At 40.0% G+C, this 288358-nt stretch overlaps 4 protein-coding genes and 2 long non-coding RNA genes across 17 annotated transcripts; 1 reads left to right on the top strand and 5 right to left on the bottom strand.

The window, feature by feature from the left end:
* Positions 1-21554: 21554 nt before the first annotated feature.
* Positions 21555-76917, bottom strand: LOC146435370 (FERM and PDZ domain-containing protein 2-like). The gene is made up of 43 exons (XM_085065341.1): positions 76738-76917; positions 75746-75872; positions 73870-74001; positions 70046-70130; positions 67938-68088; positions 66254-66325; positions 65474-65648; positions 64568-64718; positions 64332-64470; positions 63295-63447; positions 61789-61974; positions 60731-60887; positions 57974-58184; positions 56989-57092; positions 55889-55987; positions 54439-54546; positions 54198-54314; positions 53497-53732; positions 52817-52921; positions 51790-51883; positions 51232-51317; positions 50900-51047; positions 49690-49904; positions 48733-48831; positions 47180-47544; positions 44450-44744; positions 43379-43537; positions 42567-42741; positions 41200-41410; positions 39982-40019; positions 37402-37488; positions 36917-36981; positions 35341-35502; positions 34292-34460; positions 32929-33005; positions 30798-30880; positions 30140-30249; positions 28068-28216; positions 26265-26355; positions 25452-25786; positions 24752-24967; positions 24421-24483; positions 21555-23609 (listed from the first exon to the last, which is right to left on the bottom strand). Exons 1-43 carry the CDS (start codon positions 76768-76770, stop codon positions 23538-23540), a joined length of 6105 nt encoding a protein of 2034 aa, XP_084921467.1. The 5' UTR covers positions 76771-76917; the 3' UTR covers positions 21555-23537.
* A 1144-nt stretch (positions 76918-78061) lies between these two features.
* Positions 78062-91141, bottom strand: LOC146435369 (FERM and PDZ domain-containing protein 2-like). The gene is made up of 4 exons (XM_085064521.1): positions 90769-91141; positions 81035-81163; positions 79140-79297; positions 78062-78181 (listed from the first exon to the last, which is right to left on the bottom strand). The coding sequence occupies exons 2-4, from the start codon at positions 81156-81158 to the stop codon at positions 78062-78064; spliced, it is 402 nt and encodes a 133-aa protein (XP_084920647.1). The 5' UTR covers positions 81159-81163; positions 90769-91141.
* Positions 91142-101195: 10054 nt separating this feature from the next.
* On the top strand, positions 101196-141185 carry MAPK8 (mitogen-activated protein kinase 8). Of its 4 annotated transcripts, none has more exons than XM_085065337.1 (12): positions 101196-101311; positions 120718-120884; positions 123411-123540; positions 124742-124800; positions 124926-125064; positions 129792-129957; positions 134507-134578; positions 136420-136602; positions 137380-137504; positions 138455-138518; positions 139208-139285; positions 140247-141185. In XM_085065337.1, the coding sequence occupies exons 2-12, from the start codon at positions 120763-120765 to the stop codon at positions 140390-140392; spliced, it is 1284 nt and encodes a 427-aa protein (XP_084921463.1). In that variant the 5' UTR covers positions 101196-101311; positions 120718-120762; the 3' UTR covers positions 140393-141185. The 4 variants fall into 4 exon arrangements, with proteins under 4 accessions (XP_084921463.1, XP_084921465.1, XP_084921464.1 ...); XM_085065339.1 differs by having other exon boundaries at positions 140242-141185; XM_085065338.1 differs by lacking the exon at positions 134507-134578 and adding an exon at positions 134091-134162.
* Positions 141186-142242: 1057 nt separating this feature from the next.
* On the bottom strand, positions 142243-148509 carry LOC146435367 (uncharacterized). Its single transcript, XR_014853211.1, has 2 exons — positions 148478-148509; positions 142243-148337 (listed from the first exon to the last, which is right to left on the bottom strand). It is a non-coding gene; the product is annotated as an uncharacterized LOC146435367 (long non-coding RNA).
* A 366-nt stretch (positions 148510-148875) lies between these two features.
* Positions 148876-286533, bottom strand: ARHGAP22 (Rho GTPase activating protein 22). 9 transcript variants are annotated; one of them, XM_085065327.1, is made up of 10 exons: positions 286353-286533; positions 260305-260504; positions 256262-256349; positions 183900-184076; positions 165926-166133; positions 162523-162655; positions 157875-157948; positions 156796-156917; positions 153689-154592; positions 148876-149602 (listed from the first exon to the last, which is right to left on the bottom strand). In XM_085065327.1, exons 1-10 carry the CDS (start codon positions 286393-286395, stop codon positions 149374-149376), a joined length of 2178 nt encoding a protein of 725 aa, XP_084921453.1. In that variant the 5' UTR covers positions 286396-286533; the 3' UTR covers positions 148876-149373. The 9 variants fall into 9 exon arrangements, with proteins under 9 accessions (XP_084921453.1, XP_084921456.1, XP_084921454.1 ...); XM_085065330.1 differs by lacking the exon at positions 286353-286533 and adding an exon at positions 277770-277858; XM_085065328.1 differs by lacking the exon at positions 286353-286533 and adding an exon at positions 275372-275923.
* LOC146435366 (uncharacterized) lies at positions 246288-247924 on the bottom strand. Its single transcript, XR_014853077.1, has 3 exons — positions 247808-247924; positions 247184-247319; positions 246288-246531 (listed from the first exon to the last, which is right to left on the bottom strand). It is a non-coding gene; the product is annotated as an uncharacterized LOC146435366 (long non-coding RNA).
* Positions 286534-288358: the final 1825 nt, after the last annotated feature.

Here is a 288358-nt window from a genome sequence, read left to right as displayed (position 1 = left end):
CTAAGCAGCACTGTAAATTTCAAGGCAATCTTTGGCCACATCAGCTTGACTTTTTCTAGGCTTTATGGGGTTAGGCTGCAAGCATGGAAACTCATGCACTGAGTATGCAATGGGAGAACTTTCTTATTGTTCCTGGAACACAGCTGAAAAACATGCTGAGAACTGGAAGAACAACTTAGCAATAAAAAGGTGAATATGACAAGCAGCTCCCAGGGTATGAGCTTTCAAGAAATGCAAATTAATTCTTCACCCCATCTGGTCTGCAAGTAATGGGTGAACCTCTAAATACACAGACTTTGGTTAAGTATGGAACAGTTGGAATCTGCCAGCCATCAGAATCATACGTGTGTGCTCTATCTCCAGAATGCCTATCCTCACAAAACCTGATAAGCAGAGCTCTCCTTAGAATTAGCACTGTCTTCTGCAGTCTCCAGGCTGTTTTGAGCGTTTCCTGTAGCATGCTGAACAGGGTCATGATTATGTTTGCTCCTGAGGTTCAGTTAGACTCCACTCCAGCACAGAAGGCTGGCTTGGCAAAGGTAACTTGAGCCTGGAGTTACATCTGGGAATGCATCCTGAAAATGTTGGCTGCAGAAGGCAGAAGGGCTAAGCAAAAAGATGCTAGTATAAACACGTGAAAAATCAGTATTACTGACCAGAATTGCATTTATGAGTTAGCAGGCTGCAAAAGCCTGACATTTCTCTGGGTATGTCTAACTGGCATGTTTGCTGAAGATAACCCAAGCTGCCACACATTTGGCCAGAAAATGCCAGCCTAGTATTTTCCTTGTATAAACTGTTCCTGAGCTTTTCCCCCAAAGTATTGGACATGCTTTTCATCAGTATAGGTTGGCATGACTCCTTTTTCCATCTGCTTGGAGCAGGGGAGCAGGATGGAGTCAATATTTTAGTTTCTAAAAATAAGCATCCCAGTTCCACTGCCAAAAAGTTGGAAACTTTCACTCAACAATAGTATTTAGAGTTTCCATTTGCTTTGGCTTCCTCCTCTAGATGCCCATATTGTGGAAGAATATTATCTATTGGAGCAGTACAGGTTTATGTGAGCAAAAGCTAATTGTGCCAATCCAGCCAGCCAGCAAAGTATGGCACCCCGAGGAGAACAAGGTGCAGGAGTTTGAAGAACAGAGTGGCATGGGAAGGGCTGCTCTTCTTAAGGCATCAAAAATTCAAGGTGGAAAATCCAAAGAGAAGCAGTTTGCCAGAGCAGCCCCTGTAGACCACCACAGATGCCTGTTCATTGCTTCTGCTCACTTTTTTCAAAGGCTGTTGCTCTGGCAAGTGCCTGGATTTGGATGATTGGTGGCATAATGACAATTGCAGTTGTGAGCACTATCATCTGCCACCAACTGAAAAGTAATTAATAAGGTCTGCCCTGAACAATTCTGCTGGCTTGTCGAATGCTGACATGTGCAACAAATTCTAAAGGGAAGAGACACTCGGTCTGGGGTCCCACCCATCCATTCCCCCTCCTTCCCCTCATCTTCTCACCCTACTTAGATGCAATTATTTTTCTCTTTTTTTTTTTATTTCCCCCACTCCTCCAGCAAAGGTTACAGTGTATAAAAAAAGACTGAAAAATACTTTTCTTTTTGGTCTGTGTTTCCAACAATGTCATGGACTTCCTTGGTGTGGTATAGGGCTCCATTAAGAATTCCCAGCAAATGGGGTTTATTTGTTTACGTTGATGCTTTGCAGGTATAAGAGTTGTGAAAATCGCTCTCTGTGTGTTGATGAAAATCGCTGGTCACTTTGTTTTGTAAGTGCAGCTCTCTTTGCTCAGTAATCACCTTCTCTGTATTTTGTTACTTAGTTTCCAAATCTCTTACTACAGTTCTTCAAGAGATTATCTTCCAGAAATAAAGGGAAATATTTTTTTACTTTAATCTGAGGGATTCACTGTACTGCTCTGCTTCTGGATCAAAACATTCAGGGAGACTTTTTTTTTTAGTAGGGATCCATTAAATTGTCACATTTTCAAGGTAATTCCTGTATGACAGTACCAGATCCACATGCAGCATAACTAACTCTCATCACACTAAAGGGCTAAAGCAGGATGAGATCCTCAGAGCTTGGTGTGGTTATCATGTTCAGAGACCCTAAACTGATGTTTCTATAACTGAACATGATGTTCAAATTCTGAATTCTGTTACAATATGTATATCTAGATTAATCTAATCACTTATTATCATCTAATGTCCCAAGTAGACAAATATTTTTATATCTCTGCAGATATGAAACTCGGAAGACCATTGAGTGTGTATTTCTCTCACACTCTTCTGTGCTGTTGTCTATACAGATACCCAAAGCTGGCAACATTTGACCCAGCTTCAGAAAGCAATAAAGCTGTGGAAAAGTGGCACTCAGATAACTAAAGTTAAAAGTGAGTGTGAATGGAATCAAATTTACAGCTGTTCTTTATCATGCTGCAGTCACTGTTTTCCATTAATTTTATCAGATTTATCAGGTGTAATTTCATCATGAAATGATGAAATCCCATGAAATCATAAACAATGCATTATTCCATGTCTGCTTTGTAGCATTTGGAAACAGGTGCTACTGACCGATTTCCATGGAAAACAAAACTGAATGAGAACAGACTACTCCCTTCTCCCCTCAGAAAATTTAGGCAGGAATTAACTGGTCTGAATTGGCTACTTTGAGTAAAAGGGAGAAAGTACAGAGTATCAGTGAGAAAGTGCAGAATATGTTTTATACACATGTACACATACATGTGTGTGTGCACACTTTCTCTTTTAGCAGTAGTGACTCATGACAACTGGAAACTTGGCACCTTCCCTTATTCCAGGTCTGGCATCGTGCCCACTCTGTACATAGAAGGAGTGAAAAGCTTTCAATTTCTCCAATCCAATTCATTATGCAGAGGTTGTACAAGTTGCCACATGTGTGCTGTTAGGAAGTCTCAGTGCAAATGGAAATAGACCTTGTCACAAAATATAGGCATTCATCATTGGTGATGCTGAGCTTCCCCACTTGAAGAATGATTAGCTGTCTTGAAGTTCATTTACAAACTGATCAAAGATGTGAAATGGGGCTGACTGGCTAATCCTGTTTATTCCCTCTTGCCATTTGAAATTAATTGGAGGAAGACCAAAGGATGAAGATTGTTGAATACTGCAGGTAAAAAGACCTCCTTCTCTGAGATTTGTAAATCCCCTTTTCACTAGAATAAATGGAAACTTTTTATAACTATTTTGGATTCTCACAGTGTATGGATTCAGCACAGCAAAAACTCCACCAAAACCTGTAGTTAAATAGCATGTGACCATGAACTACTCAGAGCAGCCACTGAATAAATGAAATGTGAGAAACCCTTAGAAGTTGATTATTTGTCATGATATGTAGAATAGTACAAATTACTGGACTGGGCTTTTGTTTCTCTTGCTGATCTGGACAATGCTGGGCACTTGGAATTTTGCTCGAGTCTCCTGACGGACTAATGAAATATAAACAGGGTTGAAATCTCTGGCTTGAACGTAAGAGGTTTGAGACTTAGAATAATTCACCTGTGAAGACTGTATTGCCATGAGAATAGGAAATGGAGAAATTGAAACCTCCAGAAAAAAAGGTTGCAATGTCACTTAGACCACTAGCTGGCAATCTTTCTGTTAGTAAACGGAAAGGTCATGCTTAGTGAAGCCATCTCATCACATGTGGATTAAACGTTACCTTTTTTTTCCTTCATCTCTTTTGGTTTTGGTCATTCTTAGAATCAAAGAAAGTGGAAGATGATTTTATTATAAACTTCGTGAGTGTCTGGGGCAGGGGTTTTAGTATTGGATATATCTCCAGTGCAAACATGTATAAAATCAGATATGATGTTTCATAGATTAATTTTAGAAGGCGAGGACTGCACAACACCCTTTACAATGAAGTCTCAGTGCTGGTGGAGACAATTTTCACAGTGAAATCAAATAATTTTTTGATAGCAGACAGAACAATATATACAGCAAAGATTCCAGAAATCTTGTCATATTAAGAAGATATAGTGCCTTTCCTTATTCGATAATGCTATGAAATAGCAATATTCCACCTGCCTGCATTGCACCCAAATGGATGCAGACTCATATTTCCAATTCTGTTCTACTTGAAACAGTGACTGCTCAAATGGATTCTGTGGCTCATCTTGGCAGCTTGGAAAGGCTTGGTTCAAGGGGTCCCTTTTTTGTTAACAGTGATTCTTTTCATGGATGTCTCTATGGTCCCTAGTTCCAGCTGGAGTCTGAAACAGTTCTGTGTTAATGTTCCACAGCACAGGCTGGGGTTTTCCAGCCCAGACAGATGCTGAAAGTCTTGGAAATCTTGCTAAAGCATCTGCATATATCTGCCAGCTCAGTCTTGCTTGGTTGTCTAGCTGTGGAGGACTGGCTTTGATGGCCTGGATGCCCCCTACTAGGCCTCTGTTCACACGTTTAGATTTAGATGGTTTGGTTAGGATCTAGAGAGAAAGATCCTACTTTTTTTAGATACTTTCCCAATTTTTACCCTACCCTCTCCACATAAGATTAGTACTGGCAGGTTGCAGTGTGTCCTGGGTAAGAGTGGTATGGCACAAAGCTGTAAAGGCCAAGGCTGAAATGGATTGTCACTTGAAGGGGAAACACTGGCTGGGCTTCTTCTCAGCTGTTAAATACAACCTACAGTTGTATTTAACTTTACCAACCATTTGTTTCTGGGTAGCTTTTTCTTGTGGCCGATCCTTTAAGCTGGTCAATGCACTGAGAAAACAGAACTCATCTTTTCCATGCCTGGCCTTCTACTCTTGTAAGGAGAGGGCTAATGATTACTGATTGACAGTTTAAGAAACTTTAAGTACTTCATTTCTCCCCACTGTTCCAAAAATTGCACAGATAGTACACTGGATTGTGATCTTAGCTTGGTACAGAAAATGCTGCTGTTATTTCTTTACTTCAACATTTTTTCCATCTTCTATCCAGCAGCATGCCAAGTGTTAGGCTGCTGCTGCCTGTAAGGTTAGGAGTGTAAGTGCTGATTTGCCATATAACACTAGGGATGAGTGAGTATGCCCTAACAGCCACAGATATCAGTACTAAATTCTGTCACATGTTAGATGTACATCTTAGAGGAAGGAGTAAATAAGGAAAGCAAGCATCTTTCCATAACCCAAGTCTAGATGGGAACAGGAAAAATAATTTGTGCCAACTCTTCTCTCTACCCACTTTCATCCCACTGTTTTAGTACCAAACATAACCCAAACCTTTGGAGTGCCTAAACTATTGGAATAAGATGTTCTTTCATGTCTGGTTTCCATCTGGGTCTGGAGGCAGAAATGCCAGAATACCACAAGACAAGCCTCTTGCATGCTATTTCTGATCATGGACAGGAATGTGGCCTGCCCCCCAGAAGGGCCTAGATGTGTTACAGGATTAGCAGGCATCCTCCAGAGCTCTGGGAAGTAAAGCAGTGTCAGACCATCAGCTCCTTAGACTGTACTTAGTGGGCACATGCAAACTTTCCCATGTAAATGTAGGCAGCACTTGAGGACTTTCCAAACACAGCGCTGGGCCAGTTTGTGGCAACTTCTTTAAGCAGATCATGAAAAGTATTGCCCAAAATACCCAACAAAGGTGTGTAGATCTCAGCTCTGCTTGTTTAACTTACAGCTCTATCTCTACGTTGATGTTAAAGCCACAGGTAAATATAATAATATATGAGAGGATCCTTCCATGAAAATAAAAATGGCATTTCTGAAACGTGCAAATAAGTGCAGGTTTCATGGAGCACAAAGAAAGTAAGAATGTGTTGTGATGTTGGTTACGTTTGTTAGTTTAAGAGCATTCTTTGGGCTTATGTGTTCAGCAGCAAAATCCCTTTGTCTGTCTTTCTTCCCTCACCCTGACAAAGTGCCCTCATTAAAGGATTAAAGATGTTATTGTAATACTATTCATAATGTATACACTTTGCAGCCCCTCACATCTGTTTTCTGCACTATTTATCTAATCATCAAGACCCTTATTCATATTTGCCTTGGAGATAACAGGACAGGATACCAAAGGATTCCTGGTCTGAGAGGAAATGGCAGAGAATTGGTGTAATGGACTTATTAAAGACTTCAAGGTCAGACTAGAGAAATCCAGAATGCTGTGGTGTGGAGAGAATCACAAGTTACACAGAACTACCCCATTTTTAATGACACAGGCATTATCAAAGCCACCTGAACATTACATTCCAACAAACATGCCTCTGCCAGTTCAAGCAGCTTCTGATGAGTGGCTGATGTTCTCAGCCACGCATTGAGAGGGATGACAAGTTTTACTTTGCATGTGAGGAATCATGAGGAATTCAGGCAGCTTATGAGAGCAGAGAGCTTGCTCTCACTTAGGTACTGACAGGCCACATATGAGTCCATCAGACTTTGCTCTCTTCTTTTTGACCTCTCAATTGTTTGACTGTCTTGAGTCAAAGAACTCTGATGGCAAAATAAAATACACTATGAAGGTGAAGTCTGTGTTCTTTTCACTGTGTACTTTTAGGTAAAATGCCTTCCCATATCACTTCTGCTGCTAATATATGGATTGCAGAATATTCATATATATGATTTATCCTAGAAGTGGGCTTGACAGCCTAGATCCCTGGGTGTTACTTGGTTTCATTTCAAAAATTCCAAGGCAAAGAGAATTATACAAAATTTCACTGCAGAACAATAAACATACTTTGTAAGACAACATTTTTTAATTATTTCATGTGTAGGTTCACCTGGAGATGTGTATATGCTGTATAAGATAGATGAACTTAATACAAATTTTCAAGTCAAACCTTATTAATATAAAAGTTGGACTTATGAAATAAGGTTTTCTGGGTACTTTTCAGGTGTTACTTTTTTTAAATCAGTAAATAAAAATGAAACTTGCACTGGAAATGCTGCAAGTAGTTCTATATAATTATAATAGCTACATATCACTTGTGAAGCATAGGTTAAGTGAAACAAGGAATTATATACAAGGTCAGAGGTAAAGAATAAGGATATGTGTAGTATAAGGAGTTACAGAGTACCGGATTTTTGTGGCCAATGTGACAAGGAATTCGATCATAAAAAGTAAAAGCTTCTGAGCTGCTAGGCTTAATGAATTAGAGCCATACTCAAGAGGGATGGCTGCAGCAAACTCAGACTCTTTGTGGCCTGACAGCTGGATACTTATAACAAGTGTGAGGGCATTTCAACTGTCTAAACATTGCCCAGTGTTTTGTAGAGATCTTTATGGAAGAGAGTTTTAAAGAGACATTTGAAGAACTTTAGGGTCACATGCTCTGTGTCTTCATCTGGCTAATGTCACTGGTAAATCTGTTCTAAACAAATGACTGCTTAAGTGGGTATTTAAAGAATTGAGAAGACTTGCCAAAATAAGAGATTCAAAGTTCAGAAGAAAGCTGGAGCTTCAATCTGCAAGAGAAGTTTACCAGCCTCCAGGCTACTGCAACCTCTCCCCGGCCATCCTTCAGCTGTGCAGACAATGTAAATGAATTGTTTTGGCAATCAAGAGCTTTCTCCTATTACATACCAAAAAAGTGTTTTACAGAAGGGCATACGATGGGTCCCTTTGGCTATCGCATCCCATAGCAGGGTATGGCCTAGTCTGAGCCTGGGTGTGCTTTCTGCATGACCAGAGCTGTTGCTCAAAACTGTCTGCAGTGCTGCTGACTCTGCTCCTTTGGGGAATATCAGCCTCTGCTCGCTCCATGGTCATAGTTGCAGGTCCCTGACAGTCCTTACCTGCATAACATAAGGCCATGGAGCCTTTCTGCTTGGGAAATTTCTGTCTGTGCTTTAGAGCACTCAGAGCACAAATCCATTTTCTGTCACTGTATCAAAAGCTCAGTTTGATTATGAATTTAGGGAGAACTGGTAATATGACCATAGACTTCTCTGACTTCAAGATATCGTAGAAGTAACTGGGACTGGCTATGCCCTGAAGCTTCAGTGGAAAATCCATTTTTGAGTTTGCTCTGAAATTCTGTCTTCTTTCAACTTCTTCCCACACTGTTTCTCCTTCATTTATAGATGACTGACTCAAATGCCCCTGTTTGAATTCTGCTGAACTAACAGAAGTTTGATAGCACAGTTGAGAGCAGATTATCAGACACATTCCTGTTTTCTGACCTGGGCACTATGAAGTGTTTGTCTGCTGCTGTTTTCCCCCAGAAAGAGAACCTCAGCATAGTGGCCTGATGAAAATTACCTGATGAAAGGTCAGGTAATGGAATAAGCTTAGTTTAGGCAGAACTGGCTATTGTAGCAAACTATAACCTCTGAATTTCTGGAGGATGGACAGAGGAGACTCAGGGCAGAACCCAGAGATGGGCTAGCAAACAGTCTCACTGCAGTAGGAATTGCAGCTATTTAATTTCTTCTAAGTTTCCTGCATGTTTCCTGTCAACCACCATGCACAGGACCTCTGGAGAAGGTTTACTTATGATGTTGTTGTGGAAGGGCACTGATTCTAGTTTGATTTTTGATTGTCACAAAAGAACAGTGCATTAGGATTTTTACAGTTTTCAATGCCAAATGGTGTGGCTAGTGAGTCAAAAAACATTAATTCTGTACCTGCATTTTTTTTTTCTGGCTTCTCAAGTGATCATGAGAAAGTTTATGAATTTTCTGCTCTTCCCTTTCCCCACCACTGAAGTTGGACCTCCTTTCTAAAACACTTGAAAATCTGTGGATGACAAGTATAAGACACTGGTTCGAATATGTAGTATTATAGTTGATATTAAAGATATTGATGTTTGTGTAGTCTTCTGTATCTGGGCTGAAGATTAGGACCTGATCAGAGATGTGATTTGTTAAGTTTTCTCAACCTGCCTAAGGCTTTGTCCATCACTCCCTGACGCACCTAAGGCATCATTGAAAGGTAGGAGGCCACTTCCTTATGTGCTGTGACCACTTGGTGATCTGAGGAGAGACAGTGGCTGGCAAGAATGGCCATGATAAGCAGCACACCCCACTGCCTGTCACAGTCACAGGTTAATCAGAGTACAGTAATTTGTGAGAACATTAATAAATACAAATCATTCCCTAGAGGGCTGCAATACATTATTTTACCTCTCAATAATAACAGACCTCACTATCTTTCAGGGAGAAGCTCCTGTCAGGGCAATCAAGGATGGACACTTTTAATGAAGACAAATGATCTCCTTCAAAGGAGCAGTGAGCCTTGATTTGGCTTAATGGCTCACAAGTACGAAGCATGGATTTAATCAGAGCTCCAGCTTCTGTCACGCATGGGCCTTGAAGTCAGGTAATTGGAGGCAGGTGCTAAGTACAATTTAAATGAAATGTCTCGTTAATAAGGACAGTTTGAAACATGCAATTTATATCCCTCCCCCAAGCCCTAGTCCTCTCAGGGACATGAAGGCAGCCAGCTGTGCTTGGGAACCAAATGACTTAATTTCTCAGCATTGTCTTTCACGCTCATAATACTGTGCTGCTACTTTTAGCTTGCCAGATGCCCCAGTTGGAGTGACCTTCTTTCAGACAAGATGGGCAACTGAGAAGCTGTTAGAACTCATTCTGCTTTGTTTTGTGCTGGAAGAGGCAGCTGAACCAAAATCTGGACAGATGAGGTCCATAAGAGTCTGTCTCTTAAACATCTCGAAGTCCACTGAGGGAATAAGAAGGAGCAGAGTAGTTTCCCTGAACGTGTATCACCCCTAACTGTGATCTAAATGTGGCTTTCCAGGCTGTACTATGCATTTTAGATGGTCACAACTGCTGTGTTGATATTGGAACTTGTATGACACCCAATGCCTCTCATATTGGAAACGGAGGAACCTTCTGAAGAGCGCCAAGGCCCCTTTCCTACCTGATAACCAGATATGTTTCCTTCCAGGAACATCATCACAGTTCGTATTTATGTTCATATCTTTTTCCTTTTTGGTGGTGGTGTGGCATGAAGGAGAGCAGATCCTCTGAACTTCTGATGCCAGCAAGAAACCCTTGTGGTCTATGTGCAGTTTCATTTGGAACCATGTAGGAATTGTCAGCATCAGTAAGTCTTGTGCTTTATAGAGAAGTATTTTGACTTTTTTTTTTTTCCTTGAAAAACTGAGCCATGGAGTTATCTACTTAGGAAGTAAAAAATGCTTGTGGCTGTGGAAGAAAATCTGAACATATAACTTCAAACAATTGCAGCACTACTCCAACACCTCACTGAACAATAAATACTTATTTTTTTTTAATGAATCTCGCAGTTTCCAAGAAATGCCTCTCTTATTCAGGCATTTGATGTCAGCAATGCTGAACCCTATAGGGTATAAAGGGACTTATAGAAAGTTCAGTGAATATCATGAATACATTTTTCAGGTCCTAGATTTGCAGACATGAATCAACAGGACACAAAACTGGGTTTTAAATCCCAATTATCAGTTACTGAAAAGTAGGGTTTAGAAGGCAAAACCATAAGAACAATGCTATAGGTACTACAGGATCTTCTTTGTCCCTTTTGGGCCTTTCTGCCATCCCTTGAAACTAATGGTTATGAGTAGAGAATTCACAACAAACCCAAGATTTTACTTCTGAGGGAGAAAGTAATTAGCCACTGGGTGTGGAAGTATTTTCCATCAGCAATTTTTTTATACTCAGACTGGAATGCAACTAAGCCTGAAGGGACTTCATGACTGGGAGAAACCACAAATCTTCACTACAAGGTGATTTCTATGATCAACTGCTGTGAGACTCATTTCCTTGTCGAGGAAGTACACGCAGGAAAACAAGGGCTATCGATGCAGCTAAGGAGGCAGATATTTCTATGTGCTATCTCAGGACAACATGTGCTGTTCTGCTTTGCAATAGGGCCAAATAACAGATAGGGCTGCCTCTCTACAGCAGGAATAAAGTTACTAAACCTGAGCCATGGTAGGTAGGTGCACTTATTTCTGATGGCTTGATATGACAGTGATGTTGGAAATTGATTTTTTTCCATTAATACTTCATTACAGCAGGACTGTTCAAGATAAGTTGCCCTCTAAGGAATCTTTTTTAAAGAAGAATTAAAGAAAATCTCTGGCTCAAATTGCTTATTGAAATGCTTGGAAACAGTAATTGTTCCTGGGGGCCTCTACAGTTTTGTCTAGATTTCAGGAAACCAAAGAGGTTTTGGCTTTTCAGATACATTTTGAAATTCATTGTTGATTTTTTTTTCATTCTTTTCCCTTATTCTGTTTTTTTAATTTTTAATTGGGAAAAAATTATGAGCTATAATTAACAGATGAGAAATATAACAATATTGAGAAGGCAAATGGATCAAGAAAAGAGTCAGAAGTAAAATATGTGCTATGTAGATTGGAAGTTAGTGTTCAGCTCATCAGAGTCCTGCTACCCTTCTGCTTTATGGCTTGAATTCCTTACAGTAGCATCAAAGGTGGAAAATTTCCCACCAGTTACAGAACAAATGAAAAGCAAAATGTTCAGATGGCGTTTCAAGTTCATAGGAACATTGTGGTTATGGATGTGACTGCAGCATAGACAGCCGCAAAAGAGCTACCAGCTGTTAGAACTACTGTCTAGTCACATTGGGTACCAGAATGGACATCCAGTAGCATGGGCTGCACCACAAACTGAACAAGGCTAGCTGGTGTGTGAGCAAAGGCAGTGTGCCAGCTGTGATCATGTCTCCCTGTAGTGAGGGAGAAAAACAATGTTCTGTAAGTGGCAGAGGTGTGTGCTTCTAATCCCACAGTCTTGTGTGTGTAAATAGGGTTTGTCATGACAATGAATACTGATGGGAGGGAAAAAAAATGGGTAATTTTATTCTGTACCAAATGACAAGGTGTTAACAATGTCTACCTCGCCTTTTAGATGTTGGTTGTTTCTGTGTACCTGTCAAAACAAGATGTTTATGGCAGGAAGAGAAGTTACTATTCTGTCAGAAAACAAAGCATTGGAAATACAACAAGATTGTTTTCAGTCATTGTCCCAACTGAGGGAAAAGTTCCCAGAAGAGGTGGTTTTGATAACTATATAGATCACTTTTGTTGGTGTAGGAAAATCCAGTGGAGAGAAAGCTCAGGATGGAATTGTATTTCCCCTCTCCTTCTCAGGAAGCAGAATTGGGACCATGTAATCATGAAGCAGTGATTAGTTTGTGTGTGTTCCATCTGTAGTCATGAACTTCTCAAAAGATATACACAACTCTTAGAGACAACTCACACCTTAAAATGAGGATATTCCAGTTCAGATTGGAAGCTATTTTGATAGGCTAAAAGGAGAACATAACACTGATAACTTCAGTGGACAGGGCACAAGACTAGGTAGGGTTACTTGCTGTGTCACAGGAGTAACACGAGACCATCTCCTGAGCTGAATCACCCTGAGACTGTTGGCAGCTTGTCAGGGCACCAACAATTGCGGCCAAACTGTTCTTCTGCATGCCCTTGGCTGCTGTGTACTCTATGGGGAGCAATGTGCAATCTATTCCCAGCTACAAAGGACAAAGAGACTCTGATGTTCTCATGGACAGTGATTGCTTCAGTACAGTGCCATTTGCAAGAGGTGGTGCAAAAAAAGCAAGTGCCAAGTTTCTCTATGAGCGAGGTTGCAGAAATAAGGCACTAGGGCAGAGGTTCATTGATGCTGATCAGGATTCACTTTCCCAGCTCTGCAAGTTGCTCACCATAAGGCCAAGTCATTTTGTCTCAGTGTGTACTTCAGTGTCTGTAAAAAGCCCATAAATAATGCTCTTAGAAGTGAAATGATTTGAAGCCCTCCATGAAAAGTTATATACAAGCCCAAGCTGCCATAGTCAAGCCAGCCCCAATAATACCTCATGGAATGTGTTCCTTCTGTGTTTGTTCTGGGGCCATCAGGAACAATGTCCTTTCAGGACAATAGATGTCTGCAATTTGTAGTGAATTTCCTTTCCTTCTCTCATTAAAATCCATTCATTTTCAGCTCAGCCTCTTCATTCTCAAAAATACATCTTGGATATTCGTCAACTTCTATTCATCTTACTTCATCTGTGCATCTAATCTCTTTGAGTCTAAACATTTCCTGTGATGGCAGAGCCTTACGAGTGCTATTCTGCCAACTGGGATGCATTGAGGAGAGCCTCTTGGCAGGCTGGCTCATTCTTGGAGAACAGACATATTTGAGTAGTGAGACCTCAGGCATTTATGCTGTGCAGGACACCACAATGCTCAGCACTCAGTAAACTCAGAAGAGAACTACTGCCTAGAAAAGCAAAATGCTTACTGGCAAATGTTTTTCAAAATGGGTATAGAAAGCTGGCTTTGGTGCCCAGTTTAGTTCAGTACACTCTGTGCAGTTTCAGGAAGGCCACTTCAGCTGAGTCTGTAGCCTGGAAGGCAGTAACACAAGCTTGCTTCTTGTGCATGTATTGTATCTGCTTCCTGCTCTGACCTGTACTTCAGGTAGAGGAGAGCAGAACTGTGATAGTGTTATTCCCTAGTAGCAAGTGAAAGAAGATTGACTCCTTTCAGATAAAGTTGTTCAACAGCAGTGAAATCATAGCAGCTTTGGCCCACCGGTGATTCAGCAGTGTTTCATCCACTAACAAGGAAAGACTGTCCTCAGCTCCTTACCCTGTAAAAGGAAAAGGCACTGTACATGACTGGCACTCAAGCAGGAGGCTTCTACGCCCTATCGCGAGAGATCCTTGAGAGCTTGGTGACATCTGGTGGGAACTGGAAGAATCACACTCCTTTTGTGATGACTACAAAATGATTTATAAAAACAAATTTTAAAAATAGTCACCCCAAAACAAGCAACAAAAATTTATTGATTTTATGCTCAGAATCACAGGAGTACAAAATCAAAACATGATGTTATAATAATATGTGCTGCATGCTGTATAGTTCAGAGATCAAAGGGCTTGAAGTGCTGATGGGGCAGAGCAAAGCTGAAAATAAAAGGAATTTGTCACTGTATTTTTGCAGGCATGTAAATGCCATTGTTTTATCATCCTGGTCAGAATATCAGTATAAAATACAAACTATGCAAGTTGCAACTGCTCATCATGCAGCTCTAGGCCCCTATGATAGAACCAGTCTCCATCATGTTGAAACTTTGCAAAAAGCATGTATAATACCTTAGCCTGGAATGTACCATTGTGGGTTTGTTCAGCTACCCACTAGTGAGCATGTGTAGTCAGCATGAGTTAAATATGTGTGTCCAGAGTTAGGATGAAGCATGGATCTGGCAATGGGCACAAAACTTCAGTGAAGGGAAAGGTAGTGAAGTTAAAGTTGTATTCAGGCTAATTCTGGTAAGGAAAGAAGAAGGTGTTGCATGAAGTTCAAATTATCCCATTTGATCTGCATGAATATGTATGTGAATAGGTTTTTCCATTTTTTTCTGGAATCCCATAAACATAAGCACTATTGCCTTTCCTCTCTTTTTTGCTAGGGCACTTTTTGGATCTATCTGTGAACAGCATTTCTGCAGCTTTCTTCACAAGATGGAGCAAATAATAACCAGAAAGATTTTCTCCCAGTGTCTTTTAGATATGGGAACAGTATGTCCCCTGAAAAACAGAGGATTCTCTACATTTGCCAGAAGTTTTGTGAGGCCTCTGATAAAGAGGGAGAAGTTTGAAATGTTATTAATTAATCTCCTTTTCTCCTTCCTCCCTTTTTAGGATTTGTAATGGGAAAGAATGAATTTAGGAGCCAATCAGTAAAATGATGGCCAAAGTTTTCAGGAGCAATTACAAAGGCTGTACCACAGATCTAGCTGCAAGTGAGGGTCCAGAATGTGGATACACATTGAAGGATGCTGAAATGGGACCTTAAAGCCAGGGGTAAGTTTAAGCAATTGCAGCCTGTTGCTGCAGCTTATTTTTCTTTTCATCCTTTAGTAGGAAAGGGTTAGATTAGAGGACAGAGCAGGGTGGATTTTCAGCCTATCAAGTCCAAAGCAGATGCCCTCTTAGCTACTTGGGAGAAAATTTTTTGTTCTAAGGATTCCAGTTGTGTGCCTTGCGCTCCTCAGACCTCTGCCTCCCATCACATGCCAGTTCATCTCTGCAGTGATTTCATGGTGTGTAGTATCACTTCTGATAACATTTTCAGCAGAACCAATTGTCCACAGACCTTCATATATGAGGCTGCTTGCCGTTGTATGAGCTCTGTCCCTATTGTTTATGACAGCACAAGGTGACCTAATTCACTCCAGTGGGTCCATCACATATACCCTCATTGGGTGATTTCCCCCTCTGAGAAATTAATTTATAAAAACAAATTTTAAAAATAGTCTCCCAAAATCAAGCAACAAAAATTTATTGATTTTATGCTCAGAATCACAATAGTACAAAATCAAAACATGATGTTATAATGATACGTGTTGAACACTGGACTCTGATAGCACTCACCTCATATTTATACAAGCACAGAGCTACAAACAGCTGGGGCCCTTGCTGAAAGCTGGTCTAGTGGGTGGGTGTTTGCATGGGCATGGTGAGCACAGGGCATGAACCTTAAGCTACCTGGGTAGACCTGAGACCTTTAACGTAGCAGCCTATATGGAGTCTTTGGAGTTTAGTGTTGTGTAAGACCATTATTTTAGCTTCCCTGACCAGTGCTGGAGCAGGATACAGTTCTGTTGACAGTGAGGAGTTCATAGAACTTCTATAGCACAGTGATAAGCTGTTAAGTCCATGCACAGAAAGCCATGTTCAATGCTATGCTATACACATGGCATCTTTTGGGGCAGAGAAATTCTCCTGCCCAGACATGGATGAAGGTAAAATCCCCACTTACAGACTCTAGCAGCTGTAAAAGGACACTTGGTTGACCGTTTTTGATTCTGTTCTGTAGAAAGCAGTGTTACATACATGCACTCACATGCAGACATGCACATTACTGTGTCTTGAGGATTGGACTGATGTCTGATTTTTGTGTAGATTATTCTGTGATTTAGCAGAAGGTGAGAACAAAAAAAAAAAAAAAGAACATTACTACAAGAAGTTAAAGAAAGTTGGGAATTCTCTCTGCTAGGCCCATTCCCTGCATAATTTGTTGGCAGCCTGTCTTCGTTATCACCCTGCTCCCATGACAGTTGAATGCATCCACAGGAAGGCAGATGCCCTTCCCAGTCTTGCCAGCTTTCTCACATACCAGTAGACATCATGTGTGTTTATGATATGCGATTAATTTGGAGAGAGTATATTCTACCTCTTCCAGAAGTTAAGAGAACAGCAATATACAGGCTTGGTGCCTTCAGCTGTTGAAGGAGTAATTGAGAATTAAAAGCAGATCAGTCACATCCCAATCAGTGCTCAAAGAACAGCCAGGAAGGGAAGTGCTGGCATTTTGGAGGGAGACCGCAAAGGGAATTGAACATGTGAAAACCCTCTGGCTGAAAGCTATGGAGAAGACACAGCTACCCCCATCTGTGCCATGCAATGATTTTGAGGCATGTTGGACCGAAGCTACAGAGAGCAGCAGCTTTTATAACAGTTTTTCTTTCCTGCCCAAGGTTGTAATCACTTCAGCTGGCTATAGGCCATTGATCAGTGAAGTCCTGACCACCTGGAGGTAGCCTAGCTGTGCTTTGAATTCCTCAAGGTCTTTACAAAGAACTGGGAGTCAAGGTGCACAAACAGAAGTGAGGTGTGTAAACCTTTTTCCCTATTAATGCAACAACTAAGAGGGGAGAACTGTTGACAAAGGAGAAGGAAAAAATGCTTTATTGAGTGGATATTTTTAACATACATACTTGTTTCTGTTCCCAATTTAGTCTGTGTTCTTCTCAGAACTCCAAGAAAGTAACTGAGTTTCATCAGATTTTTTAAAAGAGCTCAAAGCAATCTTACGTAAATCCCAGGAGGGCTCCTTGGATAACTGAATCTTTTGGGCCACTGACAATGTCTAGCAGAAGAGCATAACCCAGCAGCCACCCAGCTCTTAACAAGGGATCTAGTTGATGAGAGGAGGAATAGGTGGAGAAGTCTCATGTCATTGAAAATCTCAGCAGGAGCTGGCGTGGAGTGGTTTGGAAGGAGATGCTCTTGCCTAGAGCAATGTTGCTCTGAAGGAGTTGGGTATTTGAATTGAGCAGAGAGGTGTGGTCATCCCAGTGCTGTTGGCATTCCAGGCTTTGTCTGGATTCTGTCTATGGGAACAGTTTTAGATCTTTTGATCTAAAATTGCTGTCAAGCAAAAGGAATGATACTCAGTCTATGCTAAGTGACTCAAGTCAGGTGATACTAGCAGAATTTCTGGCTGTGAAATAACTTTGTTCCTACTCATTTTTGAAATAATACATTAGCAGAGTCCTACTCTTTCCCTCAGTGAAATGTTTCCCTGAGGTACTCAGTGCTAATTTCCTAATAAGGGAGATAGATATATACTACATGTGTGGCTAGCACAGGTCTTTCTTGTGAGAACATTCCGTTGTGTTTTATAAACAAAGATAAAGTTTGGATGTTTTTTAAACAGTGTCTCGAGATTTGGACAGTTCAGGCCTAGCCAGTCAGGCCTAGGGGGAGGTTTCTGGCTGACCAATCTGGGTGACCTCTGAAAAGTATATATATATATTGGATTCAAATCATAAAGGGCCTTTTTCTATGCTATGCTGAGAATCCGGCTTTTCCTTCTCTGCTAGCGGCTCAACAGCGACACTACATGTGTCCTAACTCACACACAGAGGTGAAAGGGAATGTGTAGTAATTGAAAAGTGCAAGCATGAAGAATATTTCATGTTCTGTATTGTCTTTTACTTAAGTAGTCACTCAACACTTCCCAAGCATTACCTGTGACTCATGCATGTTCTTTAGGATAGCAAAGCAGTAGACAAGGAAAATGAGGCATGGTACTGTTAAGGAACTTGTCTTAAAATGAATTATAGATATGATGATGAGAAGAACCCAGGAGTTCTGGAGGAATATGTGTAGTGGTGTTCCAAGTTAAATAAACTACCTTTTGATTTCTTATATCTAGTGAAAGTCAAAATCACCCAAGAGTTACTAAACTGTTTCAGCTTCAGATTAAAAAACAAAGTCAGAAAGCATTATCTGCATTCCTATTGAACACTCAGCTACAAGTTCTGCCTGCTTTCAGTGGATAAAAAGGGTGGAAGCACCACAGGTTAATGAGATACTAAGGTTCAGTTCCTGCTTCAGTAATGATGGCAGCCTCCTGATCAGCATGACAGTGTCATCAGGATGGTTCCTTTGATGACATGGTGCTAAACCTGCAGTAGAATCTGGAGCGGCAAAATAAAGAGCTGGGGGAAATTTGGGATTTTCTTACAAAGGCTCATATTTGGATCTGTTGTTTCATCCAACACTTCTGAAAATGTGTGAGCTAAGTTTCTGTCTGCTGTAGGGGTACTTTTGCATGTGTTACCATTTGTGGCAAGACTGCAGGCCGGGCATGCTTTCTCCTGATGTTGTAGCCTGAGCTTCTGAGCTCCTGCTTTATCAGCACTTTTACAAATACAGTAATAGCAGTTTCCTTACACTCATGGTGGGGATTTACTTTGTGAATACTAGTGTTGCTATAGCTACATTTCCCTAATGTTCATTATTTCTCATAGTGTCCTTGTCACTCATCCAAAGGTGCTGGCATTAAGCAAGCTCACAGCATGTTGTTTCTGCCTTGGGAACTATTGGTAGGTGTACTGAATGAGCCAAGAGGTACTGCAGCTGGTGCTTTGCCTGGGATAAATCTGCTTCAGCCATGAAGTGGTAATGGAAGTCATTTGAGGCTTTTTACTGCAGTGCGATGGGAAAGGAAAGCCTAAGTTATTGGCATGTCTTTCGAAGAGTGTTGAACAGGAAGGAGAAGAAGGGATTGTCATCCCTCAAGAGAACAAATGCAGGGAGGGGAGGGAGCACAGGCAACTTCAGTTAATTGCTAGGTTGTGTAATGAGCTGGGGTGCTGGACAGCTACTGTATAGTCCCCATTGTGTCTGTCGCCTGGTTGGGGGTGTACTGCTCTCAGGCATTTTAACTGCTTTTTGGGGTTTTGTTTTTGAATGGTTTAATGAGAAAGCTAAATAGCTGTATAATTCAGAACAGGATTGCAAAATGTTCACTGTCCCTCAGGCGTGAATGTGTAACTGGTGCTGTACAGAAAAGGCAGTGAATTCTGAACAGCCACCTACTTCATATGGGACGACACTGAACAGTTAAAACTAAGTAAAAAAGTAAAGATAATCACTGGCATATCTTTCAGATTGACATCCAAGAGATGCTCCATACTCTGCATCTTTCTTATTCTCCCATATTGGTTTCTCAGGACTTGATGAGTCCCTAAGTGGTATTAAAATAGCAACTATCACTTGTCAATAGGCACGAAAAAACAGAAGCATGAATGAAGTATGTGATTCTGTTATTCCTGGTGTACACAAAGTGGGTGACCAAGACAAAAAAATGTTATATCAGTATGGCAATACAGAGCACTTTTCTGGTTTCACAAGCTTATTTCTAACCCTACAGAGCTGCACCCATGCAAGATTATGTGCAAACCATGCTTTAGTGTTACGCATATCTTTGTTAAGTGCTGTGCCCTTCCATCACACACATTACTGGATTTAAAAAATTCATCTAATAGTGAACTCTACCTCTCCATCTGCTTAGCCTGCAGGGGCGAGATCTCTATTCAGTGTAAAGAGCTCAACCGACTTCTATTTTTTGCAGTGTTACAATAATATTTAGTCCACTTTTCAAGAAGTAGGCAGGCAATCTTCATGTTGAGTCCAGCTTTGTGATTGATAGCTTTGAGAAATACCATTGTCCTTCACTGGTAACTGAGTGTTTTGCACCTGGAGTTGCTGTTCCTATATAATTCCAGTAAAACATTCAGATTATGCAATTAATAATTTAGAGTGCTATTTATTACTGCTAACACTGTAAAGGAAGAAAGAACAGTATAGATAAACTTACATCCCTTCAGATGTTGAGAACTCTGACTTGTGCAGCATGAAACAAGTATCCAGTCTGGGTGCAACACACCGTGCAGACCCTGTCTGTGGAAGGTTGCCCCATATTGGTCTTTTGAACTATTGTATTATTTTTTCACAAGAAAACAATTCCATTCAGTATTTCTATTTTCCAATAGAAAGAATGTTCCTGTGAGAACTTCTTGCTGCACTTTTAGGTAAAGGCAAGAAGTCACAGTGGCGTAATTTCAGTTAGAAAGTGGGATCTGCCTACAAGCCCTCTGTTGCACTTAGCTGTCTGTGTTTATTCTGCAGCTAAGAGATAAGGAGTGGGTCTGTGCCAAGGGCATGAGCGACCGACTGCAATTAGCACTCTCAGTCGTGATTTGCCCCTAGATGGCAGTGATTGCTGCTCTTTGGCAGTTGCTATATTTGTTTCATCACAGAAGGGCCTGTTGTTCAGTGAGGCGATAAAATTTAGCTGAAAAGACAGAAAAAAATTAATCACTCATCTCTCAGGCTTTTAAAGAAAATGTAAAGGAAGGATGATTATTTAGGACAAGTTACTACATTTTCAAGTCAATTATTTAAACCTGACGATGCTCTTGTAGACCCATTTTGGCATGTGTGTATATTTTCAGGTATCTTTTCCATTGCACGTGGGGTACACAGCATGAAGCAGTTCTGCGTTGAGATAAAATGGTAGATATAAAAAAAGCTTAACAGCAGTCTCAATGCTGGTAAAACAGTTACTCCCCCAAATATGATTACAAGTTGTGATGCTCTGTGGACAGAGCTACTGTCTGGACACAGAGTATGACTGACAAGGCTCCAGTAGGGATCTGAGGACTAGCATATGTTTACTTGTTTTGTGTGCATGTTATGGCAGACACTGTCTTCAATAAATGTGTCCTTTTCATTTACATTTACACGGCAGTTTCTCCTAGTTAGCAGCTGGTGGTAGAGCACAAAGGGTGATCTCAATTCTGCTTCTGGAGTACGAAGTGTGACCATAGGCACAGACTGAGGTTCTCTACCATAGCACATTTCTTGCATACTGGGACGTGTGCAAATTCCAGTCAGAGCACTTTATATGCTAAATAATATCTCATCAGAAATCATCCAGAACAGTATGATTCACTTTTCTTACTGAGGAAAGATAGCTCTGTGTGTAGGTATAGAATCAGAGCTTCTATCATCTGTGTTTAGTTCCCAAATTTTCTAAAACTCTGTAGACCTTTGACAAATCACCAACCACTGCCTCACTTCCCTATGAATGAAGTGGGACAATAGATTTTCCTTTCTTTCCAGTTTATCCTGACTTGTCAAATAGTGTGAGCTCTTTAAAGAGGGGGTTATCTCTTCTTCCAAATGAATGCATATCAGGGAGTCTTGGTCTCCAGGGAGTTTTACATGTATGAGGAACACAGAAGTGGGACTCTCAGTTTTGCTGTGTGTGGGGTGAAATGCTTATCAGCTGCTGGATGTGGCCAGATTCCACAGTATATCATCCCAAAATCTGCCTATAGAGGAGGTTTAACTATAAGACCCTATGAATAAAATATTTTCCCTAGAGTTTTTATTGGTTAATAGTTAAGTATTGCAGCCACTTTTTTATATAAAGAAACTGAAATTAAACAGCCAAATTAAACAGCCTTTTTTTTTTTCTGAAATCTTTTTAATATCCCTGTAAAACAGGAAAAACTTATGTCAAACAGCAAACACATCTGTCAAACAGCTGCAAAGATGATTCACAAATAATGCTATGAGGATTGTATTCTTAAACCAGAATACTTGTTCTAAACCACAGAAAAAACACCTTTGTCTAAAGTACAGGAATATTTTCACTAAGAAGCTTATTTAAATGGTAGTGGTACAAAAGATGAATTGTGCATTCATGTGCAGTGTAATGCATTGATTGCCTAGTAGTACATGTGCAGTAATTAAAGTCAAAGTGAAAGGCCAAATACCAAATGAAGGTAACAAAGTTATGAAAAATATTGGCTGACATTTGACAAAATTGTGTGAACAGTCCTTTCTATGCAATGTAAAGATAATAAATGCAAAATATGTGGAGAGTAATGCTTTGAGGAAGGACCAAATTCAATGAATTTAAGACAAAACATTGACTTCTGTTTGCGCTTATATCAATATAAATCCAGGGTTACTTCTGGATTTATTTGGCATTGCTCTGGAACTTTATCAATATGTTTGAAATTAGCATCTGGCTTACATAATAATTGCTTTTCTATATTTTCCTGCCTCCAGACTGTTGGAGGGCATAAAGAAAAAATGGGCCTTGCCTTAATTGTAATTGTATTACAGTAGCTTTTCCTAGAACTCATACTTTAAATTTTTATTTAATACCCCATTGTATCTGAATTATAAACCTCTTATTCATAATGAAAATAAATAGATATTTTATTTTCTTGCTTCTACTACAGTTTTATACCCAATGCCTCTTAATATTTTCTCTTTTCCAGAAATCAAATACATTTTAAAAATATGTACAATTCAGTTAGATTGTTGCAGTTTCCTATGTTTACAAGTTACTCTTCCAATGCACATCTAATCACTTCCATGTGTCACCTTCTAGGTAAGGACTTAGAATTAGTACTGTAGAAACAAATACAATCTTATTACTTGAATAGTAGATTTCTGATCAAATCCACCCACATGAACAGAAACACTTTTTACAAGAGAAATAAACTGTACAAAAACTTCTTTAATTTAAAGATCTGGTTCAGCCCCTACTGAAACCAGTAGGACTTCCCATAGATTCAGATCCTAGGTAAGAATTAGAAGAGAGTGAATCAATGGAAAGGATTAGGGGAAGGTGAAATGTATGTGTGTGCCACAACGCACACACAGCTGTTTCACCTGGCTTAGTATTGCATTCCTTTTTACATGGATGTGTAATTAAAATACTGATGCTATCTATATGTGTTCATATTGCTGGGAAAAATTAATATTCCATCCAATTATTAGAACTCTCTTCCTTTAAAGAGAACCAGGGTTTAAAGGCATTCTGTTTTTTCTGTGAGTTTCTTGATTTAAGATATCTAGTGATAGTGGCATAAACTCAGGGGCTGGAGTGATGACTGGAAATGGTTCTACATTGTTCAAACAACCAAAGGTAACCAAATTGAGTCCTTCCATGCAAAAGCATAACTGCTGGAGTAAACACTGATTTGCAGTCCAGAAGCCAGTAGTGCACAACAATAGATGAGGGACAACTAATCTTCCACCAACACCAACAGAATCTGAGGTCTTTATAGTTGCCCTCTGGCAAGTAAAGCTAATTCCAAAGGCTGCTATATCCTTGCTACAGTCCCAAAATGTTTTCCTAACAATTAATATGTTATCACACAGAATGTAAAAATTGTCCATGGCAATTTAATACATCAGTGTTACAGTGCTGGCTGGCTGTTTCTTCATACTTTGAGCCAAGATAGAAATGATTTATGCAGGACATTTTAAGCAAGGTTTTTAAATGAGTTTGAAATCAGAGTAATCTAAAAAAGCATGTAATACAACACTTGTCTGTGCTGGCTTGACATCTCTTTAAAGTTGTTGTTGAGGGGTCCCTGGCATCCAAGCAGAATAGCAACAGGAACAGCCATATTGTAGGAATCATATTCAGTAGGAATCCATTGCTCGGAGGATCTGAAGGACTTCCAGCACAACTTCATAACAGAATAAATACTCATCCTGTATGCAGAGACACCAGTGTGAAACACCTGATTACATTCAACATAAATTCTAGACAAAGAAGGATGAACTAATTGAAGTTGTATGTTACATTTTTATGTGTTATAACATCAGCATTTTTGTAACATGGATACAAAAACTTACTTATTTAAGAGAATCCTTGTTCTTTTTGCTCCACCACTGGTAAAAGTACAGGAACACTGTATCTTAAGCATGTGCTCAACTCTCATTTAGGACAGTGAAGGTTATATATTTGTTTAATTTTAGTCACATGCTCAATCATTAGCTTGAATAAAAATATATCAAAGCATGTGCTAAAACATTTGCCTATAGGAAGAACTTCTTTTAGTCTTGCTTTTATTCTCACCAACTCTTTTCTCTTAGGTGAGTTAGCTGCATCTTGTCTTTTTCTGTGAGAAAAATCTTTTCAGGAGTGGGTTTGGCTCAGGGGTAGAAGGGTTTACTTGATAAGCATAACTCGGCAATAGCAAGAATTCAGCTGAAGGCTGTAGTTTTGCAGGGTAGGGCTTATAGTGTATCAGTGGTTCTGTGACACTTGCTTTTCTTCTTGCTTTAAAATAAAAGGGGGGGTGTGGTATCTGTCCTATATTGCTGCTTTGTTTTATTTCACATATTTAGTAAGGGACAGATTTTCAAATTTAAAACTAGACACCACTTGCCTAGAAGGCTGTTACTTTCCTCAAATGAGACCTAAAACTGTATCTTAAGCCCTAGATTTATCAAAGCATGTGGAGTTGTACCACTAATTGAGGCATTTGAAAAAGTAATAATCTGGTTGCATAGAACTTACCTTAGTTTGGATCATGCCAAAACGCTGATCTCGCAAATCTCTCACTATCTGCTTGATGTTGAACTATCAGAAGAGAACAGTTTTTATTTGGTTGACGTGCAAAATATAAGGAAATATTTAAGCATATTCAGATGGGGAAGCTGTGGCAGTTCTTTTAGAAATAGTATATTTGTAGTTATTATCTTTGTTGTTTAAAACAACAAAAGCTGGGTTTATTCCATTTTGTTAGGGTGAATTCTAACAGGAATTATTCTGTTCTAAGATGCCCCCACCATGTTGTTGACATCCATACCAGTTTGTAATACTTAACAATGATCTGTTTGATACTTACACATAAATCTTTTTCTATATGGCTGAGCAGAATTTCAACACACAGCAAAACTCCACTTCTTCCAATGCCAGTGCTGCAGTGAGCAATAATAGGTCCTGTTCTGTGAGCTTTTCTCATGTAAGAAATAAATTTTACAAGCTGCTCAGCCAATTTGGGAGTATTGTGGTCTGGCCACGTGGTAAATTGCAAATGACTTACAATGCGCTTTTCTTCTGTCTGGAAGAGAGAGATCAAAAAGGTTAGAAATTATTAGTCCTAAAACCAGTTCTTAAGGACTTCCACTAAAAACTTTCTTTCAGCCTCATTCTTAGTCAATTGTTTGTTTACTCTACAGTTCTTCAGCTTTGCATACTTGACTCTACTAACGCTTCTTTAGGTTTCCAGAAGTGCACTCAGAAGACAAAGGCCTAGGAAATTTACTTCTTATGACTTTGATGAGACACTGAAGTTACTCTGTTGCCTCAAAAGAATGCTCACTAAAACTGTTTTTGTAGCTGAACTAAGCCTTACTAATAGAAGGGCAGTATTATGAGAGGCGGAATAATAAAATTGTAAACATCTGATTGCTATCAGATATAACTTGTGATTAGATACCCAATATGCAAACCAACTAAAAATGCTCACAAGAATAAATAAAATGTAAATAAAGAGTAAAAATCAGTTTAATCATATATGAAAGTATTAGGTCAACTCAACTTACCTGCTTGTTGATCATTTCTATTTTTCTAATTATGAAGTAATCCAGAATCTGGTAACTGTGTAGCCTGAGATAGAAATTAGCCAGGTCTTTTGAGTCATAGGGAGGTTCAGGCCAGTACTGATGACATTTGACTTGCCCTAGCTCCACTTCTTTTGTCATCATGGCAATCACATCTGATTCACTCTCCCAGACCATTTGCCAGAAATCAGCCATAGTGGATGGCAGAGGCCCTTGGGTTATAATATAAAAATGTTCCTCTTCTCCAACATTCATTCTAATGTAGCTTGCGTTAATGTAGCCATTCTTTTCTCCCAGAGGAACTCGTGTCTTATCATCTGTGCAGAAATAGAAAAATGCTATTTCAGTTGTGGGTCTGAAACAGAGTTCTATCATCTCCAGCACTCAGGATATAGGAAACCTCAGCCTCTCCAGAAAAGTATGCCTCTGGATTTTAGAATACATTTGACCAGTAGCACTAATATTAATCATTGCTGCTAGGAATTCCCACTGATAAATTGTATGGTTCATGGCAGCTTTATTTCTCTTAAGGTACTGGTGTAACACTGTGACAAGCCTTCTAATTACCACAGAATTGTATGGCAGTGATATCGTCTCTGGATATTGATGTTATAAACCAGGAAAACCTCTAAGAATATATATAGTACATCACATATAGAGTTGCTACAAATTTTTGCATGTGCTGTCCTGCTGCTGCAGTTTAGAAAGACATCAAGGGTCCAGAAAGTTTTCTCCTTCTGTTTCTCTGCTGACTTTGTTCACCAAATGTATGTTCTCATTTCTTTGCATACTTACACGGAAGGATATCTCGGTATCTGTTTTTATTCTGGTTTTCTGGTGCTTTGCCAGTTCTGCAGTCATCTATTGGTTTCACGTGTTCTAAAGCCTAGATCAAAAAGAAATAGTCAATCCATGTTGTTCACATCCTCAACAGACAACTTTTATAGTGCCAGTGTGAGCAAACTTTATTGCTGTATATGAGCCAAGACTGGCAAATTGACTTCTTACAGAAGAGAATCAGTACATCATTCTCTAAACTTCTAGGCAAGGAGTTCAAGTTACCTTGTATTTTCTTCAGCCTACACAATATTTCTGAGGTTTTCAAGTGATATTTCCAACCCTCATGCTCAGACCCTGTCATTACAAGTCCCTGTTATATATTCCTGTCTTATAGATGCTTTAAATACTGTCTTGGCCAAATATCAGCATTTATGATTGATAACGTACTGACTTAAGCACTAACTATTGCACTATTAACAGTGCAATAATGACAGTGAATACTTTTCAGTGATGGAGAAAGCAATGAATATAGGGAACAGCACCAACGATATTAAGTGCAAATCATACAGTTGTTAACTACTTCACAGCAGATTTAGGGGAACAGAATGCAGTGTAGTTGGAAGCAGGGATGTGAAATTCGTTTCATGTACAGTTTTGGGTTGCCTTGGCATTTTTTTATTCTTCTACCTATTTGCTTCTACCTATTGCACAATGCTCAGCCATCACATTCTGCCACTATACATTTATATGAACTGAAGTACATGTGACAGTTCTTGAACATTTTAATCAGTTAGTACAACTTTTACTCAGATAAAATATCCACTGGCTTAGGTAACCAGTGCTTTACATATTAGGTCTTTATGTTTTCTATGCAGACGTGTGACTCAGCTCATACTAAGCTATTCCTACATCAGTAATGGAATAGAATGAATGGAAATTAATATATGTCCTTGAGCCTTCAGGGAAAGTCAGAAAATTCTATACACTTGAGCCTGTGGGATTTTGCACCCAGAAAGTCAGAGATATAAAGGCAAGAGAAAGAAACGGATAACTTTGCAATTACTATGGAAAAGTGGCAGCAATCCATTTCACTGGTAATGAGCATGTCCTTTAAAGGAAAATCCAGTACTATGTTGAAGGGTTAGAAATAATCTGTTCTTTGGGAATTTGATGGTAACTGCATACTCTATGTTCTGAAACAAAAGATTTTGTAAGCCTTCCTAGTTTTACATTTTTTATGATTTATAAGAAATCAGGTGTAATTATGTGTTTTCATTATCTACGGAGGTACATTACTTTTTCTTTGTAATTTCACTGAGTCCCTGACTTTAACAGCACCTTGTGGTAACGAGTCCCATGGATAACTGGAACATTTTGTGGAACATTTTCTTTTCAACTGTTTCTACACTAAAGAATCCCTAGCAGCATGGATTTTTTGCTTAGGGGCAGCCCCTAGGATAGTTCTTAGGCAGATGTTCAGCACAGCTGAGGGGGTAACAGGAATAAGTCAGTCTAGGAAGAAGTGATTCCTAATCTACATTCTGAATGTTACATTGTTTATTTTTCATTCTACATGGGCAGTATCTTTGAACAAGGAATGGTGTAAGGCTGACAAGCATGGAAAGACAGAGATCCAAATACTGTACTCTCACCCAAACAGCAGAGTCAAAACCACATTTTGGCAGGAATGATTGTCAGAGAAAATGGATTCAGCAAATATATACAAGTTGAACTTTCATAAAGTATGCAGAAGGCTATTAAAAGTCACTTTCTTAGCTGTGCTGAACCATTAGATCTTAAAAAGTAATCACACTTTACCATGAACTCCTTTTGCACGTCTTGATTCTCAATCCGCAGCTGAAGGCCTTGAATAAGACCTGTTATGCCAGTCCTTGGATCTACTCCACTCTGTGATGGTTTCAAGTTAATTAACTGAGTTAGTTCATCTCCAGAAGCAAAGGTTCTGTCTATAGATCAACAGAAACAACAAAAAAAAAAAGCAAGCAAAAAACCAAAACACAACAACAACAATAAACCAAGACGTTTTTAATTATTATGGTTTATAGTGCAAAATTTTGGCTTGAAAAACTACGGAGCTTCAGTATGTATGTATATTTTGCTGCTTATATTGTGGAATTGAAATTTGAGAAAATAGAAGAAAATATTTTCAGCTTACTTATGTTCACAGCAGAAAGAAGAATAAGTCAGCACCATGGATACAACCAGCACCACATTTCGTGTTATTTGGAAGCAGATCAAACTATTGCAACTTATTGCCTCACACCATTTCTAAATACAGCCTGTTCTAAATGAACTGTTGTTGTGGAACTGTAAACTTTAATGCTAGTTTGTACTGGTATAGGAGACTCTGGTCACATCTTCACAGGCAATCATCTTCATGTTTCCAACACTTCCACAACAATTAGTATTGCCACACCCCACTGCTAGGAATAATCACTGCAAATTTTTTCTTCCTAAAGTAAGCAAATATATTTTCTTTTTATCTTACCTCACACTTTCCTTCAAGAACAAGATATGAACTATCTTTGATGCCCCAAAGTTAGGATTCAGTTTTACTGCTTAGCTCATCCTGAAGTATATGTTCTGATCCCATACTTGACAGATTAAGAAAATGGATAAACATTGCATCTCCAACAGTTTTTCAATTACTCTACTGGAGCAATTGAAAAACTGTTGTTCCCATGTTGAGTAAAAACAGTAACTTGTTATGTAAAAAATAATGGTTTGAGGCAGAGGAATTATGTAATTCAGGTTTTTTAATCATAGGCCACTGCTTGCAAATAACATGCCAGCTGTCTCAAAGAAAAAATGATGATATATGCCTTTGCAGGCTGAGGCAAAAAGCAATGCTCTGCTTTTCTCTTGTAAGATATCACTACTCCTAACTAATCTCTGTTACAAAAGCATTGTGCTTGCTGTGTTTTTGTCTGGGCCACAACTTGCGCCTTAGAAGCCTGATCTTCTGAGACACTTTCTGTTCACATTCCATTCTCTAAACCTCAACAAGGCTCCTATTATCCAGTTGAGAGCACCAGTGAAGACAGATCCCCATTTCAGAAAAAGCACACTATTTCTCATACACCTCTCTTTCCAGATCAAGTGGGATTAAAAAACCCCACAATCTGATCTGGTAGTAATTGATAGATTGGTTATTATTTCTGTTTTCTGGCCAGCAAGGCTTGGTAGTATGAGGGAGATAACTGTGGTTTACTTCTGGTAGGAGCCATCAGCAATTCACTGCTTCCACAGGGTTAGAAGAAGCAGGGAGAAAAGAGAGTGATCTGTATTTCACAGAATCTGTGAGATACTGCAGCATCCTTAGTATGATTCCTTTCTCGGATTATTCTCATTTGGAGCAGGAGCTTAATTTTCATAAGGAAACAATTAGGCAGATTCTTTCTGTCAACTCTTCTGGTGTCAGAGGGGCTTTGGCACCTGAGCTGTGAAAGTGCTTCAGTACATGCTTAAGCACATCAGTTCTAGAGGTTTTAATGAAATTGTCATGGGGGATGAAATTCAGTGATTCTGGGAACAAAGTTGTCAGAGAGAATTTGACCCTTCATTCTGCATTTTTAAGTGTTTAATTTACTTTTTTGAGAAGTTGTATGTAATGGAGAGTAATGGAGAGAGGAGAGACCTCCTGATGTATGCTTGTTTTGGAGGTATGAAGATTTGGATGGCCTCTCTGTACATCAGTGGTAAAAATTGTGTCTTGAGTGCCCTGGTCTTTGAGACTGACGGAGCAAATCCTTAGCTTGTGTACAAGGGACTAGAGTTGATGTACATATCTGTACATATGAGTCAATGCACATACATGGAGGTGCTGGGCTATACTGTTAAAGAAACAAGAGAAGATTTTGCATGATTACTTCTAGGTAGAGCAGGAATCCTGTGGGGCATAACATCATCTTCACAGCTGCCTGACTCAGACTGCTGATTTTCTCTTCTGCAGCTTTCACATTCTGCACATTTCTGTGACCTGTAAAACAATGGTAGTTGAACTGGCAGAAACTTTGATAATCTGAACCATACAAAGGTTTTGTGTTTAAGCTATTTTTGATCACTGTTAACTTTCTTGAGCAAATATTTTCAAGAATCAGTCTGGACTCTGAAGATCATAAGTTCAAGGAGTTGTAGTAGCCTTTTGTCTGGAGTATTTGTTTGCAAATATAGCTGCTGAAAAATACTATTATTGGTATGCAATTGTTGTTGGGCTTTTTCAGAGATAAAAACATACTCTGAATAAAAGGCTGCTCAAAAATGACTGGAAGTAATTTTCTCACAGATAGAGACATTTTTTTATGTATGACATTTTTCAGTTGTTATCTCTTACACCTGAAAGCTTCAGTTGTCTTGTCTTAGTGGTTGTGTGGAAGCTCTTTAGCAGCTCTTCCTGAAGATGGAGCTGCATTCCAATAGACCTTTGTTTGTGTCATTTGCATACCATATAAGGACAGAGCTGGAAATGTAAGAATAAATTATCCATACTATTTATTTTAATAGTTTTACTTCATTGGAAAGACTTACCTGTCCGAAATTTTACCGATGATGTCCGTATAGTCTTGTCCAGCCTGTTGACCTTGCAGAGATTTGTCTGTACTTTCTGGATCCTGCAGGTTTCAAATAAGAAAAAGCTGTGAAAAATCCGTACTCAGAAACATCACTAATATAGTTACTTTCATCAACACTCTTTCTTATTTCTGACAGGAATATGTCCTTCACTCAAGAAGGAAAGGGAAAATAGAATAGTTTCCACTTTCAGAAGAAAGTGTGTATTGCAGTATCTAGTAGGAATAAAAAGCCTTACCAGCTGCATTTGTACATTTCTGAGCAATAGAACAATAAAGCCTAGAGACACCCCTACATCTCAGCATGCACGACTGCACTTTGAAAAGTTTGTTATATTCTCTCAGATCCCCGAAAGAAAAGGCAATCACAGGAATCATGAGTCACACTCTTCACCTCCCAGTTCTTGGCAGCAGGAAGCAACAGTGTCTGAGATGGAACTGTTGGTAATAATTTCAGTTTTTTATCTCAGACACAACAATGCCAGGTAGAAGCAGGGTGCAGCTGTTCTGCTGGAGAAGCACTCAGCTAACAGAGAAGGTAGACTCTTGATGACCCGCAGTATGCAATAGAAGCAATAGTATTGGTGGCTGCTCTTCCATCCTAGAGAATAATAACTAGGTCTTGCACTTAAATAATGATGCAGGGCATCAGCTGTTAGTATGTGAAAGTAGCTTCTTCTCAGCTGTAACACTTGGTAGATAATTATTTAAATTTTAGTTTAAACTGGTGTCTCCTCTTCTTTCACTGCTCAATATTTCAGATGCATGAGAAAATCACCCTGGCATACTACACAGTATAAACTACCCCAAAGAATCTTAATGGTAGCTCCTACTTATACCTTATTTTCTTACTTTTGTACATGTACTTCCCCGTTAGAACAGGGACATTCATATCTGCTGATTTCAGCATGAATTCATCTACCAGTTTCTGCACTTACTGATTACATAGATCGGAGACTGATATATTGATTTTTGTTTTCAATTTTCAAAGAAAAGGTATTTTACTGCTTCATTTTTACTTTTTTTTTCTAGTAGCTTGTAATTTTTGAAGTCTACATCTCTGGGGTAGATGGCAGCTGTGCTCTATAGAGTAAAGCATAAATAGTTTCTATTCACAGGAGACAGCTAAAGGCAAGCTGGAAATAATGAAGAAGAGAGAGGTTAATGGAACCAGTTCAGGAAAAACACTAAGCACATGCTTAAATTCAGGCATGTGCTGTGCTGAAATAGATACACTTAACCATGTTGCTTAAAACAGAATTTTTGCCTTAATGCCTTGCTAACTCAGGGATCTGATGGTAACCTTACTACTATATCTTACTTCTCATTGATACTATTTCTTGGGTGTACTTCTTTGTCAGATCATAGATATGACCTTATTTTGGTATTGCATTTCACCAATCTATTAAAGTTTAGTTCCAACACCCATTCCAACAGCATACTTAAAACTTCCACAAACAAATTCCTCTTCAAGTTTTTCTCAGCTTATTCATGTCAAGGATTCTTGCAATTTTTCTTTTTCCAGTTCAATTATATTACTTGAATCAGGGTTTGGGTTTCTTATTTGTTTTCTGGAGGATAAGAGCACCTAGATTTCTCACATTTTCTGAGGGGTTTTATAGCTTTAAACTTAAAAATAACAGATGCTGTGAAATTTAATGTGGAATGTCTTGCAAGACTTACTAAGATTCAAAAATGTAAGCATGTTTGAAGAAATGTAGATGCATTTGAATTATGAATATTAGTGGAAGACAAAAATCTTTTAATGTATATGGTTTAGAAATACTGAAAGAGTGGTAAAATTAATAAATTATTCATTTCAGTATTATAGGGAATCAGAACAAGACTTGCATATGCAACCTTTCTTCCCTCCACCCTTTTAGTATATATATTATACTTATCATATGCTCTTATCTCAGTGAAATCCTGACTCACTCAAATGTCAGCAGCTCCAGTCATTGCAGCACACTTCCCTCACATTAAACTCTTTTTATTAAGGTGTAGTTCTTGTCCACATTGCATCAACCCATGTTGTAAACAAACATATGAGTACATTGCCTGATAACTTCTGAAAACTTCTCTGGTTTTACCTTGTTGTACATTTGGTTGGAGCCTTCTTCCTTGAAACTGAAAACAGGCTGAGCTCGCAGGCTTTCCTCACCACTTGCTGAATACCAGAAAACAAGACCAAAATCAAATGCATGAAAATATAGGTCCATTTCTTCTCTGCTGCTTACACCAAAGGACTTTGACCTCAGATGGGGCACTGAGATTCACTGTCTTGAACTGGCATGGAATCTCCCTTTCTAGGATGCTTTGGGAGGATTAGTACAGCACAAATGCCATATGTCACCACTGAAGAAGCCAGCATAATTCAGACTGCCAGAAGATACACTAAAGTATACCCCTTTATCAACAGCAGCTATAAAAAAATGGAAACAATTTAAATCTGCCCTCCCTAACCCAGCTCATTCTTTCACAGTGCTAAGCAGCAAATACTGTAGATTAATTTCGCTGTCAGTATTTCTGTAATACAATTGTGTTTTGCTGGTGCAGGAAAATAGTTTAAACTTCCCAGAAACTATATAATTCACCCATGTCATATAAGAAGAAAATGGCAATGGCAGTGTCTTCTTGACTGAGAATACTTGAAACAAAGCCTCCAATTTGTAACCAGCAGACCAGAAGGAGGAATTCTATATCCTTTCCACTTAAGTTTCTCCACATTATAGGAAATGTTTCAGTATTCAAACAAATAGAAAGTTGATGACTATAACCTCATAATCTATTGGTAATATTATATTATTGCTTCCACTCCCAGCTTTAATTAGTATTTAATTTTTGAGTATTCAGTAGAGCAAAGCATAGAGCACAAAGTTCTTCCATAGAGTTAGTCATCTCTCTGAGTACTGCCCTGTGCAAGATGGGTGTGCTCTCAAATGAATAACAATAGACCTGGGAGCAGAGGCTTCTGAATTTGAACATGAACGAGCACAGAAGAGAGAGGATCTGTCTGCCAGACAGAACAGGAGGTACAGTGCTTCCAGGAGATAAGTAGGAGTGATGGGATGTGAAGTTTGTGGGAGAAGTATTTTAGCAACTCAGTCAAAATTGGGCTGTGACTCCATCAGTGAGTTGTATAAAATGGGGTAAAATCAGACCAACATTCATGACTTAAAAATTTAAGCTGAGTTAAAGCATCTTTGATGGTCTTACAGCTTTGTTCCTAGACTGCTGCTAGACTTAAAAATCACACGTGGGCATTCTTTCCCTGTGGTCCTATGTCTTGAGCAGTTTAGCCAGAGCTGCAAATCAGAGTGAAAAATGTGTTTGCACCTACAGCTATGAAACAGAACTAACTGTAAAATTGACTTCTTTTGCTAATACCAAAGTTGAATTCAGGCAACACATAATCCCACTTCTGTCATATGGTGAGTGGATGTAGCTGCTTACCAGGCTCTGCTTTTGTGCTTGGGGTGGAAGCTTTGTTGCTCTGATTGCCTGAATAAGCCCAATGCAAAGCCACGCTTCGGCAGACAGTGAGTTGAACAGTGCCTTGAGCCTTGCGCAGCAAATCTGTAACTGTTTGGCGTGGCAGGCCTGACACAAAAGTCTCATTCACCTGAAAAATACAATGATGTATATTTCCAGATTCCTGTAACACAAAGTTTTTTTTTCTTAATCACATATCCTAGCACTGAGCAATTTTTATATAACTTCTTTGAACTTCATGTGTCCTCATCTTCTCCCACTTGTGGGAGGGAATTCTCATTCTTTTCTAACTTGGTTGATCTTGCATCTGTATGTCTTTATACCATGATTGCCAGCAGGACACCACAAAAGTACAGTCTGAGACTGTAAGAGGGCATTCCCCCATTCTTCAACAAAAACATGAAGGAGAGATGGAAGCAAATAAAAAACAGAAAATCAAACAACTTTGAAACTGGTGGAGGGAAAATAAAAGATAATTTGGGGTAAAAAAGTGGGATGATTTGTATTAAAAGGTGGCAAGGTTGCTAGGATAGTAAGATTTTAAATAAAGATTCAAAAGCACTAATTCCAGTACTTTTTGTTTGTCTTGATAATACCTAACTGGCACCATGACAGGTTCTTCCCAGCATCCTCCTGGTTAGCTGTTACCTGCGTGCTTGGTCAGTTAACTCTAGTTTCCCTGAACTTTCTCCAGAATCCTCGCTAGGCACAATTACAGTCTAGAGTAGGTGCAGTTTGCTACTAGCTCTGTCATTCTGGGTCTGCCTCTGCTGGAGTGTCCAACTGCCCGCCCTGGGGAGGCCCAGTCCCACAGGAGGCTGAACTTTAGGGAAGGTGTGGGGCCCCAGAAGAACCCTCTGAGCACCAGGAGCCAAGGGGCAGCACCTTCTACATGTTACTGTGCACAGCAGCATCAGATTTCCAAACTGCGCCACCTTTATTTTGAACAGGTGCTCATTGTAGAGTAACTAGAGAAAATGTAGGCCAAAGCAATGAAGAACAAACATTACCTTAAGCAGGATGTCACCAACTTGAAGTCTCCCATCTAGATCTGCACTGCTGTCTGGGCTGATGGCTTTTATTAGGATAGCCCTCCCATTTTTTCCACCTACCAGTGCAAATCCTAGGCTTCCATTTTCTGCCTTTTCGAGCTCAATTTTAATAATGAAGTCCTGCAATAGACAAGGACACATTCTAAAGTGGAGTTTATTCAGGGCTGTATTTTGTTTGCAATTTTATTACCAAAGATTCCCATTATGCTTCACAGTCCTCACTGTCTGATGTGGATTATGGGATATATCCTACTCTTGAATAGGTCTATAGAGCTTGCAGGGATCAACATAACACCTGCATGTATGTATCAGAATGAAAATAGTATATACTTATTTTCATACTCTTTTTAATAATTGCTGATGGGGAGAATAACCCTCTAAGAGCAAAAAAATATGTATTTCTGTGATCCTTTTATAATATATTGAATAAATCACCTAACTTGAGAAATAAGTCACTCTTATCTCCAGCAAGGCATGCAGTACATAATTCATTCTCTTATTTTTCTATAATTTAAGTATTAATTTTCCAATCCCAACATTCCTATCTCTTCTGCTTTAGCACTTAATTTGCTTTTAAAATGAGCTGCATTTTTAGGGTCGAGTACTATGTCAGAAATAGCAGCAAGCTAGAAATGTTTATGACTTGCAGCATGACTAGTTCCGATGCCACAAATATCAGCCTTGGAAATTATTTTTGCAAGTTTAACAGATAAACCATCATGGATTAAATCATGCAGAAGAAGCAGTAATAGTGATGACATAATCAAAAGTGAGAAAATTGTTCCAATTTTTTTTGCCAGGTTCAAAGTCTAATTTTAACAAAAGACAGCCTTTTTTTGTGAACCACAATCAAGAGAAAACTAGTTAATCTATTCACATGAAATATCAGTCTCAATTTGGATAATTTCAATTAACATGACTTTCCATGTGTTTGCACCAACAGAAGTGATGTTTGCACTTGTAAGAATCTTCAAGCATTGCATGCTGGGCATGGAAATAACTTCCCCCCCTCCCCAGAGAACAATTCCTGTGTATTTCGGAATTCGTAATTTAATAATAAATAATTTTTTAATGCATTACTCTTGCCAAATTGAAACCATAGTGGTCTATGTCAGTACTGCACAATACTCCAAAGATCTGGGGTAATTTTACTCTCTTTTCAAATGTCCATCTGAGAATTGCAGAATGAAACATATTAATCTCAGTTTTCAAAGACTGTGGTGGAAAATGTTTCACAATTACACTTAGTTTCCCCAGAATCTCATGATGTGACCTTCTGTGTCTTGTTCCTGTGCTACTTTCTTTCTAAGCATTGAAAAACAGCAGCAGAAGAGTCTGTTCCCAGGAAGTGCTCAGTGCATTCTACTCTGTGAATGCTGAAGCAATTCAACACTTACAGGACACTCTCCAAGTGCATTATATTCGTATTTTCAAAGAGAGGAAGAACATGCATTAAATACCACTGTTGAAAAATCTCACTCCATATAGCTCACTTCACTTGATGAACCACCTCACACCTAAGAATGTCACTTACTTTACATTCTGGAGAATCAGGAGTGTTCTGCTGAGCATCACAGTTTGTTTCCTCCCAATGTTTCTCTGTGAAAAAGCAACAACAATTTTTAGATAGTTGTACTGGTAATATATTCTATATTATAACACTCATAACCTTTTTCAGAGACATCATAAAACATTTTATATTTTATAAGTGAAATACAAAATAAATCCTATGGATTTATGTGACCTAAAAATCCTGAATTATGAACTGCACTGTAATGTTTTATCTCCCTGTGAGCAGGTTCCAAAACAAGCTTTAAAAACTGTCTTGCAGCATAATCTCTTATGCTGTAAGACACAGGTGGACAATAGGTAATGTACAAGTGTTCTCTGAAACTCTGAGGGCGGCAGGTTTTTCATGAAGAGTTAATCTTTCCCAGATGATGCCATTACCTATAGACTTACTTTCTTCCAAAAAAATTTTACAAATCCTATTCGAAAAATTGAAAAAAAGTTCCTTACCATGTTGATGCAGCAGATGCTGTTCCTGGGAGTTCAGGTTTTCATTTGACAATGAAATATTGGCTTTCTCTGTTTCAGCTGGTGGCCCTAAAAAAACCCAAAACATGTATGTTTGCTCTGGCAGGTCTCCTGCTAAAGTTTATATACTCATGGAATATAAACTCTGTGCTTAGATTATTAAACAAAGCATCAATATCCAATATTGATACCATATGAAGAAATGTGAGACTACTGCATGATTAAGTTTTCCAATTTTCATAGAGGTACAAACATTTCCGTCATGAATTGCAGAGATATTACATCTCAGCCATTGCTATTTTCAAAATTGTAACAACAATCAGAGATCAGACTGAGTCAGTCTAGACATGTGGCAATAATCAGGCAGATGAAGAAACACTCCCACCTCTATCCACCCACCTCCAGTTTTGAGGGTTTGTTTTATCGTATTTTGGTGATGTTAGCTGTCTTCCACAAAGTACTCTTATTAATGTGTGAATTACAGAAAATAATGAATGTCCTGTAGTTTGAAAATACTACCTGTTGCAGTTGCAATTTTAGTATGTGTTCTTGCAAATAAGAGTCTATAAAAATGAAGGCTTGCTTTCCTAATAACAAATCATTACAGATTTACCTATAAATCTATCAGTCACGATAGCAAATGGAATACCAAATACAAAATTACTATAGATTTCTGTAAGTGCCTATTAAAGGGAAGAATCACAGAATTGTTTGGGTGGGAAGTGGACCTTAAAGATCATCTAGTTCCCACCCTCTGCCATGAGCAGGGACAGATTTCAGTAGACCAGGTTGCTCAAAGCCCTATCCAGCCTGGACCTGAAGATTTTTGGGGATGAGGCATCCACAACTTCTCTGAGCAACCTGTTCCAGTGTCTCACCCCCCTCATAGAATAAAATTTCTCCCTACTATCTAATCTAAACCTGCCCTCTTTCAGTTTGAAGCCACTCCCCCTTGTCCTATCACAACATGCCTTTTTCAAAAGTCCTTCTCCAGTCTGCTTTAGGAACTGGAAGTTGCTGTAAGGTCTCCTTGAAGTCTTCTCTTCTCTCGTCCAGGCTGAACAACTCCAACTCTCCCAGCCTGTCTTCATAGGAGAGGTGCTCGAGCATATTTATGACCTCCTCTTTAAATTGCTCCTTGACTTTAAATTGCTGCTTCTTATGCTGGGAGCCCCAGAGCTGGATGCAGCACTCCAGGTGGGGTCTCATGGAGTAGAGGGGCAGCATCCCCTCCTTTAACCTGCTGGCCACACTGCTTTTGGCACAACCAAGGATATGATTTCTGGGCTCTGATTGCACATTGCTTGGTCATGTTGAGCTTCCCATCAACCAACATCCTGAAGTCCTTCTCAGGGCTGCTCTCAATCCCTTCTCTGCCCAGCCTGTGTTTGTGTTTGGGATTCCTCCGACCCAGGTGTAGGACCTTACACATCTTGTTTATAGGAGAGGCAGGTAACTGTGTGGTGTAGAGTTTGTAACTCTATATCTGAGGTGGATCAGCTCTGGTTACCTATTTGAAGGCATCTTGAGAAATCTTGGAATCTGCAAAGCTCACACAGGGTCGTGTAAGCAAGGTCCTACCGGGATATGCATTTGCCATGCTTTAGGTTCTGTCACATTAACTGAGAATACACATAGTTTTATCCATATCTTGTAGAAAACTGCTTCAGTTTATAGAAACAAACACATGGCTGTGTGTGGTAAAGTAGGAAATCTGTGACTAACTTGGAATAAGTTCTTCATGTAACCATATGCCAGTATTCAGATGAGTGTAGGCATGTGAACAGTTGTGGTCCAAGGTTACTTTTTGAGGCCATCTTCACAAGATTTTGAAAAAAACCCCATTGAGATATCCGGTCATGTAAATGAAACTGGGGTTAGGTCTGACTTAATGCTGCAGCCAAGTGTGCACTGGAAAGTACTACTTGCATAACACCCTTTGTATGTGCTGACCTAGATGTGATACCTGTCCTTCTACCTGAGGGTGCAGGTGCAACCTGTGCTTGCTGAGACTCCTTCCACTGCTAGAGCAATTCTGGTCAAGTCTTTGTAGTGCAGATGATTACTAAAGCTTTGTATCAGTGACATTATTAAATATCTCCCCTGATAGGAATGCTTTTATATTAACTGAGAAATACTGGTGCTGCCTGCTTCTGATTTTGTATAGTTTATTGATAACAATTTAAAAAGGTGGTCTAGATGATGAAGTAGTGGCTCATATTAAATAGTGGCTTAAGAAGTGCTGGAAAACTCCTTAAAGAATAGTTTCAGTCAAAATAGATGTTGAAATATGACCACATAAAATTCTCATTTAATAACAGATTTAAAAATACAAACTAAATATGCAATAAATTGTTTTTACAGAGAACTGTACATTTTACTTCTGCCTTTAAATAGCTACCAAATTTTCATCAGACCCTTAAAATGGCCGTAATATAAATACTGAATGCCAAGTTACAATCTGTTAATAACTTTTAAATGCAATGAATCAATATGTTATGCTTATTTTCAAAATCAGAAACAAGTTTTGAACTAAACCCCAAAAATATTAGCCTTACTTACTATTTTCCTGCTCTATAGGAACCACTGGATTGCCATTTCTGAGGGCAGAAAAAGTGAAATATGTGAGCCATTGTGAGCTGGATGCTTTGTAAAGCACATATGAAAATTATTTTTAGAAAGTCAATTGTCTAAATTATAGTTGCTCTTCTATGATTTTGTTAATGGTTCTTTTCTAAAGAGTGTTTATATCAGTATATAAAATACTTGACTATAGTGAAACATTTTATTAAAATGTGTTGGGTTAAAAAATAAGCATGTTGAATCACCTGGCCCAATACAGAACTGCTTTCTTGTACTTTTTGAATTCAGCTTTGGCTACCCCCCATATAAAGTGGGAATGCTCTTTTGTAAGTTCCTTTACTCTATTTCTGTTTGTCTCCCTAGTTTGTAAATCCTGACGATCAGGAGGCTCTGCCTACTAACTTCTTGTACAAAAAGATGTATAATGAGGCAGCAATTTCTTCTTCTGCTAGATAAGCACAAGTTAATAAAACATTGATAAAGGTTTGAACTGTTAAGACAGCTGTGAGAGCCATTCTGTCTCATGCTCTGGTTATGTAACTTAGTTATTCACGTGCTTTGGGTTAATATTTGACTGCTCCTCTGAGATCTTTGGAAGCTATTTCTGCATCAGTCCAGGACCAGTGCTGGTGTGATATCAGACTGTGGAACACAATAAATCTAAAGTGCAGCCGTGAACTGATGAGCGAAATCCTTTACTGCCCATTATTGTTCAGGCCTGGAAAGACTTTTTGTTCATGCTGCATATTAAATGCTGCATTTTTAGTACCTTTTAAAAATGTTTGGCCATTGAAATTAACTCAGAATTTCCCATCAAAGGTAGTTTCTTCCCTATAGCTGTGAATTGGAGATTGTATGGAGAAAGTTGACACTAGTGGTGGAAATACAAAGACTTTCCCTAAAGAACAAGATATACGAAAATGGTGCTCAGCCCTTGCAGTTAAAGGCTTCACATTTGGTTTTGGATGATGAAATTTAAAGAGTTCTCATTTGTATGGTATGAGTCTTCTTGTACTCGCTGTGTTATTTGTAATTACAAGGACTTAAGACATCTTGTGGATGTTATTTATCAGTTTGCAACATTCAGGCCTTTGAGATAAGGCATTTATATTGCAGTTTGTCTTGTGTTGACTGTTGGACTTGATATAAAATTTAGAAACCTGCTTCAGCATTAGGATCAAGTATGCTCAGATTTACCTTGTGGCTTTGATTTGAACATTCTGGGTGGCAGCTTCACAAACTCTCACTGCATCATCCAGGCTAATGCCCTCAGTCCGCAGTCCACAGATGTAAACAATCTGATCTCGTGGCTGCAAACTGCCTTCCACACTGGCAGGAGAGCCAGGCACTATCTCTAGCACATAAATACCTTGTAACTTGCTTCCAGCTCCTCCTGTCAGCTTCAAGCCTAGAATAATGCAGAGAAAGCATCTTTTGTGGCAGCATGTTTTGAATTTCACTGTCAGTGACATAAAGTCTAGTGGAATAGATGTGAGTCATTGAGAGATAGGCTGAACAAATCACTGACATTATAAATAACAGTCTTGCCCCAGTAAGATGGGATATATAAGCTGGACTGAGAGAGTGAAATGGCATTAGATGTATAAAAAAGTATAGAAAATCTTAAATGGTGGTGTCTCTATGCATCTCTATGCTCCAATGATGCTGTAGTGCTTTATTTCACCTGATGTTCAATAGTCATTGCAACAGGACACTGAGCTGCATAGCAGTAACTCCCTCATTACCAGAACACCTAAATGCCTTGCAGTCTTCACGGTGCCATTGTGAATTGAGGCCTACGACAGCTGAGGAGGTACCTGCACAGTGCAAACAACATTCAAGGAATTGGAATCTCTGAACAAACTAGTTCCTTGCTTGGAAACAGGATATTGTACATGAGCAAATATGGCCATACTGTTTCCTGAGTCTACAGTTTTATCTGTGTGCAGTACTCACAACATGCTGCAGAAATACCAAGATACTCACATTGTGGGGATTTCTTTTATCATTCATATTACACAATGTAGATAAAGCCTTGTGTCTGTGGAAGATCAAGGATTCAAGTGGAGATTTTTTGAATAGTAAACTGTAGTCTTAACCTGTGGCTCATCCTTCTCAAACTTTACCTTTTCTTCACTTTTTTTCTGTCACTCCAAATAGATCTTTATGTGTCTGCAGGTAGTAGATGTTATTATCCAACTACCCACACCTTATATATATCAGTAACATAAAAATATGAGACTAGAATTCTGCCAGAAACTTCAGTTAATAGGGTGATAATGCAAAGATCATTTTTCCAACTACCTTCATTATTCTAATAAGAGTTATTAGTCTTCCCTCTTAGGTGTTGCCCAAAATAAAGCCCTCATTTCTTGGTCATGGGTGATCACAGAGAGTGTAAAGGTGTCCAGGTCAGTTTGGATCATACTGATCTGAGACCACAGTTTGGATCATACTGATCCGAGACCACAGTTTGGATCATACTGATCCGAGACCACAGTTTGGATCATACTGATCCGAGACCACAGTTGTCCAAAATAGCAAGTATAGCATTTGCTACACACCTAGCTGTCCATCGGCACCCTTTGTGAGAATAATTTCAGGAATATCCTCTGGCCTAACTGAGGGATGTGGGTCACTCTCAGCACGACCAACCACGAGGTGCAGATCTGGGGGAGAGCTTTGCAGTAAAGTCAGGACCTCATTGCATGGTAAAGATGTGACATCAATTCCATTCACCTAAAAGACAAACCAGTAAAACCATGTCATAGATCTCATTGACTATCATTTACTTTACATTTAATTTACTTTTACATTCAACTCTGAATTTTTCATGTGAACTTAAACTAGTTTTTACTTCCTTGTTATTGCTTTCCCGTGGTTTTTAATGTCAGTGAATGCAACAGTTAAGATTGCAGTAATACTTGTTTTTTTTAATTTTTATTTTTCTGAATGCAGAGCTTTAATAAAAATAGCGTTTTTTCCCTTGAAACTCAAGGTGTTGTTGCAAAAAACAAGGAAGAGAGTCATATGCAACAAATTGAACATGACCCAGGCTGAAAAAAGGGTTTTATTCATACATTACAAAAGACATAACTCCTGCATCCTTATTCAGTTTATGTCATTTAATTGGGAAGGCATTTAATATCTCATTTGTCTTGCATTTCTCCTAGATTCATGTTATTTACCTGGTCATACAATCTATTCAGTCTGAAATTTATCTAACTGAGGTCAGCAGAGTTAGATTTATTATATGATTCATTTACATACCTAAATAGGGGATAAACTGGGTGCTCCCAAACAAGGAATGCAAAAGCTAAATGACATTGACCTGCAAATATTTTCTCATCTGTATAAACTCAAACAATTACTGTACCATAATTATTCTGTCTCCCCTTCTCAATCTTCCATCAGAAAGGGCAGGGTCATTCAAGATTTCGTCAACATACAGGCAGGTGTCCATTTTGTTAAGAACTACAGAGAATCCATAACCATTATTCTCTGACTTCGTCAAAGTCACAAAGATTTCCATTTCCTGTTAAACCAAGCACAGGGTGTGTTTGACGTAGGCTTTTCTCTTGCTTCATTAACATCTTCCATTATGTTTTACATACTAGGAATCAGATAGGTAGGAATCAGATCCTCAGATCGTATAACAAGAGTATGCAAAAGGTGTTCTGCCATATTGCAGAATTGTGGAGGTTCATGTTGATTGACTGATTGATTTATAGGGCCTAATAAGGTAGAGAATGCCACCAGGACCTGGGATTTGGGCATTTGGAATGTATAAGGAAAGGCTTGGAGCCCTCTGAGCTGACAAGCATTGCAATAGCAGAGTGCAAAGACTACTGTTATTACTGCTATTGCTGTGCCACTGAAGGAAATGCCTGGAGCTAAATTTTGTCTGCCGTGCTCTCAAATTAGTAGGAATTCAGAGCTCATTAATGTCAGTAGGAATGCAAGATGTTCAGCGTTTGGCAGGACTGAGCCTTATATTTTGAATAATAATTAGCACAAGGATCATACTTTCTTATCAGGACATTACAGCAATATCACTGTAACAAAGTGATTTTCTGCATGGGCTTGAAACATGGCAGAAAAAACCCAAGTAGCTGACTCCAACTAATTTTAGAAGCTACTAGAGAGCTTTTAGGCCTTTGTATACTGAGAATAATGCTGCAGAATTTTGGAAAGTTGGAGAAATACTAAGATGTCAAGAAAAAAGAAACAGCCTTAAGGCAAATGGTTAAGAATTCTGAAGAGCTGGGCATAGTGGTAGGTCTGCTTTATTTGAAGATTGTAGATATTGTGAAAAGTTAAAAAAAAAAAGTCATGTGGAAATAGCATAGAAAATGAGTTTAAATTAATGTTTAAGAATGTAACATCCTTAAAATTTTTTCTTTTCCCTTGTATTCTACCTGTTAGTAAATTGGTGCCTAACACATACCTGAATGCAGTCTTCATTTTCTTCCTTCTCTTCCTCTGGTTCCTCCAAGTCTTCCCACTCATTGTCACTGTCATGTGTGTCTCTAGCAGGCAAGGATGATGAGGAGGGACCACAAACATGTGGTTGTGGGGTTGCAGTGGCTGCAGAGACTGTCTCAGAGCTTCCTCCTCGTGAAAGTGAGGTCACAGACATTGAGCTGATAGTGAGATACTCTTCATCAATAGGGGTTAGAGAGAGAGTTTCAGGCATACATTTTGATTTCATTAGGTCATCATGACTCTTATTAAATACGCGGCTGGAAAATAAAAAGATTGCAGTGCTGGGGTTTTCCTCCGTGTGCTTTGTTAGATGGCCACTGAAAAGTCTACTGCTTATGCATTATCTTATTTCCATTTTAACTGCATTACTAGTTATGGTATTGAATTGCTGGCTGAATCCTCCAACGGTAGTATAAAAACAAATAAGTAATCAATATTTTGCAAAGCTACTTCAAAGATTAAGAAGCTTTCATAATTTACCTTTGCAAAATCTTGCACTCCTAATTTTAAAGGCATTAGTTAGTTCTTTGGTTGCTTCTCATAAAGAATAATTGGACAATGCCCAGACTATTAATTATTTCATTTTCCATAAACAAATTAATTAACTTTTCTGGAAAAGTGGTATGCACACTAAAATACTACTACAATTTTTATATTAGCGTTTGTCTTGAAAAAGGAATGCCAGCCACATTTCTGGCTTCTACAGATGTTTCCTTGGTCAGTGGGCACAGATCAGAAACATTAAATATGAAGTGGTTCCTATTTCTTCATGAAAAGTAGAAGTCCTTACTCCATTTTGTAAGCTTGCCTTTATTCTCATGCTTGCCTTGAAGCATATGAATTGTCCAAAAGAAATCAATGGACTTATTAAATTCATTGAATTAAAACTATTATTGATTCTGTTCCACTATATTGCAGAGACAGTATTCAGCACTTTTGATGTTCAAGCCAAAACTGTAATCATACATGCTGTGTTTAATAGTTTTGGATGTTGTTCTTAATGAACCCTAGGAGACAACTGTGGTGTTATCTCCCAAAAACTTACCATTAAAGCTCATAAAAATGCTTGAAACACTTTTTTTCTTTAAGAGTATGTTTTCTTCTCATCAATCCTTACTGAAATATTGCTAAACCTCATTAATCTTAAAAACATTTAAAATGGCATGTTCATATCTAAGTCAGCCAGGATCTTTTGCTCTTAGATAGAAGTGAACTGTCCATCATCTGCCAAGCAAACATTGACAGCTAAAATGAAAACAAATTGCATGTCTTGTATGAAATCACAGAAGATCTCCACAAATTCACATCTGAAAATTCATACATTTGCATGAAATATTTTAAGCAATCTGAAGAAATTTCTTCATTAATCAAAGGAAATTCCGTTATTATGGCCTATTTTTTTCTGGGGATTTTGTGTGTTTTCAGCTGGAAGGATCATTTAAATTGAGATTATGTTTAAAATATTTTTTAAAATGCATGCCATCTTAAACATATCTGTCTGCCTTCTAAAAATGCAAAAGCTGAAGCTAAATGCTATTGAAAATGTATCAAACAAAAACATTTATTTCAGAACTTCCTTCTTGGGAGGAATCCAATACATTTCTTAGAATTGATATTTTCCCACAATAAACTTAGTTTTGTTGAATCTGTATTATCTCTTGGCAAATGTGTTTCCTGGAGACATATTTCTGCTGGTTTTGCTCTCAGAAACAGAGAAACAGATAATTATGCAGAAGCTTTATTCATTAATTGAGTGAAGCTTCTCCACACAACAAAGAGAAGCTAAAATTATGAATTGACATTATGGTCCCACTTGCCTTGCAGTGTCAGGTAGTGCTGTCACTCCCCAGAGACTGTCTGTCTCTGCCCCAATGTCTGTCTGGGGCTGTGCTTGATGAGTGTCAAAAGCACCAAAAAGGATTTCAAGTAACTGTGTGGAGAAATAGAAATCTGTTTCTCAAAAAAACTACTAAAGCTGTAAGTTAAAGGCCCCTAGGAGACTTCTAATTTGTCATTGCACCAATCCTTTCTGTTCTGATTTTTTTTTCCACTGAAAAGGCAATGAAAACAGAATGGATCATCTTCTGTGTGCCAGTGTCTGATATATCCAAAAGAGTTTAAAAGGAGACTATTTGCACTATATTTTATTGTATAATTCCTCTGGCTTACGGGTTCTATTGCCTTCTGAAGGCCAGAAAACAGAAAATAACCTTTTTATTTTCCTCCTTGATCACAGTTTTTCTTCTGAGTTTTTTTTTATTTCCTATGAAAAAATTTGAAATATAAAGATCACACAAGAAGAAAAATTTTGGTGCCTATTTAAGTCAACTCTGACAAAAATTGAAAGTAAAAGATCATAAAATCAATCAAACAATATTTGTTTCCTATTTAATTGAACAAGAGTCTTTCCACTGATTTTAAATGGCAACCAGCTTCATCTGAACAGCATAAATTATGTCAGTGGTGCAGAACTCTTACAACTATCTTGCAGTTCAGACTTATGCAAAATTCTAATAAGATGAGAGTAAATAGAAAAGCAGATTAGGAGAGTCAGAATAAGATGATAAAACAAAATCTTCAGTAATCAGGAGTGATTAGAAGTAGAGAGCCCTGTACTTAAACCTAAGCAATTCACTTTCAAAATTCTAAGAGCTGAAGGAAAGGCTGCAGAACAGATTTCAGTACTACCTACCTTTTGGCCTGTCCAAATTCACATGGTGAGTAGCAGTTCTGCTTCACTTCCTCCTCTAGGGAGTGGAAGACTTCAGACCTGGAAGCTTCTTGATGAATCTTCCAAAGATGCTTATAGAAACTCTCTCTGGAAGTTGGGAGTTTCTGTATGGGATTCTCTTGGAACTCAGCTTCCTGCTCCTCATAAGCTGAGCTGTCATCCTCAGGAGGCTCACTGAAATCCTCTCCCACTGGAGAATCGAGGCAGTCTTCGAGGTCTGGAGAGGTGCTACCTCCATCACTGGTAGATTGATCCATACTGTTTCCTGCCTCTGTCCTGCCTGGCATTTCTGCCACAAAGTCCTTAATTGGAGATGGTGCTGGAGTCTATCAAAATAACAGAAAGGTTAGTGTAACTCCTTTTTAATCTCCCATCTTTTTTCCTTGAAAAGCAAAATATTTTGAAAAGGCAATATCAATAAGCTTCTTAATAGGAAAATATCAAATGGTAGCTGGAAGGGAGGGGGAAAAATAGAAGGAGGTACTCTCTTTCCAAATAACTCTTTCGTCTTTATGCTTATTTTTCACATTCTACAAGAGTTCCAGTCAAAACTGGCACACCAGATCACTTTTACCAATGAATTATTTGCTAGCGGTTCTTTTTTATTTATTTCTGTTCATATCATGCCTCAGTGTTGAGTCTGTATTCTCTTCATTCCATAGAAGTAGCTTCCAAGACTTGATTCCCATGCAACTGACCATAGAAATCAGCCAAGGGCACAGTGCCAAAGAGCAGCAGGAGTCAGTTTGTTATCTGGAGATGGTTCTGAAAATAATTTTTTTCTGCCCATGGGTGGTTATAAATTCTAGTGGGATGGGAACCATTCTGAATGGAGCAAGAGTACTGCTAATGCATATTCATTATAAGAGTACTTGTTATGTGTCCATGAGTTGTGTTCAAGAAGCAGGATTAATAACACTGGCTCATCTAACAGCAAAATTTTAGTCTCTGTTGTGTCTACAGTTTAGGGGGTTTTTTGTTTGCCTGGGTTTTGTTTTTCCTCCTGCAGATTCTGCTAACTATCAATAAGAACCTGAATAACCATTAAAAACCCCATTATTTAAAACCACTATTTCATTAATTTAACTTCATTAAGAGCTAGTCTGGGTAGGAAAAGTTCTTTATTTTCTTCTCACTTTGGGGAGTTTGAATTGCTGTATTTGAGCAGATCTGCCATTTTTGGCTGAGGATCTGGTAGAACATTTTTAGAAACACTATTAGAAGACCTGTTTGGGTACATGCTGTTGCACTCCAGTGGCATCATGGCAAATCAAAAGTTGTTGGACTGGGATAAATATGTTTCATGTCTGCCAGATTTGTATTATTTTGGTTGCTAAGGAAATATTAGTTGAACTCGACAGGTTGAGTTGAAACCAGGAAGGGGAAGAAATGGAATGGAGAGCCTTGGAGAAAAGGGAAGGCTGCCTTGTTCAAGACTGGACAGAAAACATAGTAGTGTATTTCCATATTTCCAAGTTTACAGAAGCAAGTTTCTGTCAGAAGCTTTGCCTTACCAGAGCAATTTGCTCTATTTCTGGAAGAACACCTTTTGGTGGTCTGCAAAGTAGTAGTGTAACTTCTCGAGGAGCTCCTCTCAACAAATGCAGAACATCCTAAGCAGAAAGAAGGAATATTATATTTCTGATGGCACACAGTCTGTAGTACATGTCATTTTACCAACTGAGATGGAGAAAGTTTTTATTGTTAATGCCAGATTTCTGCTATTTGTGCCTCTCAGAAGTGTCTGAGGGCCAGTATGCACTACTGAAGGATTGTCATGTAAGTGTAACACAGTTTATATGGGTATCTAAAGTAAAGTCTGTTCTGCTTACAAAATTCTTTTTCACCAACAGACACATAGGTTTAAAGGAATCAATTTTCTTTTCTTGAAGAAAACAGAATTTCCAAGCAAATTCATTCAAACCACATGTGGCAGTAACACATCTTTGGTCAATTATTTCAGCATAGCTCCCCAAACTGCCATATTCCAGTGAAAAAAAATATAAATCCACATGTAGGCCATTTTTACAATTTAGTTTCTTCATGTGAATATAGAATTCCTCATTCCAGGTTAAAAAGTTACACAGGAATTACCACTCCTGGTAGAAATGTGAATCTGGGGCATTATATTTAGCATGGCATTACAAAGCACAAATGACCACAGGGGGAAAATTATTCTAATCATGCATAACAGCAACAAGGATTCCAACTAATTAACAACTGGTGTGCATCTAACAATAGAATTCATACATTAGTGGTAGAAATTTATGAATTAAGTACCAAAAGAAATTATCATTTAGAAAGGAAATTCTAGACAGGAGTTCTAGAGAAGAATCCTACATAGAAATCAGATTAATTTTTTGCAAATTATGCCTCCCTCTGCTGATAATTAAGTTTAAATTTAGCTTCATCCCATTGTCTTTATTAACCTGTTAGCCCTACAGAGCTTCAGTAATAATACTTCCTGCTACCTGATACAGGAGCCCTTGGAGAGGATTCCCATTCACAGCTAAAATGACGTCTCCAACTTCAATTTGTCCATTCTCTTCAGCTGGCTGCCCTGGAAACAGTCTTTTGATCCTGACAATAGCTCCTCCAAGGTGTTTGCAAGCATATCCTTCCATCTGCAGAACACTAAATCCAAGGCCTCCAGAATTCTTGGTTAATTTCACTTCAAATGTGTTATCTGCTCAAAGCAGAGATTGGAAAAGAAGTTGGAACCATGGCATATGGATGCCCTAAAGAGCTGATTTAAACTATACTCTCAAAAGACTTTTTCCCTGTGTGCTGCAGAGGTAGATCCACTGATACTAATGTCAAAAGAAGGTTTAGTTGTTTCTTTATCTGACTTACGTCTTTGAAATGTCACAGGCAGAAGAGGGAGAACATGTGTTCACAATGATGCCCATAAAGGAAAAAGCTTTTCGTACCAACATAAAGAGATTCACATCCTATCTTTTTCTGACATTCTTTTGTAAGTGTTGCATAGATTTTACTATTCTGTAGCTGCCCAGTGTTAGTTTAGGCCCTGCACTGACCAGCATATGCTAGAGTTGGAGCTACTGCTCTTTCCAGTCAAGAATGAGAAATCACGCCTTTCCCAAACATGATGCTTGTAACTGAATTCCAATGTAGAGGAGTAACTGCCCCATGGAAAAGTATGGATCTGACTTAGTGTTTAGGAGACATCATTCAGTAAAAGATACAGCATTTATTTGTTGGCTAAACTCTGTGTAAGTGATCTCTAAATCTTCTTCTCTTAAGAAACCAAGTGATGGCAGTCTCCAGTTCATTTCAGATTCATCACTGTCACAGCCTCAGCACTTGTGCTGATGAAGCTTTCTCTGGGGAACAGCCTGGCCACATCCACTCAGCTGCTTCCTGCCATAGACTGCTGTGGATTATAGACAGGGGTGCCCCCTTGCTAGCCCCATCTCAAAAAGGCTGAGATACAGTTTTTAATCCTAGGATAAATTCAGCTATACCTAGCCACTATAACTCTGTGTACATCAGAAATATTTTGTTCAGAATTGATTTTTGATAATGTCATTAATACTGAACATTATAATTTTATTCAGTATACAGTTTTCCTTCCAACCCACAGAAATTTCATAGAATTATTTTCATTCATTCCTTTCTTGCACATTGTAAGTCACCCTGAGTTCCTTCTTTATCACTTACCATCTGTCAAAAAGCAGCAGTCCTTGGTACCATCTGTGAGGGATGTTGCCACAGAAACAACTGCACATTGGTCCTCCTTTCTGTCATTAGCAGTCAGACATGGCTCTGCCAGTTGGTAGTTTCCCCTTTCTAGAACCAGGTTGGCAATCTAAAACAGTGATGAACAGTTAGAGAGTACACATTGAGCCCTAATTCTTTTTACTTTTCTGTTTAGAAGAATGGGGTTGGAGCAGAGCCGGGGTGTTTCTTTAGGCCGAGCTTGGCTGCTGTGCTTCATACTAGGTCCAGTTTAGTCTGCTGGGTATCTTATTGATCTCTGCTGTTGTACAAACCTGGCCAGATTTCTTAAGGTGTTCCACAGCCTGTTTGTGGGTGATGCCACAGAGGCTGATGCCATCTACTTCCAGCAGACGATCACCTGAGGTAAAAAACAAAGAAACAAAGAACATCAAATTGCTTTGATGTTCAGGTTCAGAGGGTGTAAACCCTGGGGCTGCCCACATTGCAACAGGTCTTCATGCATACATGTGTCAAATTAATATTAACTCATAGGAAAGCAATACTGCTTGTACAACATTCTGTAGCTAGCAGTTAAAACATTCTAGGCTATTCTGTAAGTAAATGCAGTGATAGCATCTAGTTATCACAGTAACAATGAAGGTAGATGTCAGAGTCACTAGCCTGATTGCAGCTACAGAGAGTAACTCCGCAATGTTGGTGTGAGGCTTCTGGTGTTTCAGTGGGATCCCTACATGTAGTACAGGGACAGGCTGAGGAATGATGGACCATATATTATGTTTCACAGTTGTAAGACCTCCAATCCCAAATTTTTCATTGTCCACACTAACACTGAGTTCTGCAGCCCAGGGTTTTATTGCCAGACATGTTACCTATCTTTATTTGTCCGTCCTTATCTGCTGGTCCCCTGGGAATAATTGACTTCACATATATCCCACCGTGATGCACACTGGTGTTAATTCCACCCTGCAAAACATGCCCATAGATTAAAGTCTTCATATGTTCTTTCTGTGGTAAAAATCAAAGCAAGTTACACATGCATTGCAAAGTAACTGCTTCAGAAATTACTTTTTCTTTAAATATTGGAAAAAAGGGAAACAGAATATTACTCCAAAACCCAGTCTAGTTGTAATGTACTTCCGTAGGCAGTAATCTTTTTTTATTTTCTCAGGAAAATGCAATGTATTTCTATGTAACTACATAAACATACTTACTAAATGTTCATAAATTTTTCCCAATGCTCACATAAAATGGTCTTGAATTTTTCAATTATTCTCTAGCCCAGCATCTAAGATGTGCAATATCCATTCTGCAGTTATTAATCTTTCAGACAATATATAAAGCATGGACCTAAACTTGGGCACTCAGAAATTCCAGATTAACCTAAGAATCATGTTCTGTCCATCTGCATCCCCTGGCCAAATTCAGATGAAAAAAACAGCCTATAATTTCTTCTGCAGGCAATGAAATGCCTTCTGCTTCCCATTCCATTTCAGAAAAGACTGTAAAGAAATCTCAGCCTGGAGGGGTAAATTCAACTTAGATAGCTAGGATGAGAAATAATTATTCAAATGCGGCAGTCAGTTTTCACTGCTGCCTTCTCTAGTCCTCCCTGACCAAACTCCACTTCCAGTGGTAGATCCTGTTCTCAAACTGAGTAAGGACAAAAAGGGTTTGTACTGCCACATGCTTTATGCCAGGACACTTCTTTCACAGATTGTGTGGGTAAGAACCAGGGAATGAGCAAAGATAGTACTTCATACATTCTATGTCAATCAGTTGGACACTTAGGTCTAAAATGTGCCATGCTAACAGTTTCTGTTATCAGCCTATCTTCTGTCTTTGCTCTCAGTCATGTAACAATTTGAGACACAATGAAAGATTAACAGTAACACTTGCAGTCACACTGATTCCAAATGTCCCATCTTCTTTAACAAGCTCCACTGTATAGATTTCCTTTGAGTTGGTTTCTGATGAAGATGGTAAGCAGGAAGAATCAGCTGCCTGTCTCAAAAATAAAAACATTAATGAGATTACAAAATCTCAGTTTTTAAATAAAGGTGGGGAAAAGAAATTTTAAAAAAGGAATAGAGCTTTTCCAGAAGATTTAAAGAGTTTGATCCTGCTGCCACAGTAAACCTGAAGTGATTTATATTCCTGATATTATTTGAAGCTTATGCTAATGCTACTCAACATGCGATCTCATGCTACTCAACATGTAATCTGTCTAAATGCACATAGTATGAGTATATGTACAGAGGGTGTCTAAAAGTAGGAAATTAGGCACGAAATGTTTTGTGATGGGTTTGAACACTTAAAAGATTGCAAGAAAATAATCAAAATTTTGTCCCTCCACTGGAAAAGAATGGAGAATTTTTAAAACATTTTGCGGGACAGTTTTCCCATTTATTCACATATTCCAGACATGCCTATCATTTTGACATTTCCAATGTAATTTATTCCAAGTTTTTCTTTCTCCTTTCCTTCACACTTGCTTTCCCTTCTACATGTAGCTGGTATGTTGTTATATGTTGTATGGTGGGTGTAGTATTACTGAGCAACATCAAGATCTCAGTTACCTCTACATCCAGGCTATCAGCTGAAGGAACTGGAATCCTAGGGCCCAATTTTGGTGCTAAGTTCCAGGAAAGAGTCTTCTCAAGTTCATCTGTATTTGTGTCCTGTTCTTTGGGAAAAGCTGTATGACAATCCTGAATCTTTTTTCTCCCACTGTCTACACAAGATATCTCAGATCCACTAGTGCTGTTTCCTCTTGATAAGTCCTTTTCTTCATTTAATCCTTCGTCATACAGGTCTGTTAAGCCATACCAATAAAAGACATTGTTGAATGCAAATAGCAAGTAAACATAAAGAAAAATATTGATATAACCCAGCATGAGAGCACAAAGTAACTTCCTATTTCAACTGATTGTGAAATCAGATCTATAAAATGAATTAGTCACTGTAAAATGGAGCACTGCTATTATGTGTTCAGAAATATGTTTGCTTCATCCCTGCAGAGGACTGTGACTCTCTATCACAGAAAGAAATACCAAAATTCCTTTAGTGTTCAGCAGTGCAGCCTGTAATAGATTTTTTCACACTGATGTAGCAGAGACATCACATGCTACCTACTAGAAGTTGACTATTTTAGTGTATGGTTGTTCTAACTGGCACTCAGTAGCAGGAATGTAGTACTACATCCCAGTGCCTACCAAATATGAATGTCCTGAGTTAGCTGTTAGCATCCCATAGCCAGCAGAGGCATTTGCCTTTATACCTTTGGGTTGAGAGATGATGAGCTCCACTTCATCGGGAGAGTTCTGTATGATTTTAACTGCAGTATTAAATGAAACACCCTCTAGGCTAATATTATTCACAGAGATGAGTCGTCCTCCTTAAAAAAAAAAAAAAAAGATAAAAATAAGATGAGGCACATCTAAATAAGGAAATAAATTCAGAGGAGCTAACTTTAAACTATGCAAGTATTTTAATGCTAATTAAAAACTAAGGAAAATGACCTGGTTTGATATTTCCAGCTCTGTCTGCAGGTCCTCCAGGGATAATTGAAGCGATAAAGATACCAAGGTCTAATTTTCCTACGTTTTCTCCTCCAATAATTACAAAACCTGCAAAAACGAGATAGCATGAGAATGCAGACACTGGCAGTATTGTAAAAGATTAACCTTAGGAGCAAAAAAGGCTCTTACTCCAATGGCATAAGTTTTGTACTTGGTCTGAAGAATGGGGAGCTTTGATTTGCATGGCATCAAGGTCTTTATCGGGGGAGGTTTAAACTTAGATTAAAATTAAAGGGTGCTGGTGACTTAGGTCACTATTTAGATATAATTTCTCCATAACAATGCTTTCCTGACTTGCTACTTTTAAAGACTCTAACTCTTCTTGCAGGACACATGAACTAGGCTGACCTGCAGTGTCGCTGTTGAGCAGCTAGCAGAGTAAAGAGGTCAGTTCTCAATGGCAAGAAGGAAAGACCTTTATTGTTTTGATTTCATCATATATATAGAGTTTTCAAAAGTCACCCAGATTGGTCGGCCAGAAGCCTCCCCCTAGGCCTGACTGGCCAGGCCTGCACCGTCCAGATCTTGGGACACTGTTTTTAATAACATCCAAACTTTATCTTTATTTATAAAACACAAAAAGAATTCTCGTGGGAAAAGCCTGTGCTAGCCACACTGCAGTGTGTAACACCTGCAGGAGGGAATTGGTATAAAAGCTCATTAGATAAATTTGAACATCATTCTATGTCATGCAACCAGGAAACCTGAGGTGGGCCATGTAGACTTCAATCTAAGAGATCTAAGAAAATTAAATCTATTCTTATGTAGTTTAATTTTACTATCCTAACTCTAACTATTGCTGAATATATTCTTCTCACTCGTAAAATAGTTTGGTTTGGGCTTAGGATATTACAGACAGACCTGCTCTATTTATAAATTTGATTTTTAATTACATTAATGATTATCTGTGAAACCTGATGAACTCATCCACAAGAACTGGATACAGTGTGATTATGGTATTAGATAACAAAAATATTAACCAAGTAACAATCCAAAAGTTAAGAAACATTCACATTAAGTTTGTGTAAACATTTTGCACGCCCACAGGCACTACCTATAAGGTCTAAGATAAATAAAATCAGTACACGTGTATTTCAGACACAAAACTAAAACCATGTTCCTTTCATTCTACTTTTAGCACTTGGTTCCCTTGATCTCTGTGGCCTTAGTTAATCCTCTGAAAACATAATGGTCTTGATTTATGTGCTTAGTCCTTCTCAGCCCTGCAAATTCTGAGTCCTTCACAAAGATTGGTACTCTTACTCTATAAGAAGAATAAATGGAGTGAAAGTGTTTACAGTCTTGCCCAGCCTGAGCCAGCAAGTATAAGTGTTAGCACCAGGATCTGGTAGTCCCAGTAACAAACATAACATTTATGTTCCTTACTTACCAAATCCATTCTTCGGATCACGTTTTAGGCTGACACAAATGATTTCTCTTTCTAGACCACTTAGCAAAACTTCCTTCTGGATGGCTGGTGATCCGGGTGCTGCAGAAACAAAACAGCTAGAATAAATGTAGATTAATGCAGGGAAACCATTGATTTATGTATCATGCAAAACTGGAGCTTCACAAATAAATATATAGTTTGTCCTTGGTTTCAACATTACTGTTACTTTTGAATCAACATAATTCTGAAAGGGTGCTCAAACAAGTGTTCAGAAGTTTTCATTCGTTAGAAAAATCTATGTACAGAGGTGTGTAAGCTCTTTCTATAGTGTTCCTTTCTGGGATACTGTACTTCTGTAACATTTATATTAAGATTAGAATATTTAAAGAGGCAGGCACGTAGTGCCCATTGAGCGTGAGGGTGATTAGGACACCAAATCTTCTATGGGCTCCAGCCTTGGACTGTGTGGGCCCTTTTGGCTCCGAAGGTGCAATCCAACCAATACTGATTGTAATGGTGACTTCCGTAGTGTTAACACTACTTAACATTGTGCAATTGCCACAGTGTGTTTAAAGTGCTATTCTAATTTTAAAACAGACTAACCAAATAGGCATAGCTTCATATTCCATAGATTGGCTCCCCATGTGCATGCAGTCTGGCTTCTGATAGAAAATTAGATATCCAGTCCTTATTCCAGGCAGTGTCATGCAAGTGCAAGTACAGAGGAAAGACCTGGAGCCTTTGCTGTCTCATGTATTATTTATTGAGTTGTAGATCTCAGTTGCAAACCAAACAATGACCTCTGAGCACAGGGATATTGCTCTGTGCAAGAATATCTGGGTGTACTGAACTACATCTCTGTAGAGCATTAGGCACCATTATAGAATCATTTTATCATGAAGTCCCTTACCACTGAACCTGATGGAAAACAGGAGTTAAGGGAAAGAAAAAAGCTTGTCTTGCTACACTCTGGATTAATTTCCAGAAGTACAAAAGTACAAAAGGATATTCTTTAATCTGTAAGTAGAATATATCTTGGTGTCCTGTTGAAACAATAAATACAGAAGTGTACCATCTCTCTTTATGATTACTATACTCACCGCTGATTGTGTTCTGAGTTGAATGGATAGAGGGGAAGTCATAACTCCTTTGCCTTCCATTCAAATTGATGTGCATTTCTGACTGGGATAGCCCTGATAAAGATCTGCACGGCACGAAAGGAAGACTGTGTTACAATAAAAAATCAGCAATGGTATGTAGCACTCTTCATTGTCATTAGTCTGTCAGTGCCAAGTTTGGAATACACAGGTTTGTAGCCTTTCAGTGAGTATTCTGATTTCTGGGACATGTTTCATTTTAGGGGAGAGGTAGTTTATCCTTGCCAGCATTTGCTTCCAAATAGCAGCTGCCATTAGAGCACTTGTATCATGACTGATTTACCCCTGTGTTTCGCTTTGAGCCGACTGCAGGCATCAGGAAAACACAGAATAGCTTCACCGTGATTCATTTAGCTCTGCTGTCCATTTAGACAAAACCATGTCTGAAAGTTTTCCTGTTAGTTCATGTCCTTCTGGCTCTATTCTAACTTTTATATTCTAAAAGGCACTAGAATTCATCAAAGGCTTTGAGACTGTGCAGCTATAGTGACGACCTACACAGGTGAACGTACCTAAACAAAGAGGGAGAAGTTCTTGCACTGTTCCCTATGATTTGCACCTTTGGACATGGAGGAATCAACTAGGTATTGATCCTTTCATTCCTGATAAAAACCAGTTTCTGCTGTTTTTTTAGTTCACATACTGTAATTTCCAAAGAAGATACACAGATATTAAAGATTTATTCTCCCTCATTTTTACACTTCCCCATAATCCAATTTGTGGTTTCTTCCTGAGTGTGGTAAAAATTTTAATGTCACTCTTTTTCAAGTTCACCTCTGTTGTTCTGTTAATCTCCTGCCTGCATTTGCACTGCTGCTGGCACCATGGAGCCCCAGGCCTTTTGGTGGGAGCACAGTAAGAACTTTAGAAAAAAAAATAGTCATGACTGAGTTATGACTTACACACATTTAGAGAAAAAAAAACCTACCTGCCAAGATTGCTTTTGTCTGTAGTCCTATTGTTGGTTTCCACACTGAGATTATCACAAGATTTGCTCATCATCCCAGCAGAAAGGTTTTCCAGGTTTGCTCCATAGAGCACATTCTCTGAGCGAGACAGTCTCTGAATAAGGGCAAGGTGTTCACGCTGAGCTGCATATGCAGCACTGGATTTCTCTATTTCCATAAATTTACTGTCCTCTGAATAAGAAGTGAGAGAGGGGAAGAAGCAAGGACAAATGCACTGATATCACATCTTCTTAAGCTTGAAGGAAATTTAAATAAAAATTTACGATATGCCAGCAAAAAAAGATTGACATTACAGATACATCTGTTCTTGTATCCTTGAGGATACCTAGGCCTTGGGTTGAGTAGAGGGAGTTTTCTTCCATAGGAGGTATATGCTGCATTAAAATTTCATTTCTATTAATTATACTAAAAATTTACTGTCTATAGAAATATGAAATGTACAATCCTATGTAATTTAAACCTGAATATCTCTGTATGGTGTATTTTGTAAATGACTGGTGTATGAGAAGCATCTGTCTTTCAGAGTCTAGATTATCCAGGGTGGTAGTTTCTCATCTTTCACAGGCCTTCCACTCCAGAATTTGTATATCTGAGAAGACAGGAGCTTTAGTAACAAATGCTCTCCAAAGTTCAGACAGACACCAACAAACTCAGTGATTTGCACAAGTGAACTTGAGTGGGGACCATCTTGGTGGCAACATTTGCTATCCAGTTTTCTACCTTTCTGTGAAATCAACCACTTGCTTAGAGACACCTGGGCTCTGCTATATACAAATCTATTCTCTCAAAATATTTTATTTTTCTGAAACAAGATGATGCTGAAGGAGGTATTAATTTATTTAGATTCTCAGTGGGTGGGCAGGAGAGGAGACTTGGTGAACAGAGAGAGAGCAGGCAATTGGAGATACACTGGAAAGTAAAACAAAACTCTACTTGATACAGACTAACATAAATAGGAGCTTTAATTCTGCTTGTACATAACAGCTAAACTCCCATGTGTTTTCCTAACAAATAGTAGCCTGACTACAACTTTCTAGGACACTACTTTGCAGCGTTAAATTTAGGTTCACTCTTTCCTCAGTGACTTTGATCAGAGGCATTTCTTAAGGCGTCAGAAGGCTTAACTGTCCAGAGCATTAGCGCAGCCTGGGAGTTGCCATGGTGACTCCGGAGTAGAGAGTTGCTATGAAGTTTTGAAGTGATGGTGACTTATACATATGAACAGCAGCAGCAGCAGAAGCATGCAGAAAGAGCCTCATAATCTCTTACAGCCTCACTGTGGTGGCAAGGGCAGCATTTTGAACTACTGTCTATCATTTCCTTACTAAGCTTTTTTTCTGGGACAGCAAGCACATGCCGAACCCCAGAACCTGTGGTCTCATGGGGTTTATTTAAGTCTGGCTTGTTTCAGTGATTTGGTGTACTTCTAATCAGCACTTGGGTTATTTATAATTTTCTATGTTCTCAATATTTTTATTCTGTTATATTTGGAATGTGATAACTTTTATGAAGATAAATTACCACAAGCAAATGTGACACAGGAAACTTTAAGGTACACTATTAGTGCTCATTTGAATGCAATAAAGCACAGTCCCACTAAATTATGTTAGAAGCTACAGATGTCAAGCAACAAAAGGTGCCTTGAACCTAAATGCCATCCTGGGGCCTTTTTCTGTGATAACAAATTCATGCAAGTGGAATTTTACCTTTCATGAAATAATTTTCATGGTAAGGAGGCAATAGATCAATCACCCTGTTACATGCCATGGTAGTATTTGCCAACACTTTTACAGTTTTACTACAGAAAGGAGTATCCCAGCAGAGAAGGCATGACACTTGATTCTCCTGCAATAACTCACCAGGTCAAACACACAGGGGTTGTAAATGATCATAGTTCTGTTCAAGGCAGTGGAGGAGCTAGTGAAAACTCATGTTGTTCCACTGAAGTCAAGAGTGAGGACAGTTGTCAGCTTAGGATCTTATTTCTTATATGCCTCAGTTTCCCCATAATAATCCTCACCTATCTTTAAAAAACTTGCTCAAAACAACTGTGAGTGAGACATGCTATGTACGTGCTCTGGGCTGAGCTGGGTTGAGACAAGAACTTTGTCTTAGAAACTATGGAAAATCTGAGGCCTGAGGAGGTACTAGTCATATCCTCCACAGGCATGGCAAAGTCTAAGATAAGAGCTGCTAGCAGCTATATAGTCGAGTGGGTGTGACTCATGTGCCTTTGGTTTAGTGGTTTTGTCCTGGGACTGAACTATTAGGTTGCATCTCTGTGTTATGCAAAGATAACTAAATTCAGCTCCAGCATGTCTGGGCACTATTATAGTTTTAATTTGTGTGGAACATTTTTCAGGTTACATTTGGGATAGGTCTGATATATTTCTTTAGAATTCTCAGCCATAGAATTCTCCTGAAGTGAAATCATGCTTATTTCTTTTTTAAGTCTGGGTTTAGCTACATAGTTGTTATCATCAGAGTACCCCTATTCCCCCCCCCGCACATGCCCACTCACATGCACATGTCAAATTACACTTTATTAGACAACTTAGACTCCTCTAACTTTCCATGTAGTAAGAGACACTATTTTCTAGCTGAAACAGAGTGAAACTGAGGTGGCAGATTCTAATTCTCAGCTTTGGTGAATATACCTTACCTAAAACATAACCTTGTCCTATGGCCCCAGTAACAAAAGTGTATTTATACCTCACCTGATGAAGCCTGCCGGAGTTGCCTAGAATTCATCTGTGCATTGAATTTGTGCTGCGCAGAGCAGAGGTCCAGCAGGTATTTACATGTCTTCGCTGTATCAGTAATGAAGGTGTGTTTCTTGCCACTGAAGCTGCTTTCAATCATGAATTTTTTTCTCTGAAGGGGAAAAAGAAGTACAGCTTGCTTCATATATCAGTCAGCACACTGAAGCACTGACAGTTCATTTATATAGTCTTGTTAGTTTGTTCAATTGTATTTATGCCTGACTGCATCCCTTTTGGGTGCAGTAAATGCTTGTTGTAAATTCAGTACTTGTAAGCAAGGTGTCTGTTATTGGGATCATAACTCTTCTATGTCAAAAGTCAAGAACCTTAAGACATTGAATGCATTGAGAGCAGGTTGCTAAAATGGCAAGATTTGGCCCTACAGATCTTAAAATTGTTAAACAAATTTAATGTGAGAAGAAACGTATCTTCAAGGTGCAGAAGGACCATTTTTGGAGAGCAAACAAGTTGGGAAATGTGTGATGCAGTTTGACACCCAGACTGTACAATTCATTGATATACCTCTAATGTCAAAATACCATTTAGAAAGGGGTCACAATCTTGTCACCAATACTAATTCGTTAGCAGACATCAATATACTAAGAGATGAGGATGGGAATAATGAGGTCTGGAAAGCAGAAGACATGATCCCATGACCTGATGTAGGCAGAAAAATAGAAGAAAAGAGCAGAAGACAAGAGAGGAATTAATATGGAATATGCCACAGAGAGATTTGGCATAGTCTCTGTAATAGCCACCACCAGATTATTCAGTTTTATAGTAATTTGACTTTGACCTTAGCACAAAAACTGCAGAACTATACCTCACAAAGAACTCAGTATCTTCATATCCACATCCAGATCCAGCTTTGATTTTAAAGTGTTTTCAAAAAGGACTTGCCCATATAGAGTGACTCTAATTCTAAATCTGAATGCAACAAATTTATCAAAGTGGCAGGAAGAAGGGCAGTAAAGTAGTAGAGTAGAGAAGAGATCCAGTTTGTTCCAACTTACATGAGCTGAAATTCTCTCTGTTTCACGCCACTGGAATCTTAAACTGGCAATTCTTGTGTGATTTTTGTTTTCATACACTATGATGCCTTTGGCACAGATTCCCAGGATGATGTCCCCTTCTGTCCCTTTCTTATCCTGGGACACACGATAGAATAACACTCCATATTCAGGAAGTTGCTGAGTCACCTGGTAGAGAAAAAGTGCTTTTATCATGCATTACTCAAAAGATAGGTAGATGGAGGAGAAAATGCTTTTGAGTGTCTGCAGAGCCAGTGTTTGCCCCTGCCATCTAACCGTGCAGGGGATATTCTGAGGAACTCACCCAGAGGTTCTGGGTGTTCATGCTTGTCTTTCTACCTCCTGTACTTTGCCACAAAAATGTTAAAATGTGACTCAGACAATTACAGAACTATGGAATATGAGGAGGATTTACTGTCTGATCTGCAGACCAATATGAGTTTATCCTAAAACTTTATATTTGCTTTCTGGGAAGCTACTGTAGAATCCCCAAATGACTTTTCAATTGTGAATAGAGATTTTCAGTGAGCAAAATAAAATGCTTTAAGAAGATCTGTTTTTAGAAAGTAACCATAGTACAAATGTTCAGGTCCTAAAAACTGGGGCATATATAATCACTAGCTGAATCTGGGTTTTAATTTTTAATCCCTTTCATATTTGGAATTTACATGTTCTTGCCATGGGGTCTATCATTCTCACTTTGTGTGATGTGTTGGCTCCTTATACAGACTTATTCATTGAAACAGATGCTAACAAAGCTGCTTTTCTTCATTGGATTTGCCACGCATGATGGGACTGTCATTAATGCTAAGCTTCAATCTATTTCTTCAATTGCATTGACAGTGTTAGATGAGGAACTAATGTAATTAAATAGCAACTGAACTAAAATGATGCTGTAAATAAAAGCGTATGGTACTGCAGCAAAATGACTAATGCTATTTATCCATTATCTAATCCCTGATATTTTGCATTTGATGGAGAGCAGAGAGGTTTGGGGAGAAAGAGAAATTAGCAGGAAAAAGTTATATCCCACATCACTGTGATATTTTAGAGCCCTAGAGAAATAATCATGTGAGAAAATACTTCAGATAACTCCTTCCTCATTTTCAGAGTTCACAGATACTTTTAAACAAACAATCACTATATGTTTAGGAATTGGCTGAACAGCTGCTGTAATTTCAGAAGTCAAAAAAGTGCTTGTTCCCATGTTTTATAATCTTCTGAACCCAGACATGTTGGTAACATGCCAAAAATTTGCATCAAGCCTTAGAATGCTGCAAATACACCCAAATGTGTTATAAAAACCTCTCAGTGATAAGTGACAGTATCTACAGCAGAATGAAATTCTGAGGTTTTTGTTGACTATTCAAATTTGCTCACCATATCTAAAATCCACCGTATCAGGCAAGAGGAAAATAGACAACAGTAAATAGAGAGGGGCTTTCTACCTCAAAAATAATAAATAGTATTTGTGGTATGGCAAGTTACCTTTAAAAATTCTAGTTCAGCCTCGTCCTCAAACAGGGAGCGATTCATACGATGTAATTTCGCAAGCTCTCGCTGTACATATGCCAGGGTCATTTTCTCTATTCGACTTACTGGGACATAGTCTTCAACACGAAAATAGCTCTTTCCATGCATCTGTGGGGAAAAAAATTGAAAAAACAAAGGAACAGGAGCCTTTTGTTCTTTCTTGACTTTTTTTACTCATTGCATTTCATTTTCAGGGTGACCCATATGCAGAAGTCACCCTGTTGCCATTTCCCAAAGGAAAGTGGGAACAGCATGTAGTGTCCTGACAGCCAGATTGCCTCTTGCCCCTGTGCTCAGGCAGGTGCTCAAAGCACACACCACAGAGGGGAGAAAGCAGCTGGGCCTACAGGTGTGTGCTGCACTTAGAGCTGACAGCTACAACTGCATCAACACAACCTACAGTGGGGGACCCATTGCCATGACGGATCCAACCACATGGATCAGACCACTCAGAGGTCAATTAATAGAGCTACACCGATTTGCATAACTGAAGACATGAAAGAGAACATAAATGGGTCTTTCTATACACTTCAAAACTAGGACAGCCAGTTTAGACATACATTCAGTGACCTTCCTGTCTTAGCAGCTTGTGGCTCTGAGCCTACACATAAAATAGCTGTGAATTCTGAACTGTTCATTTGTTTTTCTCTTCCCTGTTTACTAATCTCTTTAAGCCCCTCTGCGCATCCAAGCTGGGCCTATGTTGGAAATTTTCTACAGATTTTCCAGTGTTTCTAGGATATATTATCTATTGTGAAGGACCTAGACTCTATCATTCTGCTATATTTCCTGTCAAGTTCACCTGGCTCATTACTACTCTGTAATTAGGAAAATTATGTAATTTTTTAAAATTAAGTCCGAAGGAATTAATTGAAGGAGTTAACTGAAATTCTGTGCTATTCACATTTCTTCTTTAAGTACTATGTGACAAACAAAAGCTGCAAAAGTTGTAGAGAGAGACCTCTGAGAAATACTGTATTATTTATCCACACCTCAGAAGCATAATTGCCAAGCTCTGCCTGTAAAGCCAAAGCACCGAGTTTCAGGGCAGTCTCATCACTGCAATATAGTCGCTCCTCCAAAATATCTTTACGAAGCTGCAGGTAAAACTGATGCCTTGTCAAGCCATGCCTGGAATAGAAAAGGGTTTAGGAACTCAGGAGGAGAATTTGAATAGTATCCCTAAATGTTACTGGTTTTCCTTCAGTCAGCAGAATTGTGCACTTACTGAATAACATTAAAGTGGTTGACAAAGAATTTTATTCTTAGAAAGAGTGTGAAATTAATGATGGACATTTTCTTCTTGGGTTGGTCATTCCAGCCATCTGGGGCCACTTTGTAAAGTTTGGTCTCCTCATCCAAAAAGAAGAATTCTTTACCTGAAATGAGAATTTTGGGTTCTGTGAAAAACCTGGATATACTTCAGCAGCTCAAAATTCTGCTGTCTTCATAGAGTGCATCACTAGCATTAACAAATAAAATGGATTAGGGATGTCAGCTGAGATTTACTTCTCTGTGTCGTGACCTAAATTATTGCTCCTTTGATTGAGAACTTAGCACAGTATGTAATTTTGGATTACAAATGTTAGATACTGGATTAGTATGGTATCTGTGAAACTACTCATGAATTCATAGGGCTTGCATTCTGCTCACCATTCAGGTTCTGCACCCCATTGTAATCCTCATGTCCTACACTCAAGGAGTGCTTTTTCCTACTGCCTCAGCTGTGCCTGCCATCAAAAGTGGACTAGAGACATGTTGGTCTGGTAGACAACATAGCTGAACCTCCCACTTATATCTAGGAGTAAACACAGCCTTTCTCAGTGCAGTGCTTACTGGAATTTCTGCTGGAGCTTCATGGCTCAATAGTATTTGAGTGCAAGGCTGGGATGCAGCTTTTTCTGCCTGGGAATATCAGCCAGTAACATGTATGGCTGTGCTGATGCACAGTCCTACGGTAGACATGTTTTACATCAGTGCAGTAGAGTTTAAACCAACTTACCTTACATTTGCACAAGCTTTTTATCTGCTTCCATCTGAAGATGTTAAAGGATCTCACTGGAATTCATTGATAAAGTGACTACAGAGGCACTGAGGGACAGAGCTGTCACTGTACTTAACTGTGTCTTGTTACCTTTCAGGTAAGCCAGGCCAAAGTAGAAATGTTCCACCAAATTTGCATATGCCACCACGGTGTTGAAAACATCTCTTGCCTTGGTCTTGATGTCACATTGTACCTCAAGGCACTGCCCATTGAGTAGAATCACATTGAGATCCCTTTGGGACAAATAGGATTTCCCTTTTTTAGTCTAAGAACATGCAAGAAAGAATGAAAAATGAGTGCCAAGTACAAGAAATGCAAGTTCTACAGCATTTTATTACTGAGGCCTGCTAGTCTTCTGTGTCTACATAACCCGATGGAATTGGACACAACACCATGCTATTCTCTGCTTCCCTTCTCATAAATGAATTACCCAAACATTTCTAATTTTTTTAAACCCAGAGAATCACAAGAAAACAGCTAATTCCAAATTCTCTTTGCCCTCATTTTTACTGCTGTCTGCTGTCAGCTTTCTACTTTTTCTTAATGAAAGGTAAAGGATGTGCCTGCAAGCTGAGGAAGTCCCATACATTGGCACTAGATGTCATATTGAATATTTGCTGTATAGGTTTTGTCTCAAAAGTCTTGGGCTTTCTCAGAAGGATAAATTAAGCTTTTTTTGCACCAACAAACATAAATGAAAAGCACTGAGAATTAAATCACCTTTCAAGTCTCAATACCTCTGCAGGAACCCTAACTTGTTTTGAGAGGAGGATATGGAAAGAATATTGGGTTGGGACTCAGGTGCTACTTACAAAGACCCCAACTAAAAGGTCACTAGATTAGTTCTAAATGCTGAATGTTCTTACTTACCACAATTGATCCAGGCAGCTGTAAGGTCACTGGTGGTTCACTAGACAAAATAATAAATTCTGGACCTGAAAACTGCAAGGAGGCAATTTAGAAATTTAGTAAATGTCTCCTTAATGGAATGAAGATCCCAAACACAAGTATCAATGAAACCCATTTCTGTTGATCAGTATGCTGGAGCTAATTGACTTCAGTGTCTAGTAAGGTGCAAATGCTAATTGAAGATTGCTCTCTCTTTGGGGTCTCTCCTGTGTGGACTCTTCAGGGTCTATGTAGGGTATGCTCATGCTGAAGCCTTTTTTTCTGTAAAGGCACTTAATCAAGATCTATTTCCTTTGTAAAGAACCTATTTTCATGACACTTACAGAAATTTTATTTATTTTGAGACCTTTTGTCATTTGATTCCCGAATTTCTCTGAGGACAGTCACAAATGCACAAACACATACACACCCCTGTCATTGCGTAAGCCTAGCTTCCCTAGGAACCAGACCAAAATGCAGACCTGCTTTCTTCCCCATAAAAAAGGTTGAATGATAGTTCTTATTAGTAGACATTGTATTCTTTTGACTTAACTTGAAAAACATTTAGCATGTTTTTTGTAAGATTTTTTTTTTCTTGCTGTGCATCCACCTCAACTAATTTTGTATACTGGGTTTTCATCAGATACATCCAGGCTTTTAGATCCCTTAAGCAGACAGAAATAGTTAAATGTCTTCAAGTGATAAGATGTGAATCCTTCCAGCCATTCACCATGACTTATTAACTTGACCCATTTAGATAGTTTCTTGAAAAAAAATTAGGGTTTGTTTAATAATAATATTGCCAACAGACAATGCAGTTTTATGTCACATTAAAGAGGGACTAGAACTGTGTTGTAACAGGTGCTGAACTCCTGAGAAACACAATTATTATCCCCACAAAAATCATAATAAAATTTAAAACCAAATTTATACGTGAAAAGATAATTTTCCAAAGTATCTAACTGAAGCTCTTGACCAAATATCTGCCACTAATCAATGTTCTGAACTGGGAAGAGGTGAAAGGGCTCATCAGCCTGAAACCTCTTCCTTCTTCCACAACAGAAAACTCCATGGGAAGGATCATGGTGGAGTTTTCTGTGATTCAGTTATTTCTGAATTTTTGTAATCCAACTTTCAAAGAAACATTATTGTTTCCATCTAACAGAGTCCTACTACAATTTAGCAACTAGAAAGAGTTAATTACATAAGCTATTGGTCAGGCACACTCACTGCCAGCCCAGTTTTTTTGTCCAGGCATACACTGTAAAAAAAAAAAAAATTAAGTCCTTGGAGCACCATTGGCTGGCAAGTGTTTGGGTTAAGTGTCTCTGTAAATTTTTTCTCTGTTCTGAAGCTGCTGTCAAAGTGGTTGGTAAAAACAGTCCCTATGGTGTTTGATGCTTGCAGAAATCACATATGTAGGTCAGAGAGGGTTTGATTATCAGCTTTTGCATTGTCTTCATGAGCAACTGCTTTCACTGCCTTCAGTTCTGAGATATCACAGCTGGATCTTGCCTAGTTTGGAGACTGTCTATTTAGAATACTTATCTAATAAGATGACTCAGTAGCTAATACGCACGTCATTGTCAAACAAAAATTAGATGAGAGGCTTCTCTTTAGTGATATTTACATTTTGAAATCAGCTTATATGTTTTTCATCATTCACCTTTTCCTTCCTGTGGAAGAAACATTTCTGTGATGCAGCAGCTGCTGAGTAGTCCTTTGTAGACACAGAGAAGGTGGAGCCCAAGCTTAGCAGGTTCTGTCGGCTGTTCTTCTGAGCTCCACCAGGGATTTCTTCTACAGCACTGACTGACCTTCAAAGGAAATGTCATAGTGAGCAAAATATATAACATGCAATCAACACAACACCGACTTGAGGATGGAGAGCTTAAGGTATGGTAACTACTGGAATACTGTGAAGTCCAGGGCAGTATCAGTTTTAAGCTCCTAAATGTTTCTTTACAGAAAAAGAGAAATAATTTAACAGGAATAATATTACTGATCCCCTTTATAAATAAATCTGAATTCTGCTTTGATTCACTAGAATTTGGGGTTTGGGGTTTTTTTCATTTGGTGAGCCAGATCTAGCAGGTTTACGTTTGGTGAAGCCAACAGGCAAGAATTTAGCCCCATTCCTTTCTGGGAATTCTACAGGATGAAGTAAATTCCTCACTTCTTATTTTCTCCAGAAAAAAGCTTCAGAAAACCTTAACATTTTTTGTTACATGATTGAGAGTTTTCCAGGAATGGGAATTAAATACCCAGGTTGTCAGTTGGAGGCATTGCAATTGCTCTGAAAAACTCAGTAAATAAATCCTCTGTCACTCATATAACTGCCAGATATATGATGCATATATAAAGATGTCTGTATACACACATATAAATGTATGTGTGTGTACTTACACAGGTAGACAGAGATTTCTTTCTTGACAAAAGGAGACACTATTTTGCAACCTGCTGGTAGATCTTTCTTGTTACAGTTTTACAGATGTACTGGGGTATCTCATATTGACCAGATTATCATGGCTGATTTATCAGGAAGTTCAAACTGTTTACTTGGGATACATTTAATTGGGAGTTGATCTAAATTGAGCATTTCCTGTGGGCCTGAATTACTCGTGTCATGGTTAAAAGAAGAAACTCCTGTTTAACTGGGTCAAGAACCCAATTTAAATGGGATGTCTGTAGGGATTACATGGTGCTTAACCATGGGATTCTGGTCTTTGTGGTGCCTAGGAGCTGACAGTAGTTATATCTCTTCTTTCTTTGGAAACAGCCATGATTATGGCTGCACTGTGCTAACACCCAGTCTAGAAAACTCTTTTTGGCAGCGATGGTGTTTCCTTGAGTTTTGAAAAGGAGTTTGTATCAGTTGTACAATTCTCAGTTTTCTTCGTCAATGTCTACAGGGCTGCTGTCCATGCCATGGCTGAAATGAGGCTAATCCTCAAAACAGAGCAGAGATCTTTACTGCTTTTGTCCCTGGGTTACCTATAACTCTCCAGTAAAGTGGCAGTGCAGGGCTGGATATGGCTGATACAAGTGAGAAAAATCAATCTAAGGACTGAGGTGGAAGTGCAAATTAAAATTATAGATCATATACATGGTCTGCGATAATCACTTCAGAACACATAAGGTGTGACTGCACTTTAATGTGACAGCAAGGCAAGACCACATCCAAAATCTGAAAGGACACAACTCAGGACTCTGACAGGATGCCTAGACAGAGAAAGCAATGACTAGTCACACCTTTTCAACAGATTTTCCCATTCATAAAATCATATAATCATTAAGGTTAGAAAAGAACTCTAAGATCATCAAATCCAACCTTTCACAGTCTCTGTGGAGCAACTTCCCAGTTGTTTCAGTCACAGAGGGCTAGTGCTGCTTCCCTGCCTGGTGGAGACACAGCTGGGGGCAGCTCTTCTGGGAGGCCCCTGGCATCTGGCAGGGCATAGTGGTACACAGTAAATGTGGAAATCCTAAATGTGCTTGTTTTCTATGGATTGTTCAGGGCCCAAGTTCCATTTCACTAGAACTTTTGGACTGTTCCACTTGGAACCAAACCAAGTCTAGTTGAACATTATTTATTTATTCTACATAATAGAATATTATGTATATATTAAGGCAGCTATTCTGCATAAATGGTCTATCTAAACAGGTTTGGATGGCAATCCAGGCATTTTCTGATACAGGCGTTGCCAGACTAGTTACCTGTGTCACTTGGTTGTAAAACAGCTTCCATCTTGTAGAAATCTGAATTGAGCTCACCTGTTTATGAAGAGCTTGTAGCTACTTTGAGTCCTCGATCCACTAAGTGAGGGGTCACATGACCTGGGTGTCTCTGGAGCTCTCCCTGAAATAAATAAAGGAAATTTCACAATTGAAGCAATAGTAGCAGCACTCAGCGTCAGATGTTTGGACAATTACAACAGGGAAGAAATTTAGACTGGCTGCTTCCTCTCTTGTGTCCTCGCTTGGATGTGATAAATAGGTTAAATAAATAAATAAATTAAATAAATTTAATAAGGTTAAGTGAATACTACACCAGCAGTATTCCCAGTTTTCTAGTTATTCTTACTTCCTCTTCATAACCCTTCATGTAAATGTAATTTGGAAAACAGCTGTGTAGGTACAATGCCTGTAATTTCCGTCTGTATGGGGATAATTTGTGAAAGCAGTTTTTTCTCTTCAGAAGTTATGCCCAATTTTTGTTCTTCTATTGTGGCTAGCACAGGCTTTTCCCATGAGAATTTTCTTGTGTTTTGTAAATAAAGATAAAGTTTGGATGTCATTGGAATAGTGTCCCAGAACTTGGACAGTGCAGTCCTGGCCAATCAGGCCTGGGGGAAGGCTTCTGACCGACCAATCTGGGTGACTTTTGAATACTCTATATATATGATGAAATCAAAACAATAAAGGTCATTCCTTCTTGCCACTGAGAACTGGTGCCTTCATTACTCTGCTAGCTGCTCAACAGCGACATTCTATTATTAGGCATAAAATGGAAAAAAAAAAAAAAGCCATGAAAAAGAAAAAGCCATGAAACTTCTCTGGCTTAATCAAAGTAGAATATAAAATCAATGAAATGAAAATGATTGTATCTAGTCTACTGGTTACTTGCTGTGTAAAATCTATTCTGAATGTTTTTACATCAGAAAAACTGAGCAAGGGTATTGGATAGTTTGTGGGTCCTTAGCAAATATGGATTGCATTGTTTTTCACCTTCAATCATCTCTGTTGCTACACAATAGATAGGTGTGGCTTTGTCCAAATACATGAATGTTGAAATTTGGAGGCAGCACCAGAGAGGGTTTTGCAAGTTCTGTGAATGCTTTTGTATCAGCAGAATCTTTGTAATCTTTAGGGAAGGGTGAGAAGGTCAAATTTTTCTTCACTTGGATGACTTCATTGATCTTATTTGAAGAATTGCATATCAAACTATTACATAAGCAGGATGATAGAGGTGAAAAGATAAACTGTGTGGAAGCAATCAATTAGATAAAACATTCATGCACTACACCCTGAGACTTCACTCTGAATTCCAACATGAAAACGTGACATTGAATTCTAGTGTACCAACCAACCAAAGGAAATTCTGAAAGCTAAAAATCTACAGTCACATTGCTAAAATAAGCATAAATGTGGGTTTTTTTCAAGCTGCAGATGGTAGTGACAAAATGTGGGATTTGAGATAAGCTAGTTACCAAAGTTAACAGTACCGTGTTCTGAAGCTACATACTTTTTAATGAGAAAACCTTGCAAAATTCTCTCCTTACACTGTAGTTTTCCCATAATTGTATAAATATATTTTGACGAGCACATTAAATTCCCCTTAGTCTTTCTGTATCAGCTGTTACAGCAGTGGAACAACTTCGCTACTTTCAGTGGCCAGACTGCCATGCTTTGGTCACAAATCCAATACATACCTGACATTAAATTAGCATGTATTCCTCAAAGAAGTTGGTCTTGTAGATTTATTATATGTTAAAAGAGCTTCTAAAGTACAGTCTTGATAGAGATATTGATCTCCTTTGATAACGGTGCTCCACTTGGTAATATTTATTTTCAGAGAAGAATGCATTTTTTAAAATATATCATTTCATGAAAGAATGTCTGTGGCAAACAAGCTCTCACATTCACTCATGTATTTTTAGAATTTTGTCTTACAAAATCCTGAGTATGAACAGCTACCAGTGTTTCAGTGGAAACTGAGACATGCACAAAGTAACTGGAATGAGCCTTTGTCAAGTTTATGGGCTTACAAAACAGGCTTCAGTTCTGAGTTTGCCTTCACTGTGTGAGACTACGTATGTGACTGACACGTGTGTGTCACTCAGGGAGCAGCTGCAGTCTCAGGTTTTTATTGCTGCTGATATTGATTGCAATTCTGGAGCTTCAGAAAAGGCCCTTAAAGGAGGAGAGCACTGACAGCAGTTGCATGACTAACCTCACTTTCCTCATCCTTGGGCTGAGGACTTAGGGTTGAGAGGCTATGGCATGCTGGTTTTTTCCACAGGATGTGCCCAGTTTCTCTCTGTGAATTATGTCCTCATAGAATTGCAGTGAACACACATTTTTTTTGCCATCTTTCCTAGGGAAAATAGTCCCTTGAGATCATGCTCTACGTCTTTTATTTTTGTCTAAGGAATTTTAAACCTTTTGAATTCAAAAGAGTGTGGGTAATATGGTCCTAGATATTTAATTACAATCAGCATCTGGATATCACAACACAAAGTAATGCTCCCCATTGAGAAAAAACAAGGACTACTCAGCAGTTTTCTATTATTTGTGGCATCAGTGAACTAAGCAATCAGTGTGCACATCCTTATTGTATTTTAACTGATGTAGTGAATGCTAGGGTTATTGCCTTAGGAATGAAATTTCTGGGATACAAAATCCACTCATGCTTACAGAGCATATTTGAATCCATGCCACAGGAGGAACTAGTACTTCATTGCTCATGGAGGCTCATAGAGGAAGGAAATAAACTCCCAAGTACAGAAGTAAACTCCAACCTCTTGGTCTGGAAGCTCAGGAAACATGCCACAGGCAAGAAGGAAAAACAGGTTGAAAGCAGATGAGAGGATGGATAATTGTGGATTGGAGGATAGAAATGGGCAGGAGTCTGAGATGGGCAGCTTTCATGGTAAGCTTGGTTTTTTAGGAGGCTGATGACATTTAGCAACAGCAACATTTTGCTTTAGGCAGTGTGAACGTTTTGTCTAGGTGATCCCAGTTCAGATTCCAATTTATACATGAAGATACACATACACAGCACTACTCCCCTTCCCCCGAATTCCCTTTTTTTTGCTCCATAGTATTCCCTTACACTGTGATTTATATGGCTTGGGAAGGAACCCAATGTCTACCACAGTTTCTTCACTGAACAAATTCTCTGCCAAACAGTTTCTTTCTTGTTGTTCTCGCCACAGAAGGATTGGAAGTGAAGCTAAAATTCCACCTCTGATATCAGCAGACAAAGTAAATCAGAACAGCCCTGCAACCTGGCATTTAGCACAACAAAAACAACATGCTGAGCAGGAAATACACAGTGGCTCTGGGACAAAAATGGAAAGAAAACAAAGGGTTATTTGGTCGTTTTTTCCCTCTAGATTTCAGAATTAGTTCATTTGTTTTTGAATGGGCTTGAAGAAAAATCAATCCTCAACATTCAAATCTTAGGTATTATTCATAGATTCAACTGACTTCAGAGCTGGCATCTTGACATTGCCCACCATATGCATTTGTGGGGTAGCCCCATATTTTCTGTATCAAGACCCCATGGGCTAAAAGCATCCTGTCAGGCTTTGTGATCTGCTGAACAGCTTCACCTGGCAAAGGGGACATGAAGCAAGAAAGAAGTGATGGTGCTATATGGTAACCAGGGAATATTTAGCTTTACACAAGTGAAAAAGAATCTAATATAAAAGGATCTTTCTGCTCTACAATTTAGCACAAATATACCTCCCAAGTCACATAACCACAAGCTGCATGAGAGTACCTATCACCTGGTATGTGGTTAGTCTCACACTACAGGGGACAAAAGAGATGAATACATAATTCATAAACATAATCTTCCATAAAAATCTTACCTCTCCTGTGTCCTCGGTTAGACAGTATCAAAGATGTACTTTCAGAAATACTATTTGAGTCACTATAATCCACAGAGAGTTGTCTGTAATCTTCTGTTGACTGACTATAGTTCATTAATCTGGACCCTTTGTCTGGAAACAGAAAGGAAATATGGTGAATCACATACTTTGATTATAAATAATTGTATTTTCATGTTAATGTAAACAACATTTGGATTGACAAATTTTTATATAGTCCACATCCGTGTGTCTTCTAACCCTGACTCCAATTCCTTAAAGACTGAGTAAAGCTTGGTAACTTCATTCTATTACTTTCATAATCTTATTCTGTCCAAAATAAGTTTTCATACTTCTCCTCAACCATTCCATGTAAAACAAATCTAATACATTAGTTCTAGTCTACACATTTAACTGACAGTTAGCAAAGTGCAGATAACCTGCAAAGTTCTCATTCCTTATACTCTGAGGTCCGAAACTTTCAGCTATAAAGTCTTTCTCTGTTCAGAGGGGACAATGCCCAGACACCATCCACTACCAGAGTCAGATGCAGAAATTTCATTGAGGGGAAATCCTAACTCATTAGTATGTACATAATTCTCTTGCACACTGACTTTACTTTTCTTGCATTCTCTCTTATCGTTTTACAGAATCTCTGAAGCATATTTTTTAAGTAAAAATAATGAGGAAATGGAATTCTGTCTTGCAAAGTGTGGCTTACACATTTTCAATGTAATCGACATCCTAATACATTGAAGTCCTTGATTGTGACCTGAATCACTGGAAAACACAGACATCACAGCAGATACATAATCCCTAGAAGCAGTGTGAGGAAACTGGCAGGAATTTGTGGCTAATATGAGGTTGAAGACGGGACCATCACTTTTGGCAGCAGCAAAATTTCTACCTATTTTTGCAAGTGTGAATCTACAAGCTCAGTTTTTGAGTAAGTGAACAAATATAGCTTGAGGGGTGGTTTGTCCGTATGTTCTCAAAAGAATCTCCTTTTCTTATAACCAATAATACCTAATAGAAATGTCTACATGTATTTAGGTGCGTGTTTGATCCTAGCTGATTTAATGGAGCATATGTGTGATTTCCTGAATAGGAATTGTATTGCTCATATGCCTAATGTTGAGCATATCCAAAAAAAAGGCCTGTATAGCTCGGGCCAACTTTCCCCTTGCCCCAAAATCAGAGTCTCTGTCAAAATGAGCAGTACAGTATAGCGACTAGAAAAAAAATACAATTATAGAATTACTCTGAGGGATAATATATCTTGCTCTTAGTCAAATGAAATACAAAATTGGTATATGCTGGTTTATTTATTTAGTGAGCAGGATTTGGATTTGTATCTTGAAATCTCTCCAGCAATTCATGTGTGAATTTATAAAGCATATTTTGATTAGAAAATTAAACTGAAATCAAAAAGAAGCCACAAATCTTTGCTTGAGTAATCAAATGGGAAAGATCCATATATATTCCTTAATGGCAGGAGGATAACCTCACAGAATCCCACCTTCAAAAATACACTAGAATATAGAAAGTACAAAAGCAGTTTTGAAAGTAGAGGTGTTTTATATGCACAGGTTTTATGCAAAGTGCTTTAAGAGTCAAATCTGTACAAGCTGACTTGTTATCATTGCTTCACAGCCCTGAGACTACTATCCTTTGTGGAAAATAGGAAAAGAAACCTCACTGACTTACCTCAGAGTCTTTCCATTATGAAGTAATTTATATGTAAAGCAGTAAGTATCCTATCCAACACTACATGTAATCACTACAGCATGAAATTAAACAATTCATCTACCTTGGGAAAGACACAGAAAAGGCCATCAGTATCCTTATTAGAGAGTTCAGATTACAAATCTTTCTTTACCTTGGTGAAAATTCATCTGGGATGACAGTGTTGAGGTGTCTGGTATTTTTTCATGCAGTCTTTTCCTTATCACATGACTTCTGTTCAGCTGAGAGGTTGTGCTGTCTTCGGTGACCACCTGCTCTGCCTAGAAGGCAGCAATATTGAAAGTCAATGTCATATGAGTTTTGGACTTCAGACTTTCATAGTGAAGTGATCCTTGCCCTCTGGCTGTCAGAGGCTGCTGATTTGCTTTGTGTAAGCAACTTCATTTTCTCAGATTAACACAAAGCAGGACTGAGTATGTTAGCTCCATGCTCTCATGCTAGTTAAGTTTAAGAGGGGACACCCTCTGTTACAGTAGTAAAGAGAGTAATAAAGAGTGCAAGGGAAAAGTTAATCTCAGGATGTTAACAAATACTGGTTGAAAACAAAAAAATTCTGGTGTGTTTTCTTCTGTTGTCATTCAGCTTGTCAACAAAAATGGTTTTTGATACTTCAGATTTTGCAAAAAACTCAAGTGCTCACTTATTGAAGACCTCATGTGATCAGGCTTGATTGCACAGCAAATTTTCAGCTCCACTCAAGGAAAATGAATTAATTTCCTAATATGATGTAAATGAGATTTCTTTGAATTTCATGAAGACAGTCTTAAACCGGAGTGGCAATGGAGAAATCTTTTCTGTTGTGTAAAGTCCTTTCCTTTGGCCAGTACGAGGTCTCTGTAAAGGTTATGATTGCTTCAGTATTAAATGAAGAAATTAGGATAATGTAAGTGCAAAAGCTGGATCACTTCCCAGGAGTGTAGAAGTGTTGTGTGAGACAGCTTCATTGCTTTATTTGCTTGTACAGGTGCCCACACAATTTCCTGCTTAGAAGTTTTAGAACCAAATCTCACTTTCTTAATCCATACAAACATTAATTTCAGGCAATAGCTCACCTGTGTCCTGTGTTGCTGCTCATCTCTTTCACCACAGAGAAGGAGATGATTAGAGTGTGAGAGTAGTACCCACCTCACTGACACTTCCCACTGCAAACTGGACCATTTTCTTTATGCAGACTTTTGCTGGTAAGGAACCAGATTCCTTCTGATGTGCTTCGCAGGTTTCCAGGATTGATTCAGGAGAAAGTCTTCTATGTGGCAGATCTTCACACAGTGTCAGCAAGAGTGTATGTAGCTGGTCACTCAGCTGGAGGGACTGAGTCAAAATAGAGGTACTGTTAAATGACATCTCCCAGGGGACTGAAATCCTGTGTAAACTGGGTCCAGGAATTTCTGTAAGCCTTTCACTCTGGGTGAGAAACAGGCACTGAATTATTTTAGACTTTGGGAAAATTCCAGACAAGCAGCATAACAGCACTAAATGAGCCTCTTGTGGGATCCAGGATAGCCTTGCAGGGAATTGACCTCTCCAAGAATGATCATTGGCCCAATTAGGGACTTCTTGGTGACAGACAGTTCAGTTTGCTCCAGAGCTTTGTTAATTAGATTGTGAATCAAAGATTCATGCAAGTAATATGTGGTAGCATTAGCTTCAAAAAGGTGAGGAGTTATACCAGCCAAAACTGTTGTCATAGAGACCACACACTTATATTTTAGGACCATTTAGCTTCTAAATCCTTTTCTCTTAGAATATGAAAGGGAGGTTAAATCTACCAGAAGCTTGTGCTCCCCAAATCGAGGACAAGCAATGAAAAGCATCAATATAGAAGTGAAACAAAATATGTGTTACAAATATTTGAAAAGATTCTGGGTAAGCAAGAAATTTATAATTTCAGCTAGCAGAGATAGTGATAGAATTTTATCAGAAATAGAGTTATTTAGTTGTATTATTGCATGCTTTGAAAAAGTGCATAAATGTGCACAGCACCGCAATCCTGCCAAGATGATGTTTTTTCTTTTAGTCCTTCCTATCTTAGAATAATAGAATCAGAATAATTTAGGTTGAAAAAGACCTTTAATATCATTGAGTCCAATCATAAACCTAACACTGTCAAGTCCAACACTAAATCATGTCCTTAAGTGCCGCATCTACACATCTTTTAAATATCCCCAAGGATGTGATTCAACCACTTCTCTGGCAAGCTTGTTCCTAATTGTCTTGGAAGAAATAATCTTCACCCTTAAAATCAAGGTACATTTCATCTTAATAGGAACAATTATGGTTTTTAAAGAAACAGAAAAAAAAAGGAAAGGAAGGATGATCTCTAAGTAAATTCCCTGATTTGGGTGAACTGGTATTTTTTGTGAAGCTTAGGCCTTGACACAAGCTTTTCAATTCTTTCTAGTGTTTCAAAACATAAAGCCCATCTTACTAATACTTCAGACTATGCCACTCAATCTTTGAACCTACCAGAATAAAAGAAAGCAAAAATGTTTGTGTTACTGGCCTGGTTTGGAGGAACCTGGTAATCTGCTGACCAATAGAGGGTCATTCCTAAGGAATACACCAGCATCTGTCAAAGCAGAAAAGGAAACCCTGTGTGAAATCAATACTTAGTACAGAAAAACCTCCTACTAGACACACCCTCTTTTTGTGTCTTTGGTCACAAATTGGCAGAAGTCAAACAGACTGGTTTTTTTCTTAAATTAGACTAAACATATCTAAAAGTAAAATAGTGACTCTTGTCTTATAGATGAGGTTGCATGCAATTAGTATTGTTCAGCTTTAGGGGCTGTGCCAGGCTGCCCTCTGTTCAGAGATACCAGGAGTAGGAAAATAAATTTGAGCTCCTTTGTTAATTTTGAAGCTCTCCCATTGCTGATTGGAATTCTCCCCTACCTGTGGGATCAACTAGCAGTCATATGCAGGAGAATAATTACTGGACCAAAGGCCACCTATTCCACAGCTTCATGTTTCTGCCTAGTGTCTAAGTGGTCAGTTATGTGGGAATTTGAAAATATTGCCTAAGGGAAATATGCACTAATGTGGTCTGAGTGGAATTTAAAACTTTTAGGTGCCTGAATGTTGTATCTTACTGTCTTGCCAGAGAGACTTATTTGTCAGAGAGAAGAAAAATAAATTGTTAACAAAGCTGAACATATTTCTCACTTCCTGGGACTGCTTCCACCCTCTGATTGTACAGATAGTGCAGTCCTGCTGCTTCTGGGATTACAATTACCATATCTGCTTAAACAATATTTCATGGAAATATTCTTCCTTTCAGTGGGCCTTTACAAATAATACATTTCTGCAGGGCTTTAGGACTGATGTTCAAGATTGATTTTGATGTTGACATGCATGCTAATCCAATGGCAAGCTGCAAGATACACATATATCTTTCTAACTATAGCTAAATTTGATTAGTTTTATTAGAAATGGGGTGTGACAGTAGATGCCTGGTATGCTGCATTAAAACTCACAAGCTTGTCTTCATGAGGTGCTGCCAAGATTTACTTTGCAATATATCTCACCTTTGTTAGTCCAAAGCGCTGGTTTTTACTTGGAGGGTGGAGCAATTCTGGTGGACTGAAAGGGGCAGCTTCTGTCTGAGATGCATTGTTTTGGAAGAACAAATTTCCTTCAGCAGACAGTAGTACTGACCATGGGCAAATCACACAGATGACAGGGTCTGAAAAATTTTGAAGTAGGTAATGGAGATCTTAGCACTGAATTCACTGCACTCAGAAAATCCTGTTTCTGGCATCTCACCTATATTGCCACACTCATCACTGGAGATGATGAATGACTCACCTGTCTGGGGACCTCATTGGTTCGGACCCACAGTTTGACTTCCCAGCTTGACCTCAGGCTTGCCTCATCACTGTGGCCTTTCCTGGTGATCACTGGGCTCTCTGATCCTGCTTGCCCTCAGCTGGCATTGTCTTTTGCCCCTTCAGCATTTTCTGTGGTGTTGTATGCAAATACAACTCACACATGCTAGGAAGCTGGTCTGTTTTCAGAATAGCCAGCCAGCTTGCACTTCAGCCTAATGAAAAATACCTGAGCTTCTGTAGTGCTGGCCAGCCAACAAGTGGCATTCCTGACTAACCTGGCAGTGCCCCAGCACACCGGAAACATTCTATAGCAAGTGGTGCTGACCATCATGAGACCTGGCATGATGCATTACATCAAGCACAGAGCAGCAAATGTGGCAGTACTAGCCTTGAAAAGAGGCTGATTCCAGAAACCATATAGCAGTACTAGAGAGATGTGGAGCCAGAGATATGTCTTACTGAACTGGGAGGATGTAATGCAAAGGCAGGTAACCTTCCCTGTGCTCCAAGAAACTGGAGCACTGTGGATTCAGCTTCAGAATGACTCCAGCTTGGCATCACTTGACCTATAGACCAGCTTAGTTCTACTTGTTTTAGTTTTCATCTTCTGATACCCTGAATTTATCTCGTGCAGCATAGGGAACATAGGCTGATTATCTCAATTTATTTTTTTTAAATTTTGTTTTGTGAAGTCAGTGATCAGAAAAGCATAGCGTCAACCTAATGTCTGGCACAGTCAATAGATGCACCTCAGCTGACCCTATCCAGGTGGGTATCTCTGTGCTTCATTCCTTTGCACATTCCTGGTGCTTGTATTGCATGGGCTATTCTATTATCTTGTTACAGCAGTTAATAAAGAACTGATGGTATAGTTAAACTGAGATAGTATTCCAGTCCATTAAAAACTAGTTGGTAATGAATGTTCACTCCTCCAGCTACAGCAGAAGTTACACATCACTTGTTTTCTGTATTTTGTATTTTGATTATGCATGCTCATGAGGTAAAAACATATCTCATCCATTCTCCTCTCAAAAGGAATATCCATTCACATAAACAGTTCTCAAAACATGACAGGTTGCTCAGCTGTGCTCTCTTGTTGCTCAGTTGTGTTCTGTGCTCTCAAGCTAGCCTGCTTGGTAAGCAATCATCATGATGATAAGTCACATTATTATCATCACGAATAAAAGTCTCTTAGTAGCCAAATGGAGAGTCATGTGGATTTGCCTGTCCTCCTCTACCAGTCCATGAAGGACATTATCCTAGCTGGCACTGCACTTTCTCAGTGTGCATGTTATTCAGACTCTAGGAAGACTTCTCTCTGCATACAGTTGTACTTAGATTAATTATTACTTGATGTTTAATTTGAAAAAAATTAAAAAGGGCACCAAAACTGTGTGAAGACTCCTATGTGGGTAGAACAATCTGCACGTAATCCCAGCAGCACTGAAAGATTTCTCACTTTTATTAGCAATATGCTATTGTTGTTTTTTATCTCCACCCCACCCCTCAAACAAACAAACTCAAAGAAATTAAAGTAACTCAAGAATTCATTTCCAACAGTAAGAACCCTAAAAAGATACTTTTCACCTCACCTTTGTGAAGATCCTCCAGCAGCTGCATTGTGGACAGGTACAGGAGTGCCCATATTTCTTCTTCCTCCAAAGGGCTTCCTTTTGCCCACAGGACCTCGGCCAATGTCACACAGGAACTGCTCATGCCTGCTGCAGTAGATACCAGGTTTTGGACACACTAAAGTATACTGAATTGCTCAAGACAAGCCCTAGTGATTATAGCTGTACCCTTCTCTCACAGTAAGAAATATTTTGTGAACCACTCGGCTTTCTTTGTTCAGAATAGGTAGGTAATGTTTATCCCCGTGTTAATCTGAGTGTGAGTAAATAAAAGGGACTGAATAAAGTGACTTCCTGTAATCTTTTTGAGCCCTTTCACTCATCATTTGAAAACAGTCACAAGATTCTGTGGAGCAAATAGTTTTTACTCAGAAGATCCTTCATGAATATGTGTTCAGATTTTGCAAGTGATTATTTGAATGGCAGGTGATTGATTTTGCTGCATAATTGGATGTTCCTATCTATAAAAACATGACAGAATTAATGTAAGAAAAAAAGAATGGCAGAACAAAAGATGTTCTGTAATGTCAAAAGTTTATAAACAGTCCAACAGAGCAATTGAATTTCATTCATTGCTCAGCAGATTGATCAGTAAAAGGTTGTAGGCTGTTACTAAATTCATTGATGTGAGATTTTCTTGCTCACATATCTGAAACTCAGTGCCTGCAATTCATTCTTTCCAATATACATATAAACCTGCTTTGTTTCACTAAAACAAATTAAAAGACGATTCTCTTTTTCAAGTGCTCAATAGCAATTTAGTGGCTCTCAGCATCCTGTCCTATCTGACAGGTATGTAAGACCTGGCCTGCTGCAGAAGAATGTTGGTCCACACACTCACCCTGTTTTGTCTCAGTTGGAACACAGCATCAGGTAATTTAGACAAAGGCACTCTGTAGTGAATAGTAATTTCATGTCCTACATACTGGAAAAGTATTTTCCTAATCCCAGCCAACTAGAGACTAACTTATGACTTGAAGTATAAAGGTTGCTTTTCATTCAAATGTTTTGTCATGCTAAATATCCTCAAAAAAAAGGTTTTGCTCTTCATAAATGGGTCTGATCTTTCCATTTATTGAGTTTTACATGTCTGTAATTTACTAATCTAGTCAGAGCTGCTCTAGGTCTACACATTAGTAAGGAAACTGAATCCAAGCTTCAAATTTCCTAAAAAAAATTTTAACAGCTTTTGCTGTTACTCTCCTGTAACAGTGAGCTCCACAGGTTCATTTTATGCTGTGTAAATAGGGGAATAATGAGAAAAGTTAGAAGTGATCCATTTACCGATTTGAGGTTTTGACATTGTCTGTAGACCAGCAAGTGAGGACACTGTGGCCTGCGATGCTATTGTCTTGTATAGGATTGTAAATACCACTGTAAAATAAGTTCACTCTCAGCCCGAGAACAGATCTTCCCCCCAGCAATTCCTTCGCTCTCTGTACACAGCCCACTTACTGCCACCGTTTGCTCTCTGCCTGCAATAGAGATCTTTGTGTCTTACAGCTGATTGCTTTGCCAGCTTCCCAGTCATTATGGAGTCTTCAAGGGGTCACTGCAGGAGCATTACTGTGCCCTGCAGGACCAACTTGTTGCTGATTAATAGACTACTCAGACTTTGCTTCATGGGGTCTTGTCCTGGCTCACTAGCTTGCAAACAAGGAATCAAAACATGGGAAGAATGATCCCTTGTTTCAATCACTACAGGATTATAGACCAACCTAGTGACATTTTAAACAAAACCAGTGTCCTCATTTTAGTCTCTGTAGCTTCAAAAGGCAGTAAAGCTTCTTACAAACCTAACCTTAATTAGAAGAGACAGACAAATCTTCTTAATCTAAGCCATCACCGTTTCTCTTAATAATAAATTACTGTGATAGCATTTCACTTAACCCTGTGGTACTGGGACTAAGCAATCAATTCACATCCCCAGAGCCAGAATTTGTGTGGCTTCTCCATACAGGTAATCCACCAGATTGTACTTAGTGCAGTTTTATTTGAGACCATGCTGGCCGAAGGAGCACTACATCCTCTGTTTTAGATAGAAGTGCTTATACCAAGTGATTTCAGTCTTGATATTTCTAAGTAGCTTAAGTGACTCAATAAGCAACTATCCAAAGTGCAGGTGTTACAGCTTTATAGAATCAGAGTGAAATCAGCAGTTACATCGAAGATACTTAACTATGTTGTGAATGGGTTTTTCTAAGAGTAAAAGTAACGTCTCAGATCAATACTAAGTATGAATTACATGAATTCTGCTATCAAGACATGCAAATTTCTTGAAAAAATATTAGTTTGCATGGCCATGGAAATAATAATCTCTTTAAAGTGTAACAAATTATTGCTTTAAAGCAACATGGAGTAAAACAATGTGCTATTTTGCAAGCAAATTGGCAAATGGTATTTAAACACACTCCAAATGCCCTGTATCTTTAGGCTGTATTTTTGACTTCTGATTTGCAAGACCAGCATGATGTGATATTTGATAAAAATCTAACTGTGGGAGTGCTTGCAAAAAAACCCCCTAAGGCCAGGCTATGCAATGTGTATTATAAGAGAGTAAAAGCGATGGAAGGCTATTGTTATCATTGTAGCACTGCCCATATTCAAATGATCTTTTTAATAAAAGCTGTGATCCAGAACCAAACAAGTCTGACCCTCAAACAACCTATAACTCATAAAACAAGGGACACAAATGAGGATGCAAGAAGGAAAAAGTTGACAGCAAAAGGGGACTTTTTTCAATAACACTACATATCAGGAAATTATGCTGGATCTGGTTGAGCCTGCAGGGAAAAATTAGAGCAGCAGAATGTAATCACCCATTTTGGAGTTTGGCCAGGTTATAGAGGTTATTGTTTCTGTGACTGGAAAAAGTAGCAAAGGGCTTCCAGTGCCAATTCGTGCCTTGAGATCAAAGGCTGACTTTGCTGATTTCTATGGGAGAAGATAGTACTATCCACATTAGCCTAAAATACCCTCCCTGTTCTAATCTTTGCAACACATTTATTCATTACAGGGACTTTCTAAAGTCAACAGATTTTTCCCTGCTCTTCTTTCATAGATATGAAAGGTTGCATTGGGGTGAAGGCTAACCCATTATTTTGCCAGCAATATTCACCTATTCATCACATTTCTTTCTAAATAATTTTATTTTGATACATTTTATTTTATCATATGTGCAAGTTTTCATCCATTGAAAGCTGGAGTCAATGAAAGAAATTGACTTTATCATGAAAGTAAATGAACTACAGCTTTGCATCTGAATTTGACACTTAGCAACAATTGTGCATTAGTAATTTCATATGCCAGGGTCACGTTACTGGATTTGGCAATCTTATTTAGTAAGATATAAAGGAGCAACTTGGCTTTGGTCAATCTTCATCTGTACTTTTGCTATTTTGTTTACTGTGTAAAGAAAGCAAGAGAGCTAAAAACTATTAGAGCTAAGATCTAAAAACTTTTGCAGGAAAACTGACCTTCCCTTATCAAAGACAGTCAAGTGCATTAAACACCCTCAAGAGGAATGGGTCAGCTGGATGCCTTACTAAGTTATAGGCCTTTTCATACACACTTATCAGAGGAAATCTACTGTGGAGTAGGATCAGCTGTACAATAGGTTTTGTGGCATGAAAGTCAATCCATGATCTGGATGATGGTGAAAAAACAGATGGAGCTCTTAGTACACACCAGTGAACAAGAAGATGAGCAAGAAGAAATCACATTTAGGTTATAAAATATGGAGTCAAGTTTGTTTCTGGTCTACTTGTAAAGGCATGAAGTAAGAACAGATTTACCCCACCTGGACATCCTGAAGAACAACTGGAAAAGAGAACTTTGGCAGAATAATTTCTGTATAAACACAACAACAGCAATAACAACAACAACGGATTAACCTTGGTAGGAACCAAGCATTCTGTGAACTGGAAAGGCTTCTGTCAAATCAGAAAGGCCTTTCAATTTTTACTGCCTGGAAGCTGTTTTTGCAGAGGTCTTGTCTTTCGTGTGACTGAACTTCAAGTTCTGCTTCATTACTCTGTGTGTGTATGTTGTATAATATCTAGCTGTAAACTTAACCAACTTTTAATTTACTGGAAGGTGTAAAAAAATGTAGATTTTGTAAACAGTTCTGTCTGGGAAGGCCTATTGATGGTTTGGACATACATGCCCATCACAGCCCCTCTATTAGGGGGTGACGAATTGATTTTGACAAGAGTGAGCCAGAGGAGGGGCCACTTAAGTAGGTCCTCTGACAGACCTGAGAGGTTGCCAACGTTGGCCACTAACCTCACTAAAAGAGTGTAGGTGTGTACTGATAGGCAAGGGAGAAGGACTTGGAGTGTAGCTTCTTCTATTTGCACCACTATAACCAGGAAGAGTTCTCCACTCATAACAGTCCACGGAAGCTGGCATAAATCCACTGCAATTGAGGATGTATGAAGTTGGCTAAGATTGATTTTGCTTAATTTATCTGTAATGCAGTAGTATCCATTGGTCACTTTTAAGGGCAACTTTAGAGATGAGGAATTGCTTCTTCTAGTGATAACTGATAAAACTACACACAAGGCTATAAAAAGGTGCTCTTTAGCAAACCTTCTCTAGACACAATATTTTCCTTAGCCTTCTATCCCTTTCATCAGTTGTACTCCAATTTCTTAGTTATATTAGTGGTACCTTTGGGGACTCAGGTGCCACCTGATGGCCTAAAGGCACCTTCTATAAACAAATGACCAAACCCAAGGGAACTCAATCCTCCTTCAGTATAGCCAAAGCCAGAACTTCTTGCATCAGTGGCAGCAAGGTGTAGTGGGGGGAAAAAAACTTCCTGGAAGAAGGGAATTAGCAGGAGGACCTCAGGGGCTGTTCTGCAAAACATCAAGCAACCTGCTTTCAAGACTTCTGATCAAACACCAAGAAATATGGGAACTTGACGTGACACTTTTCTAGGGTGTTGGAGGGCTAATGCACTGATTTTAAGGACTGAAGATGGGTCCATAGAGACAAATTGACAGGCCAGACTTGCTAATTCTGAAAGATCTTTTAAAATAAAAAGTTACAAGGGAAATGCACTTTCAGTTAGCATCCTTTTACTTGACCTGAGTTCTGGACAGTGGGTTAATTACATATCAAGTAATGTAATTTCTGATCAGATCCAGGTGATCACCTTGACCAAGGTGAAATCAGTCTGGCTGTCCTATCTCTTGATTCTCCTCTGTGGTTCCCCCCCTCAAAGTTTAATAACTGAAAGTAACATTGCTTTGAAGTGCCTTATGTTTAAGAGCAGGGATAAATTTGTATCTTTACACCTTTATGACACAAAAGTTCAGAAACTTTGTCAAAAGGGGCTGAAAATTCATGGAGGAATAGATGCAAATTAAAATACAAATAATATCTCACAAAGGGAAGACAAATGATTGTTTAATTATTCCAATTATTCAGTATAAATTATTCCAAATTCAGTAAGAAAAGTTATTGCAGCCTATCCCAAGGCTGGCTGCATAATAAATCAAATCTGGAAGACAAAATTAGGGGAATTAAAAATAGGATAAAAAATTGATTGAACTATAGTTTTGAAATAATCAGTGGTAATTTCAAAGCAAAGTTACAGAATTTACCTGTATTACAAATTTACAGAATTGACCAGAATTCAACCTGTCCTGAGCCTTTTCGTTAGTCACAAATAGAGAAGGGACAATGCCTCAATCTCACTGCCTCTGACTCCTCTGAGTCAAGGTAGGAGGAACAGCATTTGCATGAACCTGCATTCAGTAGGAGGTATCTCCACAAAAATACTTAACTGATTTCCTTTGTGCCTTTAAAAATAGTACAGTTATAAAAATTATTGTAGAGACAGTTTTGAAATTTGAAATTATCCCAGTGTGCATACATTTAAAATTATCCCAGTGTGCAGAGTAAATATTTGATATAGATAACCATTCTGAATTAAAATGGGAAGATATTACTTGCTTTTTACAAAGGCACAGGATTGTTCCACAGTACATATGTATTAATCTGATTCCGGGACTGTACAGACAGTTTGGGATCAATGAAATAATTTTGCCCCACTCCAGTGTCTACACTGAAATATTCTTAAATGAACAGTTTACACATGAGGAACACCATCCTTTTTTTCTCAGGGTCGCATGTTTTGCTTCTTAAAAAACCCCAAACACTAAGAAACAAACAAAAGTCCTGTAAATTAGAATACTGTATTGAGACTTTGAGAAATATTGGTCTCCGAAATATCTAGGAGTAGGTAGTCAGAAGATCCTGAAGAATCAGTGAAAGCTGTGACTAAACTGTGACAACTCTAAATCTATTTTGTTTTTCATCTGATTCATAACAATCCACAAAACTGTAACATGCAAGAGGAAAGAAGATGATCACATCAGCCTGTAACTGTGAGCTTTGAATAGGGTGTGATTGCATCTATTGTGTTGATGATTGTTCTGATTTAATACTTCAGGTTGTATTCTGATTTTGAAAAACAGTGTCCTTCCATAAGAAAAATTAAATTTATAAAAATATGGTATAGAAATTATTTACTAAGAAATTATAAATAAATATATTTGGTTTATATGCACTATTCATCTAGGGCATGTAAAATTGAAAACACAAGTAAATTCTTAAAATATATTTAAATGAAGTTCAAACTGAATTAAGGTAATGTTGTTGGTGTCACCAAATTGTTACTGATAATCTTAGGAGAAATACAAAAAAACCCTGTATTGAAAATAAATGCAACGTCTTAAGTATCTTAATCATAACTGTATGCATATTTTAGAGAAATGAAAGGGAAAGACTTTGGGGACAGAAGGTGCCCGCCCTATGTACTTTAGACTTTCTTAAATGTCTACATTAAACTCTGAGACTCTTCTGTACATAATACATGTTGGGCATGTATTAAAATCCAGCAACCCTTTGATATATTTAAAGGATTCTTGATACATGCTATCATTCATGATATTATGGTTTCTATCTGGATACATAAGCATAGTGACTGGATAAAAAGTTGAATATTCGCTAATTACTTTACTTAAGTACAACCTACTTTATTTCAATGCTGCTCATCCATAAAATGCCAACAAATTTTAGCTATATGAAAAGTTGGAAGAAACTGAAAAGAGCACATTTAAAAAAATATATAGTTTAAAATTAATGTGCATCATATCCTGATTTACTCACATATATTCAATATACAAATTTTATACTCTGAATCACTGTAAACTTATTATAATTTTGGAGAGAATACACTCTATTCCTCATACCATGAGAGATGAATCTCATTAAGTATGAAATTCAACTCTCTGAAATATGGGGAGTGGAAATGTGTGGGTTTATAATTGGAATAAACACTTCAAATGCTGTTAAAAACTTCTGTTCAAATAAAGTAGACAGACAGAGCAAAATCTGCAAATGCTGACAAGTCAATAAGGGAGTTGCCTTGTTGCTAAAGCATGACCTTTCCTTAGAAAGATTGTGTCCCAGAAATTATAGCTGCAATGTAACAGTCTTCATTATATGGTATTTTTCTACTCTCTATTGTAAATTTCTTTATTTTATTTCCTTTCTGGACACATGTACTTTAATCAATAGGAGAATTAACCAGACTGTTGCAGATTGTTCAGCACTGAAGGGGGATAACATTTCACTGCTGCAGAGAGATGAATTTCTTTTTTAGGAATGATGACTTCTTTTAGGAAGTCATAAACTTCACATGAGCTGGACCAAATCCCTAAAGAGTATAATCTTTGAAGGACATAGTTGAATTCTAGTTCCTGAACAGTGTAGTTATGTGCCTCTCTGTAGGGCATTTCATTAACTGGGTGGTAAGGGTGCTAAAAGAGGTGACTATGGTCATTGTTCCAAAGACACAAAATGTTATTGATACCAAAACAAAGTTTAGGAAAACGCAGCATCCTATATAATCAGACTTACAGGGTCAAATTCTTATTTCCTCTCTACTTCAAAGGGAACCTACCAGTGAATTTCAGAGGAGAATATTACACTGACTGAAGTCAGTTTGCAAGTAGATATTCTTTCAATAGAAATGCATAAAAACATGCCGCTGGATAACTGCAATCAAAAGAAAGTGGTGCTATGCTCTTTCTTGCTAAGTTTATATGCCCTTTCTCCTCTAGCTTGGCTGATGCCAAATGCCAAGGACCTCACAGAATACCTGTCTGTGATAGAGAGCTACTGCCTCTAAAGTAACTACTGCTACTTTTCTTTGGTTTCTTTCATGCACCTTCTATAAAAACTCATTTTACATGAGAACAGACTAGACTGGTGGCCTAGTACTAAATCTAATACAATCTAATACATCATCCACATTCTAGCACTTCAAAGATGAAGCTTCAAAGCCATGCTCTCTGCTGCTGCAGTGCCAGAAATAGTAGGACAGTAGAAGTCAAGCACCATGGTAGTATTTCTCCTTTATATTTATTGATTTATGTCCTTTTTAAGGCATTAGGTAAATCTCTGAAATGAGGCAGCCTCGTTCCAGACATAGAAACAGAGATTGAAGGGTCAAATGATATGCTGATGCTGAGGTTAATAGGTAGCACCACAACACAGGTAAAAGAACCTGAGCAGGCTTTACACCAGCTTCTGCAGGTGCCAAAGAAAAATGTAGTCCTAAATGAAAGATAAAGAGCTAAGATTTTAGCTTATATTGTCCAGTCTTCCCAAAGTCTCTCCATAGCTTATCATAGCTAATCCTATTATAAGATTGCTGTTGTGCTGCTGTGGTTTCCTTATTGTTAAAGGCATTGCTTCTTGAGTTCTGACAGTGCCACAGTTACACCTTTGCTTGCAGAAGAGAGATATTCAAAGCTTCTGATCTTGATTCTGATGCTGACTGGTTCTGTTACTTGAGAAAGGCACAGTATCTTCTTTCACCTCATCATTGAGGATGATGTGGTTTCCCATCATTAGTAATACAATTTAGATGTAAATAGTAAATTATCAGTATTTGTATTCCTCTGGAAACTCCATCTCTAAATTTCTAGATCAGTAATGATTATGAAGCCTATGCCAAAACTGCCATAAAATAGAGTTGCTTTTATTTTAGAAACTGCAAACTATAACATTGGGACTTACTAAAAACACATTAGAGAGCAGTAGAGAAGAAATTAGGGAACCAGTTTCTTAACTGAGAGTCTTTAGTCACAGGTTGTAATCACTGGTAATCTTTCTGCTGTTTGGAGTTCAGTGCTCCTTCCTAAATAATAGTACAAATCCATGAATAAATAATGTACTTAAGCATGTTTTCCAGAATCATGTGAACTGTGTTATGCAAATGAAGACTTATCCCTACCATAAGAGCAATAACAATTTAGTGCCTTCTATTCCTTGGCCTTCAACAGAAAAAAAGACTGTGCTGAGGTACTCTGATTTTTTAACAGTGCAATTCTCTCGTAGGTGAATGTTTTCAACTCCAGAAGAAGGCAGGAGGGACTGAGCACTGACATTCTGGATGACAATCCAGCCAGTTCTGTAATACCATATTTCATACAAACAAGCAGCCTTCTAATCAGAATTAGCTAATGATTTAAGAGAAATGAAATGAGGTTGAATGTAAAAAAACCTCAAACAATAGGGTAAATATTGGATACTGCTGTACAAAGCCAAGAAGATGAGTGATTTGATACTTATTTAATTGATAATGAGATTAAGAGAAATACGTAAGAACCTACCTGTACAAGTTGGACAGATGCCGCATCCAGAATAGTCTGAAATCTTCTATATTTTTCCCAATAATGATTGTTTAGACCATAATAGTTGTAAATATAACATTAAACATATTCAGGACTTCTGTTTCTTGTGTTTTTCTCTCTTTCTTGCCTTCTGTCTTCTCTCTTTCCCCCTTTCTTCCTTTCTTTCTACTGCTTTGTTTGTATCTTGTAACTAAGCACTGTGTGGTCTGGCAAGTGGCTAAGCAAGTAAACAGTGAGGTTCCTTCTCTTACTTGCAAGCCAAACCTAGGAGCTCCTGGTTTGAAGTTGAGGGCAACGTCATGTCTGCTAAGGCTGTTTACACTCCTTTCTTTTTTTTTTTTTTTTTAATTTTTTTTTTTTTTTGCTGGTAGTTCACCCGCCAGGTAATGAGAGTCAGCTTTTAGGAAGTGGTTCAGTATAAATCTCTGGGTCCGTCAACTTACCAGGACTCAATTGGATTACCTGACGCACACGGGAGCATTAGATCTAAACCCCCTAGACTGATGTCACTTTCAGCCCTCGGCCAATCCAGGGAGCAACAGCACAACCAAAGCAGAGGCTGATGGTCTGAAGGGTGAGTGTGTCTTTTATGAGCAGCAAAATCCTTCAGACTCTATATACAATGCAGATAAGATTTTGACGTGGCTACCTGGCAGGAAAACAAACCAACCCAAACCGGAAAGAAGGAAATTTTTTAATTTTTAATTTTTTTTCATTTTTTAATATTGTCTAGTCTGAATTTTTTTTTGTTAATGACAGCAGGGTGCAGCTGTGCTCAGAGCAGGGCAGAGGGAGCTCTTGGGATGCTGCAGGGCAACTGTGAGCTGGGCATAAGTAAGTAAAGGGAACAAAACCTTAGTAAAACAGAAGGAAGTTCTATTGGACTTGTTCAGTAAGCTCTTCACATTAGCTGTTCCTCCATTTTCCCCAGCTCTGTTTCTCTTAATTCTATTTTTTTAGTTTTTGTATAAGTCCACAAATCTGCATTTGTTTAGTCTTTCTCCCTATATTTTGTCCATGAGCAATGGGATTTACAAATGCATTTTCATCTACTATCCTTATGGCAATGCCTCACAGATTACTGTAGTGTAGATTTCTCTCTTCATGTCAAAATGAAAATCTTGATTTCTTTCGTTGCCTAACTTTGTGCAACTAGTCATTTAAGTTCAACATGGAAAAAAACCCCAAACCAGCCTCATATTTGCTTTTTTCTTTCTCAGTCACTGTGAATGTTGCCACTGTTGTCCTTAGCCCATACTCTGGACTTTGCATTAATTTGGTCAACACATCCACTGTGTCTGAGTGTTGACATGTGCTTTTGAGGAAAATATACAAGCTGTGGTCTTCTTTATTTATCCTTAAAGAAAATTTATTCAGGTTTTCATAATCTCAATAGCTCTAAATCCCTCTCTTTTGACACTTGGAAATGCAGTATTGCCTTATCCAAAATGTCACAGAAAACATATATTTTGGTGAATTCTCACACTGGGTACATCATCCATCCTTTCATATCCTTCTCTCGTCTCTTTAGTTTGTAGCAGCAAAATAGAAATAGTTTTTTATAAATTCTGGCTTGGTGCAGAAGTCATAAATCTGATATGACAGGCAGTCTGACAGGACTGCAGGCAGGAATAAAACTAGATAGAAAGGTCTCACGTCTCAGATGTCCCAAAGAGAACATGCTAGAGTTGACAAATCAACATTTGCTGATAAACCTTACCAACAGTGCAAAAGAAACTATTTATTGCCTTCTCCTATGACCATTGGACTGATACTACTCTTAATTTTTTGAATTTGTAGATCCAAATACCAACAGATCAGCAAAAAGGCTGTTAATGAGACAAGTAAAATCTGAGCATTGATGCAAGTCAGGAAGAATTTTGCTCGATTGTCCAATACAGTCACACTAGCAGGACAAAAGCAACACAGAAGTTTGTGGCTCCTTCCACAGGTAATGAGTGGGGAGGAGATAGGAAGTTATTTATAGTGCTGCATTTGTAGCTACGAGATTTGATTAAAGTAGGCGTGTGCATAATGCTGTTTGTGGAGTTAACAGGGTGTGTGGTTTGTTGAATCTCTTTGCTAGAAATAATGTGTTGTGTGAACCTGCTCTGTTAAATCAGGTAGAAATGTTGATTTTATTAACTAATCAAAGTTCATAAAGACTTTATGCTGTATTGCTTTAAGAAAAGACTTGATGATTCTTCTCATGAAAACATGCAATTGCAAACCTGTGGCAGTTCTGTTGGTGTAGACAGCAGTTCCAGATTTGTGAGATCAAATTCTCACTCATGGTTCCTTCTTTATTCTAAACAGTCATTGAAAACAGCCACTTTAGAAAATTATTCACAACCTACTGCTTTGAACCCAAGCAGTACTTCAGACTCATAAACTCAAAATATACAGTATGAGAGCTTCAGTTGAATTCCTTCTGTTCATCTATTGAATTCTCACTGTGTACAGGTGACATGTAGGTAATCGAAGCAAAGTTTATGTAACTAGATCACTATGAAAGAAGGTTAACAAGATGAAGGACTATTTATCCCAGTGAAGGAACTGCTGGATGGAGGCTTAGGATCTCCCTTATGTTCCTTCCAGCTTTCTGAGAACCAGCAATGGCTAGAATCCAATTATTCTCTGACATTAATGCCTTTTTATCCCACAGAAGCTGAAGTGTGGGAAGATCTTAAAGTTTACATAAAGGTGAAGATTACTATTTACTTCTCAGCTGATGGTGGTACAAGCAAGCTATCAAAACTACAACCACAGCTGGGGCCTGAGGTTTCTGTTAAACAGAGAGGGCTTACAGTGCTTCTGTTAAGTTTTAGGTAGTTTTAGTTTTGAGTCCCATGCAGTGGATCATGAACTGCTTGAGCTGTCAGAGCTAAGTGGAGATCACTTGAGCTTTCAGAAAAATCAGGGAACCTCCCTTTTTCTTTTAGATTTGCTCAAGTCATACAACAGGACCTAACCAATTCTGAGAGTGAACTTCCATGCATCATCCCTATGCCCAGCAGAAGTGCAAATTAAAGTTTTATTTCCATCATGGTTTCTAAGCAGATTGGAATTTGTCCAGTCATCTATATTTAGCTTAGCAAAGTAGTACAGGGATGTGAGTCTATGCTCTTGTTCTGCTCCTTGCTGTCAGGGGTGTTTCACAGCAGTACCTTCAGGGGATTCACATCTGATTTGTGTGACCCTAAGCTCAGTCTGAAAAAAAAAGAAAAAAGACAAGAGGCCAGCATCTGAACAGCCTGTTTCCCTTTAATAAATAATTCCTAAGATAATTAAAAAAATACCACTACATTGGGGTTGGAGGTGTACTGATATTTGTTTCTAAGTTTGTGTTTGAGGAGTGCAGGAAGGCAGCATAACTTTTATTGCCACTCATGACAGTAACCAGTTTTCCTTAAGAACAATAGCTGGCAGAGTCTGGCTCAGACCTCTGAGAGTTTCTAAATCCTTAGAAAGTTCTATGAATGGATGAGACCCAATTAAAATACCACATTCAATTCAGTATGTTTAATTTGCTTTTGCTTCTTATACTGCTTTTGAGATGTGATGTGAGGCAAGAAAACATTATTGAAAAAGTACCTCATGTTTGTGACACCTGATTACAGCTCTGCTGATCCCAGAAGTAATTCAATGAGAGGCCAGTATTCCTATGATACATTCTCCAATGCATCCATCTAGGATACAAGAAGAGAGGCCATGAAGTGATTATTATTTAATGCCAAATGCTCTCAGACTGTAATGGAACCACTTTCCAAATTATAAAAGTAAGTTCAGGCTGTTAATCTGAGGAAAGGTAGACTGAAACTTTGAAACTTTAAATATTTCTGGGATATGGTGATGGAATTCCATGTGTATACTCAATATATAGTTTCATGAAAAATATTCATTTTACACAGCGAGGACATGGGTGCTGGTTGTAAGGGGAAAAAAATCATGTTTTTTCTCTCTTGGAATAAAGATCTTGTATTTGTTATGCTCTTTGTCACCACAATGAAACCTGTGTACATTAACATATACTTGTATATATTAATTTAACATTTTACTTACAGAGTGAAATAATTTTTCTTTACAATAACTGAAGTGATCAAAAGATATCTTCATTTCAAAACCCTCGAATGAGTGTCCGTAAGTTGTCTCAGGATAATATTCCATTAGGCAGATATGTATGCAGGCATGCATACATATTAGCATGAAGGGGTACAGTTTCACCCACAGGGAGTCATTTGCTATTGAAGTTATCCTCCTTATTTTTGCCTGATGTGATTCACTGAGTGCAAAGTAAGGTATTGTGCAGTATAGACTTGTTCTGAATCCTGGAAATGCCTTTTGCTCTGGAATTATTCTCAGAAAACCAAACACTAAGTCTTCCTTGATAAGGGTGCAGGAAGGGATGTCAGTAATGTAGTTTAGAAAGGTAAAGCCAAACCCCAAGAACTTTTCTTGAATTTTCCTATGAAAAGTTTCCATTGTAGAGTAGTATAAGAACACCCTATGCTGTGTCAATACCAGTGTGTAGAAATATGAGGTATGTGACACCATAAACACTTTTCTAACAGTTAAACTACACTTCCCTCCACAAACAATTTCCAGTTGGCTGAGTGTGTCTAATTATTGCCCATACTTTGCTTCCTATTTACTCAATGTAACAAATAATGAAAATTGGCTGTACATGGAATCGTGGCAGCTCACTAAGAACTTTTCAGGATCGCCAAAAAAGGGGTTAATAGTATTAATGATTTTTGAGAGAGCAAAGTTTCTTTACTAGATGTGCAGAAATGTCTGAGCCTCAGAATCTGTTAGCCCTGAGCATGGCCCCACCTTCCCATTCCCATCCATAACCTGTCGCATGGTGCCCCACGGTGGCTGCTTGCCTCCTGCAACATTTGCTCAAGCCAGCAAGTGCTCCATTCAGTTTGGTTACAACTAAACAAAAATACTTACCCCAGTTCATCATTATTTGCTAATAGTCAGAATTCAAGTGTATAACTGCATTTCACAACTACTGTCTGTTTCTAGTTCCATTGAAACAGGGAATTTACGTCTCTCTAGCTGGTCACTTGGAGTTGATTCCATAATGCTTTGCAAGACAATTAATTATAAAAAATCCAGCTGTTACAATGTCTCTTTCATTAGATTATTTTAAAATTTTTCATTATTAAACGGAAACATTTTAACATCAGCTGTATTTATCAACAATTATTATGTGTGATTTTTCTTTGTACAGCTTTTTAGGCTGTAATATGTCTATTAATTTGGGGTTTGGTTGTAATTATTTGCTATCAAATTTCCATTTCACTTTCTTATGTGAAATGCAGATTCTTTGTCACACCCAATGGTGAAAAAAAATGTTTCAGAAATATATTATTACCAAAATGCCTTAATTAGTTCTATTTCTATTACTTCTCGAGTTTTCTAAAAGCTTTCATAGTCTATATTGTCTTTCCACATATACCTACCTCCCTCAGCAAACAATATTTATCAATCTGTTTTCACAAGAGGACATGGATGTTGATCTTGGCTGTGGCTTCTCAAGCCTTAACTTGGAAAAACTGGGCACCCTGAGTACTCCCAATTCCTATGGATCTCTTCTTGATGAAGCAATTAGTGACATGAGGAGAGGGTTTGTTAATTTTCTCAATAAGCTCTTGGTTGGCTCCTCACCCATTTGCAGGCAGTGTTGCATGCACTCCGGCTGGTCACTGACACAGAGGGTGACACCCTTTCCTGGTCTCCCCTGCCTGTCCTTCCTGAAGAGCCTTCCATTTCAAACTCCAGTCACAGGAACCATCCTACCATGTCTCTGGGATGCCAGCAGGATCCCAGCCCTGCAGGCATGTGAACATCTTTAACTCCTCTTGCTTATTCTCCATATGCTTGCATAGAGGCATTTATCCTGGGCCCCCAAAGATGCCAACTTACTGCCTGGAGTGGCTGGAATTCCTTTGTGTTCTCTTCAGGAGCTCTCCTGCTGACCTTCAATCCCTTTCCAGGCTCAGGGCATCTCTTTCTGGTGCTGGCATCAAAGTGGTAGGAGTAGGATGGATTGAGGTTCCACTTCCCCATTAGTTTATAGCCCTCTTCACCACCTTGTCAAGCCTACGGCTGAAGATCTCTTCCCCTTCGCTGACAGGTGGGTGCCATCAGCTCCCAGCAGACCAGGTTTCTCAAAGTGAGTCCCATGTTCAAAGGTGCCAAACCTCTGTCTCTGGCTCCAGTCCTGTAACCATTTGTTGATTTGCCAGATGTGAGTGGCTATTTCAAACACCCTCCCTTTGACTGAGAGGAATGATGAAAAATCTGCTTGTGCTCCAGAGTCCCTTAATGCTGCTCCCAGGGCTCTGTAATACCTCTCCATACTCCTCAGACTGTTCCCAGCTGTACCAGAGATGCCCACATGAAAATCAGCAGCAGTTAACAGCCAGTGGACAGTACAAGGCTTGGCAGTCTCTCAGTGACATTCCTGGGAAGCAGCACACCTCTCTAGAGAGCATGTCAGGTCAGCAAATGTGTGCCTCCCTACCTCCAGAAGACAGTCATCTACTGCTGTCACATGTGACTTTCCCTAGGAGCACTGGTTGTTCAGGGAGCAGATGGGGCTGCCTCACCCAGCTCCAGCAGCTCTCCTGATGTGACAAGGTCTTTCCCCCTCAGTCTGCAGAGCGATGAAGCAGTTCTGCAAGGGCACATGCCTATGATATCTTGTTTCTATTTTCAGCTTGTCTAAAATTGACTGTAGGCATAATCAGGCATTTACTTGAAAAACAGCTATTGGGGTTTAAGGAGTTACCACCTAGTGTCTGTTCACTACAGTCCCACTCATCTGAGTTGCTATGTGTATTATGCTAATCCATTTTGGTGCAAAAATAAATCACTGTTTTTTACTATGGATTCTTTGTGAACAAAAATGACTACTCCTTCTATCTTTTGACCTGTTATTTTATGTAATAGAATCTTATTTTTGACATTTTGATTTTTGTACATCAAAATTTGTGTCAGATGTTCAGATCTATTTCCTTGTCTCCAAAGATTGCAGTCTGAATGTTTTGCTTTGCAGTTTATAAAGATCAATATGCTAAAACTTTTTTTACTACCCCAGTATGGTAATTGACAAGTTAATGAAAGTATTAAAAAAGACAAAACTGCATTTTAATGTAATTTTATGACAATTGAATCCAAACACTTAAATGTTCACAAACATACTTGTATACCAGTGCATGGGAGTGAGAAAGTTTGAAGTATTTTGGCATAATTCAGATTTTACTGACACTTTTAAATCCAAATATCCACTTTTAATCCAAATATTTATTAAACACTCAACAACTGCTTATTTTAAAGCAGCAGTCCAAATCCAAGACTACTGTTACATGAACACTGAAACTGGAGACGTTATTAACAATTACATGTAGGCAGAGGTTGATTTTCATGCTCCAGATTGTTCATTAATTTAATTTTGGAGCTTCTATTACTGAATAGACCTGCTCATCAGATTCTTCTCATATATAAAATTTCATATTTATTTTGAAAAGGAAGATTCAGGTTCTGACGCTGGTGATTCCCATTATTTTTCCAAAGAGAGCTTTATAAGTGTTCAGATTTTCTCACTGGTTACTATGCGCCTTGTCAAACCCATCACCAAAAGTCCTGTCAAGTTTGTGTCATTCTGTGGCCTCAGCAGGGCAAGTCCTTGCTGGAAAGACCTTGCCCCTACAGATAGCTACACTTCCTTCCACACTCTTCTCTCTTTATATTGTTCTACAAAACTTTTTTATCCTTTCTTCTACTGATTCTCTGTCAAGAAATATGAATCTTCTGTCTGGTTATCTGTAGGTTCTGTCCAACCAAATCCATACTCCTGCTCTCTGCTGTATCCTTCTAATCTGCTGAGAGGTCCAGAGAAATATGCTGGCTTTGTTGAAGCCTGTTTCAGAATACCAGTTTACTTTCATGATTATCAGGAATTTAGTTTTGGATTTTCTTGGATATCAGTGAGGACAATCCAGAAAAGAGTTTCCACTCAGACATATGTAATAGTGGAGTGTAACCATAATGTTTATAAGAAAATATTTCTGCAGTACTTGATAGCAACACTATAGTGATGCTCAATGACATTCTTAAAGTTTCATTTTCTTATATAGGGACTTGTTTTGAATATTGATTTGAATTGATTATACACATCATCAGAGAAACTTTTGTCCTTATTTAAAGAGTTACTATTTCAAAGTCTTGCAAATTTTGCATAATGTACAGGAACTTTATAGCCTATCTATCATAATGTCTTTATTTTTAAAACAATTCTACTGGTAAACAGCCAATTTTTGGTATTAAATTCTTCCTTTCAGAGTTTTCCTTCATAAAACCTTTGCATATTTCCAGCCCCTATTATCATGCTTTGCAACAACACCAGTCTGACCTTTTTGTATAATTTCTGCATCATTATTTCTGTTGCTTATCAGCTTTACATTTAAGATGGCAATGGATGCTGATTAATTAGCTGGTAAGGACTAGTTTTAAAAAGTCACTCAGAAATACATCTGTTTCTAAAAGTATTAACTTTGTAAACTATAAAATCCTAAGGAGAGTTTGATTGTACCCTAAAGAAAAAAAGAAATGTGACAAACCTGGATCCTCAGCAAAACACCATATCATACTTTAAGGGACTGTTGCCCTTCATTTGCAAATCTCAATGGAATCTTACTTCAGATGGGATGATCAGGAACAGTGGCTCTCTCAAAAACACTAGGAGTACCATCAGTTCTGTAAGGCCATGGAACTTGTGGCAAATAACTGAACTGGCTGAACATGATGTCACTTCACCTGTTTCTTACCGTGCAGAGACCAGAGGTTAACACTGGAAGTCTGTGTGCCAACAGAAGTAAATATCTCAAGGTGTCATGACCTGATTCAGCCCAAATCAGCAGGCTGTTTTAATTACCTAGACAAGATGAATATGAATGATCCAGATTAAGTTTTGCCTGCAGTGTATTTTGGGGATTTATATTGCCCCTTCTGCCTTCTGAGCTTTGACTATGGCATATGTAAATATGGAAGGGAATGCAATATCAGGCTCTGATCTAACACTTTGCAATAAGAAAAGCCTCGAAGCTAAAACCTGGTTAATTCTGTCTGGGGGCTGTCCCACAGAAATGATAAGAGATAATGTGGGAGGTGGGTCTCTTAGAAATAGAGCCCAGAGACAGCTAAAGAGGACCAGTGGCAGAGACTGAGCAATAGTTTTGTTGTTTGTTTTTTTGTTTTGGGTTTTTTTTGTGTAGATATAAAGGAGGCATCGTGTATCTGTCTGTGGTAATCTGTAAAAGAACCACTTTAACATTTGGAAAGAAGTTGCTTAAATTAAGTGAGAATTTTAAAGGCAGCATGCAGAGGTCTCACTAAAAGGGGCATATGAGTAGTATGTTGACATAGTTATGGAGGTGAAGCTTTTAACACCAAGATGGTAGGCAAAACAGGAATATTCTAAAGCCCTACCTTTACCATGTAAAAGTCTATGCTTATTAAAGAGAGATAAAACCTGTTATCAACAACAATCTCAACAGAATCTTTGGCATTTTCAAAAATGTGTCACAGGCCACAGGTTTGACAGTGAATTAAATGTGAAATGTCCATTTACACAATACCCTGTGCCTAACTGGCAGATTGCATATATATTTTAAATACTGCTCATAGGGCCTTTTTTATGGTAGTAAAAATATACAAAGGCGTGCTGCAGGGTGCTCAGTGGCTTCCTTTTGTCTCTAAGCACGAACATTCCTGGAGGGAAAAAAAAAAAAAAAGAAAGAAAAGAAAAAGACAGTGATATACCAAGGAAAATATTGAAAGTCTAAGGAGAGTGCAGTCCTGTCAGGTGCCAGGAACTAAAGGCAATGGTAATGAAAACCTCAAAATCCTATAAAGAGGTACTAAAGATTTAGAGGAAAACCAGCCTCAAAACAGACACAGAACAAGAAAATGTTACACCACTTGAGATGCCCAACAATGAGATCAAGCACTGCCATGCCAGGCGTGCAGCGGGAAGCCCGGAGCTGCCAAGGCCGGGAAAGACGTCTGGGAGCAGCGCCGATGCCAGGCTGCGACTGAGGGTGCCAGCGCACGGGAGAGAGCGCCAGGGCAAGGGCCTGAAAACATGCAAATGTTTCATGAAAGCCCCAGCAGGAATAGAGGTCTGGCTACCGAGCGTAATCCAGGAAAGGAATTGCTCCAGGGAAAAGGGTGCGGAGGAGGCAGAGCCATGCTGGTTCCAAGCAGGGATGTGCGGGCTCGGGGCAGCCGGGGCGGGCCGGGGGCGGTGGGGGCAGTGAGGGGCAGTGGGGGCAGTGGGGCCCGGGCCCCGGGGCGGGCGGAGCGGGGCAGGGCCGAGCCGAGCCGGGCGGGCGGGGCGAGCGCAGGGGCGGTGCAGCCGCAGCCGCAGCCGCGGCAGGCGGAGCGCGGTGCGTGTGCGCGGCCGGGCCGCGGCTCATTACTCAGCGGCCGAGGCCGGAGGCGGCGGGCGGTGAGCGGTGCCGGGGCCGCGGCCCCCGGGAGCGGCGTGGGGCGGCGGGGAGCGGGGCGGCGGCGTCGTGCCGGGGCGGGCGGGAGAGAGGCCGCGCTGCGGGGTCGGGCCGGGTCGGGCGGTTTTGTTTACGTTCCGACGGGCGGGAAGGGAGCCGGGGCCGGCTGTGCCCTTGCCCGGGGGCGGGCGGCGGAGCGGGGCCCTCCGGCCCGGTGACCTTCCGTGCCCGCTCGAGGCTGGGGGGTCGGGAGAGGTGCGGGCGGATAATGGCGGGGACTCTTTGTTGGTGTGGCAGGAGGGGCAGGAGGCTCGGCGCGGCGCTGCTCCTCCTCCCGGCAGCGGGGGCACGCCGGCAGGCCGGGCTGGCCGCTCCGGCCGCGGGCAAGGAGGGCTGTGCGGGCGGGGCGGGGGGCATGCAGCCCTCCGTGGGCAGCTACCGTGACCTTGCTCCTAAAAATGCTTCTTAAGGCAAGAAACACTTCTCTGGGATAACGTAGCTGCTCTAGATACAGGGGCTGGCGGTGACCGGCAGTGTCTTTGGTTCTATTGCCTTTTAATTCTTAAATTTCTCGCAAACGGAGTACGCTCTCTCTTTGCAGAATTTCATTTGCTCTTTGATTTCTCTGTGTCGTTACATCCAGCTTTCTTTCCAAAGCCGGTTTCTTTATGCCATTCTGTCTCGAACAGCTCCATCGGTGAAGTTTGACCTGAGCCCCTTTAGTAACCTACAAAAACAAATCCCACCTGATTATTTATTCCACTCCCCAGCTACAATAATGTATTTGCGTCTATGGTGTAGTTTTGAATCTCACTGTTGTACAGAACAGGCTTGCCGAAGGCTTCCAGGCAATTGACAAATCCTACACGCTTTGGCCTATCTGATAATATAAACACAAAGGGTGTTATGCTTGTTCGGGGATGGAAAGTATTACCTGCCCTAGGGCATGTGCATGTGGAGTTGAGCAAGCTCACTCCTTGCAGCTGGGTTTTGCTTACAGGTGTGGAGACTTAACCAGCGATGGTCTTGCAGGTCATGTAAGACCTGGTCTGAGTTCGAGAGATGACAATAAATGAACTTCTAGGGCACGATAGTAACTGGCATACCTTTTTATCTGTCTGCGGGTATATCAGTGTATTAGATAACTTGGAAGCTGTTTAAACTGTAACATGCGATGAATCTGGGCCAAACTTATTTAAGGATGCTGTCAAAGTGAGTTCACTGATTTACTTGAGTGTTCCTTGTAAATAATGAAAGGAATTTCTTGATTCTTCTAGTAGTAGCTAATAAAAATGTTGAATTTAAAATAGTCCCCTGCTTTGATCTTGGTCTCTGGGCAAAACCATCTTCCCTTTTTGCCCCACTTGATTCCAAGATGTGTAACACAGGCTACTTTGATAGTAGGATGCATAACATGTGATGCCAGGACAAGGACCAGACATATTGTAGGCTGTCTGCCAGATCTTGATGGTTTTCAGGACCAGCTAGGCAAAAGTGTGATAGGAGAAGAGAGAGAGAAATATCTGCTGAACCAAAACTAATTCAGAGTTGCAGAGGATGTGCAACGTTGTTCTCTGAAACAAGGAATTTTAATGATGCCTTCCAGTGCAAAAGTTTCCAAGGTTTTTTGGCCATTGGCTTGTATAAGCATTTGAGTGATCTTGTGGGCTACCATATACTTCGCGGAGACTTCTAGATCAGAGTAGGGTAAGAGGTTTCCAGATCCTGTAGTTTTTGGACTGCATGTTCTATGTGGAAATAAAGTTGCCTTTTCTGTGTGTTTTTTGTGTTTTTACTTTTAACCCTGCTCTGTAGGGACCAAGGCTTTGATGGCTTTATAGGTGTGCAGGTGTAACCTTATTGGCAAATGCTTTAGGTAGAATTGTTATGCAAATATTAGGGAATAAATATTTCAAGATGGTAACAACTGAATTTATTTTCTGCCTGTTACTTACCTGAAATAAATCAGTGTGTTTATTTTCATGTATTGTGTGTATTTTAATTTAGTATTTGATATTATAATGCTACCTGGCTATTTACTGTATATGCGTTTTGGTTTCTTTTTCATCCTTCCTCAGCTGCTTAAATTATTTGGATGGTTATTGTTTAAAAGATGCATGGAAAGTACATGTTCAGCTCCTCATTTTTGAAGATTTATCCACCATTCTGGTCAAATACCAATGCCCTTCTTAACAGTCTCCTGAAAAGTATGGTGTACTGTTCCTTAATCTTCATTTCCCTCCCAATCCCTCCTCTTGGCAAAAAAACTGCTCTGCATGTATACAGTTTTACTGTATTTATTTTCTATATATATAATATTTCTCTTTGGAAATTAGACCAATCTTGTTTTGAGCCTGGGTTGGGGTTTTTTTGTTTGGTTTTTTTTTAATAAAGGCTAAATATATTTTATTGTTGTAAATTCTTCCTTTAGAAAAAGTCCTTAATTTAGGACTTTTTTAGTCCTTAATTCCAAACCTGCAGAAACAGGCTTCTGTTTATGTTACAGAAAGATCTCTTGGCATTAGAAAGCTCTTTAAAAATCCGGTTGAGACTTCTTATGTCGCTTGCCTGCTGTGAAATTCACCACAGCTTTGCCATGGATTCTGAAATACTTTTGTAAGGTATTCTTGTGTGTGAAGAGATAATGATCTTGGTGTACCAAGCTTATAATTAGTAGCTACTCATTTCTCCTTAACTTCAAATGATTTTTTTTCTTTTAAGTGATTTAAGACTAATGCTTGATTCTTTTTCTGTCCAAATTGATTGCCTGTAAGCTTGATTCTGACTTTGTTGTTGCCCATACCGTAATTCTTATTGTTGGATAAATGCTGCTTGATATGTGAACAGATGGGATGCTTATTAATCATTCTTAGTTGAGTATTGCAGACTAATGGTAAAATAGGGACTTGCAGAAAAATATACTTCAGCTCAATGGTCAGTTGTGTTGCAAACAAAGCAAATACTGTATGTGAGCTCGTGTGTATACACTTAAAATAAACAAAAAGGGCAAACATTGATTCTGCAGTACTACTGGACAGCCTGTTTGCTGTAATTATTGATTTTTGCGTATTAAAGAAAAAAAAAGACAAGCACACAACTCTGACAGCCTTCCATGACTTTATTGATGCTACACCAAACATTTTTTGATACTATATTATCTTAAAAGTGTGCAGGAAAATACCTTAACCTAGTATTTATTCTTTTAATTATGAACAATGGCTAAAGAGTGTGTTTCCATAATTGTAGTCTGTGTTCATTCAAACATTTACCTTTCCCCTTATCTGCTGAAGAAAAGTTGAAATGTCTCCAGTCTGGTGTTTTGATTTTTGTGAAATGAGAATGATGAACAGTGGGTGTCCTTTCTCACTGGGATCTCAAAGTCACGGAAATGCCCAGGTTTATAAAATGAAACTGATTCTTCAGCTGTTGGTTGGTGGCAGAAGAGGGGCTGGGGCTCCTGCTGAGCAGGACTCAACACTGTAGCCCTGAAGGGTGATTATTTCCTGGACTGCATTAGGAAGGAACTGTTCCCATCTGTGGAGCTCCTCTGCAGGGCTGCTCAGATCACACACACCTGCACCGTGTGACAGACAAACGGGGGAATCCAGCACTGGGTTCTGCCGGTGGCTGGGGGCTCAAGCACCTGGGGGTCAACAAGGGACAGGGTTTGCCATCCAAGGAAGAACAGGCTGAGGGAGAACATAATTGTTGCATTTAACCAGCTTTAGGCAAGGGCTTATAGAGGTGGTGGAGCCACTTGCCCCTCCAAATGAGTCAATGGCTGCAAGACATAAACATGGAAACTTCAGTAGGACATGAAGAGAATGAATTTCTTAGTGCAGCAGTCACCCCCTTCTCATGGATCAAGAGCCCGTAGGACCCATGGAATATTCATCCATAGAGACTTCAGACTCAACAAGATCCAGAGCAGCCTGAGAGGAATACCAATTTGAAATTCTTCTTGTTGTGAGCAGGTAGATGATCTCTAGAGGTTGCTTTCAAGCCATATTATAATTCTACTGTTTACAGATTTTAAAACTTCTATTTTCCAAGTAGCTTGAGGAGGCTGACAAAACAAAGGCATGATGATTTAAGTAAACTAGGTTGCTCAGAACTGTACTAGAAGTTGTGAAGGGAAAAGTAATGAGATGTGATAAGCATCTTAGTTCAAGTCTGCTGGTGGCAATACTGATTTTTCTGCCCTGCATTGAACTTTCTGGCTGACTTGGCCAGAAGTGCTTGCAGGCTAGCATAAAGGCCAAAAAAAAAATGGGTTATGGTACCTGTCATCCTGTAATCACTGTGATGAACACAGCAACCCCTCCCCAAAGAATCAGCTGGCAGTCAGCAGCCTGGTAGCCAGTTGAAGTTAGTCCAGGTCTTGCTTTCTGTGTTGGAGGAACAAGTTGGCAGCTGCTGCTGCAGGGCTTTGATCTGCTGGGTGGTTCCTTGTGCTTAGCTGGAGTGTGGTTATCCCAGCAAGCAGCTTCATGGAGCAAACCAGCTCCAAGATACAACTGGTCACCATAGCAGTCCATGACTGCTGAGGAGTGGCAGGACTAATGGCAGCTGGGAGAGAGAAAAAGTGCCATAGCAGGTCCATAGCACTCATTACTGCTCATGCTGCCTCGAGAAGATGTTGTCCTGTGCCTCATTTGTTTGTTTCTTATATATTTGTCTATTTAGTAAAACCAACCAGAGAGCTTAGTGAAAATGAGGTGAGCAGTACAGAAAGTTATAACCGAGAGTGAGTGTTTTGTATCCTAAAGCAGCTGTCCTGGTATGAACCTGTAGCTATTTTAATATGTGAATACAGCTGCTCACATGTGACTCTTGTGTGGGAAATCTGGTGGTAGGGATGGTACATCCTTGAGAATCCTAGATGTGTTCTTTAGTAGCTTTAACACCTAAGATGATGTTGGAGTAAGTACCAGTCACAATGCTTACTTGCAGTACCATGGGTGCAAAAATACATAGTTTTGAAGATGTCATCCCAATGTTAAGTTTTACCATAGAAACAGTAAAAGTGAATACCATGGTTGACAGGCCAACCAGCATAAATCTTGGAAAATTCTGGATTGTTCATTATGTTTTGGATGGGGGCAATCATCCTGGTCACCTTCAGAGAAGGAAGAATAGTAACAGGATAACCAATAAAGGTTTATTAGAAAGGTGTGGGCTAGGTTCACTTGTTTCATTTCATGCCAAAAAGTGCATACTTGGGAGACACACAGTAACAGGAACTTGCGCGTGGTACTGGTTCATTTAATGAGCAGTGAAGCCTTCCAGCAGTGGGTGACTTGCATTTGCACAGTTTCAGCAGGGCAAAACTGGTCCTTGTTGAACAGTAGACAGGGTTTCTTTTACTGATTTTTAAAAAAGCATTGCAAGGTTATTGTGCCATTTAAATGTCAAGATAGTGGAAGAAAAAAGTTCAGTTTGTAACAAGATTGTATTGGACATAAAAATGTTTTGTTAATACTAGCATGGCATTGTGGGGAAATCAGAAAACCTTGATGTGAGTAAAGCTACTCTATTCTCCCCCTATTTTAGTTTATTTGAAATTCTTTCTTAGTTTTCTTCAGAAAGTCAGCAGTGCACCGCAGTGCTTCTGAAGGCTAGTGTACTTGTTTCAGAGAAATGGGACAACAGAAGAGGCTATTGCTGTTAGTAATTATTGATGTAGTTTCCTACAAACTGCCCAGAAAGTAGTTGCTTTATTTTGAAATGAACTGCCTTCCTTCCCACCCCACTCACAAAATATTATTGTGCAAAGTATTGTATTGTGTTACAAGAGGTATCTCTGAAGGAATTGTTACTGCTGAAGTTGTCATGTGTTGGAGCTTTTTGTTCCATTCTAAAGCTCTTATTACAGAGGTATTTTAAGCCAAATACTTTAGACAGCGTTTCATAGCACATTAATCTGCTTGTACTTCACAGATAAAGCATGAATTAACAAGAGTAGCACATTCATAATTGGATTCCAAGTTTTTGTAGCTGGGATTTAAAGTTAAAATTAATGTAGCTTTAAAACATTCTGAAAACTTTTTTCCCAGCTGTTGTGCAAATCCTCCCTTCCTCTAACGTTCTATAGCTATTGTCCTCTTGATCACTGATATTTAACTACTATTTTAGGTCACTTGGTATCTTTTGTTTGCTGTTGTCCTTTAAAACAATTAGAGAACCACTTGATTTGTTTCTTTTGCTGAAGCATTTAGCTTTTATATGCTCTGTCTTCCCGTGCAAGAAGAGGTTAAAATACAAGTATTTCCTCCTATCGCCAGAGTGATCCTGGAATGGGATTTTGCTTCTAAACTTCTGCAGATCTTGTTGAAGCACTCTGACTCATATTTACTGGTTTACTTTGCTGATAGTTTGCCTGTTTGTTGCTTTGCCAGTGGCCAGTGGATGGGCAGAGAGGTAACATATGCAGGCAGACCTTCATGGAATGGTGGGAATCAGCAGTCCCATAGGTGGTCAGGTGAAAGTGTTGTGCCCAGATTAGTAATTTATTCTTTTCTTGTGAATTTCAAGTTAGTTTATGGTTAAGCTTTTTCAAGTACCTGAGTAAGTTAAATGGGCCATGACACATGATTCTGCCAAACGGAGATACATAAAGCAATATAGAATGGCATTCCCTAAATGCAGTAGTTCCAGTCATGATCCAGGCATGATTATGATTAAACCTGTTTTCTGGGTCCAGCAGCAGGCATTCAGATTGCACTTCTGACAGATAAATTGGATGCTTAAAATAGAACAGCTTGTTGAACTGTTGCTTTTCTGAATTTTCACTGATTTCAGATTTTAAGAGCATTGTTAAAAAAAAATTACAAATTAAATTGAGAAATAGTGCCCTGCAATAAACCTGAATATTTTAAGCTCTTTTAAAATGCATACCTTGATTTCCCCTCACCACTCCCCTGGCCTTTTCCGTTCTTTTCTATAATCTTTTATTTGAAAAAGGATTAAGGAATTGAAAGATCCTTGTCTTATCCTGTTATTTCTGAAAAGAGGAGTTTTGCTAAGAATAGTCTTTTAATCTGTTGTCATAACAGCTTCTTTGCCAAAATGCAGAGTTACACAAGTTTTCTTTTGTTGAAGGGATTGTGGTTTATGATTTCTGTGACAAAACTGACCTGGAAGACACAATGTGTTGCTTCATATATTGTGATAATAGGATTCATCATGGAACCATCTGTAGTGGAGCTTCATATGACATTACACTGGAGAAACTGTAGAGATGCTTTCCTATCAAATGTAGCACAGCACAGTTTGCAGAGTGATATTTTTTCTGTAGATAGAGCACTACTCATTCTGATAAAGCTTGTTCTAGAAAAATGCTACGTAATAAATTTCTTCTTGGTTAGTTAAAGTCACAGTTCCGGAGTCCATAAAAAAAATTGAGAGGAAAGGTAGGATGAGAATCTTCTCCATTAAAAATGCCAGTTTACAGGCTGTTTAGTATTGCATGCTGCAGCCTATCTGCCTCATTTACAACCTTCTGGAATTTGAATCTAAAACCTTTTTTAAAGGGAACAGAAGATACTTTCCTAAAATATTCTCTGCTGATACCTAAAGACTTAGTGGAAAAAAAAAAAAAAGAGTATTTAAGAATAGAGGAACTCTGCAGTGTATTCCATTACAAATACATCATTTCACTGTACAGCCTCCTGTGTTAAGCTTTGTGTCATATGTAGCCTTATCACAAAATACAGCCCCTGGAAAACATGTAATACAGAATATCCTATTGCAGCAGAGTGGCACTGTGGTAAACTAGATTAGAAGTGATCTATATAACTTGGTGAGAATTAGTTAAGCGCTATTGGCCACAGGCAAGGGCTTTCCAGAGTGGGTGCACTGGTATTCCAGACCAGCTGTGTTGTAGGAGTTGACCATGAGAAACGCTGGGAAGCTGTATGTGCTGCTGTCTTACTTGCTGCTGATTGGGATTAGCAGGACTGTGTCTATCACCAAAATCAATTTGTAAGCCTCAGATAAAGTTTGGATAAATCTTCAGCTTCATAACTCTTAGTGCAGTTTACAGGAGGTTTAAATGTTTATGTTGGTGTCTTTTCTCTAGGGATAGCTTCATGTTTAGATTATATCCCTTTAAAGATATTATATTCCAGAAACTAGGAAATCTGGATAGCACCAGGTGTGTAATATTCACAGATGAAGACGAAATGTGAGGTTTCATTTCCCTGTCACAAACTGGCAGACTCCCCTGCTTGCTTAGAGGAGAGGGAGATGGCTGAAGGAGTGGTAGATAAGCAGGCACAAATTTTCACCTTTTCATGGAGCTGATAGCATGCATTCACTTATGCATCTTTATTTCTTTGCCTTCAGGCTACTGGAAGTCTCTATATTTTGACTTACCATTTTGTTTAACTTCCCATGTGATGAGCTTAGAGCTACTGGTGGCTGTAGTGTATGTTTTACCTAATTGGCAGGCAGGCCCTAAACCAAAAGTCTGGATAATTTCTTCTGTGACCAGCTGCTTTAGTCACAGTTGTAGAGAAGAGATAAAACTGAGAAGCTCAAAGTGCCAGAAATGAATCAGTTACCTGACTGGTTTAGCTAATATGTGTGTGTGTAAGATAAACAGAAACATGCAGTTCATGTGGCTTTTTTCCTGTGCTTTATGGCAGTCTCTTTTATTGTCTCTGTGCCATTAACAAACAATGCTTTAACCCTTCATGCATGCCTATTATATGCATTTTTTCTTATTTTTTTTAGTAGAAGGACTGTAACTTACAGACTAATGGCATTATGGGACAATGTCCTAGAATGTGGAGAAATGAAGGTGCAAAAGGAGGAAGGTGAATTAAGTGAAATCCTCTCAATAGGAGGTTTACTAATAAAAAAGCAAAAAAATGTCAGTTTTAAAAAGAGAATCACTGCAGAACTTACATTGTTTGTAAGTAATTTACTGTGGGTACATTTGTTACTTGGCTTTTCATTATCCTGCTTGTGCAAGGTGTGTGACGTGTTTTATCTGACTAGAGAATTTGGTTCTCAGATGAATTGAATTTGCTATTAAACTACACAAATGTTTTACTGGTACCAGAAATTATATTGATTGTCTTATTTTGGATGTTTTGCAAAAGATGTTTCACAATATGAGAATTTGCTTTAGAAATGTGCGTTAATATTGATTTTTATATAGAGGATACTCAGAAGCTGTGAATGCAGGTTCACTATTTGAAGTTGATGCTGCTGACCCTTGTTCAGGAGTCAGGATGAGAAAATACTGTTATGTTGTACTGGGTTTGCATAAATGCTTGTGTTGAGCTTCTGAGGGAAATGTGATGTGGACGTGCTGACTCTACCTGTGCTCCACAGGGAGCAGTGTGTGAAGTCACTGGTGGAGCTTTGGTGGTTCTGTCCATTCCAGCTGACCCAGCAGTGCTAGGAAATGGCTCACCTGGAGCAGTGTTTAACAACAGGAATTGTTTCTTGTGGCTTTCTGCATGTTTGCATATGGTCTTACACTATCTGTTTATAGACAGTATCAGTATTCTGCTAGTTACAGTCATGATTTTATTGCTGCTAGTCAGAGGTCTTTCCTTGCAGTAAAACAGCCTCTGAATCATTAGTTACTTCTGATATTCTATCAGATTGTTTGAATGTACTTGGGACATGGAAGCAAAGCTCAAGTTCCTGTTGCCTAATACAAAAATCACTGTCTCCAACTTCAGGTTTTCCTAATTTCAGGTTCAGCTGTTAGTATTTTGGCATTGAGGACTGTACCTGTGAGTGGTTGCTAGTTCAGGTTATCTATTATTTGAATATAATTTGATGCGGGGAATTCCAGCACTGGTGCAAAAAACATAACATTGAAAATTAGCTGTTGGAGCTCATTCCTGGTTTTGTTATTAACCTTTTACTGGGAGTTTTGAAACCATTTGGGGTGAGGTTCCCAAAACAGCACATTCTTTAGTGGAAACATCTACTTTTGGTTAGATGCTATGGTATTGATCAGGTAAGTCTGACAAAGTGGTAGAGAACATGCCAGCTTCAAGTTCCTGTCTGTATGACTAACTCTGCAAATATAATCCCTGGGGCATCCCTGCTTCAGTGACACCGCAGAATGTCTGTCCTCAGTGTCAGTGAAATTGGCTTTTTCAAGAAAGGATGAGTAACAGCATGAAAAAGGAAAACTCAAGAGGCTGCACTTGCCAGCAGCTGCTACTGGAAGCTCTGCTTGGGAAATAAGTATATTCCACTCTCCTGGGGAGATCCTTGCCTGGCTGCCAGTAATAATTCTCCTCTCCTGTCCCTCCCTTCAAAGCAAACAAGGAAGCTCCCAGTGTTAGTGGTGGTTGTAGATCAGGCTGTTTACCTGTGCTCTGCCCCAGGTGCTGTAGCTGCTGGCACAGCCCCTCTGTGGGTGTCATGCACTGACTGAAGTGGCAGAAAAAAGGAGTAAGTCACTTTAATTAAGATGAAAAACAAAGCATGCATTTGCTATCTTTTTTTGCATATATGTATATTTTCTTTTAATGACTCCTAGTCTGTCTCTAAGCTGGAAGCTGGCTTTCAGTAGGTGTGAAATTTTATGGATTCATTCTCCCCCCTTCCATTGCAGTTTATAAACTACATAAATATTAGGCTGGGGAAGATTTAAAATGCAGGAAGCTTGCTACATGTAATTAAGATAAAAAAGAAAGTTACTTAGTTTTTTCTATGAAGAAGTTTCCTCCTTTCCTGCTTCTCAAATTCTACTACAACAGAATTAAAGGTAAAATTTCACTGGTTTTTGCAAGAGGAGAAAATAGAGGGCTGAGGATGAATGTCTATTGAATAATTTTTGACAAGCTGTGTAACATTTATCAGTAGCTCTGGAGACAGCTCTGGTATTTCCCTAGAACATCCTTACTTCATCCTCAGGGCACTTGGATTCTGCTCTCGTGCATCATCCTCACTGTGTGTTTTACAGATGGGGTTAAAAAACACCCAAATGTTCCTCTACTAATTCAGTGTCTGCTTTGTTGTTATTTTTGTCTTCATGTTAGCTGTGATAAATTTTGAACATTTATTTCTGCTTCGATTCAGGATCTGGAAAAACTCTTCAGTCACTGCTAATCAGGGTGAAAACTCTTAGGTACCTTGTGACTTTTAAGGCCTTTAATGTTTGTTTTTTTTTTTAAATGCCTTTTTATATACTTACATCTGGAGCTGAGCATTGCAAGAAATCTCCCGCTATGTAAGGTAATAGGATTACTTGTCTGTTCCAAACAGAACTGGTATTCGGGGAAAGACATCAATTATGAAGATTAAAATCAGATTATCAGACACTGTGAACCTGTGCTGTTTAAGTAGTAGGCACCTCCTTGTTATTGATGGGCCTCCAGGTGACTTTTGGAATGCATAATTAAGTTCAGTCCCTTGCAATTACCTTCAAATAGATGATCTTTTATGTAAACTGATAAGGTGAACACTGGCCAAGAAAAGACTGCTGGAGTGGAGAAGGGGGTGGTTTATTTCCCTGTGTGTCTTCCCTTTCTTAGTAGACTCCTCAGATTAGATATTACCTTAATTAGGTGAGATGGCAGAAATATATGAAGAAAGCTATATCTAGTTTCTGAGATGACTAGAAAAATTCATCATGTGATCTAACTGGAGCATGCTGTTAGTCACTCTGTGAACCTGTAAACTGCAACATTAAATCACTGCAGAGGTGGCATTAGTATTAATAGATTTTGTTCATTGTTTATTAATTTAGGACTCTACATAGTTCCCTGTAAACTATACCGAGGACAGAGTTAGTTTAACACAGAGGGCTCTAAATCTTTCCAAGAGATTTATCAATCTGGCAGTGATGTTTGCTGAACCAGTGAAGTAATTCCTTGATTCAACAGCCCATATTACATTTTCTTAAGTTTCATTTGTTATTATGTAGTTCTAACTGAAGTATTTTGCTTTATAGACAAATTATTTTTCTATACCAAACCTGTTATCTTTTTTGGAATTACCATCTTTAGTGTAGAAAGTAATCTGTTTATTGTTAAATACTCAACAGGTTCTGGGAAATCAAGTAATTAGCTTTGAATTTTCCGTATAAAAACTACTATTAAAAAAGAAAATATAACAGTCCTAAAGTTTAAAAAAATTCAATGTGCCTTAAATTTCTTGTCTTTAAGCAAACTGAAGGGGCTTATCCTTTTCTGTTTGAACTTGAAAGCCTTAGGCAAGTCATAACACAGAAATCTAAATGTGCCCTTGTTGTGTTTATGCAGGTTTCCCCTTCCTCAGTACTTTTCTCAGTGAACACTGACATCTAGCATCCACCTTTGTTTTGCTGAAATACTAACTAGTGAAGTTTGACTTCTTGGTGGGCAAAAAGTATATTAAAATGTACTGTTATTTTAAGAAATGTACCTGCCCTGTTCTTCAGACCTGAGCTATACAAGAATCACTCCAGTATGTTTGTGGCTTTGTTTAATAGTTGCAAGTAGAAAATAGCTCCTGAGATCAGAGCTGTAGACATGCAGTTTCTGCTATGCCACCTGTCCTGGGAGTGGTGTAAGCGAGGCAGAGTTCTGCTGTAATGCAGGTGTGCCTTAGCTGAGAGGAGAGGCACTTCATGGCCATTGCACATTAGCTGGAGGCCTCATTAAACTCATGTCAACATTAGGAGTAGTTCAGGCAACCGAGTGGAAGTTGTTCAGCTTAAAACCATCTGATCTTTGAAAGCACAATTTGGAAACCATGCAAATCCTATAGTCAACAGTGAGAATATTCCATTTTAGAATAAGCTTCAGGTTTTTCAGACATATTTGGCATTTGTAATGGGTTAGTAATATGTGGCTGCAGTTTTCACCCAGCTAATGTTAACTCCTTTTTCCAAATTCCTTATCTGCATTAACATTTAACAGAGCTGGAAGTATTGCAAAATACGACATTCAGTTTCAAGGGCAGCATGCAAAAACAAAACATCAAAACCATAATCACTTGTGAAACTAACTGAATGAGCTATGAAGTTACCTTAGAAATAGAATTCTTTTGTTTTCTAAATTTGAGCCTTTGATGCATGTGTGAAAACTAGGCTGTGTTTGCACTATCCATTTAGCAGATGTCCAAAAACCTTTACACATGACAGCTGAAAATTAGACAAGCATTCGCAAACACATGGTGCATACAAATCAGCTATGTGTGACCTGTATTTTCACAAAGAAATTAAATAAAATTCATTAATGCAAGAGCTTTATATACACTGTGCATTTGTTTTGCATGCAGTAGCGAACTAGCATGTACTTGAAGAACTGTTGGATTTTTCTAGATCAGCCACAGATTCCTACAGAATATTAATTTTCACAGTGTTGGATGCCTTCTAAATAGAATTATTGAGTCATCATTAAATTGTAGTTTATGTGGTTATATAAAATTGATTATATTACTATTTAATGTGTTAATATATGTAATTGTTTTATTTTAAAATTGCCTTTTTCCATTTCTGCATCTCGTAGATCATCATGGTCTTCATCTCTCGTCAGTCCTACTTCTGAGCAACTACTGCAGTAATCTTCCACTGTAGAACTGTTTTGCCAGCACATGTAGACAGATTGCTGTTAGTTGGTGTTTGTGTTGTACCTTAGACATGTCTTGTCTCAAAGATTGTTTGCTGGCTTAGCATCCAAAGTTTCTTCCAAGACTGAGCCCACTTAACGCTTGCTTGTTAGGAGAGGTTTGCTTTAGAAATCAGGAACATAAAAACCAGGTCTGATTTCATGCAAAACTTGTAGTTAATAATGATTGTTCCCACCTACAGTTTTTCTCATTTCTTATATTTTATTGCATTTCAAGGTACTGGGGTATGAAAATAACCTTCTCAGCTGTACTTCACTGCATTAGAAATAACCTGAGTATGTATAATTTCTTACATAAAAGGATACTTAGAGTGAGGGATTTTGCACTATAGCATGGGATGAATCCTGGATTTTCATGCCATGTTGTCTAATGAAGGTATAAACCAGCAATTAAGAGCAGTCTTAGAGACTGAGATGTACAGAGCAAATGTTTCTTCGCCCTTTGTGTTGGCACTATTCTGACCAATTCTATTTCCGTGTCCCTAGTGGGAAAATTATCTCTAGGGCTTCATTTCTTTTTCGGGGCAGAAGAGATGTCTCTCAAATGTATGGTTTTTGTCAGTTTTTACTGCAACCTTTGAAGCTTTCCTGTTCATCGTCACTGTTTCTAGTGACGGGAAAGTGCAGAAGAAGTTGTAAAATACTTTATTTGGAGAGCCTTTCTTTCACAAAACCTGTTCCATTTCTGCTCCTCTGTATGCCTGGAATGCATGCATTCAGGTCACTGCCTAAGCAAAGTAACCTTGCACATATTTATGTGTTGTTTTTAAAGTGATCTCTGATTTCAAAACCACTGTCTTGAGCTCTATTTGATATGAAGGCTAGCAGGTGTCATAGCCAAGAAAATACTGTTTTGTGGTGGTGCTGTGCAGAAGGTAAATACCCAGATGTCTTGGGGAAAGCACGTAGTTTTCCAATTAATTTCTAATTGTGGATACATAAACTTGCTGTGCTTAACTCAGGGGCCCATAAGCTGAGTAAGTTTTTAATTGTCTGCTGTTTCAGCTAAACTTCTTAGAGTTCTGATGCAGATGAGCCTGGACTGATTTTTAAAAGCAAAATGTGAGATTGGCCAAGTCCAGCCCAAATGACACAGTAAGGACAGGCCTGATAATCGTCTGTCCCATGAGCTCTGCACAGCTGTGAACCTCGATGAAGCCACGCTGGTGCCAGCTCTGGTCCAAACACGTTATGTTCATTGCACTTTGGAGTGTGCTCTTCAGAGTTAAAGCTCTGTTACCCTGGAGCTCCCTATAGAGCATGGACCAGTGGGATCAAGTGTAAAAAGCATTAAATGAAATGGGGCGTGGAGTGAGTATCAAGCCATGTCTCTCTGCCTTCCAAAGAAATCAATTTATACACTCTGCTAAGACAAGTTTACCAAATATATTCCTACTGTTTATATAACTTTTCACTGCAAGTTTTTGTGTTTTGTTGTTGGTTTGGTTTGGGTGGGGTTTTTTTGTGGTTTTTTTTGCTTGTTTGTTTTTGGTTTTTTTTTTAATCTGGCCATTTCTAAGGTTTTTAGTGCACCTGCAGTAGGGCTTTTAAACTGAAAGCTGTGTGAGCAAAGAATTAGCTCCTCTCTTTCCCACTGTACCTTTCTATCCCATACCCATCTGGTTCTTCAATATATTGAGGATGTACTGGAAAAACATTTCAACATACACTGTCCATATGTTGTGCTGTATCTTGATTAATAAATTGAATGTTTTCCGTATTAGAGACAAAATTTAGTACTGAAATACAGCATTATGCCATCTTCCAGCTATCTTGAAGTCAGCAAGCTTATGAAGATAAGTCTTGTTGAGACATGCTGAAGGTACATGCCTTTCTTTAAGCAGAAGCAAATGGCAAATTTTTCATGTTAGGGTATGAACAATGCTATACATGGTTTCTTTACTGTTTTAAATATACTTTAAAGTTGGATGAGGACATTTGGTCAAACTTCATTCTTAGTATTCATTTGTAGGAGGAGGAGGTGTCAGTGAAACAATTTATAAATGTTTGTACTTTTTAAGGTTAGCCATGATACTTTCAGAGATACATACTACTTGCATTTTCATGGAGCTACATGTTCAGTGCATCCATGCTTGTTTACCAAGCTGTATGGAGCTGATGAGTAGAAGCTATTGGCCATCTGAAGTCTCCTGAGAAACTGCTGAGTTGTAGTTGCTGTTGGTGAATTCAGAATAAAACTTACACGCAGCCTTGCTGATTCCCTAGGGGATTTCACTCTGGGTGTAGTGTTATTTTCAATTTCTACATTTTTGTTGTGCTTGCTTGGGTAAAAACTACTTATAGCAATATGAAGTATTAGTAAATTAGTATATCAAGCCACACAGTAGTATCTTAGAATTCAGTTTTGAAATATCCTTATCTTAACTGACTGTGGGCTGCCAGTAGAAGGTTGCTGTGTGGTGAAATTTGCTTAGGTACAGTAGTTTCAAGGAAAGGCACAATGGTTGATGTGTGAGAGGAAATTGAAGTTTTCTGTTGGATTCTTCCCCTGCTGACAGTTGACAGCATTCCAGCAAGTTGACAGTTAATGGGACAAATGTATTATTAGTTTCCTCATTAATAATAGAAATCTGGAGTCTTCATCCTCCCTCTCTTTCTCTATGTGCTTCTGCAAAATTGCTAGAAAATGGAACAAAATGTCAAATTTCAGACAGGCAAATTTATCTGATACAGCTTAATCATGTTTTAGTGAAGGACATGGCATGCATACACTGTGTAAGAATCTTAAAAGTCTGACAATTTCTGAATTTAGACTTGCTTTAAATATTAAAGATAGGATTTTTGGTGTTGTGGATCTTTGAAGCTAGACTTCATAAGGCTAGTCATCAGTAAATTAACAGATAGGAAAAAAATTAGTATTTGGCCTTTTTCTGTGAGCTGTGTTCACAGAGCTGGGCAGGACCAGGCATTTCTGAGGATGCTTTTGTTGAGATGAAGAGAGGGGGAGCACAATGGATTCTGAGCTGAGTGGGAGCAAAGCACTGAATGGAAGTAAGCTTGGTTATAAAATGAGAGGCTGACACTCTCGATGGTTGTTGGGCAAAACTGTGTAGAAGTTATGACTCATTGAGGCAAGGGGTGCAGAGGAGATGGATGTCAGGGCTGGTTCATTCTGAGGAAGCTGTAATGGCCAGATGAAATGCCAGAGGGTTGGAAGCAGGGGTAAGGCATATGTAATTTCTAAGACCTCTTTGCTGATTTGAGTGCATTACATCCAAGTGGCTTATTTATATCTCACTCTTAACACACAAAATGTGCAAGAAATGGCTTTTCTGAGAATTGGCTCCATGTCTTCTGAAGCCCTGAGTAAATCTGGTCTATGCTAGGAGAGCATGCATTTAAAATCAAGAGAGAGACTGTACCTCTTGGTGTCACAGTACAGACTGATAATTTTTGATGAACACCATGTAGGGCTGCAGAAAAAGGAATGATAACAGCAAATGCAGATACTCCTCCTTCCTCACTTAGGGATATCTCTCCTTCCTCCCTCATATTATTAGTAAAAATAAATGAGTTCTTTTATATGCTGCTGTATACTAAAATACTATTATGAATTATAAGATGGTTAGTAAATACAAGTTTCCATGTACATACTGGCAAGCATATTTTACAGGTTTGAACATGTAGCAAAATACAAAGCTTCAAGACAATGAAATTTGCTTGTCTATAATACTATATATGGTATATATGTAAAGTCTGTTGATATAAAGGAATTATTTCTTTAGAGAACACTATATCTCAAGATCCTTTTCTGGAACTATAATTACTTTGTTTCACTCTCTGATTCTATAAAGTTCACCAAAATGAAAGAAAACACAAACACTTGGCTTTGGCTATTCAAAATAGTGACTTTAATGGAAAGATGTCAACATTCACCTGGAAACCTTGGAGGGAGGGTAGCAGTCCTTCCTGCATCTGTTTCTGAGGAATTATCCAATGTGAAGTATTAAACTTTCATTATCTTGGTGCTGATACCAAGCAACAGAGGTCTGTCTACTAAGCTATTCCAGCTAATCCTACATTGTTCAATGTTACTAGATCTTATACAGTTTTAGCAGATAAACTCAAGATACTATTTTTTTTCCTCAGCTGATGATGAACAAACATAAGACTACATGAATCAGTGTCTTCATTCTTACGTTTTGGGTTTTCGAAAATGTGTTTGGGTGATTTCACACTGTCAACAACAAATTTTCTCTTTCCTAATTCAGAGAGGGTTTTGTCATTATATGTTGTTGGGCATTTTTATTCCAAAACTATGTGCAAGAACATCTGTGAACAGAGTGTTGAGAAAGTGGCAGAGTCCAAAAACATAGTGGTAAGACTGATAGGGAGGAGCTGGAGTAGTTGTCATGTGTTGCTAAGAAATTAGGCTTTTTGTCCCTCCAGTCAGCTGACCTCCACCCTACCAGTAGAGTCTGGATACAGATTTTTCCTTGTGTTAAGGAACAGTTACTATTGTCCAACTATGCCTCCCCAGTCAATTGGGGAAGGAAGCCTTTAACAAAACTGGTAATATACTGAGGGAAGCTACTTTGGTGTTTAGTTAACTCTTTGTAACAGAGGTTTGGTTTTTTGATGGTATTCTGGAAAAGAGGTCTTTAAATTGACATTTCTTTTGAGCTAAATACTAATTAAGCTACTGCATTTTAAATTAGTAATATATCAAATAGTAAAAATGTCTCCTTTATAGAACTTCAGAGTGTTTTGATTGTACCTGTCTAGCTGTAAATGAATGCAGGTTAGCTCGTTGAAAGTTGAATTTACAGATTCTTAAAAGAATACTACTTGTACAACATCTGTAATTATTTGTGGAGGCCATGTTTGCGCTGTCTGTGTTTTCAAAGTTGTTTAAGATTTAAAAAATGTACCATGTTGTGGCATATGGAAGGCAAGAATCTGTTTGGAATGTTGTTGAATAATGTGGAAAAATGTTCCTTAAATCAATAACAATGGAAGACACAGCATGCTGTCACTCTTGAAGTAACAAAGACATTTCTTCTAGTCAAATATTTGCCCTACTCGGCATTTCTTATAGTTACACTCCAAACCTGTGTAAAGACAAAGTTAAAAGTGCACAGTTAACATTGAAGAAATGCGAAAGATTACTGTAAAAGCCATGATTCAGTTTTATTTTTTCTCCTGTAAGCATCTGCATTGAGGTGTTGCGATTCTTTTTTTAATATGAGAGGACCTTGTTGGAGTATATGTTGTTTTTTCTTACTTTTGTTCTCTCCGTGGTTATTACTTTTCCTCATGAAAGATGTCTGACAAGGCCAGTTTTCCTTTTCTGGCTGAGATTGACTGCATGTCTTTCCATACGTGTCAGGTATTCCTGGTGGTTGTGACCAAGAGTATTTTGATGATTGCAGTATCTGGAAGACTTGTTCACATTATGTCACTCTTTTATTTATGGAATCATACAACACTCCAGGTTGAATGGGGCCTGTGGACAGTGTTTGGCCCAAGCCCTGCTCCCTTGCTACACGTGTGTATGAAGGGATGGTAGGACTCTTGAAGCTCTCTGGATGATGTGAAGCTTCCTGCCTTTTGATCCTCTGTCATTTCCATCTAAGATTTTCGCTACCACCCATTCACTTGCTATTATTTTTGACCTTCTAGAATCTTACCTTAGGAACATTCCTAAAAATACAGCATTTCAAATGTGTGCCATCTTACTCCTGCAGACATTAAAAATAACTTACATGTGCAAATGGGACTTATTTAGGAAGTGTCTTATAATGAATTTTGCCTTATGTCAGATTATATATAGTTGTAAAATCTTTATTTCTTCATAGGCCAGAAGCAAAATTTGGATGAAGTGAGCAAACCAAGTCGCCGTCATGAGCAGGAGCAAGCGTGACAACAATTTCTACAGCGTTGAAATCGGAGACTCAACTTTCACCGTATTGAAACGGTATCAGAATTTGAAACCAATAGGATCAGGAGCACAAGGGATAGTATGGTAAGGTTTCTTTAAAATTTAAATGTACCTTTAGGTTTCCTTAACAGTTTTTTGAGGTGTTGTATGTTACAGAGCAGGATTGTGGAGAACAACCTTTTACATGCAAAACAGCAATGGTAGCTGATGGCCACTTTTCATCAGCAGGGGCTGTTGCTGTTGCTTTTTGACCTGTGTCCTTTCCATCTCATTTCCAGGATTGATGCCCTTCTGTGGAAATTCAGCCAGCTGTGCTGAGTCCTGTAAATTAACAGGGGAAAAAGAAACTGGATAAAGAAACTAATCCTAATCCTAAATCACGCTGCTCACAGTGAAACAAAAGCCAGAAATACTCTATGTAATATTTGCTGCTTGCACATGTTTGCATTTCTTGAAATGGTTTGTTAAGAGTCTGTTTCACTTAGTTTCATAATCTGAGTAGTCCTTGATACCGAGTGAGCATTTGGGATGGTGACTGTCATATGTAAATGCCTGATGCAGTTCAGAAAAGTATACTTGACAATGTCATTCATTGAATAGGAGCCCTACTGTGTGGGCTGAAAAGTGTCCATTTGATTTAAGTTGTCAACAACTAGCTGCTTGTAGGCACTGTTTCCTGTGCAGTGGCATTACCTCAAAGAGGAATGCTGGTTTAACCTTCCTGGAAGCTTTTTTGAATGTTTGAGAAGGATGTAGATAGCACAGGACCTTGCAGATTTTTCAATTTATTGTAACTCTTGAGATGTTAACCAGGTACCTAAAAATACAAAAACATCAAGGAAGAGAAGGGTAGGGGAAAGCATAATGTCAGACCTGTAACTTCTTTACTACCTTGATCTTGTCTTGATCAGAGTTCAGAGAATATGTGGTATGGGTGGGTTTTTAATTCGTGTTTGTGGTTTTGCAGGGTTAATAAAGCAGTGTAATAAGTGCAAATGGAAACTTGAAGAAAGAACTCTAGAAAGAGTTGTTTTTGAAATGATAACTTCTGGCATTAAGATTACTGGTATTAACTAGCAGCAACAAAAAACTGATCTGAATTTTGTTTGAATGTGTGTTAATATACTGAGGATGTAGACAGTTGCTTGGCTAGTTTTAATTGCTATAAAAATGGCAATAAAAGCTTTAGATGTTATTACTGTCCTTACAATGCCCAGTCATATGTTACTTCTGCCTGTTTTCCAAATTTGCTGCCATTTCTAGAGCAGAGATCCAAAAACTGACCATGTAATTACTCTAGTGCCATTCTGTGATTGCTGCTAGTGGTAAATGAAACCTTTTCAGTTAAATCTCTGTGCTTACCCTGAGGAGGACTGTGGTTAAAATCTTGCCCATGTATCTCCATACACTGCAATTCTTGTGATTTGGGTCAGACTTTTTTGTTGTCAGTTGTAATGGTTTATATTTGTTTTTTTGTAAGATTCAGCTTAATTTTGAGGAATATTAAGTAGATAGCCTAACACTGAAACAGACTGAAACTAACACTGAAAAATACTGGTACAGGAGTCCCGTGTTGGCAGTCTTTCCTAAAATAATCCTTATCTTCAGGGCAGGTGGGGGAATTCCACATAAAGTGGAAAATGTAAATCCAAGAAAGTTACCAGTACATGTTGTTCCCATTTTTTTTCTTCAGTAGTGTCTAGAGGTTTTGTTGATGATAAATCACAAATCATTCAAGCCTATACAGTAAAAGGACAATCAACTTTTTAAAGTAGTGAGTTGGATTTAATGGATGCTGCTGTTTACTGGCAGATATTCTTCATTAGATTTGAGTACTAGTAAGAGAAAAGAAAATAATATTTTTCCTGCTGAGACTTTTTTAGAACCTAATAAATATTTCCTTAATCTGCATGGCAGTCAGCTGTTGTATTTGCTCTTACAGAAAAAACAAGCCATGCCTTCCTGTCATGGAAATGTGATATGTTAGGGAGTTGTGTCCAATAACAGTCTTCATCATTTAAACAGCCTGTGTCACTGAATCATATGACAATCTTGGCATAAGTCTGCAAACAAAAGGTTATTTTTTTTCCACCAACTTAAAGCCAGTGACATCTAGAGGTTAAAGCTTTCTTAACATTTTTTTGTCTTGACTTTGGATGCTGTCATTGTCATCAGGATATTAAGCAACTGCATAAGTGAAAGCATGGGACCTTTTTATAATCTACTTTTCCTGCCTTCTCCCTTCCTTTTAGTGTGAAGATTTTATGTAAAATTGATGTGCTTTTTATGTTTGAAGTGTTTTGGATCTTTTTTAGATGGTCTGTTCTTGAGTGCCAATGAGTGGCAAAAACTCAGTATTTTGGAAGCAAAAATCCAGCATTATTTTGTAGAGATTGTCATGTGTTAATGTTCTGAAGCTGGGAAATATTTTTAAATTTTGAATCACTCAGCATACAAGAGCACTTTGCTATATCACATTCCTAAAGATGTATAACATTGGAAATTTGGGGTTTCTGCAGACATGACACAAATTATCTGAAAAAGGTTGCAACTTCCACAGCTTAAAGGACCTTGACTCTAGAGATGTAATAATGTTATTTTTAATTACAGTGCAGCTTATGATGCCATCCTTGAGCGGAATGTTGCAATCAAGAAGTTAAGCCGACCGTTTCAGAACCAAACCCACGCTAAAAGAGCCTACAGAGAGCTTGTTCTTATGAAGTGCGTTAATCACAAAAATGTGAGTGCAGTGTCCTGCTTCAGATGTTAAAGGATTAGCTAGAAGGTTATCCTTTGCAAAAGTCTGGAAAGTGACTTCTGCATTGCATGGTTGTATCTCCGTGATAAGTACAGAAGGGTCTTGCAAAAGAGCTGTTATTGACTAGTTTTAACACCTGCCCAGACAAGGGAGTCAATGTCACATTGCTAAAATTTACAGGCAGCTGTCAAATAAGAGTACCATGGCTGCTAAGTGCATCCTGCTGCTAGACATAGGAGAAAAAATAAAAAGGCTGTAATACTTTTCTTTTTTCCTGGTGCATAAATGAGATTAGAATCTTGTATTGTGGCAGCAGTAACTGTATGGTGTTTATGAAGCTGTGCAGTAGACAAGATCACAGAAATGGGGAGAGAATAAGTGAGAAATTTATTGGAGTTGAGCTGCAGAAGGCTGGTGTTGGCCATTTTCTTCCGAGTCAGATATGTGCAGTCTTCCTTACCTTCTCTCTTAATCCTCCATCAGGAAGATAAAATTTCTCCTGGCTGCTAGGGAGGGAAAGTGTCACAGAAAACTTACTCTGTTTTTTAGCTTTTTGGAAAAATTATTTTATTTTTCTCAGAAAGGGGTGGTTTATATGTGGATTCTATGACGGATGCTCCACCTAATAGCATAATTTGTATGATGATACACTATTGCATGCCTGCCTGACTCTTGATTAGTAGTAGCTTGGCCTCCTTCTGCACATCCCATCCATTCTTAACGGAAAATAGCCTAAAGCAGCTGTAAGACTCTGGTTTCCTGTTTGGGTGAAGTTGTTTCTTCACCTCTTTAAGTGTAAAGTGGTATCTTTTAGGGAGTCTTTGTCAGGTTTTAATTTTATTATTCCTCACACACCATAAAAATATTACCAGGTCTCTTCAAACTGAAAGTAGGAGGAAGGGGAAGACTGACTAAGCTCCTTAGGTTTTAAGATTTGAATATCATCTTGTTAACACACACAGAGTGTCTTCAGATTATGTGATTTGTGGAGGAAAAATACTTCTTCCAAAATCAGTAGTATCTGTTTACATCATGTTAGGCCTGGTTGAGCTACTGAGCATCTTGAGCTTCAGTGTGCACCAGGAGGTTCATATCAGCATAAAAGTTACCAGTTTTGAAATGTTGACTCTGCAACTCTGCTATTGCTGTGGTATAATTACACTTCCTCTCCCTCTCCCTGCAGATAATCGGCCTACTGAATGTGTTCACACCACAAAAATCCCTGGAAGAATTTCAAGATGTGTAAGTCAGATTTGAGCTAAAGCTGAGAATTTCTTTTTAAACAATTCATACCAAAAGATGAGCAAGAGAAAGAATACAGTAAAATGACAGTATTGTCTGATTATTATTTTTTTTTTCTTTGTAAGCTACATAGTGATGGAGCTCATGGATGCAAATCTCTGCCAAGTGATTCAAATGGAGCTAGACCATGAACGAATGTCCTATCTTCTTTATCAAATGCTGTGTGGTATCAAACATCTTCATTCAGCTGGAATTATTCATAGGGTAAGTGAACTAAAGTGTGTAATTTGCACTGCACCTGTTGCACCTTGAGTATGTAAAAGATAAAAAAAATAAGTTAGAAATAGAAGCATGAAGGGTGTTTCATAGCCTGTCCCATAGGCAGGGAGAGAAAGCGGAAAGGAAATCATCATACCTTGTTCCAGGGTAATTCTGGAATTAACCTTTTGAATGTTTAAATTATTTGATAACAATCTGCACAGAGCAGACTGAAGATTTTTGCAGTGAGTTACATTACCTCCTCTAATTCTATAAAATGTTCTACTTCAGTAGTCATGGCAGGAAGGAATGTCTGGAAGTGTCTCTGCCTTTATTGTTTTGGTAACCAAACCTAAAAGCCCACCTTTTGAAAGAGCTGCACATTTTATTTCTGCTCCTTTACTAGCAGAGTAATGAATAACTGTCTGAAATCTCCAGATAAGGAGATGATGATAAAGGACTCTTAAGTGTAGCGTGGATTACACCTCTGTGTCACAATTCATTCACTCAGATGGCCAGCAGGCAAAACTGGCTACTGCCTTTTAAATGGTGTGTGTGTTGCAATCCAGTCAAGATATTTTGAATTTAAGGTTGCCTGTTCAAGTTGAACATCTCGTAATAGTATGTAGATACAAGATTGCTTGAGATTGTCTGGTTATAACTTCTCAAATATTATCTTGTCAGTTTGGGAAATGGTAAATTTGTATTTTTATAGTACTGCATTTTTCATTGTAACTTTTTAAAAGAATTTAAGAAGTTTTTATTTCAGAAGTGATAGTGAAGACTTAATTAAACTTAGTCATGTGGGATGGTTTCAGTCATTACTACACAGTCTTCCTCATGATGTACACAGGAAAGCAAAACACAAATGGCAATTCTCTGTGCTACTACAGGGAGTTGCTGTGTTGGGATGCTTGTCCAGGTCAGTGGTCCACCAGATTATGACTGGGGTTTTGAATGATCTGCAAGCTAGATCTGGCAGTCTGACACTCCTGTTCAGTATGCTGTGTTTTCCCAAGGGAACAGGGACAATTGTTTGAATAAAAAAATGCAGATTGAGCGGGCAAATGCTGCTTCCTTTTGCTGAACTAGTTCTGGTACTTATTCCAGTGAGGAGCTCAGGGAATGAAGGTGAAATCTCCCTTCTTGCATGCAATTTCCTTGAACTGCTGTGTTGGAAGAGATGGGCAAGGATAAGTAGGGGGAAGCATTGCCTGCAGCCAGGCATTGTACTTGATGCTTCTTAGTCTGCTTGTGGGCATTTGAGTTGGGCTTCTTGCATTCTGGGAATGCTTGGCAGAACTAGGTTGTTTCACTTACTGTTGTGATATTATATTGCCTATGGCTTAGATTAGGCAGCCCTTGGTGTGCCTGTGGGTCTGAAATAATAGTGTGTGTGCAGTTTCACATTTCCTGGTCTCTTCAATACTTAGGTATGCAAATTTAATGCTGTGGATTTTCCTAGGTCTTTTCTTAGTTTCAGAAGATGGTATATTGTTTGGACAGGCTAGGGTAGGTAAACTAAGAATGCCTCTCTGTGGATCCCAGCACAAGCTTAAGGGAGCTTCTAACTGTGCTTGCCTCAGGGTGATATGTACTCCTCTGAAGTGGGCATTGATCCTGTAGAAGTTGTGGATAAATTTAAACATTTTTACATTTACAGAAAAGAAGCAACTACTTAGGTAGTTGGGCAAGAATAAAGACAGCTTTGAGGATAGAGTTCCTGTCTCTGTAAATATGGGTTATGTCTTTGAAATGCTTTATGTCATACTGGGATAAACTATCCTAAAGAGACTAAATGCAATTGCTATGTAAATAGCACCATATGTATGCATGAATGCTTTTGAAGGACATTTCCCTTGCATGTCTTCCTGGTAGATTTTCAGCTGACAGCTTCTTCTTACACTTTGTTAGAACATAAAGTGCTCAGGTACAGCGTTAGTGTCTGTGTGCATTGTGCCTTTATGCTTCAAGGTGTAAAGTATCAAAATTCCATTTCTCTGTGGAGTCAGCTAATCAAAACCTTGGAAGACAAGGAGGGTAGCCTGCAAAGGGACAGGTGTCACATGGACCATGTGGCTGCAATGGTAACTCTTTGTACCACTCTTCTGGGCTCTCAGCACCAGTCTTTAATGTTCAAAGCTAATTACTTTATTGAAACTTCTTAAACATAGCCTGCACTACTGTGGCTGCCCAAGAAGCATTTTGTCTATGAATCTAGTGTTCTATTTTAGTGATCTCTAAAGCTTTAAACTTTTTTTTGGTATTGGTAGTTTCACATGTTTTTTATATGGATTCTTCAGCTTCTAACACAGATGTAGTAATCTCAGCATCTCAGTAACTTTTTCAAAGTATGTTGAATGACTGAAATCACAACAATCTCTAAATGTGCCTTACAGCACTGGATACTACTTGCTGTAGAAGTAAGTAGTTTTCTTCATAGCAACCTAGAGGCATGGAACAAATCAGAGATCAAGCACAGAGTTTCAGTCAACTTCACCTCGCAGTTAGAGTGAACTTAGTCGCCACTAATGGGTAAAGATTTGACTATAACTTTATACTAACTTTTACAGATGTTGGCAAACCAACATTACTGTATTCCAAAAATTTGCAGAGATCACAGAAATGGGGAGAGAATAAGTGATAAATTTATTGGAGTTGAGCTGCAGAAGGCTGGTGTTTTGCAGATATGCAGTTTCCAGCCAGTGTAGAAGTACACATTAATTTATATTTCATAATCTGAGGATGAATGATCAGCATTGCAGAGTTGTGCCTCAGTGACTTTCTGAGGGACACAGAGTGTCTCATTAGTCTTGCATGGAGGCTCTGAAACATTGAATTCTGCCTGATTTTGAGTGCTTAACAAAGGGGCCTAATTATGGAAGCCCTTCACAAATCTTCTGTTAGAAAGAGAAAAGCCCACAGAAGCCTTGAATTACCCTCCAGAGATGTCCCTGTCTCCTTGCCTGGCTAATGGGGAAACAGCCATGAAGAATCTGTTTTTTAAGCACTGATATTTTACATTTTCAAGGTTCAGTGAGAGATTTTCTGCTATAGGTTCTGGATATATTTATCCAGCCTAATTAACTTGATTACTCTCAAAGGAGCTTTTGAATTTCTGTTTATTTGCCAGAAATTATATATGAGAGATGGAGGTTTTGCATCTCTGCATGAATTTGAATGCAGTATAAGTCAAGTCTGGCCTTCATCATTTTGATCCTAGGCTTCATGACAACTACATGGTTTTCAGAAAAAAGAATGGACAGCATTCTGTAAGCAAAGGGAAGTTCTCTTAACATTTTGAGTGTTAATCCTGCAGGTTTAGGGAGGATAAGTATGGTTTATACCATGAACATGTGCCTGGCATTCTGCAGTGAACATCCTGAAAACAATGCAGGTGTGCAGAAATAAAGCTGATAATAAACAGGACTGTAACAGAATCTGAAACATGCATATTAAATGGCTGGAAGGTCTTACAGAACTTGAATTAATTTGTGGTGTTTGAGAATGTTTTAAGCCAAAGTTGTCTGCAGAGTCTTTGTGTGGAAATGCATGTGTGAATATGGATGTATGCAAGACTTAATTACACATTAAAATTCTGTTGTTCTGGAACTCTTTTTTTTTGTTGTTTCCTTTCTGTCTTTAATCTTTTCTTAGCATTATGAGGAGATTGCTGAAAGCCATCCAAGTACAAATCAAAACTACATAAATCTTGCAGATACCCACGTTTAAGTCTTTAACAAACAATGACAGATAGAGCTACTTAGCAAGTGCCTGCAGCTCAAGTGTTGGACTCCTCTGTCATATCTCAGGTTTTTCTCTCATTAATCTCAGTAGAGTGTAGGCAGGAAGTATCTAAGTCTTACCTGTGTTGGCCTGTGTGCTGTGAATGATTTTATGATTGCAATGTTATTCTGAAGTTACTCTGTAATATTTACTCTGTGACATTCAGGTGTATGTAAGATCCTGCTGAGGTGATGACACAGTAAGCCTGTGTAGTGTTTGTATAAATGAATGTTGCAAAGCCACTATTGCCAGTAGGGTTCAAGTGAAGAGGATACAGTTACAAACTAAAATGATCTGAAGCTATCTCAGCATTTTCCCACTCCAACTTAATGATTATGTTAATATTTGGCAGTTTTTCAAGAGTGACTTTTTGGGTTTGGTTGCCAAAATTAGTATAAAACCAAGTCCTAAATGGGAAACTAAAACCATGTGGGCATGGAGATTTCCTTTCTGTTCAGAGAAATATATTGATTCAAAAGAGGTAATGTCACCTCAACTAGCAAATAAACCTTTTATATGCATATTATAATTCTAATAATTCTTGTATCAAGATGATTATTGAATCAAATGATGACAACAATTTTCATGTTACTTGTGTTCTGCATTGTAGTAATTATTGTTCCAGTGAGCAGTTTCTAGACCTTTCCTCAGAGCTAACATTTCTTACTAACCTCAATTTATTTCAGGCATTGCTAACATATCTTGTAATGCTGATTGTATTTTCCTTCTTTAATTGCTATATAAATCTACAAGCACAATAAAGGACTTAATTCTGTAATCTGCTGAATGCACATAAATTAATGCAAGGGGGAAAAAGCTGCAGTTATAGCAATAACCTAGTTGTATGTGTGGGATTTAATGTTAGCAATATTATCTTATTTAAAAATGTGAACCACAGAATACTTTGTGCTTGCTTTAGCAGTCATATATGATGTTTCTTTTTAAAGGATTTAAAGCCCAGTAATATAGTAGTAAAATCAGACTGCACTTTGAAGATTCTTGACTTTGGACTGGCCAGAACTGCAGGAACTAGTTTTATGATGACGCCTTATGTAGTGACTCGTTACTACAGAGCACCAGAGGTCATCCTAGGGATGGGATACAAAGAAAACGGTCAGCAAATATAGTCTTTCTTTGGCATAGCTTTATTTTTTTTTGTTTGGCACACCACATTTTACATGTTAATGTTTTTTTTCAAGCTGTAGAAATTTTATAAATTAGTTTTGTAACCAAAATGCAGATTCTGGATACACCAATTTGTTTATTCAACTCAACCCATTAGAAAGTGTTTGCATTTAATAGGAGCAGAAATTGAGGGTCTTGTTTACTTAAAAATTTAGGTAACTTCCTTGATAGATTACATGACGTCCAGGAAGAAGTGGAAATATATTTTCTTAATATGTGGTATGTACTTTGATATACCTTCAGCAGACTTTGTTCCTGGTGAAGATGTAAATTGTAATTCATCAGTAGATGTGTGTACGAAATTTGATGCTAAATAACTATATTGGTTATGGCCTTTCAGGAGGTAGAGAGCATAAAGTCTACTGAGGAACAAACATGCTTTAGTCTACCTATTGTGGCATTGCTTTTTATTAAAACCAGCCTCCTTTAAGCCTCTTGCACTAAGTTTTTAACGTTGCTGAAGAAAAGCTCCATAACATACTTCAGACAAGCATATGGAGAGTAGTGTCATGGATGCACCATAGATTGTTTGAGGTCCGTGACAAATTCCAGTGGAATGTTACTTTGTCCCTCTGCTTGCATACACTTCCCTCCTCACTATACTCGCTCTGTGACCAGTCTGCCTCTTAGTATCTTCTACAGGAAAATAAAAAAAGATGTGTCATTTGAGGGAAACACACCATCAGGTACATCACACCTTCTCAATGAAACAGCTAGTAGTATCCATTAGGAAAACAAGTGCCATGTCATTCCTGAAACTTCCCTTGTAGCAGCCAGATTCTGCTTTTTCACTGCTGTGGTGTGCCTGTGCTCAGGCAGCTCCCTTGTTTCACTTGTTAACACCTCAGGCTGGCAGGGATCACTGTGTATGTTCCAAACCCTCTGCTGGCCGCTCCTCCAGGGAGGCCCTGAGCTGCTCTGCTGCTCTAGGTGAGCTGTCTGCTGCCATGAGAGGTGTGGCTTCTCACCTTCCTGACACAACTGGGGCTTGCTCTGCTTGTCAGCAGTCCTGATGCAGTCTGCAGACCTGCCTGGCAACTGCATACCATTGCAGCAAGTGACTTCAGGCTGTGTGGGAACGGTGCTAGCAGTGAAAGAAGTCAGCTCAAAGGAATGAGAATAGATCTTTATTGCAAGACTGTGGGGTTTATTTCTTTATGGTTTATTAGTGTGCATGAGAGGACGTACACTTGTTCAAAAGGCCACTGTGGCTGTTTTCCCTGTAATTTAGGAGTCACAGGTTGAATAGAGCAAGTTAGTTTATTTTTTTAATTCCTAAAGTTTTCTAGATTTTTAAATTCAAGTTTGTCTTTCTTTTCTCCCCAAGGCTTTATATTGGCTATTTAAGAGACATTTAATAAAAGTACCTAAAGCTGTAGTACTGAGTCATGCAGCTGCCTTACTGAAGGAATTGATAAAGTGAAAGTCACAAGTTTTCTGACTCAGCTTGCCCAATTTAAATTTTTCTCTTAAATAGTAAGTAATTTTGAGTTGCAAAAGTGTGAAACATTCTTTCCACTACCAGAGTTAGATTATGTTCTAGAGTATCCTGTCAAGCTTGTGACAGTCCTGTTCCTTAAGGAAGCATGAGTTGTGTTGTGCATCATAAATAACAATATACTTTCATATGAAAAACTGTCACATCTTCCCAAAGCCCAATACGTGGTCATTGAAATGAGAATGGCACTTCTGGAGAATGTAAAAGTAAACGTATGGGGTGAGTTCAAAGACAGTTGCATTTCCACATATACATTCTCATTAAAAGGCAATTTATGTAAGCTGTTACTCTTCTCAGTAAGAAGTTTGTGGAGCTTCTCTGACAGGGAATTGGGTATCAAGGATGCACTCACAGCAAGAACCATGGGCTGTCAGGAGCCTCCCCTGTCAGTGTTGATGCCTATTATAGCCCCTTAAACTTGCAGTTTAAATTAATTGTGAACTTTTTTAACGTGGACTTCGGTATTGAAAATTGACATTTATATAATGGGCACAGGGTTATCTGGCAGGTTCCTGCAGTTTGGACCCTGCTGAACTTGTGGGAGGATTGCAATATATATTTTGATGTCTGAGATGTACTGCAGAGTAACATTCTTTTGGTACTATACTACACACGTACAAAATCTTCAATTTTTTTAAAACTAGCAAAGATCCCAAACAAATACATAAAGTTAACTTCTATGTAGCTTTTGTTACCGAAGGGTGTTTGGGCTTGTCACAGTAAGAAATCAACTGAAGGACACCAGAACTGTTTGTGCCACGTGTACCTTAACATACTGAGATTTATGCACTGTTAAGTGTATGAATATCAGGAAGGAAACACTGGAAAACAAGGAAAGCTCTAAACACTCTGAAACAAGTTTTAAGTTTCCTAGTAGGAATATTGCATTTAAACTTCATTTTCACATGGTATTTTTTCTCCTAGAGTTATAAAAATCAGTAAGTTCACTTCAAACAGGGTTGTTAAGAATAAAATGGACTCCTTATGACAGCAATAGATTTTTTAAAGTATTTTCAAATGTGTAATGAGATTTTACTCAGTCTTCTGTAGAAGTATTCACAGGAGCATTAGTTCAGCTTCCTACAAAAGATAGAGACCTATAATTAGACAGGTTTTGTTTGATTTAATGAAAGCAGCAAATGAAAATACCCTAAGACATCTCAAGTTTGGTTTTGTAGAGAGGTGAGAAGAATGGCAACCTTATCATGTTCAACACAAACTAATAACAGTTTTGGGTTGTGATGGCAGCAGGTTGTTTAGCAGATCAAAAAGTCAACATACTGATTTTTTTTTTTAAGTCAAATGCAAAACTTGGCTTCTTTGGGTCTCTAAGCCAAAGAATATGTACTTAAGTATTTGAGAAAAGTTTTTAAAGGAAAAAGAGCACTAATCATAAAGTGTTGACAATATTTTTTTAAATGAACAAGGCCCTTAATTTTGACCTATTAATATGCACAACTATGATCTCTTATCATATTATTTAGATACTATTTTAGAGGAACTTAAAAATAAAGGAGAAGGATTATTGAAAAATAAGAAGCAATATTGTTTGCTTGACATTGTTGAGCTCCTTCAGAACATTGACATATAGTTCTTACTATACAACTGTTCTCAATTAAATCCCCTTATGTGCTTAATTAAAATTCCAGTGTCATATTTGACATAAATATTAATAATAAAATTTCATTCTTACTACTTAAAGAAAACTTTTGCGTACAGAATTAGCAATGTGTCTGAAAGCAACTGCAAAAGAAATTGGCTTACCTGTACAAAGTAAACGTGTGCATTTTAAGTATGTCTTCTCAGTGATTTATGTTAAGGTAATGTAGAAAATGCGTATTTCATTGTAAAAAAAATTGCTTTTGAGTTTTTCTTTTGTATAAAATGTTATTTCAGCATATCTGGAGAAATATTTTAAAACAAAATATTTTAACTGAAAATCTAGGAGCAAACTAACATTGTCATTAACTGATCCTCTAAAATTCTAAGTGATCTTTTACTGATTCTGTTTGCTTTTTATTTAAAGCAAGAGAGAGATGCATGGTAATCTGACTTCTAGGAAATACTTCATGTCAAATTTTAATTCACATATAGTACCTAGTTAATTATCCTTAAAAGCATTAACTGTTTGAATAGGCAATATTTTTACAGGTCAGTTTACTTTGTTGCCTTTAGAATTATTCCAACAACTACAGTGGAATTACTTTCAAGAAATCAAGCTGTCTTTGGTGCTTGAGTCTAGTCTCTTGGCAGAGGTAGCTTTGAAGCCTCCAGCCTTGGAGAACAGCTTTACTCTGCATGATTCGTGTCTCTCTCTCTCTGCTCAAGCTCTTGCTCTAGCACTGTATTAAACAAAAGGATGTTTTTCTGCCTTGTATTTGAGACAGTTAAAAGCTAATCCTTACACATGATGTATTTTGAAGTGTTTTCATTGATTAATACAAAGACTTGCTCTTCTTCCTGTGCTGTCTCTGCAGTTTATAGGATGCAGTCATGTTATGCTTCTTTTAATTTTAAATGACCGTTTGCTTTGCTTTTCCTTCTTTTTGTGCTACAAACATAGTGGATTTATGGTCTGTGGGGTGCATTATGGGCGAAATGGTTTGCCACAAAATCCTCTTTCCAGGAAGGGACTGTATCCTTGTGCTGCTGCAGCAGGTTGAATTTGTTAGGAAGTGATTAACCTTTTTATTGATGTTGTGTCATGAAGATGCATATTGTACAATTTTTTTTTTATTAAATGAACATGGATTTTCCTTGTGATACACTTAAAAAAATAACTTCATTTATATTCAGGCTGCACCTAGCAGTAGGACATAGTCTCTGCTGGTCCTGTAGTTAGCATACATTCACCTTCACTCATTTTCATTGCACATGCTTTTTATAGTCACTTCATGTGTATGTGTGCGTCTAGATATGTTTATTTATTTTCTTTTAATAACTATCTTTTATGTTAATATCATTGCATTTTGTTTTCAGTTGACATTTGGTCAGTTGGGTGCATCATGGGAGAAATGATCAAAGGTGGTGTTTTATTTCCTGGTACAGATCGTATCCTTACCCTTGGCCTAGGATGTAGTTGCAAAAGGTCAAAAGATACTTCAGATATACAGTTCCAGATAAAGGTGGTTCTAATTTTTAAAATACTGGTTTTAAACTGCCTTTTCCAATTGCCATTTGCAAGTTCGTTATATACCACTTGGGCAAACAGACTTATTTTTTTCTTTTTCCTTTTTCCCTCTCCTTTTTCTTTTTCCAGTTTAATATAGTCCCTATCCATTACTTTTGAATGTTGTCACACTTAAGACAGATTTCTTTTGTTTAGGTGGTGTTGTACTGGTTCACATGCATTGGTTTTTACTTTGGAGGTCATTTTTATGTAGCAATTTACTAATCTCTTGTTTAGTACCTGAGCACCTTAGCAGTTATTATTCTTTGCATTTTCCAGAAAATGTTTACAAAAATTCCTAACCATCTTCATTAGTTACATTCTGGAGATTAATTTTTTGTATGCAGAAATGATCCTGTAAACAGCTTTCAGAAATATCTTGCATTTCTGTCTTTCTATTCCATGAATGGTTTGCTGGTGTCTGTATGGGTTGTCCTCTGAACAGTATTTCAGACAAAGAGTCTGCTCCAAACAAACAGAACTGAAACCTCTAAAATTAGTGAAAATAATTGGACTTTGACATCATATTTGTTTTACTATTACTTACAGACCAGTTATTTAGATGCCATCAGAAATGTTTCCTGCTTTTGCTGCAGGTTACTGTTTAAAAATGGATATAGTACCTTTTAGGGGTGAAAATGGGATGGACACTTTGAGCCATGGTAAGGAAATCCAGAGCATCCTTACTTTCACACAGCTCTGTCATTGCATGAGCTGCACCATGCTTTGCTTTATGCATCTGGTTTGCTGGCATGGCTTTTCAATTTAGACTCAGTGCCATACAACATAAATACTTTTTTGTCAAGGCCTGTACTGAAGCTCAGCAGAGCTCTAGAATCATTATATAGAGATCTATTGTTAAGTTTTAAAAAAGAAGAGAGGCCCTGCTACAATTCACTGATGATTCAGGTAGCCTGGTATCCAGTCTTTGATGGCAGCCAAAAAGAAAAGTTGGGGAGAATACGTGAACAAGTGTATATAAAATTTTATCAGAGCTCTCCCCCAGTGTTTAGCCATCTGTAACTAGAAATTCCTGAGCTAAACATTACTGTTTTCGTTCAATAACATGTATTAAATTCTTCTGCCATGAGTAGTCAATCTCCCCTTTACCATGGGTAAACTTCTCAGTTAAGGTGTTCCTTATGCATCCTTGAAACTCTTTAACTTCATTCAAGTCTCTGACAGTATTGTCACTGACCTGTGTGGGCCAGGCCTTGGTTCTTTGTGTGCCCACTGGTGCTCAGTGTTGCACATCCTCGACGAGAGGCTGCCCAGGATGGGCTGAGGCACCAAGAGTGAAGGACAAAGCAGCCCCATGGGGTCATTCTCAGGAGCACCTTGGTGATGTGAAGTAGCTTGACTGCTGTGAATGTCAGACTTGACTGCTGTGTTCAGATCAGGGAGTGAGTTCTCCAGAAGCCAAACCAGGCCTTAAGTTGGATTTGTTGTATTTAAATATTTTGTGAGTCTTCTAATATTGTTTCTCAGAATTATATCCTTTTCTAGCTAATAATGATTTTGAGTGAAATACACGTTGCCTTGACTACGCTATCATAGTCTTGCTTTGTTTCACCATTTAAGAAAGTATTCCTAAGTCATGATGAAGAACTTGATATTTTATTACAGTTTTTTGTGTTTTCTCTCTTGGTTATTTCATGTGGTTTTAACATAACTTTCTAGCTGAAAACTAGACAAAATGTTTTTCTTAGCTGCATAACCTTAGATATTGATCAATGGAATAAAGTTATAGAGCAGCTAGGAACACCATGCCCTGAATTTATGAAGAAATTACAGCCTACGGTCCGAACTTATGTGGAGAACAGACCTAAATATGCTGGATATAGTTTTGAAAAACTCTTTCCAGATGTCCTTTTTCCAGCTGATTCTGAACACAATAAACTTAAAGGTAAGGTCTGTCTTTTATGTGTTGTGTATTTTAAAAGTTTTAAAACTGTGATATATTGAACAGAAATATTACTTGGTTTTGTTCACTGTAAAATCATCCCATTAAGGATTTAAATATTTATATCATGAGAGTGGATGAATGTGCTGACATGTGCTTCCCTCCACTTGTATATCTTCATGAGACAGCTCCTATTCTTGGAAATGTCTTTATAAAGACAAGTAAATATCTATATTCTTCTCAATGACAGATGCCAACATGGTTTAGAGAAAAGTGGGGGGAGGTTGGAGTAGAAGTTGTGTAGGCAGAGCAGATCTTTGTTCTCTAGGGATGAAAACAAGGGTTTATGTTCATAGTATATAAATACCCTGTAGTTACTTCAGTGTCTTACTGGTTCGAAAGACCACCTACTCAGTCTCGTGGTATTTTCTGTGACTAAAAGCACATGACAGAAAGGGGCAGTAGGTGCTTCCCTGCTGCTATTCCAGACAAGGCTGCGCTGCCACCTGAGCTGTTACACATAAGGATGTCACACCAAGGGACACTGTATGTTGAAAATGTATAGTGAAACATATCTGATCCCTTTCCCACCTGTGTCATTCTCTTCAGAATTTTTTTTCCATCAAGTGGACCACTCGCCTAGACCTGAAATTATGTGAGGGTTGCATAGATGTTTAACTGGAACTTGATTACTCTGAGCTTTCTCTTTACAAGTTTGAAACACTGTGTTATGTGCTCTATATATGGCACTAATCTGAATAGAAAATTTTATTTTTGCAGCAAGTCAAGCAAGGGATTTGTTATCAAAAATGCTGGTTATAGATGCTTCTAAAAGAATTTCTGTGGATGAAGCCCTGCAGCATCCATACATCAATGTCTGGTATGATCCATCAGAAGCAGAAGCTGTAAGTTCTTGTTTTAGGTCTTTGCTTAGGAAGCTACTATGGAAAGCCATCTTGTTGTGATGCTTGGTACAGCTGCTTGAAAAAAGATGGTTGCATGTTTCGTTAGAACCTTAACTGAGCCATAATAGTTTTTATTGCCATCAATAGATGTGTTTATTAGAAATGGCATCAGGAATGGGCTGAAGTACCTGTCTCTGTGTTCGTGTGTGATTGCATATCATCTCCTGAACATATAGTAATGCATCTGAAATCTTTAGATAGGATTCTAATGTATTGAACTTCCCTTTTTTCAGTATGATTTGATTGCCCATGATGGGGTTCTGAGGTATTTACTCCTGGGGAAGAGAAATACTTTAATTAGTTGTAGGAATTGATAGTATTCTTCAACTAGAAATAACTGTTTCAGCAAAATCTGAACACAAGATCTTTAGCTTTCAGTTGTTAAAACAAATGAACAAAGGGATTAATTTAATTTTTTTCATTGAAAAATTAGTTTCAGGACAATTTCAGCTTATGAAAAAAATGTCATTTTTTTAAAAAAGGAAAGTAATTGGTGATGGCCACTAAGAATAGAAAAAGCTACTTGATGTAAATGGAACAATTACAGTTCTGCTGCTCTGAAATAGCTAGATAGAAAATCTGGTAATTAAAAGTAAGTAGCTAAAAAGAGCTGCTTGTGCTGCAGACTGCCACACTTAGGAGCTCTTTTACCAGACTGATGAGTTTCTCTTTTAATTATCACAGTAATGTAAGCAAATTTGTTAATCAAAAGAACCTTAAATACTGTGGTATCATCTAAAAAGTAGGCTAAGTCCAAGTATGAACACATATATGATCACGTAAATATTTATAAATCAGTTTCATGTTCTGAATGGTTAATTTAATTTTTAATTAATACTGAGTTTGTATCACTTTTGTTTGCTCTATAATGAGTTAGTTTTGTTTTTCAGCCTCCACCAAAGATACCAGATAAGCAGTTAGATGAGAGGGAGCACACAATAGAGGAATGGAAAGGTAAGAAAGGCATTTTAAGTATAATAAGGGTTTTGGGAGTATGCTGGGCCCCAGGGATTACTGTTATTAAAGTTCTGAGCAACCAATGAATATTTACTTCATCTGCTTGGATGGCAGGGGAACTGATCAGTGCTTCACAGCCTCTCAGTTGTTGGGACACTAAAACTTTTCCTGCAGACATGAACCTTTGAAATGAACTAAAGAGCTGCTCATCTCTCTCTTTTGCAACGCCCAGGACAGCATTTGTAGGGAGGGTAACTCTTCTGGACAAACTGGTACAATTGAAAAAGATGTAGGACCTTGAGCCACGTAAGGCTGAATTAAAAGGACAAGTCTTCAAGTGTTCCTAGCTCTTCCTTTGAATATTGCTGATCGAGTTTACCTTACCAAAGACACCACTGATAAAAACTGGGTAGGCCTTAAAAGTCACCTTAGCCTCAGGTCTCCAAGCAGCCTGGATGAAAGAGCCTTAGAGCAATGCCAGTATGTTCTCAAGAGTGCCAGGCTGCTGTAGTTCCAACAGAAAAGAACTAGACATTTTTTGTATCACTTGCCAGTTATTGTGTAGCCTACAACCTGTTGTTCAAAACTAATTCTGAACAGTAATAAACCTATGAAATTTAAATTTAAATTGATCCAGTCTTGGGGTTGCAAATTCATTTTTTGCCTTCCCTTCTCTGCTTTTTCAGAGTTGATATACAAGGAAGTAATGGACCTGGAGGAGAGAACCAAGAACGGGGTTATACGTGGCCAGCCAGCCCCTTTAGGTTGGTTACAATAAAAGCACAGTGCAAGGCTCCATTGAGGTGTAGATCAGGAGGGAGTAAAGCTGATCAAGACATCCGAAAGTAACCTGATTCAAAAACATGGGTCTTAAATGACTGAACCTCTTGAATTGAGGCATTGTATATTTGAGTGGAATATATGGGGCTGACATAGCTTTTATTGATGTGTTCAACCCCTCTGTCGTTGTCCCTGTGGAATTGATGCTTCATTCATTTAAGTCCTCAAGAAACATCTTGGTATGTACTGGTGCTCAACTGCTGTAGTCTGGTTAGATGTGTAAGGGGTAGCTGGTACAGTTTCAAATAAGACGTGCCACTGCTTTTATGTTTTAAATGATGTAACAGGATTGCTAGGTTAGAAAATTATGGACCACTTTTAGCACTTCATTTTGCTGGATTTTGGAGCAAAATGTGTTCATTAACTGACTGTTGATAAGGCACCATGGCAAAAGTTGGACTTCTGTTGCTGTCTCTGCTCAGGGTTCACTGAGGTTTAGACTCTGAAAAATCTCTGGGTGTCTGAGATTGAAGGGATGTGATGTGGCTGGGCACCAGTTATTCCCTAGCCTCAAGAGCAGGAGGGAATAAGCCATGCTCCTTTTTTCTTTATCAAAACACTTAAATATACTCTAGCTTAGGGTATCTTTATAGGGTGTCTTAGCTCTGTCTTTATGATTACTGTCTTTGGGATTTTTTAGCCATTAGCTTTTCCTGTGATTTGCCCATGGCACTTGAGTTCCGTGGTTCTTGACATACTATCTGTTGAGCCCCACATGAAAGACTTACGGGTTTTATTTATTGTGGCAATGGATTGAGACACGTATCTTCAAACTTGCCAAAACAGGGAAAAGTAACAGCCATTAGGAAGAGACAGAGTAGTGCAAGTACTGAACTCTGCAACTGTATCTGCAACTGATTTGCTGTTTTGTTTCTCATAGCACAGGTGCAGCAATGATCAATGGCTCTCAACATCCATCTTCATCGTCATCTGTCAACGATGTGTCTTCAATGTCAACAGATCCAACATTGGCCTCTGATACAGACAGCAGTCTAGAAACCTCAGCTGGACCTCTGGGTTGCTGTAGATGACTACTTGGTCTTTTGGGGGGTGGGAGGGGGGTCCTTTTAGTCATTAATAGGGCACTTTTAAAATTTGGTGGTATTTTTGAGTGTTTTTTCAAAAATGATCATGGAATTCATCATAAAGTGCTGTAATTTCAAACTGTAAGTTGTGTTATAAGCAGCCACTTTTTTGCTGTAATTAACTGTAAAATATTAAATCTGATAATTTTTATTGTGGTTTTAAAATCTGCATATTTGCTTTACTATTATGCTGCTGATCTTTTTTTACTGAATTTGTAAGATTTGTTTTATCAAAGCACATATTAATGTTGTGGTCATTACCATATGATGAATTATTTAAGATTTTATAGGTTTTCAATTTTTTTAATTAGAATTTATTCCAGATGTTTTGTTCATGATATCCTTCAAAGTTTTATGCTTGGTCATACATCTGTGACCAGGTGGAGGGGGAGAGAATTCAGTGCAGCCAGCTGTAGTTTCAGGCATACTACTGTGGTGCTGAGTAGTGAATAAAATCCTCTTTTATTTTGGCCACTTGCCTATAATACTTCAGCAAAAGCAACAATTAGTGAGTTTTTTTAGAGAAACAGAAAAAATCCTTTGCAAAGTTACATCGTCTGAATGGGTTTATGAACTTAAGAGAGCAAAGCATATCTTCAAAGCTGCAGAAATATCCAGCCTAGCAAAGTAATGTGATGTTTTCTGCAGAGTTGTGGCATGCCAAATCTTGTGATCACCATAAAACATGAGGATACTTCATGAATAATACATTGCAATGCCAATAAACTGTTTACTTCTAGCTCGTAGCCTGTTTTTGTACACACAAAATGAAGTGTATCCAGGATGTTTAGACTGACAGGAGGGAAAATGAATATGCTGTAGCTATACTTTCATGTAAGACGTGAATCTTGGGAGTTTTGGTTCTTACTAATTTTGTCTACTAAGGCAAGTGCTTTTTGAGTGCTTTGTGGGTCAAAGAGGGAATGACATGAATGCAATAGGGGCAAAACTTTGGCTACTCTTTCTCCACCAAAAGTAACTGATTGCTAAAAACCTTCAAGTGGTAGGAGAACCTCAGGATTTCTGTAGCTAATGCATTAATTGAGCAATATATGCCATCCAAAGGAGGGAGAAGTAGTGCTGTATGAATTAATATTTATCTCTTCCATTTCACCATGAGATCAGTGTAGCAGAAATCTTAGCAATGGTTCATTTTAAGTCATAAATATTCAGTAGTTTTCATCACTGAAGCTCCAGGTTTCAATACACTTTTTAAACAAAAGATATATTGAGATATATAGAACAGGTAATAAATAGTCATGTAAGATGGTGCTGCTCCTCACAGAAGTATTTTAACTGTTTACATTTTATATTTACAGAATGATTTATGTATAACTGACTTAAGTTTATGTATGAGTTAAACAATCATTCAGAATTTATTTCTTTGGAAAATGCAGATTTTTAGTGAAGCTAGGCTGTATAATTGATTGCCTTGTGTAGATGCATATTTTGTGTAGTGAACTAGAAAGTGAAGAGGAATTTAAATTAGTAAAGCTCACAAAAATGGGAATAACAAATACAGAAATCTTGCCAGGCACTGAGCATAAACAAATAATGTAACTGGCTATAGAGGTCATCCTAGAGTGACTGGTGGTCTTCAGTGTGGTTCCTTCTGCTTGTTGGGTTAAATAAGCATATTTTTGAAGTTTTAACTGAAAGAGGAAAATTTTTCTATGCAGTAAGTTTCAGAAAAATATAAGTGAGAGTAATGCTTTCAGTATCTAATGTCTTTTTTAAAAAAACATGCAGGGTTTCAAGGAATGGTAATATTAGTCTCAAAGATAACTAAATTGATAAACTGCACCGTTGTTTTTGTGGCCTGGCTAGACTGCTGGTAAGTGCTGTGTGTGTGTAATTTTGCTTTCCTCACTTGTATCTAATATTTCAATATTGCCTTCCTAAACCACATTTGTTAAGGCAATTATTTTTACAGGATCCTTGCAAATTGTATATTACCTCAGAATAGGCAGGACAAGTTTGGATTCATCTAGCACTGGAATGTAGAAAATCTGCTCAAGTTGAACAGAGACCAACAGAACAGTCTATTTTGTAATTTTTTTATCTAAGTTTAAGCTGTGAATTAAGCTAAAATTTTTGGTCCAGCAACAGTACTCCATTGTTATATAAGGTCAAATGATAGTGTGGTCAGCACAATGTAATGAAGTTAAGACTGACAAAAGTAACTTCTGATGCCTCTAAGTGCTGTTAAAAACAAATCAGTAAATATAGTTCCTATTAAAATTTATTTTAGACCCCACCAGATTGCAGTGATAATGGAAATACTTTGAAACTTTAAAATATTTTTTGCTATCACTTTCCAGTGTCTTAAATATATAGTAACTGAAATGAGCTCATAAGCTCTAAGGAGAATTGAGCTTTTCTTCTTTCAAGGCAGGGTTAGTGAATGTGTGGAACTGCCTACTGCAGCCTATTGCAGTGTGAGCAAGCTGTGCTTAAAGGGTCACAGCTGTGGAAACTGAGAGTTCACCTTTGGCACCATCTTCATAGGAGTGTTGCTTTTTCTTTTTTTGTTTTTTTCCAGTTGCTTGCATTTTAGGCAAGTAACAGTGATGGCAAATTTCAAAGACAAGAAAATCATATTCAGTAATCAAATTATTACAATAGCATCCTAGTCTTAACTTCCCATTTTATTTGTTGAAATATAATTTTTTTTCAGATAGGTGTGCACTGCCACAGAGTGCAAACAAATGGGTAACTGGAGTTCAGCTGTCTTTGTCTATTGTTAGATTATATGTTATCCAATACACTGTACAGTTTCAAAGTATTGTTAAGCTTTATTTTAGACTATGATTTGGAATCTTCTCATTACAGCAGGCTTCACTGAAGTGCATGCAACTTTCTAGGGCCGTTCCAATCCACTGGGAGTTGATATGGATTGAATTACCATAAGCTGCCTGATCTCTTACTTCAGGTGAGGTTCAAAATTGGGCAGTAATAGGGAGATTGATTTCCAACTTCTCTGGGCAGAGCTGTGGCATGCAGCAAGGATAAAGCAGCTCTCTCCTTTTGTAGAAGTAGGTTGTTGAAGAATTTGAAATAGATATTGGAGGGAGGGGGTGAATTAGTACTCTTAGGGTGTACTGGAATGCTGTGCTGTGAAGTCGTTGGTTGGTGCAGCAGTGGGTCAGAGCTGCTGTGTTGTTGTGTTTCATGTGAGCAGCTGTGCTGCCTGAGCACAACCCCCTGGAGGGACATGCAGCCCTGGGACACTGCTCAGCTGAGCAGACATGGCACTTTGCCCTGCCCTAGCTCGGGCTCTTAGCTTTGAAGAACTTTTAGTGTGTGAGATGCAGCAGCACCTTTCTGGGCAGGAATTGCAGCTTGACACAGCATCAGCAGCAGTGGTGTGGTGGGAGTGTCCTGTGTCCCCAGCACGGGCTGTGGCTGGAGGGCTCTGCTGCCTGGGGGTGGTGGGGCAACACTGAGCACCTGGGCAAGGGTGCTGCTGGGAGGGAGGGAGGGATGGATGGAGCATTCAGCTTAGCAGTGCATGAAGAAAAATATCAAGAGACTCCGACAGGAGGATGGTCCTACCCAGCCAATAATCCAAAGTGTATCACAGTAAATGTTTCTCAGTTAAGATTATGGACAACAGAGAGAAGAAGGTTTAGCTTACACTTGGTCTTACTCTTTCAGGTTGCTAAAGGGAGTGAATTACAGTTTCTGGATCTGTTTTTATTTGCTGTTGTCAGCAGCTTGTCCTTGCTATTACATTTTATTTTCCTGTCAGTGGTTTGGTGGAGTTGAAGGAGAGCCTGTCTCTATTTTTCAGTAGGATTAGAGAGAGGTTTCTAATGAGGAAATGTGATGAGACTGTACTGCCTACCCAGATTTTCAATTAATTTAATTTATTCTTTGTTAAGGGCACTGGATAAAAGTGGTGTTTTAAGTGGTCTGTTTCACTCCCTTCTCCTCTTCTTTATATGTCTGTGTTACAGAAATGTGTTAAGAATTAGATCACATTGTATTTCTACTTCTGCAGTTTTAAAATTTAAGCTAGGTTTTCTTGAACTACCTCACACAAAACTTTCTACGTTTCTTAAGTAAGCAAAGCTAACCCTTGCTATTGGAACTACACTGAATGTGAATAGAAAAATACACCTCCTTTAGAAAAACAAACCTATTGGCCAATGTTGAGACAATATCAGTATGTTTCTTATCTATTTCACGTAAAATGTTCATGTGTAATATATAGCTTGTGTACAGTAATGTACATCTAGATTGTGTTAGCTGTAAATTGGTGATTTTATTATTGTAGTCTGGTTTTGTAGGGTAAAAATAGCTTACTAGTAGTGTCAGCTCATCCTTTACATTTTACAAAAGGAATAATTCTTGGTAAGCTTTGCATACAGATGAATTACTTTTGTAGGCCCAATATCTAGTCTATTTTTGAGAGTTCTTTAACTTTTATTACTAAAGTTGAGAAAAAAAAAATCCCACCCCAATTATTGTGATCATTCCTTCTGCCCCTTATCAAGTATATTCTTAATTTTATTAAGTCCCAAGAAATCTGAAGGGAAAGATACACCATTAAAAATACTGGGGAAAACTAATTTTTTTCTTCTTCCCCACATTTGATACCTTTTCCTGCTTTTCCTTTATTTCCTCCGAATAAGCTGTTGGTGGGCATTACTGAGAACATTGTGAGGTTTTTTTTTTTACTCATTCATGGCATAGGTCATTATGTGTGCACCACTGGAATGTATACATTGTTATCTAGTATGTCAATTGGTTATAATGATATTTTAAATAAAAAAGAAAAAAAAAAAAGTTTGACCACCATGCATTTAGTGCTTCTTCATTACCAGGCTGGAATGGATTTCACGTGGACTGCACAACAGGGCTGCATTTGAAATCTTATTAGGGACAGTCCTTGAGAATTCATCTGTTTTGTAATGGTAGTGTCCTGTCTTGTGTGTGAGCTCACTTGTGGGCAATGACATGTTTTTTCCATTTCTCTGTTCCCATGGACTTTGGATGTGCCACAGACTGTTAATAACCACATGTTCAGTGTCTTTGCGACCACTGGGAATCTGTTTTTGCTTCCTTGCTGCCAGCTCCAGCTGTCTTAATTCCTGGAAATACAGCGTGAGATCCTGTGCTGCTGAAAGAGGTAAGCCATGGGTGCCTAGTGTATGGGAAAATCTAGCAAAACTGAGGCTTGGAGAAGCCTGAAGGATCTGACTTCTGGAGACCTGCCTTGGATACCTCAACCACTCACTGCACTGGAACTTCTCTGTTGGTAAACCTCAATATAATGCATTTATTTTCTTCACTTCCAGCAGGGTTTCAGTGCTTCCTTAATGACTGCAGGTGCCCTTGAGATGTGCTGTTGGTGCCCTTGTGTCCAGTTTCAAGGGAAAGGAATTATGACCACAGTGCATCCAGCTTTATCAGGGCCAGTAGTTTGTGGGATACTCTTTGAGGAATGTGGTGGGACTCAGAAATGTTCTTCTTTATTTGTATATGTCAGCATAAAGTGCAGCCAGTTTCCAGAGAGATGTTAATACAGAGCAAGGCCAGAGAGACAGTCTTAGCTCTGTGCACGATTTGTGTGGTGGCTCAGGACTGAAACACTCCACAGTGCTGCTGGCTGCAATGGAACTTGCCTGTGAATGTAGATGAGTCATTAAACTATCTGTGTTCATCTTCCTTTTTGTGTTAGAAATGCCACAGCAACCTGCCAAGTTTTCTTTGTTATTCTGAAATGTTGCTGGTTTGCTTTTTTTTTAATGCATATGCTTGTGTTGGTTTTTTCACTGGAAAGTTTTTACTTTTTTTGCCTGCATAATTGAGAAGGGATGTTCCAGGCTGGGAAGATTGCACAGGAGAAGATCTGGTAAAAAAGGTATCTATTCCATGAACCTTCTGTCATGTTTAATTAATAATAACCAAACCTGTATCTTGTAAACACTAGCTAAGAAAGCTGGCATTTAGATCAAGGGCTCTAATGAGTTAAGGGTCTGCAAAATAAGTCTCCAGTGCTGTATATGGGGAAATGCACTGGTGGGGTAGAGTATGGAAACAGATGTTAAAGCTGGGAAAGGATGTATCATCCTCACATAAGGGCATAGTGTTCTATCAAGTTGTGCATAAGTGCATTCCCATTTCTTGCATAATTGCCCATATCAGGAATTTAACATTATGGTCCCATTGCTGCACTTGGAGTTAACATTCTACTGTAATGCATTTTAGTGTGAACTGGGTCATTTGCACTTCCTGCAGTGTTTATTTACAGCAGTGGCTCATCTTCAAAAAGAGGTGAAATTTATTCCTGGTGAACAAGAGGCAGAGATGTTGCTGAGCATAACAGCCAATCTGGAATTGGTTCATTTCACTCATCATTTTGAGTGGATAGAGTTTCAGTTTAGTGATACTAAAAAAAATTAATTTCATCTTTGATACCAAATTATGTAGTGCTACAGATCCCATGCTAGTTTGGAATAGATAGGCTTGTTAGCAGTTACCTAAGATTAAATAGTTAAGAGAGTTAGCCAGCAGTCCTGTTCATGGTTTGTCTGGCATATTTGGCGTTTAGTCTCCCAGTGAGCAGGGCTCAGTTCTTGTGTTTGTTGTGTGAACTAAAAGGAGCAGTCTGCACTTGATACATACAGGAGATAATGCAATATAAATAGTGTATGGGAGGTGTGGACTGTCAGGATGGATAGTGAGAGGTTTCCATGTTTTGGGTAGGAATAAAAGAAGGCATTAAAATACCGTAGTTGCTACTTTTTGTACTGTATGTCATCATTTATCACTTCTGGTGTTCTACTTAAAACCTGGCTCAAACCACCCTCCAATTATTAAGGTTTCTTTTGTGATGACTGGCCTGGTACCTCCAGCTACCTGACACACTGTGTTCTTCCAACTCACTCACTGTTACTGCTTCTCTCACATTATGCATCTTTATGCTGCTGTTTCAAATAGCCATCTTAATCCTTGCATGATCACTTGTGACCATCAGTAATAATCCAAGGCTGAAGTGGGAACAAACAGATAGGGATGATGCTCTTGCCTGCAGGTGGCAGGCAGCTGCTGCTGAACATGCAGGTACCTGCCTCATGCCAGGGGCAGTAAGGAATCCAGGGCAGCTGGAGAGCCTGGGAAGTAGGAAAAAGATTTTGAAATAACTGAATGAACCTATCCCATGGCTTACTGTACCACCTTGCTTAACTTGTCTTATCTAGGAAACATTAAGTTAAAATTCTGCTTTTTGCTTGCTTTAAATGGTTAACATTTCTTATATTTCAATGGCAAGGAGAAGCGTTACAGTGCAGTAGAAACAAGTTCACATCTAGATGTTTTAAATACTGCAATACCTGGATATCTGTAAGATGATGAGGAGAAAGTACATCTTTCACTATTGACTGCCTCTTGGTACATAAAAAAACCCCATTCTAAGGTTACTGCCAGACAGTGAGTCATAGTCTTCTCTAGTAAGAAATGAGGTTCAGAGCATTTTTTGAAAATACTTAAAATAAAGCAAAATCCTTTGTTACAGTCCATACTTTCTCTAGTCAGTTCATGTTGTGGCACTTATTTGTTAAAAATATTTCTCCTTAGAGACTCCCAAACTGCCTTGGGATGTCAAAGATAAAGTGCCAAGAAAGAGTGAACTGTGCTGGGCTGGCAAGTGGAGTTAAAGGTAAATCTGGTGAAACAATTTTCTGTGCACAGGCTCCACATGGCTCAGGGTGCTACAAATGCTATGCAGAACTTCTTGAAGTCACTTGGAAGGGAAGTGAGCCCTGGCAGCAAATTACCAGAAATTACAGCTTCATTCTGATGATTTTTCCTTAGCAGAAGTAAGGAACTTGGGCTGATGGGTTGTTTGCAGTATTGCTCCTGTCCCCTCATCTCGCTGTAAGAACTAACAACAGAAACATATGCTGATGTCATGAGAAATGTTACAAGCAGATAAGTGTAAATTGTCCAGGAAAAGTTAAAGATAGATCCCCACCTTCACCACCCTGACACCCCCACCCCACCAATTGCACTAATTCCTCTTACCATAGGTTTTGCTATTAAAGTTTGGATGTTTTGGATATTAAAGTTTTGGATGTTTTGATGATATGAATCTTCCATCTTCTACCTTAATACATGTATCAACTCAGGAGATGTTTTTTTTCTCACAGCTCATACTGCTTATTTTTTTGGCTCAAAAAGCCCAGATACCTAGGGCAAAGTGTGCATATTTAAAGTTCCATGGAATTTGTGTAGCCAATCTGATTGTTAATCACATAAAGTTTAATAAGTTGCATTTCTGTGAAACACTGAAACCATTTGGTGGGTACGGGACAATTTTAGTGAATGGTCAAGATTTTGGTATCTTCAGCATGGTTGCAAAGTCAGCATGGTTGCAGACATTGTTTTCACAGCATCTTCAAAAAATAATGCCACTCTAGGAATGAGAAATTTGAACAAACTTTATGTACGGAGTGGGGTGAAAACCACCTTATTAAATCCATCTGGCAACCCCCCTGGCTGTGGTGACAGCCTGGAACTGCCACCTTCCCAAGCACAAGTGCAGGAATCCCTCTGTTCCAGGCTCAGCTTGTCCATTGGTTCTGGCCATCCACCCACCCTGCAGGACCTTCCACTGTCCTTAAGCCAGCAAAAGGATGGTGCAGTTGAGTCCAAAGATGGCAGCAGGACACTCTGGAGAGGAGTGTCTTGTGTTCTGTGGATACAGAGGGGACCCTTTCTTTCTTGGCAATCTGACACTAAATTTTCAAGCATTATGGTCAGCAGTCTTTCCCAGCTGGCCCAAATACTACAGCACATGTAAAGACAACAGGGCAAGTGTCACTGAGAGCACAATCACTATAGAATTACTCATGATACATGAGTATACCAGAACAAAATATGCATTTTCACTCATTTTGTCAGGATTTTCTATGCTTGTTCTACTTGGGGCCTTTAGCACTTTGACTCCCAACAGTTAAACATCCTAATGTTGAAAAAAATTCTTCCATTTCCTTCTGCAGGAGGTAATTTCTCTTCTCAGCATCTTCACGAGCGCGTTCCGAGTTCCTCAGCTTTATCTCCAGCATGGTGTATTTCTTTCGTTCTTGGTCCAGTTCTTCCTCTAGCCTAACCACTTGGTTCCTCAGGTCTGCACTTGTTTCTTCAATTCTTAAAACCAATGGAGAGAAAAAAAAAAAAGGCTTTTAAAATGGCTGGTTAAATACAGCTGATAACTATTATAAATTTAAGTTGTTCCTCTTACAGTTAACATATTCTAAGAGGAAGTTTGAAAGGAGAGAACTATATGCTATTTCATTACTGTTGAATTTAAGGGCAGAGACTCGTTGAAAGCTGGAGCTTCCTTTATTTGTATCTTGAGAAAAATGCTCAAATCTTAGAAAACAATGTGTACTTTCCAGCCCCAGACTGGATGGCTGAGGAGACATATTAAATCCTCACTTAGGCAGAGTTCGAGTACGTAATTCCAAAATAATATTTTAACCCCTGTTTTCATCCTCATACTGTGTTCTCCTATATGGATATCCAGTACAGAGGAACATTGTTAGGCATCAGACAGCAATCAGGTCACAGTCCTTCCTCACCATCCATTTGATGGTAGTTTCTGTAAAGCTTATCACTGACATTGGGGTGGGGTACAAGATTTTACAAAACCCAGCCTTTCATATGAGTAAGAATCAAAACAACAGTCCTTAAATGTATCTGGGCACAAATCTCTGAAACAAAATTCAGAGCTTTTCATTGAGGGGGCCAAAGAACAAGGTTCATGGTTTTGTGATTTGAAAGAAGCACAGGAGGTACCACACTTGCTGTCCTCCCCACAAGACTGAGTAGTGGTGTTAATACCAAGGAAGGAGTACTTTCAGATAGGATTTACTGATCACTAGAATATGATTTTAAAAATTACGCTTTTTCAATGAAAAAATGCCCCTCCTCTAAATAAAATAAATACAGTCTTTAAAAATAATTTCAAACACAAACCCACCCCCATCTGTCATTGATCAGTGCAATACTCAGCTGTGAAGCTGGAGTATGGCATCTCTGTGGAACTGTGAATGGGTTGTTTTTAGACAGGGTAGCTGATCACCAAGAAGGGCATACTACTGACTCCATAACAAAATGAAACAAAACAAACAAACAAACAACAAAAAAGGGGGTCTTTGATAGTCCCAGAACAGTCTGAATTCCACTTTATGACCAAGAGGCAGTGCAGTGTGTCACCTCAAACTCTTCCTTTCTGTTCCTTTACATACAGCTAAAGATGGCAGTTTGACTATTGGCATGATTTTCAAAATGAATCAAAGTCACACACAGGTGCACTGACCTGTGTGCTGACCAAGTTCAGCAAAGAACAGCTGTGGATGAAGGCAGACCTGCACCAAGTTCAGCAAAAAACAGCTCCTGTGGATGAAGGCAGACCTTTCTCTCCAGCCAGCTGTCTTCTGGAATATGACACTTCTGAAGCTGGGATGCTTCCCCACACACACACATAACAGCTCCAAGCTGCCAGTTATATTTTTCTACCACTAAGTTTAGGGGCCAGCTACAGCAGCCTAGACTGAATTACACAGGGTCACAGTACTTCTACATTCCTAAAAGTCCTCTCCAAGATACTTACACTTTAAGAGTCCCAGGTGGTAAACATGAATTACTGAAACTCAACAGAGAATGTCTGATAATTATATTAACCTTGAGGGAGAAATGCTCTGGAACAGAGTGCTTACAGAAAGGCCATAAAACTTGCCTCCCTCTGACTAAGAGAGCGAAAATGGGCAGTTGATGATGAGAAATAACAGCTTCTCCATCAGCAAGTGTTCCTTACCTCTGCCCCAGGCAGGTACTCACTCTGCTTTCCCTCCACTCATGTATGTGCCAACAAAAAGCTCATATTCTTTCATTAAAATGTGTCTTGCTAGATACACACAGTTCTGCAAACCTCACAAGCACATGTACAATTTTGTGGGACTAAATTATCTTCAATAAAATAAAGCTGGTGAGGCAGCCTATTTTTTTCCTGCTAAGCAGCCTCCCTTTGCTAGTTAGCTCCTGTCTTTCCACAGACTTCCATGCAGTCTCAAAAGGAACACACTTTTGCACACATAAATTGTTGCAGATGCAGTAAAGACATTGCAAAATTTTTGAGAGCTGAAAAACTTGGCTTGAAATTCTTAGACTTGACAGCACAGCCCTTCAGGCTGTAATCCTGAACAGCTGGAGTCATCCTGTTTAATACAAAAAGGCAGTGATTGCATCTCGCCTGATTTTATGAAACTTCAGCTCATTAGGCATTTTCCTCTCAGCTACTTTGCCCTGTGAGACCTGGCCAATTTAGAGTTGTCCCCTCGAGCCACAGTGCTCTCTGCCCTGTCCAGTTGCAGGGGAAAGGCAGGTGTTGGAGCTGAAGCAGCTCAACAGCTGGAATGAACAGGTCTTCCTGGATGCCCCTGACGTGAGAAGCTTAAGGCCCCATGGGAACAGTTCTACTGATAAGAGGTGGAAATCCTTCTCTTCCCCCAGGCAGCAGGCAAGAATGTGCAGCTACGCATTTCCAAGTTCTGCAGCCTGGTATTTCTATTTATTACTCTGTATCCCTGCAACTAGGCTTGCCAGGGCAACTCTGCACAATTAATGCATGGCACATACCCTCACCTCCTTGCCGTTCTGCATCAGTAGGGCATCTAAAAAAACAAACCATGTAAGCCATGAACTTCCACCCTCATTCACAAACCATTCCCAGCATCCCACACTAGCAACTGCTGGTGTTCTCATAAGCTCTTGCACCTGGAACACAACAAGGTGGGGCTTTTCTCCCACTCTGGGAACTGAAACTACTGTACAGCCTGATTCTCCGTCCAGCTCCAGACACCAAAGCAGTACAGTGCAAAAAGTGAAAATGCTGCAGAGACTGGCAGGCCACCACCAGAGGAAATCATAAAATAAAGCAGGAATGTAGTAAGTGGAATTCCTACCGTAACAACTGGCCCATGGGAAGAGATCACAATTCAGATACATTTTTGAGAAAATACCTTAACAAGAAGAAAGTGCCAACAAATGCAGCCTAAAGCTGTGCTATACAATCCCAACAGTCATATGTGCTTTTGATACCATGTCTGGGAGACTGGCAGCATTCCCATACCTCAATTTCCAATCTGAGTTTTAATAATTGAAGGAGTATACCAGTAACACCTTAACAAAAAAACTCCAAAGATCAAGAACTCAGCTATTTGTAAGAAACAGAACTACAGCATTTCTTCAGTGTAAAGTATTGGTGCTGCAGAGCAGCATGTATTATAACATGGTGTGCAATTTTGCATGTAGCTGTATATTAAAATATATCTAATGCCTATAAGCAACAATATTTCATGTGCCTATTTCCCTGAAAGTTGTTCTATTAAGCACATACACTCATAAAACCTAATATACTAACACAAATTATTACGACTCCTTTATTATTAATACTTCTATTTCCTACAGCCCCAGCCCTCACACAGCTCTCCCAAAAACTGGACTTTTCTGAGCTCAGATGGGAAGTACAGCACCAGCAGTTGTGCAAGGAAGCACCAGCTGGCAAATGACACAGTTCACCCTGCTCTCCCAAGCCAAGCCTCCCCGTCAGCCAAGGACCACTCTCTGCATCAGAAACCAAAAGTGAGGTTTCTAGAAGTTCAACACAAAAGGGCTGCTGAAAACATTACAGATGAGATGCTGTCCCAATACCACCACCAAATAAAACCCTATGTAAAATAGTCAAGAGCAGATTTCTCAAGAATGCTTCTGTTGGGAAAAGCAACAAGGAGCCCTCAATTTTAAACTGGTTTGGTACAAGTATCAGCACCTGCACAGAACAACAGAGCTCCTTGTTGAGGCCTGACCATCCTGGGTCCCAATTCCTCCCTCCAAGATGTTTGTTTTGCTATTTCTCTAAGGACACTAAGAGCAGACTTCGGCATTATCTGCACAGTTCTCATTTCCAGTGAAAACACAAAATAGGAAATATTGGATTTCCCCGTGTCATAGAAATCCCCCTTCTTTAGTTTTCTTTTTTTTATGCTTTCCTTAATCAGAGAAAGGAAAGTTGGATTCAGAGAGTAGTAAGGAAAGAGTAGAACCAAGTCAGTTGTCACCCAACCCCAAACTAGAGGGCTGAGAACCTGAGACCCTTGTTAGCCCACGCCCATGTTCAGACACGGAGATGTTAACAGATGACTTCCTTGTGCCCCCTGCAGATGACATTACCTTTTGATACTATTCTCATACTCAGTCCTCTGTTTGCTCAGTTCTGTCTTTAGCTCCACCACCAAGCTCTGCAAGGCCCTGGAGCACTGGACAGAGTCTCGGGAAGCTGCAGCTGGGTCGCTCTGCTCACTGCTGCTGCTGCTGCAGGCTTCAAACCTGTCCATGCTGTTCTCCAGATCTGCTGTCTTGCCCTCGCTCTGAGACAGCGAGTCCTGAGTTACCCACTCGGTTTTTAGGGAGCTTAAAGCAGAAGAGTCACTGGCCCGGCAGGCTGGGCAGCTGCTCACCGAGTCCATCACAGAGATCTCACAGGATGACGTAGACCAGGTGGTGCTGGCCATGCTGTGTGTGCTGAGGGACAGGTTGGATGAAGGGACGTTGTCATAAGTGGAGAGTCTCTGGGAGGAACACGAGTCCTTCACTCGCTCCCCAGAGGCTGTGCGGCGATGGCCTCGGAGGGAGTACAGGCCATTCATCAACCAGTTCCCGCTGGAGGAGAGGTTGGGGATATCTAAGGATGAGCTGCCCAGCTTTGGACTCACAGACCGTGCTCCCTGCTGGCGGAAGGAGTATTTCCATGGAGGCAGTGTCTGTACCCTCTTACTGGGGCTCGTGGCAGGCTGAGTCGATTTGCCACTGTGCTCTGGAGGAGTGATTTTCACTGCAGGCCCTGCAGTGGCCTCCAGTGCCACAGCATTGCCAGAAGGCAAATCAGCAGGGCTGGCAGCGCTGTGCTGTGACCTGCTGTCCTCCCCGTCCTCCTCGGAGATCCACTCGACAGTGCTGCGCTGGCGCATGGGTCTGATTTCCAGCTGGCTCCCTGGCACCTCCGCCTGAGGAACAGCAAAGATCCGCCCCTGTTCACTGATCAGTACTGTCATCAGGTGCTGAACTAGTGAGGTGCCTGAGGGTGGAAAACAAAGGCAAGCAATTGAGGAGACATGGAAGACACCTGAGACTCACCCCAGCCTAGGTTGCACCCAGTTTCATGGTCTGAATAGGCCCGGAGCTACTGTTTATTGAAAAACCACAAATTTCAGCTCAGGCCTTCTGCTGCACTCAATGTGTAGAGAAACTTGCAGAAATATGACATATGCGTTATACATGCACTTGCAGAGCATGTCCAGCAAGTGCAGAAAGAACTCACAATTATTTAAATCCACAGAAATGAGCTGCCATTGTTATCCAGGAGTGGAGCAGACCATTATGAACTAATAAAGAACAACACTTACCAAACCTAATACAAAGCCCTTCCTAGAAAACAGGAAATCCTTTAAACAGGTGAATAAGCAATTATATTTTTAAGTATTGCCTGAAATAGAGAATAAGGCAAACATACTCAGGGGTTCAAGGCAAGAGCCTGATTTTATTGATGAGTTTTTGGCCTAACAGCAAGATGCTCACCTACCAATTCTATTTTACGTCTGTGAATGTAGGAAGAGAACTAAATGTATTGGAGATAAGGGCATTCCTGGCAATTTAGCTCTCAAACTTAAGGTATTTCCATTTGAAATTAATAGTTTAAATTTGAAGAGAGACACGATTAGAGTGCTTTTTGTTAAGATCTCGTTATCGGTTTACTTAGGAGATTCAAGTTACCCTGAAGCTAAAAAAAAATTGAGTGTTTCCACTTCTCCATTATTTTTATCTAACCAACCTTCTATTCTCAACTAAAACAAAACATTGCCAATCCTGTTGATATGAGTATAATAATAAAGTCTAAAAGTCCAGCCTACATATCCCAGTTTTTCTACAGTTCAGATCTGTGGCAATACAGAATCCTGGTCAGATCACTGCAGTATTTTTATATGATTAAGAGAGACAACATCACCTGCATATATGCACCTATACACAGTACAGGCACCTCCGCCATCAGATGAGCTGCACAATGAAATGCCTGAGGTGATCTGAACCCAAACTTGTCCCCTGTGCCAGCTAAGCAGAGAGCACGCTGCTGGTCGAGGCTGTGGGAGGCACCAGCGCTGGCCCGGTGGCCACTAGGGGAAGTCCCAGCATCGCACACAGCTGATTTCAGCTGTCCCCACCTCCAATAACCCGCACTGCTCCCGCACTGCCTTCTCACATTTTTGCACCTTCCGCACTTCAAGGGGAAGATCTCAAACCTACCCTTAACAATATGGCCCACACCTCTGTGGTAGGCTGCGAGTTCCTGAACAACTATAATATGTCAGGTCATGCTCTGAAATTGTCCTGTTGCTTTACAGTGAGTTGCCATCGTGTGGGACACATCTGTATGCCTGTGCTGAGCTAAAGGCACTGCTGCTGCTAAGGCATGACAATACTGGCCTTCTGTGAAGGACTTGCACCATAACAAATACCATGTCAGCTGTCCCCTACAGCCAGACAGCAGAACCAGAGCCAAGTTCAGGCATCCTGGGCACAGCATCCCAATCTGTGCCTAATTAATTCATCAATTCTTTTTGCAGGATTGCCAAAATCCCACAAAACTTTATGCAAAGACCATGCTAAACCTCGCACTACAGTAGCTGTGTTTTAGTGCGACCTGGGCGAGGAGCTGTATCCCAGCCCTAGTGTCAGCCTGCTTACTTCATACAGAGGTAGATCATTTTAAAGCCTCAGATTTTTTACAGCCAAAATTAACAGTGATTTTCGACTAACTTTTTGGATTCTTTAAAGTTTTGATACATAAAATCTGCTTGGAAGACAATACTCCTAAGACACTTGTAGTTACAGCCACTGTGGCACAGCCAAAACTACAGTCATGGCCTGGATGCTCTCTACAGGAAGCTTTATAACCACTGAAATGCACCAGTTATAAATGACTACAGTTTGGTACTTAAGCACAGTCCTTCCAAAAAACAGCTGAGCTTTCATTTTAGCAGCAGGTTCAAAAAGAGTTTCAGGGGTGCAGAGGCATCTCCAGATGGTGGAGAGGGGAGACACTCCCAGTGCAGTGGTGAACAGGGTAAGATGCCAACTGCAATACCCGTCAGAGGCCCTGATGGAAGGATGGCCTGAGTTGCTCTGACTGCACAGGCAACTGATACAACTATCGAGGAACGTATGGTTTTCACCTACAGCCTGAAAACACAGCTGCTGTGCCATCCCACCAGAGCAGCACCTACCTTCCATCATGGTCACTGGATCCTCCATTTTGGGCCGCAATATGTTTGGTCCAAATACTGTAGCCAGGTTCTGGACACTCATCTTGTTAATGCTGGAGTGAGCCTGAACTTCATCAAGGAACCTTGAAAAGCCCCCACAGAAAACCAAAGGAGGAGGGAATTCATAAGTGACTGTAAGCATTCAGTTTTGTCCTGTTTTCATACCATCATGACACCTGAAATGATTCTAGGAACTACTGTAGCTCCGATATTCAGTGTAAACCCTGATCCCTCCTAGTGTATGAACCAGACAAGACAGGATGTTTTCTGCCGGAAATACCCACCTAGCAGGGACCTGGCCTTCTACCGGGTCTGAAAGGACAGGTTTTTGCATTTTCATAGGAATTCTCCAATTACATGGATTTGCTTTGGCTAATTTTCAGTTACAGATGTAACAGGAGTAATAAGTTATTTCACTCATCCCCATGTCCTAGAACTACCAGCCTGTGGAAAGAGTTTTGTGGCTTGGCTTGAATCTAACAAAATACAGATCCCAGAATCATAGACTGGTTTGGGTTGGAAGTACCCTTTAAAAATCATCTTTTTCCAACCCCCAGATGAAGAGGCAGCCCAAAACCTGAGAAAATCAGCAGAGATGAAAGGAGACAAGGCTGTGGAGTCCCTGGTAAATCAAGAGGAAGCCAATACTAACCCCACTTCCAAACCAGAGCAGATGCCAGACTGGCTATTCTGACTGCATCTGCTACTCAGCTTGTGTCATAAATCTTCCAAGTGTGCAGTATCTGGAATAAGTGTCTATCTTTAATGGTCTGTAGGTGCTTCTGAAATAAACAATATAATGTATTAGTACCAGTCACACCTGCTGCCAAGGCTGTGGGTGACAGTAATTTGCTTGGCTGATCCTCTTGGATAAGCCAAGAACTTCCTTCAGGCAGGCTGCATTCACCTCCACAAGTTTTATAGGAGAGTAACTTACACTTAAGTGTTTTTTGAATATTCATACTTTCAGAATATATTTGCATATAAAACAACCTCACAAAACTCAGAGGCTTTTCCAAGTGTTAATTAATTTCACTTACTTGCATATGTATTTGAGGAGGTTGTAGTTGGCTTGGGGCAAATTCTTCACCTGTTTAACCAGTTCCTGGGTACCCTGAGGGACAGGAAAAACAAGAAGCAGAGCTATTAATGTAAATGCAGCAAAGTAGATGTGACTTTCCTTCAGTACTACAAAGTCCTCTTTCCATAGCCAAATGCTGAACAAAGATTGTAACACAAAATGGCTTTGCTTTAGAAGAGGTGTCATCCAGTGTGTTGTAACTTACCAAAAAACTCAATGTCCAGAAATCAATTCAGTTCTCAGTGGAAATCCTCCTGCAAACTTTAATGGTTGATATAGAAGCCTTCAATTAGTGAGGCCTGCCAGCCTCCAAAGCCTGCCCACTGGCAGTGGTATCACTGCACCAGCAGATTGGCTTTGCAGCCTGTTTGAAACTTGCAGGCATTGAGTGCAGTATAAATACATGGCAGTAATGCTCAGCTGAGCAGAGGAAAGCTTTTTCTCAAAGAAACTAAATGAGTCCAATTCAACTACCTCCTTTTTAATAATATACTTACATTTGCAGTCATTCTTACTCAGGACATACTTCCTCACAAAATTTGTGTCTCTACATTAAAATGTTATGATGAGACATCAGTTGAAGGAATGACTTAAACCCCTGAAGCTACTTAAATCATCTCATGAAAACCTCTGACTCAGGAGGCCATTGTCCTGCCACAATCCCAAGTATCATTTGCTCATTCCTGTCAATGCCGTTGTTGCCCTGGAGATTTGCTTATTTTTGGAGACAACTAAACCTTTTGTGGAAAAACAGATACCAAAGCACATTTAAGGAAGAGTGATAGCTGCTAACTAATGATGGAGAAATTCCAGAAGCAACTGGTTCCAAAGTAGTGCAATTGAACATTCATTTCTAACTCTACTTGAATTTTTAAGGACTGTTAGGAAAGGAATTCTGGTGGCCAAACTCTTGCAATGTCTTCCTGAGTTCTCTGGTCCAGGCAAGTCAGAAAGATCCAGAGATCAGTCTCTATTTCTGCCTTCCTCCTTATTACCTTGAATATATAGGTAATTTTTTATTCTGTACACCTCAGCACAAAAAAAAAAGTTCTCTAATAAAAACCTGAAACTTAAAATCCTTAAAGGCAGTAATATCCTTTATAATTCCTTAGCTTAAACACTATGCTGGCTTAATGGTGACAGCAATGGAGACACCAATAAAAGGCCAGTCTCTTCTGAAAATCTCCATCTTTTTTAAACTTCTAAAAATTTTTCCATCAAGTTCAGCTGCTACAGATGTGAAAGTTAAGGTCAGTTGTATAGGTCAACCAGCTTTCAAGTAACAAGTTTGAACCAGAAATAGGTGAGCTAACAGATCTAATTCCCTCTCGAATTTTGCTCTGTAACCCAATTTATTTCAAATAGGGAAGTCAGGATGGTATTTGGCACTGTATTTCAAGTGCTCTGAATTAAAATGCCATCAGCTCCAATGGATGTAAGAAGAAGCTTTGAAAAAGAAATTCAGACAGCTGCGAACAGCAGGAAATATGACCTAAAGGTATAAGATGGTACCAGAAAGAAAAAAAGGTTCCAAAAATTTATAATCCATGCTTTGTCATAAGGAATCCCAGGCACAGTATAACACAGAGAGTATATTTACATTCATCAAAGATCAGACACCTGCCAGGTAAAAAAAAAAAACACCTCTCTCTCCGACTGCAGTCTTTATCAGCTCTGCCACAGATTTGTCCTCCCCAAGACCAACAGAAGGCAGAAGCTTAGCCGAGGAACACCAAAGTGACAGCACAGAGGAAAACATGAGCTTGAAACCTCTGTAGTAACAAACAGCTCTGAGCACTGCCTGTGGCTGCAGCCCAGCAAGCCAGAGAAGTACTTGGTTTCTATACTTCTCTGTACAGAAGAGAAGTACATTATTTATCCTGGGATTTTGCAGTAGTAACTCCTACCTCCTTACAAATGCTGCTTTCCAATGAATGATCCCAAACCCAAGGATTTTGCAATGTGTGTAAGAGATCAGCACCAGTTCAGAGCTTCTAGTTTGGCTGGAAAACTAGCTACACTTTCGATGTTCATAAAAAATTCAGATGCCTCTTTAAAAAACACTCAAAGCCTTGTGTTCAGTCTACTGAACTGCTGTGTTTATCTCTCGAGTACAGGTATCAGTGAGAGTTAAAATACTACCATGTCACATCAGCTCAGACTCTAATGAGTTTTTAAACTTTTGAACATCTCTTGCTCTAAAATTGTTTTTAATTTTTGAACCCTCCTCCCAATCAGTTGGGATCAGAATCAAATCTTTTTTAATGCTGCAGTCCTGCTTAAATACCTGGAGACCTCAGCACCACCCAAGGTCTCTGTTATCTCCCTGTTTTCATTCGAACACCAGAGATGAGCTGGGTGCAGAATGAAGATGAAAAGCAATTTGAATAAAAACTTAGGGCAGTACTGGAATTAGTCCAGGTTAATAATCACCACAATAATTTCTATCATGGTCACACTGTAACAGCATGAGGTGCCAACAATTTTATCCGAAAGGCTCTTTTGCCTTAGGCAGTTCTGGTTTTTTGGTATGGGGTGAGGGTGGCTGTACAAAACTAAAGAAAATTATATTAAGAGTCAAAAAGTCTCATTCAAAACTTCCAAGTGAAAAATTAAAAGAAAACATTACTTCAAATTAAACCTATACGATTACATTTTGTTTCAAAATACTTTTACAAAGTAAAATGTTTTCTTTTTAAATTCCCTGCTTTCCATTACGTGTTGAAAACCATGGTTTCAATGAAACCATGTTTCTGAGCAGGGGGATTTTCCATGTGGGAGGCGAGTCAGGCCCCACAGGCTAGGTATGACTTTGTGTTGCATCCTGCTCCACGTGCTACTGTGCACGTACAGCCTCTCCACCCCTGCTGCGTGCACTCCACCTTCGTTTCTGAAAAGGTAAACAGCCCACGCTGAGGTTCCAGATTTCCCTGACACAACCAAAATTGCTTATGTTTACAACAGTGCCTTAACAAAACAACCCTGTGCTATGAGCAGTGCTGCATTTTGTAAGTGTTCATTTTGGCTACCTAGTGCTCCCCATTGCCTTTCTAATCTAAAGACAATTCTGCTTTACAAGACATTTGAGTCTGACCTTGCTCACACAGATGTTGCTTCCCAAACTGCTGCAGCCTGTGCAGGCAAAATCAGGCAAACAACGCAGTTAATAAGCTGAGCAGTGATGTACAATTATGTTTGCCCAATTTGGCAGTGTCTCTACTCTTGTGCAATAGTGCTTAATGGATCCAAAACTTCCCAGTCTGCACATCTTATGACCAAAACGAAACCAGATCCACTGCCTTAGAAAATGCTGCTGTTTCTTGTGAAATAACCGCTGTGGGATCTGTAACACAGCTCCCTGCAGAGATGCCTGAGTTCACTGAGGATATGGCAGAAAATGAGGTAGTTTTCAAGTTTTGGAGGTAGTAGACACACACCTCTACCTACTGAAATACAACACTAGTGCACTGGCACTCTGATGTGGCTGTGTCCAGAATGCAAATGCATATCCATGTGTGGTAACATGCTGTGTCATGCACAGATATCTGCTTTCTCACAGTTGGCTAGAGGCTACATCATTTGAGTGTAGAGAGTAGTAAACTTGCCTTTTAACCATAAAAAACTTATATTGCCACATATGCTGCATTTGAAGCATCTTCCTGTGGGCATCATGAAGGACAATCTCCACAGAGTCTTCTGTCACTTGAACTGAAGGTGAACCCCAGAGTCACAGTGAGGAACAGTTCTAACAAATCCCACCAGAGACAAAGATGAGACCACACACAGAAAAGGGATAGAACTGTGGACCACAACTTACAAGCCCTCAGGCCTTTGCTTCTTTAGCAAAGACAAGACACAAATAACAACCCTTGCAGCTGCTTTAAATTTCTGTTCTAGAAGGTGGCACCCACATCAGACCAGACCTAACATGCCTTTGCAGTCTGCAAAGGGCTATGGGATCACCACAAGAACAATATAGATGAAACATATCAATCATATTGTAAATTATCCTGTTCCATGACTGCCACAGACTTGGTGGTTTTTGTCAGTCCTTTCCCTTGCCTGGAAACCAAAGAGAAGAACATCACAAGGAGGTTCTGGCAAAGTATTCATTACATTATTTCCCCCTCCCCATTTTGGGATAATATCATAACCTGCCTTCTTGTAGTGCCTTTCCTCTAAAAAATACAAAGACCATTGCACTGATCAAGGTCTCATCCACCAAAATCTTTGGGAAGGAGAATATACTGTTCTGATAAATAAAATGGAAAACACAGGAAAAGGGAGTGACTCCATACAGCTCGTTAGTGAGTGAACAGCAAGGCTGAGAAAGGAACCCAGATTTCCTCCTACCTTGCATCTCTTGCTAATTACACTACACAACAGCTTTGTTCAGAAGAAAGAAGCACAAGGCTACAAGACTGACTTTTTTTTAAGCAGTGGCCTGTGATAACAGCACCCAATTCACAGCTTCAGGAAAATTCAGGGAAAGGTTCACTGGGATTTCATTGATTTAAATCAAGTGTGAAGAGTGATGAGAAAAACACCTGTACTACATTGAGTCTTGGGAACATCCACTGAGGAGGCACATTAGAAGGATCACTGACCTCTCCCTCATCTTTTGAGAGCAGCTGTCCACAAGAAAGAAAGTCTTCGTATTTGGCAAAGGGGATGACAGGCTCTGGCAGTTCTCGAAGGTAAAGCTTCAGGAGGGACGCCACAGTGTGAACATCTGTGTTGCTGCAATAGAGAAGAGGAAGGAAATTTAGAAACCCACACTACCTCAAAGCTTGATGCTTTTAGTTGGGGGTGCATCAAGGCCCCTCAAGGACAGGGACAAAGTAGGCACATGGAAGGAAGCTCTTCTGCTAGTCATTTGTACTAGGCAGGAGGGTCCGCCTGAGAATAAGGGAAATCTCCATTTTGTCAAGATAGAAATGCACCTCAGGCAACACAGCCAGTGGAAATTATATGCCCACGATACTGCTTAAGGCAGGGTGACACTGTGGTTCTTCTGCCAGTGTGGACCAGGAATGTGAACAATAGTCCAGGCAAGTGCACAGTGATCACACAGCATTGACAACAGAGCTCTGCATCCTGATTCTGTCAAAAATAACCTCTGAGCCTCCCACTGATCCTTCCTGATGCTCTCCCCAGCCAGCACACACATACAGCTGGTGGGCTGGGCTCCAATGTGTCCTGGTCAATCACTCAGAAGAAATGGAGGAAGCTGTATTTCCTCCAGGTCCTCTATTGTCCTTTGGTATGGCTGCCTGGCTTGTGGTATCTGGAATTAGTCCTAATTAATCCTAGCCCATCTGTTATGATAGGCCATCAGCTTTTCCTTTCTCTCCCAATCCAGGAACTTCTTTTTCTTCTTTCTCCTTTGCTTTAAGTTAGAGTTGAGGTATCAGACCCCATGATGATGATGCACCTGCTCTTCCCGTTCCAGCTATCCAGCTTTTGGTGTATGATGATACCTCTCTCTCTTATTCCAAGTTTGCTGTTGTACAATGTTGTTAATCACTGCAGATGACCTCCTCAAAGGTTTTGACTCTTGGAACTCTAAACAGGTTGTCACCATCACGTCCCTACCCACCGTTGTCCTGACAGTCTTTAAAGAATTCTGAGAAAAACACATTGGTAAACATTTGGCAAGAGAGCTTCAAATCTCTTCTCTCCAAAAGCTGAATCTCTTCCACTTAGTATGCCTTTTTTTGGAAGACACAGCTAAAACAAAACTGGAAAAATTACAACAGAAAACTGTCTGCAGATACCACTTACTAATCCTGCTAGTGCTATTCCTATTAAACAGCTCCATCATATTTGAGAATACCAGTTTCACACAGTGGTTTTCTTCAGTTGATTATAATGTTTTGTAAATGAGATCAGTACCCTTATTCTTGTTTTTCCTTTAGTGTGGAGTTTCAGGTGTGGATGGTAGATCTGACTATCACTGAGAAGCAGAGTCCAGAATAGAGCTTCAGGGCTGCTGGCTGCAGTAACTGTTACATCCACAATGCCATGTGAAATTTAGTCAGATTTTCAGTGGCAGCAAAGTGCAACAGCAGCAGACTGCTACAAGTGCTCTCAAAACAGCAACACCTGACCTTTCATAAGAACATTCATATGCACTAAAAACCCAAATTGGAAAGGAAAGCCTTCTAAAAATAAATATTTTAATTATCAGTCATCACAAAGGTCTGATCCACCATGGGGCAGGCAGGCTGAAAGCACCTGGGATATCACTGTAGTTACAAAAGACATCTAAAAGCACTGACTGCAGTTGGGAAATAAGAAAGGATATTCCTTTTACTGAACCTGATTTGGAAACAAGCATAAGGTCTTCACACTTCTGTTGCCTAGGTGTCCCAGGCCATATACAGATAAGTTTTAGTTACACACAGAGAAAATTATGGTTGCTAGGAGAAGAAGCATTTCACTTAGCCAGAGTGGAACTGCCTCTCCATTGCTCCTGTCTATGACTACAAATATATCAGACAGACTGTATGTATACATGTGGACATGGTGGAAAGAGAAAAAGGCTATGACTGGGGGACCCTCAACTGTCCACCACTCAGGTACTCCAGGCTTGCTTCCTTTAGTTCTGTACTGAACCTTCGGTTACCACATTACACACTGACTACCCAAAAGGCAGACATTCCTTCCTGGAGGTCCTTAGCACCTCTGTTAAAGGGGAGACTTAGCACTGATCTATCTAGCCAGTGCAAATGCCTATAGAAATAAAGGTGCTTTCTGCACCTGAGGTGGTGAGGCACTGGAACAGGCTGCCCAGAGCAGCTGTGGATGACCCACCCCTGGAAGTGTTCAAAGCCAGGTTGAATGGGCTCTGAGCAACCCGGTCTAGTGGAAAGTGTCCCTGCCCATGGCAGGGAACTGGAATAAGATGAACTTTGGTATGCCTTCCAATCCAAACCATTCTACAATTCTATTTTGCTTTAAAAATGCTGGGTGGAAGCTTGGTTTATCTTCACAACAATGAAGTTAGTATAGATAAGGCTAAAGTAAAACATGAAATTGAAACTCTCACTAATTTGTTCCTTCCGTAGATACTCCAGAGTATAGATAGTTCCAGAGTATAAGCACTGAATTAAGATAATTCAAATTCTGAACTAGAACACCCATTAAGAAATATAAAGGTTTTGTTTAAGAAAAGATTAAGTGAGACAATTTGATGATTTCAAACTTATTTTCTTCATGAAAGTATTTCTAAATGTTTGACACTTCCATTTAGGGAGCAAATACTGTTTGTGGTTAAGAATCAAAGAAAGGAGGATGGGTGGTCTGGGAAGCTGAGGGAAGGGAAGAATTAGAAGAATGTTTCAAATAAACTCTGAAGATATACTTCCCAAGATGAGACCAAACACTGCTTCTGCCCACACAGGAGAGAGTGCTAGCTCTTCCTGCACTGGTAGGCAGGGGAGGTATGGGCAATGTTGAGACTGGCTGCAGGTCCAGGGGAAGCAATCCCCTAAGGTTAATATGTTGGTAACACAGCAGATGCCACCTGCATCACCTGGAAAAATGGTGCTAGTGAGTTCTGGCAAGAAAGACATGTGAGATGGTGGTGACTGTTCTGAAACCTGGTGACAAAGGAAGAGTCAAGGTATTGCCCCAGGCAGATCTGCTGGGAGAATGCAACATCTGAAAGCACTACATCACCTAGTTCACCTCTGTCATACGCATTTCTATGGTGGGATCCCACCAACTGCTCAGTTTGCTGCACCCAAATCTAGCAATGCTTTTCATTGAAATGTGTTCTTAAACTGATACACTGGAGAAACCCCATATAGATCAATGAGCTCTGCTCCACCACTGAATAAAGGCCTCCACACCTAACACCATGTGGGAGAAAGCTCTATCAGTACTTTCAACAGAGAATGATGGTGTGGAAAGAACATGTAAGCTAGGATTGCCACTGCACGGACATTCCTGGCAGATTTTACATGTCACACATACACCAGCCTGAATTTGGTGATGTCAACTCACCTGTCAAAAAGGGGTTTCTCTCCACAATCAAAAGAATCCTGCAGGTCTTTGACAAGGTTGGCTTGCCCAGGCATCCGAAAGAGCCCCTCCTCTGTAAGACCTCGCTCCCGAATAAAATCCACACACTGTTCCACCAGCAGTGGGGCCAAGCGCTGGCCATACTTCCGCTCGTACTGTACGGTGTCCTCCAAGCGCTGTCCAAAGATCCCTGACAGCAGAGAGCAAAAGAGACATCTGGGTGTCAGCTTCAACTCTTCCTGAGCTATTGCTTGGGGCACACAAGAAGGGAAATTTTCTTATGGAAGGGGCTGCCTGTGCCAAGGTCCAGTTTATAACAGACTCTGAAGAATAAAGCTACTTTTAAAAACAAGAATCACATGATGAATAATTTTTTCTTTCCGTTTAACAGTGCTTTAAACTATCCTCTGACCTAAGATGGTTTATGTCTCATACACAAGGAAGGTGGGTTTAAGGTTATATTTATGGTTATCCATAACTGTGCTGAATTTGGATTAAGTATTCATACTTTCATTGCATCTTCCATCCCAAGAAGACCAAAACAAAGGCCACATTGACTTTATGGGACACATTTCCTTCCTGCCTGCACCCACCGCTTAGGCTGTCACACAGCTGCCCTACCAGAGTTTGCAGCTGGCCAGCCTAACAGGCAGCAATCCCAGTAGGAGAGGATTGCTAACACAGCAGAGTACAGCTGTCAACATTAGAACTGGATATTGTGAGAATCCTCCACCATCCTGGGAAACTTTCTTTTTCCTTTAATTAAACTTGCTGAATGAAAATTAAAAAAAAAAACAAAACAAAAACCAAAAAAAAACCCAGTAAAAAACATCTCAAATCCAAAATCCGTTGCCTTTCCTACTAAAAAGTGCAAGCTGTACTTCTTGAATCTTGAAAATATCAGAAATACCAGATTCTCTAAAACCAGACTGGCCTAGGTTAATTTTTCAGTCAGACCTACTGTAGACATATATTATTAAGTAAGAAGGACTGTCTGTTTCTTTGGGGAGTATGGAGTTCCTGGCCCATACCAGCTGCTGAATACCACTATTGCCAGCAGATTTTGACAACACAGAAGGGGCTCAGGCTGTAAGAGGCAGAGGTCTTAGTTCAATCCCTGCCTCTAGGAGACTGCTCCATATAAAAGGACTGCCACTGAGTTGTGTTCTTAAACTCTACTTCTAGCACCCTACAATGTTTGGTGGAGTTAGGGAGGATAGTATCCAAGTTAATCATGTTTTGTTAATAAAAATTCAGTAAGTGAGGGAATCCCAGAATCTACTCCCAGAATTTCACAAGACGCCAGACCAGAAATTCTATTTGGGGATTTCTTGAATCTGCAGGAAGTTATCAAGAGATATCAACAATCTTTAGATCGTTCATTCAACACTAAGTTAAATCTGCAGGTCTGGAAAAAAAAAACCAAACCAGCGTTCAATACTGGAGTCACACTGTTTCACACTCAATAGCCAGAGGCAGTGTCTAATACTTGCACATGTGTGCTTGTACCAGGCCAGGGGATATGGTAATTTCTGAAGGCTTTACTTACTTTCCCCTGCTAGTGACCATGTGTTCAATTTTTTATTTTAATGCTACAATCATGAGAGGCTGATAACTCCTGGTAGGAAGTTTCCTAACCACTGATCACTGTTCTTCATAGGAGACACCATGTCAAACCATACTTGCTTGCTATATTCAGTCCAACCCTGCTCAATCCTCAGTGAAACAAACCTCTCATTATCAGTTTTAGCTCATTGAATGAAGGCTGCAAGAAGGATTCTGAAGTCCAATTTCCTTTCCCTGCCTGTTTATTATACATCAGAAGGCAGACACTTTCCTTACACCACAGCCTACACAACTGCATTACAGTATCAAAGCCGGAGGGCCATGAAAAGTCTCAAAGGAAATTCCCTCATCCTGGCAGGAGGGTATGCCCTGGAGCAGGGGAATTATCTTTATCACTGTATATATTTGGTTTATTGCAGAGTAAAGGTTTTACTAGTTCTCATTTCTAATCTCTTTGAATTTTCACTGAGTTAGGTGTCTCTGAAGTCAAGTTCTAGGACAGGGAATATCTTTCCGCTTTTGCACAGATTGCTTTGTAATCTCATCAAGTAATCCCTGCTGTCATGATGGAGCACATCTATTTCCTTAAAATGATACATGTTGTTCACTTTTCTAGATGCAAGACATACAGGTTCACGGAGGTCAGTGTGTGGCAGAAATCAGGGAAACAGCAGCCCTCTTTTATCAAATCTCTACTTGCTGAATCTGTTTCCTAATGGGTCTGTCTGGAGAAAACTCTGGGAAAGAAATAAATGCTGTGTATTCCACAGGCACAAAGCACTTATACAATGTTCTTCTATAAGCTCATTTTCTGATCTACACTTAGATCAAGGGCATAGGCAGCATCAGACACACACATAAACAAGCACACACAGAAGAACTGCATGAATAATCTCCACTGAAGCTCTGCCTACTTTTCCCCAGCTTTGACTGGTCTGTGCTCAGTGACATCTCTAATACATTTCGGGCAACATCAGTCCTTGCCTTCACAGTCAGCTTGGATCACAACAGCAGGAGCTATCTGTAGGTGCAATCTCCCAGTGAGTGAATTCTGGTGACAAGTTGACTGCAGTCAAATAGAGACCACTGACACAGAGAATAAGGAATGTGATGCTAAGATAACAGGGACAGAAGGGTGACCTGCTTGGAGACTCAGATGGAGCAGCAGATGGACCCTTCACAAACAGAATCATCATTACTGTGAGTGTCTGGTGCACAGATAGATGCTGGGGATCCCATCTTTCCTCCATCTCACACACTGAGGTCAGTAACATCTTTTTCTCCTGGATGAAAGCAACAATCTTTGGAGGAAATAAAGGCACTGAAATATTCTTATATTGCAATACTCTTCACCTCCTTCCTGACCATTTCAAATAAGTAACAAGAAAAACCAGGCATGAAACCAAACATGAGCAAGGATGAAGCTGATCTGCCCATCACGTGATGAATGAAAGGAGCTGGCACAAGTGTGGGCTTCTTCTTTCGTGGCAGTGTCTGCTGAAGGGCTGGGCTAGATCACACAATCTGCAAAGGTCATTTTTCGGTGGGGAAGATGACTCTGAAGCCATTGCCAGGGTGAAAGACTTCTCCCAGCTCAGCTCTCTCAGCTGCCTCCCACAATGATTTGGCAGCCCCACTCCAGCCCAAACCCAGTTGAAGATCTATGCCTTACCTCTCTTCCCTTGAACTTGGCCCTCTAATTTTCCAGGGAAGCATTAGAAGGGATCACCAAACATTGTACAGACAAAATATTTCATGCAAGCCAAGTTTGTTGCTAACTGCAACTTTCCCTTCATTACATTTTTCAGTTATGCAGCTCTATGCTTTTTCTTTCTCTCTATCATACTTTTTTTTTTTTCCCTAAGCCATAGACAAGGACCACCACAGATGCTGCTCAGAAGAAAGACTGCACCCAGGCCAAGTCTTTTAGCAGTAAGAGCATTATGGCTGGTGTTTAGAGAGAAAAAGCACAGAGCTGTAGTTAGTGGGACTGGAAAGTTTGCCATGGAGAAACTGTTCCGTGCAGAGGCAGCAGAACTTGTCCATGGCTTAGAAAAGGAAAGTAGTGTTAAGGTTCATAAAAAGAGCAAGGTAAGAGCTATCTATGGAGTGGGGCTGAAAAGGGACTGTCAAAGGCAAGTTTGAGATGCTGACAGTTCCAGGTTGCAGGCATCTTTCATCTGGGCATCTGCTGGGGGTCCTTGAGGAGGCTCAGGAGAATTATCACTTGGGCCCTCTCAGTCACATTGGCAACAGGCTTTGCAGATGTGCCTACTTCAGACTCCCAGGGCTACACAGGGCAAACTGAGGAACTGGTGTCCTGCTGGCTCTGTATCGCTCGTCTCATTTCCATCAGCTCTCCGAGCTTGTAAAAGTTATGTAGTAAAATGTCCCTGGAACTACCAGTATACGACAATATCTCCGGTTTGGACAGGGACTGCCCTGCCTTCCAAGGAGAAGCAATGTGGAGCCAGTCACACACACAGCCTCATCTGCTGGCTCCTCAAGGCACAGGCCTGTTTTTAATCACTGGGCCCTGCAGCTCAGACTGAATTTGGCAGCGCTTCACTCCATTTGATGATCCTGCTGGAAGACATTAAAGTCTTTTTCTTCATTCTAAAGAAGGGGAGCCAGTGCCATCCAGTCACACTCCAGACGGAGTTAAGCTGGAAATAAAGCCAAAAGCTTACCAGCAACCTAAGGGTTAAGCTTCCTTGTCATACTCTTATCTCTAGCTAGGCCCTTTTGTTTGGTTTCAAAGCAGAAAAAAAACTCCAGCATGCCTGGAACCACATCCTTAATCTCAGAAAGATTCAAGAGATACTAAAAAAATGGGCTAGCAGAGCTACAGAATTTCTTCCCTCTACTCCAACAAGCTGCCTCTGTTCTTTAAAGATTTAGGTGACTCTTTGTGGAAAAAGCGAGCCAGGAATGATGTACTGACTAAGACACAGACAGGCTCTCTGTCCTGGCCTGAATAGCTCACCCACCAGCTCCAGGCATACAAAGCCTATACATTCAGCTATGCTGTCCAGACATGCAGTGGGCAGGAAAATATATGCTCCCTGCTACATTTTTCCTCATCAGAGGCTCTGATTTCAACCAAAATAAACTAAAGACAGAGATAAAGTCAGTTTTTGAGTAGATTTTCTCCATGGGGAAGACTAAGGACTCCGCATCTGCTTAAAGTGTGAAAAGTCCAGGCACACCTACGTCAGCTGTATGCACAGCTTATTACACACACGTTAAAAGATGTGTGGGAAGATAATCAGGCTTACACCTGGATGCTGGTATACAGCAGTGCATACACCCGCGCATGCATGTGGTGCCTCACAGACACGCAGTTTATGGATATAAAGATTGTGTACGTGCTCACCTGCACAGGTAAGTGCCTGCTTTTACCTTCCCACTTTCATGCTTAAGTTCACATTTATCTATCTGTCCCTCTCACACATGAAAGCACTGAGAAAAAATCACGGGCAGACATTCAGAAATGCATATGCTTCCACAGCATAAAACACACACAAACCTTTAACTTGTTTCCCCTCCTCTAGCCCACCCAAGCACACACTACGTGAATTACTGCAGCAGCAACAGAAAAAGGAGTTTCATGTTAGGAGCCATATATACCTAAAAAAAGATAGTCCTGGACAACTAAACAATCCAGCCAGACAAAGAATGCAAGAATAAGGGAAAAGAAAGGAAGCAACAAATAATTAGGAATCAAGAAAAACTGACGAAATAACTTGCTCAGAGTCACACAAATGGGTCTGTGGTGGAACTTGGTGTCTTCTGATGCCATTCCCAGAAAGAGTCATGTCCATATACTAGAAGCTGATTGCTCTCATCCATATACATCCATTTAAATATTCTGTATATATGCAAAGAGAAACACCCCTTCCCAGAACTATCTTCATATGCTGGTTTTGTATCCAGTAGTATTTTTGGCCATAGACTGTGTCCTTTCCACTCCTTCCCCCTTGGTAAAAGTCAGCTCCTATCTTAGATTCTTATCCTCTGTCTAAGGCTACACTCAAGTATCTGCTTTTCCTCTAGGAAAAGAAAACCATAACAAATCTAAACTCTAGAAAACCATCTCATACCTCTCGTTCTTGTGCAGCACTCCGCTACATGACAGGCACTGAGCTTCAAGCAGAAACCAGGCAGTGTCAGACAGCAGGAGCGGCAGAGAAAGAAAGTCCTGACTTCAGGCATCAGACACATTCTGAGTCCCAGCACTGGCAGCTTTCCATTCACCCAGCGCTACAGAGCGGAGAGCAGCCGATCTGCCCTGGGAGATAATCTCGGCAGCACATCTGGTCTTAGCTCCACAACTCGGCATTAATTATGACTTGTGCAGAAAGCATTTGAAATATCCAATGAGATGCAGAGCTCCCCGGCTCGCTCCGAACGGGGAAGGAGAGAGGAGAAAGACAGGCAGGTAGGGTCTTGCCCACCCTCGAAGCTGCTGCCAATGTAAACAGCAGCTAAGTATGGGTCACAAGTTTTAACAAAGGCATCCCCCATCGGCTCTGTAATATATTCATGCTCTAATTGCTTGTCAGATCTATTCTAGATAGCTGGAAAAGCTGAGCAACAGTTGCCGTCTGAATGCCGCACTCTGGATCCTTCCTGATACAGGCAATATTACTGTGCTGCAGGCAACCTGGTGCCCTGGTCTGGCCTCTCATCTGCTTACAAAGCACCAGAAGCAGAAACCTGGTTTTGGAGGGGAACATTTCCCCACAGTAGCCTTAGCATGCTCTGAGAGTACCTCCACAGCCCTGGGACATGTTGGAAAGTTTTACAAAGCTTAGTAAAAGCTACATTCCTTGACCTGTGCAGGTTTTTTAGTGCTTACAGCCTCTCCTTTAGCTTTTCACAGAGAAACTGCCTGAATTAATAGCTCAGCTGAATAACTGGTAGGGGAAGGAACTACAATTCCTTATGTGTGAACCAATACCCAGTCACTTTACTTGCAGGAAAACATTCACTCCCCTCAGCTCCTGCTCTCAGGGTAAGAAGCCTGTCATTAACAGAAATGCTTACCATGCAATGCCCTGTGCAGTTATACAAAGGTCAGGCCTCCATCCCATTCACAAAATGCACTCATGTGACTGGAGATCTGCAGCAGTCACCACCCAAAACCCCTGCACCAAGCTTCTGGGTAATTTTATCAGTATAAGCTAACTTTTTCTCCCTCTGCAGGAAAGAAAACATACACAAAAAAAGTTTTATCTGCCTGCAGCTGTTCATCTGCTTTGGCTATTAAAATGCCTGTGGTCACTATGTAGAACACACTCACCTGAACTCAGTGGCCCACCCTTTTCTTAGCTACACTGTGGCCCATTTTAAACACACGTGTAAAGAACCTACTGAACACACTGACAAGCTATGAGATTCTAGTCAGTGAGACAGTGTTACCCCACAACAAACTTCTCTCTATTCTCTATTTATTTTGGCAAAACGGTCCTGAAGAAAAGAATGCCTCTCACCCTAAATGAAGGCAGTACCAGGATCAAAAGCTCTTGAACATTGTGTGACTCCTGGGGCTGTCCTGTACAGGGCCAGAAGCTGGGATTTTGATGATCCTAGTGGATCCCATCCAACTCAAAATATTCTCTGACTGGCAAGACAGTAAGGTATTCCTTAGCTATTTGAGGTGTAGCTTGAGTAGCATGGTACTGCACAGCTAGACACCAGAAGCCCAGTCAATACACTAGACAGCATTTAAAGCACACTAAAGAATACTTAGAAAGTGATGGAAATCCTTAAACCAAAATAAAAAATGAGTTCCTGAGTATTCTTCACCCTTTTATCCTCCCCTCTTTCCTTGTAAACACAGCAGGCTGCAGGTTAGGGAGAGCCTGCCTGCAATGCTAACTGGTGAGCAGGACCAATCCTCTTTTAAATGCCTGAGATACTACCAGAATTTTTAGGACTATTTCCTGGAATAACACCTCAAAATCTGTCACATCTGCTAATAACATTGTGGAGCCTAGGACTTGGTGTTTGGGATGGCAGCACAGGTGATAGCAAATGCAGACTTTTCCATTCACTTGTCCATTTCTGTTTTCCATCTCTCAAAACATGGGAACAAGGAGGTATCCAACGAAATAGAAAGTTATGCTGTTTAATATGGATATTGTTATACCCAAAGTATAATTAACCAGTGAAATTTACAGCCTCTCTGCAGCCAAGGACACAGCATGACTCAAAGCATGATTAGACTTCAGCAGAACTTACAGTGCTATGAGATGATGAGGTTAATGCAAACTCTTCTCCAAAGAGCAAACATAGCTTTCTGGTGAGAGAAAAAAGCTGGAGCAGATGCTTGCTCATGTAAGCATCAGAACTAAAGGAGAAAATGACAGCTGCTTCAGTGTTGCTCCCTACACAAGGTAATTCTGCAGCTCTAGGTGTCCTGCAACAGCAACACTGTGCCACACACTCCACAAGTACCACCTATCTTCTTATATGAAACTCACAATCCTTTTAAAAACATGGTGCTAAAATTCATGACTTAGACTATGGAATATGAGACTGGAATAAAAATCACAAGATATATACATATATATACACATATATATAATTTTTCTTCTGAGTTTTGAATTTCCACGTCACTTGGATCTTGCTTTCTCTGTTAACCACATTTGTCAAAAATTAAATCCAAGATTCACACATAATCACTGGATTGCAGGGGCTGCAGACTCCAGAAGTATACTTGATACTGCAAGAATAGCAATAAAATCCAAAGGATTTGCCAGATTGCATATAACATAGCATCGATATTTTCACCTGGAGATCTCTCCATACACATATGCCAAGAAGGGAAAGGGTAATGGAGACTGAGCTCCCTCTGTCCCCACTGGTATGAAGTTGTTTAACTGTAGAAAAGTTTACCACTTAGCAGCTCTTATATTCCAAAAAACAACATAGATTTATAAATTTTTTCAGACATTACATCTTCCATTGATTTGCTGCTGGGGAGCTGGAGGCATTTTCTTTCCCGGTGTCATTGCAGGGAGAGTCCTAGCACTGCTCTCATGAGCTAGCACCACTGCAGTTATTTTGTTGCAGGTACCAGAACAGGTAGAAAGCATTCTGCCTGAAACACATCACTGCAAGCCTCAAGATTGGCTGGAAAGTTCATGACAACTCACACAACAGGCATATTTCAGGCTTGGCATCTAACTCAGGTGAAATTCAGTCCTGAATCTGGTAGCAACAGACAGGAATGATGAACCCATGTGAACTCAAAATATTTCTCCTCATCTCTGATTGTGAGCAAACTTGTTGGCTTGCACAGCTCTAGCAAGTGCCCATGGGGGGTGTGTGTATTTTTAGATACTGGCTTAGAGGATTAGCTAAGATACAGGTACACTCAAGCAGATCTGAGGGAGCTCAGATCTAGGGAATTGCACTATTTGTACAGAAAGGGCCTAGTGTCAAAGTCAGAACCATAGCTGAAGTTCCCTATTTTCAAGAAGGTTGAACCTTGTACAGACTCATTTTTTAACCCAGGTAAATCTGGGCACTTGGACATCTTTTATCTACCCAAAGCTGACAGTGAACTGGCTAGAGATGATCATTCACAGAGCTGAACCCAGTAGGAAAAGCTTCAGCAGTAATGTCTTTTGTACAGAAAATTTCCCTTCCCATTTCCTCCCTCTCCAAACACTTTGGTCAGATCCTTCTCTGAACAAAATTATGTCCCCACACCCCTCACCTGCTCTGGGCTGGGGTCTCAACCTTTACTAGTGAAATTAAATCTTTTGAGAATAAACAGGCTTCTGTTTACTTACTGATAAAACAGTTCACTCTGGGTTAAAGATTAGCAAACAGCTATGCTCACCTTTCTACCACAGTAAATCCTTCTTAACCTGTGTAATGTATCATCCCATCTCTCTATAATATGCCAGGAACTGACCAGCAGCCCTGTAAATTACACCCTGTGATGGACTGACCAGTTTATGCTCCAAACTGAGATTGTTACTGTGCTCACAGAGAAAAGATGATAAACAGACCTAAACATCACATAACCACAGCATTCTGAATCCAGAGCAAATCCCCTGTGTTTATTGCTCTCTTTCTCTCTAAACAAAGGCAAGACCAGTTTGAGAAAAAAACATCAAGAGCAACAGAAAATGCCTTTTAGCAAGCAGTGATCTGGACCAATGTGCCCTGGACAACTTCCTTCTGCCCACAAACTAAGATCATATTTTACAGAATTTTTTACTTACTGACTCTTGCATATGTCTCTCTATGCTTAAAAGAGCTTCCATACAATTGCCTGAAGCAATGTCTGTAGAAAGCACCTGATTAGGAGGTCATCTCCTTCAAGTGGTGCTGCTAGTTGATGCCCCCATTGCACAGAAAAGCATTACAAAAATTCTAGGCGTTGGTAAGTAAAAAATAGTTACGACAAAATGTAATTGTTACCACCAGTGTCTCATCACTAGAGATAGATGAGAGTTCCAGCTGTGGATTCCAATGAATGGAGCACAGAGTCTGAAAACTCAAGTATGGAATAAAATTATTCACCTGAATTTATGACTATCCAGGAACCTGGCAGGGACTGTGATCTAGACTCACAGCCAACATTTAGAACATTAGGCACTTTTATCCACTCAGAAAGCCAGACAAGCTTATGGCCTGAATCTTTTCCACATCCCAAGCCTTCCCATATCCCAGGGTTGATAACCTAAGCACAACCTTTCATTGAGATGCAGACAGGATCAACACTGAACACACGGATGTTTATCCAAATCAAACTTCATCATAAATACCTCTGTCAGTCTCTAACCTTCAATTTTAAAACTCACTATCAGGTAAATTGTATATAGTTTCACTTTGTTGCATCCTCAAACTCAACCAATGATGAAAATCTGTCACCTGATTCCCATATATTTATCTTTATCCTCCACTGCCCAGCTAAAACCTTCATCAACTTACAGCTTCACCACCCAAGCAATAAGGTCAGTGTCTAAGTTCCAGCAACAGCTGAATCTGACCAGCTGTGCTTGGGGAAGAGGCAGAATTTAGCCCCTGTTTGTAAAATAGGTAAAACACTTCAGTAAATTTGCTAGCCATTCAAGAAAACTACTAGAGAAGTGCTAAAGAGCTGAATGTTCCCTTCTCTAAACTGCAACTCGGACTGAAGGGGAAATTGCAAGTCCAGTTACATGATGATGATGGAGAAGAAAAAAAGAGCAACTGTGGATGGAAGAAGGGCAAAATTAGAAAGAAAATAGGAAAAGAGAGACAGGGTGAAATTATTTGTTCTCAACTCCAAGATGGTTAAAAGTGCAGCTTGCAAGGAGCAGGCTACCATTCCCTGCCATTCAGTAGTCACATACCCTCATAACATGCATCAAAGGACTAATACACAGAAATTAAAATACTTGCCTCCAACCTGAGAAACACCACAGGAACACGTTTGCCCCATTAACACACCACCAAGATGTGCAGTGAGAATGCCATCAGTGTTTTAAAGACTGTCAGCTTTCAAATGTCAAACATGAATCTGATGATTACAGGAATAGTCTCACTGAGAAACCACGAGAGTAGGGGGTGGTACTGGTCAGACTCTGTGCTACAGGCAGAAGCCACCAACAATATAACAAATGCACAGCACTGTCAACTCTCTATGGCACTTAGCAGCTGAAGAGGAAAGCAAAGCCAAGCCCCATCGTATCTCATCTAAAGCTGAACTGCTCTTTACAAAATTGGCATATTAAGCTAGTGACTACCTCCAGAAATGTTTCTTTGATTGCCCAGGTAGACTTTTCTATGAACACATCTAACTTTATTTTTAATCCATTTATTCTTTTTATTTCTGCATCTTGTAACAGTGAGTTTCACAATTCAGTTGTGCTCTGCATTAAACACCTTTTTCTTGGTGCAAACCTCATGACTGAAAACTTCTTAGATGTGTCATTTTATCCATCAGGCCTTCCTGCTATCCTCTTTCTTCCCAGGCCCTTTTCAAAGCAATGTTTTTTTTTTTGTGTGAAGGATTTCAGATAGATTGTACATCTCAATTGCTTATACAACCTCTGGAATACAAGACCATTTCAGGTCTTGTATTAAAAATTCTACCCTGAGCTCAAAAAGCCCTTCCTACCACAAGTTTCATTCAAATGAAAACATACCCATATGATGTTTCATTTTATCAAATCAGCATTTCCCAACCAAAAGAAGATCTAACAAGCAAATCCCATGAAAAGCTTTACCCTGCTCACCTGCAAATGTAACAGAGGTGACTTCTGTTAGTAGTTTTTCTCTATCTGGTATCTGGTTGAACAGAGGCACTGAGAAGCTGCCTGTCATTCCCCAGCTCAGGGTTCCTGCTCTTTGGTGCCCCAGACTGTCCATGGTAACAGATAAAGCTCTAGAATTTCATTCACCTGATTCCAAACTGCATTATCCTTCAGAAGCCACTGGAACGAAACTGGTTAACGACAGCTGGGGATAGTGTTGCAGTGCCCAACTCATGCTGCTGGCATGGGGCTTTTGAAACCAGGAGTGGAGACTTTCCCTCTGAGGGGCTCTGACACAGCACTTTGAGAATACCCATTTCTGCTCTGGAATGACCAAGCTACTGCATGGTCCCCACTCAGAGCCCAGACCAGCCTGGGCACTAGTACCAAATGTCACTGAAAGCCTTGAGCCAGCAGCTTTAGAGGTGAAATACATGCAAGGAGCAGGAGAGGACCTGACTCCTAAAGGTAAGATCTTTAAAAGTCAGTAGGGAACATCTTGACATGCTTTAGTTTTAATTTTAGTTTTAGACACTTCCATCAGATATTTCTACATGCTACGTATCAGCCTTGATACAAACAACTCCAAACCTTCTCTTCTTTAGGCTACACAATCCCAGCCTCCTCAGCTTATCTTAGCATTTTACTTACACAATCCTTTAATCATTTTAGTGGTCTTTTACTTGACTCACTTCAGTAATCCCATGGCCTTCCTGTCCCAGGCAGACCAGAATTGGACAAAACACTCTAGATGTGGAATTACTAGTGCTGACCTGAAGGCTCACCTCCCTGAACCTCCTGGCAATGCTCTTCCCAAAGCAGCCAAGGAATTTGCTGGCCACAATCATCTGACACACCAATTAGTCCTCCCAATATCATCTGCAAGCTTACTGAAGGTGTGCTCTGTCCCGTTATCCAGGTCATTAACAAAGCTGTTAAACAGTACTGGCCCCAGCATTCCCCTTCACATCCCTTTACAGATTCAACTCCAGATATCCTTTAGCTTTCCTAAGTCCACTCCTACATGCTCAGGAATTTCTCTGTATTCCTCCTTTTAGGTCACTTGTCCCTGCTTCCAGTTCCTCTATGCTTCCTTTGTAGCTAATGAGTTTTGTCACAAACATCTTGCTCATCCATGCAGACCTCTGCCACCTTTGCTTGGTTTTCTGCACAAGGAAGAGGACTGTCCTTGAGTTTGAAGAAGTAACCTTTGAAAATCAACAAGATCTCCTGGTCCTCTCTTCTCTCCAGGATCATATGCTATGGCATTCTTCCAAACATATCCCTATGGTCAAGGTCCATGGTTGTAACCTTTCTACTTGCCTTGCAGAATGATGCCATCAGAGTGGTTCTTTCACAGACAGTCACTGTCAACTCAGGCAAGTCATCTGATTGTTCAGTATTTCAGATTCCTCCCGAACAAAAAAATGAGGCCAACTGCCTTACCCTACCTCAAGGCTTTTACTAGGATGGTAAAATACATTGGTCACAAAGCAGTAATAGAAGCCCCAGATATATGTGACTGAGATAAATCAGACAAAAAAGAACTTAGTCAGGTCTCAGAAACTGATCTTCAAATATTCTCTGTTATAAACAGTCCTGGCAGCAAGATCCACTCCCAACTTTAATTACTGTATCTTAGTTTCTGTATCTACAGGTGCACCATCTGCTTGGCGGGGGAAAAGCTAACCAGCATGGGTACAAAGCTAACCAGCACCTCCTCCCAGACAATTCAGGCATCCCCTAGTCCTGGGCAAATACCTGACCTCATAACCCCCATCATCTTTTCCTCTTCCCTTGGCTGGGCCCATCTCCCAGCATTAGACAACAGCAAGAGCAAACGCTGATAAGCTGCATCAGGCGCCAGCTATCTCTGCCGAGATAACAGCAGGTATCAGGCACAACAAACATCCAGCGCCACTCCCCACACACCCGGAGCAGCCTGCACAAGGGAAGCCCACCCTGACACCTCCTGAAGGGGCTCCTCCTGACCCAGTCAGGAATCATGCTTGAGGCTCTCACTCTGGGGGAGCCTGCTAACAAGAAAGAGAGTAAAAACCTCTGCTCTGTCTTCAGACTGGGCAAATAACAGAAGCCACCTCCCTCCTCCTCTTCATTACTGTGGTACCTTAGCATCTCAAATTCACTGATATGGCTCTTTGTTTATGATGCTTTTAGTTGAAAACTCCCATCTTACAGGTGAAAAAATTAAAACTCGGGACTCCCAAAACTTAACCCAGTCATATCCCAGCTCCTAAAGAGTTTGGCATCCTGGTGGACATGTATCTAATACCAATATCTGACCCTTCAAAAAAGTCGTTTGCTTTCATGAAGTTGTTATCTCAAAGACATTTACTCATCTAAAGCAGGCTCCCTAATTAATCCAATGCAGGGCTAGTCTTCCATTACCCATAAGGACAATGACCCAGGAATAAAATTACACCTCAGACAATTGTCCCACATTTTCCAGTTCTCCCCTAATACAAGAAATATATGAACAGGACCCAGGTTACCAAAAAACCCCCATTGTCTGCACTCTTAGCTGGCAAAAGAAGAAAGAATCCATACATCATGGGAAAGAAGTCTGGAATTAATGAAGTAGAACAGCTTCCTCAGAGAACACGTCTTCAGACCCCACCATTTTAACGGTGACTATTCCTCCTAAGTAGAGGAACTATTCCTGAAGCTCTTGAAACACAATTACTTTGTCTCAGGGTAAAGCTCTCCATGTTTGCCTAAGGGAAACACATCCCTTCCAACTGCTTCACCTCCCCTCCATCACAAGTAACTGATGAAAGCTTGGGATGAAGAGGAGGAGAAATTAGGATAAAGTAATGGAGAAAGAAAGGGGCTGAGACATGTATTTCTGGCAGAGAAGCAAGGAACTGCTCATGGCAAGTCAGAATATGTAAACAGAAGAAAACAAACACAAACATAAATCAAGATTAACACAGAATGATTCTGTCCCCATGCCGTGCTGGTTGTGTGCTGAGCTGTGAGAGAGTTATGCCACTTGGCATTCAACTCAGGTACCAAAAAGCCCAGATTTTGCATCTCATGGCAAGAAATTCAGTCCTAGACAAACTCTGTTTTACAGCTGATGCAAGACAAAAATGAGGAAGGCATGCCAACTGAGAAGTGGGCCCATGAAAAGGAATTTCTTTGCAGTGGCTGTATCTCCTCAGACCTGAAGTACAGCACCACCACACGTGTACAGAGTAAGACCTCATCTCCCCTACTTCTACACCAATCACTTTCAATGCATCCACCTTGGGAGCGCAATGGCAAGGTGACTCTCACCCAAGCCTGTGGCCACAAACCCTTTGATTTAGCACTGTGGCACTGCTGCAAGCACTTCACATTAAAGAACAGCTGCTGAACAGCATGGCTGTAGAACACAGAGGGACTCTCCAGATAAGCTTTTAGTGGAGTAAGCTTGGTGCAAAATTTGTTTGTCACAGAGGTAAGAAGGATCATAGAAAACAGTTTCAATCATTCATCTGTCAGAATGTGCTCCAAAACTTGCTTTTATTAAGTCACTGTGACAAACTTCTTTCTCAAAGACAATCAAAATGTAAGGAGTACTCCCAAATCCCAGTTTACAAAATCTTCTGCTCTGAATGAGATGTACTAGACTCAAGAATTCAGGAGCCTGAAACTCAAGGAAACTTGTCTGAGACTATTTTCCCTATAAACAAGACAGCTCTTCTTCAAAAGACTCAGGAACTCTAGGATTTTATTTTAAGGCCACATTTGAAGTGTATTTCAAAGAACACATTCCATATGACTTTTAAACATGACTGTGTCTTCTATTAGTCATTTGTGATCCTCAGCAGCTTTGGGGAGTTTTCTGTGTTATTTTAAGAAGCCTTTGCTGTTCACCTTTAAGCACAGTTCATACGCTCGCATCAACACATAAGAAGGTACCTTCAACCTTTTTTATGTTTCTTCAACACATCAGCAAAGATTAAAGTGTGGTTAAGCCTCCCCTTTTATCTTGGCGTAATTCATTTTTACACCATATCAACCTTCTCCAGGGCTGGATATTTGCATATTAATAATGACGCCTGCTGTTTAATTCCTCCCTTTAGTATAATATATTAAAAGGCGTTGATAGATAAGACTTGACTCTGAAATTAGTGGTGGTGGCAAAGCAGAGTTCAAATTATTCAATTAAAACAGAGACAACTATGTTTATTGTCCTCCCACATTTGAGTTAAGCTGGAGTTTCACCTAGAGAAACTGTCCTGCTCTAATTATGATGGAAAAGGTGTAGGTTTGATCATTTTATCAAACTGGCTAAAAACCATTTGGGAACAACAGTTTGAACATCTTTACTTTTTCCCAGTTATTGACATTCCTATACATTCTTTGGAAGTGCAAAGAAGCCGAGGATGCAGCTCCATGGTTTCTTTAAGCCAGTTTCTGTGTGGGTTGGAGTCAGAATGAACAAGCCTCCCCTCTTCCATGCCATCATGTCTCCCCATTGTCCTCATTGTGTTGGAATTATTAGTGTTGTAGCTGCATGGCTAGCAGGGCCAAGGAATTAATCTGCCCGTGAACTAATCCTCCCCCCTTTTTTTTCCTGTGAGGTCATTTCCTACTGCATAGTTCAAACCCCCCATTATTAGCAGAATGGAGGGTGGTGGGAGCACATGGTTGCTGGGTGGTAGAAGACCACTCCTCAGAGTTGCTGGCACTTCTACACCTCAGAGAAGTGACCACAGCATAAGAATCTGCTCTTGCAGCTTGGACTACAAAGCAGGCGTGGTTGAGCCAGCTTTAGGCTAATGCATTTGAGCATTAGGGCAGAGAGCTCAGGCTAGACTGAATGCTACAAACAGCCACAGAAATACCAGCTCTGAGATTCCGAGACTTCTGATGGAGGACCTGCACTGAGCTCAGTCTAAAAGACCCTTCACTGTGGACTGGAATTCAGAAGGGAAGCAAAACAAGCACATATTCATGTTTGAGGAGAAATCATGGTAGACCAGTTTCTACTAGTGAAGAGGGGTTGCTCTGCCCACAGCACAAAAGCATCATATGCAACCTCTCAGATCAGATACAAGCTAACTTTTGTACCTACACCCTTTCTGCTACATGAAAGACGGACCTTGGAAAAAATTGCACCAGTAGAAATCGTATCTCCTCCAGATAAACCAAATCCTGCTACACAGAGACTCCAAATTTCAAGAGTCACTTAAAACAAAACAAAAAACAAACCCGGGATAAAAGTGACTAACAAACACTGCACCTTCTTAGTCCATCAAGGTCATTTTTTTCCCCCCTAGGTCCAGGAAAATTAGTAGCTTCATTTCAGCAAGAGTAATTGTATTACCTAACCCTTATCTGGCACTTTTTTTATCTGTACCTCTCAAAGAGGTTGACAGCACTATCTCCATGTGATACCACTATTTGCATGAACTCCATCAGTAGTACACAAGTCACTTCAAAGCACCATGCCCAGTACTGAGCCAATAGCTGCTGTCACCAACACTGAACACAGAAGAAAACATCTGTGAATCATTGTTCTATGTTAAATCACAAAAACAACTTCTATTTAATCTACTGTCTTGAGAATTCAAAGATTGTGGTATAATATCAACACTGAGAGCCCGGATTTTTTGTTCATTTTAACTACAATGATTGTCTACAGCTGTGTTACCCTACAGGTAACACAGCCTGACCCTGCTCTTCCTCAGGCTATACCCTCACTGAAGCCAGTGGAAGCTTTGCCTTCTCAACTGGGCCCTATGTTAATTAAAACTCTTGCTGCCTCTGGCTGTATGGATGTTCAAGATGGGCATCTGCCCTTATGGAACAAAACTGAGATAACTGGACAGAATCCTTCATTCCCATAAGGTCCACAGAATAATTTGCTGTAAAGAACTGAATACTGACAACAGTGGTATGTTTGTTATCACCACCCATTTCTGACTGAGACAGTCATACAGTCTGGATGTGCACTCCCCTTCCATTCCTGTCCTTCCCCAGCAAAATAAAAATAAAAAAATAAAATCAACCCCATCCCTTGCTTCAAAACACTTCAGACAATCAAGAGCTTATCTAGACATCTCAGTGATTTTACAGTGTTACACATATCCTAGTATCACAAGAGTATGTTTTACCTTGAGGCAAATGTTTTAATTTATGTGCATGTGAGCTATTTGCAATACCTCCACCAAATGGAGCCCATATAACCCGTCGGATGGCTTTCACCCAATCTTCCATTTCATTCTGGGAATTAGCCATAAGCAGGAAAGCCTCATGATTGACAGGCATCTTTTCCCGGTCCCCTGCACCACCTGAAAGACAGAATACAAATCTCTTTTAGTATCTAGTTCAGAAGAAAACAACCAATGTTTAAAGCCACCAAAAATCTGGGTCAAAATAATCAAACTATTATTTTAATTGAGCAGTTTTACAGACAATTCCTACTGATGTGCTGCAGCATCCACAGAACACAGGTTGATTAAGTTCAAAGCAGAAGTGCAAAATGTGCATTTCCAGTGTGGGAAACCTTAAGATGTTGTATCTGCAGTCTCAGCAATGAGAAAGCACAGGCCATAAGACTCTATAGGAAAAGTATGAAAAAATTTCCACATACGTGTGCTGAGGTATTGAGAGATTTTTACCCAAAGAGGGACCAACCGAAATGTAAGACATTTTAAAATGCTTCAGATGTAGAAGTCACAAGATCAACCACTTTCCCCAAGTCTCTGGGAAATTTATAGTCTCAATACAGACAAAGATACCCATTTTGACTTTGGATCCAATTCAGAATAAAGTTAGGAGTTATTAATGTTGGTGCAAAACATCTCAGAAAATCACTGACCAGAATATCAGATTCACTCAAGCTGTCATAAAAAACTGTTCCTTGTGGATACTCCAAGACTTGAAACATTTTGAACCTTCTTTTCCTGTTTCATTTTTAGGTCAGCACTCACTCCAGCCAATTTAAATCTTCCCCTCGCCCTTCATTTTGTGTTCCAGAGCTGGATATAACCTAGTGAGTGCCACATAAAAACATAAAAGCTTTATTAGAACAGCCTCTGTATGAAAAGGCTACTGATCCTGTCCAATACAGCAGCTGCATCCCCAGTGGCCTGGAGCTTCTCCATCACCATGGAAACTGCCTTTGGCTTTGCTACGGAGATAACATCTGAGCCGTTGTGTCACTGTCATTTCCATGCTTACATGGCTTTCAGCACCTACTGGCAAGCTAAAGCTGCCAGCCTGTGCTGAGCAGCTGAGATTGCCTGTCCCTGGAATTCAGAGATAAGAGCGGGATGATGGTATGCTGTGGTTTCTGCAGAGCTGATTTAGCATACACAGAACATGTGCTTCTTAAATCCTTGCTAATCTGGGGAAAGAAGCAAGCTGGGAGCTGCCTGCAAGCCAAGGAAGTACTTTTTCTTGCTATTAATTGTTTTCTTGCCTTGACACACTCATGAGCATTTACCGGCTTGCAAAGCAGAAGTGGTAAAATGAGATGCATTGGGAAGTATCTTGTGGTTCTCCGAGAAGCAATTCACTAAACTGGGAAACTGATGCAGTCCTTCAATAAAGAGGAGAAACAACAGCCACCCGAGACTAGTCATGTAGCTTAAGAAACAAAGGTCATGATGCTTTTTCCCCACACGTACCCAAATTCTGCCTTTTTTCCTCATAGCATCCTCTTGGACAGTCTCCCATATTTTAATTTACTGAATTATTCATATTCCTTAACGTATATGAAGAGAGCAGCTCTCTAGCTCAAGGCTAGGATGCAGGCATCTGAACAGATCAATGTTCCACCATACTCCACTCCAAGGATGACATACTTCATCCTTTGCATACAGAACTGTCAGAAGAGGAAATTGCTGTCTGTGACTCCTGTCACTGCCTAAATCTTTTTACCAACATACTCGGCCTCATGGTGAAAGCAGAGGTCGTGAGGTCTAATTCTTGTACCTTACCCAGCAGACCTACTTCATGCCCTTTTTTCATAATCCAATGTTTTACACAACTGAAACAAAGAGGTTTTCCACAGCCCTCATACACATCAAAACCAGGGTTCAGGATGTGGCATTTGGCAGATGGATGGCCTGAACTCGAGCTAGACCAGCAAACAACTGAGTTTGGTCAAGGTAAAAACACATCCTATTCCTAAATTTAAAGGGACCAGCTGAGATCTTGCCCACCCAAGCCATAAAGGCTAAGAAGAGACCAGAAGCTTGTCTTAGAATTAATCACAAACTGTAAATTTAGTGGAATTAGCTACACTAACCCATACAAAGATTGCCGTAAGAAGCACAATAAGCAGAGGATGAAGATGACTCACTGGACTTCTGCAAAAGTGGTGTCAGCATCTTCCCAAGAAATCACTTTACCAGACGGACCTGACTACAAGTCCCCTTCCCCTAAGATGCTACTTTGGACCAGTAAGCTGCTTTTTAAACATTCAGACAGTTTTCATGCAAACATGTAAGGGAAAAAAAAAACAAAAGCCAAAAAACATTTATACTTCTATTTGAGTCTGCAAAAAGTGAAAACTGGATGGAAAAAAAAATATTTCTGTACACGCTAGGCCTGAGATTCTGCCAAAGACTACATATAGTTTTTCCATATTTGGCTTTCCCCACTGAAACTTGAAATAGGAGCAAGGTCATGACCCTACAATCTGCCTGTGGGAGAGTCAGTAGTGCCTAGACATGTAAGTACAAGCAAAGGAAGCAACTCCACACACAAAGGCCAACTTAGAAATAAGAATGCACTTCAGAATTGCTTCTTACGTTAGCATGATGTGACTATGCAGTGACAAAGCATGTAGACCCACCTGTAAACATTTTCTTTTTTATTAATATTTTACTCATATTTCTTTGTACACTTGGCTGTTTCCTTTCACTACATCCTTGAGGCATCCAGCAGAAAATTAGGGGTTACTAAAAGGCAGAGTTAAGACATATCTCTCTACATTGTTGTAGAGGATGGTATTTGGGATGAGTCTTAGTATTTGGCTTTTGAGTCTTGGTAGTCACAAGAATGAGAAACAGCCAAATTCAAACACCTAGACCTTCTTAAAAAAACAAAAAGCCCAACAACCTCCCCAAACAAACAGCCCAAGGAAACAATGCCACAGGAAACTTCATAAAAGTCTAGAATTTTACCTGAAATTCATTTGGCTCAGACACAAAACAGGATCTTGTCATGGATTTCAGGTTTGAATTGGAAACATGGTACTGTATCAATTCAAACACACTAGAATTCATGAATTGTTTTAGGAAAACAATTTCAGAGCTTCCAGCCCAGAAATATTTGGAGATGGAATTTCAGTTTTGCCTCTTACAGCAGGATGAAGTTCACATTCAGCTACTGAATTCACACCTCCTCTCTGCCACTAAGGGAGCTTCAGCCCTGACTAAGGTTGATGTTGTTAAACCCTGAAACACATGAGCTCTACTTCTATTATTTGAATCAAACAGGGTGTCTGGCTACTCAGCACCATGATAAGGAAGAACACGCTGTTAAATGATTTTTAAACACAAAGGTTTTTCATATCATACCCTTGAACAGAGTTTCTCACTTATCTTTAATGAAGCTTCTATATAAACAGGACTGCCCCTCAGAGACCGAAACTGTGTAGCTCAGGATTGCCATGGGTAGACATTCCACTCCTTTTGCTCAAAGCTACTTTCATCTTCAGACCAGAGACAAAACTGTCTTCAAATACAGAGTGCAAGTGTCTCAACAGATGTGGCAGGAACAGGAGGCTTAACTTTGGGGATGAATAGTCGATCTGCTTTAGCATTAGCCTATAACCAGGGGATCCTGTATTCAGTTGCCTGCTTTGCTGTAGGCTTCCTGTATATGCTAGACAAGATGCACTGGATTTCATCCTTATCCACAAAGCAAGTGAGCAGCTCTATTTGCCTCTCATCCAGGTGTACAGAAACTGAATAACTTGAAGAGTGGGAAAGGTGATGACAACCATGTAAGCATATACACTAAATGTAAGAGCCTAGAAAGATTAAGAAACTTGTTTAGTTGTTGCTCCCCATCAAAAGGGCTGCAGGTCCCAGCTGACTTGAATGCTTTGCTGCCTCTGTCTCAAGGTACCTTTGTCAAGGTGCTTTATATACCCTGGTATGTATCTTTGCCTGGAGGGAACATTTCAGCTGCGGTGCACAAATGCTCTCTCTCAAGGCCCAGGCCAACTCAAGCTGGCAGAACTGCTCTCCTATGCCTCCACTCATGGCTTCTGCATTTCGTATGGCCTGGGAGCCATGTCCTGCTAATGGCAGCACTCACCTCAGGGTAATGTCCACCTCCTAATCCCTAGAAATGGTGCTCCTTTCAGCTCTCCCCCCGTGCCCCACAAAAGGGAAGGCTAAATGCAAAAAGACTGTGATTAAATCTTGCTAAAGGTCAGACAGAGTGCTGCAACAGCAGCAGGAGTCACAATCTACTCTTCAAGGTCCTGTTTACTGAAAATTCTTCTTTTTTTTTGACCATCCTTAAGTGGATAAAGGATGGTCAAAACATAAGGTATCATTTTATTACATTTACTTGTCCTGCCCTGTGTTGCAGTTCAAAGAACCTGCAACAGACAGGTTGCATCTCTTCCTTTATACAGCTCTTTCCAATGAGGAAAAGTTTGATTTTTTTTTTGTTTGCCTTGAACCTCATTTACTCAAGTTTAACCTTCTTAAGATCACTTGTGAAGCCAAGCCTCAGATCCCCTTTGTCTATATGGAACACAAGTTCAGGGGGAACAGAACAGGACTTCTGCATGGGAGAGGTTACTGCCTCATTGCATGTAAAAGGAAGAACTTTTATATTCTCAAGCCAAGCTGCTGTTGGGTTCTGAAGTTGGCAGCTTCTTTCTTTGCTTGGGTAACTTCTTTTCCTTCCACTCCCATCTGGCTTGCCTTTCACCCATTTTTTATATTATTCTGCTTACTGATGTGCTTGTGTATTGTCATTATATGAGCCCTCCTGAGAAGCTACACAATTACAAAACTTGTGTATGTGTACACACTGCCATGTTTGTTTACATGTTTGCATGGCTTTGGTGCGGACAGCAGCTGCACTCTTTTCAGTGAGAGTGAAATTCAGCTGGCCACACGCAGGTGCTGCTGCAGAGTGCGGGAGGCAAACACCAGCTCAGGGCTGAATTATGGAAGGGTGGCTGGTGGAAGCACAAGGCCCAGCTGACGTGTTTGCCCTCAGTACTACAGCAAGTAGTGACAGGAAGCCTTTGATTGCAGACAAGCAGCAACAAAGAGCTTGACAAATGGACAAAAACTAGCATCTAGTGCTGGAAAGAACAATTGCAATGACTCATCTTCCCTGACCTGCTCTTTATGATGGACTTAAAGGTGAGTATCAGAATTCGGGGCTCGAAGATTTCCCTAATAATGAAGGAAGGTGAAAACCAGAAAGATTAATTCCTAATTAATAATAATTAAATAAAGCTGTCATAAATAATGGCAGCTCTATTAGGGGGAATCTTTCTTTGCACAGCAGGAAAAATAACCAAAAAAACCCAGTTTTGATCTTTGGATTACGGAAAGAGATGAAAGAAATATCAATGAGCAAGCAGAAATTCATTAAGAATGCTTGGAATAAACACTTGAAACCTAATTCCATTTCTTCAGTCTTCTTGCCTTTGATTGCAGCTAATGCTGAACCTCTACCCTGAGCACTCTCTACCCCAACCAAAGATTTTCAAGAGACTGAATGCTAGAGATAGACCCTGTCTATCACAACTGAATCTTGGGTTAACCTGCCATCAGAGTCAGATTAAACTTCACTGTGCTTTTTTCTGCTTTTTTTCTGAATTATTCTTTAATAGAAGGGGAAAAAATGCTATGAATACGAAACTCATCTTGAAATGTTCCATTTAGGCTGCCTGAGAACATAAAAAAACCAGAAAGAAAAATCTGAAGTAGTCAAGGAGTGACAGACAAAAATAAGAAAAAGTGGGGGTTTCCCAGTATGGGTATGATTTATGAGGAATTAAGCAGTACAGTAAACAGTGATGTGTGTTTGCCATGATTTTTTTATTTGTATCTGTCCATCTATCCCCACCCACCCACCCATCTGTATGTGGAATATATGAGTTGGAGGTTGATTTGGAGCTGAGTAAATGCATGATTGTTTTAAAAAGCATACAAAACTAAGAAAAAACAAGGGACAAGAACTTAGTATCATGTGGAGTGCAAATGAAAGAAACAAGCTTTGAATCAAAATACATTCACTGTGTCACAGTTCCGATAGATAATAAAATGGCAATTTTTCCTAAAAAAAAAAAAAATGCACCTTTGTAGGTGAAAGGGGCTTTATTTCCACAGTTTGGAAGGAGTTTAAGGGGATTCTAATGTTCAACATTCATTTGATTGTGTCAATGAGGAAAGAGAAATCTTAAATACCTTTTATTTTAATGAGGAAGTTCAGCTCATAAACTGACATAGTTCACATTTTTTTAGGGCAGGATTTATAAAAGCATGCACTAAAATCTCATTGACTTCTCAGTCAAATACAAACACCTGATTTCATAAAGCACTTCTCAATTCACCAAGTTCAATGGCAGTTACAAGTAGAAGTTGATGAAATTTTCCAGCTAAAAATCACTGCAGAGGATTTTGATGAGTCTGTTAATGGTTTTTCGATACCATATCTTAGACCTCATCCCAGATAACAAAGCAAATGCAGGCAAACACTCTAAAGCCACTGCCATCTATTAAGCAATCCGAAAGCTCTGTGATCTCTTCTTCCCTCCCATGCCTTACATGGTTTCAGAAGCCATTAAACTGCTTTAAAAATGCACCAACAAAGAGATCAGACCTCAGAACTGTGGTTTCTTATGCAAAAACATCTGACAAGATTAAACATGAATAGAGTCACTAATAAAGCTTCTCTGTACTGGTACACAGACTACAGAAAACTCTTATAAACCTAAGGCTAGTGATCTGTTTCAGTTGTCAGGATCAAGCGTAGGATTACTAAAACTATATGCAAGAAAGATTAAACTAAATCTTTGGCCTGTTATACATAAAAACTGTCTGGCTAGCTTGACTCTTCTGCCTGGAGAGACCTTTCTTGATAATGCATGTGACCTTACTACTCTAGATCTACCTATTAATTAAACTGGAGAACTGTTTGAGACTACCAATCACTTCAAATAAACTAGTGCCTTGGAAATAAACAGAACCCATATTCCAGGCAGGCCAAACGCTAGTAAATAATGTCACACTCCAGGAAACATGGCAGGCAGGAAAAAAAGATGCAAGATAAGAGGAAGGGAGAAAAATAGCTTCAAGCACTCTTCATGGAAAATAAGTAGCATTGCACACAAACTTCACCCTGAACCCCTGCTTGTAAAACCTGCTTACATGAGTTCAGTGCTTTGTAATGTTTAAGTCTACTTGAGCCGATTTTACCCTAATGCAATTTATCTGCCCTTGTCTGAACTGTGAAAAGTTTCAGTAAAAAAGCCTCAGCAATTTTTAAGTTATACTTCCAGCATTAAAAACATATTTAATGTACTAGTACACCCTTGCTCTCATGTATCCTTGTTTTCAGTTATTTGCAAGTTCAGAGGAGAGACTACTGTGGTGCTTGGGATGTGCTGCTCACTGTGGCCGTGAAGTACAGTTTAGGTTGGCTGAAGTGAGTTCACAATGCAGGAAGGCCACTTCTACTGCAGCAGCCCAATGTTTAGAGTTCAGATGAGCCCAGGCACAACATACCACTAAGTACAATTTTTTCAACACAGCTTCTCCCTTGTACCAACACGGTTCAGGCACCAATCCCTCCACCTTCTGCTCACAATTACTTTGCTCTGTAGAAGGAACAGACATTAACAATGATCACACTGCCTCCTCAAAGAGAGAGGTTTCAGGAGCTTGTGAAATGTGCCCCCAGTGCCATACAGAATTCCTATAAGGAAGCTATATCGTAATTGCTTTATTTTCAGCTTCTACTAGCTACCAGCAAGAGATTAAACCTTTCCAACATGGTCACAGCTAGTTTAGGAGGTCAGCAAGGCGGATGCCAAAGAGAAGTCAATCAACAATAATTAACATGAGGAACAACTACTACACCAGCAATTTCTAGGAGCTGCACAACACCACTATGCCTCTGCTGTGACTTGCATGTTTCATCCTGACTGGGAATTCCAGAGTACCAATATTCTAATAATGTCCAAAGATGCCTCAGGAGTTAGACTACTTTAAACCCTTCTGGCTCTTGACTCAAATAATGTTTCCTGATGAGAGGTTACTGTGGAGACTGAGCATGTTCAATTCAAAACCTGCATCATAAACAGAGATAGCAGCTCCTTAAGTGGAGCTCTCACCATGCAATGGCATAGTCACTGACTCTAAAAGCAGTATCTACTGACAAAGCAGACAAATTTAAGGTATAGCATTGCCTCTGCCAATGCTAACACTGTTTTCCTTGCCAAATCTCCTAATGGAAAAGAATCTGAAAGTGTTGGGAGCCTAGGCATAATTGCAGTTCAGCTTCTTCCATTTACACACACTTGTGCTCCAGAACTCCAAACCTTTTCTTTAGAATCTGTCTGACACGTCACCAGCTCCCAGGGAGCTGTTCACTTTCATGATGTGTCTGTCTAAGAATGAAAGAGACAACTTCTACCCCTCTCTACAGCTCTGCTGTGTATGTGTGTGTGTGTGTGTGTGTGTAAAGAAATAATTTCATCCCCTCATGGAAGAAGACCTGGTGATAGCAAGTAGGCATGACAAGGGGGAGCAAGAAAAGGTTACACAGCCTTTTTTTCCCCAGCACATTCAATAGCCTTGTACCAACAGCAGGCTGTTTTCCTTACCCTTCTTTCTTCCACTCCAGAAAACTAACCCTTACTGTCTTTCCTCAGATCTAGAAAGTTACATGAAGCCCAGTCCTTCACAGTGATGGTGTGAAACTGCCTAGACTATGTGCCTGGAGTCATTTCACTGACCTCTGATTTGGAAGGAGAGGAAATGAATTTTTTCTTAGGCCAGCAGAAGCCACACACTCGTAAGGAGGCAATTTAGGCCAGCTGGCAGGAGCTGTGTGTCTGTCCCTACAAGGCACATTGCTAGAGACATCTAAATTATGGCAATTTAATTTGATGGTACAAAAAAGAAGTTACAAATGTATGTAAGAAAGACTCAGAAAATAGTAGCACATCTGTGCAAAACAGGCCATAGGGTTCCACGTGGCTCTCCAAAGCAGCAAGTGCTCAACACTTCTGAAGAATGTATCAAATTATATATTCCAGCTGTGGTTATGTTTACATGCTATTATAAGGGAGGAAATTCCATCCTGACCAAAGAGGATGATACTTCATGCTTTGAAAAATCTGTATGAAAATGACTGGATAATTTTTATGCATTACCATACAACCACAAGTAATTTTCTAATTCTCATAAATTTCTTCAAATCTTTAACACTGAAAATGAAAGTTGAGAAAAATTTTATATTCTGACAAGAAATTATTTACCATAACATCAGAATAGTGAATTCTTACCTATTTTTCTGCAATAACTTCATATAGAAGAAATAATATCCAACTTCTCACATTCACCAGGTCTGCCCAACAACAGAAATGAAGTGGCTCATGCCTTCTAAATACATCTCTCCACAACCACCTTCTCTTCCACCTTGACCCTCACAAGCCTAATTTTAACTTCTTCTGCACTTAATCCACCATGAAACCAAAAACATCCTCGCTGTACTTTTAAAGGACTACGTGTTTCCCATTTTAGCTAGTGCCCTGAATCTTGAACTAAGGAGAACAGAAAAGAAGCCATCCACTGGTAAAGCTTAGGTTTTACTAGAGCTTTTACTAGAGCTTTTAGCTGAGCCTGTAAAGACTCTGATTCTCTGTGGACTGAATACAGAGTACTGCAGAAATTCAAGCCAACCAATTATGAACATTATTATCTTCTTTAGTGAAGTAACTGAAGCTTTACAAGCACAGCTTTGGCAGCAGCAAATTAATGGACTATCATTAAGGACTCAACAGTTGCAGACTTTGTTTTTACAAAAAACAAAGCTATTTGTCACATTAACACAGAAAAAGGACTGAAATGCAAAAGCATATATACTGCAGGCCTTTGGCAAAACGTTGGCAAGTTTGAAGAAACCCTTGCCAATACTAATGATGAGACAATGCAGATGGAAGTACTGCTGATCCCCATCCAAACTTCAGAACTCAGGGATATTCTGATCCAAGTCTGTAGGCTTGTTACAGTTTGCACAGACTAACAGTTTTAGAACAGTCTCCTCCTGTAACTGGTTGAGCACTGAGTAATCAGTGGATCTTCTAAACATGACTGTGTAGCACACAGCATTCTCCACTGTCACAACAATGCTCTTTGGGAAAAAATGGGAAGTTCATACTTGTCACTCAGGCCCAGCACTGCAGCCACTTGGAACACAACTGTGGATGGCTAAAGCACTCCAGGCTGGGCTGATGCAAAAAGCAGGGGCCTCAATTCCTTGTGCTTTAGGACAACTGTCAGTGAACTGCTACCAGAAAAATGCTTAGAAATATCAATTCTAATTCTGTCCACTCACTAGCAATGAACAAACTCCTTCCAGTTAACAGCATTATGAGAATGTCCACAAAAGTTCCTTTGAAGTGATTAATTATAAGCTGATATAACCTCACTTTTTAGAAACATGCTGGTTTTAGATCAGATTTAAACAAGACATGAAAAAACCTGTTAGGTAAACAACAACTCATCCTGAGAGATGTCTTTAGCCAGTGGCCTTGTTGCCACTGAATTTCAAGGTAATGTTGCATGTCCCTTCTTTCTGAGCCTCTGGATTTCCCAGTGGAAGCTCTGTCTTGCAACAGTCACTGCCATTACCACATTCAGCTGTACCCTTCCACTGCATCCCATCATGATGGTTGCATGTCTCCTCCATCATAGGCCAAAGCCCTGCACATAGGTAGTGTCTCATCTGACAAGCTGGGGTAGTCACCTTTGAGTTGTAGAGGGAGAGAGTAAAGCTCAGGTGCATAGTCTTAGAGACCACAGTTCAGGCAGACTGCTCATAGAAGCACTTTGAGGGTTTGGGACTATTCAGAGTTTTCATCAGGCATACCAGAACTGTCTCAAGCATTGCTGTGCAAACTTCCACTCCCACAGTGGGAGTTTCACCAGCACCAAACCAATCAGCCACTGAGCTGCTGCTGCCCAGCTCCTCCAAACAATAGCTTCCAAGCTGGTACAATGTTCCTGCCTGTACACCTCAGTCCTTGTGGTCTGGGGCAAACTCCAGAAAAGTGACATCCTTCCTACAGCAATCCTTAAACTTTTGCTGGTCTTTCTAGATCTGAAAGACACTGTAGTCTGCAAGTTCTGTGCTGATAGTCTTCATCCAGAACAGTTAACAAGCAAAAGGGAAGTCCTTGTATTTGAAAACCTGGGTCAGCAGCCTTTTCTCCACTATACTAGCACACACAGTCCCTAGCAAAGCACACTGTCACCTACTGAGGTCACAAATGTTGCAAAAATGTCCTCTAAACCATTTTATGTTATTTAAAAGTTTAAGGGTCTGTCATATTTCAAGCAAAGGCTACTGACCAAAGCTCGGTCACAGTCCTAGAAAGACAGTCTCTTTACTAACTAGGAAAAATAAAAGAATTTCCACAAAGGAGCACAGAAAGGAGACGAATTCTCAGGAGACACTACAACTCACAGGAACATGCCACAGAAGTCGTGGAAGCTAACACAGGTATGTACAGCAACCAAGCATAACAGAAAAACTTTGTCCTGGTGCAAGAGCATATTTGCAGCATAGATGTTTACACAGGGCAGCCAAATGCTACACCACCCCTCAGTTATGTCTAGAGCACGCAGGTTACACATGGCCATTTAGAGACCCACATATTATGGGGAAACCCAGCCATCAACATGTTTTATGATTTTCAAATACAGAAGATGAAGTTCTTACCCCAAAGAACTAAAAAGCCTTGCTCAATGCTCCTTGTGATATACTACTCAAATGGAAATGCCAGCATTGCCAGTTGAACTGATTCTGCCAGTGGTGTGAACTACGTTAATTAAATCCAATTACACAGATTTAGGCCACAGAGAACTGGCACTTGCATGAGACCAGCAGAATATCACCCTCACCATGTGGAATGCCCTCTCTAGGCAATATATTTGTGTATTTTTATGCTTATAGAAGCAGAAAGCCCATTCAGAAAATGCTGACATAAGTCAGGCTGCTGCACAGATTCACTGAGACCAGTTAGACCATTAAAAAAATGCAAGCAGGAAACAGAGCACACATATCTGTGTGAGCCTCCTCTCTCTCCTCACACCCTGCTCCTTTCTTGAGAGCACGGAACTGTACGCAGCCATTGCAGGCAGAATATAAGAATTTGTCTTTGTAGTCAAAGGCAGAATAACAGCCAGAAACCAGGATCTGCTCAGCCAATGACAGGGTATATATTAAAAAGCCTTAAAGCTTCTGTTTCAAAACAAAGAAATCTTGATAAGCCCAAAGGCAGCAGCTGCTGCCAGCAGCATGCTGCCTTCCTTACCTTGGGGACACCTGCTGAGCTGCTGCCTGTTTAATATTACATTAAAACAGAAGCTTTCCAGATAATGAATTATGTATCTGTAGTGAACCTGTCGTACACAGAGGGCTGGGAGGACATGGTTTGGAAATCGAAGAACCATTTGTGTTAATGGTTTGCAAGGCTGGAAAGAATTTAAAAATTACTGATGGGTTCATGATTTGTCAGAGCCCCAGGCAGGTAAGAGAGGGAGTGAGGGGAGCATAGCAAGCACTCCCTACTATTCCCTTCTACATATTTTTAATTGAGAGAAATCAGAGGAGTTGAAAGTCCCTAAAAGAGGATACAAATGTAAAACCCAGGGAAAAATAAAAGTGCTATAAGCTTGTATGGCTTGTGACTGCAGCCAGTTTCACTGCTCTAGGATTAAAGATACAGAAGGCTCCATTGTATCATGTTTTTTATTTAAATGGTTCATACTGTGAAAGCAGAAACCAAGATATCAGTAAATTATTGTCTTCAAAGTCCAGTCTCTGCCAGCTACCTCTAAGTGAAAACTCAATCCACGGTCTCTGAAGCAAATCTGGAAGCACTTGTCAAGCAGACATAGCTTCTCCAAGCCTTGCAGAGAGGTTTCAACGCTCTTGCCTTGTTTCATTTAACATCTCCAGTTAGGTGATCCAGATATCTAACCATGAAAGCATTACATGCTTGTAATGATTATAGATAGGGTGCATATTTCTAAATGCATAGCCAAACACTTGCAACCCTCCAATGCTTCTGTTTGCAGATATTCTAGTCCTGTCTATATGAGAGTCTGAACATGATAAGGCTGATTCTCAGGAGGCCAACAGTAAAAAGAACTGTTTATACCATACTCCTTATCCTAATATCAGCTTCATCTAGTCCCCTTCTGTTAGTGCTCTGTCCAATCAAAAACATCTAACACAGCTTAGACTGCCTTTTTCAGATAAGAAATAGTCACACAACAGTAATTGCAAACCAATCTTGTGACAAGTATATGAAAATGTGATTTCAGTGTGTACTTCAGCTATTGACAAATAAATTAAAAGAAATAAAAAAGATTCTCCATTGTTGGAATATGCTTTTCACACAGAATTAAACATCAGTGTTTTGGGAGAACAGGCACAGAGACTGAAATTACTTTCCAAGGTTATACTGTGCATCAGTGGAGAAATGCCTTCTCTGTATTTAATTAAAAAAAAAAAAATCCTTTGAATTCCATGATGAGAAATTCCTACATACTAGTGGAGAACTGAGATACAGAGACACTAAATGATTTCCAGTATGATACTAGCTAGCAGCTAGCAGAGTCAGAATGAAAAATACAACTACCACATTTGGGCAACCTGGATCAATCAAACATTGATTCTCACAAAACAAGAAATACTGTTTAGAAGGTTGGTTGCGTGTAACTGCAAAGGCAGTGCCAGCCCTAGAAAGCAGAAAACAAAGAATGAGAGAAAACAAGCTGAACAGCATAAAGACTGTTCTCCCAGCACAGGATGGAAAGGAGGCCATTTTTTCATCAAAGCAACGCTCTCGAAATGGGAAAGCCACACCAGATATTAGGATTGTACCATGTCTCACAAAACTGCTCCTTCGCTCAGCAGCTCCAGAGGTTGCCTGGCACCTCCTCCCTCTGGAGAGCTTTAACTGGTGAGCTGAAGTCACCACTCTCTCAGCAGTGTGCACATGGGTCATTGAGAGGCACCACAGCGTGTTGGCCAATGCTGCCTCTTGAGCACTACGATTCTTGGCAGTGCTGGCCTCTCTGGCTGCTGAATCCCAGAGCCCTGTGGAGAGAGTGGCCCAGATCCCACAAAAGCCTGGATACTGATTGGATAAAGCCCCAATTCCACTCAGATTTTAATACTGATGAGGGAGATTTGCACCAGAGCCACATGGCTTTCCAAGTCATTTACTGAACAACAGCCGTGTCTCTGTGGTGTCCTGCCAGCTCCTTTCATATCTCCAGGCCCATGGAGTCCAGCACACTGTTTCCCGGAGGCTCTGACTGCTCTAAATAGTCAAGTGTACACCCAGGATCCAGACTGTCTGTGGACCCATCCTCTACTCAAGCACCTTACTTTGATCCCAGACACCTCACCATGACATGTTTGCACCTTGCTGCAATCCCAAACCTATGGAATGAATGCATTTGTAGGGATTTTTAAGGCTGATTTCTAGTCAACTAAACAGTCCCAGTAAATAACACACCAGTTCAAGTAGTAACAGTTATCCAGGCCCTTTTCTGCCTCATCATGAGGCTTTTGTTCTACTTTCTGAACTGGAGCATCCACCAGATAAGCACAATAAGGAGTTTAATAAAGCACAAAGGGTTAGGTCATGTTGCTTGTGCTTCAGAGTTGAAAGAAAAGCCACACATCACCACAATTTCCATGTCCATCTGGAGCTATCTCTCTTTTTTCTCCCCACTAACCCTGCTATATTGAACTGGAGATGTATGGTTGGGTGTGAAATATTAACAGAGGAGCAAAATCACAGTGACTGCCACAGATGAAGAGCATCCTCATTCCCAGTCCCTCAAACCACAGTGTGATATGGATTGAATGCTTCCTTTCACCCAGATAGCCTTTTTCAACTTTCAAAATGTGCATAAAACCATCCACCCTGTGAGCACATCAGAGAAGGAAAACAATCAGGCACAGACAAAATAAAGCAGGAGAGTTAACAGATCTCAGACTCAAATCCTGCCTTTAGCATGACCACCCCGGAGGTGCACAGAGACAGAAGCTTTAAGAATACTAAAAACAAAGCTACAAGTCTCACAGGTCGACATCATGCAAAAATGACCTAATTGTCAGTCATCAAAGATCCTGAGGTTGCTGGTTGTGGGCTGCTCTTCTCAGGCAGCAGCCAGCAGACCCCCTCCCAGGAGTGGCAGCCACATCACTTGTCTGCTGCACGTGGCGTTTTCCCCAGCAGTTCCATTTGCTGAACACAAAGAGCAAGCCCACAACATTAAAGAACACTCCCCTCCTTTGAAGTTGAGATTGTTTGGCTTGCCTGGCTACAAACTAAAACTGCACCTTAATCATACAGCTTTGAAGTCCTGTAAATCTACAGCTGCAGAAAAATAAGGACCACTTGGCAATAAAGCATTCATTATTAAATTCTTCTGAATTAAAGTGGAAAAGGCTTTCCTGAAGCTGAAACTTTCTTTTTTGCCCACTAGAAATGAAGAGATAAGTAAAAAATCGACAATGACTTGCCAGATCATAGACAATGATGAATATATGACATTTTATAGCATAGTTTTGAAGAGTATTGAGCCAGTGTTCAGGGAATGGCCAAAGAACACAAAAAAATTTATTGGAGAAAGATACATGAGAGAATAGAGGGTTTTAATAACAGGCTGCAGAGGTTATTAGCTTCATTGTTTTTATGCCTTATTTATGGTGTGTGTGTGGATATAACAGGCAGGAGTTTGATGGAAGTTGAAACTGGAAATAGGAAAAATAAAGGAATCCTTACTTTTATCTTTCCAGAATCTGTCATTGCTGCATGTTTACCAGAGGGTATGAGTAGGGTCAGGCTGTATCACAAAAGGAGACCCACAGGAAGTCTCCACAGGCACAACAGTCTGCAGAGCTAAGGATATACAGCAAGAGAGAACACTGTACTTTGGCTTGGCTGTTCCATTTCAGGCATGTCTGGAAACTCTTGCAGCCTCCACAAAAACAAATAGAGAATTAATCCAAAACACACAGTGTGGCCTGGCCTGGAGTATTAGAGAGGAGAATAAACAGTGCATCATAAGAATAAAGCTCAATCAGAAAGAAACAGGGTTCAGCTAAAACCTGGTACAAAAGAGCTAAGACACAAAATCCTGCACTTCCTGGGATTGCAGGCTATAAGACTTTGGAGAATCAGTTTCCAGTTCCCATCTCTGCTGACCACTTCCTATATTAATCTGGGTTAGTTCCCTCTCAAGGCTGAACCAGGAATGTTTACCCAGAGGTTTTGTTTCCCATGCAGCCAGTATTTCTGGCCATGAAGTTGTCCATAGCTTGGCTTCTGTCCCTAGACCATCTGAACCTGTGGGAAAGAGATCACAGATCATACACAAACCTCACTGCTCCTGATGGTTTGCTCCTTCCCTGTCCAGAGACACAGAGAACAGCAAGGTCAGATCCACTGGAATGTGTGACTACTACAGTTTTTATGCAACCACATTTTTGATGCTATGCCTAGGGCATTGTAATCATTTACTGCCTTTGAAGAACCACATTTACTTACGGGGAAGGATGTTCTTACTCAGATAACAGTAAAACCTTCTGCAAATGAAGTGCTTTCTGAAAGGGAGCTAAAGGGGATTGCCTTAAATAACTGGATGGAAAGTGGCTCAAAAGCTGTCAGGAGTCCAGCTTCTTCAAAGCAAGATTAGTGGCAGACTGATACTAAACAGCTCATGGAGAAGCTCAGCTACCTCAGCATTTCCCATTCAGACACACAGTTCTTTGGCACTTCCTTTCCTAGACTGTCCTGGAAGCAAGAAGAGAAAGGATAGCACACAGCAGAGAGGGCACCATAAGGAATCAGGATCCCTTCTACCCTGCTAGCATGCCTGATTCAGGAAGTATTCTGGACAGCTTGATGGATTTCACAGATCAGAGATTTTGGCAGAAACAGGCTCTGAGAGGAACCACTCTCAGTTCAGTTAGCTGACAATTCTCCTGTTGGTAGTGACTCACTAAGAGTACAACTGGCTGCTGCTCCCTGAAATCCCTGTCTTCTCTTAAAGGCCCAGCCTTACCTCTCCTGGCTGCACCATCAGCCCTTGCCTGCAATGCCTCCTGCAGACGCAGAAATGACAGACACCTTTCCTCAGCTCCTGTCTGGAAACTCATTGCTACTGTGACACATGCTATAAGGGAAGCAAGCAAGGGGATAGCTGTGTACCCCCAGGAGATGAGCAAAAATCATCCTCTGCCCCCTCATAAAGTGGCACTTATATGTACAAACATACAACAAAATGCTAAAAAAGAACCCAGCACAATCAAAATAATCCAGTTATAATATCTTTTCCTTCTTTCTAAAAAAAGCTTGGCTGAAATGTTGCTATCCTTAAGAATTTCTGAATTAATGTGTAAATTTGTGTACATGTGTACACATTTCATTTAACAAAACACCAAATAGTTGGTACCAGCATCTACAGGTCAGCTTAACTAAATAATCACATCTCAACTGCTAGCTCTTGTGCAATACCGTATTAAAATAGGAACCCAGAAGAAAGCACAAAGGTAATGCAAATTTGCTTTCTTTAACTTTTTCTCAATTTTACACCTGTGATGAAAACCTGTACAATTTCCATTTGCATGTATGCATTTAAAAAATTCATATTCAAACAAGGAATTAGAGAAATGTGCATATTAAGTTAACACATACACACATAAATGTGAAGCAATATATATAAAATTAGCCAGGTGAGCAAGTCTGATTCCTCAGATGCTCTGGAACTAACGAATGGTGCAGATTAAAAAAAAAAATAAAAAAACAAAAAAAAAATCACTTCTATTTCCCTTTATGCAAACCCCACATCTGGACTGCTGACTAAACAACAAATGTCACAATAAAGACACACACAAAGGAAGAAAATAGTTTACAATCAATGTGTTTCTCTATTAGCAGTTTACTACACTGTCAATTTCTACAATACTAGAGGCAGATGGCTCTCATGAAGAGTTGTGTACATACCTGGAGAAAAATCAATTATATTTCCTGAAAAAGCCCACACAGCAATTCATAAAGTGAACCTCACAAGAGCAAGCTGAAAATCTCTGTGGAGTCATGCACTCAGGTACCCCTACATGGGAAAGATGCTAAGAGGAAATACACTGTTCCTTCACTAGGTCTTTATTCTAAGTTATTATTTCAGTGTAGATTGAAAACAAAACACTCCTTTTGTACAAAAGAAACAAAACATAGTAGAGAATTATTCACTGCCTACCTAAACTTATCTGTAAAACCAAACACACATATTCTCTGTTGCTGTTTTTTTCTACATCAGGGATTACATCCTTGTGCAAAACACATGCTCCATGTTAAAAGGGTTAAACATCCTCTCGCTTAGTCGGCTTTTCTGAATGTAAAATGCAAGATAATAACATACACTGTATCTTGAACCAAAACTGCACACAGCATAACAAAACCCCCAGTGCTAAACGACAGGCAGTATGAATAGGTCCATTTCCACTGCTTGTTAATTCAAAATAAATCCTTTACTGTGATTTAAAGCAAAACAGACAACACCAAACACACCAAGAATATCATGACTTACCCTTTCGGAGACACTTGCTTTTCTTAAGGTATTTGGCAGTAAAAAACGGCATGGCTGCAACACTAAGGTTTCAGCCAAAGCTGACCTTTTATTACCAAGTGCTAAGAGCAAAATGAAAAGACCAAAGAGAGAAAGCAATTATTATACCAGATCTTTAAAATGCTCAGAGATGAGCAAAGGGAATTCAGAGTGGGATAAAGTATGTCAAGTTGCACGGTGGGGATTGCAGATATCTTTCTGCTCATTAGCACTGCTGTTCGAGTTATTTAAAGTGTGCTCGGGGGAAATGAGGACAATTTCCATGACAATATGTACAGTATCATATAAGGAGGAAGCATTTTTTCAGGCAGAACTTCTGCATTACTCAGCTGCTACAGCAACCAGCAATATGTTGAGAGGAAAAAAAGAAAAACCCCACAACAGGTTTAAAAAAAACAAACAAAAAAAGAACAAACAAAAAAACCTCATTCTATTAACCAGTTCTTGTCTCGAGTAGAAAATGTATCACTGTAAATCTTCTGTTATGTCACTGGGTTATCTCCTCATTTCCTCCTTAGGCACAAGAAACCTTGCTTCAGGATGGTTTGATTCCAGACAGTCATCCCACTACCTATGCCTCAGTTTCCCTGTTTTTCAAATGGGGCAACAGTATGACAATGCTTTTATTTAAAAAAAAAAAAAATTTTAAATCTTCTAGACTCTTGGGCAATAGGTATTAATAGAAGAACCAGGGCTTAATCCCATTGCCTTGTCCTACGTGATTGCAGCCGCTTATTTCCCCTTACTCCACCATGCTGCTTTTAGGTCTCTTAACGATCTTTTGCTTTTATTCAACCAAGATGATCTGACTTTGAAATTCAGTTTTATTCCTGTTGCTTCTGCTGCCTCCCTGGAGAGTTTAAGATAGTTTGGTACTGACTTCAACTCTTTTCCAGAGCTGGGACAGTACATTTAATGGCAATGACATTTATCTGTGTTTGCCTCCTCCTAGTCACCTACTGCTAATTCACTCAGCCACAGCATAGAACGCCTCATTCCTTGGAATATAAAGGACAATGACAGAAATTTGAATACCCAGTCTTGGGCATGCTGGTGATTCTATGCCTCAAGTCCTTCCAAGTGTTATGACTCAAAAGATTGAACTCACCCTTTTAAAGGTTCATGGACCTATGGAAAATGCATTAAAGCAAATAATCTATACTTCCAGTGGTGCTTTAGCTCTTGTCTTTTACTGATTCCAGCCTTTGGGGTACTGCCAAGTCATCACTGCACAAAGATAGAAAAAAGCAGCTACTTGTAAGCAAGGGAAACCATTTATAATCTATAACCTATAATCTATAATAATGTGGTACACTAACCTACTGTCTGGATTTGAAGTCAGCTTTATAGACTGGCAAAGCAACTGATCCAAAGGAAACCACTACTACTCTTCTAAGGCAAAAGAATATTCAATGCTATAATGAAGACTGTAAAATCCAGGGGTGCACTCCACCAGATAGGAAGCTCATACCTATGCCATTTCTTGAACCATTTGCTGTCCGAACAGAAATAAAATACTTAAGTTTTCTGGGGAAAGACAAGTTATGCGCAAGGAAAATCTATTCAGCATGCCATCGATGCTCAGTAGGATGTCACTGTTGCATCTGTACCATCCTACCAAAAAACCCTAAACCAAACAACCCAGCAACTGTCTACTCTTTCATTAGATAGTTTGGAAATCAGCTGACAAGCTTTCAGACGACATCAATAATTCTTCCACAGCACACCTCAAGCTAAGATCAGGTTAACCTGACACTGTAAAAACCTATTTGATACTTAAGCATGTGTGGAGCAGAGAGGAACAGTAGAAAAGAAAGAGATGAGAAGAGTCCCTATGAGTCAGTGACAGGCAAATGCAGTCTGTGAACCTCCGTAGGCTGTGGGATTGGACTTGGGGAATGTACAATATCATATAAGGAGGAAGCATTTTTTCACGTAGAACTTCTGCATTACTCAGTTGCTACAGCAACACATCACTTTAGAATGGCAGGCCAAGCTTCTACTACTCTGCCATGGACATGGCCCAATCTATACCATATTTAATCGGGAAACAATGCCTGATCTTGTGTCATCAAAGAAAATCACATGTCCTCCCAGATTTAACATACTTTATAGCTTCGCAAATCTTTCCATGGATAGCTGGAAATAGTTGAGGGTGTGGGCCCTTTCCATCACTCCTAATTCCTTCCAGCAGACCCTAAACAAAGATTTGCACTAAAATCTGGTTATTTTGAGGAGAAGTTCAGCAGCTGGGATAAACTCTGAGCTCACCCTGAACTTTATGACACTTCCTCCTGCTATCACTGTGTGGTACATGGGAAAAGATGTCATGCCCAAACAGCCCTCAAAACACCAGCTTCCTCTTTGCCAGCAGCCATGTCCCACATTCAGTGACACACCAGGCTGGAGCTCCTGATGAACTAAGTCTTCCTTTTTGTACTCAGTAAATTAACAAAAAAAAAAGAAAGAAAATAAAAGAAAAAAAAAAGAAATACCCAGTAAAAACCACAGCAGAACCACAAGCGAACACCCTTCTCTGCCAGTTTAACACAGGGTCAAATACAGACTAATGTAGTAATCCCTCCCAGCTGCCTAAGAATCTGGCCCTTTAATGACCTTGCACAAAACCCTAGTGCTTTTAACTCCAGTACCCTATATTCTGCCTCATTTCCAACTTACTCTGCCCTTGGAGCTAGAAGCAGAGGTTGCCCCTCCTGTTACACTTGCAATTTCCAAGAACTTTGAACTTATATAAACAAACATTTGTATCTCTCATCCAGGGCAATGAAACACAGGATCTCTCTCTTCCCCTCCCCACCTCCTTCCACCACAGCCTACTTTCAGAAGCCTTAAGACCTTTTATCTTCATGATGGGAGAACTGTTTATTCTTTATCCTCTAGTACTCTTCTGTTGTTCAGGCATAGCTTTTCTTAACCAGCTCTCCAAACAGACTGAAACCAGGTAAAAATTTCTGTCCTGAGAAAAATTTACAGACACCAAGTATAGAGTGAATTGGGTCCAGACCCTCAAATGTTATTCATCCACTGTTAAGCCTGCGTTCTTTAGTAATGCTTTTAGAAAAGGCTAGATATACCTGGGACTGCACAAAATCTAATATTTTTCTGTTATGTATCGTCATACCAAAACCACATTAATATACGATTAGTGGGTTTCTCCTCTTTTATTCATCCTCCTTCCTCCAACTTTAGATCCCATTTCAGAGACTGACTTAGGAATGCATGGAGCACAACCTTTAATGTTAGCAGCAGGCTGAGTAGGGTGGAGAAAAACACCCACGACTCTTCAATACTGCATTTTCTGTAACAAATTTCAGTATCAGGTTTCAAAACACTGTACTGAAAGACAGCATCATCTTCTCCATTTTACAGATGGGAACTGGAGAAAGGGATTGTGACTTCTGTACAACAACCACAAGATTTAAAAAAGGAACATCAGGGAGATTTTTCTGATATGTAAGTGAGCAGCACATAGCTTTTTGGTTCCTCTTCTCTCTCCTGTGGCCCAAGAGGATTTTACCATCTTAGGTGAACAATGAAATGACTGACAACAAACATGAAAACTCCTGATTTCTATTAAAGGTCATTAGCTGTTTGCACATGTTGAAATTTTCCACTGAATTACAGCCTCAGGGGATTTTCTGCTGTTATTTCCCACCTGGGCCCAGTTAGCATGAAACTCAGAGAGAAAGGCAGCAAGACTCTGCCTTATTGTTACAGGATATGATCACAGACTATGTGATAAGACTATGTGGCTCCCACAGTCCTTGAAAGCCAGTCAGGAGTGAAAAGCAGGAGGAGTGGAGGTGCCCTCCATCACACAGTACCATGATGCTCTAGATTGGAAGCTGATAGAGATGCAGGTGCTCTCTCCCTGACTCCAGTACCATGTCCAGACTGGAAAGGGACCAAGGCTCTGCAGGCCAACATGGCAAATGAGCAGGCAGGTGGCTGTCAGAGGATGGCATGGCCGTGTGCCAGGGAAAAGCTGCTGTGCTATGCAAGCCCAGACACAGGAATGATACCAGATGACTGCAATAATACTCACCTCAGCCTGCTTCCATATCCCCAGCTCCTATTTTATCAGATGAAAAGAGCATGCATTCAGGGTACCAATTTTAAAAGATTTCTCCCCGCTACAAAGTGACCTGGTGAGATTTCTATCTCTTTCTGATTGGGCTGATAAAAGCAGTCTTTTTTTTCCTTTCAGCAGTTTAGAACTAAGTCTGCCCTAGAACAAGTAGGGTCATTTTAGTCTGTGACCACATACATAAATTGTATCTGCAGAACAAAGGAATCTCAGGTCAATTAAAAAGATCCTGTGGCTATAATATTCTTCTGGGAAGATGCCATCTACATATGCTTATTACAGCCACATAAATCCCACCCCCTCATTCGCCTCAAGCAAGCAATTGTCTTTAAAAGCAAGCAAAATAATTATTTTTCCAACATACTTGTCATCATTAATTATGGCCAGAATAGCCAAGCAGGAGCTCATGCCCAGGCTTTTAAATGCTTGTAGCTAGTTAGCATGGCTGCCTGTAACTTTTTAGCTTTTTTTGCAGTGTTAACATTAACATGCTATGGCTTCATTAAATCAAGGCACCCACTGATGAGCTAAGTATGATTCATTTGAGAACACTGAGATCCTTCATGCTTATCTGTCCCCTAGCAAAGAATGAGGTTTAATTTATGCCTATGTATAAGTATATTTGAGCACTGCTGGCTGCATTCCTAACGTCACATTCAGGCGAACATGTCCCAATGAAGAATAGATTTTTTTTTAAAACACAGCAACTCGAAGTTGCAGGAATTAAACGCCACAAGTCCACTGAGTTAAAGGCACTTCACGGGCCACTTCTGCAAAGCTATGTGGCATTAATCTACAAACATGGGATACTAGCTTCCTAAAAACCAGAATGAAAACTTTGGCCTGGCTCCTATATTTCTCCCTGAGCCAAGTCTCCCACTGAAGTTGATGGGACTTTCCCTGCATAAAGGCTACAGAGTTTGCCCTACTTTTCTCTTTTTTTTTTTTTTTTTTCTTCTTCCTAATTTAACAGGGCAGGCAGTGGTAGGGAAAGACATGCTGTTTCCCTGCTACACAGAGGGTTGATATATGTGCTGGGTAGATGTGATGAACCCACCTGGTTCAGAAGATTACAATGTAGTGGAAAGTCCTATGATAGCTTTCAGAAGGCATTTTTATCTTAATTAATTTTTTGAATGACATGTTTTTAAAGTAACAGTGACTTTTGTTGGTCAACCAGCCTGAACACAATCTGGCTTCTGAATCATTGCCACTCCAGGCATTCAAGAATTTCAGGTCAGCCCACCAAAATCAGGAGACGGGCTTCCAACCAATGGTAATTTCTCATTATTATCTATCTTGTGGTTTCTGAGCCTTTACTGATCCTATTTGGTATCTTTATTTTAAATCCATAAGCATTAAGAGATTTGTTTCTTATTAATGAAAGCTGCAAGTTTTACATAATCATAGTATTCAGAATTAGGGTTTTCAAGGGAAAACACATATACAATGAGACACAGCATATGTCTTCAGGCCTACGTACTCTAAACAGGAAACTTCACAGCTCTGTCACATTTTTCTTATTCACTTTGGAAATGAAATAAATTAAATTATTCAGGTACCTAAACTAAGATGAGGACAGATTAATCTATAGCACTTACAAAGCAGAACAACACTCAGTGGTAAGTCTATAGTGCTTAGTTAAGAGATACACAACAAACTGATCAGTTACACATTTTTACTGCTGTAACTGAGCACAAAGCATGGCTTTTAGTGACACAGTAGGTAAAACAGAACAGAATAAATCACTAAACCTGTAAACATTGTGACAGTGGGGAAGGAGCCTTTGCTTATAGCCTCAGCCCAGGAAAGAGATGCAATTATGTTCCTAAGTCCTATTAGAAAGAAGTTTAGCAGAGACACATGTACTCTCCAGCGGAAATTGAGACAAAGCCGAGCCACTGGTCACAAGCCCCTGACAAGCCCCCCAAGCACCACAGTCTCTCACTGGATGCTCCAGCACAGCCACTCAGAGAGCAACAACCTTGCCCCACAGGTGCAACTGAGATGATGAAAGATGCCAGGCACCAGTAAAAGGGAAAGGTTTTTTTCTCATCAGAGTAAACTCCGATTTTCATCCTCATTACACAGTTGCCACTCCACAGTCCCTCAAGCATAGATAATGCAACACAGCAATGCCAGTCTCACCATGCAAACCTCCCCAGGCTTTTACAGGGGAAAGGAAAAGAGGAATGAAATAGTAAAATGCAAATCAGTCACATACTGAATTTCAAAGCTGCCTTTAATTACAATTTCTTCCTGTTTCCCTGGGTGTTTGGAGTACTGCTCTAAGCAAGCCAAACTGATAAACAGAGTCCTGAACATCTTATTAAACTCATTCAAGCATGCAACATCTGCCTTGGCAAGTCACTGGCTTTGAACAGAATCTGAGTTCTATGCTACAGTTGAGGCAGAAGAATCAAGGTACTATATTTCAGTATTTCTATTTTTCACATCCCTCCATTGGGCAGAGACTGAGACAGAACTTCTCTTTCATGCACGAATGTGAGGAAACAGAGACAGTGCAGGTTCCTGTAAGACTCCTAAACAAGTAAGCATCTTCTTTAAGGGTTACACCACTGCTTCCCTGGGACATGCACCCTTTAGTCCTGCACTCAGGCCAGGATCCCTTCTTTTCGGATGATGCCTCCTCAGGGCAGCAACTTGACAGTGAGCCCTCTATTTCCCTTTGCCTCTACCAGAGATGACAGAAAGCAAACACCTTTTCTTCAGAACTGGCAATTACAACAGTAATTGTCCCAGCTAGAACCCAGGCCTATTCAATCATGCAAAAGCTGCCTGTATTTCAAGGTGCAGCAGGAGAAATAAATACAGCCATGACACTGGGCCAAATTCTCAATCAGCAATAATGATGTCAGCATAGCCCAATTTATCCTCAGCTGAGGGATCCTACCCCACTTCTTCCCAGAAAAACCACAGCTGAGAGCTTTAGGCCTGTTCACTGAGCTTCAGGGCGAGATCTATACTAGGAGCTTTTCCAGTGGTGCCTGAGGGGTACCAGTAGGAGACTGAAGCATCATTCCAGTACACCTTCAGCTTCGACTAATGGAGATGCATGATGCTAACATCATGCATTCTGTCATCCACACTGACAAAAGCCTCATGTAAAGACAGGTAATGGATATTTATCTGCAATGGAAATGTCTGCTAAGGCAGATGTACTCATCAGAGAGGACATCTATTTTCACCCTAGACCAGTAAAGAGTTAAACGTACATTCAGCTTCAGAGTGGTATACCTAGAGTAATTTAAGTACCTTTATCCATAGAAGCAATGAAAGGTGTATTTCAAGAAGATCAGAACAGTTTTTTGATTCAGTGCAAATGGGTTTGGCCTAAATTAAAACCTCTCAAGAAAATAGAATCTGCAGAATGTATTTCAATGTCTTTATGGATAAATATCTTTCTTATCTAAAAGCTGACCAACAACCAAAGAAAAGCTCAAGCAAAAGCAATCAATGAAAAAATAAACTAAAAACATTTGAGCATTGACGGTTTGCTGTCTTGGGATATCACAAAATGAATTTTTTCCTTTGCTGGAAAGTAATTTCAACATCTCTGTCATCTGATTTTCCCCAGGAAGCCTTTACTGATGTCTTTTCCCAGATTTCCTACTCTGAGATCATCACTCTCACAGGAAAAAAATGTAGGCAAATGATTAAAACAATGCGAACAAAAATAGAACCCCACAAAAAAAACCCCAAAACCAAAATAAAACAACTAAACAACCAACACCATACCCCACACCCTTCCCCCAACAAACCAAACAACAAAAAATGCTTTTACTTTTCTTCAGTGATATCTAGATTAAGCCCTAAAAGCTTCTCTTTGTTCACAAAAGGTCCTGCAGGTGAGAGTGTTACAGGGGCTTAGACAGCTCCTTTCCCAGTAGAGTAGAGAGGAGGACAGGAGACACTTGCACACTGTGCTCAAGCTGCTTTGATCCATCAACACCCACCAGCTAAACACTTCACACAACTAGCCTCACTGATAAGGACTGTCGGCATCTTCATCACTCTTCTCTGCACACAGGTCCACAGCCCACAGGTGTCACTTCTCAGTCTGCATTACTTCACTTTACTCATTTGTCCCTATGGAGTGAAGCAGTCTCTCCACCTTTTATACTGAGTATATTAATGTGAGGCTTGATGTACTACGCAAATTCACCACCATTCTGCTTTAAACTGCACAGCAGAAAAACATCCCAACACACTCAAAACCAATGCAGTGATACACACTCAAACAACTGAAGAGCCAGGAACTGAGATGTTAAATCTAAAACCCACTAGTGGTGATGTAAATATCCTCATGTAACAGGTTAAGATGATTTACTGCTAATCACTTGCACACAAACACCCAGGTAACAACACTTAGCCTCCCCCCATCACCAGCTGCACAATGACAATCTCAGTCTTAGAGCTGGGGACAACTGCTCCCTAAAGCTGACAAAAAAATTATGGTTTTCCATTATGGTACTACTTCAAAAGACTAAGAATTAAACACACAGAGAAATTATTATTGATTAGAATTGATAACAAGGGATCAACGACTTACGTCAAGTACATAATGCAGGCCCAGGATGGGGAGGGAGAGGGATGAGGTCTCAGCATAGAAGAAGGATCAGAGCAGGAGCATTTAAAAGCCTTGCATATTTTAGGCTCAAAAGGGTTGGATCCCATGGATTTATCTAACATTCTGGAAAATGAACCAGCCTGAAACACCTTCATTCACAATTTCCAGCACCCAGTATCAGCAGTAAACAAATTGTTTACTTCAAGGTATACCATGTACTACTCAGTGCTGGTAGCTGAAACAAGTTTCAGAAAACCACATAAACTTGAGACTTTAATCAAAACAAAGAAACTTAAATAAAACAGCAGGTAATGATAATTTAAGTGATTGCAGCTGCTGTGCTATGAATAGCCCTAAATACTTAATTATTTCCTTTCTGTTTTGCCCATACAGTTCAGAATTATATCCAATTCTACTGCAACCAGCTCTCAATCACCTCTTCTCATGGAGGCAGCTTCTTCCTACATGGAAGCCATCCATACACTCAAAACTATTCCTGGTGCTTTCACATTTGGTATGTACCTTTTAGGAATTGTTACAACAGAGTAGAGGAGATCAAGAATATTATACAAGTCCTTAATCCATTTTACAAGATGGGATGCCTGTGAAGAGTAAAAAATGGACAGATGACTCCAGGAAACAGGTTCCCAAGTAATTGCCAGAAAGAAAAACATCTCTATTTGCATAAATGAAGGTATTTTCCCTATTTTTGAAATGGGTGCAAAGCTGTCAATGAATCTCCAGATATATTCTATTACAGCACAGAACAGACATCATGCTATGGCACTTGCAGGACACTTGGAGCACAAACCTCACGTTGATTCAGCAGCTGAAAAAAGCAAGCCCCTACAAGCTCAACTTTCCACGTAGCCTTGCTCTACTCAAGTCAGCAGTGCTATACTGCATGATGTCTGTTGAACGCCATCATGCAGGGCAGTATCATAAATTCAAGTGTTGCTTTTACAGCAGGCTTTCTCTTCTAAATGCCAAGCTTCGCTTTATGTTTTTATAAAGTACTTCCAAGTTTTCCATTTTCTCTTTTAGGAGAAATGTAAACATAAGACAGAAAGCAAGGGAAAGTGAAATCAAAAGGGTTCTCAACCTGCTCAAGAAAAAGCTTTTGATATTCAATACCAACATGACAGTGATGATGACTAATACACTCTCACTAGAGAAGTCAGACCTTCAATAAAAGTGGACAAAGATAGGAAAAACTATAAGCAGCTTATTCTTACATTTCAGATTCAGGAACTGCCTATCAGAGTTTGATAATCTCCCACACGATACCAGCATCTTGTTGGAGAAGGGAAACAAGACATTTCCTCACCTAATTTTTTTTTGCTTTGCTGTTTCTTCCCTATTCCTGCAATGTACATGTAGAGTATGGTTTCAGAGTATGGCAGAAGGATGTCTGCATTTTAAGTCCTAGCACTCACACCTTTGATTCATGGGTGGCTATATTTAGGACCTCTGAACAGGCTGCTGCAACCAGTGTGAGAACCCTTTCTGGAGTCATCTTGTCTCCTTAGATCTTTTCTGATACACTAATTAGAGTGAGCAGTACCTTAGCTGAGAATGTGTCAGACTTTTCCTGTTTTGAAGCACATTGCAGAGGATGCCTCTCAGCAGCAGCTGAGAGTACAGAAGAGACATGGTGCTGAGCACCATCAATCTGCTATCCATGGACAATGAGCCTTTCTGAAGCCACTGCTCAGCTGCAGCCACCTCTCTTGAAACTGGATCCACAGCACTGCCACAAAAAGAACAGGCTGGATCAGACCAGATAAACTAAGCAACCATACCGCTATAATCCATTGAGAAATATAAGCGAGGCTAAACAACTTCCCTGTGTTCAACCCTTGATTAAATAGAGCATTTTGCATTATCACCCAGCACCAGCCATTATAAGACTCCTTCAGTTGCCTGTAACCCCACTGTTTTGCACAGGATTACCTGGGTCTTGCAAGCTGGGCACCTCACCCTAGGCAGCAAGGGTTGCATGGTCCAGGATGGATCTGCCACTCCAGCCTGGTACTGACAGCTGTCCAAGTCTTTCTGTCCTAGTGGAAAGGAGTCAAGTGAATTCTGCTAAGAGTCTGACTGGGTCACCTAGAAAGGGGACCTGGGGAAGGGAGAGCATCTCTGCAACTGATTCTTCTGAGGCAGTAATGTGATCAGCAGACAGAGCCTTCTCACCTACCACTCCTTCTGAATTGGCTTTCAGGTCATTCCTGCTGGCCTCTAAAGCACTACCCTTTTTCCTCAGCAGTTTCCTCTCCAGACCTGCCCCCAGATGGATCTCCTAAGGCCAGTGGGTAATTCCTGGTCTGGATACTCTGGAGAACTATCTGGCATTTATCCCACTCCACCCAGGAGCTGACAGAACAAAGCTAAGACTGGTGATTGGACCAGCAGAACCTCACACAATACTTCTGACAATTAAGTTTCCACATTTTGCTCTAATGACCTTGCACACATGACAGTGTTTGCTGGGTGACAGTGTTTGCTGTGTTCTATACCTGCCGCTAAATCTATCTTAAAGGAACCACGTGCTGACAGTCCCTTTGAGCATTAGGATCAAACTTACATTACTATGAAGTACAAAATTTCCAGCTACCTATAAAGCTTAGTGTTATCATGACTTATATTTTACACTCAGACATAAAAGGAAAGAGAGATAATTCATGTAATTACTGGCCTGAGCCAGACCACTTGTCCAAGCAAGAACATAAGTACTGTGAAGGTAACTAATCACTAGTCAGCAGGAAGATGGTAAATGATGGATTTCAGAGACAGTGTTGGTTTATAAAGGGCAAAGTATTCCAGACAAAATGGGCTGGCTTGTTACAAGAAGGCTGTAAAACAAGCAAAGAAGTGCAGCAGGGGCAACATGCTTGGATTTTGTTTCAGTATCCATGGCTCGAGAATTCCTTAGTACTGTAACTCAAGTTGTCTGGAATAGGAACACTGTCAGAGGTACTCAAAACTCAGGAGGGCTTCTCAAAAATTATCATAGCATTATCATATCATTCTGAGTATGAAACTTGAAAAGAAATATGCAATAGCCAGCAGCAGAGCAGGAAGCTCACAGAGAGAAGGCCAGTTCTGCCCTGAACTGGAACATGGCTTTAATTCCTCTGCCATAGCTCCCTGTATGCAAAATGGACAGCTTATTTCTGTATCATGTAACATGGCAGAGACTCCACAACAATTAATGCTGGCTCTAAGCTACCAAATCACTTAATAAGGCATGACTGAGCTAGATCAGGCACAGACACAATCACATTTCTGTGATCAAGTTAGGGGAAGCACACAATAGTTTACATCAGCTTTATGCCAGCTGCAGGAGAAAAAAGATACCTAATCTAACAAAGCTGGAACGATATAAGCAGACCATATCTGAGTAAAAGTAAAGCTTGCTAGTTTACAGCCTGGGGAGTATGTCCTTTTCTTTTTTTAAAAATCTTGAAACATCAAAAAGAATTTGTATCAGAACAGTACTTTGGATCACATACCTACATCTTCGGTACTAACAGCTCCAAAACTGTGTTCAATTTTTGAAGAGCCTCAGACTGTCAACTCTTCAGTATATGTTAAATCTCTCATCAAATACACACAGTATGAGGCTCAAGTCCCAGCTGTTCTTCAGGTCTTGCATCTAGATTTTTTGTTTGCATCTCCATTTAGAGGCTTCCAACCTCTCTCCCTAGAGAACACATCTTTTAATGTTTTATTTAGTGTTCAGATACTAACTTCATAAAGATCTGTAAAAAGAAACATGTGAGAGCGTGTGAAGATAGTACAAGTGTTGCAAACTGCAGTGACAGAAGTAGAACAAAGAATCCTAGATGGGTTACAAAGACAAAAATAACCACAGGAGATGAAAAATAATGTATTATGTGAAAACAATGCATATATTATGGAAAAATGACTCCTGGCAACAACCACAGCTGACAGGGAATGGTTAATTACGAAGGAATTTGTATGTGATAAAAGCAGTAAAGAAAACATTGTTTGGTCTGCAGAATAAGAGATCTCACATCATCAATCCTCTTCCAACATATTACATGGCTCTGTGAACTTAAGATGTTATACAGTTACCTGCTGTATGCCCAGCTGGACACCTTCTCAGCCTCACACACAGGATTCTTTCCCTGGTACTCTCGCCTGAATTAATTGATTTTACTAAAACCGGAACGAGCCTAATTTCTGTGAAAATCTGACTTCTGTGAAAGTTTTAGTTTTCAACAAAATTACAAGGTGACCTAGCCATGCAAAAGCAAGTGTAAGTAAAATGGTTACTGGCTGCTCTGTTACTACCCAGCCTACATACAAGTTAGTGTAAACAGTTTGGCAAGGCTATTACAACTACTTATATGATACAGAATTAGTTCCCCCCCTTCTCCCTGCGCATATACCAAGTATGGCTTCCTTGTAAAACTACTATTGAGTATGCTGAGTTGCTATTCAACCAGGCAGGCAGTTCTGTAGGTGTTACCTGTAGGTACAAACCTTACTGTGCTGCACTGACACACATTCCTTAATACTGTTTCATGGTTCCCTAGGATCTTCTGCAAAGCTATCCATTTATACTTTAGGACCTCATCTTCTGAAATCGGATCAGAAAACTGAACTTCAGCATTAGTGTCTACAACGCTATCCAGAAATAAGCCAGAGAACATGATGCAAACCTCAAACCATGGAAAATATACACAAGGAACAATTCAAGTTGACCCTCATCCTGAGCAGGCAATCATTTCTGCCTGAATAATTTCCTCTACAGCACTTCATGGCTTCAAGAAAGTAAATAGAAAAAAAGGCGATGCAGAACTTATTAAAAGGGATGTGAAAACATCACCAGGCCATGCCATTAACAGTAAGTCAGAAAAAAATTCCAAAGCCATCTGAAAGCCAACCACCTGGAGCACCAAAGGCCACAGTGGTAGGGGGACAGGGCTAGCTGGCCCTGCCATGAGCCTGCTGGGACCTTCAGTTCCTGCAAGATCTTTCCCACCAAAAGCAACTGGGGTGCCATTTTGAGCTTAAATGAGAAAACAACAGAACAGAACAATAATGATACAACATGGAATCCATCTTACCCCCTAACTCCCTGCTTTCCCCCTGCCTGCAAGGAACGCTTCCTAGAAGCCACAGCAACAGTTCCCTGTCTCTCTCTGCCCTCCAGCAGGATTGGTGTTAATAGCAGTGAGGCACACTCACACTTCCTAATCAACTCATTTAAAACTGTTACAATATATACACACCACTCGCCTGTTTATGACAAAAATTAATCTCAAAGGCTCAGTTCCTACAATATTAACAAATTCATGTGATGCAACAAACAAAACTGGTTTTCCTAGTAACAGCAAGATTATCTTTTGAGTCACAGCTAAAGAGAATGACTCACCTTCTCGTTGCTGGTTTAAGATTAAATCTACTCTGATCTCATATTTTAGCAGTCTTACTCCATCTATATACCTCATTGCTTGTGAGTGGATTCTGTTCTCCCAATATCCTTGTATGGTAGGGAACACAATGTAAATAAAAGAATTGTCTACTGATGTCTACAGCTTCATTGAATGAGGGTTTTTTAACTTCTCCATCCGTCAAAACTTTCTTTAATAGCATTTACCCCCAACCATATGTGGCTGCTATTATGTCTAATTTCAGTCAAATACCCTTACAGTGATGTTCCTTTCATCCTTCTCACTTATGTGTTTATATAAAAATAAAGATGTGTATTTTCAACTCTATATAGAAATATATTTTGGGTTTAAGAGCTGTGTTGAATGCTGTACTACACTGAGCCAAGAAGGAGCGGTCCTTCTAAGAGATGATAACTAATATGTTTATGGGTAAGTGGTAACTACATGCTGCCTACACTCTGGTGGATGATGGCCCACAAACCAACACTTTCATGGAAGCTAATGGGGCGATTAACATTTCTGCCCAAATTGTACTGAAAGTGAATTTGTTGTGAAGTTACAAATAGCAGAGAATTTCTGGATCTTCTCAGAAACTATTTAAAATATAGGTGAAAGAATGTTAGTGTTTGTTGAGAAGTAAACACACTCTTTTATCCTAATGTCTCTTTAGTGCTCAGATACTTTTCAGATGAGCTGACAAACCACTTTGCCCACTCTGTGATTCGTGAAAAATAGCCCATACAATTCATACCCAAAGAGATGTGAAAAGTAATATTTTAAAAGAAAGTTTTGTCTCCCCCATTTTTTTAAACACAAATCTCTGAATATGCAGCAATTTACAATATTGCCTCTTAATCTAACTCCAATTATACAGTGCTTTTTGATGGCAAGCTAAACCTAGAAAGTATTTGGATACATGGGGGAAATCCTAGCAATGAGATTTCACATCTCTTGGGTACCTCCTTGTCCCAACTCCCACACCCAGAGGAACACCTGCACTGAAAAGAATACCAATTACATGGGCTGAGCATTTCAAACTGATACCCAAGGAAGGACAGCTTGAGTCACCACTAACAACAGTTCGTGCAAGCAAGTCACAAAACGCTCCCCAAAGATATGGCAGGAGCATTAGTTTTATAACCTGGCAGGTAAACATCTTTCAGAGATGGCAACCTAACTTCTCTATTCAACCCAGCTTCCTCACTTCCATCTCTGCTGTCTGAACTTCCTAAAGCACTGAAAGTGGAGTGGGAATAACTGAAAGAAAAAAGAATGAAAAATTAACTAAGTAATCTCTATTAATAACAGCTGAGGGGAATCAATGAGACAAACTGGGAGAGTGATACTCCCATGAGAGTGAGAAAGGGCAGGCTGGACCTCAGCATGCCAAGAAGGGCTTCATGTGCTGAGAAAGAAGCTTGGAATTAAGTGCACTTTAAAATAAATCCCAATAATTTCTGAATCTCTCTCATAGCTGCAGTTTTAATGCTGAATCTCCGCTCACAATGTTTTTGGCTTTTAGCCAAATATTTGAAAGTTACTGTGATCTTTTTCCCCCTCCTCCCTAGCCTTCCACAATTTTTAAGCATTCCCACAGCTGTGAAAGAAATGATAGCTGGAAGGGAACAGTGCTTGGGTACCCAGAGGCTGCTCTCTCACACTTGCTCACAGCTGGAATTCTTCATGGTCTTTGGCACAAACCCTTGCTACTGCCTTGGCTGCTGGGCTGCCCTTTGTATGGGTGCAGCTATCTGAAAAGTTTTAGAATTATTTTTAATTGGAGAAACACTGGATTTTCCCATAAGCTCACATAAAAATCGGCAGCTGTTACCATATGAAAAAAAAAAGTAGCAAGCCTATTTGGAGTAGAGTTCAACAATTTGAACAGATTCATATTACAGACTTCAGCTTATGAAGTACAGGCTGCATCTTAAGCATCTTGAGGACATGACACCATTTCCCTTTTTCACATGCCCCTTACCATGCAAAACTAACTCCACTGTGAAGTTCAGTTTGCACCACTAGAGTTGGGAGTCTGAGTGAACTCTTGAAGAGAGGGCAACAGGCAGGAGCCACAGGAGCCAGGAGTCAGCCTCCTGTCTACCCAGTTCTTCAGCACAGGAGCTCCCTCAGGCTCACAGCTTCCTGCCATTACTATCTGTCATTACTCAAGCGTAAACAGGAAAAACACAGGAAATGGAAGCAGAGTCAGGCCACTTGGGATAAATGTGGAGAGGTTGTCAGAATAAGTAGAAATGAAACAGGGAAGGCCAAGACCCATCTGGAATTGTATCCGGGGAAAGATGTTACAGACAACAAGAAGGGATTTTTCAAATACATCAACAACAGAAAATAAAGGATAATGTTACTAAATGGAGGGATACCTTGGAGCAGAGGATGCAGAGAAAGCAGAGTTAGTGAACACCTTCTTGCATCAGTCTTCACTGACAAGACCTGCCCTCAGGCATCACTGACTGAAGAGAGGGTAAAGGAATATTGGAAGGAAGACTTTCCCTTGACCAAGGAGGACTGGGTTAGGGGACACCTAAACATCCACATGCCCTGATGTGATGCAGCCACAAGTGCTCAGAGAGCTGGCAGACACCATGGCAAGGCTGCTCATGATCATCTTTCAAAGATTGTGGCAATCAGGAAAGATGCCTGAGGACTGGAATAAAGCAAATGTCACCTAGGTCTTCAAAGAAGGCAAGAAGGAGGACTCAGGGTACTACCAGCCAGTCAGCCTCAGCTCAGTCCATGGGAAGGTGATAGAGTGCCTTTTTTGGGAGGCCATCTCTTTCCACATGAATGACAAGAAGGTGATCAGGAGTAGTCAGCATGGATTCACTAAAGGTAAATCATGCTTGACCAGCCTGATTGCCTTCTATAATGAAACAACTACCTGGCAGGATGAGGGAAGAGCAGTGGATATTTTTTAACTAGACTTCGGTGTGGCTTTCAACCCTGCCTCTCACAATATCCTCATTGGCAAACTCAGGAAGTGTGGACTGGATGAGTAGTCAGTGAGGTGGACCAGGAACATGCTGAGCAGCAGATCCCAGAGGATTGTAATCAGGGTCTAGTTGGAAGCCTGCCATTCATGGTGTCCTGCAAGGTTCAATAACAACCCCAGATCATGGGGCAAATCAACTCTTCTAGAGGCTCTTAAGCATTAAGAGGCACCCCATCACGTCATTAGAGAAATCACATGACAGGTAAGTGTCACACAACAGGGACATGTGACACCTCATAATGGGATGTGCATATACAGAGTCAAATGCAGATGTTCCTGTCATTTTCCAACAAATCACCAGATGTGTTCTCATTGCACGTACAGGAGTTCTCAGAATTTCATTCACCTGAAATATTTACTTATTTCACATGCTAGGAAAAATCCATGCAGCCTCTGGGTAGGAGAAGAGCAGGGACAGGACTAACAGAATAAACCCTCCAGTCCTCAAACCACTTTCTGACCACAGCTGAAGAACCACCAACAAACAGGACAGTATGGGAATGCTCTGGCCTCTGTTGGTGTATGCTTGGCATCCTTGGATTAATGTTTTTGAAACCTCAGGCTCTCTTGACAGTTTTGAAAAGCTGTAAATACAGGATTAAATACCCTAAATTAATATGCCTGCCTAAACTGTGAAGATTTTACTTTGGCTAAAGAGAATTGATTTTTTTCCCCCCTCAGTTTTCAGGAAATTGAACTCAGTATGCTCAATTACTCATTTACCACTGCTACTGTGCAATTTGGCCCCTCAGTTTATGCCTCAAACTTTGCCTCTCTCAACTTAGTTTATATTGATGCCTGAGATGCACTGAAGTACAGCTGATGACACCAGCACTGAAGCAGCTGTGACAAATGCCGCAGCTAAAATCTAGGCAGTACTAGAAATCCTTTGTGTCAAAGCACTGAAATATAGAGCTGGGGGGTAAAGAGAGCAACAGTAGTGACTGAAGATGATCACCAAGTCTGGGCTGCCAAGTGCTTGGTGCTGTCTAAGCATGCAGCTGGCAGTCTCTGCTGTCTGCTAGATAGAAGTAACAACTGGCTGAGACAAACAATGACTAAAAATAGCCTAAGGAGGGAGTGGTAGCTAATGAGGATGCGCCTGGCTTTTTTAGACCACAACAAGAGTTGCTCCATGCCCGGCAGAGTTTATCATCATGACAGACTACAGAACAGACAGGCAGGGAATTGCAGGCAGACAAAGGGAGCAGTGTGTGTTCACAGCCTCACAACAGGCATCAACAGAGCAGGAGAAGGAACTCTTACTGCTCCATTCTGTGTCATGCCTGATCCCCTATCCACAACGGGAACCTGTCACACAAAAATATATGCATTCCCAGCAGATCTGCTTTCTGCTTTATATTCCATTCACCTCAGATGAGCTGAGCAGTGTGTGCAATTAACTTTTACAGACACCTTTCACTGACTCTTCAAGTTAATCACAATACTACGGGATTGGAAAGTATCTCAAAGTTATTATCAAAGGAGAAAAAGAATTACATGAGACAAAATAACTGAGTAAGATGCCTATTATTACAGCACATCTGCAGCAGGGAGAAGAAAGCAAAACAAAAGGTGAATTAAGGCTATTTCTTGACTTGGAAGTGCTAATTTTTGGAGTGTTAGAATTGAATTACCAAAGACCAAGTGAAAAACAGAAGACGGGGTAAAACCTGATCCGATAGGAAAATGAGCTTACAATGCAAAATTCCATTAGGAAACACATCTAGCTTGTCAATACTCACTTTTATACAGATTTAACTAAATTGGCACAAACCCCAACACAGTTAAAATAGATGTAGCCCTTCAGCATAACTAAAGTCAGAGTACATTAAAAGTATATCAGCATGACTTGGTTGGATAGTGAATTAACTAAAAATCAATACCCATTTAGTTAAGTGGGTTCAGTAATAGTGTGCCAACCAGACACAAGCAATGATGAATTCTAACAACTGATATTATTTTTTCTCTAGATTCCGAGTGCCAATACTATGACTGACTTTCTGAATATATTACTCTGCAAGTTTGATTCATAAAACATTAGTGATATATGTCTCAAGCTAAGATGCAATCATAATTCATGCCAGAACCACTAGGCAAAACTTATTAGGCAAGGCTTTGCTAGATTTTTACCATCTCTAGCACCTCCATTTTCTATTGAATCAGGGCATAATGATGGAGGAATTCAGCTCCGAAAACCTCCGTCTTTGTGGGGCTTAAAACGAAGACATGAGCAGAACTGCCACAGTGCAGTTTCCTCTCTCTGGCATTTCTCATGCTCTCCCTCTTGTGGCAAAGACACTCATTTTTTTCTTTCAAAAAAGCAAAATCCTCAATTCATTCAATAAACAACTTAATGCATGAGCCAGCACACACTGCTGAGTCAACACAGAAGAAAGAATCAAAGGCTGTTATGAAACAAAACAGAGGCTCTCTCCTACCTTTTGTTTTCATTTCTAATAGTGGCACTTGCATCAGACAAAGTGTTGATACCAGAAATCTGAGACCTATCACACCAAATCCTTTCTTTATAGCTGTGGTTTTAAACCACCTCCTTTGACCCTCATATTTGGCCCATTGTGACTGTGTTGTAAACTGTACTCTCTACCACGTAAAGATCATTCCCTTATAAGCTTTCATCTCTTTAGCGGAAGTGAGATTTGCTTTTATGGAAAAACAGCAGCAGACCAGTAAAGATGTTGTGGGGGGAAACAGAGGAACCAAAGGCCATCCTTTGCATGCAGATGCAGAATACAAACATCAGTTCTGCTCACACCGTTGCCAAGCAATTCAAAATGAGTATATCAACAAGGCAAATCCAGCTTTAGTATCCATGAAGTCTGAGAGAATGGACATTAAGAACCACAGCATGTCAACACCTGTAATAATGGTCTTTCATGACCATTTTAATTTCCAAAGAAAAATGAGTACGTCCGCTCAAAGGTTACATTATACCCACTCTGTTTCCAACACTATTTTGTATTAGCTACATCCAATGTCAACTCCCCTCAATTAGACACATTCATTATTCAAGCTAATCCAACATGCCCTTGAGAACTGGGATGAGGAAACAAGGGTATATCACTGCAGGGACAGATATATCTTCAAAGGACTGCAGCTTTAAACAGTCTACAGATGGTGGAGGTCAGGCCAAAGGACTGAAAATAAAATTTAGCCCCCAGATCTCAGATACAGAATAACTTTATCGTGCCCAATTTTTAGACTCAAAAACAAGCCAATGATGTATTACTTCACATTACAACCATTTTATTCTACTGTCCACAGTTTACAGGCTCCATGCTATGTTTGAACTTTTTTCCCTAACAATTTATAAGAGTCAAATTCCTTAAAGTGTTTTTCAAATGAGTATCAAAGCGACAGCAAGCAAGCCGACATGAGTAACCCAGTGAGGACCATTAGCTGAGTACAGAGCTTTGATTTAGCCATAAAGGTTTGCTGTAAGAATTAAATAAAGCAGACAAAAATTAGAATACCACAGGCATAACTACTTCATGCTTTCCTTCCCTTATTTAATGTTTAGGCACTAAATATTAAAATTGTTACTCTAGAAGTCTCCCCATGAGATTGGAATGTCATTACAATAGCAGACCCTATAATCTGACACAGCATGTAAAAAAGCTTCAGTACAAGCAAACAGCATGAGAACCATATGCAAATTAAATATTTTGATGGAACTGTAAGATCAGAAGTTGCAAGCCCAGGCAGTCATGATACATAGAGAGAGATCTAGGTACTACTGAAGTGTAAGAACTGTCCTTAAGGATGTGGAAAACAAGCCCACCATAATGCTAGGAAGAGCTGTGCTGCTGCAGCTGCTGACTTCCCAACATAGTGAGCAAGCAACACATGAATATTTGCATGCGTCTTGTCGAACATGCATATAAATTAAGAGGCCACCAGTCTGCTCAAAATAATAATTGAAGCCTAGGAAGCTTTAAACCAGTGCAGGAGGGAACCTCAGTGGAAACAGGAATTTAACACCACAGGAACCATAATCAGCTCTTCTTCCGTTATATAAACGGAAATATTCAGAGTGGCTAATTTGCCACTCTGAATTTACTAAATCTAGCCTTCAGCGTAATTGTTTTTATTCTTTGATTAGTTTAACCAGTTTGATCTGGAGCTTCCAGTCAGTTTGGATACTGAGGTGAAAAGTTCATTCCTCTATACGACATACTTCTCTTCCATGTGTCTTTTCTTCAACAGTTCTTTTTGGTCTAACTTGGGCTAGAAGCCTTAACTCCTAAGTTGAATCTGAAGAAGCATTCCTTCATTTTTCTGCAGCATTTAAAGATTTTTATTTATTCACACAGTCATTTTGTATTTACTTTATAAACTGCATTTTTCTGTGACATCTGTGCTGAGAATAACGGGGCTGTGGGTCCTTAAGTAATGCTACATCTACCTCCTCCCAGAGTCCTGCTGATGAAGGTTCGCTGGATTTGAAGCAAACCTGGAAAGTCATTCTTTTCAAATGGTGCACAGTGTGCTGGTCTGACCTACCCACAAACACACTTTCAACTCCACAGCAGGAAAATGCATAGCCAGTGACAAGTATTGCTAAGAAAGTTTGTCTGCTGTAATGACGCCAGACAGAGCTTTAACTAGTACTTCAACAATCAATGTTTTCAATAAATGCCTTTCAACCCAACTTAATAACACTACAATAGACTTCATCTGCTTGGACGTTTTTTAGGAAATAACAAGAACTAGGATTTCAGCACCAAAGTTTCACCTCCTCACCATGGACACTAAAATAAAGGAAATAGAAAAATCACTGTCAAAATCAGTAGCCTCATCCCTCTGATTATGAAGCACTACCAGTCCTGAACAATTAATTGTGAAAATAGCTATTTGCATGCACACAATTTAGCCAGTCCATTAGGATAACATCACTAACATGACTATTAGTGAGCACTCACATGACACTTTAAATCACCCACATGCAATAACTGATTAAGAAGTCAGAGAAACTACAAAGTGAGAGGACCCCATACATTTTAGATGGCTAGATAATAAGAACTGGGAATTTGTTGGTTTTGGTTCTGCCCCTCCCAAACACAACTGTGAGGGCAAAGTGGGTTAGCCACATGCAGCAGAAAGGGACACACCTCTCCTCTAACAGGACAGCGTAAAAGCTCCCTCCTTTAGCACACTGTGAGCAGGCTGATACATAACACAATGGACCACCTTACAGCACCAGTGTGACTGCTCTCAAAGTCCTTTACAACACTGTCAGTATTGCCACAGGCCAAACATACTTTTAAGTGCAAAACAACTTGTCCTGTCCCTTCCAATTAGCTCCATCCTGGGGGGACACTTTGGATAACGGAATTTATGTACCCTCCTTAAAGAGAGCTTCCTTTCAATGAGCAGCAGTACCAGAGGAGCATCTTGTTAATGACCTTGGCTTCCCTGGAACCAAGGCAATAAAAAATCTCCAAAAAAAACAAACAAAAAAAACCCCAAAAAAACAACCAACAACACCCAAACAGACTAACCCTAGTCAAGGTAATCCAAACAGGCTCCCTACCTGAAAATTACTTAAAAAAAAACAAACCTCTTAATACAGACTAGCACAAGGGATAGTGAATCTATTCAAAAGCAGTGTCTACTTTTTTGGAATACCTCCTGCATATTTAGATTACTCTGGAAAAATAGATAAATTACTTTAATCTCCCCTGGGATAATAACTGTTCCTTCATATCACTGAGCGATTACTATAAAACCAAAGCAAAGGTCTTTGTCTCAAAGTAACAGACAAGAACAGAGGCAGCTCTTGCAGTGCACACACAATAAGTAAGCAAAAATACTAACATTATGGTCAGACCATCTACTCAGCACATCTTCAGGATTTACCAGCCCTTATGTCTAGCAGTCTCCATTTTTAAGGGTGATGCATAAACACTGCATATTCTTCAGCTACTGCATTTTAATTTGCATTTCCAACAGAGAGTTGGACAAAAGTTACCACATTTCTGAGAAGGATGAAAGTTTAGGATGTATTAACTTGCTAACAAGTGATCCCAGAGCTCCATCTTAATACTAAGACCTCACTTTCCTCTTATTTTTAAGAGAGTTCATTACACCGAAAGAAGGAAGCAGAGATGCTGCAAACTTTGACAAAAGAACTTGAACTATGCATAAGGAGTAAAGAAGTAGAAAGTTGCATCTGATTCACTGGAGAAAGAATGCAAGGGGGAGAATGGAAGTAACCAAGCAGCAGAAGACAAGTCTCCACAGGTCCAAGAGCAAGGAATTGTGAGTAAGATTTGGATTCCACTTTCTCAACAAACATGCCATCTTCCTTCACTACACTGTCCTGCAGGAAAGTCCCTCTTCTCCAGATGAGGAGAGGATCAGACACTTTACATACACTTCTATACATCCTGTTAGTGCTCAGTAATCACAGAAGGAAGATTTTTCCTTTGTTTTGGACATAACAATGGACAAATAGAGAGATGTTCTCCAATATTAAGCAGACACATCCACTTGTAGAAACAGAATGACTGCTTTGAAGCTGCCACCCATGTGAATAGGTAGAGAAATGCCAGTAGTAGAGGGAGGAAAAGATATTTTTATTGGGCTTATTTAGGATATAAATTGGTTCCATGCTATTCTTGACATGCTGCACAAAATGAACTCAGAGTATTAAATGTAAAGCTGACACCAATGGTGATGCGGTGTTAATGTCTAGCATTCAGTGTAGACTGAATAGCTATGAGTATCTCAGGGGTATTTCATAGGTATGAATATATTTAAGAGTTGCAAAGAACAAAATTATCATATAAAATTACAGCTCCTCTTGTCCCGGGTTAATGATAAGACTCTCTCCTGCGAGAGCGAAGGGCCCCGACACCCCCTCCCCCACCCACAACAGAACCTCTCAGATGAAAGTGAAGAAAAAACTATTTATTTAACAAAACCACGCAGAGTGCCCTACAAGGCACAGGGGAAGGGGAAAACAAGGTGAAAGGCAGTTATTCAACCTGAATAAAAAGTCCTTTTCTCAGACGCAGTCCCTCTCCTCCTCGCCCCCCCCGGGGCCGGGTGGAGCTCCCTGGAGAGCTCTGCTGTCCTCTGGCCCTCCTGGGTCTCCGGGTGGCAAAGCAGATCGAAGAGAAGGGGTCCAAACGAGGAAAAAAGAAGAAGAATGGAAAAAACGGGAACAAAGCTCACTCCGACCCCCGTCCAGCCCGCAAGCACGCAGTCTCTGCCGAGCGACGAATCCTCCCCCGGAGCGAGGCTTGGAGAAAATGTTTTCAAAAAAACCCGCGTTTCTCTCTGCGGCTGGGTGCAGTTAAAGAGACAGGACCACACATTTTTTTTTCTTTCTTGGGCATATAAGCCAACGATAGGGGATAAAGGATTATCATATCATCAATCCAAGACACCTCTCCATTACATATTCTAAGCTGGACGTCCAATATCATGCATCTCAGGCTTTCCAGTTCATTTGCATGGATTCAAATTGCAGTCCAACCCTACATAACCTTTCCTAGGCCTACAATCAGAAGTTGCCTTCCCTGCTTTTTCTGAGGACATCCTCCCCTGCATTTTCTGAGGCTCATCCTCTTTCAGTGATGCAGAAATCACTGGGATGCATACAATGCAAAAACGTTTGAATGCATTATTTAGTCACTTGTGAAAGTTCTCACAGCTGCTGAAATCTGTATGGCAACCTGGACTAGCTCTGCACACAACTCACAAAATATCAAGTCCACTCATGTGATAGTAATTATAAAACTCCCAGAGGAGTAGACCTTGATGGATGCTTCAGTTGAAAGCTATTATCTCGTTCATATTGATTCCCAATAGCATGTACATTTTAGAACAGAACAGGTCTGCCAGAACAGAAAACTACTGGGACCATTACTCAGATCTGACTTGTACAACATCCTAACACAGGCTGACGATGTCAGAACTGACTGATTCCCCCAAGGAGAAACCCACCCAAGAAAATCACCCTTCTCATCCCCACACACAACCACAAATGGAGATTCTCCTTTCTATTATTATTTTTGACCCAGATTATCAGATCCTTTATCCCTGACTTTGATGACATTTATTCACATGAAGAGCATTCACTGTAGAATCAGTATTGGACATTTAAGGGTGTATCTTTCAGGAAACTGACACTAAAATATCAATGCCTCCCCTGCAGATCAAACACTGGTTGCTGAGACTGGCACACCTTCCCAACCCATCATCAAGCCTCACTGTCTCACTGGGACCCAGGCAGTAATAGCTGGTCTCTGCTGCCTTAAAGATGGCTTTCACTGAAGATTGACAGAAGATAGATCTCATCCACCGTGCTCTTAAATTATACAGGTTTGGACCTACCTCCTGGGATGACAGACATCCCAGCATTCTGTGGTTTACCTGGACTTAACAGCAGCAGAGGTCTTGCCAAGAAGTCACATGCACAGATCATTTCATGTCTTACACACAAGTTGTGCTCAGTTTCAAACCTGGAATTAAACTAAATTTAAATTGAAAGAAGATAAAATGAAAGGGTTGGGAGTAAAAACCACTATAAACTACAAGCCTCTAGACATATTCTTCAGCTATATTCAAATGTCTGATGGAGCTCACTCAGTGGCATTTGTTTCAGGGACTGCCACCTACCCCGATGGTATTAAACCATCATTCCTCAGAGCTATGTTACACCTTAGCCCAGAAAGCATTTTTGTGCACAGTACAGAGAAAATTAAAACCAGACAAAAGCAAACTATTTCAGGATGTCTTCAGTGCAAAACTTTCCAGTGCACCAGGACAAAAGGACACCAAGACCCCTGGAACATTGCTGCTATTTAAGGAGAATTGTCTCAGTATGTTTCATTTAACCAAAAAATATCCCACATATTGACCCCATGAAAGAACAGTCTGTGCACCTTTGGATTCTTGAAGACAGCAAAGAGACTTGTTTAGAATAGCCTACATAACTCTTCATCCCCTCTCCTCTGGGGGTCTGCATTCCTTCCACAACTGAACAGACAGAAACAAACCTGTATTGCCACACAGCAAAGCATAAGGGTTTAGACATCTATCAACTTTGCATTTAAGCATGTATTTTTTGGGCAGACTATTGAATGTTAACCTATGCTAGGAGACAGGAATCCCAAGCTTTCTCCTGCAGTCTGCCAGGATTTGTTTTTCAGAGCTGCCATGCCCTCCTATCTCCCACTGATTTGAGTGGTTGCTCTGCACTGCATTTCTGAAGGTCAGTCTCTCAACTCCTTGGTGTCTCAGCAATCTCATCAGTAAAACAATCTATCAGGAATAGATTAGACCCATACTCCAGCTGAATTACTCCCAAGCACAGTAGTAATGTGCAGCATCATTTATTCCCTGTCTTTATTTTGCTCTGAATCAACAGAGCACTCAACAACTGCAGATTTACAGCTGCTGCAGGAGGTCTCTTCAAGCAATACAGCTCTGAAAATTCAAGTTATTGTTCTAGCTGTCTCTGCCAGGATATACACAAGCAGCTCTAGGGTAATAACCACTGTTTAAATTTGCAACAAAATAGGTCCTGCCGGGACCTGAATCTGAACTACACTAGGTGATGATATCTGGGTGGTGCTCAGTGCTACTGAGGCTATTCCATTTTCAGAATTCATGATTCTCACATCTTGTTTAGCTGAACAGATCAAGGTCTCAAACAAAGACTCTTCCTTTAAGAAACAGTGTCCATTAGTGGACCTGAGATACCACACTCCATGGCTCGAATTACAATAAAAGTGCATTATTTGTCTCTGCCTCAGTTTTCCTTTCTATCATATACAGAAATTGCATCTGCAGAAGTGGAGCTATTTTTACTGAACTCTTGCTAACACAAGACCAGGGCAGGTTGATTATGCTTCCACAAGTGGACAGATGGCATCTAGGCAACAACAGGTTAACACTATTCAGAAGAGCAGCCCCCAAGAGTAGTAGATAGCAAAAAGCACTTTTACTATCATTGCAGCTGAGTTGGCTTCAATAAAGAAGAAAACTCCTCTTTCATATGGAAAAAAGTTAACAACTTCACTGAGAAGCTAGGAAGAACACTGACAGTTCAGTAAACAGGAGCAGTAACACCTCATAAAGGCAACAAATCTTCTGAGGCACCAACCCAAAAACAAAAGAGGAAAAAAGAAAAGAAAAATACTAAAGAAAACTCCACAAATGTTATGATTCAAAAATATTGTATTCTCCCTGGGCTAGACAAGACTACCCAGAAGGATCACTTCACTATAAAAACAGACATTTAGCAGAAATATTGAAATGCCTTTTCCAGAGCTTAAGTTTTCTCTAGCTATTAAAGACATGATAAAACCTAGTGTAGGGGTAGATTAACTCCCACCTGCTGCTCCAGAGCCCAATCACTTCAGAGACATCTGGTGCTAGCCACTGCCAGAGACAGAATACCAGACCCTGGGCTAGACCCAGTCTAGCAACTGCTGCATTCTCAGAAAAAGAAAACAACAGACTTGATAATTTTATGTTAACAGCACAGCAGGGGTTCTGTCCAGGGAAACTGAATTGTCAGTAAAAACAGACCTTGATCATGTTTTCGTTTAGTTATTATCAGAAAAATGCTACTGCTGCAGAGATTTCTTCAAGTATAATATTACTCCTATTTTAGGTAATTCGGAAAGGAGTGTTGAAAGCAGATGAGAAGTGTGTAAAACAGCTTCAAAATTCATGAAATCAGAGTACACTTTAGTTTCGTTGAGCAGAAATCACAAACTTCCAAAGGTCTATTTGTATTCCTTCACTCAAAATGTTCGTTGGTCAGTTATACACTACCAACCACTCACCTACAGCATTAGAGAAACAAAAGAGTATGATTCTTCAACCCTCCCTGGACTAGCCAAATCCATCAGTAACACCAGCTTGTGTCTCCAACAGGTTGAGCAACTCAGTATGGATAAATTATTGTGATGTTGTGAGTGAGAGGAATGACCTGATTAATTAAGACTACTATGAATTCACGTGGGAGGCTTAGTAGTGTGGAGCCAAGAAGATACAGAGCTGTGGGAAACTGGAGTGGGCGATGCCAACAGACTTGAAAGGCTATTATCCTGTGAGTCAGTAAAGCAAATTTTAGGGCAGTTTCCATAATATCAGAAAACAGCCCAGCGGCACAATACAAAACAAGGGTGCAAATTCTCTCCGCCTTATTCAGATGTATTAAAATGCTGTGAAATGATAAACTTCTTTAAATCTACTTCCACAGGCATAAAGTACCAGCATGAAACCCTACTATATGCTCTACCTTATCCAATAGAAACACTAATGAATTGATCAAATGGATAAGAAATACATTTATACTGTCAGGTGATCTAGCAATACACATTGTGCATTAATAAGCAAGGAACCAGGATGTTCAAAAGCAGTTATTCACAAAGCATAGCACCATCAGTGTACTCAGGAACCCTTTCCAGCCCCCCAAACAGCCTACAAAGCCTCTCAAGTAGTCTAGGCTCCTTTGCTTCAAAAGATTAAGTCCCACATTCCCTTGTGTGTTTCTCCTATACTGAAATCTCTCTCTACCATATATATGGCAATACTGAATCTTCAGAATCAAAATCAGAAGAAAATTACAACATAATATAGAAACATACAGCAAGGTCCTAAGTCATTGCCACTGTCAGCAGGTACAAAACTGCCCAATTCTGTCTCTGGCTGAGACTGCGTAAATCCCTGACAGTGAAGTCTAAGAGCCCCTTTTACATCACTGCTGTTTTCAAGCAGATTCCCCTCATTTCCTTGGAATCTCATTTTCCTTCCTATAGTGATGGCTGAACTATATTTTGCCTCCCAAGGGAGAGCTGGATGCCTGTCACTTGAATTGCTTACAGCCAAGCCAGTCAAAGCACATGAGAATATGCCGGGGGGAACAATACTGCATATGGTTTCTCAGCATTCCTGAGAGCTACAGACAGAAAGGGATTGATGGAGTCAAAGCCCTCCCTCCCACCACCCTTCAGTCCGACTCTTTGCTCTGGAGGGGTGTCTGACCCAGTGGGCTAATCAGCAAGGCACACACATTGGCACAGACAGATTTTCCCACACAGAAAGCCAAAACACTGGTTTTTCACAGCGTTACTTCAAGAGCTAGACACAAAAGGCCTACATGCTTTGGGCAATGGGAGTAAAGTCCCAGATTCCACCTTTTTAGAGGTGCTTCAGTGGTTTAACTTCAGGAAGATGCTGCCCTCCATATGCCCAGTCCTCACAGAGTACGAGGAGACAGTAGCAAAGCAGAAGATTCATCCAAGAGTTTTTCTTTAAGGGAATGACTGCTCTCTCTTACCCTAGCACCTGCCTTTGTATCCAGAGCAACTCTAGCCAAAATCATCTTGGGCAGCAGACTGCGATGTGAAACAAACCGGACATACCCTACTCCCTGCTTAGCTCCTAATGGTGCCCTAGAGTACCTTGCTGAGTGTCAGAAATACTCTGGATTGCCTACCACGGCTAAAATGATCAGTTACTGGTATGTTACTGTACTTCTTCATACTTGACTGTCATGCCAAGTCTTAGTTTCATGTGGCACTGAGTTCATTTTTGTCCTAGTAGCTGGTACAGTGCTGTGTTTTCCTGGATGTAGTGCGAGAATAATGCTGATAACACGCAGATGTTTTGGCTCATCTAAGCAGTGTTTGTCTTACAGTCAAGGGCTTTTCAGTGTCTCGTGCTCTGCAAGTGAGAAGCTGCACAGAAAGCTGGGAGGGAGCATAGCCAGGACAGGTGATCCAAACTGGCCAAAGGGATATTCCGTATCATAGAACATTATGCTCAGTATACAAACTGGGGAACTTACATGGAAGGAGCCAATTGCTGCTCAGGGATGTTCTGTGGGTGGTGAACAATTTTACTGTGCATCACTGGTTTCTCTTGAATTCTATTCTCTCTCACACATTCCTTTTAATTAAAATTATTATTAACATTATTGGTGTATTTAGTATTACTAAAATATTTCATTGCAATTAATAAATTGTTCTTATCTCAACCCCTAAGTTTACCTTTTCTTTCTGATTGTCCCATAACATTTACTTACAGAAATAACATACTCAACCATCTCTCAAACTTGTGACAATAATGGAGCTCCCATTACAACAGTGTCTGGGCAAATCATAATCTTTGGTTTTCAGTCTCAATTCCAGGAAGCATTAGATGTCTTTCAGAAATTAGAAGTGAGGACTTACAGGACTAAGCAACTGGCTTGGGGTCACAACAATGACTAAGGCAGAGTCAGTTACTAAACTTAAGTTTCCCAAACTTTGTCAGATTCTCTTACCCTCTACATACAAGTCTTTATCCACACAATCCCAATAGGAAGAACGTAAGTGAAAACACCATGGTGACACATAATCTTTCATTTCTCACTCTCATGGCAGCAGTTCACAGCATATCCCAGCAACCTCATAAAAACAGGATGCCCAGTAGAAAAGACTTTACAGTCTACAGAGATAATGACTTCCTCTACCAACTGCACTTCTGATTTGATAAACAAAAGATACTGGGGAGATAAGGCTATCCCATTATAGGTAGTGCTAGGATACTGCTGTAACCACTAAAACTGGAAAGGTGTGTCTGCCCATCCAACAACAAAATGTTAAACAAGACTTTGGGGGAAAAAAATCCTTCATAAAGGATTTTTCCTCGCTCTCATATGCATACCAGCAGCAGAGCCCAATTAATTTGGTTAGTAATGGCCAACTCACAGTAACCAACTAAGTCACAGCTGGTCCTGCTAAGACACAGCCAAGAGACACCATATCTGAAGTTACTGGGAAGCATCTTCAGACTTGTACTCCCTGGTACAGCCATGGCCTCAATTATTAGCTCAGTGTCACAGATTATTAATGAACTGGCATATATTACACTTCCAACTTGAAAGGTAATGGCCTTTTTATAGATGTTAGAAATGAGTTAATTTAAAAAGGAGAATTTAAAATAGTTCATTTCATTCATTTCTCAGCTCCCCACCAGAGTCACTTGGTCAGTTCATTAAACCTGGCATCACAGCATAACCGAATATACATTTCTAATCAGAGATACTACTGCACCTTGAAAGTCTAGAGATAACATTTTTGCTGCAATGGCTGTAGGAGAACAGAGAGCCTCTCTTGCAACCCCAGCTGCTCCCAAAGCAGTACTGAAATTCATTGGTTTTGCTCTTTCAGGAGCCAGTTCTCACATACCACAGTAGAAGGATACTCTCCTCATCATCCTCTGGTTAAAAACACCCAGGCACCTCATTTGCTTCATTTATGTGAACTGAAGGAGTTCTGTATCATCCAAATCAACACCAGCTAATTATTTGCCTGTATTTGCTTTCAAGAACATTGTTACTTATCCAGATAGCAACATAAATGCTCCAGACCAAACTGGATGTGTGGGCTAGGAAAGAGAATGGAAATCAAATATCCAACCTGCTTTGACCTCCAGTTAGACAGTCATTTTTAACGAGCCGCAAAGATGTTGGACTTGCTGTGCTCACCACACCTCACCACATTTGTTTCCAATGACACTTTAAACGTCAAGAGTACTATCTGGCATATCTTTCTAAAGATCTAATCTTGCTAAAGCACTACAGGCTGGGGGCAGAGCGGCTGGAAAGCAGCCCAGGGGAAAATGACCTGGTTGTGCTGGTTGACAGCAGCTGAACATGAGCCAGCATGTGCCCAGGTGGCAGGGAAGGCCAATGGCATCCTGACTTCCACCAAGAGTACTGTGGCCAGCAGGACCAGGGAAGTGGTTGTCCCCCTGTGCTCAGGACTGCTGAGGCTGCAGCTCAAGTTCTGTATCCAGTTCTGGGACCCTCACTTCCATAAAGACATTGAGGTGAATGTCCAGAGAAGGGCAACAGAGCTGGTGAAGAGTCTGGAACTTGAGTCCTATGAAGAGCAGCTGAGGGAGATGGGGTTGTTCATCCTGGGGAAAAGGAAGCTCAGGGAAGACCTTATTGCCCTCTGCCTGAAAGGAGGCTGCGGCAAGGGTCAGCCTCTTCTCCCAGGCAACCAGTGACAGGACAAGAGGAAAGGTTATGTCAGGGGAGGTTCAGGGTGGGTATTACTCAAAGAATAGTTAAGCTTTGGAAGAGACTGCCCAGGGAAGTGGTAAAGTCACCATCCCTGGAATATGTCCCCAAGAACAATGAATGCAAGTGCTGCCTGTGGTAGGATTCCAGGCTGAAAGTCCTTATGTAGAGATGAACACTGTACATAGGAAAAAAGGGAAGAGAGGCTATATAACAAGCTGGAGAAGGGAGAGTAAATCTCACTTCATGCAGTTTAGAAAGCTTTCCTTTTACAAGTGAGTGGTGTGGTAACAGAGAGCAGATGCAACGTCACTGCAGGGGTTCATGTTGCATTTATGAGCTCTCTCACTATGCAAGCCTGAATTTAGATCAGAAGTAACAAGATTCTGTTGACAGTAAATACAAGCCAGAGGTTATGTATACAGCAGATGTTACCAAATCTTCAGGTGTTAGTTCAGTTGTGTACAGATTAAACGCAGCAGGCAGTTTAACCTACAAATGGCAGTTCATTGAAGGGGCACAGACACTGCTCATTAAGGAAAAGAATTGTTTAAGCTTCTCACCTTATATAGTTGTTACACATTAAAAACCTCTCTGCACCTATCCCCTATGAAGCAGTATTCCAAAACTCTCCTGTTTTATAAACAAGTAGTGATCCACTGCTTTGCTCAACCTCAACAGCCCCATTTCTTGTTTTAGACCCATATTTCTTGTCCTGCAAAGTTGTATCCCACTTCACTTAATATGCCATCTGTGCTCATTTCTGAGGGACATGGTCCAACGCTGCACAAAGTAACACTTTCTTGGATAAAAAGGACAACAGAAAATATTTTGCACTTTCACTAAAATATTAATAATAGGGGAAAAAATGAAACCTTTTTGATTGAAACTGGTATTTTCAAGTTACAGCAATCAAGAACTGTAGAAATACAACTGTTAAATAAAAAGTCCTTTTAATGAAGTGTCTCAACAAAAGAATTGCAATTAGTTCTGCTTAGCAACCAGCCAACATCAAAAAACAGATGGTGAATTGGACAAGAGACTAAACATATGATCAAGCCTTTGAAATGCTATCAGTTAATTCCTTTCCTCTTCAGAGCATAAGTAGTGGAGACCAGAAAGGTAAACAGTATTTTTCTGTCAACTAACACAGCAAGAGCTCTACTGTGTTAGGTCAAAGGTTATTCTGTGCTTTCATTGATAAAACCAGTCACAGTTTTATAGGTAAGTAATAACTGACCGAATAACTTCAGGATAATATTTCTTCCTGAAACAAATCTCTCAGCTTTTCAAATTTCCAGTTAATTTTTGAATTTTGGCAAAAATAAGTAAAGTCTCCCTGATGCTCCAAGACACACCTTCCAAATGCCACCCTTAGTAGCCACAGGCACAGGGAAAAAGGAGAGGAAGCACATTTGAGTGCACATCCGGGAACAGCAGCTGAGGAACCATGCAGGTGGCATTCTCTGCTGTACTCACTAAGAGAATCCATTCACTTTTTCTTACATTTTGGAAGAGACTGAATTCCTCCTTTGTTAGGTCTTGGGTTTTCAAAAAAAATGCAGAATGCAGAAGACTCTGAAGTCCTTTTTGCTACTACAGTTATACTGTAAACTGACCACCCTGTTGAAATGAGGAATGAGTACACATTCTAACTTAATATACATTCCTATCCAACATGGGCTGTTCTTACAGTGCTTAGGTCACATCACTGAGGAAAGTGTTTCTCTCAGGAAGGAAAGTGCAACATAATAAGAACACATGTTTATTCACACACATGCTCTCTCACCTGGGGACTTCATAATTCTAAAATACTGCAACTGCGCTACTGTGTGCTTCACATGAGTGCACAGCCAATCAAACTGTCCCCGGGAGACCCAAATGTGTAAGATTATGGTCAAAATCTACTCAGGACTTCTAGTGAGAACTCATTCTGGACTTGTGTTAGAAGGTATATTCAGTTACTGTGGAGGCTTTAAAAGAATCTAGAAAAGGACAACAGAGGAAACAATTTTTTTTTTTTTTTTACACAGGAAAATTAGCTCTGAGGTAGTATTATAAATCCTAAGAACAGATTTCTACAGTATTTCAGACTGGAGGATACTGAACACATTTATTTGCATTAAGAACTGCAAACTTCCAAAGTATGGTCATCTCCTAAATCCTCACCCTTTTTGCTTTTATGATGGAAAGTATTAAAGTCATCCAACAGATGCAACTGACTTTTTCTACTTCCTTTTCTATTCCTTTAACACAAAGCACAACCATTATCAAAAAATCTAGCAAGCTTTGTTATCTCAGGTAAGCCCCATTTTCCCAGTGTTTCCTTTCTTACAAGCCCTACATATATATATATACACACTGCACCTTCTTAAACACAAAATTGTAACAGAAACAACACCTTGGTAGCTGACATCAGACAAGACTGAGAGGGCAAATACTGTTTGGCTGAGAACTAGAGTTCTCCTTAATCCTTTATGTTTGCACCAATTTGAAACTTTTTATCATAGTGAACACACCATGGATCTCCCTAGGAGACCTAAATTAAGCAGGACCAATTGATGACCAAATTAAAGAAAGTAAAGGCAGAAGTCCCAGTCTGGGTTACATTGCATCACTGGAAAGCCACCAAAAATCTTTGTAACACTAGAGTGCAAGATTTTTTTGGATCATCTGATGGGAACAACTCTCAGTGTAAAAAATGCCAAGAAAAGAAAAACAATCACGCTGAAACAATCAAGCTCAGGAAACAGTAAAGTGTAAACAATCAACCATAGCACATGACAAACACTCTCCCAATAGCTTCAGGTTCAAGGCTATTGGAAGCTAACAGGGTCTGGTGGAAGGATTTTATTTCTAGTTCCCTTCTAGTTCCTACCAACAATCATGTCCTTCTCCCACATTCTGATTTCAGCACATAGCAATTGACTGAATCCAATGGACAGGGTAAAAGGGCAATTCAGTATTCCTGCCAGCAATCTGTTGCTTTCCAGCCAGTAGGGTAGTTCTGCTACAGGGACAGAAGGGGAGGTGAGTGGAGAAGGATGACAACCCGAGCTTTCCACCCTGGCCTTAAGCAAATGCAAATATCCCTAAACACTCACTCCCCCTTATTAAGCTTGTCTCTGCCATCTGCAGATAATCTACTGCATTCAGGGAAACACTTCAGCCTGCAACTTAGATGAAGTACCAATATACTCATCAGTTAGCCCTGTCTGTGCCTGATGTGCTAAAAGACTATCAGAAAAGCTGATAGGGCAAATGCAATAAAACAAAACATTGTTATCAGTACCCAGGACCCCCGCCACACCCCTACCACATCTGCTGAAAATATTTTTACAGCAAAGCTGGAGTAGTTGAAGCTCATGCTCAAAAGGCTGTTGCACCAGTAGCCTAAACCACCCCTTAAAGCCAAAAAAACAAAGTAAAAGGCTCAATCTAAATCATTAGCTTCTCTACATATGTTATAAATTTGGAGGCATCTGAAAAGCACTAGAAAATAAGCTTACTGCTTTAAAGGGGCCCATGCCAAGCACCAAGGAAAAAAATGACATTCAGCTGCATCATACAAAGCCAAATTTGGTTCCCAATTAAGAATACAAATGACAGCTTGGCACTTCAGGTCTTCCCTCACAGTGACTGACCAGCAAGACAGGGCATAGACTTTTTACCTCACTGATCACATTAGTACCAACAGCGAAGTTATATTAAACTTGAGACTTGTTAAGTTTTATGCACACAGTCTTTGTGCAACAAGCTTCAGCCTCCTACAGGGGTTAAGAGAGTCAACTAAGATTTATTCTGTTACCCAGGAATAAATTAAAATGTATTTTCCAAATATGACAAAAAAAATCATGCAGGACCTTTGATAGGCTGGCCTTGAAAGAAGTCCTCAAAACATTTGTTAGTATTACATACTCAGTAGGGTTCCACAGGCAAAGTACAGTTTAACATAAATATCTATCTCAACTGTACCAGTTCACAGAGGATGGTGTGGCTTCACCAATGTCTGCAGGTTTACACAAATGTGCAATTCTGACACAAACATGCTTTGTTTTTTTCAAGCCTGAATGCAATATGCTATCTGAAACACCCATTGTTTGTAGAAGCTCTCCCTGAAGAAGATAAATACAATTTCACTCAAGTGAATGAGGTGACTGGATTTATGCCAGAAACTAGGACAAATGTTTTCTGATAATACCCTGTCTAAGCCTCCTTTTCCTCAACAGAGTAAAACCAGAGGCATATGAAAAATCCCACAGGATTCCCAATCCAAAACTCAGGGGTATTTTGTGCAAGCAATTTTCCTTATCCTGTGTTTAGAGGGAAATTCAGATCCATTCACTGGGTGCTACACTGACCATCTGGGCATAGTCAACTCAATAACTGAAAGACTTGATAAACCTTTACCTGGCCTTCTCTACTCCTGACAAGGAAAATTTATTTATGCTTCTTTCTAATATAACTGGCCGTTACTGATATTACTTCAGATCAGCACACTTTTCCTTTTGCTTTTATACTGCCTTTAGCTTTTTGAAGGTTACCTTTACTTATAGACTTTACCGTGATACAGCCTGTGATACAGACAGCAGCCTCATACTCACAAAATTTCCACCAATGTGTTTATTTTTCCCTTTTTCTCAAAACTAGAGTGTGTGTGCTAAATTTCTACCATTTTTTGAAACATACTTTCAGCATAGTGACTATAAGGGTGGGTTTTTTTCAAAGTTTTGCACAAAAAGCAATTTTCCCCCTATTTTCTCAAGAAACCAACTTCAGAGAATTTTGATTACTAAAAGAGTATTATTTTCAGCTGTCTAAAAGTCAAAACAGTTAAGCATTCACTTTACAAACTCCAAGTACGTTAATGCTTTTGAACACTATTCTTATGAGGAAGCTGCTTTCTGCTGAGGAAAGCTACACTTCTCTTTGGGCTCACACAACACTTATTCTGAGAGCTCCTGAGTATCAACTAAAAACCTACCCCAAAACAGACAGGATGTCAGAGGTTGGTCCCAACACAAACTCATGCAGGAGCCACCCTGGAAGTAACTAAAAGTCCTTAGCAGAATTACAGTAGCTTTAAGTGGGTTGGAGACACTGTCTCTCTGCCTTCTAAAGCAGCTTCTTCTACACTGCTGGAAGCTTGACCCTTCAGAAAGTATCCAAGTCCATCACTACATAGAATAGATGAGGAAAGATTGTCAGCTAATGCTATTTCCATGTTAACAGCCTTTCTGAAGAAAAGAAACAACCAGTTCCCCTCCCACCAAGTTGTTAGCAGAGAAAAAGAAGAACCAAGAATTGTGTTTAAAGCATAAGATCATACTGATATTTTTTAAGGGCTTGGTTTAGTTTGCCGAGGTTTTTTGAACCACAGAAGAAGTGGTGGCAGCTCCCGAAGGACTGAATCCTGCACACAGGGGGAGAATGGCCTCGTTTCCCGTTTCCCGCTGTCCCGCTCCCGCAGAAGGCAGCGGAGCCCTTGCCCGGCGCTTCCCGAGGCGCGCTCTCCCAGCCGGGGCTGCGCGCATCGTCCGCCGCCGCGCCGGGGCACACGGGGAAGCAGAGTTTCCTCCCGGCACATCCGAGGGGGAAGCTAGTTACCTCTGGGCTCCTCACGGCAGCCTTTGCAGGAACACAGCCCCATGGCAGGTGGCAGCGTCCCTCGCGGCCCCAGCCAGCCCGCTCCCTGCCAGGCGGGGCCGCCTCCAGCATCCCTGGCAGCGGGGCGGGCAGCCGGGCGAGGGCTCCCGGGAGGCTACGCAGGGGCAGCGGCAGGTTGGTGCCCTGGAGCTCCCCGCCTTTGTAGCCCGTATTTCCAGCCGGCCTCTAGGCAGAACTAAGCGCTTCACGGCTCCCTGCCCCTTAAACAGCACCGGCTTATTAATTATAGTCGCCCCTTTGAAGGGATGAGAGCCACCGGAGCCTGCCTTACGCGAGAGGCTCTCAGATGGCCGGAGGGCAGCAGACACCAAACGTAAACCTTCAGCGTGCATAAAAAGATACCAGAAAGACCGTTTCACCTCTTGCAAAATTCTAGCAGCACAGGATACGGTCATATGGTATCCTCTGCCACCACACACCCCCCCAAGAGTAAACACTTCCCCATATATCTGAGTCTCCACAGAGATACCGAGTGTTACAGGGACCTTGTATCCTTGCAAAGGTCAGCACTACTCTAGCAATATTCAGGCGGCTTGTTTATGCACTCACTGTTAATTGCATTAACCTAACTAAATCACCAGTTACAAAGACAAGATAAGAGTTTTGTTTTGGGATAAGGAAACAACAACATCCCTAGAACAGATATTGGCTGGTTCTCTGATCACTCTGTGCTTGTTTTCTAGACCCTGCAGCACTTCAATAAGCAGGGTCCTTGCTCGGCTAAGTGAAGCCCCACTGTCCAGGTGCAGCAATGCCCTAAGCACTGCAGCAGAGTGGCACATTTTGTTCTATACACCAACTCACAGCCAAACTGGGTGCTTTTGGTAAGCTTGGATCAAGCATTAAAAGTTAGATGTCACAACGAAGTGACTGAGTGATAAAGTCTTTTCCAGGCTGGACACTGCAGAAAAGTACATTCCTTGATAGCATTGTGCAATGCACAAAAATTACAGTGTGCATGGGAGGGGAGAAAGCTACACAAATAGAGGTTTGGGGGTGGGGGAGGTAACAAGGAGCTACAGCTTTCAATATAGATAAAATACCAGAAACAGCCTGAACCCAAGACCTGATAACTCTCTGAACCTCCTGCTCCCAATACATATCCCAGCCTCTTGAAATTGAGCTAGTTCTTCAGAACAGACTTCCAGGAGAGAAAATGAATAACCTAAAGGTTAGATGTCTACCAGGTCTCCAATCATTAAAAAAAAAAACCACCAGAAAAACTACAATAATGTTCTACAGAGAGGTCCTCCTGCAGAGTATTCAGCTGTTAACTGCACACTTGAGCAATCTCAGAGTATGAGCATTCATTAGTTAGCACAAAAAAACAAAACACAACCCAATCCCACACAGGATAGAAGATGGACAGCGCAGGAAAACTTTCCCACCACCACCAGCCATACTACAGGAAATCCGAGATATTTTTTTAAGAGAGCTGAAGGAAATCTAGTATTCTGGCTTTGCTGGTACCAACTTGTTCCTCTTGGATAGATGTGTGAGAATTCATCTCAGTTGTTTTACTGAACCTCTAAACTTGTCAGACAGTGCCAATATCTGACAGCTGCTTGGAAAGCCATCTCTTGTGCAAAGCGCTACCTTGCCCTTGTAAAGCAGCAGATACTTCCCTTTCTTCTTGGCTAGAGGGTGATCTGATCTCAGGGAAGAGGCACGTAAACCACCTGCTGGAGGGGCTGGACAATCTCCTGGCAACACTCCTGCATTTTGTTTTAAAGCAAACTCCAGGCAGTCCCCAGCAGGGGTAAGTTTTCCAAGTTCTGGGGAAGCCAAAGTCTACTAAGCCGAAGTTTACTAATGGCACTGTCAGATGAGTGGTAGATAAAATGGAGGGAGAAAGCACCCTGTTCTCCAGCTGTTCCTGCCTGGCAGCCAAGCCAGCTCCATGGGGAAAGGTACTAGATACTGTATCTCAGAGAACTCCCCAGACTTCCTAGAAGTTACTGAAATCTGAGTATTTAAGAAGTCTTACGACTATTATGTACATCAATTCACATGGACAGATAGAGGCGGATGAGGGATTAAGCACACATGCTTGTTCGAGACCATCAATCTGACAACTTCAACAAAGCATTTCAATAACTTTTTTGTTTCTATTACTGAACATTACAGTTTTAAAACTCTCCTTGTTTTCACAAAATATTCAAAAAACTGACAAAGTTTGTCTTACATTTTGATTACATGGTATTAACCTAGAGGAATTAAATGGCCCCAGATGAAAATAGCTGAGATTCATTTACCACAATAACCATCATCATGTATTTAAAAGAACAATCTTCAGGTGCAATCATTACAAGAGGAAGGCAGAGCCTCTGATATCCTTACCATGTGCACATAGTGTGACATTACCCAAAAGCATCACTATACAAAATGGAGCTAAAGAACACTTAGTTCCTTCCCTCACTTTTGCTCTGGATGGCAAAAATTACAGTGAAGGTCAGCAATACAATAAGCCAATATTGGCAGCTTTCAGAAAGCCATCCAAAGCTTGCATATAAATGAACTATCCATGCTTTGAATTTCACAGCAGAATACAAGTTTCATCCAAAACAAAGCAGTTCTTCAATAGTAGAACATTAAAAATTATTAATTTAAGAAAAATCTTCAATCTATTGTTGACTGATATATATTTGTGTCACTCCTGAACGTGAAAAAATGTTAAAAAAATACACTCAGAAAACAAAACCCTCAGGGAAAAAAACATAGCTAACGAGTTGTACATTGAAAATTCAACCAAAGAAACATGAGTGAAAATGTGATTAAATAAAGAGCTCTAATCTCTAGTAAATTAAAATACTATAACCACTACCACCTCTTGATAACCTGAAAACTCCATATAAATAATATAAACCAGGACATTCATGCTCTCAGGACATTCATGCTCTAAGGACATTCATGCTCTAAATACCTTCAATGCACTTTGCAGATCATTTGTCATTTTAACTTCAGAGGGCACTCATTGAGTTTCCTAAAATTTAAGCCAATATGTGTCTGTTATCAAACATACTGCCAGTACAAATTCTGCCAGACAGAAAGAGCCAGCAGGGGATCAGGCCAGCAGAGTAAATGCATACAAACCAGATACCATTTTTTATTTTGAGGGGGAGAGATGCTGTACAGTCAAGATTAAAACAAAACAAACATTTTGAGATAAATGGGCAATATTTGGGAGATGCAGAAGTCAGATGTCTAGATCTGTCATCCCATGAGAAATTCAAGATTCTTTAATGTCTAAACCACACTTAGTTTCTCTTTTGAATGCAGTCAGGCCCAGGCAGATCACCTCAGCAGTCAGCTAATGACAGTAAGAGTGCAGAACTGCCCCTCAAATCTTTTGCCTAAATAAAGGCAACCCTAGAAACTCTCATCCTAGACCCTAACATGTTGATTGTTTGCTACAGGTACAAGGTCTGACACAACCTGAAGGGTTTGAAGGCTCTACACAAGATAATAAAATAAAGATAGCCAAACCTGTCTGGGTCAAATAAAATTGAGATCTTATATATAATTTTTAATACAATACAAAATGCATTTATATTTACATACAGCAAAAATTTCAAGTAAGTATTAGCCTATTCCTGCAATAAGAAAGGTGGATATGCTTGCACTTATCCTGCAACAAAACACACTTACTCTGCAGTACGATTCTTTTGGGACTCATTTCTGCTAATATACATAAGTCAGTCTGTATAGCAGGAGCTGTTCAAGGCGGGATTTCTGTCATTCTTAACAATTTAACCTTTTAGACGTATAGTCAGCCATGCATGGCTTCTTTTGAAACAGCACACACCAACTTTAGACTACGGTTTACGAAATCAGAGTTCAATGTCTAAATTTGGTTTTGAAATACTAAACCATTAGGCTGATCTTTCAAAAACTCCAAGTACTTCACAGGTCTCTGAAAAATGAACTGGTGCAGATTAAGTGTCCTAATATTTGCTGAATAACTCATCTACTTTGCACATTTTTTTCTTCTCCAGCCATAGTTCTCAGCTTCACCATCTAAAATTCTTGATTTAAAGTTTATATTCCCTCCCATTTCTTAAGAAATACAGGAGTGTGCTGGCTGCCACTGAAAAGGAAAGCTGGCTGCTAAACACTGCTGTGTGAATAATGAACTTTCATATTTCTGGACCACGCTAAAGATCTGGAAGCCAGAAGTAAAAATTTCAGTTTTAGTTAAGTCAACTACTTACATTCTGGGGGAAAAAAAACTCCAAGTAAAATTTAAGAAACTGCAGGATGGCAGAGGAATATGTTGTTCTAGTTCAATGATTCATTTCAGACATGACTAGAGTACTAACAGCTGAAGGTATTTATTAATCATTCCTTTACTAGGAAACTGATGGTTTTTTTGATTCCCAACTATGTCAGAGTTGCATCTCTAGAACTGGGCAAGCATTCAATTTTTAAGCTTTTTTAGACACAAGGCAAGGATTACATAGTTTTGGGGTTTTTCCTCACCATTCCCTCCACCCCAAAAGGCTCAAACTCATCTGGAGAACACAAATGTTAATGCCACTTTGCATCATTACCATCACACTGACAAACTGAGCTTCACAGAGAATGGACCTGTATGACTATATGACTGGAGCCAGCCAGTTGGAAAGGTGCACTTGTGAAAAGCTCACAATTTATACTAATACCCATGCTCAAAATTCAGACAAATATCTTAGAATTTTCAAGTTTGGCCAATGAAAACTTATTTTGTCTGATCTGTAATATTATTTATACTACTTCTCCATATCAATCAAAAAATCTGTAAGTCAGGGCAAATTACAGACTTCCTCTTCAAAAGTTAGACCCTTTGTAAAATGAAAAGTTTACTTTTTAAGTGAAGTCAGATTCGGTAAGCGTTATTCTCATGACTTCCAAAACACATGATGAACCAAGTAAAAGTGGCATGCCAGGCCACAGTGGCAACACCTTATGACTCTTCACTGATTTTCCAATAACCATTGGTCTCAGAAGAAAGACTCTTCTGGCAATGTAACAACACAGGTAGAAGAGTACATTACAACCAATCTTAGTTCATATATCTCTAAATACTCTAACTCCCTTAAAGACCTGCTACATTTCTTATAAGGGCCTGAAACTACAAAGTGAATTTTATAGCCTAGTATTTATAAATAAAATGACATGCTACCTCCCCTAAGGCTTCTTTCCTGTGAGAGCAGAGCAATGTAAACCATCCTCACCCTTTCAAACCCCAATCTTCATCATCCCCTGCCCTCAAAATCCCAGCCCTCCAAAAACACACTTCTAGTATGTTTAATATAAACTGCAAAGGAAATGGTTTTGAAAACTCCAGTTCTCTGGGCTTTTAAGACTCTGAAAAATAACCTGCTGAGAGAAGAATTAGACCTTCATGGTTTAAAGGAACAATTTAAAGTTCATCTGTTCTTCACAGAAGACAGTAACACGGAAAACATGAGTTCGATGTAGACATTTCACCAGACTGTATGAGAGGTATGTATAGCATGGAAGTATACATTTTGTATTCACAGGTTGCCTTCCCCCAAGTGATATAAAATGCATTCCCATTAACCAGGTTAGGCTAAGTTTATAATGGAGTACAGCTCTATTAAGAAAAGGCTCATTGGCTTAAAGAAAAAAAAGAAAGGATCAAAAGTCACCTGTTCTGTCAGGAATAACATTTCAAAACATCTGACCTTGTCCTATGAAAGAATTTTCAGTCCAGAAAGAGTCATAAGATAGTCTAATCAGAAGAACTTTTTATAAACTCAGTAAGTCCATCACTTTTTCTTTTCCCTCCAATCATTGTAATTCCAAGAGAAATTCAGTTATACCATCTGACACTCCTATGACAATAATTTGTGCTGGCATTTTGACATTTTTTCCATATTAATGGCCATATTTTAGGAGATTCCCAGGTGTCCACCTTCTTTGTTCTTTCCCTTCAAATAATGACTGTGCAGCCTGAAGCACTGGAGATTTGCAAAAAGGAACTCCATGAATCCTGAAGAACCACCTGTTGTAAGCAAAAAGTTCATAGCTTCTGACACAAACTCAAAAAATTGAAGAATTTTAGGTGCAAACACCAACAAATGAAGAAAGCTCGGTTGGAAATTCCAATACAGCTTTAGCCACACTGTGCTAGAGAGCCTAACTCCAGGTTTTTGCTTTGCAGGCATTAGCAAGCTCTAGGGGCACTGGCATTGAAGAACTGAGGGAACATGAAAAAATCCCTGAACAGTCAAGTCTTACACATGGAGAACGTCCCTTTAAAATCAGTCTTTTGCAACTGGCTATGGCAAAGCTGACATCCTGACTGCTCCATTTTTGTCAGCAGAAGGGCAGTGTTGACTGGAGTGCTAGGACAGCTCTCAGCGCTGTGCTTTCATTTCTCTCAGCAGCAGGTAGGCTGCCCTCAGCACCAGCTGACATCTGCAGCTCCTAGCTGGCACTGACATGGATCCATAGCTATTTTGTAAGTTCAGACCAGCTTGCAGCCCAAAGGGGAAGATCAGCTAAGCATACAGATTATAAGAAGCAGTTTTACTACAAATACCTGAACGCATCTTGCTGCCCACCAGCACTTTAAACTGCTGTAAAAAGAACCCTTTCTTAACAGATCCCAGTGTACAGACAGACTATTAACATATGCAAGCTTTTGCACTTACTAACTTCAAAGTATCCTTGCTTTTAGAGGAGAGGGAAGGATCTGCTTTGGCTCACAGAGAGACAACTCTTCACTGACTGAAGAACTTAAAGCTAACGGTAAAAAGGTCTGAGCTTGATAAAAAAATATCTGGACTCCTATAGCCAGACAAAAAAACAAACAAAAAAACAACCACAGAAAAACCAATCAAGCAAAGTAAAAACAAAAAACCCACACCAGAGAAACCCAACAACCCCCCCCCAAAAAACTCCCAAAAACCCCGGCTATTCTTAAGATGGGTGTAAGGCTTGTGTTGTGCCATAGGTAATACATCCTTGTCATATTTCCTCCTCTGTAGAAAGTTCAGAAAGCCCAGTGCAAGCTGGTTCTCACTGATAACACACTAGTTATCCCTAAAGCATTTCATACAAATACAGAGGAGGGTTTTGCCTGTGAATCCTCCCTCACAGGTGTTTGACAGTGGGCCAGCTGCCACTTCAAACTGGCACTAGCGCATTCATAATCACCCCAGATGGCAGTTTCTCAATTATATTCTCTTTTGGATCCTGGACCAGCTGTGCCTCCCCTTTTCCCCCACATTTTTTGGTGGGCCTTGTAAAAAGGATGTGTGGTTTAGTTTTCTTACCTTTGTTTCCCAGTATGATTTCCATGTGGTATTTCCTAGTCAGTGTATTCTACTGAGCAGTTTAAGTACAGTGCTAACAGATACCTCAAAAGCATCAGTAGTGCTGCATTTAAAGGATTGTCAGTAGAACAGAACAGAATCACAGAATCATTGGGTTAGAAAAGACCTCCAAGATCAAGTCCAACCTTTGACCAAACATCACCACATCTACTAAACCACAGCATTATGTGCCATATCCAGTCTTTTCTTGAATACTTCCAGGGACAGTGACTCCACCACCTCCCTGGGCAGCCTGTTCCAATGCTTGACAACCCTTTCAGTGAAGAAATTCTTCCTAATGTCTGCCCTGAACCTCCCCTGGCACAGCTTGAGGCCTTTTTCTCTTGTCTTTATTTCACTACTGCAGAATTTGGTGTGTGCTGTGACATTGCCATACATCATGTATCTTATTTTACTTCATCATGCTAACCTGCTAGAGTACTTTATTAGCCTTAGGGATCCCGGACATTGCACAAATCTTGTGCAGAATTCACCCATTGTTATTGCAAATGGGAGCACAACTGTTTCTGGGGCTGAACAAAGCTCAATCCATAACAGCAGCAAAAGAGCACATAAGCTGCAAAATGTCACCAAAAACTTGGTTTCTGACAAACTAGCAAGAAATATAGAGATGGTACTCCATAACTGATCATGCTGACAGTTTGGTAAGCATATCTTCATGTAACAAAGCTGTACTTGCTCCAGAATACTTCATTTAAAAAAAAAAAATCCCTCTACTAACTACACATGCCTTAAGACTTAATATATTATCCTCAAGGCAGAATATTGAATAGCAGAACTCACTCTGGAAGGTCTCAGCAGGAAGTATTCAAAATCTTGCCTAATTTGCACTGAAAATTCAACCTGAGGGGTTCAAATGATGCCTTGTACATTTCAGCTAAAATGTGCCATCATGCTACAAAGCCATATTTCTATACCCAAAGTGCAGCCCATGTAAAATGTGTTGTATTTTTCTTTCACGAATACAATAGGTTAAGGAAGACTGCTCAAAACCAGTCAGAGGTTATGTTTTAATGATCTGCACTAGCAGAAAGCTGTATTCATGAAACTTCTTAAGTCTCATGCTCCTTTCCCAGCAGGCCTTATGCTATTGCAATTGAAGTTTTAAAAACCATCATTCTTGTAGAAAGCCAGCACACGCATTAAAGACAGCTAGGTGCTACTGATCAGGGATCAAATGCAGACCTTCTCCTGGAATACAAATTCCAGAACAACAGAACACATGTATGCTGTCACAGCCCATTTCCAGTCCTACTTTCAACTGCCCAGGGCCCCAGAGGACTGAGGGATATAGAGAGTACAACCTGAAGTAGATCAAACACTTCTAATAAAATGAAGGCAGGATCTTATTTCATGAAGCAGGATCATTATCTGCCAAATGCAAACATAAGCCTTGGGCATTGCATATTAGGGAAAAAAAGAAAACAAAGCAAAAAGCAATTTACAGGCTGCAGGTGCCTCCCGATGCCCTTCAAGATGTTTTAAAATGATAACATAAGGAGAGCCAAAACATTCTTAACTGTCAGAGAGGCTCACAGCCTTCAGGGGAAAAGAGAAGCCTAATAACCTTTCTGCACAAACCTCTGGATGCAGCCAGAAGACCTTCACCTGCAATGAGTCATCACCTTAAGTAGGCAGAAGTGGACTGGTCAAGCTGTAGGGATACAGCATTGGACTGAATGAACACAACACTGTTGAAATCAGTAATGTTATATGAATTGAGAGCAAAGTTCAGTCCTTGCTTTCACATTCTCTTTTCATAAGAATTCAGTGACATGGTACAGTCAAACATTCAGGGAAAGTACAGATCAGGAAATCAGCAAGCAGAGAGGCCTTGCTTACAGAAGATTTGAGCTGCTAGTGTCTGTCTGCATGAGGGAAATGAGGGCCTCCATTAACTTACTCAAATAACAGTTTGTCAACTTGAATCCATTTGTAAAACAAGCCTAGAAATACTGGCAGCTGATTGATACTTCTGTTGACACTAAAGGAAGTTATCCAGGTCCAGACAAGCCACAGAAGCTATTTTTTTCAGTTGAATAAAAAAATCTCAGTAGAAATAGGAAAGGAGTAATTCTGAGGAAGGCAATTAGTACCTTTTGGCAAATGCCAATTCATCAAAATTGCAAAATTTTGAAGGTATATATTTTGAAAAAATAAGTTTAACAGGCACAGAATGGGAGAAGAGGAAATCAGTCAGACAGATACTACTAAATAGCCCATAAGCCCTGGGTCAGTATCTTAACCTCAAACAGCGGAGACCTATATCCAAGCAGCTTGCCCACAGAGTCATTACAGTATGTGTCTATACAGAACATGTTTTGCTCTTATATAACAATTTTAAGATCAAAACAAGATTTAAATGGATAAACAATTTGAATTTCAATGTTTTCAAAGACTGTTGATTTTGGCATCTGTGACAGCAGCCATATATTGTGAATACATGGAGTGCGTTCAGTATAGAACATTACGGAACTGCAGAATATTCTGAGGTGGAAGGGATCATCAAGGATCAAGTCCAGATTCCTTAATGAACGACCCAAACACAGGGATCAAACCCACAACCTCGGTATCATTAGCACCACACTCTAACCAATGGCACAAATGCACAGAAATGTATTCAGTACTTTAATCTGTCTACAGAGCAAAATATTGGCTTCACAGGCTGGGAAAAAACATTGTTAGGGATCTCTTGCTTGCTGACTTGCTTTGAGGAGACACGAATGAAGAAAACAGAGTAAAGAGCTTCCTCTGAGAGGATGAACTCACGCTCCAGTGATTCAAGACGTGCCATCACCGACAGCAAGAGTCCAGCAGAAGCGAGAAAGAACCAGCGCCATCTAGTGCTCAAGAGAGATAGAGCAAGCAGAACAGAGAGAAGAACACACCAACGATTTTCGGGCACACAAGTTCAGAATACACACTTTCAAGAAAACACAAACTGCACTTGAAGACAAAAAGAGACTCTGCAGCTGGGAAAAAGCAAGCAGATGTACCTGCCATCATCTCAGTGCTAAAACGTCATTACCTTAAGGGTCTTCAACCAAAGCTATAAGGTAATAATAACAGTTTCCAGACTGCTACTGTAAAGAAAGCATGCCAGTTTTTCATTCTGGGCACTCCTTAGGAAAGGCAGTTTAGAAAAGATATTTATTGTTTCTCACCCCTTAATAAGTGGGGGGGAATATCTATCTCATGTTTCAAAAGACAGTTACCATTTTAGTGACATACGAGTAACTGCATGCTCTCAGCTACACTCCAGATATCCAGAAGTGCTAAACACAGAGCTGACAGGGCCCTCCACTGCAAAACCAAGACCACTGATCTTCTCGTCCAGGTCAGTGCAATGCCATGGACATGGTAACATCCGTAGCTCTCTCTTGCTAAGTGCTGCCACAGTGCACTGCTGCAACTACACTGTCTTAAACTTGCTAGTAGGACCCAAAATTACTTTATTTTGCTGCCATTTCCCTAGTCAATATGGTGGGTGCCAAATCACAGAAATCTAAATAAACCTCTCAGATATCAACATCATCACATATTCAGATATGCACAGTGAGTTTTCAGCTGTAAACTTCAGGAGAAAACTTAATTACCAGTGGCAAACTCAGTATCCTGCTGTTAATTAGAATTGCAATTTGCACTGAATAATAGAGAACATGGAATGATTTTCAATGTATGAATTTCTAATTTCTCCTCCAGGTATTTTAATTACACATCATCTCAACAGGAACTGAGATAAAAAGGCCACAAAAATAACTTAATTGGTGTCGATCACTTGGGATGCAGAAGTGCACCACAGAGCAGACTGCTTTGAAAGCATCATTCAAAATACTGGCACAAGACAAACAAGCTGCCACTCCAACCTCTCTCTCAGATACTGTCAACAACACAAATGGACCCCTACAGAACAAGCAAACAATTACTGTGCCTGTAAGAATTAAGACTCTTACCTTCTGATTCTGCCTTTCTTGATGTTCCTTCTTATTATATATAGCACAGCCAAGACAGTGAAGTAACTTCTACATAAATCCTGCACAAAGTTCCTGGATAAGGCATTTTATTTTGCCCCAGCCTAGCTTCTGGCATAATGCAACCACTACTACATCTTTAAAGGACTACATCTTGCATTATATGCAAGTCCTTTTTGTAAGGGCAAATTGCCTATATTGAATTAAGTCTTTATAATGAACTGAAAGAGCATGTCATAGAGAACTGACTTCCAAAGTTTTGAAAACAACCTTTAACATGTTAAGTATAGGCAGTGATCCTTGCTCTGACTAAGTCTGAAAAAAGACCAAGGTAACAAGTATGAAGAGGACTGAACTGCCTCACTAAAGAGAGATGCTAACTCAACTGGAGTACAAAAAGCAACTTGAAAGTGCGGTTTTCTTCACCTCGGTTGGATTGAACTGCAGTCCAGCTCGTTTGAGAACTTTTTTCAGTCATAAGAGCTGAAATGAAAGATATGATTAGATATCTGGAAACAAGACCAACCCCTTCAGCAGCTGTTTCCAATGAAAAAACTAAGCTTGTTACAAAACTACACTCCTTTTCTCACAAAGCCTCAGCTAAGAGCTGTCACTGTTCACCTTGGCAGAAAGCACTGTGGCAAGAAACAGAAATTAGCTATTACCAGTGATAAGGAGACACCAAGATGTGTACCTCCTAACTTCTGACCCTTTTACCACTCCCTTTCTTGATTCTAAAAACCTTACTACATCAGGGAATTCTTTGTCGGCAGAGGAACTTGAGCATCTCATAGTGCTTCAAAGAGTGGGGAATAAAACTAGGCAGACTACTTGCCACAATACATTAAAACATCAGTTTCCTAAAAAGTGGGACTTCAGGAGCACTTAAGTCATCAATATTCCTTAAGACATTCATAGAGCTTAATCCCTGTGGCTTCTTACAAGCTGCATTACACCACTTCAAAATGCACTGTGACCCCAGGCCAACATTAAGTTGTTCTGTTGTCCATAGCAACAGCAGATGCTGTGTCTAGTGCCATCTGGACTCCTCTCCCAAGCAACATAGATAATTTCCACCAATAAACACCAGCTGCTCTGGAATTATTACCCCAAATGGTACAACTTTTCCACCCAACCTCATACTACCCTCATAATTTTACAAAAACATCCCCCACCACCTGCTAATGTGCAGTGGAATATGAAAGCAACTTGCACCCACATCTTACCCCACCATTCCACTTTAAACTTCCAGCTATGATGAAGGGAAGCATGAATGGATTCAAAAGGGTCCAGAAATTTATGCAGTTTCCTCAAAAAGGAATATAGAGAATGTATTTCAGGAAGTCCTATCACCAGATCTAACACTGGTTTGACTGTAGAACTGTTCTCCAGTCTCTTATGTCCCTAGTTAACCCTTCTCCCAGCTGCTCTATACAGCTAAGAAATGAACTTGATGAAACATGAATAATACACAATGCCCATCATTAGTTCTTGTTACTCAGCAGAAAAATCAATACATGCTCTGTTACAGCACAGGACATGCTGTTACTCTAGTCCCTGCACTCAGGGAACAGCTCCCACAGCCAAGCTTAACACAGCCTGCAGCAGAGGAAAGGTGGCAAGATCTCAGCAACAGTTCCACAACAAGGACATTGAGCATCTTAGCTATTAATCACAAAACAGAGTTTTGGAGATAATTGGTACCACAGACTTTGGAACTTTTTGGACATTTCTCACATCTCAGCCTCTCCTTTTTGCCAGATGAGCTACTATCAGCTATAGGTACATTTTAGGAATGCTACACTCAATTCTTGATTTTGTTAGTTAAAGCTCTGATGCCTACTAGCACAGTAAAATCCCATGTCTATACTTACAGTTATTGAATGTACCTGTAGTCACATGACCCTCAACTTAGTTGACAACTTAAAAAAAAAATCTTATCATCCCTACATAAACTGTAGAGTCCTAGCTTATAGTGAGATAAATGAAGCACAACTAGGCAGAAATGTGATCATGGCCACACATCCAACACAGGGAAAGATGGGCAGTGATGGAAAATAAAGATCTGGGTCCTGCAAGATCATTTGTGCTCCCTTTCCTATCTGGCATCTGTTTCAGAGCTGTTCACTATGTGGGTGTTCTGCAGGCTGGCAACCACGCAGAACACGGTCATTTCAGAACACGTGCAAAAAAAAGAAGAGGCATTTATGCCAAACCCAGCACAGAATAAATGTACTGTGAACAAAATGGGAACTCTTCAGGCCACGTTCTCCAGTGACGTCTGTGTCAATTACATTCTGTATTGACTAGCTATTTATAGTGTTTTTCAATACTTACTATCCATGTAGCAACTAAGTTTGCTACAAGCGTGAATGGATTTAGCCACATAAATGGATTTAGCCACATAGGGAAAACATCTTCATTTTTCAGACAAGCCAGTGGTGCACTAAGACCAAGTCATTTTTCGAGGGAACACAGAAAAGTGCAATGTCAAAACGACAACCTGAACACAAATATTCTGCGATCCACAACCATGCTGAACAGTGTCACTTTTTTTCACCCTTCTGAATTGCCTGTTTCAAGCAGCCACATGGCCCTGCTTTAGCAACTCACCTAAAGCAACAACTACCTGAAATTTAGGACAATTCTTTTGTAGGCTACAGTAATGTAACCTGACTGGTTGGGCAAGTAGTGCAGAATCACTATTTTCCCTTCTGGAATCAGAAGAAATTCAAACCTGCAGGAAACTCAATCAAGCCAGCCTGTGGATCAGTAAATTATTTCGGATCGTGGCCAGAACACATGGGATCATTCACAATCACAACAATCCAAGTGCTTTCACATTTCAGGTCCACAGTCCTTCTGCAACAGTATGGGGCACAATCTTTGGAAAATGGTGCAGATGTGTCACACTCAGACAGACAGGAAATGCCACTTCCTTGGAGATCCTCCATGCAAGCAACACTGCGGTCCCAGTGCCCTGCTGTTTGTGGGGCCAGGCCTATGAGGGCATAGTGCAGTACAAGAAAAATAAAAAAGGTATCAACAGATAGTGTGCAGGAGGAAACACTGCACACTATTTTTTTAGAGAAAAAAATAAATCTCTTATTCCCAAGTAGTTCCCTGTGTGTCAAACAGGATTCTGTGACGAAGTTATTGCAAAACACTGCCTGATGGTGTAATTGAAAACCTTACAGCACTACCTGATACTGTGTCAAGAGGGGTGTGCAAAACCAGCATTTTAAGCCAGCCTAACATGGTGGTAAGACAAAGACCCCAAAGTATAAAAACATACCTGACTCCATAGCAATAACATTCAAATACAGGAGCAGTGTTGCTTTAAAAAAAATTCCATTAAAAAACAAGAGGCAGCCTAATGCAATTACTTTTATCTACCTACTGACAGCACCAATACTGTGGAGAGAGACAATGCTCAGCAGCACGGACAGATAGACCATGCAGGACAAGCTGGCAGTGAAATGACGCATGACTGAGTCAGTGCACTCACATAATTTTTAGCACAGTCACATTTGTCTTCCTCCTTGTTTCCAGGAACTGAGTTTTCAGGTACTGGGAGACAGATGAACAGCTTAGTCCTTCCACAGCTCTCATTCCTCTGCTGTAACTCTGCTAGCAGTGCAACAAGTCTTTTTTCCTCTGTAGATCCTGCCACCTGAAACTACCTCCAAAATATACTGCATTCAAACCCATGTACAGGGATGGTCCTCTTCCAAATACAATCAGAACTAAATCAACATAATTCAACTGCTCCTATGCTGCAATAGGGAACTTAATTCTAAATCTACCCTGGAGATACCAACTCTGTCCACAGGAAGCATTTATATGGGAGCTAAAATGACTGCCAAAGTTTTAGATGAAAACTACATTGAAAAATCATTTAATTTTCTACCTAAAAAAATTCAACCTCTATTACATGCTAGGTCATCTATTCTCTTAACCTTTCACCCAAAAGGGAAATGCTTTGAAGGTTATTGCCTGCCTTCCTACCTGCTTCCCAAAATAGCTAGTATACATGAAAGGAATTGCATCCAGATACTGCATGTCCCTTTTCCGTAAGTTCTGTGCCATGTTCTGCACTCATTTCTCCCACAACAACTGGAAAAACACATCAGTTTGAGGGACCACACAACACTCCAAGCAAGGAACCCTCTCCAAAGAGAAAAATCAACAATCGTGATGCATCGCAACTACCATGGAAATGAAAATGAGGTACCACAGCAGCACTTATATCCAAACAAAAAAAGAACACCATGTAGCCAAGTCCCATCCCCCAGTCTCACTAGATAATCTGGCCAGTGTATCAAAACACTCAGGAGTGATCAATACAACTCAATTATCATTAACGATAACTGATGGGAATGAGGTGATGTTATATTGAAAGCACAAAGAAATGCTGGCATACCTGGGGTAATTTCAAAGAGATGTTTCCCTGGTTCATCAGGATTAGGTGGCAGCTCGTTCACCTGACTGCCTTGCAGTAGTATCAAGCCCTGTAATGGACACAAACATCAGTGAAAAGGGAAAGGCCAACAAAAGGATAAGGAAAAGATGATAAAATATACAGCAAATTCAAGTCCTGCTCATCTATTGAGCCCATCACCTTTCCACAGTTCTGAGCAAGAAAAGATTTGAGCTGGTCATGCACCTGTTTCACTGTCCTTTCTCTCACACTGGACATTGCTAGTTGAAGGCTCTTTCCTCTGGAAAAACAATACTCCGTGCATGCAGAAGTGATTCTCCTTGGTTCTCATAACTAATTATCCCTTGCAAAGGTTTCATCTCACATTACAGCTACTCTTCCTACACCCTTGAATTTCTGGTTGCATCATGCATTTGAATAAAATGGCTGATTTTCCAGAGATCCTCAGTACACAGAAGTTTCCAGGGAGATGCTGGAATAGAGCAGCTAATTCAGGTTTGTAAGGCAATGGACTACATTTTAATCCAAAAGACTGTAGCTTCCCCATAAAGAAATCTGAACCCCTTTACTTCCCAAGTTCAAATGCTGCCAGTATTCAGCTTCATTTCTACTTTGAGCCCAAGCATAATTAACACAGTGTATTCTGGTTTGGGAATTCTGCATAGCTGGTGACATAGTATCTTCAAAGTGAACAAAATCCTCTCAATCTACAGAAAAGCTGTAAAAGAGATCACAGGAAGCTCTTGTCCAGTAACATGAGTGAAACAAGCATTTAATCTCTGTTATTTTAAAGGGTTTCCAGCTAACGTTCTTCAGGACATATGCACAATCAGACAGACAAAATACAGAACTGGGACTCTCAAGATTTAAGCCACGAAGAGGGCAATCAGCAGTTCCCATTCCTGCACTGAACTGCCCTGGAATGCAAACTGGGTCCAAAGCATCTTTTCTTGCCAAACAGAAAATTAAGAAAGTTGTTCCAGTCAGGTTTTTTTCACATATCTCTGGTTGATGAGAATGTAGCTACGCATGTTTACTAAACTGGCAACAACCGAATCCAAGACATGCTGGACCATCATATTACTGGTAATCAAAACAAATTCTAGTTACACTATTTGTCAGCTTCCAGACCCACATATAATGGAGTAATAAAATTAGTGTCTCATGAGAAAAACAATCCAGAATTTCAACTAACAGAAGACAACTCATCATATGACCTTTGCAAGCTTCTCTATAAAATAATGAAGCCAGATGCGTTACTTTCCATTGCCACCATTCAGTATAACTTCCATGGCTTTTCTCCTTGGGAATACATCTTCCTAGAGACACTTTGTTCAAGAGTATCAAGGCTCAATTCCTGTACCCTACCTACTGTAAGGGTAAGATTAGCCAAATCCATGCTGAGTGGTTTCTCTAGAATGGCTGTAAATTGAGGTAAAATAAGTCAACACAATAGGATAACCTTCAACACCCTTCCCTCCCAATCCTGTTGTCCTGCAATTTGACTCTGAGGTTCACTGAAATTAGAAGATAAACTGAAGACATTCCCAAGATAACATGAAAACACTGAAAAGGCAACTTGACAAAAATGCAGATGCATCTGAAATTATTCCAAATGGTATTGAAAAGTATTGTATAAAACATCATCTTTAGAGTCCAGTTGCCAGAACACATTCTAGAAAATTCTGCTGTTTTCTAAAGTGCAAAATTCAAGCCCACTGCAGATGCATTAAAACCTTTTATCATGCCAAGTCAATACTGAAGGAAAGACTAATGAATTAGTTGCACAGTGGCTTTTGTTCCCCTGGAAGTTGGGGAGAGGCGCATGCTATCTCCTTTCCTGGGAATAGAAATGAGCCCAGAGCTACTTTAAAAATTCACACATATATTGACAGTCAGTAGGAGCATCAAAAGCTCTCTGCAGGTCAGTTCTCCCTTCCTCCTGTCCTCATGGGGGCAACTTGAGAAAACTGAAGAAAAGCCATGGTTGGAGGTCCACCCTCCAACCTTTGATGGAGTGGGCTATGCAACTGCAACTGTCACATGGCACACAAATATACACACCTTCAACAGCACTCAATCCATTATGACCAGAGAATAATTCTTTTCACTCCAGAAAGCCTGTGTGATTCTCCTGCCATTACAATACAGCTCCACCTTTTAAGCAATATTATCAAAGCAAGAATATCTACAGCTTCCTGTAAGAATTTGAAAGAGCAGGTTTTCATAAAAATAAGCAACGCAATATCCATAAACAAAAAGATGTTGTTTCATGTTTCGCTTTCGAAACATTATGTCATAAATCGCATTTGACTTTATCAGGTAAACAACAAGAATACAACTCTGTTCTGGGGTATGTATAAATAATCAAGTAGACAGAAGATCAATGGGAATTTTGGTGAAACTATTGATTTAGTTTTTACATGCAAGTTTAGAAGCCATAGTTAATAAATAAAACAAAAAAAATAAATTAAGCATGAGTACCTTTAGTGCTGAAGGAAATTAGGGGTTAATATCAATATCAACTGGTGAAAATATCTCCATGGTCTACAAAAAAGATCTCCCTGTAATAAGGAGTCTCAGTTGTCTTGCTAAACTGCATGGGCACAGCTGTGCTGTTGCCCCTTCATTCCAGAGAATCCCAAGCAACAGATATTTAAAAGTTCCAAAAGTACATCTCACCTGTGGGATGCAAACAGTCCTAGCTGAAGTCACATGCAAATCCTAATTTTCAACTCCTACAGGAATAGTCAGGACATAGTCTGATATCATCCTATACAAAATGGCTTCCCACAGTGATAAATGCATGGCAAACCCTGTGCCCAAAAAGGGCGAGGGTTAAAGCAGTCCCTTACAACATGACTACCTGAGGCAGTTTCTTCCTCATCATGTTCACTGACACAGGTCAGAAGTGCCCAGCTGTCCACATTCATTGCATATGAAGATAAGGTGCTTGTCTCAAAAGTGCCAAATCCAGCTGTTGCTGGCAGCATCCTGAGTAATCAGGTTACATCATCAAGTTCAAATCTCTCTAGTCTTTACACAGCAGACTATCCATAATTATAGACCAAATCCCTGATCAAGAGAGTGCAAGATGTAAGATGCAGTCAACATCCTCATTCATCTACCATATTTATGTCAGGCCCACAGGGGAATATTAATTTCCATTCTCACTCTACAATGAAATTTATGTGTGACAGTCAAGCAGGCAGCTGCATCAAGCAGTTTAATAATCGTCTATAATGAGTGTGTGGATGGTGATGATATTACACAGGCTGACTGTCACTCTGCAATGCCTGTACTGACTCATCAGGAGCCAGCAGTACAGGGACACTGTCTGGCTCACTCAGTTATGTTCCCTCCGTTCAGTGACTCTGCTTAAAGGCCTGACAGTCAAAACACCGACTGCCTGAATTATGGTGTATAATCTACTACAGCAACTAGGAAAGACCTTCACTCAAATGCTGCAAGAAAATTTTACAGGCATTTGAAAAACATGAAATAGTAATTCTTCATCTCCTCTGTAAGCTTTAGCCCATAGCACACCATCCACTCCCTTCCCCCCCACACTAAAACACATATTATAGCCCATTCTCAGCACATAACAAACCTCCACACTGTACCACACAAACCAGCTCTAAGCAGCTGGTTCACCTCACAGCTAACAATGGATTAGTTGGGAGATAATGAGTCCCAGATGAGCAAGCAAGGTTAATCACTCCTGCCTCAGTAATCTGGAACTCCATAGCCCTTCCTGTCAAACTCCAGTCTCACAGATGGCCATACTATGATCTAGAGGTTGGCATGCCCTAGTGGGTAAGTAAACACCTTCTAATCTTTTCCCAAGCTCTATGACTTGTCTGATAGCAGAGATGCCTCCCTGCAATATCTTTTGCCTTTGAACCTCCTTAAATGTGTACAGTTTTGGTGAGGATAGAAAACAACTGAAATGAGCTGTCAATCAAAGCATGACAGTGATCACACAGAAGTCACAACCATTAAGTCCTACTGTTGATTAGTCATACCTGAGGTTTGGTTTCCTCTTCATCCTTATAATAGAAGAGCTGATCCCCACGCAGCACAAACCACCGCTGCTGCCAGTTCTTCATAATGCTCCTTTGTTTCTTTAGCCAGCCACTCTTCAGGACACGTTCTTGAGGATTGGGAGAAGATGGTCTGGAGGGAGGCCCAATCTGTTCACCCATCACCAAACTCCTTGACCGGGCTGAAAACGCAATTACAGAGTAAGTGAAACAAAGAAATAACAACACTCAGAAAGGCTAAATAACTGTTACACACTTTCTTCTCAGATATGGACAGACCATTACATGTTCTCTCTTTGAGCAAGTACTTGTTTTTCAGAGTGTGCATTTAAGTTCATGACAGTCAAACAAGACAAACACCACCCTTTTGGTACTGCTCACTCCAGAGTGTCTAAAGAGACAAAATACCTCCAACCAAGGCTTAACCGCTCATATTGCCTTTCTTTGTGGCAAATCATTATTCCCAAGGAGAGCTGAAAGGCAGTAATGATATTGCTCTCTCTTAAAGGGATATTTACCCAATGAGGATCTGCAGAAGCGTGGTGAGGGGGCACAAACTGAAGAAGTAGAGAGAAAAAAAACATATTCTCACTCCACACACTACTGGTCTGAGGTGGCTGGCCAGTGAAACCAGCTGCCATAGGAGAGAGAGAAAAAAAATTAAAAACTGTGAAAGATTCAAAAAGAAAACAGTCAAAAAAAGGAATGACTGTGATCCACACAAAAGACAGAGATAACACAGCTATCCAGAATTATTAGTCATCTCACTCTTCAGGGAATTCTGTCATTGAAGCAGAAAAAATTAAAAATAAAATTACAGGAAAAACAAACATGAAAATCTGAGGAAGGGTTTCAGAAGTTGAAAAGAAGTGAGGAAAAGTTTAAGAAATGGGGAAAAAAGTCTATCACCCTTTCTTTCCTCCTTTCTTGCCACATGCCTGCAGTAAGAGTACTAAAGTTCGGGGCATTTAGATCTAGTCTGGAGGAGCAGACAATGATTATATAGTGCAGGCAGCAAGCCAGTCCTCTAGAATGCATAGGTTAGGTGACCTCATAGGTCTTTTCCACCTCTACTTCCTTTGGATTTATGAAGTATCTTATAGTTACTTAGTGTTTCATGCCATTTTCCCTTCGTTAGTGCTAATAGGATCCTGCTCCTTCCCACTGTCTACGTTCAGCTAACTTAAAGCACAATTTATAACTGCCCACTTGGAACAAGGTGTTAGTTTACAGGCCAGTACCAGTAAATCTGCATCACTGATGTATCACATTAACACTGTGAACTGCTGTAGCTAAAAACCAGGCAAGCATCTTATTCAGGTATTCCTGATACACTACAGCTAATTCAAACCATCACAAGAAAGGGCAACCTTCTGGCTCTCAGAGTACCGTCTAGTTTTGTCTCTTTTGGGTTCAGACAACTAATATGGCCTTGATGTTACCACCTGATTGGTTTCTGCTCCTGGTGCCTCACCACATAGTGATGAAACTGCCAGCATAAGCTAAAGAAAGAAGAATAACGTGGATGTTGCGGTGTTTGGGGAAAAAAAAAAAAAAAACCAGTGAGAAAAAGAATTAGAAATAATCACATTTGCAACATTAAACTTGATCCTATTTCTTCACTTCCATGAAGCAAACTTCAAAATAAGGAGAGACAGATAAGGGACTTAGGTCAGATCTTTAGAGAGCTTTCTCAGTGTACTCCAGTGAGGGAAATCACATTTGGTGCCTGTGATAAAATCTGCTTTGACCTTCCTCATGACCTGGCAGTCAGGTCATCATGTTCTGCTTTATAAAGAACTATAAACCAGCACATGTACACACTAAACACTTCAGTCAGCAGAGGGCAGATCTGAATGGTACCACATCATCCCATTATCAGAAAGTCTCAGTGACACAGTCTCCACTTGTACAGTTTCACACACTTTCTCCTTCCACTCTGGCTTAAGGATCCACTCACCTCTCCTGTAACCACCCAGTAGGCACTCAGTCTGACCCCTGCCAACTTCGCAGTTTTATAGGCAGAAGATGTCATTACTGTTTTAGGCTTATATTTCAGAGTCAGTGAAAGCCCTGTCTGAACAGGCAGGATAGATTTTTTTTCCATTTCCCTAAACTGCTAACGTAAATCCTACTATTCTCAACAGAACTGTGAATAACAGGTTTTGTCTTATGGCTCAATCAAGAGAAATTAGATTTCAAATTATAACTATTTACTGCTGTAAGAAATTAACTTTTTATTCTGTTTTCAGTTTCACTTCAAAATTAATTTAAAAGTTTAAATGTTCTAAGTACCGCTGCAGCATCATAGCTTTTTCAGAATTACACTTCCCTTAATTTATGCCTAAATTACATTGCTGAATTTAATGTGAGCTAATATATAGTATTAGTCCTACATTAGTAAAGTTTACCAGCAACTTTTGGATTCTTCTAAGTAACCCGGTACAATTTCATTCTGATTGTTTTGGCTGTGCAAAAATAATAATAAAAAAAAAATCTTAATAAACAGTTCATGTAAAATCAGACTTCTGGTGTATCTTCAGACTTTACTATTGGCCCTTCTGGCAGCACAGCATCCTCTGGCAGGAGGTTATAGAGGTATCACAACCCCTGGCCCCCTTCCCCATTGCCACCAGGACATGGACACACAGAGGCAGTAAGAAAACTCACTCGTCATGTTTGAATCTCTATTGCAGAGTCCCACAGGAATTTAGTTGAATGAAACTTCTCTGCCTCATCCCGGGCCACATTTTACAACTATGACCAAACTGTAATCTGGTTTAGACTGTCCAAATTCCATTCCACATTCATATTACAGACTGTGTCATTACAAAAATAAATATCCCAAATATTTGCTTTTATCAAAGGCACTATAATGGTTCTTAGGCAACATCTTGGCTATTAAAGTAATCAATTAGTCTAATGATACCAAATTCCATCTTTCAGTAAACACTTAAGTCATCTTCACATTGAAGTACTTTAGCACTCTCCAGCTTAAGCATGAAAATTCCATCAGTCCCCAGTTTTCCTGACTTGCATGTAGTTATATATACCCTCTGAAACTTTACCTCTCCCTCTAAAAAGAAATTAGTTTTATTTTACTGGAAACCTACCATCTATATTGACACAGACCTCATAAAAGACACCAAACATCTTGCTTTGAAATAACCTCAAATATGTTCCCTCACTCCCTCTTTGGTACTATTTGTACATCTCACCTAGTAATTATTTACTTTAGTCAAGAGTTAAAGCTTTCATGATCAGTCACTGGAGAATGCAGATCTTTTTATTTTATTTTATGCAGCACCATGTCTCAGTCAATTGCTATGATTGTTAATTCTTCATGCTGTCTTAGCTTTCCATTTCCTTAGTTTCTGGTCGTGACTGTAATAGTTAATTTCATTAGGGAGATACTTAGCAACTTCATCTGCAAGTCAACAGCATGGATCAGATAGAAATTTTTAGAAAGAAGAATTATTTATGGCCATTAACAGCATTGATGCTTATACTGCATGCTTCACAGAATACAATAATTGCATAAAGGTCAGAAGAAAACTTTTACGGATGAGCACAGCCTGTCTTTAAAGCAGCAGCTATCTCAGACTACTGGGATCAAAATATCTGCTTTGATAATCTGATGCAGTGCATCAAGCCTCTGATTCTTAATGGCAGAAATATATTATTTGTGCTTATCTATTTAAGAGAATTACGGAATCAGCAGAACATAAGGAAGAAAACAAATCAATAAATCAGACTCACAACTCAGCAAATACTTTACATGCTCTGGAGTTCTGATCCAGTAATGCATTTTCAATAACACCATACAGGTTGGTTTCGCTCTTCACATTGTCATTATTTGATTATTGATTTCGTCATACATGTAAGTTCTAAACAGATATCAGTGTAGAAAGGATTCAGACTCTCCTTGGAAAAAGGCTTAGGGTTCGTTTGCACAACATAGCTATACTGAAATGCCATCTACATACCCACTCAGGCCAGGGAAACAAGGCAATTGTAGCACACCAAGGTAACAGACCAGGTGCACCCATAGGTGGCACTAACGACTCAAGCCATTTTGGGATGGTAAATCATTCTAAGGCAAAAATCAGAATTACAGACCTGGAAAATACTCCAGTGACTGGAAGTGACACTGGCATATGGAAGTTCTCATATCCAGATGAATATTGGAGGAGGAATACTAGCAAAGGCAGTGAAGTGGTGCTCACCACTCAGTGTGCAAATACCTGAGACTACACTAAATAAACTCCCTTCCAAAACCCCACACTTGGTTGTCATGCTTCTAATAGTAAAATCAAAGATTATCTTAAGGAGTGGATGGGTGAAATTGGATGGAGCCACACTGCCATTCCTTACAGGGGTAGCAATCCCTATCCAGTGGGCCATACACCACTACAAGAGATCCTCTGCAAGGCAGACCTGCCTCCAAGAACTATCCACATTCCTGTTTTCTCATCACATATTTTCTACCCTGAACGTGCATATAAAAGAGACAACATCTGACCTTCCACACCATCCCCCCTTCCTGAGTTCAATCCTGCCTGGCAACATTATACAATCTCTACTGCTCTCCTTCTCCCACTCCCAGCTGTGAACACCACTAGAGATTTGAGCACTCAGTAAGTACTTACTTTAACCAGACATGGAAATCAATCAAGTCAACACAATTCAATATCAATTAAAGTCGTGCTCTTTTGAAATTTCATAGGCAGTTAGCTAAAATCAATATAGTCATTATAACTGATTCTGGCCAACAAATTGTCCTACAATAAAGGCTCTTTGCTCTGGTGTTCTTCAGTCTGATGACACAGTGACACTACATATTATTTCTAATATAGCCTTTTTTTAAAGTATTAGCCACAAAGGGAAGTGGTTTCATATATCACAAATTATATTCTCAGTTGTTTTATTTAATTCAAACATGGCCTCATAAAAAGGATTCACTGGAAACACAGGTAATATGCCTATAAAGAGATACTGAATTTCCTTTCACTGCTCTGTGGGCAATAAAGTACTTGGTTTAGATTTTTCTGTGTCCATCACACAACCATATTTGTGTTTGAATTTGATTGCTAAGATACCAGAGTCAGTAAGCACAAACAAAACCAAAACACTTCCTCAGCACAATCTGAGAATAAGCATTTTGAAACACAATAAGCAAAGACATTAAAGGCAGAATATTTGGCGTGATTGGTGACAAGATGTTCTTAGGCAACCAGAAAAAGACCAGTTGTAAGGAACTGGCAAGGGCTTTCAGTTCCCTCAAGAAAGAGTAGCCATCTCTACAGAAGCAAAAAGGTGCTACACAGCCACTTACCTGCTCACATTTTGTGATCTGGATTACAACTGCCACATTCAGAAACATGACTATAAGAGCAGGTTGTGCTCCATCACTTTTACACAATAAAGCTGCACCTGTCTACCAGAACATTTTACACAGCAAGGTGACATGCTATATTCTACTTCCTACCCTTGATTTCTTTCTCTTTCAGCCACAATAAAATAAGAAAGGTGAAATAAATGGGCCTGGAAACCCTTTTTTTTCCCCAAAAAAACCCCATACATGCATTACACTGGAAGCAGTTCGGTAACCTTACTGTCCAACCAACGGAAAAGCAGGGAGGCAGTTAGCTTTACATATGTTTGTCTAGTAACCTGTATTTTCTGCAGTGCTTGGGAAACCAGACTGAAAGTACCAACTCAGATAAAAGAAGAAAAAGACTCAAAGTCCGAAGGAAGGCTCTGTTGGTATAACTATTTACTTTTTTTTCAGTTCCTGCAAGAACAACTGTATTTCCAAAGACCAATTCATAAATCTAAAATATAGCATAAACTAGTATAATTTACTATACTATAAACCAGTATAATTTCACTCTGAGACTAGGAATGACTGCTGCTAGACATTGGCTGCATTTACAATCTGAAATACCTTTCAGCCATTAACTAAAGAGCAGAAACTTTGGTTGTAGTTTACTTACCTCTAGGTAAGCACATGCTGTTTAAAAACAAAAAAACAAACCCAAATAAACAAAAAACCCTCACACAAACACATAGCCTTTTGAGCAGAAAAATACCAACAGGTGTGGTGGGGGGATGGCCAAAGAATCAGAGCCAGCCTGAAGGACTCTGACAAGAAAAGAAGAATGCCCAAAAAGGAGCCCAAATGGCTTGGGAAACTAGCTTTGCTCATGAAGAAGCATCCTGTCTCCAGAACAGTTTCATCTGCTCTCCAAGTCCAAAAGCTGCAATCCTGCTTTCAAGATGTTTGCTATTTTGTAAAGGTTGTTCTCTCCTTTCCTTTTTGCACTGCCAGATCACTCATTGTTTTTCACTGGCAAACTGCATGTGCACCAAGGAGTTCTGAAGAATATGACTAGACTGCATTAACTGTGCATATCAGCACATTTTAAGGGTGAACATGCTGACAGTACCTGGCAGAAAGGGGGACAAGATTTCCTGCCAGCTAGCAGGTTAGGCACGCCCCAGCAACACTGTTGGAATACACAACTGCATCTGGTACTGAAAGCTGCAGAGCCCTACCCTACCATAAGCTCAGGCACTGCAACACACATTTAAAGTTGCCTATAGCCTTTCTACAGTCAGCAGAGCTAGCTCAGGTTCTCCATCAATCTTCAACAAGCTCACACCATTTCCTTTGTAGAACATGTAGAAAAATTATGCCTCTGTTCCACCGGTACAGTATTTACGGAACACAGCCAGAAACACGGCAAAGACACACTAGTTTGAGGGAAGATGCTTCCTGGCTGGCATGAAGAAATTAATCATGGACTTCTTTGTGGTGTTCATCAGCCATGATCTTTCACCACCTAACAAATGGCTTAGTCAACTCTGTATAAGGCACATTCTAAATCAGAAAAATAATTTTATACTCCAGTGACCTGTGTGATGTCACCATAAAAGCCACTTTACTGACCAGAGTTACTTGCAGAAGTATGAAGGTAGTGTATCTAAATATGGCAGCAGGGGGATAAGACTGAAAGAAGAAAAGAATCAGCTTCAATCTTAGTTCTCTTTTCAAATGACACAAGGTTCAAGGCTTCCATGAGATATACTAACCAATGACCTGGTAATGTCTTTATTACATCAGAGAACACACATACAGTAGCACAAACTGATATACATTAATGCAGGACCTTTCCACAAGTCAAGGAAAATCCAAGTATATTTGATAATCAACGCTATACACCCAACACAGTACAAAAAAATCCAACCCAAAACATATAGTCAGTGGGATAATTTAATCCTTTTCTGTTGAATAACAATTTACATTCTCTTCAAACTATTGTTACAAATTGATGGCATGTCAGAATTCAGGAAAAGCTAAGGTTTTTGGCAATCTATTGCTATCATATAGGTAAAAGGACATTGGTTTGTAGCTTGACATTTCACACTGGAGACTTTTCAGCTATTGTACGAAGCAGTCCCGAACTTAATTTGCTGTTGCTATCAGCAACAAGGCTAGCAGGTCTCATCTCCACAGAAAAGTTATTTAAATGAGTTTAAACTTGTATTTGCAAAAGACTTTGAATTACGGCTTCAGGTTTTAGGAATATGTGGTAATTTTAACGTCTGTCAATGAATAAACCTCAAATACTGCAGGTAACCTGCTGCCAGCTGTTCTCAAAAGTGCCCTGCAAATACACAAAACTATGCCACTTTTCAAACCACTAGCATTAGATCATGGATAAGTGCCAAGATGGAATGTTGATGGCTTGACTCTTTCTGCTACAACAGACTGACCTACCAATTTACAATCTAGTCAAGTGAAATATCCCATGTCCTTTGTTATTGCAAAACCAGGGTTACAGACCATATTGATAGTACAAGCACACGTACAGAAACTGCTCTCAGCAAAAAACCATATTTTAAGGTCCCTTTATCTGCACCATCCTCTGAGATCTCCCATCTGGATCCACTGCAGGCTATCCAGAGGACATATTAGCACTTAGGTCAGCTATTTCATGTGTGGCTTTAAAGCACATGCACTTGTTACACACTACAGCCTACAACGCTATCTACTAAACCCAGACATCAGCTCTCTACTCCCACTGAACCATGGCACAATCTCTTGAAAGCTGTTCATCTTCTCCATCCTGGTGGGTCAGAACTGCATATCTGACAAGCACTGCTGAAGACATCTCTGTAGCTGGCAAAGCTCTGGTAGTCCCACAGACAACCACACTCAGCTACACCTCAGCACTGCCAGAAGAAAGTCTTACTCCTTTCTTCCTACTTCCACTCTGCTCTTTCAATCTGCCAATACACCCAGCTTTACATTCTTACACTACACAGACAAGGTGAGACCTTTTTATAAGAAAAGCTCCTCACTGGAGTGGTAGAAAGTTGTCAGATTTTTTTTCTTCCTGCTATTTTAGTGAGTCAAACCAGGTCACAGAAAGAAGACTGAATGAATATCTAGTACTCCCTCTGCAATCAGCTATAGCCCCTTCTAATCCTCCCTATGGCTATTAATGTTTAATAATCTTTCCAGACATAGTAGATTAAGGAACAAACAAAAAAATGCTGACCATGGTAACATTCACTTTGGAGCTGTGACTGTGGCCTGAGCTTGTACAGCATCAAATACTGTGGAGTCCTGATCAAGACTGTAGCTCTACAGCACTGCAGATGCAGCATAAACACAGGTCCATGCAGTGTAACAACTCAGGCTCCTGAGAGGCACTCCAGATACCCTCGTGCTTTTGCTAAATACTTTCTGTGCCATGCCAAGAACATGGGCCATATTTTTCAGACACTGCAGTGGCTGCCAGCATCAACGGTTCCTAAGATTGATGTTATGAGCACCAAAAACATTTGTCTATCTTGATCCGTGGGATATCACTTTCCAAAGTTATTTTGGACTGAAAAAATAATCTAGAGCAGAGAAACTCTCTCAAGGCCTTTTGCCAGCAACTGGCTACAAGATGAAGTGAAACCACGACCCAGTCACTTTCAGCAACAGACTTCCCTGGCTTCAGCCATAGCATTGTATTTTTCTTCTTTCAGTCATCCAAAGACCAGGAGGGTATTCATTCCTACCCTACTTTTCAGGGCATAACATTGAACCACGTGTGTATATTTCAACAGTGTTGTACCTGTTTTCAATGTGCAAACTGCTTCTGTGTGCAACAGCTGACTAAGTGACTTGCTGCACTGCCAGGGTTGATCTGTGGGACAAAGGCAGAAGAAATATAGGAATTCTTACTCCTGCATTAATTCATATTTTCAATCTAAGTACTCAGATTATTGAGCCATAAGTATTTGTGACTTCACTGGTAAATAAAGCAAGGTTGCTCCTCCTAAACTGGAGGTGTGCAAAGGAATAAAGTATTAACCCTGTACCTACAGTTCTTCCAAAGACATCATGATCAACCCAATCCCTTCCCCTGCAACAGAATCAGTTCTCACCTTAGAAACAACATATGCAGCTTCTTTGTCATTTATGTTTTATACCACACACTGGTTTTTTTAACTTCAATACCAGTTCACAGGATGACAATCTTAGTGAAGCATAACAATTCTTAACACCTGCTTTTAAGAGGAAGGATATTAAAGTAATTTTCTTCAACCACAGCAAAAACCTAGTATTCTCCTTTTTTTAGATCTTCATAAAGACTAATTTACAGCTCTTTGGGCAAAAAGGATGCACAGAAAAGCTCTGTGGAAGGAATACTGTCAGCAGGAGCTTCCCTCCCCCATGTTAGATTTAAATACTTAAATATGTGCAGGCCTGGGCAGAGTCTAGGCACAGATCCTTTCCTCTTCCTGCTCAGCAGATAGCTCACAGTGCCGCCTCATGAAGGAGTTTCCCATTCCCACCAGTGAGACCTTATCGTTGCATCAAACTACCCCTGCCCATAGTGCAGGGAGCTGAAGAAAACAAATTAAGTTGTTTATGCTGCTGTGCTTGCCTATCATTTACCATAAACATAAACGGAAAGCCAGCAAGGAAAGAAAGTAATTCTGTTAGTAATCTCACAATGAAGAGTAATACATTTATACAGGTAGTAAAAATAGCAGGTGACTCTCATCTCAGGAGAGAGGTGCTAGCATTTGTAGCACTTCCACTGTGCTATACATACACAGTTTGACAGTTTTACCCTGTACTCCCTCAGTGATATTCTACTGGTAATTAGAGAGCCTATGCTTTGTGATTTTTTTAATATTTAATTCCCTCCCCACAAGTGCTCTCCCCAGCAGTCCAGTTCCCCTTAGAGATAAATTACTGTTTTTTCTCAAGGCCCCTTTCCCTCCCCAGGAGGTGAGGCTATGGTTCGTTATTTCAAATTCAGATTGCCTGTGCTTAATAAGCTGGTGCCTGCCTGCAAACTTTTCAGGGCTTTTTCTAAGGAGAATAACTGCCTGCCTGAGCCTTCAGGCAGGGACAGAAAGCTGCTATTGCCAAGAGCAGCAATTACTCTAGCACACACCATGAATCGAATTTGAGAGGGGCATCTCTACAGCGGTGAGAGATTACAGCTTTGAACAACTCATATCCTTCTTCATGGGACATGCCACAGAGTAAGAGTGGGAACATGAACCTGTGTCTGGAAGAATCCCACAAACATCACTTTCTTGACCCTGTCTCTATATGCACATGGCCACTGAGTCAGGACAAGGGAGACAAAAAATATTAGAGCCGAGAGCTTGTAACACAGCTCACTACCACACACCCCTGTACTAAAGCAGCACAGTACTAGGAGCCTGACCCTGTACCAAGGAACAAAAGAAACTCCATGCTTCATTCACCTCCCTAGGGCTGCACATAGTGAGAAGGGACCCTCAGAGTTTACTTGTCCCCTACACTTTACCCCTTAGTCTGCTCCTATTTCTTCATGCTGTGTTCAGGGCAGTTAATCCAGCAGTGCACCACATCCAGCCCCATACCTCCCTCCACAGCCCCTATACCCCCAGTTTAGGATTTTAAACAACTCAGCAGCCTAATCTCAAGTTCCTCCAAAGCAAAATGACAAAAGCCAGGCCCATGCTGCAGCCCTACTGCCACCACCTCCTCCTCCCCACTGTCTTAGAGATACCTTCCTCCACCAAATAGAGCTATAAACCAAATTATATTTACCAACATCCTTGTCTTTTGCCCGCATACCTTTCCAGAAAAGAGCTCCTGGGAGTTGCCTCTCCTGCCTTAAAGAATCACCCATTGAAGGATGTGGGGCAGTGAACCACCCCCTCACAGGTGGGCTCCTCGTTAATGGTGGCTCCACTCTGCCAGCTGCACAGTCACTGATTGCTCCTGCCCCAGGCCTCCTGTGCTCCCAGCAATGTTGGTGGGCTCTGAGGACTGAAGGAAGTGTTTGGAGGAGTTCACAGCTTCAGGGCTGTTTACCTTGGTTCTAGGAGTAGAGAAACTGGGTGTTACCATTTGTCTGGTAGGCTGGAGATGCCAAGGCGCTGGCCTCCCACAGGCTCTGGGATAGCTGTGTAGAGCACCAGCCCCTGAAACCAGAGCTGAGGGTGGGGCTGTGGAGGCACCGCTGGTGCCCTGTGCAGAGCTGAGGCTGCAGGTGCTAAACTGGGGTTTGGTGAGGGGCACTAAACACATGAGAGCTACCCTTTTCTGCCTTTCACTGGCTGGTGAATGGACGGCTCTTCACGCAGCATGAGGGAAATAATTCTGTTCTATTACAGGCATGTGAAGGATACCAGTACATTTGAAGCAGCCTAACTAACCAAAATGTCTCCCATTACTTTTTCCAGGCTCTAAGTTTTAATTAAAACAGACAAACAGTTTAATTATTATGACTGTAAGGAAAATTTTCAACATACTGTAGCATATGTATGAGCATGTCACAAACAGAAATAATTGGTCAGAGTGTCACCCAAAAGTACAAAGTCCTACTAAGGAGAGGTTTATCCTTAGTGGCTCTACAACTGAGTCAGACTGTGCTGAAGACAGGAATACTGTAAATTATATATCATGGCAGCAGGTCAACTCTATAGAGGTCAATCACATCACTCATTAAAATACAGATGCATAAGCCTGTAGTCAGTACAGCTTCCTTTTTCTAGCACATTTAAATGCAACTGGGCAGGTATAACCTTTTTGAGACTTTTCAAGCCAAGGAGCAAATGCTTTGTTTCATTTTTCAATCTCTTAAAAACAATTTTAAAAAAATGAATTCCTTGAAACTGAAGGCAGCCTGAAAACTGCCTTCCCTCCATACTCCCTCCTGCCTTCTCCCTGCCTTTCCGATCCATATGGAAAGTTCTCTTGCCTCCACTCTGCAAGGCCATATTTTTCTCCCCCCTCACATAAGAATGTGAAAATAGGTGTTTTCCATTGCAGTGACTTATTTCAGGATCCTGGACTCTGCCAATTGCTGTGCATGAACCCCTAAAGATGAAAAAAATTCCAAATCCATTAAGACCTAGCCAGAATGAACAATTTCCCAGAAGGCCCATTTACACACATTAAGATTTTCAGTCCATGAGATTTTACACGTTCTTAGATCTTATGAAAAGAAAATGTTCCTCTGAACACATATTTCTGAGTTACAGATGTGAGGTTGCTGGTGGAGCAGCAAGGACTGCCTTATACTTGATAGATGCTTTTGGTAAGGCAAATTATCTTTGTTCTCTACTGGTCCTTTCACAGACATTAGGAACTACACCCTGGTGTCCAGACTCCACATTCTCAAAAGCTTGAATGTCTTTAAACCCAAGAGTTTTCTTAAGGACAATCTAAAAGTCAAACAAAAATGACAGCATTAGGTGTCACAATTAAATGTTTAAAGGTACATAATCAGCAGGAAATTGGAAATTAAGGAGAAGTTTATGAAGCTTTCCTATTTGCACAAATGTTGGGAGCATGAATCAAAGAGCTATCTAGCCACAAACACATGGGGTTTGAGCCCCAGGAAGTTTACAAATACATGAACATCCCTAAGTTTAACCAAATTGCTCCCTTCTGTCACATTTGAGTAACACCACAGGCTATACCCTGAGTATCCTTCCTTGTCCCTTCTCTTCCACCTCTCTGCTCAGAGAAGTCACATTGCCTCCCTTACACAGCTAAGTCCTCAATGGCAGAGCTAACAGTCACTGTTCTAAAAAGTCAGCCATGCTCATGCAGCAGCTTTCAGCTGATCAACTGCCCTTGTAGATGCTCACTGTACACAGAACATTCTTGCAGCCTTCTGAATACATTGCTTGTCCACTGTTTATTACCTGAATCTTCATTAGCAACTCCAGCTGAGACTCCAGGGAGCATGAACTACCATTTCCCATTCAGCTCAGTCTTGCAAGGTGGGACCCTTACCTTCAAGCATTCAGCATTTTCATCATGGCCTGTTTACAGTTTCTGTCAACAAGAGCTATAGAAGAACCTTGCAGGATTAGGTCCCACTTACTTAGGTAACCTTTGCAAGAAGTTACTGGTGCTTTGCCACAGCATTGCAAAACTTCAGGAAAATTCCTGAGGTTTCCAAACCCAGAATCCCAGCTCTTTTCATGAGTTCTAAATTCATTCAGAAATAAACTTACCACTGCACAGCTAATGAACCAAACAGAACAAACCCAGAGAGAATGACACGTACTGCTATAAACTGAAATTGAATCACAAAGCTAAACTATAGTTTGTCCCCCAAGTATCAGTAGCCCCTAGGGATCTAGAATGTCTGTCCTGTAACTAGACTTCAATATATATTAATAGGCAAATTAGTCTCTTCTAGTGATTTCTAGAAAGTGGAAGAATGGCAGGCATGACACAGCCTTCCTATACCACCTTAGTAGCATCATCTATCTTGTCTCATCAGAGCTGTAATAGCTACCAGGAATGCTGGATAACATGTACAAAAATATTTGATACCCCTTAGAAGGGGGATGGCAAAGAGGCAGCATCTACAAAAGACTTGCTGAACTTCTACAACATTGTGTAACTAAAAAATAAGTACTTATGACTTTCCTGTGGGTGCGGCAGTACATATCTGATCCTGACACCTCCAGATGGCAGGAAGCTTCTTCCTTCCAAGATTCTAACAGCTATTTAATGGGCCGATGGTATTTTAAGGACTGTTCATCACGTAATACTGCTTTCAATATATGATGCAAAGTGACATTTGGCTGAAAGTACCTGTCTTGGAATCACAGTAGCTAAAACCAGTGACACCTCCTGTTTTATAGTACTGGCATGGCTGAACAAAACCCTAATCTTTACATACTCTTCTGACTGTTTTCTTTAGCTCCTAAATGACTTTAATAATGACATTAATCTGATCTGTTTCCAGTGGATAAGAAGATATTCCTCTGACACTGTCATTAGTTTGTGAGTGGCAATGATGATTTGCAAATGCCATGTGAAACGAGGAACTGGTGCTGCCCCTGAAGATCACAGAATACATCCCCTGGCGGAGCATCTCTTCCAGGTGACCTAACATCAAGACAACGGCTGTACCCAGCCCCGGCTCACTGCTTTACAAACATGGCACACTAGACCTCACAGCTCCGAATGACTGCTCAAAGCAGCTGTTGCAAACCCAGGGCAGGCTTTTCTTCCTTCCTTTTGTCTTGCCCACAGCTTACAGAACAAATATCTCCACCTCCTGCTTCCAGCCCTTCAAGGATAATGTGCTACAGCAAGCTGCTTCTCCAAGATGCTTCAGGTAAACTAGACACACCTGTCTCCACCTGTTATAATGAATTCAGCGTTAGAAACACAGCATTAGCAACCAGTCCAGGGGTGAAAAGGCTATGTCGAGTCCCAGGGCAGAGTATAATATTTTTCATTTATCCCTGTTTCTTAGCCCAGACATTGCAGACCACGTTGGTGAACACCAGCACAGGTCTCTTCCTCCTAGGCTTCATTCTGCCCGAAGAGTCACTCCGCTGCCCTTCCCAGGGATGGCTTCGGCCAGAGGGGCAGCAGCCCCTGCAGCCGGGGTGGGGGACACTCCGCGGGCAGCGGTACAGCCTGTCCGCCACCGCCGCGAAGTTTCCCCGTGCCAGCAGATGGTCTCCGTCCCCACCCCGCGAGGCGCACGGGTCGCACACTCACCTCTCCTGGCCTGCCTGATCTTGGGGCTCAGCATGCTCCCGGCTGGGCGCTGCCCGCAGCCTCAGCGCCCGGCCCCGGCCGCCGCCCCGCGCATCGCCGCCACCGCCTCTCGCCGTTCCAGCCCTGGCTCGGGGGCGACGCTTCAAGCGGGGCTGAATAAACCCTAATGCATTATTTATCCGGCCTCGAATTAATTCCCATCCAAACTAGGCATTAAGTGTCTCGGTAATTACTGCCGATAGATCACCAGCGCGCAGACACGAGGGCTGGCCCTGGCTCCTGCCGCTAATTGGCCACGCGGCCGTGTGATCAATGTACCGCTTGCAGCGAGCAGCGCTCAGCCCTCGCCTCCCGAGCTGCGGCTTCCTCCGGTGGCGTGCGCTCAACAGATGCTTTGGCTCGACAAGGATCAGACCAGGAGCTGAATCTGATTCAGCGCGATTTGTTCCGCGCTGGAAGAAATACCAAGTGCGCTGGTCCTCAGGGCAGCGGCGTGCTGGGCCACCTGCTGTGCCCTGCATCCCTCCCGGGGAGGCATCCCGGTGAAAGCTGGAGAGCCGAACGAGAAACGACCCACTGCTCTCTGCGACAGAGAAAAATACCTCTTGCCTGCACTGACAGCCTGGTAGGCTGGGCACAATGTCTTCATTACATCTAAGCACCCATCATTTTTATTTGTACTTTTGAGCTAAGCTCACCCTCACCCTTCCCTGAGAAGGAGGCAAAGCCTGCAGTTCTGCAGTCAGTAATGAAGAGGAGGAAAGGACAAACGTTTGTTGAAATAGATAGAAACTATTAAGTAGTATCTATAAAATATAAATACATAAATGGATGATAATTGCATCTAAGTAATGGACATACTCTCACTCTGGGCTGTTCTTAGCTCTATCTGCCTAGGAATTCCCTCTGTGAGTGCCTAAAAGGGGTAAATACTTCTCGAGTAGTGTATGTGCCCTGCAGTATCACCCTGCAGGTTTGTATTGCTGAGTTGTACTGACAAAAGGCATCTGAGATTGGCAGTTTTCTCTTCTACCAAGATATATCATATTTTGGATGCTATATGCTGGCTAGCAAGTTGTATCTCCAATACTGGAAGAGGTTCTCTGGCTCTTGACAGAGGTTGTACTTCTCAATGTGCTGACTGCAGAAATGGCCAAGATATTTTGGACCTTTAGCTGCTGGTGGAACCAGCTGCTTATAAGTGATTGCAAATCTCTGAGTTCATGGTGGCATGAACTCAGACTTACACACTTGTAAGTGAGGATAGAAGTGGGGTAGTGGGATTTGAACTACTCAGTTCTGAACACACAGCCTCCTGCAGTTATTTCCCCACTAATCATCTCTTTTAGCTGAGTTTCAGCACAATGAAGAATAGCTAACTGGTAATCCCTTGGCCAGCAAATTTAGCAAGTAGCCTTATACTGTGGATAAGCAGAAGGAGCATCAGTAGATGCCTTTCTGTCCAACCTGAGACCCTGGATCAAAAAGTCATTCCTACCAACCATTCAATAGAACTCTTTTTCTCTCCATATTTTTAGCAATTCTTATCTGCTTTGATGCCATTTATACACATCATTTTGCAGTTTGAGCAGGAAGTCAAAAGGTGTGTACAGTAAACATGCCAAGGGATAAAGTTAACTGAACTTTTAACCTCATGGGAAGCAGGGAACACTTCATCCTGCTAAGTCACTTCCCATGGAAACTTGACTCCCTCTCTGGGGAAAAAAAATTATATAATGTGACCTGTATAAATAATTATCATATTTATAGGTAAAATGAAAACATTACAGCAAATAACAGCCAAGTTCAACACTAAATGTTAAGTTCTAAGTTTTTCTTGTTAAATAAAAAATACTCAGTGTAAACAGAAATACTCAGTTTAACCCTGTTTAAAATGTTTTGCTTTGACTTAAACATTTTCAGCTCTTCTTAAAGCAATTTTCAAGAGAGAAGCATAATTTAAATTATTTTTTAAACACTTGTAAAGTTGGGGGGCTTTTGGGTTTTTCACCCGATTTAGGTGTCGGTCTAAAGTTCAGGTCTGAAATTCTCAGACACACTATTTGGGGAAAGTAAACTGCTTGCTGGGGGGAAAAAGCCAAACCAAACTAAAACAAAGAAACCTGCTGACATGGAAAAACAACAACAGCGAAAAACAACAACAACAAAACAATCACGTCCAGCAAATGGTTCCATGTTGGCTGCAATGCTTTAGTCTGAAAGTTTAGAGAATAGTTCCTGAAAGAACCACTAAGAGTAGGTCCAGTAAAACAGTAGTCCAAAAAGTTTCTAGAAGGACCAGACCCTATGGGAATGTTTAATTCCTAAAGCTTGTGTACTGAACTGCTTAAACTGAGGAGGATAACTGGGACAAGATATCTCAATAATTTTTATTTACCTTAATTCTCTTGTGATTTTAACAGCTTCTTTCTATCCTAGCAGCAAAGATGTTCTCCCATGTAAGCACAAAGACAAGAGAAACCTGTGTTGTGATCCTGGAGAGCATTAATAGCCTTAATGAGGCTATTAATGCATTAAAGGCCCTGACCCATCTCACATGGTCACCATCCACACCCTCTAGCCATAGTTCCAGAATGGGTAGTTAAGACTGGGATTGGGCTTCATATCCAACTTAAACTATCTGGTAGGAGTATTAATCTTCAGTATAACTAGTGATATATGAGTTTGGATTGTGATCTATAGACTGTTTTTTCAGCTTGACCTTGCATCTGCCTCATTGTTATAGATCTATCTAGCAAGTAGAAGATGGTGACTGATACTGGTAATCTTTATTCTACATGATTCTTATTCTTAGCTGTAAGGTGTTTTCCCAGCTTGACCCTAGACCTGCTACTTCCTCATCATCAATGTGTTTGATGAGCTTGATTTCCAGTTGAACCTGGCCAATTTCTAAGTCTTTCCTCCTTACTCTGTCTAAGTACTCTGGGGACTATGCCTTCCCCTGCTGTGCTATCCCTTGTTTTCCCTCAGGGAGAAAAGGGGTTTTGCTGTTTATCCTATCCTATAGCTGGGCTCTCAGGGTTGTCCCATTTAGCAGGCTTCTCAGAGTGACTTAGGAAGCTGCTGGGCTTTAGGCAATAGGCCTTTTATGACTGATCTGAGTCAAGAGGAGCATCCCTGATGGTTTGGAATACCAAAGTGATGATGTGTACCAGTTGTGGCAATCCACTGCTCTCATGGTTATATCCCTCTGTTTGGTCAAATCCAGAATGATAGTCTATTGTAGAGCACTAAGCATCTAGTAGGCTAGAAAATAGAAATCAGTTGACTAACTACATATTGGAGAACTGCTACTATATGACTTTTATGTGAATCTAACAATAAATGTGGTCATTAATTATCTGCTGCCTTTTTGGAATGTGGAAAAACTCTTCTGTCTATCATAAGTATTCACCACTGATTGTTAAGCACACAATGAAGTCAGGTGTTGTGACCTAAGAATTACAAAACTTAAGGAGAATGAGGGGATGGCATCTCTTGTCTTAATGACAACTGATTTCCCATGGCTACAAGCAAGAAATTAAATCCTGGGTCACATCCGTATTAGTGCAGTGTTTTGAGATCTGGAATTGGCAAGTGCTATCTAACTGCAGAGGATGATAATAAGTTACTGCAGCAGGGACACTCACAGAAGATATGATTCATCTGTTGGCGCCAAGGCTGATGACTGGAGGCTATGAAACACGGCGGGTGCTTGAGACGGAAGAGTGCGTGGGCCAGTGAAGTTGCTGAAGCTGTTGTGAGGCGGATTGAATGGATCTCTGTTTCCCCAGGCTGCACACACAGCATGTTGTCACCTACCAATTATCACACGGTATATCCTTTTTTCCTCCTCCTCATCTTCTGCTTCCATCTGCAGGCCAAGGACTCGTTGTAACTAGCTGACTGATAACGTTTTCTTTGCTCATCAGCACAATGCACCTGGATCAAAGCCCAAGACCAAATCACCTTGGACTTTGGCCCCATGGAAATCTAGATCCAGTTTATTTAGATTGCAACCAAAATTGTAATCTGTTCTAATATATTATAAAATGAACTTGAGGGAAAAGGGTCCAAAGAAACAAGGAAAGACCATGGTGTGCATTTTGAAATCAATAACTGCACCACCATTTCTTCTGCAAGGCAAGTTTGAATGGCTATGTATACAGGAACTGTGGAATTCTGCTGAAGAAGTTTGTGCATAAATCAAAAAATTTTCAAGTATCTAATGACCAGAAGGAATTTCAGTTTGATATAGCCCTTGCTTACAGGCTAAGTGATCATCACTTGAGACCTCTTGATGCTGATGATGCCAGCTGGTTTTCCAGGTGAAGAAGGCCACTGATGTTTCAGCTGCCAGTAACCAATGATTTTACTGTCAGTCTTAGGAATTATAGCAAGAAATACTCAAACCATGAAGGGAGAATTTCCCTATTCTCCTTTGGAGATGGCCTGTCTAATACCATGTAAGCTGATGATGCAGAATGGAGAAAGCTGTGTAGATATTCTAGAGCAGTGCTAGAAACAACTGGAAGTTCAATAGTATCTTTGAGGAAGAAAAGGTAATTCAGGAAAAACTTTAATTCAGGGATTATCTAATGCCAAGAGACAAGGAATGGAAGAATTTCTTTAGGTTTGGCTGAAAAATAAGAGAATGCATAAGCCTAATGACATCTTGGGCTTCCCAGGGGTAACACTTACTGCAGGAGGCAGTGAATATGCCAAACACATCATGACTACTAGGAAAGAACAGAACTATGATCTTACAGAATTACATTCAGGAATGAAGGCTACGGGGGAGACTAAATAAGAATAATGTTTAATGTCTTTCAGAGTGAAACTAGGGAATTTCTAGGTATCTTTATTATTCTGTTACACTTGATGTTCCTTCCCATCTAGTTATGTTCCACAACCAGGTCAGAAGCAATTAATCTTTGATTTCAGGACGTAAGAGTGATTCCCTAGAGAGCAGCTGTAGCTTGAGAGAGACCTATAACACAGGTGCCTTGGACTTCTGTGGGACTCTAAACTACCCTGCAGAGATACTCCTGGCAGAGTAACTTTTTTCTCTGCTGCATTGGTGAACATATACCAAGTGTACCTATATTCCTGCAAGATCTCACCTACTACTATTAGAAATACCTTAACATAATCTGAATTTAGTCAAGAGTGTCCTGTGAGTAAGAAAAACAGATATTTTACATAGGTGGTCTGCAAAAGCACTTTGAGAATTTTATGCTGTTTTTCATAGTAGATAAAGAAAACATGACTTGTATTTCTTTCCCTTTTTTTTTGTTTATACTTGACAAACATCAGAGATGTTGATGTGCCCTTTCTGATTTTGTTATAAACAGTGATCTCTGGCCTTGTCAAGGTGCTCTATTCTAATGAGGAGCGAAACCTTTGGCAGAAATTTTCAGCTTTTGAGAAGCTGTTAGGCAGTGCAATTGAAGAGATGTTAAAATGAAAGGATAGACATGAATGATCTGATAAAGACTTCCGAAAGTGTTTTGCGATGCATCTTTATGTATTACAGAAAAGCAAGACTTAGATTATGAATGCAAAAACTTTCTTCAAAACAGTAAGTGTCTTATAACTCCAGATATTCTAGATTTCATAAACAGGGAGACAAATTATGTTCCTAGTTCTTACTTAATTTTGTACATTTTCTGTTCTGTTCTGAATTTGTGGTATCGTCCTTATTATACGAAGAGCAAAACCAGGATCAGAAATTATATGTCCCCTTCAGTACTAGAAACTCTTGCTATTGCTATATTCTTAAACATGTCTGCAAGCAAAGTTGCCTTTGGTAATGAAGGCAAACATAAGGATACTGAGGCAGGGTGGCTCCAAGTATTGCATCTCATTTGCTTTTCACAGGATAAGGAGATAAATTAAATATAGAAGGGATACTAGTTGTATGGACAACCAGTGCCCATCTTAATTGTGTGTCTAGATGATAGCTTTATCAATGAGGCAGAGAGAAATCTTTTAACCATTGCAATATCTACTGGGGACACCTCAGGCCAGACCAGAGACTTTGAGTTATTTGGTTCTGCTCCATACAAGATCTAATGGATATTTTCCAATCTGAAGTAGAATGGCAATGACACTGCAACTTGTGTCTCACAACCAGATAAAATACTGAGTTAACACAATTAAGGTACACAGAAATAAACTGTTCCCAAATTACACTTGGCTTGAAATCTGTTTCACATCTGAATAAGAGCGAACTCTTACTCAGACTACTGAGGACTAGGGCACATCTTCTACAAGGAAGAGCTGAGGGAGACAGGCTTGCTTAATCCAGCAAAGAGGCTAGTGGGGGGAATCTAATGTCAACCCACAATTAATTAAAGGACATTGTCAGAGAATAAAATCAAACACCTGGTAGTATAGACGCTAAAACAAAAAAGCAATGCCCCCAAGTTTGGACCTTAGAAACTCAGACTGGAGCCCAGAGAAACTTTTTGACGAGAAGGATGATGATGCAGCATTGGGACAGATACCTGCAGAACAGGGGATATGTCAGCCTTTGGAGGTTTTTGAGATTACTAGATTAGTCTGGTTTTAGTGCTACCTCTGTTCCAAGCAGAAGGCTGGACTAAGTAACCTCCAGAGGTCCCTTCTGTCAACATTTTTGTGATTCTGCCTGAAAGCCTCTTTTCTAATGCTACATTGTTTGATCTAACAAAATGCTACTTTTCTTTCTAGCCCTTGCCTCACTATCACCTCCAGATCATCACATATCTAAGAGGGCTGCCACTGCTGTCAAATCAGGGAAGTCACAGCTGTAGATCTTCCCTTTATCATAGCCTCTTTTAGATGGGTGATTCTTCTCACAGAAATTCTATGAAATGTATTCTGATTTTTCTGAACTTAATTTCCTGATTCCAATATGGAGAAGCATTTGAAGGCTGAATTTTAACCATGAGAGAATGTTCAAAAGATTCACATCAAAATATATGCTTAACTGACCTGCTTGATCAGAATATGGTTCACATCAGAATGTAGTTCACATTGTTTGGATTTTCTGTTATGTAAGGAAAGCATCTCAAACTTCAAAATTAAGTTTCTTAACATGATCAAGTCCCATTTAATTGTGCTCTTGTGCTCATGTCTCTGATTCTAATTGTATTACCTACACAGTTATGCCTCCATTTTTGTCTTAACATCGGTCTACTCCAATCACCCAACAAAATTTGCCAGTTTGAGTTTCTTTGATATTCCTGAGACAGGTAGGATATGAAAGCCTGGAGACATTATTGATTTCTCACTTGTTCATCTATTTCTGTACACACCCAGACCTTCCCTGCACCTCTGAGAACAGTGACAGCAATATATCCTTTAGCAAGAAGCTGCAGGACCTCATGAATCAGCTGGATAAAATGCAGGAACCTGGGCAATTGCTTATCCTATATGTCACCTATGGGCCTGGAAGAAATGAAGTCCTTGGTTCAGAGAGGAGGTACAGAAATGCATTATTTAAAACTGGAATGCTATCTCTGCCGAATGAAAGTTACTTTTTTCTTTTAGTGGCAGGAATCAAAGAGCAGTGCATGCATATTTTAGACACTAGGGACTGAAAATGGCATCCTCAGGAATGTATCTCCTGCTGCCTCAGGGAAAAATACAGTCATTTAGGCAGATCTGATTCAAAATGAAACTAGGGTGAAAACTGGAGGCTAGGTGAAAAATGGAGACAGCTAAAAATTTCAAATGTGCTGTTATTTTAACACCGACCCATTTTTCTTCTGTTTCAAATAATTTTAAGCAGAGAAGAAGAAAATAATTAAATTAAAATAGAGTTCTTAATGACTTCCAGACTTGAGTTTTGGAGGCCCAGGTACTATTTGTGGCTCTGCCACTGGCTGGGTATGAAATTTCAATTCTTAATGTCACTGTTTCCAGCCTGTGAAATGGAGTCTGTAAAACTGACCTCTCTGATAAGCTTTTCAAGATGTATGGAACAAAAATTCCCAATCAAATGGGTTTAAAATAAGAAATATTACTTATTAGGCAAAAGTATGACCTGAAAATATGTTCCCATTAGTAATTTTGGATCAAAATGTTATGGAGAAATGTGATATTATTTTTTTAAAAAAGCTTTTCAAGTCCCCTATGGGTGAAAACAATTTAGGAATAGTAGTATTTTAAAGCATCATTCATTATAGAGGAGATATACAGAGGTTGTCTTAACTTGATAATCAGTATCTTGTTTACAAGGACACCATTTTCCTGGAAGATGAAAAATGCTTTTTCCCTTTTCCTACACCAATATTCATATGTGGAGCAGACTTATTTGGACAATCCAACAATCCAATAAATATGTTTATTTATACAAATGTCTTCTCAGATATGCCCTGCTGTGGAGGTTGTCCACTCATAGCTGCAGTATAATGAGTCTGCAGAGAGATACTTCATTTGAAAGGTCAGAAATCTGTAGGAACAAAAAAATCCCATAGTTCTAAATCCTTAGCAAGATTCCTAAGCTTGTGTTCCTGCAGGGAATTTCAGCTTGGAAAAAATAATGTACTGAAAAGTTGTATATTACTGGGTTCAAAGAGAGAAGTGAATTACTCATTAAAGTTTTATGAATGGGATTTTTTTTTTGTTTGAAAGCAACCAAATAACCCTTGAAAAATCATGAACTCCCCATTAGTGTCATTTGTCTCAATATATTCTTGTTTATGTTATCCTTCATCTAGCCTTTCTAATATTTTTGTTCAAAAAATGCCTTTCCAGAACAAACCATCAACTAGTTTGGTTTTGAAAATATTGAAAAACACTTTTTTACTAAATATCACTTATGTTTTTTTCCTTTGCCAATGCTGACACAATTTAAAAGTAATTTGCTTCTCCCCTGAGTTCCATTCTTCATCTACAATCTTTTATCTGCTCTGCTACATGCTGACACCTTTATAAGCTGTGTCCCTAGAGTGAGAAGGTCAAAGTACACCACTGTTTTGTAAGTGGCTTCTCTGCTGGGTGCCCAGCTAAAACCTGTCTGTTCCAGAGGCTGGTGGGAGTATGAAAAAGTAATCCTATAAATGCTCAAATAGCTGAAAGCACATAAACAGGCAAGTGGTTATATTTTGTGCTGTGACGCTCTACTGTTTGGTTTTTTAAGATAGTCTGAGGAAAAGAAATGGAAGCTGCAACTCTAGGATGAAAATGAATTGTGTACCTGCAGGTCTGCAAGATTTTGGCTGCCTGATGTAGGAGCAGCCCTTGCAAGCCCTTCTGTTGTGCTGCCACCTTGTGACGCTCAGGTGGGATGATGCTAACACAAAAGATGCTCAGAATTAAGACTGCCCGTGTTACTGCTGAGAACCACAAAGCAAGTAATGTTCTTTGGAGCTCAGACAGAGGCTAAAAGGCTGTAAGGTACAGTTTCTTATTTAAGATCTATATGGACAAAGTAGGCCTGTGGAAAGGGGAGAGTTCTGAATTTCTCTTGCAGGACTGCCCTTATTGGGCAAAGGCAGGCTGTCTGAACTTTTCATCTTTATTCTCACTTAAGAAAAAGATAGAAAATAAAAGTTTAGTGGAAATGAAAAAGGATAAGACATTAAATAGAAATAAAAATACCACCAGAGCCTGGCCTATCTACACTAAGCGTTTAGTCATACACTTGTCATCTGTGCATTTCAGATGTCTTTTAAGATGGATCCCCCTCTGAGCTATTCTTCCACTTGTGCTGAATAAAATACAAGGCATGTGCCTGATTTTTTTCTTTTCTTTTCTTTTTTCCTATTAACTCTGTCAGTTTTCTGAGCACATATTCTGGTACTAGTTTGTTGCTACGTAGTTGGATGAAGGGGGAAAACCTTGTGGGTTACGTTCTGAATGCATATATGTCCCAGACTTTGACAAGGTAGGTTTCTCTTTCCTTCTAGTTAGAGGCATCTGTATTGTGACTGATGTACCGAGATGTAAAAGAATTATTTAAATTTCACCTTATGACTAGTGTCTGTTTTTAGACAGCTTAACAACTCTTGTTACTGAATAAGCCTTTGTAGACCTGTGTGTGAAGCCCGCCATTCACATTTCCCTTTTTACAGCCAGCAATTCTTGAAGGCAGTGACAGTCCTAGAAACCCCATGTCTGAACTGGCATCCTAACATGCAGCCTTCCAGAAGGAATTGTTCATCAGCTCTGAGCCACTGCTCTGCAGCCCTGCAATGGCAGAGCAGCAAAAGGGACTCCAATCAGACACAGAGTGGCTGAGGAGCCTGTTGCACTTCCCTCTTGTGGTGAGCCCCTCTTACAAGGTAAGGACTGCACTCTTTTACCAGTTCCTCCTTTACTCTATGTAGTAGCTGCCTCTGATGCAAATGTGAAAACTATGCTTTCAAGTTCTGCTGAAAGCACTGAGCTCCAAATGACCACACAGGCAATGACTAGTTCCTTGTTGCTCTAAATTTGCCCTCTTAACAAAGTATTTTCTACTTGTGCAATGCTCAGGTTTAATTTCAGAACTAAAATTACTTCTGATGAAAAGCAGCAATTTTGTATATCCTTATTGGTTTAGTTCCTAGCACCAAAGCAAACACTAATGTAGAATCTGGCTATAAATTAAGATATTAAGAAGATTTTTTTTTCTAATTATTTACCAGCCCAGAACAGGGTCATTTGAACACCGTAAAAGCAGTCCTTTCCTAGGAAAAAAAATAACACAACCACAGTCCCCAGGGAAGCTACTCAGCTTCAAGAATTGTTTTTTTAAACCCAAGCATACCACATAGCAAAACTAGTGTTTCCATCCCCATTCCTTTTGTCCGTAATTTTGTATGACATGGCAAAACTTGACAACCAAATGCAATTGGAGTATTAGTTCTGTAAATAAAGAATTGAAGAAAAGAGAAGATACATGAGTGTAGTTCACAGAGCTGGAAGAATATCTATAGAAAAAACAGGCTTATCCATGAATAGGGTGTGACAGCTCATTAAACCTGGCCCATTAGACATTTGAAGGTACCTGAGCAGTTTTGACTGTGGGAGAGCAGCCTTTCTGGATACATGCAGAGTCTCTGTGGGAGCACAGCTTATTGGAGAACCAGGTCACAGGAGCTGAAGTTTATCAATAGACTTGGGAGCTGCAAAAAAACCCAAACCAACTAACCAAACAAAAAAAATTGTAGTTAGCAGGGGACATATCAGAGGTGGAAAATGTCTGCTCTCACACTTGTGTTGGAAGGATTTTGTTTAATTTGTTTACTCTGAACTTCAGGCTCCCTATTTCCTCTAAGATGACGATGAGTGTTGCTGTGGCTGTGCAAGCTACACAGCATCCTTACAGAAAGCAAAGGGGGTGTAAAACAGGAACTAGAACACATTTCTGAAACTTAAAAAAGTGATGTTTTCTGTAGAGATTTTGATGATTCTTCCACAGAGAGAATGAGAAGAGTAAATCTTCCAAGAAAACAGCTCTTGGTCAATATGTGTTTTGAAATTACATCTTGTGCTTTTGTCTGCAGCTGTCTGAGTGCTATTTTCTGATAAGCACTATGTGTTAAAGTCTAACTTTGCTTTGGAAATACTTTAAAAAAAATCCTGCAGAACTTCTGAATCACGATCTTATAATTCAACAACTTTTGAGTTGATACGAAAACAATGAATTCCTGTGTATCCTGTACTGGAGAGTTAATCAGAGGTAAAGAAGGAGGCAAGCCTTCTGTATGTATGGCTATGCCATTTGTATTTTTTGTATCAGTCTTTCAACTTCCTCAATCTCGTTAGACTGACATGGGTTCTAGTGTGGAGATCATGTGTTCAGTCAAGTTGCCATAAAATTTTCCTGCATGACATTTTTCTAGTCAGTATGTGACATTTAATCAAAATAGCAGCTTCCCAGAGGAACTTTCTTATTTTATACCTTTTTCTTCCAGAGGAAAAATATTCTATTTATTTGGTTGTGTGGGTCAACCAAATGTGGGTTGTGTGGGTCCGACAATTTCAAACAAAAATGTTTTCACTTTTGTTAGATACCCATTTTTAAATAAGGCTTCTTTTTTCTTGTGTTTTTAAAAGTTGACGTTGTTTTACTGACTCTGGAATTATTTTGGCATTTACTTATGCACAGAATTTTTTTAAAATGTAGCTTAAGATTATTTAGGGTATTTCTGCAGTTACATCACCCAGTGAGTCTCCCCAGCTACTTTTAACAGAACCAAAAAAGATGACCAAAGGGGGAGGCTGTCAAGCAGCAGATTTACAGAATGTTCTGCACAAGGATTTGTAGAAAACTACCTCAGGATTGCACAGATTTCAAAAGACTAAAAACCACTGTTGCAGCCCACCATGTAAGTTGCAGGTTATTGGATACACATCTGTTTGTTCCTGTTTAAACAACAAAAACATTGGAAGAAAATTCAGTTTTAGTTACAGATTTGTGTTGATGGAGAGGATTTGTTCCAGTTTCCAACGAAATGGCAAAATTCAAGTGTCGAATTACCCTTACCACATAACATTGCTGCTGCTGCTGAAAGGAGCCGGCTGGGTGCCAGCAGGCATGAAGGACTGGCTGCGGAACTCCTGGCCTTCCTCAGGTGGAAACACTGGGGAAGGAACTGGATCCCTTTCTGGAGACAAGTTAGGAGCTTGACTGCAGGACCCAGGCTGCAAACTGCTCTGTCCTTTTACACCCCACAGTCATGGTGCCAGAGCAGTCTGGGCTGTATCTGTGCCTCCTGATCCACACTGAGAGTGCTCAGGTGCCGGGGTGCTGGCAGGCAGCAGGCAGGAAATCTCCTCCTCGGGGATACACTGTATAAGACCAGCTACCTCTCATGGTTTCATCATTGAATTTCATCCACTGAATTTCAAGCTGCAGTGTAGTTCCCTGTGCAGGTGCACAAAGCTGTGAGTTACCTGGCCCTCTGGGCAGTGTGGCCTTCTTTCCCTCAGAGGCGGCGGTGCTGCCCAAGGGCTGCGCGGGAAGGGCCTGGCTCAATTTGGGGCTGCCTGGCAGCACCAAGAGAAGCT

This window comes from Lichenostomus cassidix, chromosome 6 (assembly GCF_008360975.1).
Source record: "Lichenostomus cassidix isolate B80296 chromosome 6, HeHo_3.0, whole genome shotgun sequence".
NCBI classification, from domain to species: domain Eukaryota; kingdom Metazoa; phylum Chordata; class Aves; order Passeriformes; family Meliphagidae; genus Lichenostomus; species Lichenostomus cassidix.
This window is presented reverse-complemented; position numbering and strand designations above follow the sequence as displayed.

What these genes read in the sequence shown, in the direction of transcription:
- LOC146435370 (XM_085065341.1), bottom strand. Translation starts at nt 76,770, where the DNA reads ATGGTCCAGTTTGCAGTGGGAAGTGTCAGTGAG. An exon ending in AGCTGGAAATATCAAACCAG is followed by an intron (nt 54,315 to 54,438) that starts GTCATTTTCCTT and finishes TTTTTTTTTAAG; the next exon opens with GAGGACGACTCATCTCTGTG. An exon ending in GATTCCTGCTCTACCTAGAA is followed by an intron (nt 28,217 to 30,139) that starts GTAATCATGCAA and finishes GTTGATCTATAG; the next exon opens with ACAGAACCTTTGCTTCTGGA.
- LOC146435369 (XM_085064521.1), bottom strand. Translation starts at nt 81,158, where the DNA reads ATGAGCAGTTCCTGTGTGACATTGGCCGAGGTCCTGTGGGCAAAAGGA. An exon ending in GCTGGAGGATCTTCACAAAG is followed by an intron (nt 79,298 to 81,034) that starts GTGAGGTGAAAA and finishes AAAATTTTTCAG; the next exon opens with ACCCTGTCATCTGTGTGATT. An exon ending in AGCGCTTTGGACTAACAAAG is followed by an intron (nt 78,182 to 79,139) that starts GTGAGATATATT and finishes CTGCTTTGACAG; the next exon opens with ATGCTGGTGTATTCCTTAGG.
- MAPK8 (XM_085065337.1), top strand. Translation starts at nt 120,763, where the DNA reads ATGAGCAGGAGCAAGCGTGACAACAATTTCTACAGCGTTGAAATCGGA. An exon ending in TTTATTTCCTGGTACAGATC is followed by an intron (nt 134,579 to 136,419) that starts GTATCCTTACCC and finishes GCATAACCTTAG; the next exon opens with ATATTGATCAATGGAATAAA. An exon ending in TGGCCAGCCAGCCCCTTTAG is followed by an intron (nt 139,286 to 140,246) that starts GTTGGTTACAAT and finishes CTCATAGCACAG; the next exon opens with GTGCAGCAATGATCAATGGC.
- ARHGAP22 (XM_085065326.1), bottom strand. Translation starts at nt 271,520, where the DNA reads ATGGGTGATTCTTTAAGGCAGGAGAGGCAACTCCCAGGAGCTCTTTTC. An exon ending in AAGAGGAAACCAAACCTCAG is followed by an intron (nt 256,350 to 260,304) that starts GTATGACTAATC and finishes TGTCCATTACAG; the next exon opens with GGCTTGATACTACTGCAAGG. An exon ending in TCTCTTTGAAATTACCCCAG is followed by an intron (nt 184,077 to 256,261) that starts GTATGCCAGCAT and finishes TCTGTCTTTCAG; the next exon opens with GTGGTGCAGGGGACCGGGAA.